This window comes from Pezoporus wallicus, unplaced genomic scaffold, assembly GCF_028554395.1.
Source record: "Pezoporus wallicus isolate ANWC-B61680 ecotype Strahan unplaced genomic scaffold, APGP_CSIRO_Pwel_v1 contig_5485, whole genome shotgun sequence".
NCBI classification, from domain to species: domain Eukaryota; kingdom Metazoa; phylum Chordata; class Aves; order Psittaciformes; family Psittacidae; genus Pezoporus; species Pezoporus wallicus.
Window position 1 is genome coordinate 6,515,635 of NW_026641550.1, and position 288,358 is coordinate 6,803,992.

General features: G+C 40.7%; 7 protein-coding genes, 2 long non-coding RNA genes and 1 pseudogene across 23 annotated transcripts; 6 read left to right on the top strand and 4 right to left on the bottom strand.

The window, feature by feature from the left end:
* Positions 1–31,579: 31,579 nt before the first annotated feature.
* LOC130607300 (uncharacterized) lies at positions 31,580–39,524 on the top strand (annotated as a pseudogene).
* A 29,776-nt stretch (positions 39,525–69,300) lies between these two features.
* On the top strand, positions 69,301–80,056 carry RBM24 (RNA binding motif protein 24). 3 transcript variants are annotated; one of them, XM_057424367.1, is made up of 6 exons: positions 69,301–69,788; positions 70,334–70,457; positions 71,538–71,592; positions 77,041–77,092; positions 77,937–78,131; positions 78,767–80,056. In XM_057424367.1, exons 1-5 carry the CDS (start codon positions 69,621–69,623, stop codon positions 78,090–78,092), a joined length of 555 nt encoding a protein of 184 aa, XP_057280350.1. In that variant the 5' UTR covers positions 69,301–69,620; the 3' UTR covers positions 78,093–78,131; positions 78,767–80,056. The 3 variants fall into 3 exon arrangements, with proteins under 3 accessions (XP_057280350.1, XP_057280349.1, XP_057280348.1); XM_057424366.1 differs by lacking the exon at positions 77,041–77,092; XM_057424365.1 differs by lacking the exon at positions 77,041–77,092 and having other exon boundaries at positions 77,937–80,056.
* A 2,104-nt stretch (positions 80,057–82,160) lies between these two features.
* LOC130607340 (uncharacterized) lies at positions 82,161–109,512 on the bottom strand. Its single transcript, XR_008974222.1, has 3 exons — positions 109,317–109,512; positions 102,995–103,132; positions 82,161–82,369 (listed from the first exon to the last, which is right to left on the bottom strand). It is a non-coding gene; the product is annotated as an uncharacterized LOC130607340 (long non-coding RNA).
* On the top strand, positions 109,512–176,757 carry CAP2 (cyclase associated actin cytoskeleton regulatory protein 2). 2 transcript variants are annotated; one of them, XM_057424363.1, is made up of 13 exons: positions 109,512–109,757; positions 120,938–121,062; positions 124,604–124,704; positions 140,521–140,598; positions 153,029–153,172; positions 153,406–153,491; positions 155,219–155,324; positions 168,095–168,287; positions 169,126–169,301; positions 170,507–170,630; positions 170,855–170,937; positions 174,428–174,568; positions 176,123–176,756. In XM_057424363.1, the coding sequence occupies exons 2-13, from the start codon at positions 120,939–120,941 to the stop codon at positions 176,204–176,206; spliced, it is 1,440 nt and encodes a 479-aa protein (XP_057280346.1). In that variant the 5' UTR covers positions 109,512–109,757; position 120,938; the 3' UTR covers positions 176,207–176,756. The 2 variants fall into 2 exon arrangements, with proteins under 2 accessions (XP_057280346.1, XP_057280347.1); XM_057424364.1 differs by lacking the exon at positions 109,512–109,757 and adding an exon at positions 109,923–110,193 and having other exon boundaries at positions 176,123–176,757.
* On the bottom strand, positions 134,307–134,743 carry LOC130607341 (uncharacterized). The gene is made up of 2 exons (XR_008974223.1): positions 134,648–134,743; positions 134,307–134,447 (listed from the first exon to the last, which is right to left on the bottom strand). It is a non-coding gene; the product is annotated as an uncharacterized LOC130607341 (long non-coding RNA).
* Positions 176,758–187,730: 10,973 nt separating the features above from the next.
* Positions 187,731–193,169, top strand: FAM8A1 (family with sequence similarity 8 member A1). Its single transcript, XM_057424368.1, has 5 exons — positions 187,731–187,791; positions 188,927–189,047; positions 191,163–191,286; positions 191,487–191,626; positions 191,944–193,169. The coding sequence occupies exons 1-5, from the start codon at positions 187,746–187,748 to the stop codon at positions 192,086–192,088; spliced, it is 576 nt and encodes a 191-aa protein (XP_057280351.1). The 5' UTR covers positions 187,731–187,745; the 3' UTR covers positions 192,089–193,169.
* Positions 193,170–194,852: 1,683 nt separating this feature from the next.
* NUP153 (nucleoporin 153) lies at positions 194,853–239,058 on the bottom strand. Of its 5 annotated transcripts, XM_057424362.1 has the most exons (22): positions 238,903–239,052; positions 224,229–224,445; positions 221,433–221,681; positions 220,027–220,166; positions 219,816–219,944; positions 217,933–218,049; positions 217,768–217,806; positions 217,602–217,655; positions 214,702–214,848; positions 213,964–214,016; positions 211,216–211,345; positions 209,514–209,648; positions 208,666–208,758; positions 208,361–208,451; positions 207,951–208,067; positions 205,754–206,368; positions 203,610–203,813; positions 202,162–203,007; positions 200,134–200,502; positions 197,902–198,174; positions 196,432–196,591; positions 194,853–195,961 (listed from the first exon to the last, which is right to left on the bottom strand). In XM_057424362.1, the coding sequence occupies exons 1-22, from the start codon at positions 239,005–239,007 to the stop codon at positions 195,877–195,879; spliced, it is 4,368 nt and encodes a 1,455-aa protein (XP_057280345.1). In that variant the 5' UTR covers positions 239,008–239,052; the 3' UTR covers positions 194,853–195,876. The 5 variants fall into 5 exon arrangements, with proteins under 5 accessions (XP_057280345.1, XP_057280343.1, XP_057280342.1 ...); XM_057424360.1 differs by lacking the exon at positions 209,514–209,648 and having other exon boundaries at positions 224,229–224,442; positions 238,903–239,058; XM_057424359.1 differs by lacking the exon at positions 209,514–209,648 and having other exon boundaries at positions 208,361–208,448.
* A 2,389-nt stretch (positions 239,059–241,447) lies between these two features.
* Positions 241,448–254,371, bottom strand: LOC130607314 (tRNA selenocysteine 1-associated protein 1-like). 5 transcript variants are annotated; one of them, XM_057424324.1, is made up of 11 exons: positions 254,234–254,371; positions 252,707–252,890; positions 251,433–251,510; positions 250,365–250,441; positions 250,135–250,265; positions 249,450–249,581; positions 248,464–248,583; positions 246,482–246,677; positions 245,932–245,977; positions 245,004–245,172; positions 241,448–241,760 (listed from the first exon to the last, which is right to left on the bottom strand). In XM_057424324.1, exons 4-10 carry the CDS (start codon positions 250,392–250,394, stop codon positions 245,036–245,038), a joined length of 792 nt encoding a protein of 263 aa, XP_057280307.1. In that variant the 5' UTR covers positions 250,395–250,441; positions 251,433–251,510; positions 252,707–252,890; positions 254,234–254,371; the 3' UTR covers positions 241,448–241,760; positions 245,004–245,035. The 5 variants fall into 5 exon arrangements, with proteins under 5 accessions (XP_057280307.1, XP_057280306.1, XP_057280308.1 ...); XM_057424323.1 differs by lacking the exon at positions 241,448–241,760 and having other exon boundaries at positions 244,787–245,172; XM_057424325.1 differs by lacking the exons at positions 241,448–241,760; positions 254,234–254,371 and adding an exon at positions 253,762–253,877 and having other exon boundaries at positions 244,787–245,172.
* PAK1IP1 (PAK1 interacting protein 1) lies at positions 253,972–262,141 on the top strand. 2 transcript variants are annotated; one of them, XM_057424320.1, is made up of 10 exons: positions 253,972–254,115; positions 254,883–255,045; positions 256,823–256,943; positions 257,039–257,113; positions 257,751–257,803; positions 258,284–258,429; positions 258,514–258,611; positions 259,344–259,443; positions 260,864–260,990; positions 261,620–262,141. In XM_057424320.1, the coding sequence occupies exons 1-10, from the start codon at positions 254,053–254,055 to the stop codon at positions 261,778–261,780; spliced, it is 1,107 nt and encodes a 368-aa protein (XP_057280303.1). In that variant the 5' UTR covers positions 253,972–254,052; the 3' UTR covers positions 261,781–262,141. The 2 variants fall into 2 exon arrangements, with proteins under 2 accessions (XP_057280303.1, XP_057280304.1); XM_057424321.1 differs by lacking the exon at positions 253,972–254,115 and adding an exon at positions 254,414–254,545.
* Positions 262,142–262,971: 830 nt separating this feature from the next.
* Positions 262,972–270,407, top strand: LOC130607317 (transmembrane protein 14C-like). Of its 3 annotated transcripts, none has more exons than XM_057424331.1 (5): positions 262,972–263,114; positions 264,667–264,750; positions 266,889–266,990; positions 269,650–269,737; positions 269,942–270,407. In XM_057424331.1, the coding sequence occupies exons 1-5, from the start codon at positions 263,048–263,050 to the stop codon at positions 269,997–269,999; spliced, it is 399 nt and encodes a 132-aa protein (XP_057280314.1). In that variant the 5' UTR covers positions 262,972–263,047; the 3' UTR covers positions 270,000–270,407. The 3 variants fall into 3 exon arrangements, with proteins under 3 accessions (XP_057280314.1, XP_057280316.1, XP_057280315.1); XM_057424333.1 differs by lacking the exon at positions 262,972–263,114 and adding an exon at positions 264,369–264,452; XM_057424332.1 differs by lacking the exon at positions 262,972–263,114 and adding an exon at positions 264,474–264,578.
* Positions 270,408–288,358: the final 17,951 nt, after the last annotated feature.

Below are 288,358 nucleotides of genomic sequence, written 5' to 3' on the forward strand. Positions count from 1 at the left end.
TTCTTTTTATAAAGAACAAATTTCATCTTGAAAAGGGCCAGAATACTAGTTTTGTTTCCTTTAAAGAAAATAAGTGAACTCACTCAATCATAAGTACTTTTCCAAGTTTTGGAAATCAGTGCTTTATTAATACTGTATTTAGGTACTATAAACGGTTAAAACATTTTGGATTTCCTCTGAGTAACTGACTTGAAAATGGGCAGCAATAGTGATTAATCTAAGCCACATTATCTCCTGGAAGTGTTCCCTTTTTATCTATGCCTTTTAAGGCTGCAAATTATAAGCCAAAGAGAGCTAGTGAAAGTTCTACAGAACTACAAGTTGCTTTCTCAATTTTTAAAAACCTTACACTCCCCACAAACAAGACAGGAAGAAGAGGAAGAAATATGTCTGCAGTTGAGTGGCTAAAAAAAGGAAGGAAAAATTTCCCACCTTTAAAGGTCCCCTACAACCCAAACTGTTCTATATAGCAGTGGTTTAAGTACCTATACCACGTAACCTGAATTTAGGATACTTTCTGCTAAATTTTTCCTCCTCAAACCATCCACTTCAGCACTAACATGCACCACCTGCATTTTAGAGGCTAGAAACCCAGAATTAGGTTCTGACAGCATGCATTTGCTAAAATAACATATTCATATACTCGCTACATTAGCAAAGATTTAGCTAGAGATGATTTATTACAGAACACTCTACTTGGCATCTGCTAGACACATTGGATACTGCCAAGGTTAGCTATGCAATTTTCCCTGACTCCAACCTCTATTCCAGAAGAATAATATTAAGATGAGGAATATATGTTTTCTAATGGGCATACAACCATTACAACACAATCAGCAAATAAGATGCTCCTCTGAGATTACTTCATTATCACTCCAGTACAATTCTCAAAGAAGGCCTAGGAAATGTATTGTGAAAACAAAAAGATAAGGATAGTTCTAGATTTTCACAGAATTCTTCAACTTACCGTAACAGAAATGCAGTTATGAGAAAGTCAGTGAGTAGGTCAGTAGCAGAACATGAATTCCTGAGCCATGAGATGGAAGATGATGCTTTTCGAGTATAGCAATGCTGGTTCTGAAGTTGGGACTTTCAGCTGGTGCATTAGCATATAATGAAGCAGCACAGTAAGGTTCTAGATAATGCACTCAGCAAGAGTGCATCCAAAGGGATGTGGTATATATAAACAAAGAATAAAGAATTTTGTCCCTGTTTTGTGGTGTGGCCATGCACTGCTGTGCAGGATGGTTCTTTAAATCCCAAAGCACATGACTTTGGAGGAATGCAGATTTAGATAGCAGATATCTGCCAGGTTGTCTGTATTCCAGAGACATTACCATTTAGTTTTGTTCTGGTTCTTAATGATGACTTTTATTCTTCAAAATTGGCATTATCTGTTATAAAGTAGGCAGATCAGACCAGTTTTCATTGGAGGCTGGAGACAAAGCTTCTTTCCCATCTTACTGTAAGTTTCTTGCATGATCTGTTGACTATCATTTAGTTTTGTTTACAGACAGTGAAATTTCTTCATGATAATGGGGTTACACAAATGCTCTGTGTCCTCCCTGACTCAGACAGAGTATGTGGTAGGACTGGAATGATTTGACTTACTCTGAACTGCTGAGGCACCTAGCGAGAGTAGGCAAAAGGCTAAGGACAGATTGGATCAGAACAAATGTGGTGAATTAGTTAACAGAAAATGGCTCCTTGGCCCGAGCATGGACAGGAAGAAACACTAACAGAAAATGCCTTCTTTGGTTAGGCAAACTAACATATGTTTAGAAACCATGCTAAGGAAGCATTTTGGTCTCGGCTTAGCACAGGCCCTGTGGGTAGCCCCATTTGTTTATTTTGCCTTGAACCTTCCAACATCCCCTTTTGCACAAATCATCTGGCCTTCAAACTCTTGGGTACTGTCCTTTCTTCAACCATGGCTTGCTGGCTCCTTCACAAAGCTACAGGCCTATTATATTTCAGCCTGCTTGTCATAAAGCCTAACAAGCTATTTCAATAGCTTCCTCACACTCGAGAGTTACTGAGCTTTTAGTGCTTCCTCAACCTTACTTAAAAGAGACTGTTATTGGAAAACCTAATACATTCAATATGACAGGGCAGGGTTTACAAATCTACTTGTCTGGTTTCTATTGACATTTAAAAACAATTGTTAGTGACAAAAATGTAATTATTCCTAAATGATGGAAACAAGGAGCCAGGCGTACTGAATGAACTTTTTCTGAACCTCTATTCATTCCACTTCAGATTTTGGCAGAGTTTTTTGCTGGTTTCTATTTTATCCTAACCAGTTTATCCATGTTCCAGACTTTATATGTTCTGTGGCTGTAAAGCTTTCCTGTGGAATTCACTCATCACCACGGAATTGTGCTGGAGAAACCCAGCGCGCCTCTGAAAGAAGAGAATTTTCTTGCACTCACATGTACAGATAAAGTTGAGAACATGCACTGAGCATATGCTGACATAGCATGCACTCTCTCATTTTTCAGGCTGCCTTAAGTTGCAGTTCTGAAAGGTGTGAACTACCTCATCTATCTCGGTTAGGGCTGGAAGGATTCCCCTCTTCCAGACTGTAGAATCTGCTGATTTGTACTGTGCCATGGAAATTCGACATTTTTGCTACCCAATTCCCCGATTTATTGTAGTCTAATACTTCCTTTCTTTCTCCCAGATTTGCTATACAGCTGCCTCTTCCTCTCCAACTGCAGTGGGCACAGATTAAAATGGAGGGAACTCAATTTAAGTGTTCATTTAAGAAAGAACATCTCTTGTAAGGCTGATCAGACACCTGCCACAGGGTGTCCAGAGAGGTCATGGAGTCTTCATGACTTGCTCCTGTTGGCTGTAGCTGACAAAATGAGAGCAAAGGCTGGTCAGCACGTTTTCTGTCATTCTCTAAGAATAAGCAGGTAGGGATCTGAAAGCACTTTAGAATTACCATCACAAGCTTCACAGTGGACCAAAGAAAATTCAAGATATGCTTCATTAACAACTGGAAATGAACTGGGGGTGGTGATAGTCGTGAAAAATCAATCTTCAAAGCCATTAAGAAATGAAAGCTACCTGTGAGATACCATGACAGCAAAAGTTCCCAAATTGAATGAAGCATGAAAATTGCTGGAAGAGTAGGACACAGGTGGGAGTCTGAAATCTTTTTGCCTAATTTTGTCTCTGATGCACTGAAATGACTCCAACAAATCTTTTATACCTTTGTGCCTTTGTTTCCACATCCGTGATTGAGATCACAGTTAACCTGTAACATTCACGCCACAGAGAAAGGACTGAAGGTTTTTTGAGGTCTAAGACAGAGCTTAGAAAATGCAGTTGTTAAAAGGACATGAGCACTTAGGAAATGATCAATAACAACTCTGAACAGTATTTCAAAATCAGGAAGGGCAGCCTCAAGACATGGGCCCATACTGCTAGAATTGAAGTAGTGTGTCCTCAGGTTTATAATTTCACAGATCCTGAGATCTGTCTTTTGCTTCCGGAAGCACACACAGACTACGTGCAATACTATGCTATTAATCAATGCCTAGGTGCAAAACTAACAAAACCAAACAGTATCCAGACTCCACACCAACTTCTTCCACCTAAACCACAAAGGTCCAATAATCAATCTGATTTCTACTAATCCACAAAGTAATAGACTGCAAGAGTACCAAACTGCCCACAAACACTCAGACCACAACACAGGTAGGAATTCAGCCTTAAAGGATACAGCCTCCCTGAGAAACAATGCACCATGAGCAAGCCAGTCCCAGAGAACACCGAACGTGATGCAAGGAAACACGTATTACTGCATGATTAATTTATATTCGCACCCATTCAAACCTCATCTTTATAGAAAAAGAGTGTGAAAAATAAGGTAATTCAGTTACCCTACTAAAACATTGCAATATAAAACATTAGGTAATGGTGTCCTTAAACTAGAGGCAAAGATTCATTTCCTTAAAGACTGCAAAGCTGTCTGTGGCATTAGTATTAACTAATGACAGCAAAATTTTGTCCCATTTGTAACAGGCTGTCATGTTTTCACTATCTCTGAAAAGCTGATGTAGTTAAGCCATGGGAAATATAAGAAAGTTACTGGAATTAGTGAGGGTGCATATGTTTCTGGGTTTCTAGGAAGGCTGAAGTATGAGAATTTCACAGATGTGGGAACTTTTTGATAGCTTTCCAGTTGAAACAAACTTGTAACAAACCCTGTAGAGAGGTTCATTCAACACAATGAGCTAACCAAGAAAACAGTCATTTCTGGCTAGTTGCACTGATATTAGCAGCAGCTGTGAACTCAGTAAACAGCTCTGTTTTCTGGTTGTCGAAGAGGTGCTAGAGCAGATGTGAAACTCATCAAAAATAGGTCACAAACAGCAAACATGCAAGGGAATGCATCAATATTGGAGTGATCTGAAAATAAGTAATGCTGGAACATCTCACAACAGCGTTTATAACCCCAAAGAGTACCCACACAAACTGCACCCAACAACAGGCTGCTTCACACAATTCTTATGATGGGACCTTACACACACTGCACAGTCTGTGTGAATAAGGGTGCGGTGCTTTCAGCAGCTGAAGCATCAGACAGAAGAAAAGGTACTGAATTGCACTCTTCTTTCCTTTGAATTCAGTTTTCTGAGATTCTTTCATTCCTGGCTTTTTTCCTCAAACTCCGTAATTAACCCAGACTGAGGTACTGCAATGAGCCAAACATGGAATTTGCCACTACAAACAGATTACAAGCTCATTCTGTCTGATAGGCAGCCCTCCTGCAATAGCCATTCCTCCATGGACTGGAATAGTGGCCAACACAGCAATTCAGCGATTACATTCCTTTTTCTTTTTTTTTCCCTTCCCTTTTTAAAACCCCACAGGACCCAATTCCTCGGAATTCCCCCATATGGAAATTTCACTTGGATCTACTTCTAGGACTCTTACAGTGCTTAAAACACTTAACTTTATTACCAGGTATATAAAGAAACAAGATGTAACTCTAAAGGGTACAGATTAAGAAAAATAATGTACTTGGGCTGTAACAGGACTAAACAAGGAACCTACATGTCCTGTCATTCCCCTGGCGAGCCTCCATGGCTGGCCTTCACCAACACAGGTGTGAGGCTGTCTTTGGCCAAATGCCCTCAACAAGCTGAGTCTAAGCTCCATAGCCTGAAGCAGGTTCGAATACTTCCCACATCAGTCAGTTCCAACACAAAGAAAGATATTCTCCCTCTTCTTGTTGCTTCTGCTTCCATTACAACATCAGGTTCTACCCCTCCAATTGTAAAATTAAGCATTAATAAAAATAAGGGACTAATCAGACCAAAAAAAAAAAAAAAAAAAAAAGCTGATGGTATCGTTAGCCCGTATGTGTCAAGGTCAATTCATACATTTAACTGAGAAAATAGGTCTTTAGTAAGTATTTATCAACTATATCCCTTCATTTAGTAGCAGTGGCTCAAAAACAGCATTTGACACAACACATTGACGAGATTTCACATTACTGATGTTTCAAACTAGAAAACAGGGTTCCAAAACTTGTTTTCTTCCCTTTAGGGGTGAAGGGAAGCTCATATCCAACTTAAAAGAAACCCTTTGTGGCTTACAGTCACAGTTGGAAGCCTTTGCTGCGGCAAATCTATGTTCATTTAAGCACAGAATCTAGGGTGAAATGTGGTAGTTGATTAACACAGTAAAACTGGCAAGATAACTTTAATAACAATGATTATGTTTAAGTGACAATGCTAGGTGATGGCTTTTTTTTTTTTAAGCTACTGGGCTTTTATTGTTATTGTTCATATATGCAAGAACTCAAAAATACTTGTATTTCCTACAGTTACAGGTGTGACTCTTGGAGGCTGAAGAATGATGCTGCAGTATGCTCTTTTGAAGAACAGTTTTCTAGCAAAGGCAGCTGCAGAGGGAGAACAGAAAGCTTTCCTACGCGGACATAAAAGGATTGGTTTGTTCTTTCAGAAGAAACCAGGCTATGTACTTGCACTCAGCTCTTGGCCAGATTGTTCCTTCCCCTCCTCATGGGGCAGCACATTAAATACATTTAGCTGCTGTTCCCCGATTGCCAGGAGTGCTTTCGTTCATTCCAGTGGTGGTGTGAGTTTGCTAAGTGGCATGGGTGGACAGGGGCCGATTTAAACTTTTGCTGACAAACTGTTTGAGAAGATATTTTCTAACTATACAGGTTGCAGCTTGTGGGTAAGATCTCACTTCCAAAAACAGAGCAATATGCATTTTTATCCAGTAAATATAATGCAGACAAATTAGATGGTAACTATTTCAGAAAACCTGGCAGAAGTTCAGTTTATGCAATGCTTTCCAAATGTTCCATATTTGCAGAATAAAGCTGAAAAGTCTGATCTTTGTAGTTTGAACTTGTCTGTTTAGATTACTGCTCCTTTTTGGCCTGAGCAGAACTTTTTTATATATGAATTCTGTTTTAATCTAGCAAACCCAAATAAATCCCAATGCAAACATAGGACTGTCAGCTCTCGAGGTTTGGCTCAGACCGTAGGGCTCTGACATTTGAATTCTGGTTTCTGAAGTCACTTTGAGACACATTTGAACTGGACTTAAAATGAACTCCATAAACATCTTCCCTGGAGTTTTATTGACTTAGTGACAGAGAAATCCTTCCTCAAAGACAACTCGTAGACTGTTAATCATCAGATCCTCAGTTACAGTCAGACACCGAGTTACCTTTTGTACTGTAATCTGTTGATAGATTGTTTAAACTGGTGCTTACCCCAAATTTCCACTAGCTGCAGCATGTTTTGAAAATGTGAAATGGCTTACTTCAACCTGCCTGCAATGATCTGTGTATGTCTAGTAGGAAGCATAAGGATGTGAATGATTAATCACACTCTTCCTAGCAATTTAGAAGTGTTGATGAATGCCAGGAAACATTGTAATGAGTACTGGAAAAAAAAATAAAATGAAGGCAATACATTGGAAGCCTTGCTGTTGCTTTCAGTTGAAGCAGTAATTAAGTCTGCTAATTAGACTTTACCTTTTAAGAAAATAAACAACAATAGATATATTTCATGCACTGTCCGTATTTGTGTCCAAAAACCATAAGCTGAGCACATACGACTATAGCTCACAATCATTCATTGTCACAGCAACCCCAGCAGCTTTATCTCAAAATTGGTGATGAACACAGACATACGCACAGGCAAATAATTTCTCTTCAACAGACATCTTTCAGCCTCTCATTTACTAAGCAGCTCTGTACTTCAAATGCTTACATTGAGGAAAAATAAGCAGAAGTTATATTTCTGTCATCTGCAACCAGGAGATTGTGTAGGGCTCTGCCTGTATTCTGTGATGGGGTTCACACAGTCTTTCAGACAGATCAGAGGGGAGAGTTGCACCTTTGCACGCTGGGGGGGGGAACCGGAAAAACCTAAACAGTCCACATAGTTCTTATGATTATTTTGAAAGTGTTATAAGCTGCTAATTATGTACACCAGGAAGCTGTGAATTAAGGTTGAGGATTTTCTCTGAAACAGTTCAAGGAGATTTGGGTGCTCTGTTCACACTACATTATTTTCAACCCCTTATTTTATGGAATTGCTTGGCTTAATAGCTGTAGAGCCTCATGTCAAACAAATTGCAGATTTCCATGAATTTGAATGAATTTTAGAGTTTATACTTCAAACAGCTAACAGGAAAACTGGAAAGTCAGAGCCTCAGAAGATTTTTTTTTTCCTTCACAAATGCTCAAAACTAAGGAGGAAGCGCTGCTGATACCCTCCTCTGGTGTTTGTGGCTTTGTATAGGAATAGTATTAAAAAAGAGACATAGCAAAACCATTAAGATGACCAGTTGTCTATTTAATTTAAAGTTTCCATCAAAACACTTAGAAACTGGTAAGAAACTGGTAATATTTCGCTTCAAAAATTTTGGCAAATGGGAAAGAAGTGTCGGGGGGGGACAATTATTACTATTAGTTTAATTCCAAAGTGTCCCTAGTTGGAAATACCACTAAAACCATGCATGCATACAGAAGGAATATCAGTATATTCAACCGCATTTGCTACAGAACTGAAGCCTACCAAGTCTAAAGCTGAAACACAAATTTGACAGATGACAAGATTCCCTCAGGGCTCATCTTTAGGGGCAGAACACCAAAGGACCTTATAACCACCACACTGAAAGGCATTCAGCTCGATATACTTGTTTCTGCCCTGCATAGGTACTCACAAAGCAAGTTGTTTTTTAAGAGTGTTAAGTATACAACGAGCAAATTACATACTAGTAAATCTGCTATTATTTCTGAATTGGAAACAGAAAAGGATCAAAGAAATAATCTTCTTTAAACGGAAACTACAAGTTTACTCTAACTGCATTTGAAGCTATGTATTATGAAATTGTTCAGAGTTCTGTCAAATTTATTATGCTATCCGAGTTACGTACTAACACCCTGCAAAACCAAAGCAGTTAAAAATAAATTTGCTGTGAAAGCTATGAGGTCCATGTCAAGACCAGAGCCAGAAGACTGGGAGAATTTTCAGGTAAGTATACATTGAGATAAAGCAAAAAGTAAAGCCAAACTAAGCAGCATTAAAAACACCCCCACCAGGCATCCCACCCACCCTCCAGCATCACTTTTCATTCTTTCCAGAGGTGAATGCTTCCTTTTTCAGAATGGAAACATTCACATGTTGCTTACAACAATTATAACTTAGAAAAATGTTACTGATTAAAATAAAGAAAAACAATCAGCCAGGTCACTAGTTTGATATTTGAGACATTCCCTGCCCTTCTGCAGCTCCCTTATATAAATGGTGCAGTCTCTTTGTTTCACACTTCAGGTCATAACCTATGGGGAGCAGGGCTGCCCAGTTGGCAACTGGGAGGTTTGACGGAGCTCAGTATCAGTGACAGAGAAGTACATACCCCACCAGACAATAATGTGTCTGTGTGTGTCCATCCCTGCATGAATTTGCAAAGGATTAAAAAAACCCCAAAGAGCAATAGGGGAAAAAAATACCCTCTTCCTTGCATAATGGAAACAGATTTATACACACACATATATATAAAAATTTGTATCTTTCTTATCCCTCTGGGCTTACCTATTAAGACCTTGCGATTGAGGAACACAGTCAGGTAAAAAATGAGCCTCACATTACAAGGAAAAAAATTCTATCTGAACACTCTTTTCTTTTTGTCCTTTCCTCCTCACTCTTCCCCTGCACAGCACTGTTGCTCTGAAGCAGTACCTTACCTTTACAGGACAAGTTCTAGCCTCTTTCCTCGAGATTAAGCACAAAAACCTTCAGTTGCAGCATCTGAATAAAATCCAAGTGTAATAAGCCATCTCCCGAATGCAGCATCCGCATTTGCTAAAATAAATTACTAAAATCCAGAGTAAAGCACGAGGTAAAAGTGACTACACTGTGAGAATGTAACAGGCAGATGTGTCACTACTCTCCATATCTACACAGACAGAGAAGATTTTTAAGCTGCAGATAAAGACGAAGCATTGTGCCTGGTGGGTTACACAGCAATATGCCAACAGGAAAAAGAAATCATCATCCAAACAGCTGGGATGCTGCAAATATCAATACGGGGCTTAGCATGTGGCAAGAGGACAAGCTAAACAAAATTCCCAGAAAGACATGTGTAGACACATGAAATCTACTTTAAAAAAAAAGTATTCTAATTCTGTATGTTGACAGATAGCAATGCAAAGAGGATATTGGGTCCCCTGAGTAAAAAGTGATGTCTGTGCTCTCGTGGACAAGGCCCAACTCAGACGCATGGCTGGCATTCTGCAGTCCTGCTCCACAGATCAGAATAGGGATGGCAGAGGTGGCTGAAGCAGCATAAAATGCCAGGGGACTCATAGCTGAAGCACAATTATGGTATACGTGCGTGTTCCCATGTGATCTCTTAAGTACATGCAGAGACACCGCAGGGTCAATTGTGCTTTTTATTTTGTCCTGCATCTGCTGTAATGCTCTCACAGACACAGAACTGGGGGACAAAAAACAAACAACAAACCAATTATAGAGGGAACAGACCAGAAAGCACATTTTCAATTGTCCCATGAAACATTTAACTCAGCCTGGGAGTAGTAGGTTGGGCTGCTTACTGTCTTCCCTTCTTCTCCAGCTTCAGTGACAGTCTATTGCCAATGTCCTTCCATATTGCACATCCTTAAGAGGTCTCCAGGGATCAAGGGGCTCTGCCTGAGCTTGAAATGAGCAGCTAGCAAACAAAGTCCACCTTCTCACAGAGACAGAACACCGCAGGGCAGCTAAGAGCTGGAGAAACTGAGATGAGACAGATGATCATTCTTAGTTGTCAGCCTCCCCTTCTCAGCACTGGAGTGTAACAGATTTACACAGTCTGGTTGTTCTCTTCTGGCAGCTCTAGAAGAGCAGGAACGACTTGTCAGAACACCCTAAAGTCCAATTACAACTTAATTAACATCCCCACTGCTGCCCCTGCACAAGGCAAGGCAAAGCAAACATATTCATCTGGCATCCACCAACCCTGACCAAGGGAACTTCCTTCACCTCACAGCACATGGATGCTTCTGTTTCACAAGAGATATGACCAATGGAACTGACTGAAGGATCTGTAAGCATCTGAACACCCAGTCTGGGCAGTGGGGCACTAGAACAACATGGAGCATATGCACTGAGACTCGAGGCTCGGGCTGCTTACAGAAGTGAATTCCAAAGAAAGCAGCATAAAAAAGGCAGGTGTTGTAACCTTTGCTATAAGGAATTGTGTTGAAACTTACATCACTGCAGGAAAAAAAACAGCCAATCAAACAAACAAACAAAAAAAAACACCAAAAACCCCAACAAACATTCAGGGTTTCCTTTTTAATATTCTAGAGACTAATTGAACAGAGAAAGCCTTGTTCAAGCCCTAAGCAACACTTTATGGCACATGAGGGATGCAGATTCCGTTTAATTTTATTAGGTAGTTACTTGAAATAAGGTGATTGAGGAAGAGGCTTTACCTAGGGATAAAAGCTCAGCTGTTTTTTCCTCCAATATAAAATGTTGCTGTAAGGATGCCAGCCTGAAAAAAACTACACTATAATAAATGTAGAAATGTTCCCAATGATTTCGTAAGTGCATGCTGCAGGCATTCGGAGTACATATAATCACTACATGTCACGCTGGCAACTCCGCAGCACTTGCATCCACGTCGGTGAAGAAAATATGTAGCTAAATTAAAGGGGAATACAGAAAGGGGCAGTAAGACTGAAAGGGTTTGGGAAACACTAATGAAAAAGAAAGGTTTAAACAATTGTTTGTTTAGTCAGAGAAAGAAGTGATGAGAGATGGTAACATGTTTCCAAGATGTAAAAGGTTGGATTTTTAAACCAGCAAAGACTTAACATGACCCTTTGTTCATCTACTACCTCAAACATAATTTTCAGTAAGGAGAATTTAGTTAAGTATCAGGGGGAAGCCTTTCTAACTGTTGGTATAATTAAACAGTAGACTCAGGGGGGTGATGGCAGGCTTCTCACTGAAGGGTTTAAAGTCAGAAATCCACCTGTCAGGATAGTTTAAGTATAAATCCTGCCTAAAAGCTGGCAGCATACACGATGACTTCCTGAAGGGCAATCTGGTCTTGCATTTCGGCAGCACTTCGTAATTGGCTATTATCACCCAGGTCAGGTCCTTACTTCTATTTAGAGAGCTGTTGCCTCGAGTATTTCAGCTACACAAGCAGGTAACGGTCTCGGTGTCAAGGCAGTATAAGACAAACAGGTTTCCCATAAAAAGCTGTGCTCCGTAACGTCGTATTTCCGTAGGTGCGAGCACGGCGCCTCTTAAAGCCCCTGCGGAGCGCGAAAGGGCAGCGGCAGCGGCAGCAGCGCACCCCCTGGCGGCGGCCGGCGGGAGAGAGCCCCGGCTTGCTGCCTGACAAGGGCCGGGTGAGCTCCCTCGGCCAGAGGCTCAGCACTGTCCCCTGCGAGTGACAAAGTGCAAAACAGGGGCTGAACGGCGAGGGCGCAACACTGAATTGATTCGGCACAAATGCAAACTCAGCACAGAAGGAAGTAGGAGCAGGCAGGAAGCAGGCAAGCTGCAGGGGAATCCATGGAGAGTGAGGAAGAGGTCAAGAGACTATGATCTTGTTAATCCTCTCCCAAAACCACTGCAGAGGAAAAAGGAAAACTGCTTTCTCGCTGGCTCTTCCTGGAGTGCAACCCCTGACAACCAGGAACACTGGTGAGGGAAAGCAGGCAGGGGCTGGAGAGGGGGGATGTGAAGCAAGGAGCACTGCGAGTCGAGAGGAGAAAGATTACAAGAGAAAGATGCTGCAGAGGAAGGCATGGAGGCAGCCTGGGGTGGTTTCAACTCACCTGTTTTTCGAAGTTGCAGGTGCAGCACCAGCAGGGCTTCACTGTCCTGCACTTCTGTCACCAGCTCCAAGCCAGGTTCTCTGTGAGTCTTAAGGCCAAGACAATCCACAGCTCCCCTCTCCCTGCCCTGCCAGGCTGCTGCAGCTCTGAGGTTACCCGCCCATCCTCTCCCATTACGAACTAATAGCCTAGTTCCTCCTCCCCAGTTCCTGGAAAAGTGGTTTTCAAACCATATCCTGCTACTGTAAAGCTTTAATTTAACAGACTAAATATTACAAGATGTTATTACAATCTGCTGGGACCTGTTGCTGTAAAGTGATTTTGACAATATCAAAACACTAGGAAAACTCATGTAACAAAGTTAAAACCAGGTAGTCAAAATGAACATTTCAATCTGGAGCTTCAACTCTATTTTTAATTTATATCGCCTGATAATTGAAATTCAGCTCAGGCTGGTTTTTCATTTTCATTTAAAATCTACACACATTTGAAAGCCATCAGGTGCTCACTTCTGCTCTGGAAACATTCCCACATCTGCCTGTGCTTTCTCCTCTGAGCGAGCTACTGCTGCTTCGTTGCCTTGTTGACCCCCTCCCCTCCCCACTGAACTGCCTGCCTCAGCATGTGGGAGGGAAGAAGGTTTGGTCAGTTTGGTTCTGAAGGTGTTTCTCCCCCTCTGCCCCAGGGCACATAGCATGCTGGTCTGTGATCTTGCAACTAGTTGTTTTCTGTTAATGACTCCCATGGGGCTGGAGGCATGAGTCTAGCAACAAAATTTGAACATAATCATCATTCCTTTATGTGAGGGAGTATAGCTTCCCTGAAATTAAATTTAGCTGTTTAAACAAGCACACACCTCACAGAACGTTTGCCCTCTGATTATTCGAGAGATGGTTCAACGATATCAACTTTCTAAAAGAGATTCAAGGACAGCAAAGTAAAACCATACAAAAAGCTAGACTGATTTCCAAATTCCAACTCACAGGAGGTCACCTAACTGAGGAAAATGTTACTTGTTACTAGCCCTACATGGAGAGAAAGAAATATGCAAGTCCACTCCAACTGGCAGAGGGAACTGCAAGTACTGTATAGTTTCAGCTTCCTGCTCTGGCAGCATCTTTGTCTAACCAAGCCAAGCCCCCTTCACCATTCTTACTCCCATAGGTCCAAGATTCAAGAAAGCATATCTGGAATATCTGACAGTATCTATTTAGTTTAGGAAAAAGACAGATTCTTCAAAACAGCTCATGTTTCCAGTTTAATTTTTCTAGTTAAAGCAGTCCTTTTTCACAGTCCTGACCGTATCAAGCTAAGCTGCCTAAACAAACCCTTTGTAACCAATTCTAAAGGAGTACAAGGGGGTCCTGTTTACCCCCAGAAGGATCACATGAGAACCAGAGAAGCTTCTTAATAAGGTAAGGTAGGAGATTTCAGCCTACATTTCATGCTTTCAGCACTGCAGCTGCAACCCCCATTTTGCAGTTCACTTCTTAAAAACACTGTGCCATAAACCCACCTCATCTCCGATTTTCAAGGTCTTCCCAAAGACTGTGTGTTTGAGAATCTACTTTAAAAAAACCCAAACAATCAGTTTGACTTCACCAGTTTCAAGAATACCTGTACCCTGCAATTTTCCAACTCTGATTTACTTTGCTTGCTTCCTGCCGAGTGCTGCCCGCCTGTCTACCATAATAAAGGGGTCCTGCCTGTGTGCAGAGCAAGCCAGGGGTTTTTTACAGACAAACCAGTCTGGGCAAGTGGGCATGCCCTTCATTTTGGAATTCACTCACATTCTCTAACTCTAAAGAGTACTCAAAAGTGGTCAGAAAGCTAAAACAAGGAAAAACATCCAGATGTACCGCATAGCCCGGCTCTATGTATTTCTTATGCTTCCATGGGACCAGTTCTGGAAAACCACAACAGAGCCTGTGGGTTTACTTCTTTCATTACTGGTTGTCTAAGAAGAACTGTAAATACAGAGCAGCCACCTTCTTGTAGAGCTTCTTGTAGCTCTGAGGGAAGTTGCTCTTAAGCAACTGGGAGATCCTCCTTACATCAGCACTACTACTGGGACCCTAAAAAGCCTAAAAAGAAGCGTCCATCCAGGGAAAAAACTAGACCTGCAGCCCACTAAGATGTAAGAATTTAAAAAATACAGTGGCACTATATATGAAACTAAATGATGGCAGCTTCATCAACAGGTGGGAGCAACTCCATCAGTACTTTGAGGGGAAAACAAATGATAACACATGAATCGACAATAGATCTATTACTAACAAAAGTCCTGCCAATGTCTGTTTGACATCAAGACAGGAGAGCTATGTCAGCATCAAGTGCCAGAGACTACAGCATTTCTTCATCTTCAAGTTTTCAATAAATGAGAAAACTCTAATTAGTTTTCAGAAAATGAGAAACAATTTATAGACGTCAGCATTTTTTCCACAGAGGTGCTCCTTCAGAGTAGATTTAAGCCCCATCATAAGAGTCTCGCTTCTCTCTTACATTTAGTAGATCCTTCAGAAATCATCCCAAGCCTTCCAGAAGTCAAGATCACAAGTTAAATACTTTCCCAGACACAAGTATATGGTTCATAGCCTGGAAAACCTAGCACAACCAGGCAGGCAGCCAGAGCCAGTCCTCAGACTTTTGTGTGTGTGTCATTGGCAGGACTTAGCTGCATCCCTTTTATTTATTTATATGAGGTGACAGAACAGGGAGGATTTACAGAGAGATGTTAAGTATTTGCTCAGCTCTTCCCCATCAGCTGTATCATGCTGACATAGTGCCCTGCAGAGAGCACCAGAGCCTATCCATTTGCATCTTTTGCTAGTAGTAGATGTCAGTGAAGAATATATCCCAAGTGTATCAATATGACTTTCATAGGTGATGCTCAGGAGGCGTTGTACTGTGATTCTATAAATCAATTTCATGATGTCATGGATGCTGCTTATTTATGTTTGAATTAGTGTATTAATATTTATGCCTGTATGCCTGAAAAGGAAATGCAGACAAACGTGTACAATGTTTACCAAAGTACCTACTGCTTCAGGAGAGGTATAAACAGGTGACTAAAACAAATAAAGTTTACACACATCTGTTAGGCTGTTCACATTCACTTAAGGACTATGCTGCAAGAAGCATTTATGTAGACTGAAGCGCACAGCCTCATTATTCTAGCTGGAGTCCAGTCTGTACTTGTGCTTATTCCAGTGCTCCACAGAACTTCATTCTCCTTTGCCACAGGCACATATCAATGCTATTTCTTAACTCTTTACTGCAGGGACTTGTGTGACAAGAGACTGAGTGAGAAGGAAGGAACAGACAAACAGATTGTTCTGCGTTCTGCATAATACAGAACAGCAGCTGTCCTTTTATTTCCCCAGACTCATAGAATAATTGCTGTGATGGAATTACAACAAAACCATACCCATGAATGTCAAACAATGTGAACTGTCACTGTTTTCTTTAAGTTACAGGATATTTGTGTGAGGCAGGTCCCAGAAGCAGCAACACTTAAAACAGAAAAAAAAAAAAAAAGAAAAAAAAGAAGTGATTATAGTGCTGTAACAATTTGTTTCCATCTTCAGGTGCTGTTCATAATAGCCAGACCCTTGAAGACTGGGTAACTGGATTTCTCTGGACGTCAGTCTCTGCAATCCACTGCTTTCCTTTGCTTTCTTATCAGAGCTTTGTTCTCCCTCTAGGTATTCCCAAAGCAGCCATGTGCTTTCTGTCGGAACAGCTTGCAGTATTTTCTCACAAAGAGGACAGCCAGACAGAATATCTTTTTCTTTCCCTCTATTAGGGCATGTTACTCAGCAATATCCTTTGGCTGAAGACAGCAGCCTTGCAGCCAAACAGCGTTTTATGTAGGTCTTGGCCAATAGTTTGAAAAAGCTTTTTCCTTGAAAAGTTCCTTAAAAGTGGACATCTGATATATCAGCTCCCACTTGTTCAGCAGAATAATATCAAAATGCAAATTCTGTGCAGGAACTGAATATGTTACTCTTGCAGACAGAGCCAGAGTCTTCTTGTGGGAAAAGACAGCCACTTTTTGTCAGAGGGAAGTCAGTTCCTGGACAACACACTGGAACAGAGACTTCACACCCACATGTGCCCCATATACACAGCTCAGCTGGGAGATTGGAAAAAGGCCCCGAGAGATACCCCTGACAACCCATGAAGTAATGAGTCACATTTTCTAAAGCACACAGTGAACTGCTGCCAACCTTTTTCATTTGGTTGGTCATCTTAAGTGTTTGAGGATTAAGTCATTTTGAGTTGGGCAAGCAAAGTACGCTTGCACATTTACTAATTACCCAGCTAATTTGTACCTTGGTCACAAACAAAAGCAGCTCTCTCCCACTACAGCAATGTCTCTCATGCATTTGGAGATGAATATGCAAGAAAGAACCTGCTATTTCAGGACCACAAGCATGAAAGAAAGATCCCCCAGCGCCTGCCCCAGCATTGGCAGAGGCTTCAAGGCTGCACTGAATAACTCTTTCAGTCACCCTGGTTTCTCCGTTCAGAACCTGGTCCCTGAAGATTTGCCAGTATAGAGTCATAGAAGAGTTAGGGTTGGAAAGGACCTTAAGATCATCTAGTTCCAACCCCCCTGCCATGGACAGGGACACCTCACACTAAACCATGTCACCCAAGGCTGTGTCCAACCCCACCTTGAACACTGCCAGGGATGGAGCATTCACAACTTCTTTGGGCAAATGGGACTAGATGCAGTGGTCCCTCTTCAGTAAGTGCTGACTGGGTAATAGAACCTGTAAAACCAACAGATACATAATATAAAAGCTGCCTAAATGCCAAGCTTTCAGCCTGTATTACAATTTCTTCAGCTATGACTCCACGGCTACATCTGTAGCATAGCCTGGAGTGATGTTCAGCTGCTGGGGCTGTGCATGTATGATAGTCATGATGTGCTAAGATCCAGGTATATTCCAACTCTCCCATACACCCACCACACTACATTTCTTGGGTAGAAAATTCTTGTGCATAGGTGGGAGAAAAGCCATGCTTGTCCTTGTTGCAGGCCTTGCATCAGAGGATAATCCTTGCAGTTCAGAAACAGATTTACAGAGCCTTGGATTTGGTAAGATTTACGGTCACCAAATGCTTCCTTTGGTCTGGGATTTCTGAAATGCTGCACTCATCCCTGAAAATTTTGTGACCAGCAGCATAGAAAATACAGAATATGGAATACAGTGTGACTATAAAAGCAGAGAAGCTCTCAGGGCAGGCAGCAGTGGGAGATATCATTTCCTACATATGAAACAAGTAACAGTACGAGTTTGGAAGAGAGCAGAGAAGACAGCCATTTGGATCAGGGGAATTTCTTCTAGAACAACAGAGAGAAAAGCAGCTAGAGGTATGTGAACTCCAGAAGAAGCAAGTAGCCAGGGAGGAATCTGATTTCTCACTCTCCATAACCCCTAAAAATCAGTAGGGACACTAAAGCAATTTTAAAAAAAAATAGCTGCTATTTAACAGAACCCAAAATTGTGTTGTACTCACTTTTCTTTGTTTTCAGTTTTGTAACTAAGCACTTCAATGTGTGCTATGCTACAATCACAGGGCTTTCAGTGTCAAAAGTGACTCAAGTAAGTAGCACCTCTGAATAGCAGAGTGCTACAGGCAAGCTGCTTGGGTGTATAGAGGCACTAGGCCATAGGCCCCTTCTCAATGATGGTGTCGGATGTTCAGATACAGACAGGTTTTCCTGTGCTGGGTGTTAGCCAGCACCCTCTTCTTCCCCAGCCCTTAAGCAGGAATGAGACCGCTCCCAGCCTCCTATCATTGCAGATACTTTGCCTGCCATCTAATTTTCAAGAAGCAACCAAAACTTAACTCTGCCCTCCTCTGGTTAAGGAATGGGGTGTGATGCATACACATTACATACTTTAAGATCAGATCCTTCGGCACGAGAATGCTTCCTAATGGCATATTGTGTCAGACACCACCACTGATCTTTTCCCCTGTAGCCTGGAAGAGACCAGCTACAAAACATTTGCCCCCAGTTCCTAGACAAGTAGCCTGTCTGTAGGCTATCAGTCTGTTCCAAAGCTTCAAGATAGTGATAGAAAGATGGAAAAAAAAAACAAACCAAAAAACCTAAAAAAAGCAAAAAACAACCTCTAAGATTCTCCCACACAGATTTTAATACACACTGTACTACCTAGTCTGTTAGCTAGACCAGGCTGTTGTACCAGAAGAGATTAACCAGGATCTGCAGTAGCACAAACAAGGACACGCATGTGTTCTGTCGCCTATAAATAGGCTCTCCACTTAAAAACACAACCCAAACAGCCAGCTGTTAACAACTAGACTACAGAGCCTAGGCAGCAGTTGTTGCTTGCTAAATAAATCTGTGCAACCTACTCATGCTTCAATTGGCAAATGATGTACAGATTAATGTTTGATGAGAGGTGATAATATTAACATGATTCCTGAAGAGGCAGGAGAGAAACACGCCAAGCATGAGAACAATCTTTGAACTGATGTTCTGTGAGGCTGTTAGTAGGCTTTCCAGAAGTGAGCATTTTTACCTCACAGCTGCCACTGGCAGTTTTGGTGAGAACAGCAAGGACTGGCAAAGACACCAGGGCTACTTCCATCCTGAGGGGTTGTCTTTGGCCTTGAGTCTTACCTCTGTCACAGGTTTCCTGTGCTTAGTAGCCCAACTCTGCACTGGAGATTCAGCAGCTCCCTTCCTACTTCCAAGGATGAATGTATTGAAGACAGGACAAGCCAAATTCTTCTCCTAGCCCTAAATACAGTTAGCTGTGGAGCAGAGTTGCGGCAGGGAACAGGAAAGCAAACAAAAGGTTGTGTTATGCTAAGCTCAGCTGAGTCTGCCAGTTTTAAAGGACCAGGCCCCCAAAACCCATACTGCAGGTACCCTACAACAACAAAGTTTGTTTGGGTCATGGAAGAGCCAGTGCTCCTGGAAAACACCGTTTCTGCTTGGCACAGACTACTTGCCAGGTCCCTCCCAGCAGTACCTTTGTGCCATTCCAAGTCCCATGTGCTGACTTTACTGTTTGCAAGGCAGGACAGATTCGCATGGCCAACCTGGTTCAATTTCCCAGTCAAAAAAAAAACAGAAAGAAAAAAAAACAAACCAAAAAACAACAAACCAAAAGAAAACCAAACCCAAACCCAATTCCCTTCAGTGAACCATCTGAACCCTGTCTTAGGGACGATTTCATTGAACATTTGGTCCAAAAGGCTAAACAAGGTTACCCCAACACCGCTGGGCTGCCAAGCACCTTACATGATGGGGCCCATCTAGCAGAAAACACAGCCTTTCTGCCAAGACCATGCCTTTTGGCCTGTAGCAAACAGATGGTTGACACTTCCTGGCTTGATTTCATTTCTGTGGTTAAACTGGAGGTGCTATTTCATCTAGTTTGCATCGCCCTTGTTAAAATGCTTGCACACCTGGTAGGCAAGTCTAGTTTTAAGCATCTGAACTAGCCATACCATAGAGGTCCTTCAGACAAAACAGCAGCTTTGATACCAGGATAGCCATGTAAATAAAATACAGCATAACCTTCCCAACTTCTTGTTATCCACCCTAATAAAAACAAAGAAACAAACAAAAAAGAATTGGAGGCCAAGAAGGAAAGAAGATTTTTATAGTTCAGTAATTAAATCCCTGGGATATTTTCCACTATGCATGCCAATATGGACTTGTCTCAGACCAGTCTTAGACTGCAACAACTTCCCAGGCTTCAGAAGCAAGACTGCTTTAGGAAAGCAAGAGCAGAATTATGCTGAGGATTTGGAAATAGCAACTATCACAGAAACAAATTTAAAATTTATCCACATCTGGAATGACCCAACAAGAAGATTAAAACTCTCTTAAAGAGACATTGCTGAATTTAGCCATGGTATATCCAAACCATCACCCTTCCATCTCCACCTTGCCTTCAGCCAGAGGTTACTGCTCCTGTAACAGGAACAGCAAAATATTGTTCTTGTGTGTAATCTTCACGGGCAGCTTATGGTAGTATGTTGGCTATATGCAAGAACATAATGCTGTAAAACGTCACAGCAAAACCTGACAGATCTTACCTGTCAGAGCTCTTACAGAAAACTACTATGGCCACACTTTGAAATTTATTCTAGCACTATTATTTTAAAGGCTGTCATACACTTTAAAAGGACAGAGTGCTCCCTCTCTCACCACCCAGCATAGACACAGTCTAACTAAAGGCAAATTGTCTTATAAAGGTTTGCATAAAATGACAAACTGCATTAAAAGGTTGAAATTCCTTTCTGAGAAAGCTAAATATAAGTCAATATATCTTAGAAGAGCACAGTGACAGGGAAAGTAATTGATGGTGGGAGGCCAGGGGGCACCTTTTTACTACTTCTGGCTGTGAGGCTCTCACCTGGGAACTGTTCCTGACATCTAGATATCTTTCTCTGTCAATGCTCCAGAGTGCATGTCAGATACCTATCAGTTCTAGAATAGGCCCAGTGTGAAATACTTTGAGAAGCTGACATTATATCCATAAGCCATATGTTCCTCTTTCATGATCACAATGGGAGTCCCTTGTAAACAACAGGAGAAATTATCATGGATATTTAAAGGCTGAACATTTGCTTAATTTATTGTAAAGAGAAACATTACTAGTATCATTATGTTGGTCATATGTGAACGATATACAGCATTAAAGACTTACAGTGACAGTACACAAACCAAATCAAAGTCCTAAATGGATTTCAATCCATTTCCTGTTTTTCTTCACAGGAATGAAAGTTCCAGAACTCATGACAAGAGTTCTGGAACTCAAGACTAAATTATTTTATCCATGGATTTTTCATCTTTCTATATGATTACAACTGAAGGTCCCTGCTCACAAACACACAATGAAACATCATTTCCCCTCCCAATATCACCACCATGCATTGTTATAAATGCACCAGGACAAACTGCTAAAACATTCCAGCAAGGCTTTATAAAAGTCAGAAAGGCTAGATCTTCACAAGTCTTCAGACTGCACTGAAACCCCTAGTTTTAAAACATGCTTTTGAGTGTATATTTCAGTTTTCTTTAAGAAAACCATCTAACCAGAGTAACCTGCAATTATGATTTTCTTTTACAATAACTGACACTTCTGCTAATCAGGAAAACACAGATCCTGTATGCACTTGCCAAATTTAGCCATTTTACACCTCTATTCTCTGATAGCTGTTGAAATAATGTCTTTCAGTAACTAACTCAAATTCCACACATTATCACTTTCAACAGCAGCAGGCTCTCAGGCATATAACTTCTTCTATGTAACAATAAAGCTAGTATTGAGTGGAAAAATACACAAATGCGCACCAAGAAAAAGCACAAAGTAACTCCACCAAACATCAGCACACTGGATTTAAAAGCGAGCATTCAGAATACAAGAGACAAGATTTCGACAGTGTGTTTGCATTTTGCTTTTTCCATTTACTGCAGTAACAGACTGTTCTGTCACACTCACATGGCTCTTCACCAGTTACACTTGCAAAACCCAAAGTCATTTGCAAAGGGAAATCAGCAGAGCAGCTGTCAACAGAAGAGTAAACGTGATGATCCCATTATCATCACCCAAGCAAAATGTTGACTTAGAAACTCCAGCAACCTGGCAAGGCTCTGCAAAGCCTGCTGCAAACGTTTATTGCAAGGTTTCATGTTAGGATGTCACCTCTGATTGATCACACATATCAGAAAAGCATGGGATTGTTGATCTTTCTTAGGAATGCAGTACACATCTCATGCATACACAGAAGGCAGTAGCTAGTCCTGAAGTTGAATCTTCAGGAATGGGGTTCCAGCAGGAGGTAAGACAGAAGTCTCCTGCTGTCCCTTTACACAGGCGATAATTTCCTGAGACAACACCAAGTTTCTTACATCTTAGTGCCCACTGTTCTAGGCACCCAACAGAAACAGCCCAGGAACTGCACTGTAATGCTTGTTTCTAAAGCTGGTATTTCAAGCACTCACAGTTTCACTGCATAGCTTAAAGAGCTCTTTTCTGATGCAATATTTTTTGTTGGTAGTTTGGTTTTGTTTGTTTTTTAAGACTGTTCCACAACACAGCTTTAGTGACCTCTTTCAAAAGAGCATGAAGGTGTGTCCATGCTCACCTGGTGGTACTAGTTTGTCATCAATCCTTCCTTAGTATATTACGAAAGTCATGAAGCGAGCTGGGGAAACAGCATCATCCTGTGCTCTCCTAGGCAATGTTGCAGCACACTAAAAATAGCTGTTGCTTTCCACTCCAGAGATAGAAGCTTCCTGAGAAAAGGCATTTCTATACTAAGGGTATACACACGATACACAGTGCTCTGATATATCACCACTTGTCCATATGTAAAGTGAATAGATTTGTAATATTTTCCCAAGCTAAAAGCTATTCCAGCCACACAACTAGTACACTTCTAGTAAACACTCTTCAGCCTTTCCTCCCACCCCAGCTTGAGCAGTGGTTTTTTTAATTCTATCTCCACAAGATAGGTGCTGCCAAAGCAGCTTCATGTTTCTGCTATTTTTTTTTTAAATACAAGAAAGCGAAAAACATTTCAGGAGAAATTTTGGAACCTCTTTGGATTTATTTTTTTTTTTTAAACAAAACATATTTTGTTTAAATAGAAGCAAACAACAAGTTTTTAGTCTCAGCTCTCACATACAAATCTGGACCATTCCCCATTTAGCCAGAAAAACTGAATCAATCTATTTCTGAACAGCTTTCGCATTAGGACTGAAAGTGCTCTCTGTGCATAGCAGAGGGTTTCAGGAATTGAGTGTGAACAGCGGCTAAATAAGAGGGAATATTTAGCCAATTCTTAAACTACTTATACACAAATTTTGTTCCCACATACTATCTCACACCACAAGAATGTCTAAAACTTCGCAAGACAATCTCAACTAGACGCAGGCTTATGCAAAGAAAACAAGTTACAGCTCCAGTCCCACAACAACAGATGAAACAGAACTTACTCTGAGCAAGGATAGGTAAAGCATGAAGGTCCCTCACTCAGAAGGGGGCAGAAACCAGACAGATGCTGCCTGACAAAGGGAGGGGATCCACTGAATCAAGGGATGGAAGAAGTAACCACAAAAGTTTAAAATATAAATCTAGAACTATGAACCAGCTATAGATAACAAGCAGCTGAGAACTGGAAGAAAGTTGCTACTGAGCACAGGAGCAAAGCTATGGCACAGCTTTCTTGAAAGTTCTGACAATTTTGCATTAAACTTCTGCTAATATGTTATTTGGCCACTGTGCAAAAGTATGTTTACGATATGTTGCTCACAGTAGTAACATATTTGGCAATTGCAGTAAGTCACTCCTGCCCCATGCTCCTAGGAATCCCAGGAGATGAGCAGTGCTGGCTCCGCCTTACTGCATGGCCAGTCTCCCAGCAGCGCAAGAAATGCCACCAGGAACAAATAGCTCCTCACCTCATCTCTACTGCCTGCTAAGGCAGTGTGACAGGCCAGTGCTTTGCCTGTTCTAATTCAGGAAAAAGGTGTTTGAAGAGCTTCGCTCAGCACAGCCAGCATTCTGTGAACAGCAGCAGAGCTCTAATTAACAGCACATATTTCATCTCCGCAAACTGTTTTAAAAGAAATCTAAAACTACACGAATACTCCAAGTTTAATCCATAAGGCAAAGAGCTGAATCACAGACTCTGACAAGGCAGTCCCTGGAAAGCAGCTATATCATACACTCCGCTTCTTGTTCCAGGAGCATCCCAGGTCCAACATGCTCTATATGCAGATAAGCTGAAAGGAGCATGCCAGTTTCAAACACCCACGAGGAAAGTTCAAATCTGGAGTCTAATTAACTTCACAAATCTCCCTCACCTCTAACATGGGAAACTTGAAATGAAATCGGGCAGTCTCTCTCTGTATTCCTGCCAGACATCTGGATTCCAGACAGTGGTATTTCCCCTAAGCCCTTCCTCAGAGTCCAGACTGCAGTCAGGAACAAGCAAGGATGCCAGCTGACCTAGGCTGGAGGACTGCCCACCCTCCCAGGTCACTTTGGAGCCAGGTGGTTCTCTTAGGACAGCTGTCTTCCAAGAGAAGACCTGTCCTGTCACGTGAAAGGAGCTCTAGCATCACTTCACAACAGAGCAAGACTGATGCCTGAAACAGCCCCAGCCTAGTTGCTCCAGCAACTGGAAGTGCATGGGATCACAGGCCTATTTTACTCCCTGTGGAGTAACTTGCCCTTAACTACAGTCTTATTCCAGTGATAACCATAAGCTTTGTGTGGGGCTGTCTGTACATTCACGCTTCCTTCTCCATTAGCACAGCATCTCATGTAGTTTGTTCCCAAGGGTGAAGAAATATTGCCAAGAGACCCTCATTTATGCATGCCCTTCTGACTACACATGAGTCCCCCTATTCCAACAGGGCTTTGGTTTGCCCCTTTACATGGATTTACACTTCCAGGTTTCTTTATTCCCTTAGGGAAGTATATTTTGGCTTAGCCCAAAAGCTTAGAATGAGAACCCCATGCAATTTCCACTGTATCTTTGAGAACATAGTCATCATTGGCTTCAAATTTGAAGTATTCCAAGTAAAATGGCCGGGTCTGAAAAGGCATGGGAAAAAGACAAGCTCAACCCAACAAACTGATAAGAGACTCCTGGACTATTCCCAACTCACCCGATGCAGAAGCTGCCTTCATCTGCATTACATATTTCTGGAGAACAAATGCCGCTGAGTTACTACACAGGGCACAGGAGTCTTTCATACCATGCAGTCTGCAATGACTCTTCAGTGGCAGAAACATAAGCTTTCTCAGAAGACCAAAACATCCACTAATTCAAGTAAGGGTGACAACACAGATCCCCTTGAGTTCAACTGATACGCTTAGAGCAGAGGCAGTTTCAGCAAAGATGACAGACATTAGTATATTTAGGCTAACAGCAAAAGTATCTAAGATGGAAACATAAGCAGCTTTCATAGAGATTAATTTAACAGGAAAACCAACAGGAAATGCCAGCCTCATGAAGTTTAACCATGACAAGTGCAAGGTCCTACATCTGGGCCAGAGCAATCCCAGGCACAGCTACAGGTTGGGTAGAGAAGAGATTCTGAGCAGCCCTGCGGAGAAGGACTTGGGGGTGTTGGTTGATGAGAAACTTAACATAACCTAGCTTCAGTGTGCACTCACAGCCCAGAAAGCCAGCCATATCCTGGGCTTCATCAAAAGGAGCATGACCAGCAGCTCAAAGGAGGTGATCCTGCCCCTCTGCTCTCATGAAAACACGAGGATGATCAGGGGACTGGAGCACCTCTCGTATGAAGACAGGCTGAGAAAGTTGGGGGTGTTCAGCCTGGAGAAGAGAAGGCTGCGTGGAGACCTCATAGCAGCCTTCCAGTATCTGAAGGGGGCCTATAGGGATGCTGGGGAGGGACTCTTCATTAGGGACTGTAGTGACAGGACAAGGGGTAATGGGTTAAAACTTAAACAGGGGAAGTTTAGAGTGGATATAAGGAAGAAGTTCTTTACTGTGAGGGTGGTGAGGCACTGGAATGAGTTGGCCAGAGAAGTTGTGAATGCTCCATCCCTGGCAGTTTTCAAGGCCAGGTTGGACAGAGCCTTTGGGTGAGATGGTTTAGTGGGAGGTGTCCCTGCCCATGGCAGGGGGGTTGGAACTAGATGATCTTAAGGTCCTTTCCAACCCTAACTATTCTATGATTCTATAAATGGAAGGTTTTGCTGTTGCTTGGGAAGAGGAAAAAGAACAAAGAGGGATGCAGGAAAAAGATATACTTCAGATAAGCATCATCCTTCAGCTCAATGAAGTTTTCCAGTTGGGTAGAAAAAGCTCTTCTATCTCTCAGGCAAGCTGTGTTCTGCACATAATTGGATGCAGAGGTGAGACACAAACACAGCAGTTCTGAACACCAAGAATATCTGTCCTTCAAAACCATCAAGGCAGTCTTACCATCAGATACCAGTGCCCTCCACCTACACAGACCCCCCACTAGTATTTCATCACATTGCAACTAAATCCATGAAAGGCCAGCCGGAATCCTTGTTCAAGAAGACACTGTGCAAAAGCTGCTGTGAACATTGCAGCAAGAGAAAAAAACATACTAGCACACCCGTTCTCAATGAAGTAGCACAGTCCGTGACACTTCTAGTAACTAGTAGAATTAACTAGTTCTTACTGGAGAGGAAGGAAGACACTGAACTTCGTAAAAAAATTCCACTTCCTATTTGTCAGGCTGCCCTTAAACTATCCCATGTTCCCAAGAAACCTGCAACCTCAAAAAGAAAGTTTAAGCACCCCTACTCCTAATACCAATTCAGGAAGGGATTCGGTACTATTCACTTGAATAGCATTCAGTCAGTCAGGGAAACTGAAACAGTAACATATGTGAAACAGCTTGAGTCTTGAGGATGTGAACTATACAGAATTAGTTAACAGAATTTTTCTTTAAACCCACACACTCACCATAACATTCATTTAGTAAATCTGAATAAGAGCTATATTCAATAGCAACACAGTCTGCGTGTGAACATTTTGTGAAGAGAAGGACTAAATTCCATGAATCAATAATTTGTTTCAATTGTCCCAGTTCTGTTTACTATCTACACTGTATTTGATGTGTCTTATAAATGCCGGACATCCCCTATTTTAAATCTCTATATAATGCTCTGAGTGAACAAGGCCTGTCTACTTCAATTTCAAAAGAGAATTAAGCATCTCCAGAAGTGTCTTTGAGGCTAAGCTGGACCTTATTAGCTCTGTTGTCAGAAGCTCAGAAACAAAAATAACATCACCTAAATTTGAGACAAGATGACCTTCATTCAATATATCTCATATTTTACAAAACAACAGTATTTGTATCATGTTGGTATCATATATAGTATAGTAGTTAACATTAGTGGAATCATGAAAAATAATTGTTATTACCATTACAACGTCAATATGTTGATTTTTAGTACTGACAGTGATGCTTGAAATATCTACTGTTTACAACATCTGTTCTAGTTAAAGAGATTTGGTAAAATTTGCTAATCAACTGCAACCACTTCCCACCCATAAAACTGATGCAAAGAAGGGAAAAAACAGTTAGTGGGATCCAAAGACAAACACTTTTACTTATAACTCTTTACAGAGAAATCCCTCTCTCTCCATATGGTTTTTTCTTGGCTCTTAATCATCTTTTCATTGGCTTCCAGCTGGCTGTCTCACTATCATCTAGCAATATCACTAGCAAGACCAACTTGTTATGCCAAAGTCAAGCACAGAAAGATAAGAGCTGCAAAGTAGCAAGATGCAGCAACCTTTAATAGGGGCAAACGCAGCATAAATGATGCATGGCAGGGTCACTTCACTTGCCTCAGCAGAGCAACCACTGCTGCATTCCCAAAGCACAGCAGCAGATCTGCGCTTGCACTTTCTAGTAGTGGGAGTGAAAAACTACTACAATTGAAGCTACAGAGAAATTCTGCAGGCAGAAGTGTAATTACCTGAGTGGGAATTCTGGCAGAAAACCCAAACCTCTTTCCCTCCTTAAATAGAAAGAAATACTGTGCAGTCACCATGGAGAGATTACGTACAGCTTTTGGATCACATGCAGCACTGAAATACAACACACACACAGAAGAGCCAGCCATGGATCTGGTTTAGCAAAGCACAACTGACAGTCTATTCTCCATTGGCTACAGCCACCCAGTCAGTGTGGCTCTCCTTCTTGCCATTTTTCCTTTCCCCATCTTACAAATATTAAGCTCTACGTCAAATCTCAGCCCCCACATAAAAGACCAGCTCTGCAAGCTGTTTAGCCTATCTGGGATGTACCTAGAACCTAACATGGAAGACCCAGAGATGAAAACCCTGACAAATTCATCCACTACCATCCAAGTAATTTTTCAAATTGGGAATAGAAGAAAACCCCAGAGAAAGAAACATCATATAGTGCCTGTCTGTGAAAGTCTACTTGGATTATCCAAGCAGCCAGTCTTGGAAGTGCAGCAGCTCTTGCATGGTCTGTACGGGCTTAAACTTCAGTCGCAGAATTTCTCAGTTTTGGTCCAAGACCTCTGGTTTCCAATCACCTTATGCAGCTAAACCCACCTCCTCCTGTCTCCTCCATACTCCCTCCCTCTGCCCACTTCACAACCCAGCTCATTTTGTCTTCTGCCTCCAGGAGCCTCCAGACTCAGCCTCCGCTGTAGCCCCCCATCTCCTGGGGTGGATTTTTCCCCTCCCAACACATCTCTAGCAGGTACTTTTCCCCTCAGTTCTGCAGCAACACACCAGGGGAGAGTCACCAGAGCATAGGGAAGATGAGCACCCCTTTTCCCCCTTCACACACAGTATGTGCTGGAGTTTTCCAGAGTCCTTTTGGCTTCAAACTCTCCCCCAGATGGTAACTTGTGATCACTAATATTCAAGGCACTTCCAGTATAGCTGCCCAACTATTCATTTCTATTTTCAAAGAGAAATACTGCTGCTCAGAGCCCCTGAAAAATCCACCCTGATGCTTTCTATTGTTTGAAGTGGGTAGGAATGTTGTCAGACTAAAAGTGTCAGAAATTTGCCTCTCTCCAAATCAGCCAAGCTTTGTTTTGCTAATAACTTCAGCCAGCCTCCAAGCCTCAGGAGAGTGCTTTTTATCTGCATTCATGTCGAGCTGATGATGCTACATGGGAATCCTTCACTTACCGAGACCAACAAAGTGTTGCTGTGTATCAGGAATGCCATTCCACAGATAGTCCTTTTCTCACCTCTTTGCAGTAGCTCTCTAATCTAGCAGCATAAATAAGAGATAGCTGATAAGGTTGTAGGCGGAGAGATGTCCTGTCTCCCATTCAGTTTTCCTAATCATCCTGCAAGCCAAACAGCTTCAGATTTGGGAGTTTTGAAAACAACTCTCCTCATTTAAAAATATACATACATTTCAATTTCCTCTACAGAACACCACCAATATAGAAACAGCTGTTTATGATTTTGCAGTGATTTTCCCCTGGCATGCACATCCCTGTGACTGGCTTTTATTTTCATTCTCACAAGGCAAGGCAGAATGAGACCTGCACTTCTTTCCCCTTCCCACCATTACTAGCAGGGTGGATTTTTCTAACAGATCCTTTTTTTTCCTCCAGTTTCAATGTTGTGCTTCACATACGCTCTGTTCTCTGGGCTTTCTTAACGGGAAACATCCTATAGTTGTATTTATGAAGTATTATCCTCTATTTTTCGAACATCCTGGTGTTTTGACTGTAGCAAAACTTGCTCATTTTTAACTTTATAATTGATGAAAAGCTGCTAAAATGAGAGGAAGATTTTTCTCTCGTCAATCAGCATCAGCATGAGAGCAGTCTGCTCATGAAAGCCTGTAGCTCTGATTGTTCAAAACATATTGTTCACCATGTCAGTTTAATCTTGTGCTTAAGATATTAAAATATCAGGCTCTAATGTACAAATCCTGTTGAGATCCACAAAGGTTCTTTTCATAAGAACGAATGAGGGCCATTGTTACATCCTGTGTACTCCTATTTCTTCACACTATCACTTATCTTTCTTTTTATTTGCCAGTAATTGGTTTGTAAAGCATAAATCATAAAGCTTACCTGGGTTTTGATTATGCTACAGCCTATGGCTTTATATTTAATAAATTTTTCTTACTTTGATAACTGACACTGAGTTTCCATTTTATCACCTTATCTGCATTTGAAGGAATAAATAAAAATCCTTTTTTGTAAGGATTAAAATTTCACCTCTTACAATCAAATTTTAGAACTGCACCATCACAGCAAGTGTTTAATCAGAAATGCAAACAAGCAGCTCAGCCTGTACATCATGTTCCGCCATACATCAAGAAGCAATCACATTTCAGCATTATCACATACAACCTGCAAACATCTGCTAAAGAGAGAAAAAAAAAAAGAACAGCAACAACAACCACCAACCCACACAGTAGAAGGTTATTTGACTTGCATTCTGCGTGAATTCAAACTGGACACAAAAATCAGGGCCCTGTCAATTACGGGTGAAAAAAAAGAACATTTCTCTGAGGACACTTGTTTCTCAAGAGACAGTGGATGCACATTTTAGAGTTCCTTGCAGCTCCTGGATATGAGTGCAGGTAGATACAGTCATATACATGACTTCTGAGCTGGGTAGCAGTGCTAGCTACAACTTGGAAGGCATACAGTAAGCTTAAGACAATGCTTTACACAGTCAAATAAGGCACCCTGAGGCAGGGAAGACCACTTTTCATCTAACAGCCATGCAAATGAGTTTCTGCAGCTTTCCAACCAGAACAGCTGAGGGTTGGACTGAAGACAAGAGGAACATGTAGGGCTGCCTGCAACCACCCATCCAGAGTAATCTCTGAGGCAGCAGTCACTCTGCCTCAGTGTTGGGGTTCATTTGATTCTGAAAGTCCACCAGCCTTACTGTGTAAAAGACCAATTTATTTCTTCTAGCAGCTGATGATCTCAGCACAAGTGATCCAAGACATGATCTTCAACTGACAGCACTGCCTTAACATTTCTCTGCCACCTTTTATAACAACCTCCTGGAACTGTAAACCACAGCTGTTTTTTTCTTCTTTTAAATTTCCTACAGAGATCTTCTAGGGATGTAAACAGACTCAAACAGTAATCAAGACATTGTACAATGATCTCAAAGGATGCTTAAAAGATTTTTCCCTAGCTACAGACTGTCCCTGACTCCTGATGACATGTCCTCCCATATAAAAGCTTGCCTTGCTGCTTGGAATTCCAGATTCGGGGCTCATCTTTTCTAATAGCTAATGGTGCTGACAAATACTTAAGAAATCTAACCAGAGACTGAAATGTGGATTTTCTGTGACAATATCTTGTTAATGAAAAAAAATAAAATAAAATAAAAAAATGAAGGAAAAAAAGCTGGAGGTTCACAAACACCCCAAATGACCTGTGCAGATTTGCTGGTTTTAAACAAACATCCCAGCTGTGCAAAAGAAATACATTCCCTCTCAAACTCAGAGGAAGGTGCTTGGACAGAGACAATGATGTCTGTATGCCAAGACATATGAAGAAAACCTTATGTGATGTTATTTATTGTAGCAACAGGCCCTGGCAACAGTTAAGACTCTGGTGATAACGGATAACCAAGCTTCCAAGGAAGAGGCTATGGTATTTCCACTCCCTGGACTTGCAGCAAGCAGAAGCATATGGTCACAATTTCACCATGGGCTGCAGTATTTCTAATGAGGCTGCTGTCATACAGCTGTCTTCTGAGGAGCTACAGAACAACCAGGAAGCCAAAAGCCAGGTACTGACTTCTTCCCAACAGACTCTGTTTATTAAAAGATGTCCTAGCACAAGTGCACAATGACATATACAATCATAGAATAGTTAAGGTTGGAAAGGACCTTAAGATCATCTAGTTCCAGCCCCCCTGCCATGGGCAGGGACATCTCCCACTAAACCATCTCACCCAAGGCTCTGTCCAACCTGGCCTTGAACACCGCCAGGGATGAAGTTTGCTGAGTTGTGTTTAGGCTTGAGCCAACTCACACAGAAGAGATAAGAATATATCTAGGCTCTAGTCCTGCCTTCTTTGGAGGTTTAAAGCTGTTGTTTAGAAGGTGCACACCTTACCAAGCACCAATTTAAAGCTCAGTTTTAAATTTCTAACCAACGATCCACATACAGAAAGCACTTAAAGTACTGAAACAATACTCCAATATTCAACTGGGTTATAGACACATTTAGGCTTAAGGTCATTGCTTCCTTTCCAAAGTGTTCCAAGAGATCTTTCCTCACCATTGTTATCCACTTGTGACAGAACATGGATAAGTATCAGGAACACTTTTGTCTTCCACTTCACTTTGAACCTGCCAGTTTTATTCTAGATACCACCTCAAATGTTTAGAAGCTCAAGGAGCTTCTCATTCGTTTCTTCCACTTCACTCTGAACCTGCCAGTTTTATTCTAGATACCACCTCAAATGTTTAGAAGCCCAAGGAGCTTCTCATTTGTTTATTCATTTCCTTGTAGACTAAGAATGACAGCATTGGTGGAACAGAGACTATCCCAACACAGGATAGGGCAGCTTGGCCAACGGGCACTTCAAAGGATAGAGCCAGACCTGAAGACCAGACCAGTGAGGGGACTACCCTGAGGAACTGCCTTAAAGATTTACATCATCTCAGAAAAGCAGCAATGCACAAAGCACAGGTAAACAATAGTTGAAGTTCATATCAGCTCCACAAATGGAGACGTAGGAGGAAATAATCTGGCAACTCTATTGCTACAACCAACACATCCAAAAACAAGTCATACTGCAGCAGCACAAGGACTGAGCTCTTACCACTGGTTTAAAGCCATGCAATAGTAGCAGACAGTATTTCCTAGCTGATGATTATGTTCTGCAGCATGACTCAACCCTACCAGAATAGGCAGGAGGGTAGATACTTTTCTTGGCAGATGCCTGGAACAGACCAAGAGAACAAACTCAGCCTTGCCTTCAGGGGTAGCCCTCTCTAAGTGCGATTACAGCACACTGGGAGGATGCATCGCCCACGCGGGGGCTCTCAGTCTCATGCTACAAGTCAAGTTTTTACAACATAACAGTCAATACAGTGACCCTGACTAGCATCAGGAACAGTAAATAAATACCACGTTTCTCCTTAACTTTGCAACCAAAAGTTGCAGGGCCAATTACCATATAGAGAAAACCGTAAAAACTCCAGAAATCATCATGATGATAAGCAAAGGTCTGCTAAGAATTTTTATTTTCCCCTTTAGGAACTAGCAAACACTTAAACCCAAACTTCTCTGCCTTAGGATACTGCTGTAGTAAGTATCCTAATGGAAAAGCAGCACTATCTTTGGAACATTTAAACCCTCTAATTTTGTAGTTTAACTCTTTTATTTTTCAAGTGCTAGGAACAGCTTACATTTCACAAACACACTAAATGAAAAATTTCCAGTGCTTGTTTACTCTTTGTAATAAACAAGGGTTGTAATAAAATATTTCAAATTAAACACAAAAACAACAATTACTCATGTTTGCTATTCATTAAAGAGGACTTAACTCCCAATGCCACAGAAGGACATGATGAAAGGATTTCATTTCATATTGAGCAGTTATTTACTTGCTCTGAAATGGTGTTTCATCTAATTTCAAGCTCCTTTTCCTCCCACTTGCTAAAAGGATAACTTCACAGGAGATTTCTAAACAGAAAAAGTTTTTGAAATCATGCTTCAATCTTCTGTTTCAAGAGAAAAACAAAACCTATACCATATCAAGCTATTGCAAATAATTTTTTCTGCTGGATTAATAGACTAGTAAACCAGTGCAAATTCACATCACTTGTCAATGTTGCCCACTCATCATGCTTTTATTTATTATTTTTTTTTGCCAAGCTATGTTTTGCTGTATACTGGCTTCTGACATTTAAGTCTTCTGACTGACAGCTGAATCCTAGTGTGTTTTTAGTGACTGTCTCAGTTGTTTTAGGACAGATAATGGAGTCAGCTTCTACAAGGTGGTAGATGTTATGTATTTTGTTTTACAACTAAAATATAAGCCAACATTGTCATATTCACTCTGCTTACAAAGAGTGGCAGATGTCAAATAACTGCAATTTTGATTCGGTCCAAGCATTCTTCATACAAAAGCTCTAACTTCTGTCAATAGAGGTTGGGCAGATGGTAGAACTGTCAACTGAGGGTTGAAAAACCTGATGGGTCTTGGCAATAAAGTTGTTCTTTGTTTATTCATGTCTAATATGTGGAAATTAAACAGCAACTCAGAAGGGTTATCAAAATAATTTGATTTTTAGTCTCAAAAACTGTTTATAAATATATAATTAAGTGTTGGAATGCTTATGGTCAGACGGAAATGTAGTAATGCTGTAACAAAAAACAAACCACAAAAGCATATGAAAGTTTGGGTTCATTTAACAGAATGATCATAGTGATCTTTACAAGATGGCCCTTTAGTAGCTTGTGCTATCCTATCTCAGCCTGGCTTTCTCTGACAAGATCACAGAAGCCTTGAGAACTTGAACTGTAAAGACCTCCCTACATGGAGCTCCCACATCCTCTGTGGGAACATCTTCAAAAATTGACTTCACAGGCCTTCAGCATATGCTTCCCTATTTCCTGAATATGCCCCTCTGGGTGTAATAGACTAGAGTGAGAAAATGAACTAGGTGCCTGCACCATTCTTCAAGCCACTAAAAAGCTTACTGCAAATTTTAAGCAGTGAAGAGAGACTTGAGCAAGCCTTCTCCACTGGACATTCTCAGTGTGTAGCCTCTTAAATAAAAACTCTGGCACTGGAAACACATCACAAAGCTCTGTTTGAATGCCAGGTGCTCTACAAGTTTTAAGGTTTCCATCTTTTAAAGATGCATTGTCCATCAGTGAGTTCATCAGTAAATCATGGCCCTTACAGGAAACAGAGAGGCAAAAACCATCATTCTTGAAGATGTGAGGATCCAGGGAATAATCAAGACCCAAAGTACCACTGCCAGGACTGGAGAAGTGCAAGAAAACAAGGTAAATGTCACTATATGGGACAGGACCCCTGTTACAGCTCTGCCCCTGCTGTGAGCACCCCAAGATTCAGTTTCTGAACATGCAGAGCATCCAAGCATATCCCCTCTAAGACTAGAAGCAAGTTGTTACACAAAGAACTGCGTTATGGGGACGCTAATACAAAAGAAGCTGGCAGCAGTTTTCAGTTGTTTACAGCTCCTGGGCTTGTTTCAAATGGGGACAAAGGAGGCAGCAACAGTACTAAAAACTTGCTCTTTTAAAAGCTCACTGGAAGTTGCATGCCACAAACTTAGAAACAAGTCCATGAAACAAGAAGAAACACTGCTGTTAGCTTATAATGAAACTTAAAACCTAAGACCTCAGAAATCCTAAGTATTTGCACTTCTGAGAAATCTACAATTCACATTTAATCTCAGACTAAAAAATTACAAAATGGATTTAAAAAAAAAATTACAGAACTAGTGTTTGAGAAAGAAGCTACTCTCCATCTTCTTTTAATTCTGAATGATAACCTGAGGCTTAGTTTGTCTTCCAAACTCAAGGTTATTCTTTTGTTGTGAAGCGTTGTGTTATGATCAGATGTCTCTTCCAGATAGGAATTTGAGGGAGGGAGAAGGTCTGCAGGGAGTGTGTAAGAAGTTCAACACATTTATGGATATGTTGTCCAAAGCATGTCCAAAGCATGATCACTGCTTGAACACAAGAACAACTCAAGCGTAAACCAAGAATAATTTTTGGTAGCTTTGTCACTTGAGACAAGCCATTCACATATCTCTAACCTCAGCCACTTACATTACTGAAGATTAAACAGAAAAATTTGTATGAAGGGCTAAACAAGCAAGTGCCACCTTACAGTCCGGCCACTGGTGCTGCATGATACATTTCCAGCACTTTGGAAAATGGGGATTGAGGGTCTCCGAGTACAGCTTTTCCACAGCTTTAACTTACTTCCCTCTGACAGATTTTTGATATCTGAGAGGATTATCTCCTTCGTGGCTAAATTTAGGTAACATACTGCAGGCACGGTTTTGTATCTTTCCCCCTTCATAAAATAGGCAAGTATCTGTTCTTTTTTTTCCTCCTGTATTAAAAAAGCTGTCTGGTATTAAATTACACATACTCTTTTATTGACAGAAACTCAGTCTGTGCTATTTCTCCTTGGAGAATTTCCATCTTCCCAGTATGAGGAAGGCACTTCTTTTTTTCCCCTTTTTAAAATCAGTACAGCTTTTAAAAATGAACCTCATACTTTTCACTAACAAAGCCAACTTTTCCAAGTGGTATTTTACATTTGAGCTGGGCCTGCTTCTGGGTAACCTACAAGTGAAAACTTAAATCTGTCACTAGCTGTTAACTATTAGGTCTACCTTAGTAGCAATAGAAAACTTGGCCTGTGCTACCTCCTGTAAGAATAGTTTATTCCATTAGAGCTCAAATCCAGCAGATTAACTATGAATAGAGAGACTAAACTGAACAGAGACACACTAGAAAAGATTTATCACCCAGACATGTTCCAAATTACAACATGCAGCTCTGGATTTTGGGCATTAACACATGCGTAAATTCACATCTGAAATTTTGGAACTGACCAGGAATAGGCATGAATAGCTTTATTCTAAACTCTGGTCTAGCACTAACTTCAATGAAGAAATGAGCTCACAGACGTCACATCACCATGAAAGGCAAGTACAACCAAGTTTGAGATTATTTTTACAATAATATTTCAGACAGATATCCGCACAAGAGCTTTCCTTTCATGAGTATAGCTCTGTCTGTGTAAGTATCTGCACCCCTTAAGCCATGACGGCATTACCTGTCTTCCCTGGATTTCCTGCCATTGTCAACACTGTGAAACAGCTATGCTGGAGGCCTTTAGTCTTCTGACCATCCCTCACTTTCTACTGAAAAAGTGGACTCCTAGCAGTACATGTTAAGATACCTTGCTATACCTGCTTCCAAGTGTTACTGCCTTAAAGAAGCAGTACTTTTCAGAACAACATTTTATGGTTCTAGCATAATAAAGCTAAGGAAGAGCCATACATGCCACAGGATAAACCATCCCCTCCAATTTTAACAGTGGCCCTTACTAAAAATGCCAGCAAAGCCAGAGCTTCCACCTAAGATTACACAGAATCACGGAAGATCTCAAATTGGGAGGGACACATAAGGATTATGAAGTCCAGCTCCCTGCTCCTCAGAGGGCTACCTAAAACTAAACCACATGACTAAAAGCATCATTCAGATGCTCCTTGAACTCTGACAGGCTTGGTGCCATGACTGTTTCCCTGAGGAGTCTGTTCCAGTGACTGATGTCTCAGTGAAGAATTGTTTCCAAATGTCAAAAAAATCATAACTGATGTTAAATATGAAAGTGTTTAATCCTCACCCCTCAAGAGTTACATTGAGCTCTTGAGGGTGCTTATTTAATTAATAAACACCCCTACTCCCAAGAAGTGGCAGGAGTTGAATTATAGGTAGCACTGAACACTTCAGTTCACTAGTGAACCAGCAGCTATAGTGTATCTGCGGGTACCTATTTTCAAAGCCTAGCTTTAAAGGCACTCGTATGTGTGCAAGGGCAAGCAAAAGGACCAAAACCTGTAGTTTTAAACTGTCTATGGGAATTTTATCCACTTCTGAGTTACCATTTACAAGGGATGCACACAGATTATTATTTTAGCATTTCTATTGCTGTCAACTTTCAGTGTGGGTTCGTCAAAGCTATGAGGACTCCTGACCTCCAAAAATTGTTTAGCCCAAAGGTAAGTTCTTTTCTCAGTTTATATAGACAAAGAACAACCTGGAAAGCAACCTGCTTGCTGAATATTCTCTTTAGTTTGGACATATTGGGAAGAATCTTCCATTAATCTCTTCTCATGCAGTCCACAGTTTATCTTGAATAAGGAATGACATGCTCAGTACGCAACACCTCTCCACTTCAGGCTTTCGCTAGAATGGCCTTTGTCATTAGGTAGAAGAGTTTTTCTTTCTTTTTCCCCTACTGAAAACGTCTTTTGTTTCATTTTTATGATGACTGAACATTGCTTTGTTCAGATTTTTGTGTCATCTGCATTCAAAATGTCTCCTTTGTATATCAGTTTTCTTCTTACTGATTCATGCTCCACCTTCATCTCACTAAATGAATCATCTTCTATACTATTTGCAGCACTTAACACTGCTGGCAGTGAGGCCTGACTTCTAGAGTTATTTATGGCAATAAAAGTCTGGAGAGGAGATAACTCAGGAAACTTATAACAGGATAGGGATTATTTCAACCCTAGGTCTTTGGTGTGGGTTTATCACTGCTAGAACGGTTTATCATACGGAAACCAGCAGAATTCAGCCTCCTGGCTGATCACCACATCTTTCCAGAAGTAAGTTCTACCCTCAGCAGCAGAGCTCTAAGACTGAGCTGCTAACTTGTATGCAGCAGAGGCCAGCAGTATTATGGTTACAAAGCCCTAACAAAACCATTCTTAGATCTCTTCAGTAGTAAAAGTAACTTCCCTAAATAATTACGGCTTCATTACCAAATCCCCACATCTGCTGGGTGTACAGCAACGCTGCAAGCATACAGACAGATCTCTCAGCAGAACAGGAGAATTCTCAGTGTAGCCAACGCTCACTCACAGAAAGCACTCAGGCTATTAGCACTTCATTATTTCTAGGCTTTCGTTGGTAGAGTCCATCACCTCCAAGTATTAAAAAAAAAAAAAAAAAAAAGCAGAAGGCAATCAGCAAAGTGCTACCCCAACATCAAAATATACTTTGCTGAAAGCTTTTAATATCTGTACAGAGACACCTGGAAAAGACACTGAAGAAACCACCAGCTAGGCTGGAAAAGAAAATCACTTGGAAACAAGGAAGTAGGTGATTCTACAATGAAGGACATGAAAATTCTGCTGAAAGCAAGATAAAAAAATTCAGGTCATTAGTTCTGCTGTGTATTATCCACTACTCACTTTATCACCAAACCCCTCTATTTTCTATAAATCAAGCAAACGCAGGCAGTTAATAAACAACCTGCTACCAAAACCTAATTAGTGACAACACAGTGGGTCCTACATTCATCTCCAAGATGTTAGAGGTCCAGGTTTATTTTTGCTGAAAGCCTGAGATATTACTCTAAACATATGCATAAGAGGCAATTTCTGGGTAAGTCTTGTTTTCCCTATAGCAAAAGATGCATCTTCCACAGATGCCAGTGTAAATTGACTAAATTCAGTGCTGACTGGAATAACATCCTGATCACATTTGGGTAGAAAGACAGAAAGAACTGCTGCACGTGTTTGACACATACCTACTTCCCTCATTACACAGCATCGCTGGTTTTGTTGTTTTCTTCTAGGCTAGGGAAGAGGAATTGAAGAAAATGCCACACGACATCACATATTTTTGCAGTAACTGCCCACCAAACTACAGGGAAACAGACTGAAACTGACTGCCCAAGTTTCGAAAGTCAAGGAAATACAGACATCCCCCTCAGCCCTCACCTTTAGATGGTAAACCAGGGATACTGCTGAAGGAAACAACTGCAGTAGAAGCCACAAACAATTATACCGAGAACTCTGTCATTGTGTCTGATAACTTACAGCTGCATCGATGAAAGAATTTGGATCTAAGCTGTCTTGCAAAAATGAAGAAATCCTCTGCTCCCTACAGCTGTCTTTATTGGAGTGTAAGTGATTTACCATGAGGCACAGCTGAGTCTCACTGCTACCTGTATCACCTGGAAAAACTGTATCAAGCCTTAATTACTGCAGACCAATTGAAAGTAAAAGAACAAATGAGTCAGGAAGAAGCAAATTAGTAACTAGTCAGTCACTAAGTTTGAGCACATACAAGTTATCATGATTCTATCAGATTTACTATTATTATTATTAGATTTAGCTCAATTCTTGGATGGCTCCATGAAAATATTCCCTTCCCCTAGGGAACAGGGGGTTTTGGAAAGACACATGGGAAGACACAAAACAAGGAGTGTATAAAGGAGAAAGGGGTGACCATCAGGGCTTTGGACCAGTAGAACATGATGAGACCCTAAGAATAAGAACAAAGACTAACTTATCATGCCAAGCAAGTGGCAAAGAGGTGACAGCTTCATGTAATAAGGTGACAACAGGCCCCAAGAACATCTATTTCATAAGCATTGAGCATAAAAAGGAAGGATAGAACAAGTACTGAAATTACAGTGAAGAAAATAGCTAATGGGCTGAGATATACAAAGCACAGGGGAATTGTCCACAAGGAAGGAGATAGCTGCTTCTATTGCAGAGTGATGTGTTTGGCCAGTCTTTTGATTTTGGAATCCCCAAAGCCCTACCTCCAGTGTGCACACAACCTTTACTACAGCCAGCTCTTCAACAGGCAAAGCAATTGTGCCATTCTCACTCTCCCTGCTACTGGCCCTGCTACCCCCTTCTGGTCCATCCCTAAACACATCCATCACCACTTCCATTTGGACTACTGCTTCTACCCACTGCCCACCCTCATCAATCCAATGCCACACTCACCTCTGGTCCTACCCTGGCTTTTTATTTTCTTATCTCCAGCTACAAGTGACACATTGTTCCTTTCCACCTTCCAAGCCAAGTAAACTCAGTGGCAGCATAGGACCACTATTCTTTTAAATCACAGACCAAATACTACAAAACAGATGAAAAAGAAGCCCTTATTTTTACAGTCTCATAGTAACTTTCCCTATCACTTCAATAAGAAAAAAGTTTTCCTGCTTTTTCTTATTTTGCCAGACTTGTACTAAATCACTAAGGAGAGGAGCAAGAGCTCATTTCATTTCCTGAGCAGCTGGGATCCCACTTGAGGACCTGAATAAGGCAGTCCACCAGGAAGAACCTCTTCTACATCAGCTCCAGGCCTAGCCAGAACAGCAGGTTTTGTGGGAAGGAGAAAGACCCACAGGAAAAAGATTAAAAAAAAAAATAAAATATATGAAATGGAGAAACCTTACTCAGCTAATTCAAAATTATCCACAACCTGACATTCTCACACCACAGTTAACCCAGGCTGTTCACTAATTTTGGCCTGTTAGGTACTCCAAGGCAAGGCTACCTGGCCAGGCTTGGAATACAAGCTGGGGGGTGTGTTTGCATACAGACTGTTCCACCAAGTTAGAGTAATTGGGCAGCCCTTGCAGTGAAGTTACTCAAGTACTAATAGCCTCCCAGTGTCTTCCCACAGTTTCAGAAGGACAAACGACAGTCTGTCTGCAGCAAATGCCATTTCTTCCACTATTTCCTGGGTGAGGAATTTAGCTCCCTGAACAACAAAGCCCAGTGAGATCCTACATTACAGAAAGAGGAGCACAGCATCAGGCAAGGTGCCTTTTTGTAATACGAACACTCATGTGCTTTCTTCTGTCTGGCTCATCAATGTCTCAGATGTAATTGTTAGTCTCTCAAATCAAGTTTGCAGCAAAGATACCCTGAAAAAAGCAAGAAACGAGGGCCTTTGCAAATGGCATTACTAATTGCAGTCTACTTAGAAAGACTTCCTAGAATCAAAGATTTGAGATGAAGCTGTGGCACTGCATCGTTCAAATTCTGAGCTGAAAAGTGATGCTGTTTACCTTGTCAGCTCTACCCTGGGAGGACACAGCCTTGTTTCAGAAGTGAAACACTCAATTCTGCCTTCTGAACATATCTGAGAGTTTAAACCCAGAGCAGGTGTTTTTCCATGTCCACCTCAGGGGGTAGGGTGGGTATGAAAGGGAGGTAGCCTGGTATAGGCTTTATCAAGGGATTGTTACGTTGTCTGGCTGACCCTGTTAGGCCAGCAGGAATAACATTCTGAGTCTTTCTAGGATGCCTGTTGGAAGAGGCTGAACACTGTATAAGCAGTGGAAGTCAATCTCAGGAAAAATGCATGGGTTTTATCTTATACAATGTTCACAACAACTTTAATTATTGCCTCTGTTAGGAGGATCTGCTGAAACCCACAATTTCATGGGCTTTGGCAAAATAAGTTTCTGGAGCCTTTTCCTGCACTAGAAGATACAAACTCATGGTTAGGCACACAGATTAAATCTTTCCTGAACTTGGAAATAATTTAAAAATAAAGATCAGATCTCTCTGCTGAGTTAACTAATGTCTGTATTACTAACAAGAGAAGCAATTAAAGCCTGCATTACTGAATTGTCTATTTGTCTGAACACTGATCTAAGCCTCACTGAAAACTGTCCATGTCTCTACTGTCTTCAGTGGATGCTGGCCTTGTCTCTTGATGTATAAGAGAATGGCAAAGTAGGGAGAACAAAACTATGTTTCCAAGCAAAGGAACAACCTGCTCTTTTGACAGAGTTCAGAGGAACAGTACGAAATTACACTGTGATATAGGTGACCAGTGCAAGGCTCCTAGCCATGGCTAACTGCTTGTACAAAAAGCAGGGCAGTGAAGTAGGTGTCTGCTTTCAAAAAGCCTTCAAGTATTTAATGTTATTCTGTTTGATTGCTAGGTCTCTTACCACAGTTCAGCAGTGCCAGTGACCAAACTCTACTGACTTGTATCACAGCCACATTTGCACTAATCCCTGTCCCTTGACAGATCTGAAAAAGGCAACAGGTAGGCAGTAGTAGGAGCTGGCAGCACCATAGCAACTATGTAAGGGAGCACTAAGCTCCCACCTGCTTTCTGCTTGCTATGAATGGAGGGAAAGGTACACACAAGCCTCCTCAAACACTTAGAACCATCATGGACCTATTTCCATAGGAGTGGTTTGTCTGAATTTGCTCCTTGGAGTTTTGCCAGAGGGCAGCCACTTTCTGAAACTGAATTTGAACTGGCTGAGCAACCAGGTGAACAGAGCCAAAGCTACAGCCATTTGAGTGTGACAAGCATTGGGATCACTGCTGCTCAGGTTATCTGCAAGCTAGAGGATTCCTACCTTTGTCATTCAGGGACTTCTCATCCTTTGTTCTAAACTCCAGGGAAGTGGCCACAGCACCAAACCTGTCAGAGTTCAAGGAATGTCTGGACGATGCTCTTCATCATATGGCTTAGTTGTAGGCAGTCCTGCAAGGAGCAGGGAGTTGACTTGATGATCGTTATGAGTCCCTTCCAATTTGAGGTAATTCTATGATTTGATGCCTTTGTGAGAGGCTGTGAGCCCTTGCCTCAGGTAATATGTGGGGTGAGGCCTTTTGAAGCCTCCTGCTCACATGATTAAGAAATGGTCAGTGTACAGTGCTATAACACCTAGTTGAACTCTGCTGAGCTTGGGGCTCTCTGCAACTTGCCTGCTGCTCCTGCCTTTCCCTGCCACAGGGATTTTCTCTGGTGTTTTGCCGGAGTTCCAGCATGAAACATGCAAGGCCTGTGCACTGGCACTCATTCTGGTGAGCCATTATACACAGGTTGGTGGCCTCACCAGGCCCCATCTCTCTCGGGTGCAATTCATTCAGCTATTCCCAGGCACAGCTTCTCCATCCTCAATCCCCCGAGCCCCAGGCTCTTCCTGGTCCCGCAGGGCACCTTCTCTCTCGCCTGCCGGGTGTAGCTCCGGGCAACCGGCAATCCCTGGCAGACACCCCCGACCTGCCGCAGCAGCGGCCGAGCGCAGTCCTGGCCCGGGAGCAGCAGCGAGCTCTGGGCCCGGCCTCGGCTGACCCTTCTCCTTCACCCCAGCAGGTGTCACCCTGACCCGAGGAACGCACTGCTCCATCCCCCCGGTCCCGGGCTCCTCCCGGGTTCTCCTCAGGCTTCCTCTTCAGGTCTTCCCCCGCCCCAGGTACCCCCGGCCCGTGGCGGGGGTCACCGGCCGCTCCAGGCTCCAGGGGTTGGGCCGCAAGATCCGGCTCTCCTGCTCCGACACTGCCGGGAGGGGTGGGGGGTGAAGTGTTTATTTCCGCCCATGTATTTCCAGGAGTTTTTGAACTGGAAGGGAGAATATACCGTGCATGCAATATTTATGTCATCGTCTCTTTAGTGACAGTTTCCTAAGATACTTAGCTAAAAGCAAGATGAGAACAACTATTCGTTCATGCTGTCACTAGGAAGAAAACAAGGGGAAAAAAATAGAGTTCCAGGAACACAGACAAGTTAAAGGGAAGGAAGATTATTGTCGTGGTTTAAACCCAGTCAGGTAACTCGTTCACTCACTCCCCCCTTTCTTTCCCTCCCCCTACTCCCGGAGGGACAGAGAGGAGAATCGAAAAGAACGCAACTCCCACGGGCTGAGATAAGAACAGTTTAGTAACTAAGGTATAACACAAATCACTACTGCTACCACCAATAATAACAATGATAAAGGAAATAACAAGGGAAGAGAATACAACACCTCGCCACCAGCCGACCAATAACTCACACCCCCCCCCCCCCAGCCCAACCAAGCTCTGACCAATACCTCCTCCAACCCTGCAGTCTCCCAGCCCTTCCAGCTAACTCCCAGTTACATCCTGGGCATGACGTGCTGTGGTATGGAATACTTCTTTGGTCAGTTTGGGTCAGGTGTCCTGTCTCTGCTTCCTCCCGGCTTCCCCTCCTCCCTGGCAGAGCATGAGGCTCACAAAGTCCTTGGCCAAACCAAAACATCATTGTTATCAGCTCTGTTCCCAGGCCGAAAGTCAAAACACAGCACTGCACCAGCTACCAAGAAGGAGAAAAATGACTGCTACTGATGAACCCAGGACAATTATGCATATCCTATCAGTTTGCTTTTTCTCTTACTACAAAGATAACTCTGCCGTGGGAAGCAATAGCAGCCAACTCCTCGCCTCCTGTATATTATATATTGTTCTATACAGAACACTAAAGGGATCACAAAATCACAGAATCAGAATGGTTTGCATTGGAAGGGACCTTAAAGACTATTTGGTTCCAACCCCCTGCCATGGGCAGGGACACCTTCCATTGGACCAGGTTGCTCCATGCCCCATCCAGCCTGGCCTTAAACATTGCCAGGGATGGGGCAGCCACAACAGCTTCTCTGGGGTACCTGTGCCAGGGCCTCACCACCCTGACAGGGAAGCACTTCTTCCTAATATCTAATCTGTATCTCCTCTCTGTCAGTTTAAAGCCATTCCCCCTTGTCCTGTCACTACAGGCCTTTGTAAAATGTCCCTCTCTAGATTTCCTGTAGGTCCTCTTTAGACACTGGAAGGCTGCTCTCAGGTCTTCCTGGAGCCTTCTCCAGCCTGAGCAACCAAAACTCTCTCAGCCTGTCTCCATAGCAGAGGTGCTCCAGATCATGTTGGGGGTACAACTGTGCTACACAGTGGGATGCTTTGGTATCAATTCAGTAAGCTTAATGCCAAGAAGGGCCAGGGTCATCTGACCTCCTAAATTTTCAGAACATTTAATTATGGAGTGTAGTACTAAGGGTACAGAGGGATCTTAAATGATAAAACTGAATCAGGGGTCTTCAACCTCCCTTTTGTTTTCCTACATTAATTTTACATTTCAAAACAACTCAGCTGCTTTTCAACTGCTGTCAGAAATGCTGGCTTCCTTTGAGGAGCCAATGAGTTCTTATTTCAGGCAGCACATCAAGAGAAATCATTATTTCTTTTCCCAGCATAGGATCAGCAAGTACTGAAAAAGACTTCAGTAACTGTATAAGCAACTGCTGAAGAAATCCCACTTGGTAGAAGACTGCCAGGTCTAATGTGCAAGGGAAAGTTTGAGAGCAGACATAGGGAGAGGGCTGGATTAATGAGGAGGGAGAGCTTGATATTGGGATACTTCAGAACAGAAAAATCTCTTCTGTGCAACCCCTCCCAGACCGGCAGTAACAAGAATATTTCCTTCCTCCTCTTGGAAAAAACAAAACAACACAACACAAAACAAACCACAAATCATTTGATACAACAAAGAGGCAATTTTTACAAAGTAAAACCAGTACCAATCACACACAGCAGGGATTCAATTTAGTACAGTGAATTCCCTCTCTTTTCTTTTGTCTTCCAGATTAGGAAAGCCCAGGATAAAGAGATCTTGTCAGGGATATCAATGGAGCTCTCCTGCCAAGATACCAAGATACCAAGATACAGTACATAAGCTCTGGTCACAGCCTTTCCTTAGCATGAAGCAGCCAGCTCTGGAGATGTGTTTCCGGCTGACACTATCTAGGGGAGGGTGAGGACAGAGCAGAGTTAAAATGTCCTACCTGAGTGTGTGACCTCTGTGTGCCCTCACTCACAACCACCCCATTAACCTTTTTGCCTGGGATTTTATTCTGTGGAGTGATTTGTTCTGAAATAAAGACCTGACTGATATATAAATTGCAGAATAAATTTTACCTCTACCAGCACTTTCACACTCCACTGATACTCTGTTTTATATTGTTCCTTCTGGGTTTTGTGCTTAACAGGCCATCTCTTAATATTTGAGCATCTTCAGCAGGTGCTCAGTCTTTCCTTCCTCTCTGGCAGTTTTAGCAAAAGTGGTTTGGTTTGGAGGACAGGAAAGTGGGAGAAAGAAAATGAATACGGTAAATGTAAACAATTTCAGAAAAAGATTTACAAAGCACCAGGAAAATTTTCTCTCCTCCAAGTGACAGTATTTAGTGTACTGTGACACTATGTAGTGCCTGGCTACTATAGTATGCTGATATGACTGTTTCCATTATTTTGAGCCTATTTATATTCTGGAAGATACTAACACCAGCTAGTGATAACAGAAGTTGATGATTATTGGCAATGGCTCTGAGAGCTGCTTAGACTAGAGTCACATTTAAAAATCAAATGAGGAAGATCCAGGTGCAGAATTGCAAACTGTAGAAAGTCCTGCTAGACACTAAAAACTTCCTTCTGAAGTTGTACTCTCACCTAGCTGTGAGACCTATTGTCTTTCCTGTTACACTTCCTGGATGCCTAGAGAGAAAAACATAAGCTATTACAGTTGGAGTTACAGAGCCAAAGTTCTCAGGCTGGTACCATAAATGATCAAAATTCTCAGTAACACACCATTTTACCCTGTGACTTCTTCTATACTGGGAAATTAAACATGTCAAGAGGTCAAGAGGTATGGGGTGCCAGCATCCATCCTATCCTATTAAATGGTCCTTGATCCAGAATATCTTCTGAATTGTACCTGGGAGCTGCCTGGGAAAGTGTTAGCTGGCCAATGTAAATGGATGAATGCCAGAATCATAGTTCATACGAATCAACAGTTCATAGAATCATAGAATCACAGAATGGTTTGCGTTGGAAGGGACCTTAAAGACTATTTGGTTCCAGCCTCCTGCCATGGGCAGGGACACCTTTCACTAGACCAGGTTGCTCAGTGCCCCATCCAACCTTGCCTTGAACACTTCCAGGCACAGGGCAGCCACAAAAATGTTCTGATAATTGAACTTACTACAATTTTGTTTATATTCAAACCTTCCTTGATGCTGTTGAAATTACTAGAGTGGACACAGCCTGTCTGAAATGATGTTTTTCTCACCTTTCTGACCAGCATAATATACCATCTTCTATCCTCTATATTATGTGCCTTTGATTATACTGCCAAAATACTTACTTATCCCATAATTTGAAACTTACCTGGTAGAAATTAGTTATTTTAGTTAATAAATGCTCATATTAAATACAAAATTCATTAAACTGTACCCAGTCTGCTTGACAAAAATACCATGGTTTTATCATAATGGCCTCCAGCGATCAGTAAGTCTCATGCTTTACATATTCCTTTTCCTGAGTTCCTGGAAGATCACCCCTTTGCAAAGGCAGTTCAGCCATTCTTTGGGAACACTTGGTCGACAGTAAGTAATTACAAGTCGAGAGGTAATAAAAGAGAAGCCAGTAAAAAAAAGAATTTCTAATAGATAGCACTCATGAGCTAGGAAGTCAGTAGACTACAAGTGCTCTCCAGTGATTAAGCTGCTCCTTGGCATATCCATGCTTCTAGGATATCAGCCTTCAGAAGAAAAAGATACTAGTGTTCCCATAGGATACTGAACACAAGCACTAGATGGAGCAGCGGGCAAACTTCTGGACTCCTTCCCTGTTTATCTTCAATCCATGAAGCTACCAGATAGCCCACTTGGAATCTGAGCTGTCAAGATGACTGCAGGTCAGTACTTTGCAAAGACGCAGGTGTGCCTTGCATAGAGCTGAAACATTAGGCTATATTACATGACATTTTGGATTCAGTACCATTAATGCTGATGTATAACTGGTGGCCACATTCTTAGATATATTCTTAAATGTTTTTATATACTTCTTTGTCCAACAGTTTTAACCAATATATACTCTTTTTTGAAGATTTTCACTAAGAATCTATAATTCTGCAGTAGTCATTAGACTGCTGAGGGCTTCAATCAACACAAAACAAAAGAAGACCTTTCTATTTGACTACAGATAGTGCATTGCACCTTCTCTGCCTTAGAGAAATTCCACAGCTTTATCACAGCTGGCAGTCCACAAAGACTCTGAACTTCCTCGGTTAAAGTTTTCCAATGTCATGTAAAGTGTCCCTAACTTTAGAAAACTCAGAATGTATAAGGAGGGAGAGAAGTTTTCCATAGGTATCTGTTTTGGGTTCCAGGCATTTTCCCAGCTGGAGAAAAAGTTGTCTTGTTGGAGGGGAAAAAGCATATTGTTAGGAAAAAGCCTCATGACTCTTCAGGTAACTTGGAGAGAAAGTGGGGTGCTGATATTTATAGCTTTCAAGCATTTGGAAATGCCATTGTGAACTTCAGTGTTCTTTAAAAAACAGAAAATAGAAAAGGAGAGAGGATATTTCCACCTCTTCCCTTGACAAAAACAATCTTTGTAATGTCAACCAACAGCTAATGCTGAGCTTATCACTCCCTCCACTCTGCCCTGCTATCCCACCTCAGTTCCCTGTTCTGGCTTCTGAAACTCACACCCTTTGCAGCTGATTGCATAATGGCCTTTTCACTTCAGGCTATGCATCCAATAAGTGAAAAAAGAACCCTGTGGGTTGGATATGGAGTTATTCAATGTAGCTTCAAGACCCTACATCTAAAACCTCACTGTAAAAGTGAAGGAGGGTTAGTTTTAAAGTGAAAAGTTAAACTGTATTGTTCCAAAAATGACATTTTTTCTAAGGCCATACCCATCCTTGTTTCAAACTATTAGGAACTAATAGTTCCTCTATTAGTTCCCTCTGGACTATTTATCAAAATCTACCCATTTCATAGCAATTGGCTTCAGTTTTCCAGCAACTGCAGATGTCCCTCACCAGATTACTAAGAAAATAACAGTAAAGTATAAAATGTTCTCCTGAGAGCTATTTGAAGAACTATTTGTGTCAGCAGGTAGTCATAAACCTTTAAAAAAACATCTATATTACCAGAAACCAGTCAACCCCAAATTCTTCTCTTATTTTTTTTCTCTGCTCTCCTCTTTCCAAATATGCTTTCTAAACTCAGCTAATGATTAGTCCAGAATTTATCAGTCTCATTTCATGCCTAGCACATGCTTCGAAAAGGCAGGAACCAAGCTTACAGCTTGGTTAGAAGGACTCAAAGTTTCATTTACCAATGTAAAACTGTTAGTTGGCTGAATTCAAGCATCAGCAGGCTAATGATTGTTGTCTAGCTGCAAACCAATTTATTTTACATTTTAAGACCCAATGTAGCATCCTGCTACATCTCTCAATAGCCCCAGTAGCATCTCTCAAGAGAGGCATAAGTAACTTTGGCTGCAAGGAAGAACCATTCCCAGCCCTTGCAACAGTAATTATTGTTTTGTTCACCTTGTTCCCCTTCATGCTCTGACAAGCCGATAACCAGAATTGATGCTGAGACAGCACACAATGGTCAAATAGCTCATTCTCACCTCCTCCAACACAGGTACCACAGGTAGTCACTGAGAAGGACAGTCTTTGGGCACAGGAGATTTCCTTCTTTATCTGTGACTCAAGCTGGCCCTAATTCAAGGTGTGATGGCAGTACATGTTAACATGTGACAGCAGACGTATGTAGAGAGCTTCACTAGTTTTGAGGACATGCACAATAAATACTACACTCCTTTCACAGGACTTCCATTGGCTATGTAGGAGACAAATCCTACTTCCATGGTACGCTCTCTCTGCCAAATTCTACGACCTTTCCTTTCCTTTCCTTTCCTTTCCTTTCCTTTCCTTTCCTTTCCTTTCCTTTCCTTTCCTTTCCTTTCCTTTCCTTTCCTTTCCTTTCCTTTCCTTTCCTTTCCTTTCCTTTCCTTTCCTTTCCTTTCCTTTCCTTTCCTTTCCTTTCCTTTCCTTTCCTTTCCTTTCCTTTCTTTCCTTCCCTTCCCTTCCCTTCCCTTCCCTTCCCTCCCTTCCCTCCCCTTCCCTCCCCTTCCCCTTCCCCTTCCCCTCCCTTTTCCTTTCTCTTTTCCTTTCTCTTTCCCTTTCCCTTTCCCTTTCCCTTTCCCTTTCCCTTCTGTCTTTTTATTAACTATGCTTTGCTTGGGGACAGCAAACCAGCTGTTTCACTACTGTGATCCTGCCAGAAGTCTCTAATGCTGGAGAACTCAGACTGACAGTCTGTCAGTTTATACCTAGCAACTCTGCATTTTGTATTAGCCAGTTTAATATGATTATGGGACTTTGTTTTCTCACTGGTATATATTTTATTTAAGAAGAGCAGCATAGGTATTGCTGTTCTGATTTGATGCCTCTTGGGAACTTTCTTTAACATGTAAAGCCTTTTTCTGGCAATCAGTTTGTTCTCTAACAACAACAGGCTGGGAGTTGTGATAGATCCCATTTAGTCTTTTGAGAAACAACTAAACTCTGTGAGTTAACTTGTCTTCTTTTACCATCTAAGGAATACTGGCAGGCTGCAACCATTTTCCTCTGTTAGCCCTTGAAATGATTTTTCATGCTTTTGTCACATAATTAAAATTAGATTATTGCAACTCCCTGCTGGCTGGCCTTAGAGATTCGTAAACACTCCAGCTGGCCCATGGGTTCCTGGTGAAAAGGATGCTCTAAGCATATTCTTTCTTTGTCCTCTCTTCTCTCATCTGTGTTGAAATCATTGCACTTGCTAACTGCCAGCAGAATGTATTTGGTTATTGCTTTCTAAGGGCAGTGAACATAATGTTAGAGACATTATGTGCCAAAGTCTCTCTCAAGCTTTGCTTGAAAGAGTCTGGATGCAAGAGCTTTCAATTTTCTCTTTGTTGGTAAGGTCTCTTTTTGCTGAAAAGGAGAAGGGAAACAAGGGGGAGGGAATGGAGGAGCACAGGCTCTCCTAACACCGCATTCAAATGGAAAACGCATACAGCTACAGGATTTCAAAACCAGGGACTGTCTTTCATTGACCAGCATGTAAATGCCATGGACATTATGCAGTTGCTTCTTCTCCTATGACAAAATGACTCCCATTGCAAAAGATGAAAGCCATTTTGAAATAACAGCATCTCCCACTATAGTGAGGCTTTCTGAGTTCAGTAGGCTGCTTCTCTGGCTGACTTCTTTTTATGTCACATTTGCTTATGGACCGTTACTCCTGCATTCACATCCAGCCAGTTCTGTCTTATAAATCTTGAATGCAACATTGAGACTGTGTGAGATTTGCTTGATGAGCTTGTAGGGATTATTGTATTAAAGTTCTCAAGGGCTTGAATGCCTAACTGTTCATGGGAGAGAAAAATGCAGGGATAATGGCTCTTTAAAAGTAAGTAATACTAATGGCATAGCTAGTGTTTGGACCTGATTGCTCATCTTACTGTCAGATGTAGAGATCATCTTTTAATGCCCTCTGTTTTAAGGGTCTATAACCTCTCAGCTCAGTAATCAGCTAGTCAGTAAGCACTTATTTTTGCTGAAGGAGAATTATAATGGTGAAGAAGCACAAACAGGCAGTAAAGCTGGCTGTACTGAAATCTCCCTAACTATCAGAGCCTCATCACCTCCACTGAGTCAAGAGTGCCTTTGTTAGGGTCAAGTTTTTACATATTCTTGGCCAGCCAGTGTTATGAAACAGTGCCTATAGATGCAGAACCACAGCAGTAATAATGTAGAATAGGAATGTTCCCCTTATTTGTGCTTCACCTTATCACTTGTATTAGTGATTTATGTTTCAGCATAGCTACCTCTCTGCTCAGTCACTTCCTCTATGCTTTTTCTGTGCTATGAAGTCCTCTGGGCACCAATATTTAGTCAGACAGTACTATTACTAGCCAGGGGCTTGATTTTAAATCCCTTGGACAAATTTTCCAGAATGACTACTCCCCCATCCAGCTGAAAGTATGAGCACTGCAGGTCTTTGGCAGCTCTGCAAATCAAGACTGCAGCTCTTAGAAGTCTGAAAACACAGTTGATTCTTAACTCAGCTTCCTGCCACAGTGTAGTTTGTGGCTGCTGGCAGCCACAACATAACATAAGCTCCGTTTCTTTTTTTCCCCTTGTCCCATCAGGGCTTTTGCTAACATAAATACATTACCACAGTGCACAACGCCGTGGCTAACACAGAGAACATCACCCCCTTGACAGAGGTGGTATTTGCGGTGCTCTGCTGCCTTCCCAGTGCGAACATCTCTGCTGGGGACCTCACCACTGCAATCCTGGCATGCCGCTGCCTTTGAACAGGGACGGTGCCAGCCTTCCAGACAGCCGTAAGCACACAAAGCCAAGACACCATGTATCAGAGCCTGTGCATGTGTCAAGGACAGGTTTCCCAGCCTGAAATGTCAAAGCAACTGTTTTTCCCTCAGGAGGTGCATTTGTCTCTATGGTGAAGGAAATGTATTATCACAAGTGTTGCCTTTGAGCTTAGAGCTGGATAAAGACCAAACAGAAACTGAATCCAGCAAAATTTCAGCATCCCCCTTTTCAGAGACATTCACATCTTTTGACAACTTTTTTCTTCCAAGAACCAGTCTGCTTCCAAAAGGAGCGAGCTGAATACTGACCAACAGCCCTTGCTTCCAGACTTCACATGACAGCTGCCTGGAAAGCAGTACTTAGAGCTTGTTCTACCGAGGACTCCTCTCAAACCTTATTAGCCATCTTCAAATATTTTTTGGTCACAACCCCATTGCAAATTGGGACTCCAGTTCTGGTGAGACCCAGACCGCAAATATTGCCACAGATAAATGGACTGAAACTGGGCTCTCTATTTTGCTCCTAACATTACAGACCCCACACAGAGACACAACCCTTACTTTCAGACCTACATATACTTCAGCTTTCTTCAGCCAGCTGCTGGGGGCTTGCAGAGGGCTGTGCAGTGATGATGCGCCTGAATCCCAAAGGCGTGAAGGGGGCCAGCTGACCAGTGTGCTGCCTGACCACACACCAGCTTCATTCTGCGTCTCAGCTGTTTACCCTGATTGAGTTAGTTATTGCTGCAAGCCAAAGGAGCCAGGACCCACAGGGTATTTAACAAACCATGTTGGAGTGCTGCATCAATGCAGGCTGGTGGAATAAAACAGACGGTTAAGCAGAAGGAGATGGATACTTTATCACTTGACTAAAATGGGCAAAAGGAAAATTTCCAGTTGCCTTTCACAAGTAATTTCATGTTATTTCTATTGCTGTGATCATGTTTTAATCTTTCAAAGTAACAGGAGGGAGGGTGGTATGGGGGTTTGTTTCTTTTTTCTTTCTTTAAATTAGGACATCTGGGCAGTGGCCCAGCCATAGCCTCATCTCCCTAATAGAATTCCCTCTGACCATAACTTGTATACGCCAGTTTTCATTCACAAGCAAAGACTATTGTCCAAGTATTTTTACTCTGTCATAATCAAAATACCAGTTCTCACTGAACTCAAAATAGACATGTCAGAAACACTTGACATGACCTGCATGCCTGTCAACAAGTGATAATCAAATTTCCTAGCCATGCTAAAGTTGGGCAGGAGACATTTCTTTAAAAAAAAACAACAAGCCAAAACCAACAAGCAGCCTATCTGGTTTCCCTATCATATTGAATTTCTGAGACACAATGGGAGTTTTCCTTTTATGCAGAGGAGTTAAAAAGGAGTACAGGCAGTTAAAGGGATGTCTGCCGAAGCTTGGATGAGGATAGGAGGCACACTTCTCTTTGAAACAGCCTACACGCAGTGTTACTGAAACTTAAGGAGCAGAGGGGGGGATTATTTCTCTGATTTTCCCGTTTATTTATTATGTAAATGTAGTTTCCCTTGTATAAATATTTAGCTTCTCCCTTTCTCTATGAAAATCAAATAGCAGCAGGGGTAGAAAAGCAGGGAACGCAATTGTAAAATTGGCATTACAGTGGATATGTGCAGTTTTGAGAGCAGAAAGAAACTGTAGTGCACTTGTTATGAGGGCAAAACTCAAAACTGACACTGTCCCTTACAAAATTACTGGAAAAAATAATACAGTACCAAAAGGAAACTTCAGACAGAGAAGTTTCTTTTAAAAGAATATAGTGATAACATAGCAATGTTCTTCAGAAGAAGGAGAAAAGATAAAGGTGTAACGAAAAAGAAGTTATTCCAGCCACTTTCTGAACAGGCTTCCCCTGGATGTGTTTGACAGAAACAAAGAGCACGTCCCAGCAACACAAACAAATAGGCCTATGCAGTACATAGTTAAAATTATTAAAATTAATAACTAGCTTGTGATCCAGACTAAGCAGGGCATTAAAAAATCCGAAAGAGTACAGCATCTTCTATTCTTGAAGAGACCGAAAGGGTATACTGACATAACAGTTTCCAACAGCTGTCATAACAGCCTGCACAGGGTCATGCTGGAGCTGATGGACAACAGCCTCTTGCACAGAGCACTGGAGCAATGCTTTGTGGGGCTGCATGTTGCCAGGCTCAGCTCTGGTTACCCTGTACAATTACCTTCTGCAATTGTCTGGGTCCTCCTCCTCTGAGGGGTTCTCCCACATTACCTTTTCTGGTTTTGCCAAGGCAGAGGAATGCCTGTCCCTGCCTCCTTCACCCTTCAGCTTCTGACACAAAAGGGCCCTTCTCACCCAGAGGTGTGATAAGATGCATAGAAGAGGACTTTTCCTTTCCACACTAACGGCATAGCTTTGGGGTGTCAAAATTCCAAATCCCTGATAAATGTAGCACTGAGAACAAAAGCATCTTCTTGTCTGCTCTAAGATATGCACTTAATGGGTTAAAAATTGAGACAGTTTCTTATTTATTTGAACAATCTCTCACCAAGTTCAATGCAACTGTACTGAAACTACAGCAATGACTGCAGAACAGAAAAGCTCACAATTATCAACTAATTACCCCAGAAAGCCTCCTGCTGTGGGAGAGACTGTTGTCCTGGTCCCATGAGACAGGAGAAGAACCAGGACACAGAGAACTTTGGTCCTTGCCTAGCCTTCACACCAGCCCTAGGCAGACTGCTGTTCCTCTCTGAAAAGCCCCACCATGGAAGAAGACCATTGCAGTCTGCCCCAAAATACTTCAGCAAGCTGCCCATAAGCACGCATGGTAAAGTAGGGAGAGTAGATGCTGGGCCTCCTCAGCTGATGGGTATTCCAAAATAAATGCTGCAGGAAGAGACCTTGCTCCTGTCCAGCAGCACAGCTTCAAGAGGGACATTCTGGACCACAAACTTTCCTGACCAGGTGCTGCCATGGGACCAATGCAGATTTAATCTCAGGATGACTTGACTGTTTCCTGTGGATTCACAGTGCAGGTGAAAGAATGAATTCTGAAGATCAGTTCATTCATCCTCTCTTTGTATACAGGCTGAGGGACCTGGAGTCTGGATCTCCATATGTCTAAGAAAATGGCAAAGACCATTTAATTTCTGGGTGGAGAAAGTGAGAACAGCACCTCAGGGAAACTGAAGAGCATAAAAAAAATACCCAACATTTTTTAGTAGAAATGCCACCTGGATTCTGACTCTTAGACAAAACCAGATTTGCAATGCAAAAAACAGATTTCAGAAAAGTCTAAATGCAGAAGGCTAGGAAAGATGTCAGATCTCTGATACAAACCATGGTCTGAAAATATGTGAAAGGAGTGTGGATAAAAAATGATGCTAGAGGTGTTAACCAGTTTTATGATTATTTGTCTTTGCAGATGGCAATTTTTGTCATTGTAATTTTTAAGTTGCTTCTGGACTTTTCCCTTTCACTTCCTCCCACTTAGCTGTCCTTTGCTAACCTGATGCTGCACAACACACTAATGCCCTCTGATGTGCTGAATGTGGAGAGATCCAGCTGCATATGCCATGCTTTACTGGAGGGGATAAAACCTTTGAAAAGCAGCAGTAATGGTAAATCCTTTAACATTTTCCTCTTGCCTCTTTCTCTCCCAAACTGTGTGGTTGCATTTACAAGGCAGAATTAACACCTGGGACAACACAGAGTCAAAGGATGTGGGACTCCTTCTAAGCAAAAGATGCAGAGTAGCTGTGAGACTTTTGGCACCTGGCTACAATGAAGCTTTCAAGAGCTTTTTTCTTCTGAAGGGACCTGAACTCTTGGAGATTACATACACTGCATGCTCAATTTGCACACTTAAAGAAAAATTCCCTTTTGGGCAACTGTAAAATGCATGTGTTTCAATCATTTCCCTAGCATGAATATAAGCAAAAATGAGAAGAGGGCTGCAGAGGACAACTCACAGAGGCTGGGGCTTAGTGGAAGGAACACGAAACCATGAAAGGTGTATATGTCCATATTTTCTCTCATGCAACTGGCCACTCCTAGTATGACTAATGGTGTAACTACTTAAGGACTTATTTCCACTAAAGTTTATGAAAGTTAGATCAAAACAACCCACAGTTTAAAACAGAAATGCTCACTATCTTCTGTCAACTGCAGCAGAGTATTACAGGACATGTATGGGTTTAAGCACACACACAGTTCTGTTGAATGAGATGTAACGCTTAAAACTACATGCTCACATTAACTGCTTTGCTGAAATGGGGTCTCCATCTGTCTGTACAGAGCTGCACATCCAAAGTCTTTGCAACTTTACTTTGCAGCCATTAGTTTTGGCCCCGTGGGAAGCTATTTATAAAAATCTGAATTAATTAAATCAGATCTGTACAGCAGAAAAAGGAATCAACGAAATACGGTCACTATGGCAACAAATATTTCCTGGATGTAGTGCTGCTTCTAATCAGCAGTGGTCTCCCCATGTTCCCAACAATGGCAAAAGTTGGGCTTTTCTTGTTTGTTTGTTTGTTTGTTTCTATTGAATACATCCCTACAAAGCAAGACGATAAATGTAACATCCATGTATTTTAGACAAAGGTCCCTCTTCAGTAGTATTTTACACTAGTTTTAAAATTATTAAGAACTTGAAACAGGAATCCACTGTTTTTCCTTCCTCTTACCATCCTCCTGCCTCCCCCGTACAGCCAGAGCCCCTGCTACGCTGAGAAATTCCATGGGCTCTGACTCCAAATTCAGATATTAAAGTGACTCCTTCATCACTAATATCAGCTGAGCGCAAGGCTAGAAAAATGATGGCACAAGATAACCTGTTGTTTTCAACAGACAGTCTTGGCTGACCCCTGTGTCCACGCCGAGCAAAAACAGAAAATAAAACGTGCTGACACACTGCCAGACCCCATCTGCAAAATATGCTTCTCTCCATGTCAATCACAAAACCGGGTCACTACGTGTAGTACATGGGGGAAATGTCCAAGCCCTGTCTGTGCACAGCCTCTGAACTTGCCAAACGTGGCCACAACCTTCTTGGAATTTTACAAATGCCGTGCTTTGTGGATTTGGTCATTGGTGGGTTACAGGTATCTCAGAGGGTTTTGTGAGCTTGTCTGCACTTTGGTGGAGCTCAAAGATACCGAGGTCTTCTCTGAGCTTGCTTTCTTGCTTTTTCTCCATTTTTTTTTTTTTCTCAAGTACGTAAACCAACATTTTTAAAAAGGTTTCAAGCACTAATCTTGCCCATTGCCAGATGAGAGGGCATTGCTAGGCCAGGTCTATGCTGCCCCTCTGGTTTTACTTCCCTGTTTGTTTTTGGTTTAAACAGTGGCTGCAAAGATATGGGGTCACAGTGTCTGTCTGTCCAGGCACTTCTTTCCTTTCCCTTAATAACTAGCAAATCCACCGTCAGTGTCAACCAATTGCAGCAAAGGAGGAAAGTTCTCAGAGACAGTTAAGTTTGTACAAGTTCATGAAAACAGTTCTTTAGCAGAGAAAAAGAAATCCTTTCCATGCCCTGACTGTTAGAAAAGTTAGTTCACTCTCTTGTTAGCTGTGCAAGAATCCAAATTAGCGCTGGGGCAAGAGGCAAAAAAGTACACACACATACGATTGCCTCAGTCATGGGAGAAGCTTCAGAGAGAGCTGACACCTCTTGTAGACATTGATATCAATCTGTCTGAAATCCAGCTCCATAACTCCCAGGTTGTTTGACCTTGCCAGCCTTAGATGAACAATTAAATAGTTAATATTGATCGTTAAGTCTCTTCAGTTATCTGTGTTTATTCATACATGCTGTTTTAAACTGAGCTGACACTCCAATGCAGGTTTATTTATTTATTATAATTATCATGTGATATTTTGGAGAATAGAAATCGGTTTATACAAGAGAGGCATTAGGTTTGTAAAGCTCAAGCCACTCCCTTCACACAACCAAAACCGCAGCAGAGCCATAGAGAGATGCTGAAGCAAAGGCAATGAATGGTTAGCCTCTGATTTGCATACTTCGGATTTGGATTTTTGCTTCAATGCAAGAAATTCATGCTAGGAAGAGAGCTATAACTGAAATCAGGTATTTAGAAAATCAGCAACAAAATGCTGGAACTAACACGCCTACTCTCCTTCTGATCTTTAGCTTTCAAGCCTCTCCTGATACAAGTCACCTTCTGGGGACAGCAGAGAGAGTTAAAGAAACTAATGACCGCACACCCACAACGGCACCCACAGCAGCAGTTCTGTGTGTTAATTCAGGCTGCTTTGGGAACTTACAGCAAGACTATTGGCATTACACTCTCTTATTTATTGATACAGTCTTTAAAAAGCAAATATTTCTAGTACAATTAAATGCTAACAAACTTGCCCTGTACTAAAGAATAACCTCAATTTCCCCCATGAGTATGTAGTTCATAAAAATCTGAAGTCCTTTAGGGTTGCATTAAGAGGGTACCCCACATCCAATATGGCTGTTTGTTAATGGGATGACAAGTCCAGTGTAAGGCTATCTGACATTTGTTTTCTAATGCACATACTGTTTATAAAAGAATAGTGAAAATGTAAATAAATGCAAAGGAATCCTGGGGATAGAAGATCATCTACGAAGAAAACACTTAATGAAAAACACATACTTTACTCCGTATTGTGCCGCCGACCATATATATGTTAATTATTTTAAGCCTCATTTGCCTAACTGCATGGAAACTGCCAGCATTTTAAGAACTGCTATCAGATAACTTGAAATGACATTAGCTAGACCACACAAACAGCAAACAGGCTTTAGTGACTGTATTCTTGAATACAATCTGACAAGGTGCAGCGAGGTTTTGCTGCACATAGACTTTAAAATGGCCAGACACAAACTTATCCCTACACTTCTGCAGTAAGAGAAGCATATTGCAAGTAGAAGCATATATGCAGCATATTGCAAAGATCAGGCTCTGAGAAATTTCACGTGTTAAGGACTGATCTGACATTTTAAGTTACACCCCTGCCAGTACAGGGGGTTGTTATTCCCTGCTTCTGTCTTTTTGTAGTTTGCTGTCAATACTCAATCAGCCAGACGAGGCAACTGTTGCATAATACCTGGATTTCACTTTTAGGATTGTTTCTCTGACACTTCCAGGGTCACAGCAGTACAGAGAAACCCTGAGCCAAAACTCTCTGTGCTACACACTAATGGAAAACAGTCACAGAGAGAGACAGGCAGTATGGATCTAAACTGCAGAGATACACTGAAGTCTTGAAAATGCTTCTGCATGTTGTGAACTCATTATAAGGAATTTCATTATTTTCAAGGGGCCTTCTCACGTTTCAGAAGATGCTTATTAAACAGGATGACAGCACAGACAAAGCTACTAAAACTTACACAGAACACTTTAACAGAACAGGGAAGAGAACAAAACAACCCTCCCAGAACAAAACCTGTACTTCCACCATATAACCATGCATCCTTTTGCAAAGATTTCTTCCCCTTCAATAAGATTATGAAAATATTTTCCTATCTCCCTACATAGAATATCAATTTTAAACAATTCCTCTTACTCCCTAGTATTTCACATGAACTTCTAATCTGGTTGCATTTAGCTCCTCTAGTTTTTTCAAGCTAAGTTTCCCCCAGGCCCATTTTAATAAAACCTGATTAACACACTTGAGAGTCAAACATGAACAAAAATCTCCCATTCCCTCCAAAGTATGGCATTCATGAAGATATCATGAATAAGTAAACATTGTCTAGTGTTCTGTTTCTTTTGTCTAGCATATTGGTGTTGAGAAACCTTCATTTATTTATGTTGGTATTTGATTTCCTTATTGAGTTTCAAAGATGAACAGAGAAAAATAAATACCAAGGAAATAGCTGGTAGGCTGAAACAACCAAGGTTTTTCTCATGGAGGTTAAAAAAAAATATGCTTTAATATTAAGGTTTCAGTGTCTTTTTATTTCATTTACTACACTTGCTTTCAATATAAAATGAATGACTGTGTATGACAGTACCTAGCAAGCCAATATAGCAAAATCCTATTTATCAATGTGCAGGAGTCCAATTTCTTCTTGTAATTCTGATTTAACGATACTGTATTCCAGGTCTCTAAATTGCTATTGTGCTTTTAAGTGAAGCAGTCCTGCCTAGTCCAGGCTTATTCAAATGGCAGAATATGTACAGATCAGACAGCAATCCAGTTTTGCACAGACCTCACCAAGGTCCCAGACACACTCCTACAGCTGATCCCAAATTCCCTAGGTAGACAGTGCACTGCGACATACTCGCAGTACCCAGTGGGAAGGCAATGTGCAAGAAAAGCTCAGGAAGTGAACTGATTCTCATTTACCTGACCTTGCTGATCCCTTTAACAGACTTTAGTAAAATGATCAGAACTCAGAAAATTATTGCTCAGATTCTAATTTTAAAAAGTAATGAATTGGTAAACCTCAGTGAAAATAGCAAAGGTCCTTTCCAGAGGTGCAAAAGGAGGCATTAGTGTACAACACATTTTCTATGTCCTACTTCATAACCCCACACCTTAGATGAACTGTGAAACTTAAGACTAAGGGACAAACATCACAAACCAGCCAAACAGTACTATTTTTATTCTCATGACAAACTCAGAGTCATTTTGTTTTGTTGGGTTGGATTTTTTTTACTTCTTTTTAAAGGCAAAACTCTTGTCTTTTCCAACTGAGGACAATAAGGGCTGTAAGAACGCTTAAAAACTTCACATTGCCTTTCTGAGTTGCAGCAAAGAGTATGTAGATGCTACACTGACGAAATTCCCACTGCTCAAGCAGTAACACGTTCAAACTTTCACTCGTACTGCAAAACCAAACCAAAACCAAAACAACCTGCTGCAGAGTTTTGAGGCTGTACACCTCAGGGCTAGGATCTTACAGGTTAAACAGAATTTTTGACAGAATTTTACTTCTAAATTTTGTAGGTTAAATATAGAAAGCAATGGTGATTCAGTGCAGGCAGAGCTCCTCCCTTCTGAGTCACTTCTGTTCTGGTATCACAGGAAGGTGGGAGAAGTGCTGTGTACCTGCAGGTGTCACCTCACCAAGAGAATGTACTGCAAAGATCCTGGCCTTTCAGAGGGGTACAAAGAAAGCCTGTATGATTTTTCTCAGCTAGAGGCTTATTCTACTTCAATGTTTGGGCCAAATTATGACCTACCGCATTCTATCTACCAAAAGAATTAAAAAATACCAGCCAGAACAAAAAAAAAAAACACTCTGAACCAGAAGAGATAATCTGCTCTGACAGTCCTTGAAGAAGACGAATTCTGTGTCACAGTGGAGAGCCAGCTGTACCACAGCAGCACGTGGTGAGACTCAGCACAGGCTAGTAAATCCCTCCAAGATCCTTCTGGAATAAAGGCACAGAACTACCACCACATATCACTACTTTCCTTTAACAAATCCCATCTAATCCAAAACGTGGAACCACCTAAAAGCTATTGTTGTCTTGGAGCTATTTTTAGTTGAAGAAACCAAGACTGCAAACTAAACTGGATATTAAGAAGCTCAGACTAAAAATACTTGACGGCAACATATGATATCTTTGGATCAAAAAACATGGCTGAACCGGTAAACAAGCTACATACTCCTACAACACAACTCATCAGCACATTATGTCTTGGGTGAGACCGACAATATACCGTCTATCTTGGGAGAGGACAGCATGTAAATGGGATGACTTCTGGCTGAAGTCCATTGGCCATCCTAAATGCTCTTTTCCAGCACTTGCAAAGGAAGTCTCAAGCTCTAATCTGTATCTGAGCCACAACATGAAGGACTCCTCCATGGCCCTAGAAAAAGAAGTGAAGACTAGCTCAGTGATGACAGAGCACAAATTTAATCAATCCTCTCTTCCTCTATGTGCCTTCATCCCTCAGATACCTTCAAGGGAAAGGAGAGGACAGTTCTGTGGGCAGTTCTCCCTCTCTTTCTCTGCTCACTCTGGGATAAGTAAAGATGTCCCTTGGTGAGGACTGAGGAACACTGAAACCTCCCTTTTTCTCTTAATGAAAGGTAGGCAAGTGAACATTTTGGACTCTGTTTTAATTGCCTCGCAGTTAGATGAAAGACAGTACAAACATTACAAGAAGAACTAATAAGTCCTTTAAGAGAAAAAAAGTGTTGGGTTGAACTTGACAAATGAGGATACAGTATCTGCTGGCCACAAATTAGAGCCTTTAGCTCTCTGACAGAAAAAGTGCAAGTCACTCCTCTGGAGGACTGAGAGTGCACGAGGCCACAGAGAAGGCAATTCTTGAATCCAGATTACTGCAGTACTAGAATGTTTATAGGACAGGTAAGTAGCTGCTTAGTAAGTGCTTTCCCCAGTAGCACTCCTCCAACATGGCTTAGGAACTGGAGGGGCTGAAATGTGTTGGAATGAGTTCTTTGCTTTTCTATTCACCTATCCTATACTGTTTTCCTTTCTACTAACCCTACTTCTACTAACACATGTGCACCATTCTATGAGGCTAACATCTAGCATACAGCTTGTCAACTGTTAGTTTAATCCCCCGTAATAATAACTGACTTGGGTTTAGTGGATCTGTCTTTCACCAGCATCCCCATATTTCTGTTTCTTTTTTTCCCTGTTTATATTGACTGAAGGCCAGATGTAACCTGATAGAATTTGGGTTAGTTTCTTTGCTTTTAGCAGAACTCCACCAATTTAGACTGGCTGAGATTTTTTCTTCCTCAACAATATTCTTTGTACCAGGACTTCTTCATTTGCATACAAAAGAAAAACAAGCAGTGAGTTATGCGGTTGTATCAGTCCACGCTATGTGTATATGGCTCAGAAGGCAGCGCCAAGGTTTTCTCATCAGGTATCACTATGGGGGTGGGTGTACATTTTAAAGATGCATGGGAGTGTGCTTAGCATAGAGTTATTCAGCTATTAAGCCACACAAATCAATATCGATGGGATTTTGCAAGTTTGTTACTTGTCTGTCTCTTAGTTGCCTGTGACCAGGACAGGTAAGTATGACACTCTGGTGTTCCACACTCAAATTTCTAATCTTCAGAGAGTCTGCAAATCCACATTTAGTCCTTCCCCTATGCAACTGCTTTGCTTTTTGTCAACATTAAGAATCATTGTTCTCCTGCCTCTGTGTGTGTCACATGGTGGTGTGGGAGCTTTGTGCTTTTGCAGGTTCAGCCTCTGATGTGAGCACTCCCTCCACTACAGCAGCATAGGACAACTTCAGTTCATGTCAGGCACTAGCCTCATTCTACCTTCTGACCTATTCTAGCACTGGGAAGCTCTATTCAGTATAGCACTCATGATTTGGTATTCATAAACCCTTTCCCTTGTTTGGTTGGTTGGTTGGTTTTACTACCACTCCTTTCCACGTGTTCCTCTACCAACACCATGTGCTCACTGTAACCTTTATGAATGCATTCAATCTTCTGGGTACACTTACCATTCACCCCTGCTTCACCTGACATGCCTATTACTTTCTTGTATATAGGCAATGTCTTGCATCCACAGCTTCACAAACTTTGACCATCATTTGCTGAATCACTGAAATTCTGCATCGCCTCCTTTACTGCCCTTTTAAGGGAAGAATATTCCCACCAGAAGCTACCCATGGTGGTCTACATTTGGTGATTTAATTGGGAATAAGGAGGTTAAAATAGTTAAAGATCATGTAGATTAGTGCTCAAATAATATAGCAAAATGGAGTTTGGAAAACAGCAAGATTAATAGGTTTCGGGGAAAAAAAAATCCAGTGATAAAATCTGTTATAATGGGGACAATGTCAGAAGAGAGGTGGTGGAAGCTTCCCCAGTTAGGAAATATTTAGCAGAAATTGACAATTCAAGAGTGAATCATAGATACAGATTGTACATCAGCAAGAAGAGTGAGAAGATGATGAGGTTTATAAGTTTCTCACACTATGATGTTTAAGAACGTGAGTGTATACTTACTATTGTACTTCATGCTTCTCCAGACAAAGTCAAACTGTTGACCATGTAATATACAGTCACCAGAGTAGAGGTTAGACATCCTCTCAGTAATGGGATGTGGTTGGTGGAAGAGCACAGATTAGCAGACAAAGCCGTGCCTAATGTTATTAGCTGAATGCTTTCATGGAGCTATGGCATTATGGAACTTCAGCAGAAATGTAAGTCTCAATGACCACACTGATGGTTTTACTAGGTTGACAGGATAATAATTACTTTTATTTTCAGCCCTACCTAAAATTCATGAAGTTCTAGGCATTCTAATACGACTTTTAGCAAAAAAAATGTGTGTATGTATATGTAAGCATATAGAGAAATTCCAAATCCGCTTAAATGATGGTGTACTGGATGTTCTGAAGACCACTATTATTTACTGAAATAAAGCCCTAGCAAGAATGACTGGTGTGCAATATAATCAGGGGTCTTTGTTGTTTTCAGAAGCTAATGAATGAACATATAACATCCACTTGTTTCTGACATGACAGGCATATGGTGCTCATAAATAAATAAAAAGCATGGTATTACAGTTATGCTGATACCAGTGATGGTAACATTTGGTAAGCTGGCACATTGTTTATTCTATCTTACCTTGACAGCAAAACCACAAAATCTCTGAGTAAAAACAATTAATTGTAAATGATAGCTTTTGGGGCTTCCTCCCATTAAGTCATTTTACTAGGTTCCTTTAGAACCTAGTAAAGAAACTAGGTTTCTTTAGAAAAGAAACTTGAGACCACTTTTCAATGTATAGCTTCAGATATATTTTTTTAAACCATTAAGATTATATAGATGGTAATTGTCAGCTACAACTGCCTTCAGCAACAATATCGACATTAACTGGAAGAGACTCACAGCAATATAAAAGAGTGCAGCAGGACCTAGGTGCCTGTATTCTACTTTGATTCAAAGTTGAGATCCTGAAAATGCCAAAATAGTCACATACAGAACCAATACTTCTCTCAGATTTTACAGGGTCTACTGAGTGTGGTAATTATCGGAACATGTCTGACCCAGGTTCAACTTGCAAAACTCTTTAAGGGTTTAGGAACCTCCGTTCCACATGTCTCCCAGGAATACCCTACCTATACATCCCTCTTGGTACATGTTCTCACTTCTTGCTTGAACTGTCACTCTTTCACCAGTGGCATCATGACTGCAAAATTTGCAGGCTATAGGAATAAATGTCTTTCTTTCACACTTGCATTCCAAAGTCACAACCAGATCCCCAGCAGTAAGATGCTGTACAGTCCATGACTTTAAATCTTCAAACCCTTTAGTCTGACTGCAAACTTAGGCAGACATCCAGCATTCCCAGGTAAACACTGTCCAACAAACAACTAACTCCAGTCTTATTCTCATCTCAGAATTCATCCAACTTCATCAGTTTCTTGTGGTACCTAGAGGTGCCATAAATGAACCTCTCTCTTTAAGCTTCACAGTACTGAACCCTAGCCCTAGCACAAAGACACAAGCTGTAATCAAGCCAGAACATATCCAAACTGGGTGATCTGAAAGAACTACTCTCCTGAGGTGTTTCAGGTCTTAACCTTTGTATTAAGACTAGTCTAAAATTTGGAGCTAACATATGGTTTAGGAAAGAAGTATACAATATATTCCTGAACATTAAAGTGTTCAAATGATCTTAATTCACTTCCATATGACAGAGATCACCTCTCTTTGGATAAACCTAGAGTTAAGTGATAATTAAGACTGAGAAACAGTTGGAAAATATTTTTATTTCTGAGGGCTGCTGAAGTAGTATATAGACTGGTGCCGGTAGCACCAAACAGGCCCCAATTCTGTCATAAGATATTAAAGATCATCCATCCAAGAGCTGGAGGCCTGTGTTTGTTTTTCATAGGGTATGCCATGCAAAAAATAAAGGCTTGTGTTGACAGTGGACTGAATGGACTAGTTAGTGGCAGAATGGCAAAGTGTCACCTCTCTGGGATTTAGGTTAGGATTCCAGAGGGATCCTAAAGCAGGAAAATTGTACCCTAGAATCTGCCAGGACCACCAAAGTAGGAAGAGACAGACCTGATGCTGGCAAGATTGAAAGGGAAACCTGAGATTTGAGGAATCACCGCTCCTGTGGTAGTGTTAGTGACACAGCTGGGTTAGAGGAAACAATGGGCTGGAGAACTGTTCTTATTAGGATGTCTATCTTAAATTGAGAATGCTGATACAGTAGTAGAATGGTTGTAGCATAGTTTACAGGATACACTTTGACCTGTTAATGGCCAAGTTCACTTCTGGTTTTAGAAAAAAAGGATATGTTAGCCTGCCAGAATAAGGTGAAAACTGTACTGTACAGACTTTGGATCATAGCAGTAACAATTCTTGTGTTAAGGCTACAGTTAGTGTTTGATTTAGGGACAGAGTTAAGGTCTGAGAGAGAACTGGATGGAGAATTGTGAGACAATCTTAATTCTCTATGGAATATCGAACAAGGACAGTACTAGTGAGCCTGCGCAGGATACTCACAGCAACTCTTTAAACTATGGTTAGGTTGAAGACTGGGATTATGTTATGAGAAAAATGACATTACCGAATTGTGGTTCCAGGAGTTTTGCAATGGCTGGGGTACCAGTGACAGTTATGGTTCCATTTCGGGTCAGGAAAAGAAGGGCAAGGACTGCTGATATTATATGTAAATCCTGTAGGTGCCACTGCAATAGAGTGATGACTGGCACACAGAAAAGTCTAATGGGCAACAATCTGGTCTGAAGATACATTTTCAGTTCTTGTAGGGTTTGTAAGTCTGTAGCATGAAGGTAGTAGTGCATTGCAAGTTAGGTCTACTGCTGGGGGGGCTACCTGTCTTAGTTTAAGGATATGTTTGGCTGGAATTAGATTTGTCCCTTAGGGAGAAGGACCAGAAAAGGCTTGCTAATTACAGGAACCTGCAAAAATAGTAAGCAGACTAGAGACATCTGAGGTAAATAACTGGGGGGGGGGAGAGGGCGGTGCTTATCAAGAAATGCATCCTGGACCTCAAGTTAATGATGGTATTGTGGTTGTGTTTGGATTTGTGATGGAAGGACGCAGACTAGAGCAAGGGCTGCCTTAAACCCTATCTAAATGCAAGAAGTTTGTCCTTTGTTCAGACATAGATGTGGAAAGTTACGGTTTATTTCTGGATCCTGGAAGACCTGCTGTTGCTTTTAGACCAAAAGGCTAAGTTTGGGGTTTGGGTCTGTCAAAGTAATCAATCTTTCACTTTGGCTGAAAGAGGTGAACTCCTAAATACACCTACAATTAGGTTTGGAGTAGTCAAGTGTTGCTTTTCCGGCCTTACTACAGGAGTTAGTGCAATGACTGCAAAACTAAGCTAATTCACTGTTCCTAAAGATGCTACACAACATGCAGGAGAGCTGGGTACAGCAAGGGAAATGAAATGTGATGAGATGGGCTATGTGAAGTTTATCTTTCAGGTCCACAAGGAGCTGAGAAGTGAGTTGTGTGCTGCAGTGCTCTACTGAGTGATCACCTTTAGTTTGGCTAGTATTTAAGTTCAGGTCATTGGGCCAGAGTTTAAGGTTATGATTAGCCCTTAGAATAGAAGCAGCTGGGGTATAGGTTTTAACACGGTGTTCTAGACCAACATGAGAGCCATGCTGGGAGAAATTTTGGAGCAGTTAGGCTGGCCTAACTGGATTCAGGCCAAGGTTAAGGCCTTGAACTGGAAAGCAACATCTACATCTGGATCCTGCTAGGGTTGCCAGGCTTCAGCCTGAGTTAGTCCTAACATATTAAACCAAATGATTTCATCTGGAGAATCTGAAGGATCAAGTAGAGATTAGTGTCAGCGTGGCCTCGTATTGTATAGGCCATTAGAATTGAGATGATGACTGCTGAAAAAATCAGATGGAGGCAAGGTCAGATAAGGGGCAAGCAGGGCCCAAGTTTAGGGCTAAGTGTTGTCATTATGGTTAATGTTTGATAATGGAGGGGCTGAAGAACCTTGAAGTCCCTCCTGCAGCTGAGGCATTGATCTTTTTTCTAAAAGAGAAAGGGACTTGACAGGAAAAAGTCTAACAGACAGAGGAAGTAGAAGAAAGCGGGAAAAGAGACACCAGTATAGTATCAAGAATTTGGGACCACAAGGGAATGGTTTAGAAGTGTATACACATGTGCACATCTGTTTTCCCCAATCTTTAACCTTCCTCCCATCCTTCCTGTCTCCCTGTGAGTTTCCCTTCCCCCCAACTCCCACAGTCCTCTGCCTCTCCATGTCACACAGACCTTCCTTTTTGTTTCTCTGAGTGCTTCCCATTTCCAGAACAGAGCAGAGGCATCGAGAGAAAACCAAGGGAACCAGCTTTACCATACTGTGTCCAAGCCAATTACAAGAAACACAACCACCATCAGCACTGCAACAACAATAATGGAATTCCTGCGGCACGGTAGCCTTGCTGGCCTGGTAAGTGAGGGTGGCAGGGGTTTCACTACAAGCCTGCAGGGAGGAATGGAAGCATTTGCGGACTGCCAGCTCCCAGTGAGCAGGCCCTGCACGCAGGCTCTCCTGCTGGCGGGACGGCTGTGACCCCAGAAGACCCTGCCTCCCGGCACCTCCTTTTCGCTTAGCCCCGGGGCAAACCTGCCTCGGAGGCACCAAGCCTCCCCGCGGGCCCTTCTGGAGCAGCCCCTTTGCCCGGCGGCTCTAGGGGCTGTCTCCAGCCGCACCGGGAGGTATCCAGCTGTTCCCAACAGCTGTGTGTCAGCCCCGGCTGGGCCGCTACCGAGGGCGAGGTCCGCCCCGCCGCCGTCCCCGCCCCTGAGAGAAGGAGGAGGAGGAACCAAGAGTGCCCGACCCGGTGGCTTTTAGGGGGGGAGGCCACTCAGTTGTTAGAGCCCAGGCCCTGCGCTCGTCTTCCAGCTTCTGCTTCTGCTCGCTTCCAGCTCTATACTCGCCAGGCTGCTGCCCGGCCTCCCCTCCTCCTTTTTCTGGTACCTACCTCAAAACCTCCGGAGGCTGCGGGGCTCTGCTCTTGAAGGAGGAGGAAGCTGGGTTTGCAAAAGCAAAAGGGAATTGCATTGTAGCTGGGTAGCTGGCGGGAGAGGGGAGGGGGGAAGAGAGGAGGAAAAGAAAAATAGGAAAGGCAACAAGAGCGGGGCGGACTCTGGAAGCGGGTCTCGCCGCGCAGGACCCGCACGCCCCGGCGGCCACGCGTGGGTGCAGAGCGCGGCGCGGCGCGCAGGGCCGGGCGGAAGATGCACACGACGCAGAAGGACACCACTTACACCAAGATCTTCGTCGGGGGCTTGCCCTACCACACCACCGACTCCAGCCTGCGCAAGTACTTCGAGGTCTTCGGGGACATCGAGGAGGCGGTGGTCATCACCGACCGGCAGACGGGCAAGTCCCGGGGATACGGCTTTGTAAGTGCCGCGGCGCGGCGGCGGGGGGCTGCCGGGCAGGGGGCAGGTGGACCTGGACCGGCTGCACGGGCATTGCGGAGAAACTTCTGCGGGGCCGCTGAAAAGCAGCCGGGCACCACGGGGGATGGCGGGGTGGGGAAGGGGATCGGGCGTTTGGGGTTTTGCTTTTCTCTCTGCTTTTTTTTTTTTTTTTCCTTCCTCTCTCTGCTGGGGAGTTTGAGAGAGGTGGGGGGGAGGTTACTGGCAAAGGAGATTGAGGGGGGAATTGCCTCATTTCTCACAGCGCCGCCAGCGCGCCTGTTGCTCCCTGATACGGCCGCGGGGGGGGTTATCGGCCGGCGGCGGAGCTCTGCCCGCGTCCTCCGCCCTTCCCCGGCCCTGGCGTCCCGCGCCCCTCGGCGGGCGGGACGCGGACGGGGCCGGGGTCCCCTCGCCGCCCCAGCTGTCCCCCAGCGCCGCCCGGGGGTTAGCTGAATTGCTGCGGCGGGTGAGAGGCTTCTCCTGCCCCGCGGAAAGAGACCTAATACACAGCATCGCCCGTTAAGGTCACCATGGCTGACAGAGCTGCTGCGGAAAGGGCGTGCAAAGACCCCAACCCCATCATCGACGGCAGGAAAGCCAACGTGAACCTGGCGTACCTGGGTGCCAAGCCGCGGATAATGCAGCCAGGTGAGGAAGCGGCCCTCGGCGGCTTTTCTGCCCGTGCCTCAGGTTTCCAGAGGGACTAGAACTTTAAAAAGACCGTGCTGTCCTGCACTCCCTGAAATACTCACCGTTTGTTGGGTGGGCTTGGTTTTGATTTTTAAATGCAGCATGTAGTGACTTTCGGGCCATTTTGTACATGTGCCTCATTTAAAAACCAAAAGCAATCAGAGATAAAATATCTGTGGTTCTCTGGGAACACTTGCACAGCTCAGACACTTCATTGGTTATTCCAGCTGCTGGGAATGTAGCAGCACTGACCATTTACAGTATCATTGCAGGGAAAGATTGGCCTAGGAATGAATCCCTTCCAATGTGTGCGGTCTTATTAATACAAACAATATCTTAATGCAAACTCCTCAAACAGATGGGAGCTATTATGCAGGCTTTAAAATGAAATGGCTCTTCCTAAGACCACATCTGAGCCAATGTGATGTCCTAGCCACTTCCCAAACTGCTGCTTTGCAGTGGGAGCGACGGACCTCAAAATGCGTGCACGTTTGTGCTCTGAAGAATGCTGCTCTGAATTCCCCTGTGCTTCACCTGAGAAACGCTTGTGTGAGTAATTAAGTGCCTGCTGCGGAAAGAAGGGGTTCATGCTTGAGGAACAGAAATGAAGTTAGAATTTAAACCCCATGCTAAGTCCTCACAAGTAGAGATGGCTCAAATTTAAGGTTGTACAAAGTACACATATACACTGATGCATAGAAAGTACCATCTAATCCTTCAGAGGCTAAAGTTAGGAACCAGAATGGAGCACAAAATAAAATGTGATAAAAACCTTGAGTTTGTTGTTTAGAAAAAGACATTCTTCTAAACATCTCTAGGAAGGTGTGCACTTCACTGGTTTAAGTTTTGGATGCACATGTGTGTGTATGGATTGATACATTTTGTTTTTTAATTTTTGGTTCTAGAGCCTTCCAGATATTGTCACTGGAGGTTGTTAGTGAAGGCTGCTACTTTGCATTTGTATGCATGTGTATATACAGCAAAATCAGTGGTCAAAAGAACATCAATACAGAGACTGTCATATGGTTTTGTTGGTAGGTTTTGCCTTTGGTGTCCAGCAGCTTCATCCAGCTCTCATACAAAGACCCTTTGGGTAAGTCTGTTCAATGGGACTTCAAACAGGGGTGGAAAAGTCTTTTTTTTTTTTTAAAAAAAAAAAAAAGGAATGAAAAAATATGATCCTTGAAGGCCTTTTGCAGTAGCATCCTTAAAACTGACCAGCAGTGATGAAGTTCTGATGCTTATAAATGTATTCCCATAAATGCACTCACCTTTTTGGTCATGTTCTAAATGCCACAGCCGAGTCAAGTTGTGTGGGATGTTTCCCTTCCACCTAAGCAGTCCAGTCCCGTATGACCCTATGATAAAACAAGGAGGTATGACTTGATGCAAGATTGCTGTGCCCCATTTCTCTTTTTTCAGCTTGACTCAATGTTATTTATCTCTTTCTAATCTGACAGGGATCGTTTACAGTTAAGATAACTGATCAGAAGGATATGATGATAAGAGGTGGAATAGTTCTGTTTGGAATTAAACTCTGTAACCAGTAGACTCAAACACAAACAAGCTAAAATGGTGATTAACGATGCATGTATGTTTTTTTTCATATAGTCAATAGACCTCCGTGTGCTTTTTTTTATTTATTGATTTATTACAGTAATGAAGTGGTGTTGATAGCTAAACTGTGTGCTTTTCTTTAATTGAAAGAGCTGTAGTGAAAGTTTTTTGGGGGGCTCTTTTTAATTTTGTTTTTGTTGTTGAGGAGTGACTTTGCCATGGGGAGCAAAGGGCCTTTTGTTTTGGTTTTTTTTCCTTGCTTTCAAGCTGTAGCCTGTGACTTTTTTAACCATATTTTGTAGTGAGTGCTAAATTGTGTGACTTCTTGGTTTTTTAAGTGAATCCACTTATTGCTTGCATGTTCATAACTGGGGGGGGGGGGGTGTTCTTCTTGGGAGGGGTGTGGAGCTCCTTATTAACAATGTGAGTCTATTTGGGCTTTCTAATGTGAAATTATTTTCCTCAATCTCGTTAATATGTAGTGCATTTCTCCTTTACTTGAATATGCTATTTCAAAGTAGAGCTAACTCTTGCTTCTTACAGGCACGTAATTGGGAGGTGAAGTCTGCTTTAAACTTTCCATACAGTGTCACTTCACTAATGCACACTGACTGAGAAACTCATTGCAAAATAATGTATTTTGCTAATTAATGAGTAAGCTAACAGTAAAGTAGGGAAAATGTGTCACAGATGTATTTTGTTTATTTGACTAGATTAGCTTTAGAGTATTGTACCTATCTGTTATTGAGCAATGGTAGTTTGATTTGTCAAATTGGTAGGAAACAGTTCCTGTCCTCAAAACTGTAGGAGAAAAGTTTTCCTGGGAACTTTATGTACTTTTAAAAGAGAGTGTTGATTCTTCTGAGGCACCTAGGGAGGATGTGGAAAACATTTTGACTTTTTTAATCTTCTTACAATTATCCTCTACCGTATTTTGTTTAACGTCTTTGAAGTATGAGGAGATGATGGCGTATATGCAGTGGTCGGTTTGTGATCAGGCAGGAGGTGCAGCGTGCCGTCTCCAGAGCTGTTAAAGTACTTCTTGCAAAGAGGAACCAGTGGCTTGCATGGGGATCAGCCATGGAGAGGCTGAGTATTTGCTGAGCACAGTAGAAAGGGAGAACCTGTAGCAATCCCTTGCGTAAAGGACTGTGCAAATGTAGAGCCCGCTCTGGCTTTCCTTACCCATAGCCAGCAACAGATCATGTAAAATGTGCTTAAGTCAGGGAAATTCTTCCAGGAGGGTGAATAAGGTTTTGTATCTAATGCAATGTACATAAATCTGAAGAAAAGGAATGTTGGTGGCATTTTTAATCCTTGGCTTTTGCCTTTCTCTCACTATGTGCAAACAAAGATTACTAATCCTGCTTCCTCCTCAAAATTTCCAGTGTACCTTTTCTGAAGAATGTAGATCAGATTAAGAAGAACAGCATCCATTAGGATGACTAAAAAACATCTTCTTTCACTATATTCCTTGACAGTAAGAGGGCTTGATTCAGTGCTTTCTTGAATCTTCTACTAAAGAGTTCACTTTTAGAGGATGATACATGGATTGCATTGAAATACATGGTCACCTTAAAGCCTTTCCTCTTCCTCTTGAGCAGTTGCACTTTTAAAAGCACACTTTACTAACATGCTGTGTAAAATGGTTTGCACTGGTGATTCACTGCCAATACTCTGCTAATGCATACAGAAAGCCTCCAAATGGTTGGATTTTTTGTTTCTTGTTTTGTTGTTTTTTTTTTTCCTATCAGAATGCAGGTTAGTGAGGTGCTGCCATGCTCTGGTATGGGCAGCAGTGTTTTGATACAGTTCCCCGCCTACCAAAGTAGAAACTTAAAATAAGTGGATTATGTTGCATTACTTTCCGTACCTTTACTGAGAAGATGCAGAAGTACAATATTCTGAATTAAGTACATTATTTTGGTGGAGGGAGACAGAAAGTAGATTAGCTTCCACAAATGAAGCATTTAAAATGCTGGGAATTTTTCTTTATTTAGTGCTGCAGAGGTTCGTTTATCCCCCAAATAACACGTCTCCCTGATCTTTACATTCAGCATCTATCTTCTTGTTAATGTGCTTCGTAGAAAGCTGTTTGGTCACAGCACTGGTTGTCTATACAGCTCTGTTTTCAGGATTGTTTATTAAAGTACTATCTCAGGATTCAGTAGGAATTTATGGAGGGGGAAGATGACTTTGCCTCCAAAGATAGCTTTTCTCATTTTGTTTATGTAATTTTTACTTTAATATTGGTGGGAAAATATGGGGTTATACAGAGGTGCTGGTGTAGGATGCAACTTGTTATGTTGGAGAGATTTTTTTTCCCTTTATTTTCTGTCTAAAACTTGTTCCTCGATCAAAATGAGAACATTCCTGCTGATTTTAGTAAGACCAGAGTTAAATCCAAAGTTACTAAGTTCATTATCAAATGGTTAGCTGATACTATCCGCTTGGTATTATCTTCAAAGAGATAGGCAATTCTGGCTTTCCTGACCAAGAAGGAAAAGCCTTCTCTTGAGTTTATGATCAAAATACCTGCCTAATGAAAGACTAATACCAAACTATGGATAATCTGGAAAGAGGGAATGAATCCAGAACACTCAGAAGTTAACCTGCCGAATGCTAAATGTCCTTTTAGTGATACCAGACACAAATTTAAAAGGAAGCATATGAAGGGTCTTGAATGTCTTGATGCTTATGTAACCTATTTCAGCTATAAGGAAAGCTACGCATTGGTGAAAATTTACTCCTTAACTGTGCTTACAAAACCAGGCGATGACAATGAAAGGCCAAAGCAAAACAGTCTTATCAAAGTTAAATACCTAATTTCACAAGAATTTAACACCAAAAGTTAATGATGTGCTACTACTGATAAATTTCTTCCCTTGAAACAAATAGCTCTCACTTTATTATTGCTTGTAGTATTATTTTTGAGGTCTTAGTTAAATATAAATCTTCTGTTATAACAACAATAAAGGTCTTAAGGCACACAGCATGAGTGTATGTCATTCAATTTTGAATATCCCAAAGCTACAGTTACTGCTAAAGTTAAATGTGGCTTCCCTTTTCCTTTATTGCAAAAGCATAAAACAGTAAATACACGTTCTAAAATAAAAACTAGTGCCCAGAAAGAAAGCTTAGACCGTGTGTAATTCTCCCACTCTTGCTCTCAAAAGTAAAGCAGCAGCCTTTATTTAAAATTAAGGATACTAAGGATATCTAGGGTAATTGGGAATTGCTTTTTCAGCTTTTGACCTGGCAGAGCATAAAAGCGGTTGGGTTCTGAATGGCTGAGATCTACATGTGATGGCCTGTGCAGTAGGTAAAAATTTACTTTGGCCATATAAAGCCATTTTACTTGACTCAAAACAGTTGTAGCATGACAGATGATCAAAAATAGCCCCACTGCAGCTTATGCTGTCAATCATCATGTGTGAAATGGCATGGTGGTGAGGAGCCTGCACAGGGTTTATGTTTATTGTAGGGTAAGATGTGGCAAACAGATAATGTTTCATAACTTCACCACCTGTTAGTTTCTTGGCTTAAATAAAATAAGTCACAAGAGTGTAAGTGGGAGCACATGTATCTCTCTCTCTTGTTCAAGGATATGGCCAAGTGACCTAATGTCTTCAGAAAATCTTACTAACATCAGTTCAAGTCAACACAAGCGGCTACATAAGCTTGCTTACTGTCTCTTCTGTTAAAATTACCCTCTTTCATAACTGCTGTATATAAAGATTCCTTTGATGTGGTGTTAAATGGACTCTTAATGATGCAGAAGAGGCTCTTGGTGACTTCAGATTTGGTTTTATATACCTCTTTCCTTAATACTTAAAAAATTTGTTGTTATATTTATTAGGATTGTACTTGATTGGTGACCAATACAAACCGCTTGTTTATGCTCATCCATTTTGTGTGGAGAGCTCAGGTAATGATGTGTATTTAAATGCACAGAGCCAGCTTTTAAGTATGCTTCAAATGCACTTCTGGCTAATCACTTCATAAATTAGGTGAGTGTTAAAAACCCAATTTATGGTTTTGTTTTATGTTTTCTTTCCTTTCCCAATCCCTATTTGTCACTCCTTTTTTTTTTCTTTTTATTTCATTTCTCCCTTTACACAGTAGGAAATTAATTTCATTGACATGTTGGGTTTTTATGATTGTGGTGTTCATGTCTTAAACACAGCAACTGAACATTTCTCTCTGATAATATTCCTAGTCCATCAACTAAGCTCCTTTTTTTCTTAAGAAGAAAACCACTCTGTTCTAAAGCCTGTCATTTACTTTAAACTATGTTTTGGTATTTATATAGTTAACAGCGTCCCTTCTGATTGAAATGTTTCTTTGTTGACCATTTAAGTAAATCTTGAAGTTATTTTAAAAATGAAACAAACAAAAAAAGCCCTCTTTCCATAAATCTTGAATTTGGAGAAAAGATGTCCGTTTTTACCGTTGCAATTTGCATCTGTGCTTACAGTGTGCTAAAAGGTTGCTGCAGTCTTCAGAGTTCTCTGTAAATGTAAAGCTCAGTATGAAAGAGTAGTAAATCTGCACAAGCAGTTTTTCATGGATTTATAAAGATTCATTGACAGAAAAAGAGTTGTATATATGAAGGACTTCTCTGTGGAAATCCAGATGCAAGACAGGGTTATAAGTGTAAAATGAGAATTATACTGAGTGTATTATTTTTTAAAATCATATTATATGCTAAAATACAACTGTGAGATGAACTTGCATGTACAGTTATGTGCTAAGACAATGATATGACCGATTTCAAAACTGAAGGGCTAAGTAAACAAGCCAAGGCAGCAAGTTTTGTAACTTGGAGAAGATGGGAAAAGTGTGTATTGATCTGTTCAGAACGGTTATTTCTTAAGCTGTAATTTTATCTATTTTTTTTTCTGCTTTTGTTAAGCACCAGATCTATTTAAACTTAATCCTATGCCCACCTCCCAAAAAACTCTATGCTGTATGTCTTGCATAGAAATAAACAAGCTGGCACAAAACAGGACATCAGTGGCCTGATAATCAAACAGGTTTGACCCTTGTGTCCTTACCAACTTTTTGTAAAAGTGTGATGCACATGTACTTAGGAGTCACTGTTACGGATTTTAATAGCATCTATGTAGCTTCCCCTCAATGGCCTCTTGTGACGGAGTGAGCTGCACTATCGTTCGTTTGGAAAGTGTGATTCTTGCTGTGTTTACCACACTTGTGAACTTTATTTAAACTCCTTTGTCGCCTGTGTTGGTTTTTTTCTTATTTTTAATAAGGGTGACTGAGGTTGCAGAGAAATTAATGTGTGCTGAGTCTGCATAGCAACTTAAGTAGGGTTGCCACAATACACTCTGTCCCCACCTCCCTGAGACGACTTTACTTTGTTGCCTTACTGGCTATTGTCAAAGTCATTATAGTAATGCTGTCAAACCGCTTACTTACTAATAATAAAAGTATTGCAGGAAATAATTTTACTAAGAGACAAGTAGTTAAGTGAGAAGCAGCATAATGAAAATGACTTAGAGGTGATTTGAAAAGCAAGTACCGCAATTTTTCAGATGGAATAATCAAGGTTAATCCTTTAGAGTTGTCTTAAAACTGATATCAGTAATCCTGGTCCATCTAACAATTTTAATAGCATTAGTTATAATATCCTCAAGGAATATTAAACACTCCTATTTAATTCAGCTATAATGCTGTGCTTTGGAGCGATGCATCTCTTCGGGCCAGTGAACTGATAATTGGTCCATTGAGTCTAGCTATTGTGGCAACCCTATGCACATAACAACAACTAAATTGAGTTTGTTTTAGTTCGGAGTATGGATATGATGCTTAGGCACGACTCATGTATCGACTCTAACTCCCTCTCCCATCTTTCAACAGGATACCTGCTCACTATGTCTATCCACAGGCTTTTGTGCAGCCTGGAGTGGTAATTCCCCACGTGCAGCCCGCAGCAGCCGCTGCTTCTACAGCGCCCTACATCGATTACACCGGAGCTGCGTATGCCCAGTACTCAGCCGCTGCGGCCGCCTATGAGCAGTACCCATATGCTGCCTCACCGGCTGCTGCTGCCGGGTATGTGGCAGCGGGGGGCTATGGCTACGCGGTGCAGCAGCCCATCACTGCAGCAGCGCCTGGGACGGCTGCTGCGGCCGCTGCTGCTTTTGGCCAGTACCAGCCCCAACAGCTGCAGACAGACCGTATGCAATAGCAGGTGGACTCCAGAAGGAAGCTCTTTCTTTCTCTTTCTCTTTTCAGCCTTCCAGTATAAGTAGTTAATCAGAGACAATTGGTATTAAGCAAGGAGCTTTAAGGAAAGCGATGCTATTGCGAAACTAAAGATTTTTATTCCACTGTCTTCATACAGTATTGCATCCAAACCACCGTGTTGCTAGAGCGGAGGGGTAGTGTGGCATGTGTAGTTTCAAGTATCGAGCCAGAAGAAAATGGGAAAAACAATACTGTACTGTCATGAAAGAGTGGCAGGAGTAGCAATGGGACTTCATATTTTCAAACAAAAAAAGAACCAACCAAGAACCAAAAAAAGCAAAGGTGTATTTTTTACAGTATCAGGGAAGCAAAACTGCCTTTTATAAGTAAAAAAAATGGTATTTGAAAACTTTGAACCAGGGAAAAAACTGAGTTAGCAATATGTAATCTCTATCCATTTTAAGAGGAAACAAGCTTAAAGCACTGATTGTCCTTTCTAGCTTTCAGAAATTGTCTTCATGAGATAGTACGTTCTCTCTGTCTCACTAATGGGCATCGAACAACCCAAGGAAGATGGCCGGCTAGTAAGATGGCGGACAGGCACCAAAGTTATTTTCTTCTCTGTCCTCTGGATGAGTGGAACTATGGAGCAAGTGATGTGGAAGTAAGGGGTGCAACAGCTGTAGAGACAATCAATAACACAGACAGTTCTGGACAGAACACATCACTCGTGCTCATGTGATGAGCTTGTCACATCCTAATCCCTCCTCCCATCCCGTTTCACTTTTGGGAAACTTTAACTGCTGGTGTCAGCTATTCTGATTCTAAAATAGGATCAGCCCTTTACTACAACAGCCTTCTCTTTCTATTTATTGCATCTATTCGTAACGTGAATAAAGGCAGGAAGAAGCTTAATGAATTAAAACCTTTTAAGAACTGTTTTAAGGGAATTCTAGTTTCTGAAACCATTTGTACGATTTTATTATCTTTTTCAGGATTATATTTAAAATATTTATTAGCAAACATACAGTACACAAACAGCGACTTTTGTTACCAAGACTGCAGTTCTTGAAGGGTTAATGGTATGTGATTTATACTGTGCCTTAATTGTTATGCTATTTAAAAAGAAATATTTATTTTGAAAGTTTTACTATGCTGCACTCTAAAGAAAGCGACTTTAGATGTGACACTGTAAAATTATGTATTCATCTCATGGCATAAATTATTTAGTAGGCTTAGATGTAGCATATTAAATATTAACCTAATTAACTAAGGATGTTGACTTGGATTTATTTAAATTCAGTATGTGCACTGTATGAGGGTACTCTTAACACTTTTTTAGGTTTTTACATAAAAAAAATCTAGTTCATTCTTTTTCCCTTTACTAGTTTTTCATGTAGACCTCTCAAACACATTTGTGCTGTTTTCTCACTCATCTGTATGTAGACTGACTATTTTCCCCTTTGCTAGAAAATGCTGCTTTACATTGTCCTGTGAAACTACAATACTTGCAATTTTTATTCTTGACCGAAATGGAATTTAATATTTTACACTGTATCAGATTTTTTTATACTTGAACAATTTCATACAAGGGAAGACAGGATAGCATTTTTATGGACTTTATCCAATGTCACTGGATTTATTTTAAGTATTCGGAATACTAGCCAGTGTTATAATGTAGACATGACTCTCCTGTGCGTATTATTTATTCAGTCTGTATATTGCTTTACAACATTTCAGATCTCTTGATCTATTCACTAGTATTAAAACAATTAAAAAATGTTGTCGCATCCGTCTAGTGATGTTCTTGCTTGAGTTGTCATAGATCTTGTTTAGTTAAAATTAAGGGGGTGGCAACCTTTTATGTAATTTTCCTGGTCTGTGGGCTGAATAGCAGCATAGGCCCTGACTTGAAATACATAGACTGATATGAACTATATTAAATGGAGGAAATCCCATAGAGAAGATCTATCTAGAGAGTTACCATAAAACAATTCAGAGTGGAAAGGACTTCAGGAGGTCCCAGGTTGCTTATCACTTTGTCCAGTCAGGTCTTTAAAATCCTCCATGTGGAGACTGCACAACCCCTCTCAGTAATCTGTGCCACTACTTACTATTCTCATACTGTCATTTCTTTTTTTTTTACCATCTATCTAGGCAAGCTTCTCCTGTTCTTTTATAACCTTCATCTCTCATTCTTCGGCAGAAAGCCCAGCCATATCTTCTTGGTAACCTCCTCTTAGGAACTGGAAAGTTGCTGTTTTCTTCTGCAGGCTGAACAAACCACAATGCCTCAGCCTGTCCCCACAAACCTCAAGCTGCAACCTCCAGCCATCCTGTTGGCCCTCCAATGGAGTCATTCAAGTTTATCAACTTTCATGTACTTCATGTACTTTCATGTACTTCATGTACTTTCATGTACTGGGGGACTCAAGACTGGACCCACTGTGCCAGCTGTGGTCTAAGGAGTACTGACTAAAAGGGAATAATCAGTTCCCTTGATCTGCCATCTGTGCTCCTGTTGATACAGTCTGATGTACTTTCATTGCTGCTAGAGTTTACCACTGACTCCTGGTCATTGCTAAAGATATCAGATAGGACAGACCCCCAAGGAACTCCACTGTAACCACCCTCTGGAGAGAGCATGAGCCCTTCTGGCAAATGATCTGCTCAGTTTTTTGCTTATCTAGACTGGGCCATCTGAAGTTGGATACAAGAATTCTATGGGAGACTCCATGGAAAGCCTTGCTAAATTCCATGTAGACAACATTCTTTGTTTTCTCTTCATCAACGGATGAAGTCATCTCATCACAGGAGACAATTAGGTTTGCCCTTGTAAATCCATGCTGGCTATTTCAAATCACTACCACCTCCTTCATGTGCCCAAAAATTATTTCCAACATTGCTTACTTCATGACTGCTCTGTAGTTCCTTAGATTGTCCTTCTTACCCTTTCTGAAGCTGGATGCATTATCTGCCCCTCTTCACTCATGGAAGACCTCTCCAGTACCCCATCAGAGACGATTGTGAGTAGCCTCACAATGACAACAACCAGCTCTCTTAGTACCCTTAGGTGCAGCCCATCTGGTTCCATGCACTTACTGCATTGATATTCCTCAGGAGGTCCCTGAGTCAGTCCTCTTCCACACCTGGCAGTTTCTTTGTCCTTGAACCCTCCCTGTAAGTGAGTACAACATGTTGCTAATAAAATCCTAAAGGCCAGGGCACCTTTTTGCATGTAGTGCTTGAACTGGGAAGCACTGAAATGGCTGCTCAGATCCAGTTGATGGTGAATTTGTAATCTTTAGGAATACTCAATATTGCAATGTCAGTCCAAGCCACTAATAGAATCATCGAATCATAGAATAGTTAGGGTTGGAAAGGACCTTAAGATCATCTAGTTCCAACCCCCCTGCCATGGGCAGGGACACCTCACACTAAACCATGTCACCCAAGGCTTAGTCCAACCTGGTCTTGAACACTGCCAGGGATGGAGCATTCACAGCTTCCTTGGGCAACTCATTCTAGTGCCTCACCACCCTTACAGTAAAAAACTTCTTCCTTATATCCAATCTAAACTTTCCCTGTTTAAGTTTTAACCTGTTACCCCTTGTCCTATCACTACAGTCCCTAATGAAGAGTCCCTCCCCAGCATCCCTATAGGCCCCTTTCAGATACTGGAAGGCTGCTATGAGGTCTCCACGCAGCCTTCTCTTCTCCAGGCTGAACAGCCCCAACTTTCTCAGCCTATCTTCATATAGGAGGTGCTCCAGTCCCCTGATCATCCTCATGGCCCTCCTCTGGACTTGTTCCAACAGTTCCATGTCCTTTTTATGTTGAGGACACCAGAACTGCACACAATACTCCACACTAATGACCATACACTAATGACCATAAGCAGTTGCTACCTGATGGCTGAAAGAAGCTTGTGTGAAATGCATGACAGTTTTGGCCAGTTCTTTGCAGAACTGGGGGAATATTCATATAATCTTCATACTGAAATTCATTACCACAGCTGTCACTGTATAGAGACTTCAGCAGAAGCACAAGCTTGACTGCAGAATTCGATCTGTTCTTTCATCCACAAAAGTGGTCTTTTTCTTCTGAAAATGAGGGCAGAAGTGAAATAGAAGTGATAGAAAAGACCTGGGGTCAGACTTCATTTCACCATGGAGGATGAGACTCAGTTGTCCAGAACTGGTACACTCACAAACACCCTGGGCTGATGCTGTCATGTTCTGTTCTCAACAAGTGCTTCGAGTCTGCCTGCTGAGAAGCATTGCCAAACTGCCTTTTGCAATCTGACCTTAAGATCTGCAACGTTGCAGAGCGCAATGTAGTGTTCTTTCTGCTAAGCATATACACACCCAGCAGGGAGGTGAGTAGGAAACACTTAATAAATGCCATTTTCTGTTCTGTTCTCCTGTTTTCCTGCCCTGGTCTTCCCCAGAGAGGGTCTGCATACAAGACAGGATATCAAGCAGGAATTAAACCCAAAGGTCCCTCTGAATGGAAGACAGAGGATACTGATGGCTCAGAAAACCATGTGGCACAGTGACCTATTATGTGATACAGAATGGAAAAAGCATATTTGCCCTACTTATATACAGACCTAACAATGTCTTTGGGCCTTCTTCCTCCATCTGGCAGTGACAGACACCCCAGGGTGGGGTGTGAATGGGAATGCTTTCTGCTCTGGAGGGGGACTGTGTTGTGGTAAGCCACAACAGGAAGAGAAACAAATAAAATAACTGAGAAATAGCAGCTCTTAATTGTGAAATAGGTGAATACTCAGCAAAAAGTGTTAGCATTTTACTTCAGAGATGGCATATATGTAAGCAGTAAGAAACTGCATGTGATACAATTTCCAGTTGTGTTTCCAAAACCCTCAAAAGAGATTTCACACTGAAAAACTACCACTCCTGAGTACCTTGCAAGGGGAGGAGAGAGAGAAGTTGAAACTTGGAAGTACTTCAAAGGAGTATGTAGATTAAAAAAGGTGTAATACCTTGAAAGGTTATACTGATGACCTGGCTGCTAGAATTCTAGTTTTTCCTAATATTTGTATATTCCTGTTAACTAGTAAACATAGCCTGGCATTACTACAGTTTATTGCATCTAATTTTTCTTGGATTTTTCAGACACATAAAAAGACTATATTAGGGTTAAAATAATGATGCATTATTTTATCATCAGGTATTGAGCCATTTCAGACCAAGCAATTCCCTAATTATGCTCAAAACTCTGTGAGAGAAAGCATTCTACTCTGAACCTGTGTTTCAGTCCTAAAGAGCCTGCATATTGTGATTTGAATTGTCTTCAGTTGAATTTCAGTTTATTTTCCAGGTTTTTAGTACAAACAAACATGTAAGGAAGTGTATTCAGAATGCAAACTATGTAACTTTTGGTTTGTGTTTTCCTGTGTGCTTGAACTTCAAACTATTCGGTTGTACTTCCTCAAGCTAGCAATGAAACAGGCTCTGGGTAAAGTCTACCTGTAAAAATATCAGGGCCTTAGGAAAGTTTTAATGAAAAATTTTTGAGCAAGTAAAAACTGAAGATTATAATGGAATTTGGACTTGTAACTATCACCAGAATACACACTGCTGTGAATGTGATACAGTAAGAAGAATGGGAAGAATGGGATAATGCAAGAAAAGGAAAGCCACTCAGCCTTAGATTATTAGTAATTTTACCACATATCACAGCCTATTGGCTAGCAAGACCATCTTGTAAGAAGCATGCTAGAAGTTTACATCCAGTTGTTCTTTGTACATCCCTGAAAACAAGAAGTACTCTTTTAAGATACTTCCCTGCATTCATGGCACCAAATTATTGGGCATAAGGATTCCAAGGAACAGATTCATTATACTGTCATATACTATATTTAGCAAAACCAAGAAAACACCCAACAGTAGCAGCAGCTAAACATTTATAAGGACTTTGAAAATAGCACAGTTATGTGTGAATTTACAAAATGCTTACTATGGCTCATGACAGGCTTTGGGGGCTTGTTTGCAGATTCTACTTTTTTTGTCTCCAAAGCCCAGTGTAAAATTATGAGAAAAAAAGTAAGCTTGAGATAGTGTCAAAGAATAACAAGAAAACTACAACTATGACTGTGTCCAAACATGCAGATGTGCACATAGTACAATTATCAACTTTTCTCAACATAAAGAAAATTAGGTCAGGAATGTTTCTCAGTTCCATGTGCCAACTTTGCTGAGATAAGCCATGAATCTGGGCTCGCTTACACTATCATTATTTTTGACCTAAACAATCTGGGAACAGGGAGGAACCACCAAAATCTGTTTCATCACCACACATCTGAAAGTCCAAAAATGCTATCCAGATTAATTTGTGTGAGGTCTCTGAGGTATATAGACTCTATAGCTCTGTACCCCCAAGTTAATCTTTGGACCAGACTTCATTGTGCCTGTTGCTTCTTCTCCCCTCTCCAGATATGGCTATTGTTGGTGGTGCTCTCCTCTCTTCTACACAGGGCAAGGGCTCTTGCAGGTGCCCACTCACTTTCTACTTGAGACTTCAACTGGGTAAAATGTTTCAGCTACAGTAAGAAAACCCCAGAGTTTTTCATCTCAAATTTTATGAAATCTGGGAAAATCTTTACAAAACAGCACTTCCTATCCACAGTTGACCTTCTTCTGAATTCACAGATGCCATTCAAACCAGAGCAAAAGATGTCAAAATGCCAAAACTGACAAAAGTAGATTATAAACAACTCAGTGAAACCATCATGTCATTCAGCTGCTAGAAGAGTTTTGTCACTGCACTTGCAATGGGCATGAATCAATCTTTATCACTTGAAGAATAGAACACATTTTTATCCAGTACCACAGGTAAGGCATTTTGCCATCCTGTGAGAAACTTTAACTGGTTTGTTTTGGGATTTTTTTTGCTGGATTTGTAGTGGTGACAAAATTAAGCTAAAATTTAAAACACTGCAGTAAACAAAATTCCCTCCTAGGAAAAAATTAGGTAATCTTTTAAAATATTTTGTGGTTTTATATTAAAAAGAAACCCCCAAAAAACAAACAGAAAAAACTCACCACAAACCCACAACTTTAAAAAAAAATCATAAATTGATTAAAAAAATATATCCCTGCACTCAGAAAGTACAAAAGTAGAATGTTCTAATTTTCTCCTGAGAATTGACTAGTTTTCAACAGAAACAGACCAGTGTATTTTTCAGCTGCTTCAAAGGAAGGACTGATTTAAGGAGGTGATCCTGCACTTCCATTCTGCTCTTGTGAGACCCACTTGGGAGTACTGTGTGCAGTTCTGGTGTCCTCAACATAAAAAGGACATGGAACTGTTGGAACAAGTCCAGAGGAGGGCCATAAGGATGATCAACAAGCTGGAGCACCTCCTGTATGAAGACAGGCTGAGAAAGTTGGGGCTGTTCAGCCTGGAGAAGAGAAGGCTGCGTGGAGACCTCATAGCAGCCTTCCAGTATCTGAAGGGGGCCTACAAGGAAGCCGGAGAGGGACTCTTCATTAGGAACTGTAGTGATAGGACAAAGGGGAATGGGTTTAAAATTAAACAGGGAAGTTCAGGTTAGGTATAAGGAAGAAGCTCTTTACTGTGAGGGTGGTGAGGCACTGGAACAAGTTGCGCAGATAAGAGGTAAATGCTCCATCCCTGCCAGTGTTCAAGGCTGGACAGAGCCTTGGGTGACATGGTTTAGGGTGAGGCATCCCTGTCCTGATCTAAAGTCCTTTCCAGCCCTAAACCTTCTATGATTCTATGATCACTTGCTCAAGTCTGCAGATACCATCCTGTTGCCAAAAATTCGGATTACCTGGCTATCTGTTCAAACCACTGGAATCCATCTCCTAATTTGCTCATTAGTAATATTTCTGAATGAAGATAGAAATAATGAAAGTCTAGATGCAAATCTTGTTTTTGCTAAGAATAGCTGGAAAACTTGGGAATGTTTTATGCAGACATGTAAATAAGTAGGCAAGAGGAACCAAAGAACAAACAAGTAGAAGCACAAGCTTTTTTTCAAGGTTATGTCCAAAGCTTTTTTAAGTGATGGCCCATCTCAATTATACTGTAATTTCTTCATTACACTAGTGGTGAAGGACCCTTAAAAGTGGGCTGTTTTCTTCGACCACTATGCTCTCTTCCTAGCCTTGGAAGATGTTAAGTAGCACATTAGTGCAATAAGAAATGTCCAAAAGAAATTTTTTTTTTCAATATACATACTATGGAGTAGTGTGCATTCCTTGGCATGCATGTATGTTATGAGCACTATCTGAGGAAAACCTGCTCTTCATAAATCAAGTCTTAGGTATCACAGTATGCAAGTTTATGTGTTAGTATTTCCTGATTTTCACCAATGTTGGCTTTTTTCCATTAGAGAGCAACTTTACCAAGTAAACTCTTTTTTTCATTTTCTATAAAGTGCATCCTTTTGCTAACCTGAGTGCCATCATAATTTATACTTTTTTCACGTAAGGGAGAATACAAAGATCTTCAGGCTTTATTCTTTTGTAAATGTCACCAGTTCCACATACACTACTGTGTCTTGAAACTGGTTTTCCTCTGACCTTATCAAGAACAGCAATTTTCCTGTCTACTCTAACGACACCTGGGATCTTGCCAAAAGAAATCAGAATCTAACGTAAAGCTCTGAGAGCAGCAGCTGAGTGTGAAAACAGAAGCGTGCCCATCAGCCTTTGGAGGGCTTGTGTCAAAAGAGTGCTGCCCCAATGTGACTGCAGTACCCAGCTGAGTGAGCACCTGAGAAGGGCACACCACAGTTGAAAGGCTTTCTTTTGTGAATGCATTGGTTTAGCTTAACAAAGGCTAGTAGGCAAAAGGCAAACAAAACAGCACTGTAGTGTCTTTCTGTAGAAGAAAGTCTTGGTGACCACTGGAATTTCAAAGAATGAAGCTGGCTTCAAAGATCTTGTACCCTGTCATATTGAAATAAAATGCAAACTGTATGGAGTGCCTTGGTCTGATCTCAGCAACAGCAGTGGTGCTTGCCAGCAGTTCTCTAAGAACACAGGTTGGCAGAGATACAAACAGTGTGTGGAGGAGGCTCAAGGAATCTGGCTTCCCTAAACTCAGGGAATGGCAGTATTAGGGAAAAGCAGGCACAGTTTCTACTCTGCCTTCTACTGCATTTAAGATATAGTTTATTTGAAATGCAGCTGCACTGTGTTAATGATATTTTTTTTCAGCACGGCACTTTGGTTGCTAACTGCCACAGCCATTGCTGCAGAGAGAAGAGAATAGCCAGTTTTGGTCACAGTCAAAATGAGCTTGATACCCAGGGACTGGAGCCAGAGCCCAGACTCAAAACAGAAGATCTGCATGAATGCACCCTGAGAGAACTGCTGGAGGCCAAAGGGGTTTATTCTAAAGGAGTGAGAAGTACATTCTGCTGGGCGGTAGTGGTGAAAGTGCTATTACTTGCAAACATCAAAAGATTTTCATGGATTCTTGACATTTACTGTGGTACTAATGTATTTATGAGGACAGCACAATTTTTTGGAGTTTAAACAACTAGGAGCAGATCTTCCAGGTCTTAACTGGCTGAGAACAAAGGTAGTTGCTGTCCATTTGGTGACTCCTGAGGACAGTCATAAATGAGCCAACATGAAAGCAAATTGTTTCTCAGCGGGATGTTATTAAATCTAGGCGGGTTTACCTGCAAAGTCTCACATCTTGTCAGTCATACAGGTAAGAGATTTAATGATACTGACTTTTAATTCCTAATTCAACAATGATCTCAAGAAAGGAACTATTTTACTGTAGTGTTCACAGATCCTGGTATTTGGTTTTGCAAGACCATGTGGCTACCAAAGAGAACAACCCACAAAGGCCTTGTTGCTGAACAGAGCAAGCTGCATGTAAATCCTCCAAACAGCACTTGGCTCTGCTGAGCATTGACTTGCTCTGAAATTTATAGTACGAGAACACACTCCAGCACCTGTATGTGCTTAGCAGAAGAAGAATTCTGCTGTTCAATGGATAGGCTCTAAAGAAGAAAAGGGTAGGTGCACATTCATGTTTGTGATGAACTTTGGGTCATCTTCTGATAATGACTTGGTGTAGAAAGAGAGGTGGGGGAAAAGAAAGATTAAAGTGATGCTCAGCTTATTCCTCAGAGTCTGAATAAAAATGGTCAGTGGTGAAATCTCTCATGCCATTCTCATTCTTGAGAAGTGGCAGAAAGCACCCCACCTTGGGATTTTTTGAGAAACAATATGGGGTAATATCCCTCAAAGAGCAGCATGTGAGGGAACCATGCCCACTATGAAACTGAAATATTGCACTCTGTTTAAATGGAGCCTCCCAGGCGCATCTCCAGTTTGTAGATTTCATAGCACCTTGTCTGGATTTAAAGGTTCATGCTCCTGCTGCAGGAGGCCCTGCAAATTCAGACTCTCCACCACTAAAGTAAAAATATAACTGATCAAACTATTCTTCCTTCTGCAACCAAAATCCACCTTCTTTCTCAAGGTCTATATCTACATGAACCTTGACAGCTTTCTGTGGGGGGAAATTCTAAGTCACAAGGTGGTGCAAAGCCACTTGCAAAGATCTTTTTAACCTACACACTGCAAAGGAGGACATGTAAAAGGCAGAGTTATTTCAACTATCAAAGACAATGCATTAAAAAAACCCAACGGTTGTACAGTGCCTCCCCCATTATTTCTCAAATCCACTATCTCACTTCTTTTTAGATAAGTGCACCTGCACTCATTTCTCATAAACTCTGGGTTTTTTTTCCTTTAAACAGAGGCAGTCTATATTTACACCAGAATGTAGAATAATAAATTGCCCAGTCTGCTGCTAACCATGGAGAAAATCAGGAAGGGAAGCTGAAATTTCATATTCTGAGACAGAAACTTACTTAAGCGTAAGAATTGCATGTAAAATTTCTGGTAAGTTTATGCTTTCGTTTAACTGTTCCTTTTAGGGGAATATAATGTCAAGAGCTTTCAAGACAAAAGATCTTCTTTTAAAATACACAGTCAAAGGCTTTAAGGTGTCTGAAAAGTTAACTCAAATGATTTCTTTAAAAGCAATTAATTTGCACCATGATAATTTCTTCTCACTCAGTCCAAGTTTTTTTTCCCTGTGCCAGACATGCATAACTTTCCTTGGCAAATGTTTTAGCTCTCTCTGTCTCACTGGGTATTTTATCAGAACGGATTGTAAACATTTTGACCTGACCCTTTTATTTTATTTAAATTATGTAGCATATAGAATCATAGAATAGTTATGGTTGGAAAGGACCTTAAGATCATCTAGTTCCAACCCCCCTGCCATGGGCAGGGACATCTCACACTAAACCATGCCACCCAAACCCTAAACCATGTCACCCATGTGACATGTCACACATGTATGACTTTTTACACATGAATCCATATTTTATGGCATATAAAAATCCTGTTCTGACAAAACAGTAAAGGGCACCAGGAAAAAGGTTTTTAGTTCTGACGTAGTCCTCTGCAGACTCACAGCTTCTCTGGGCAACTTATTCCAGTGCCTCACCACTCTCATATGGAAGAATTTCTTCCTCATGTCTCATCTGAACCTATCCTCTTTCAGTTTAATGTTACATAATGAATTGTATTTCACCAATAATAAGTGGTAAACATTCAGATGTCTTCCATCAAATATCCAATTTAACATATTTTAATCTGCATTTTCATGCCCTCTCCCCCTTTCAGTTTGCTCTGGTATTTTATTCTGGTAAAATACCAGTCTGCTCTGGTATTTTATACTTTCATGCCCTCCAAAAATGCTGTTGCTCTTCCTGGACATAGCAGTGTAGGTCAGGTAGCCTGAAAGCTATCAAATATTTCCTGCCTGATTAGAGTTTTATTGTTGTTGGAAAATTATTATTGACTCTCTCCATTCCCTCTTTCACTTTTTCTTGCATCCTTCTCTCTGCCTGCTATTTCTTTTTCTCTCGGGCTTCAAGCTGAGACTACACTCTCTAACATTTTCTAGTTCATTGGAGGTCATTAGCAAACAGCTTCAGAGAAGCTAGACAGCAAATCTGCTCTTTTCATGCTGCTGTATTTCTGGTTTTGATGGGACAGAATCTATTAAGATCTGTTCCTGTACTCTTCTTCTTTTCATATAAGCTCTTTGTTCCTTATGATCTGTGGGGGATAAAAAGGACGTACATACTGTCTCCTGCTTTCACAGCTGAAAAGCAGCAGAGCCACAATTTCAAAGGTAAAGAACATGGTACTGTACACCGATATTGGCATACGTCTTTACATCACTATGATGCACACACCCATGGTAGATTCAAATATGTGATCAGATGCAAATAAACTATAAGCTGTATATATAATAAAACAGATGCAAAAATGCAGATGCAATTGTAATGCATAAAGCTCTGAAAATCTGCCCCACTGTGCACTTCTATAGTTTACTTTCCAAAGTCACCACGTTCTTATTACAAACTTGTTCTAGACCCTGCCAAATTCTAGAGACTGTTTGTCAGATCCTTCAAGCCTGCCAACTCCTCCAGCTAGCCCTCTGGAATACAAAGACATCTAAATCTTTTAGATCCTACCCAGAATGAGATTTGGAACTATTAAAATCAACAGCTACCTGCACATATTCTTCACAGAGAACTGTATTCCACCGAGGGCTTTTCATATTCAGAATGAGTTTCAGGGGAAGTGTTTATAGGGTCAGGAAGCAGAAAAATAAACAGTTAAAATACTGGCTTAAGAAACTATTAACAAGTGAAGAGTATTGTTCAGAGATACCTATGTCCTGTGGAGGAAACAACCAAAAACCAAAAGATCAAGAGGAGGAGGAGGCAGAAGAAAATTAATCTTGCAGATTCTGCAGAAAGAGGTCATTTGTGAAAACAAGAGAAACCTATGAAAACAGGGAGGGGAAAAAAAAAAAAATCCATTTACTAAGAAGCGTTAGCAGAATCTGCATATCCATCCCTGTTTCAGAGGGTTTGGAATTTTGTTTTTCTCCATCTGTTTGTCTTATCATTTTGTCATGTTTTATCATCACACACAGCCACTTAGCTCTCAGACACTCTCACTAACAGGCTGCTGGCATCTTTCAGCTGCTCTCAGGCCTTCCCTTTTACATCTCCCAGCTGCCTCTCTTACCCCACATAACATGACTGGATGCCCATCTTGAGTACTTTTTAAAAATCATTTCCAGATGCCACATTTGGTGCTCTAGATACTTTCCATTCTATCCCCCAGAATATGGTATTTTGGGGTGTTTCTGTGGGCTGATGGAATGAGAACAGACTTCCAACGCCTCTTTCTGCCCTAATAGGAATCTCATCCAAGTCCTTTCAAGATTTTCATGCACCAAACTAAAAATTTCTTTTGACTATTGGCAAATGCTGGGAAGCTGAGATGAGGAGGAGAGCATGGTGCTAAATCACCAAGGTGGTAAAAATGCAATGATCAGATAATCAAGTCTCACCTCTCAGTTTCACAGATGCCATGTATTTTGTTCTCTATTCTCTTAAGCATTGCCCAATCTCTCACGATGTGTGCAAATCCCCTTAAGTTTAGGAGAAATTTCAGCTAATTTCAGCTTGCAATTTGAAATCACTAGCCTAACACCCTCCCTAATCTCTACACAGACTGCAGTCTCTGGAACTGACATGGAAAAGGCTCTATGCTTAAGAAACATACTTTGATTTTCATAGTCAAGAGAAAAGCTTTATACACAGATTCCTCTTAACTGTGTAAATGACAGTTTAAACACACACCTCGTGGTTATTCTCATGCATTCTTTAGCACTTTAAGAATAGGGTAGTACTTTCATGTTATGTTGGCTTTACAAAATTTTGCCCTGAACCTGTACGGTTGTAGGAAAATCTAATTGCTATCTAATTAAATGTACTCAATATTAAATTTCAAAGCCATTTGCTTTTCTTTTTTCCATGTTTTGGCAAGAGTGGAATGAAATCTGGCTATGTAAGGCACTTCAAAGTTATAGAATCCTAACTGGCTTTTCTACAAGCTCCCTTTTAACAGTGTCACTTGAATAAACATTCTTGAAGGTTCAGAAAATAATTAAAACAACCCCAAACAACAAAAACCCCAAAGATGTTGTGTGCATATCATCAAGTTTCTACCTAATTCACCCAGAGCTTTTTATTCAAGACCTCTTCTTATCCAGACAGAAGCTTAGATTTACCCATTGGAGAGGCTGGGGTGGAGAACCTGCTCTGCAACAGCTGCTCGCTGTCCACAGATGAGCCAGGACAAAATGTGTTGGCATAGAGCACTTGCTTCGAAACAGGTCATGAACTCATAAAATCCATTTATAAACATTGCACCAGTCTGCAGAATGGGGCACATATCCTGAGAAAGGAACCTCCTCTACCACCGTGGAGGAAAGCTCATCTTCCCTTCTCCTCTCTGAAACTCCTGGCATGTGGAGAGGAAAAAGGATTTCTGGATCTCCTGCTCATTCTAAAATTGTTAGAAGGAAAAAGGAACTGTATCCTGAGGCTTTGAAAAACATCAAGAGGAGCTTGCAGTTTGAGTTTAAGAACCAATTTGGTCACTACAGTGGTCAGGAGAGAAGTGAGCACAGAATTGGCAGGATGAAGTGGAGGAGAGGCTGGAAGAGAGGTTTTAAACCGAATCACAGTCATTTTGTTCTGACTGAAAATGGTTTCCTTCTCAAAGAGTCTAGGGCCCTTTTCCATTGCACAGTGAAATCACTGAAGGCTCTCCAGACGCTTTCAGAGAACTTTGGCTTAGGTTTTGTGGTCTTGTCTTCAGAGTAGATGGTTTTAATAAGGTCCATTAACATATGTTTTCAAATACTCCTAAAGTCAGTTCAGCTGTGGGATCTTTGCAAGACATGGGATTGTTACCAGACTTGAGAATAAAAAACACAGGTCCCTCCCCAGTTTAGTTTCTGGTGCTTGCAAAAAGCTTCTGTGATTAAAAGAGAAAGAATTTGCAAGTCATTTTACGAAACAAGGGAGAATCTAATTCCACAATTAACTAGGCCATCATCTAGCACATGCAGTTCTCCACTGCTGCCAAGTACTATCAATACTCTAAGAAGAACCCTATTAATAAGAGATGTTGTTATTTGGAATACACTGGGGTTGCCTAGTTCCAAAGAAACCAAATATGCTGACCATGACACAGCACTCTGAACTTTCCACATGAGATCACTAGATATCTTTGACAGTAAGAAATGAGAATGGGATTACATATTCAGTATACAAAATACAGGATCACTTTCTATATCTAGGGTTGCCTCAAGTTAAATGGCAAGAATGGGTTGAAGTACTTTCCCTCTTAAAAAGGAAAGGGAACAAAGAAGACAGCAGGATATATGTCCTCCCTTTCCTGCATTATCTGATAATGCCAAACACTTGTAATTCTCTATTTTGTGTTTACCAACACTGAATACTGTAGTCTGATGCAAAGCAGAACTTGTTTCTGATAAAGAAAAATTTAAAGTAATTTCCACAGGCCTAACCTCAGAAAAATTAATCTCCCTAGTCTTGTTCTGTGGTTAAGAGACACACAGATCCTCTGAATTACTGTCAGGAGTCTCTTTCTGCTACATGTAAAATGGTGCAAGTGGGACTAGCTTACTTAAGCTAAAGCTTGCTTCCGTAGATTCTTCACCCAGTTTCATTGTATTCTGTGTAAAAGTTTTTCTACTGATGTTTTGGTTTTCAAATAGAAACATAAGACAGGGACTGCCTAGCTTTGCCTCTGATCAAAACTGAACTAAATCGTGAGGATAGTTCATAGCGACAGTCATACAAGCAATATAGAAACACATAGGAAATTATAAATGTGTTGTATAAACAGCAATGATACTGTGCTGCTAACTCACAGAACAATTGCTATAAGCTTGAAAGATACAGCCTTAACTATGATATCAAATATTGGCAGTAAGGAATAATAGTGAACATAGCCTGTGTTTAGATAGACCACTTGAAACCGCTGGAGGAAAATGCTAACAATATACTTCAAATTGTTTCCATTTCAGGAAAATCAAGATGATTTTGTGAAAATTTGTATGTGAAATTAACAAAATGTCTGTTCTAAAAAGTGTCACTTCCAGTAATGAGTTTATTAAAGAAGAAAAAATTGTCTACGAAGAAACAAAAAATGGAAGGAACATATTCCACTACATCCTTCATTGTTTGAAACAAAATTTTCTCTGAAAAAAAATGATTATACCAAAATTATAGCCAATTTAATTGTTCTTTTATAAGGGCAGATGTTAATGCATAAGGACCTCTAAGTGCTTGGAGAGGAGGACTGTATTTTTGTTTTGGTGAATTTTCAAGTCTTCCAATAAATCTAGTGTCAGTATCTAGTTAACAGAGCTGACACAGCATGGATGCTGTACAACGTTTGTGTTACATGTGATACATATTTCCATGTAGCTTTTGCAAATGAACATTTGTAACTCTCTAAAAGCCACAGACTGTAAGTCAGGAACAGATGTCACAGACTCAAATCCCTATCATCGAACACTAAGGTACGAAAGAATGGGAAGAATTAACCAACTATAGTAAACAATTTCACATAATTGCATATTGAATTTTATCTCACATATGCTATGGAATACCAAATGCGTATGTAACACATTCACTTTATGCATACAACACGAGGGTTTTGCATATTGGTTATCTTCTTTTAACCAACAAATTCTTTCAGTGTTGAGACAAAGTTGCCTATTTTCACTTACAGATGTATACATGAACACAGCTGTCTAAAAGTCTTTTCTCTCCTCAACATTTGTACTGTGTTTTGTTGCATAGTGTTGAGGAGGAAGTTCTGCTTGATCACTTCTGCTCACTGTGGTGTGAATATATGTGCATGCATCTGTGTGTGGATTGAGAGCCAGACAATGTGTGGCATGTAAAAGATGCGCTCCACAGGTAACTAACACGAGCGGCGTAGCTTTCACTGAGTTTGTCTATTGACATTCTGTTGTGGTTGTTCTGCAAAAAAGCCCCAAACAACTGCTAGAAAAACACAGACATTTTTTTCCCAAGGCCAGGTTGGATATGGCTTTGAGCGACCTGGTGTATTGGAAGGCATCCCTGCCTGTGGCAGGGGTCTGGAACTAGATGATCTTTAGGGTCCCTTCCAACCCAAACCATTCTCTGATTCAATGATTAAAAGAGAGGAGCAGATTATATATGAACTTCCAAATACTTGATCTGGAATTATTGCGGTTTTAATGGCCATTTTTACCTGGCCAAGACACTGGATCAATACAGAATGTCCATTAAACAACTTCTCTTCAGACAAAAGGCTTTTTATGAATGAGTAGCCATAGTAGATCCACAATCTTTGAAAGATGGGTTACTTAAGAACTTGTGAAATGGTGTAAAAAGTTGTGGCATGTAAGCAAAATGATTGCTAGAAAGTTTCAGTTCTTCATAAAGCTGCACCAGAACTTGGCAGCTCATCAAGGACCATGCTATACAATTCAGCATTCCCTCAGTAACTGAAACACAGCAATTGTGAGCTTTATGTTATACATCACCACTAATATCCCTCTTTTTTGGACAGCACCACAAGTGTATTGTCAGTAGATACAACCCGTGGAGACAACAAAATGTTTGCTGCTACAATACATCTGTGGAGGTAGTAATTCCATCTCATCCTGCACACCACCAGCCAAAACAGCCAATGGTGCTGCCAGACTCAACATACCTAACGATGCCCTTCTGATAATACCAAAGGACAGGACTCCCACAGATTCAGATCTGTCACCCTTCTGAAACAGATGGAACTTGATAGGAAAAGTATCATAAAATAACTGAAGTGCCAGTTCCATCACAAAACTTGATTTGAGTCAACTGAGCCAACTGAATTGTACAACAACTAAACAGCCAACTGACATATATTCCCCTACTTTTTTATCATGGACAAGAGCAATCTCTTTATTCACTACATACAAAGCTACTGCTGCGCAGGTTTGATAACAGATAGAGCACACAAAAATTCTAGGTGAATGTATCTGTGCTAAGCTGCAACGCTGCCAAACTGTCCAAACACAGAAACCACAGCAGCAACAGTTATCACTGGGACTCATAAGTGCAAGTTATTCTTACAAAGCCCAGTGCAAAGTTCAGACACTGAGCATTTGATCCACAGCATTTGGTCTGTGACTCACACAGGAATCTGACATATTCATACTTTACTCAGCTGTAAGTACCTTGACTGAGCCCACTTAGGTTAACAAAAAGTTGAAAGTAACATCTTTGACTCGGATCAGTCCATGATTCACCGATCCCTGCCAGTGCAGCCTCAGAGCTCCCACTTACCAATGCCATCTGTGTCCAGTGTCTGAATTTTAGGTCTATTAGGGAGTCTGGCATGACAATAACCTGACAATGATCACTATAGAAGCCACTGTTGATTGGTATATATTTTTGCTATAGTAGTCACATAAATAAAGTTTTAAATCAGCAGCAGCATATACAGTCCTAGTTTCAGATTATATTTCAGTGAAATAACTGCATGAATGCTGGGTCAGATGTGCTGTGGCTATAAATCAGCAGATCTCTGCAGCTTTCTGTACAGGTCTGGAGACCTAGAAGAACCGAAAATTTGAACTGAAACATGTACTAGGTAAAAATAAGTGTTGCAGGTAAGAGTCTACTTCTAAAATATTAACAGAAATATTCACAAGTCTCCAAAGATTTATTAGCTGACTAATGCTACCCAAAGACATAGTTCTTACCCTAAACAGGTATCCTAATCTAAGATGCAAAGGGGCAGAGATCAAGGAAAATAGGGGAAAATAGGATACTGGAGAGATTTAATACAATAAAATCTTCAGCTTTTACAGTCTTCTCAGTATTAACACCCATTTCTCACAAAAAGAAGTCTGAAGAAAGAGGATGGGAAGAGTACATATTTGTTCTGACCCAAATTTAATCCTCAGTTAAAACAGAAAAGCCCCAAGCCATTGTCAAAGCAAAACTTCCATCCCAAGCCACCTGCAACTGTCAAAACATTTCTATGACTGTGTTTAAAATAACTGGTAATGGCCTATCCAGATTTTGTATCCCCAAAATATTCCCCTAAAATAAAGGAAATAAACCCCTGTGCTTAAAAGCTTAGAAGGAAATAATGAGATAGCAATAACAAGGTGGCAGTAATGAGGCTATTTTTTGAACCCAAGTTAATTCAAACCATTGGAAGATCACTCCCTAATGCAGCAAATGCATCCCACTCCCCCTCAGCTCTGAGAGAACAAAAGAAAAAGCATGAAAATGGGAGAGTGAGTTTGTACAGAGTCAAATCCTATGAATTAATCTAGGAAACCTGCATTCAAAAGATTAAAATTTGGAGATGAAGTAGAGGGAGCCACAGGATGAATTTGAAGCACTTTTAATGCTAAGTTTACTTCCACTGTACTGAAATCACCCTCACTTAGTATGAAACTCCATTGTGCCTGACGCAACAAAAAGCCATAGCTTGGCTAAGTTTCCTAACAGATCTGTGGACCACAAAGCTTTAGTCTACAGGGAAAAGCAGTTGACTTGGCAAGTCTGTCTGTGGCATGCTGACGTTTTTTCAGAAAAGGTCACCACGGAGTCAGGTTCCTGAACTTCCCAGGGATTCTGCAGCTCTGAAGCCAGGGATCTTTTAGACTGTAGCATCATGATAGCATAAAGCAACATGAATTAATAAGCCACTATTTTTCTTTTAGTTTGCACACAACCTTTTCTAGTCTAGGAGCAATCAGAAGTGATATCACTCCAGTTCTTGGTGAGCAGCAACAGAGACCACTGCTGAAAACCTCAGCAAGAGCACATAAAACCAGCTGCACGGAGGTGAAAGGCTGAAGGTTTCTGGGTTTATGTGAGGAGGTCCAATTGTATGGTGTCTGACCTGAACAGCCATAAGAGTTTCGCTTACAGTGCTATCAAGCTGGCTCTTTTTATTACATTAAATGCACTTGAAAAATAAAAAAAAAAAACAAAACAACATGAGTGTTTTTTCCCAATGATTTTTAGTGAAAGAAAAGCACACTATTACACCTCAGACTGTGGGAATCATGTTCTAAGCCATGGCAGATTATAATAAATTGCTTTGCTAAAGAAGCAAATGGAAACCCTTGAGTTCCACAGCATTTTAAGCAAGAGAATGCCAGACTGAAACAGGTTTAACACTGATACTAGGTTAAATCTTAAATTAGGTGTGCAAAGCCTTTTGGTTTTTCAGGGTGTGACTCACATGTGAAATGGCCAAACCAGTTTTCAAAGAGGTAAAAAAAACAGAATGATTATTTTAAAGAATCATAGAATAACTCAGATACAGAACTGTAGATGCTATAAATCATATTATTATTAATAATTCCAAAGGAATGATAGCTGCTTATACTATTGAATTTTGTGATAATTCTTTTGGATGAAATGATTTAAAAAATTTTAGAAGTGCATTTATTTTATATACTTTATATAATTTAGATATCTCTTTGGTTTCAATTTTTTTTTAAGATATGTCATATAAATGCTTTAAATAAGGCAGAAGAAACTGCATTAAAAGATCCCCTTGTTAAAATGAAATATAATTTTGGAAAGAAAAATATTAAGACGTGGGTGGACTAGAGGACCCCAAGGGGTCCCAACAGGAACAATTCTGTGATTCTCTGATAGGAATTTTTATATATTATATGTTGCAGATTATATATCTTCTGGCCTATACCACTATATAATATATATTATACATTATATAATTATGATATATGATGTAATTATTGCACATTATATTTTTTATATTCTAGATATCATGCAAAGAAAATGTAAAGAAAGCTAATGTGGTTATTTTCTTTAAATGAATTTAAAAACTAAAACAGTATTAGCAAAGAAAACTAGTAAGAGAGAAAAAGGGATATTTCTGTGTTCTTGATCAAGTGTATTAACAGCACACTCTCCAATTCAATGTATATAACAGAGAAGTAACTACTCTGACTACTAGTACTCCAATGCCTTACATAAAATAGATCACATGACAAACCAGTGCTAATATAACACTGGTTCATTACATTTATCATTCTCATGTAATCAGGCCTTTCCAGCTATTCCGAAGTTCATGAATACTGCAAAAGGAGGTCTGTAAGTGCATTCCTAGCATCCCAAGATTTTTGAAAAAGAGAGACTGCAACCACTTTTCACCCAAGTATTAACACCAGGCTGAATCTACTGCTGCTGTGTAGAAACTGAGTAATCATGCCCTGTGCAGGTGGAGCGTAGGAGGTGAAATCCAGTCAATGAATGAGGTTGCTGGGCAAGATACATGCACCCACACCCACAGAGCAGGTGTAACTGCTGTTCTGTCTATCGCCCAAACATCTGAAGCTTTCTTCAAAGGCGAGCTGATTCAGCTGCACAAAGGTTTAAAGACATTTTTACTGACATTTTTTGCTGATTATTTGATGAATCACAACAATTTCCTATTAAATAAAAGTATTGACTCAGTTGAGTTAATGAGGTCTGCCACCTGCACCTTCAAATCCATGGCTAAACTTGTGCTGACTTCAATCATCCCAGAACAAGCAGACCTTTAAACCTGAGGCTCTCCCTCAAACAAAACTGGACTAAAATCAGCAGGTGTTTTGCTTAGAAAGGCTCCTGTATGAACTCCCAATTGCTGACAAAAGCCCTGGGACACATACAGATGTGTATCAGCATTGACAACCGTCTAATGTCTGTACTGAAATGTACTTTCCTAAAAGACCTAAACACCTCTGAGGATTTGAGGTATTTATCATCCCCTTCCTGGTCAGTATCAGGAAACGTGAATATACAAGTGTATTTTAACTTATACATGAAACTAATTGTTCTAATGCTTGTTATTTGTTGGTATCTGACCAACAGCGACATGCTAACTTTCAGTTCTAAGTTTTGGTTGTACTCCCAAGTATGAATATTTACATTTCAGAAGATGAAGACATTAAAAAGGTTGTAATCAATGCCCTAGAACTGACATCCAAAATGACAACAGCAGAGTGGAAAAGGTAGTAACGAATATCAAAATTACTAGTAAAAGCAAACAAATCATAGAATCATAGAATAGTTAGGGTTGGAAAGGACCTTAAGATCATCTAGTTCCAACCCCCCTGCCATGGGCAGGGACACCTCCCACTAAACCATGTCACCCAAGGTTTCATCCAACCTGGCCTTGAACACCGCCAGGGACTGGAGCATTCACAACTTCCCTGGGTAACCCATTTCATTAACCCTTCCGTTCTGCTTTTAACAATTCAAGTAAATGACCATACAAGACATACAACCTTTTGTCTGGGCACCTGCATCACACAAAAATCAGAACAAACAATGAACAATTCAACCTTGAACAACTCCTGTATGTGGAGCACATCAGATTCTCTACCAAATTTGTTCAATAGCACTAAAAAAAAGGGTTTAAGGAAGATCTACTACAAATACCATGAGGATTCCTGAGAAAGCTACGCTTCAGAAGTATTCAACTTCTTAAACATTAGCACATTAACATTGTTGAACTGCTATAAATACTGATGGACTACTTGGGAAGAAGGGATTGTATGTGTTGCTCACCACGACTGATGATGTTGGTCAGACTATGGTTCCAATGTGGGAACCATCTTTTTCGTTTCCCAAAAGGATTTCAGTCCACTGTTCCTCTAACACATTTTATTTTATTGTTTTTATTAAGTACTATACTAAAGAATACTCAACAGTTCATTCCTTGCTGCTGATAAAATGGAGCCCCTGAGGTCCTCTGATGTAGCCCCTAACTTTGCTTATTACTGAGGTGCATGCATAAACAGGAAGTCACAGAAGCCACAGACAAACCACTCAACCATGCTGAGGCAACCAACCACAGGTAAGCATATTAGGTTCAGCTGACTATGGAAGGCTGAATGAAGCTGGCGGCTGGAAGAGGCTGACATTTCAGTACTGGTCAGCTCAGATACATGTAACAATCTCTTATATGCTGTGTCCCAGATGTGCTCTTTTAATACTGGTTTGACTTTGTAAATACATTCTTCACGTTGATACACAACTATTACTATTTATTATTTTATAAACATCACAAGATACACAGCTTTTAAACACTTTATACAAGCTGTAATGCCTACCTTATACTGGAAAAATGAGATGGAGCTGCTTACAACAGTTTTTGAGCTATCACAGTTCAGTAGCTGGGCAGTACAGGCAGGTGACCTCCTACACATCAGAGGGACAAGATGGAGCTGAACCTCGCTGGGATGCTGAAAGGGCTCTCACTAATCTGACCAGTACATCAAACGTAATCTAATAAAAGACTGTTCAAGTGCTTGTGGGCCACAGTTTCTCTATGAAGGTACTTCTGGGTTCTTTCCTTTGCATTTAAAATATTTATATTTTAACCTAACAGGATATATAGGAAATTGGATTAAAAGCTCTTTTATCAGTTATTTGTTTGTTTCACAAATATTATAAATTGCACTGTATTTACTGTTGAATTTATCTTGTATTCTAAGTATTTCTGGTTTCTTTCAAATCCTACATACACTGTCATCAATATTAGCTCAAGGCTAAATATCTTCATCCTATTTCTCTTGCATACTGCTTTTTTCATACTCTGTGATGTCTGTCACATTAGTAGAAATCTGTATACAACAAATAGTGCTGCTTCAGAGGTACTAGTGTAACTGAACCAGAATGTAAACGGAAGTTCTTATTTATACCAAGGCTTTATATATTTTTAATATTCATAGTCTAATTCATAAACAAGCCTTAGAGTGTTGTTTTCCTTTCTTTCCCTTTATGAAGATACAGGAATGGCACATTTGATGGAGGATTAAAAGAGAACTCCACGATGAATTATTCAGGACAGCAAACAATATTCTTTCCTAAAGAAAACGACAGCTCTTAGAAATACAGTGCAGTATGTACAGAGCTGTGTAAATACAGGAAAACAAGAAAATAAGAATGAAATAAACAATTAGATTTGAAACAAAAGAACATTTCTGAGACTTAAATCACTGGCCTACATTTATTCAAGTGAAACATTAATTCAGAAATGTATGGTGATGTGCTGACCCTGTTACTCAGTGACAAGACACTTGCTGACTTGAGGGGAACCAGCATTTCACCCCATCAGTGTGAAATATTTATAGTTCCTTCTCATAGATTTTAGGCATTAAGTTTGAATTATTTGCTCCTCCTTCCCTTTTGGGGAAAGAAAAAAAAAAAAAGGAAGACAGGGAAGACAGGAAGATAATCTGGCTACTTGGACTAGATGGTCACTTCCAACTGAAATTATGTCATGTATTCTACTCTAGGCTAGGCTAGGCTACTCTAGTCTATGTTATAATTCTGTTATATTGTATTAGCCTAGCCTACTCCAGTATTTGTCTTGACTAAAACCCTTTTTGGCTTTATATTTACAAAGCTCTAAAAGAACAAACCCTTCCTTACTCAACAAAGGAAATCCTTTTGCCACATCTGCATGGGAAATACAGGTATTGAGAATGACAGATTTTAGAAAAGGGGGCTGGTCTTAAAAAGGTCTGAGAATACTGTGAAATAAAAAAATGCCACTTCATTTGCCGTGGAGAATATGAAAGGTAAATGACTGTGCCAGGCTCTGTGCTCTTGTGCCTGATCAGCTCCTTGTACAAGATCTAGGAAGTCATTCGTAAAATAATAATTTAGGCTGACAAAACTGCATATTAATATAAGTAATGTACTGTACCTAGGGATTCTTGCCAGCAGTCTCATTTTGCAGGTGGATACAAAACTGAGATATCCTCACTCTTCAAGTCCTCAGCTGAAGGAAGAATTGAAGGAGCAGATGAAATTTCATGCCACTGTCACCCCTGGCATTCCAGTTCTGTGTTGGAACAGCATATATCACCTCAGTATCTTTCAAGAACTAAGTAAAAGATTTCAAAAACTCACATTCAAAACTCTCAGTCTTTCCCCCTCTATTCTATATTAGCATAGTAAGTGCATTTACAGAAGGTATCATCAGTCAATAGCTAAATGGCTCCTTACAGGACAAGCCCAAGAATGGTGAATATGGCAAGGTAAAGGTCTTTATTTTCCACCTGAGTGAACTGACCTAAAAAGGACTGAGTGCTTATCTTGCTTTCCTCTCACCCATCCAATGCAAAGGAGCTTGGAGATAAACAAAACCAGGTAGCTACAGCATTGGCAGAAGGGGATAGTAAATGTCACCCAGTAGCTAACTGTTGAGAAAGAACAGGAATTCTGCCTCTAAGGGGGTTTCTCTGACTTACTTGGCCTGCAAAGACTGCCACTGAGGTTAAGCTACTTATGAACCACTGTCTGGATAAGACACAGTCTAGCTAAGTGCTTGGAACAACACTAAATATATAACTGTCACAACACACACTGGTTATCTGCCCACACTACTATTTGATTATAGCCTACAAAGTGTTCTCTCAGAAAAAAATTATGTCACCAAGTTATCTATCTATGTGATTCTAACACAAATTTTTCACAATTTGGTATTTTCCTTAAAGCACCATTTACTAGAATCAAGTGATTGTGTAATTATTTCAAACAAAAATTAAGATACAAGCCCAGTGGGCTGTATAGTAAACTGAATTCATTACTCTATTATCCCCCAATATCTCAGAAATAGTAACAAAAAGAATCTCAAATATCCACAACTTCTTCTTTTTTTTTTTCTTTTTTAATTGTATTTTCTGTGCATCTGGATTTTTCAGTACTTCTACTGCACCAACTATCTGGGCTTTCCTAGGCAACAAGCACATTGATCTCAGGGAATCATTAGTAAGTCATGAGAGGAAAAAGTTTAGAGCTATCTCTATACTTCCCACCTGTAGGGGCTGAAAAAATACCTGCAACCTGGATTTATTGGGAAAAAAAGTAAGTCATGGCAGAACATCCTCAGCGATAAGCAGAAATTACTCTTACTGAACACTATGAGAGGGATTTTAACTGCTAGAACAGCACATGAAGAGGGCTGATGCATTTTACTAATGATGTAGATACAATAAGTCTTGACAAGCTCTTGGTCATAACATTGATGTCATCATATACATGGTGATGAAAGTAACATAGAGGCAGACAACAAGGAAAAGAATGTCACCTAGTAAGAGAAAACTGCAGGCACAAGGAAACACAGGTTAAGGCACCAGGCTTTCATGCTTGACCCATTCTGAAAGAGACTGGAGCTCCTAAGGATGCTAGGACATTTTGAATAAGTCAAAGAAGCTGTGGCATGATGACCACAAAACATTTTTAGGTGGTTTTGACTTTTGGCAGTATTTGGGTACACTTGTATTTTCCTCAGACACAGTTGGATTACAAAGCACTGACAAAGACAAGGTCAAGGGCACTGACATTTAACCAGCTGCAATTATCCCACTAAGGTGCTTCACAGCTCACATCTGGGGATAGAACGGTGGCCTAGCATCACAGTAAAGCTGTCCTGAAACTCTGTCAAAGCCGAACTGTATATTCATCTACTAAGCTGGAACCAATATCTCACTCTGTTTAGCTGTACCCATGTGTAACTCAAGGACGCTGCCAGTCTCTTAAAGGATCCCCTGCAGCCTAGATTAAAGGAAAGATGAAAACAGATCTAAGAAGCTAACGATTCTAAAACAGGAAAACTAACACTGACCAATGAGTAAGACTTCATCATTCCTTTTGACTTCTGCTTCCATCAGTTGCATATATAGCAAAAGAGTAGGTCAATGTGACATAACACTACACTTACATGCTTGAAAATTTTGCTTTCCTTCCTCCCTCGCTTAAATCATTCTCTAAGTTCCTTGCAAATTTCTGCCTACAATTAAATGAAAATGTGAAACTTCTCTTGAGATCCATATCAAACCCCAGTACTGTATAAAACAGGATTTTTAGCAAAAATACAACACAACCTTGTATCTCATGATTATAAATTGGGCAATGTAAATCCTTAGCAAAACTGAGGCCCAAGCCTACAATATTCACTGAGTAGCTTTCCCAAAAGAAGAGCTGCACAGAACTAAATTAAACAGCAAAACTACCACCAGTAAAAGCAGTCACAATGTTTAATATTTGTAAGAGCAGGACATTTTCCCCTTGGATTCAGCAAAGCCCTTAAACATATACTGAATTATAAACAAGTGAGTAATTCCATCCTGATGCGACAAGCTGCTTAAATACAACTGGAATGCTTAAGTACTCTGCTACATGGGGATGCCACTACTCACATACTTAATGATAAGCACATGCTTATTATTTAACTTTTTATGTTGCCATGCCTAAAGAGAAGCATACAATTAATGTACAGTTATGAAATGAGAATCCACCCCCCCGAGCTTACTGCATAAGAGAGAATACAGAGAAGAGATAAAAAGCAGTATAGTGACAACTGTGAAACTAAATTTAATTTAGGTCTGCCTTATTTTACAGGTGATCCAATTGAATGATGACAGATTCAACCTTATTTCACACTAGTCTGAAAGAGGAGAAATAGACTTCTTTGGCAGAATCTTCCATTTCTTTCCTGCATGTTGACACTTGATCTGTACAAGATACCCACAAAGTGCTCTTCATAGATCCATTTAGTTAATTAGCTATATGCCATTCTTCAAATTCTGTAGACTAAACAGTAGATTTGGTAAGCAAAAGGCATCTTGAGATGTCCTGAATGCACTTCAATATTATTGAAGCAGATCTAGCAAGTTACGTTACCAAGATATTCACAAGATGTTCCAATTTATTTTCACATCAGTAAGTGCCTGTGCAATTTTAATTAATGTTATGATTTTCTGCATTGCCTCAGCAAAAACAGACTTCATAAAATAAGGGAAATGAGTAACAATATTTGTAGTTTTCTTCAAAATCTATGGATGATATACATGCATCTATGAATCATTTAGATGCAACTTACATCAATAGGGAAATTTTACAATCATATATGTTGAAAATCCATTTTCAACAAATACTGGGAAGGTAAGCAGTAACATTTTCCAGAGTTCTCCTTGGTGAAAAAACATGTATGCAAATAAAAGATGCACCAGAGTATTTTCTTCTAAGTAGATTACAATGCTATCATTCTATAGAGATTTTGATAGCCTATCTCTACAGCCTCTGACATGTACTTTGGGATCCCTGCACAACTTTAGAAATACATTCTTCTATAAAATGGAATAAAACACGCCAGCCTTGGCACAGACTAATGGCAGCAGCAAAGTAAAAAAGCAAAACAACAAAAAATTATAAAGTTATATTAAATGCCACAGACTACATTCCATGGGCTACTACATTTTAATTGGCTGACTTCCCAAAAGAGGGCTATTACTGCACTTCTTGCATAAGAAGAGCTCCTCATAATTTCAGGAGGACTATAGCATAAATTGGAATTGTAAGGGTTTTTTGAATGTTTGGGTCCTGAAGTTGGTTACACCGTCTGCATCAAAAGCAAGTACACAAATAAAACCCTTTAACTTTTAATGTTGCAATTACTGGTATTAATGTACGTTCTGCACATAAATATAAGTCAATATATTAATGCATTGTTAGACTGAGGGCAAAATGCCCAGCCCAAAGTCTGATAAACCAGTCACTCTTTGCTCAGTGTTTCACTTGATGCCAATGCCAAGAATTTTCAAAACATATTTCTTATTGCTGTCCAAGCTTTCTTTTTCCTTGATGGGATGAAACAATAGCATGGCATCCAGTCAGTATTTTTGCACACACGGTATATTGCAAAGTCTAAAATTTGCACATCTATCATTCCTTTCTTCTCTTTAGGGGGATGTTGCTTGGCCTAAGTTAACAACTACAAAGTTCTTTCTAGTACCACCTTTTAAGATAAACTTTACCTACATAGAACCTGAAAGGTTCTCTTCTGTAGTGACTTCAAGCACTGAATCTTACATCTTTACTTTCCAGTGGGTTTCCTCTGTATTATAAGGTCACTTTACAATTACTGAATCTCCCTATCCTATCAATTCTTCTTGTTCCCTTTATCTTAGTCTTAGCCTTTTATGCTTGGCTACATTCTCCTGAGGAAGAAAAAAGACAACTTGTTTGTTTTGTGAAGAAAGCACTAGAAGACAGGAGCAGGGATGTATTATAGGGAACTTTAGACACGTAGGGCATCTGCCAGTTTGATAGCCTCCTAAGACTTTCCACAGACAGAATCATAGAATCATAGAATTATAGAATCATAGAATCATAGTATAATTTGGGACGGATGGGACCTTTAAAGGTCACCTCGTCAAACCCCCTGCAATGAGTCATCTTCAACTAGACCAGCTTGCCCAGAACCACATCCAGCCTGGCCTCAAATGTCTCCAGGGATTGTGCATCCACCACCTCTCCAGGCAACCTGTTCCAGTATTTTTCCACCCTCATTGTAAAGAATTTTTTCCTCATGACCAGCCTGATTCTCTCCTCTTTTAGTATAAAACCATTACCCTTCACCCTATTGCAACAGGGCCTGATAAAAGTCTCTCCCCATTTTTCTTATAGGCCCCTTTTAAGAACTGAAAGGCCACAATAAAGTCTTCCCAGAGTCTTCCCCAGGTTTAACAACCCCAAATCACTCAGGAAATGGCCAGTGGTTTTTCCCTCTTTTCTGCAGTGCCTGTAGTGTGAAAGAACGATGTGGAGTGCTTGACTATACGCTTACAGTAAGAGCTTGTGAAACTATTCATCAGTTAATTACAGTGCATTTTTCTCAAATTAACATTCTACAGAAATTCAACTGCATGTACCATCCTAAACTTACAACTTAACATGCTGACACTGCACAGGTGTTGGGATTTTTTTCTTCTCTCTGAGCTCTATGGAATATTGCACCTTGAGTTTCAATCTAGATGTAGTAGTTTCACAGTTTCTCAATCCTTCGGGATCTTCTTTCCAGAAAGAGTCTTCCTGGGCTTGTTTCTTGCTTTTCTTAAGTAACTTCTGTGTTCTGTGCATTTGTGCAATCATGTCTTCAACTCCATACTACCTTTTTCTCTTTTGGAAGGTTTGGCAAGACCCTATGGTTTAAAACCTGTACTGTTCTGTTGATTTCATCTGGCTATGGGTACCTGACAAGGAGTAGTTCTTTTCATTGTGTATTGGAAGCTGTGGCAGTGAGTTTTTTGCAAGTTCCAGTCCCAATTACATTGTCTGCACTAGTGAGTATGGCTCCCGGGCAGACCCTTGCAGTCAGTTTTCTGTTGCTTGATCCTGTCTTTAGGTATGGGAGGTCTGTGAGCTGCTGTTAACCATGGCATTTTTGTTAAAATATGACTTCGACTTTCCTCAGCCCCAACTGCTTCACAATTAAAACAAATCCTTACGTTCCATATTTTATAGTGTTGTCAAACCATCAGAAATGAAACACAAAGTCTCCTAAAATAAGCTATATATTTGATAAGGAAAAGTGCCACTGATTTTTGCACAACCACATGGTGGATGTGAAAAATACGTGGTCGTTTCTATTATCACTAAAGAATTCTTTTTCTGTTCAAAAGCAAACTATTCCTTCAAAGGCTGTAAATCTATGGTTTTCTCACATGACTTCCGTGCAAAAAAAAAAACCCAGCTCTTTCAATACCTGGAGATGAAGCAGATTTAAAGTGGATGATCAGATGCCTTTTGGGACCATGTGGTGAAGAGCACCACGTAATTGTGAAACATTTGTACTCCCGTTCAACCATGGGCACGGATTAGTGTGAAGCCCATGGAGCCTGCCAGGAAAGGCTCAGGCGCTAAGGTTTGCTTGCTGGGAGAAGTCCTGATTTTGTTACCACGCTGAATGAAGGAAACAACCCCTCTGTGGGCCCAGCTATGCCAGTGGCTGGTTTGGCACGCTTGAGTCGGGCTCGGAGTAGGCAATGAACTACCCCGGTGTAGATGATGCTGCCCTCAGCCTTCCCTGCCCTGCGAGGGGTCTGCTGGTCTCTACAGTGGGGCCACTCTCCATTTCAGCATGGGGTGGGCTAGTGTGGCGTGGGGTGCTCACTGCCCACTCACCCGAGCTGTGCCTTATGGGCAAGCGGGTCTACCCCGCCTGCGGCCCTGGGTGCCCCTACCCTGGGTGCCTGCGCTCTGCCCGGCTCCTGCGCCTTGCTCCACCACTGCCATTTCCTTCTCAGGCTCCGAGCCGCCGCACCACCAGTGCCGAGACACCTCTCCCTCTCTCTCTTCATTCTCACACTCCACCCACTTTTTGCTTGCTTTCTCCATCTCTGCCACCGTCTCTCTCTCTTTCTGGACTTGTCTTTATTTGGCACTCCCGGAAGCTGCTGGGCATTTCTCTCCCTGCCTGGCCGGGCAGCTGATGTGACTGACACCGGCTCCAGCTGAGAAGAAGGAGGAGAAGCAGGAGGAGGAGAAGGAGGAGGAGGAGAAGGAGGAGGAGGAGGGAGAGCAGCGGCGAGGCGAGGGAGGGGGGAGCGATTGACCGGCCACGGATTTTCATTGCAGAGAGGAGGGGAAGGAAAAAAAAAAGCCTACACGGGTCATCAAAACAGGTAACTGAGCAGGCAGCGGCGGGAGGGGCGGGATGCGGGGAGCGGCCCGACCCCTCTGGCCCCGGCAGGCTGGGGCGGGCCCGACGCGGCGCAGTAGGGGTAGGAGGTGCGCTGGAGCTGGTGGTGGGGCGGCGGGGCCCGGCCGCAGCGATAGCGGACACCTTGGGGAGGGGGTGGTGGTGAGGTGACGCCTGCGGGCTCGGGCCGGGGCTGCAGGGCGGCGGCGCGGCTGGTCGAGCGCCAGTGCTCTGGGTGCTATGTGGGTCAGAGCCCCGCGGGCGCGGGCGTGCTGAGGGCCCGAGTCCCGCTCCTCCCTTCCGCTCCCCTCCTGTCACCTGGAGAGCCTCAGCCCCAGCCCCTCCGGGTGATACGTGCCAAGAGCCGCGGGGAGGAATTAATCGGAGGTGGGAGAAACCCGAGCAAAATAACACAGCAGGTGAGGGATCCTTTCTAGGACTGAACCCGGACCTCTGCCACGGAGCCGTCCCCGGTTCCCGGAGGGTGCTTTGGACTGTGCCCCAGCCCCCGGCCTGCTTCCCGCAGCCCAGCTTTGCGACAGGTTATTAAGAATGCCCCCCGTTTGTTTATGCAGACCTGGCGGTGTCAAGCGATGCCAACCTTGAACTCTCTTTATCAGCGTGAGGTTGAGGGAGAATTCTGAGGGAGGCAGCTGCAGGGTTGGTGGGCAGCTGGGTTCAGAGTCCTTGGTTCCTCCCGCCCTCGGAGCCGGAGGTGTGCGTGTATGTGTGTTTGTGGTGGAGGTGACTGAGGAGCCTACGGGTTTAGCCCAGAGTGAAGAGTTAAACAGCATCCTTGGGCGGGAGACCTGAGGACAGAATATATACCTTTTTATACAAATATATAAGGGATTCTACAAACACAAGGCGACATTCAGTGGGGCAAGAAGAAGGCAGACATGAAGAACTGTGAAGCTGAGATGCTGCATTTTGCAATAACTTGACATCTGAAAGGGGTATTCCCCCAGAGATACAGCCAGCACAAAGCTGAGGAGAACTTGTGACCCCACCTAAAAATGTGAACTCTGTCCTTTGCACGGGGCATTGCTATAGATCTGTATCTTAGCATTACAGCATCAACTGGGAGGATTTTTATCAAGTAAAATCCAGATTTTGTAATGCATAGGGGCAGTCTTAAAGACAAAGACCAACTGGGGGAAGCAAGCATTCTTCATATGCATTACCTAAATGTGGTTATTTTCCAATGATGGAAAATGTTCTTTTTTTTTTTTTTTTTTTTTTTTTTTTTCCAGAAGAACACCAGTGGAGGCTAGTCCATTAGGAAAGAGTGGGAAGGAGTCTGCTTAGCAGGAGGGCTGGCTGGGATCAATACTGCAAATTATATTAATTTATTTCTAAGCCAGGCAAAAGCGGCAGTGGTTCCTGGACTACCTTGTTTCATTGTTCTGGGAGACTGGAATCACAAAACCAGTCCTACTTCAGAAATACAACTTTACAAACTATTTAGAGTAGCAAAGTGGTCAAAGCTGGCCTCTTAAGACATTACTACGAGTTGGATATCCTAATTTTATGGAAATTTTATCCTAACATTTCTTTTTAATTACTTATTATGCAAATGATAAACTTTTTTTCTGATGCTTTACATTTTCAACACAAGGATTTCATAACACCTATTTTGAGCATGTTTGCACTTTCTGTAGCAAAGCCAGGTACATACAACAGTATGGCCCATTTAAGGCTTGGGCATAACCAAAATGCCGGTCTTCAGAATATTCTTACGATTCATTTGCATCGTCCCTTCAAATGAATGCTGCGCAGATGTGGAAGGTGGACAGGCACAGCTCCAAATTTAATTAATAAAATATGTTTTCTTAATTAAATAAAAATGAAGAGGATGTGCATTATTTACTGTTATGGCAGAACTAATCTATATGTTTTCATTATTCTTGGTCAGCTATGGCACTCACTTTAGCAGAGAAGAGTGCTTCTTGATATACCACAAGGAGCAAGGATACAAAGTTTACATGTATTAGACCCCTTTATAGATTTTCTAATCCCACTGCATAATTTTTATTAACTGTATAAAGTATATTTGGAACCCTAAGTTAGGGGAAAAAAAAAAAAAGGAATGAAAATTCCCCCAGGACTGAAATTCGTAGGAATCTGAATTAGTAGGTACTGGAAAAGAATCAGAGTGCAGCAAGGAAGACTGGAAACTAGCATTGTATTCAGCTGCCAGCTTTGACATTGACTTGCAACGTTACCTGCAGCAAATCACATAATCTTTCCATGTTTCAGTCTGGCTTGTCAGCGACAATAACGTTGCCAGTGGTTTGCAGTCGAGAGAGAAAAATGGTGAACTGCCAAATATGTTAAATATTCTTTGTGGTTTTGCATGAGTTTTGACATCATGTGCAACAGGAACAAACTTAATAGCTGCAGTTGCTGCCCCATAGAACATCTGACTACATGAAAGAGAGCATTCTGTGCTTATCATGCTTACTGGGGCAAAACCAAAGCATCACCTACAAAAAATCAGATATAAATGATCACAGTTATTTAGACAACTGTTTTGTTATGAATTGGTTAAAAGATTTTGCTTGATGAAGCACCCCTAATATATATAAATAATTTTAATTCCTTTCTCTAAATTTTAAGTGAGTATTTTACAATAGTGGGAGCAGTTGGGAACTTGTCATTTTGCTGAGGTACAGAATCAGCTCCAGTTGCTTGAGTATTTCTGAATAATGAGTAATTTTGGCAGATGTGGTTTACTGACCCTTCAAATAAGAAATGCTTTGAACTATAAGCTATTCTTCAGAATGTCACCGCTAGAACTGTACCAGAATCAACACTTTTATTAAGCAGTGCACACTGAAATGACAAAAGTACACATAAGCACAGCTGCATAAATGACAGAGATTATGCCAATTCAGCTAGTTCAGCAAGAATATGGGTTTTGGTGCTTGATCTTGAACCTCTGTGATCTTTGTCACCATTTTAGCAAGACTTTATGGCATAGACATGGCCTTAGTGCATACACATACTAGCTACTCTTCATTTCACCTGCGTATGTAACATATTCTATGTCAAATTTCAGGGACTACTTGTTACTAAAAAAGGCCCCATTAAGACTATTTTCCTGGGTATATGCTAATGGGAAGTGTGATTTTTCAGAGAACATCAAGCTAAAGAAATGGCTTGCAAAATTCAAAATACCAGTAGTAGTATGCTAGTAGTAGTATGGTGGGAATCAAGGCTTGATGCTTTTGTAGCATATATTTAAAAAAAGGTAAATGATCAAGTACATAATGGAATAGTGTCATATTTTTCCAAGAAGACATGCTGAGATCTTATGCATTAATGTTATGTTTTGTATTTGTTTAAATACTCAACTGCTTTTTGGAAGGAATGCAAAGAATGATTTACATTTCTGTGTGTAATTTGGCATTGTTTTGAGAGAAGAAACAGCAGAGTAATTCACCTAACCGCTCTGGGTCCTCTAAAGCAACCATCATAGCAAAGGCGAACTTTACAAGCATCTAGGATGGGTCGAGTTTGAGCTTTCTGGGTTTCACGATACCTCACAATGAAACAGAGGAGGGATAAAGAGCTGAATGTCTCAGATCTTGTAAATGAGCAAGGTTGCATGGGTTATCATTAAAACTCAGGACTTTGAAGTAGTAACCAGGTTATAGCAGGAAATAGGTCTTCTTTAGTAGCAAGTGGCCCATTTCATCCTGAATCAGAAGCAAAGGCACATCTCATTGCAATGCTAGCAGTGTTGCCGTATTGCGGAATCAGTGGGTTGAATTTTAAAATGGGTGATGGCCAAAGGCCTTGAGTTTTTGTGATTGCAAAAGATTGTGATTGCAAATGAGCTGCAGAGAAAAGGGAGTAATAAAGTGGCTGCTGCCATACTGGAGGAGAGGCCACAGGCTGATCAGGGAAGCCAGGAAGAGCAGGAAGAGCCTGACACCATCAGACACTGAGTGCATCTAGCTAACTTGTCTGAGAAACAGAGCACAGCTATTCAGGCTTTGTTGTCATTTGGATATGCATGAGAAGGAGGGTGTGGAAGTGTGAAAGGCCATGCAAACAAAACCGTTACTAACCTTGGTACTGAATAGTCTCATCTTTCCTGCAGAAGTCATTTCATAGTTCGTGTTTTTAGAGCTTCCAGCACTCTCTGCTTAGTTTTAACTTCTCCCTTTGCTTTGCTTTTCTCCTTTCACATCCCGGAAGTACTGAAACCCCACAAGGGTTTGTACTTTGTGGAGTTTACTCTTTTTCAAAGAGTGCAAATTCAGTTTGCTTGGAACTGTAGCATAAAGAATCTTACTGTTCAGTTACTATGAACTGAACTGAAGCACTAATAAAATCAATGCCTGCATGCAGTATTTTGTTGGTTCAGCAAGGCAGTGTCCTTACATACAGTAATTGGACTTGTGACAGGTAATTAAATGGCTTGTAAGGCCTTTAGAATGCTTGATTACATGAAGAATACCACACTAATACATAGTAAACGAGGTGGCTAAGAACATTATGTTTCTGTTGATTGGAGAGAACATTGGAGGGAGGGAGAGAAGAGAATAAAACCTAGACAAAAGCCTATGAGCAATGGTGACATAAAAAGGAAGCATAAGAAGAATAAGAGAATGTACTTAGAAACTGGGTTGCTTTGGTTATTTTAAGTCAATCATCCTTATACAGACTGTCAAGTCTTGACTGCTTCAGTACATCATTAAATGATGAACTTGTTCTTTGTGATCACAAAATTGATAAGACAGTTAAAATTACTCAGCAAGGGATAGGAGCTCTTCACAGAACTTCCACATAATTAGAAACTGAACTGATATTCCAGAAGATACTAAGCACATACATGAACATATTACATATTCTAAATAATTCTTATTAAATTATGAGAGGTCTTACCACAGTCCGTGCTATTATTACATTCACTTGTAGACACACAGCTTGATGTATGCAGTTGCTCACCCATAATTATGGGACTAAACTGGGATGTGATAAGAAATCTGAAATGTGTCGGCAGTCTTAAGGGTACTTGTCAAAATAGAGACTATTTTACAAATGTAATGTTTACAAATGTGATGTTTACAAATGTAATGTTTTTTAAACAGTGGGGTAGAAAAATGCCTCCGTTCCTTTCCTGCACGTTTTTGTAGACAGCAACTTGACTACTGGGAGAGGGAGAGAAGCAGAGTGCAAACAGAAAAGTATGTTTTGTGGTACTAACAACATAAAGCCAGACAAAGGAAAAAACTTAGGTTAAATGGAGGAGGTTCAACATGAACCTGCTTTTCCCTCTTCTACACAAAAATATTTTTGCTTACAAAAAATAACCCTTTAAAAACACAGAGGGTATGTCAAAGAGTGAAGTCCACAGACAAGGTAATTTAGGTAGCACATTCTTATACACAGCAGTAGAGAACTCAGCATATCAGTAGTTGTAGGATGCACATTGAGCCACAGACAGAAATATTTTATAAGGAGTATACTAGAGCCAGGAAGACTTCAAACCAATCTATCAGTCAAAATGGTGCACCCATCCACAAAAAGTAGAAGTCACACTGACATTTTTGTCTTTTTGCTATTCCAGGTATAACATGTGCATTTGGACAAAATAAGGGGAAAAAAAATGTCAAAGTTTTAATACTGTTAGATATACAAGACTATCTTTTACTAGGATAAAAAATGTATTTTTTTAATATGTACTTAAAACAGCATTGCTTCCAAAGGATCTTGTAGCAGATTTGGGGGGACAAAAGAACAAAAAGGTCACCAGAGGCTCTGCTTTGAACCCTGGATCATTCTCCTCTCACAGAGCTTTACTGAGAGGTCTTGTGTTTTAATCCGATTTGACAACAGCTTGACAAGCCTTTGTTTACATTCCTCCCACACAGCTAATGGGAAACAAACCATAAACCATACAAGGTAATGTTTCTGCCTGTCTACCAACACATGCTTTCTTCTAACCAATACTCCTTTGCTTTGCATTCTCCACTCAAAATCTTTTATGGTAATAACCCGGATAACTTCAGGGGCCCTTTGTTACCACTCAGCCAGTACCTGACTGCTTCTGTGCTCTGCCTGGGAAGAAGAACTCCAAATGGGAGTTCCTCTGAGAATGAGGCTCCAAACCAGTGGGTTTTCACTGTCTGGATCAGAATGGTATGCAGCAGGAATTTGGGTCTGATGCCAAAGGTGGCAAAAAGACTGCCCACTCAACACAGGTTGGAGTTGATACATACGTTTGAATGATGGTATGAGAAAGCCAGTCATTTCAGGCTCAAGCTGGCTGTGTCTTTTTCAGAAATTTAAGTGCCATAAGATGCTTTTGTAATTTGAGGGGATGTTTAAGAATGCATATAAATTTCCCCTTGATAAATGCTGCTATATATTGTACAGAAGAACTCTTAGAGGACACGGTACTTTGGATTTATAAAGCATTCATGACTAGCTCTCTGATAGTACCAGCTGGCAATCAAGGTTTTTGTATATTTTTGTATCTCAGTACCAATTTATTAAAAGACTAGGAGAGAAAGCGCATATGCAAGCTGCCATACTTTGAATCAGACTATGATCTTCCAGGTGGTGTAGGAATGTTAGATAGAATTAAAATGCCACAGTGCTGCTTGTATTCTGTTTTAGGCATCTGCCCTTTTTTTGGCATGGAAATGAAAAGCAAAATCTGGCCTGTAGAATGTCAGGATGATGAGCGTGAGTGAGATGTGGCTTAGTTTTTCAGATGCTAGGTGAATGTGGAAGGACTGGTACTCAGGGAATAAAAAAAAAAACCCTAACAAGTTGCTGCTTTTTCTTCTAAACTGAAAGTGTGCTAGGAAGTAAAACAAACTTTATACTATCTCTTGCTGATGTTTGTCAGAATAATACCACACTTTACAGGGTGGCAGCATTCCTGTGTTCAAAACTGCCATATTTACATGCCTAGTAAGTTATCATGTGTTTACTTTTTCCCCTTATGCTACTGCGCGGCTTCTCCCTGTGGGCTTGTTACAGCTTGTTTCTTCTTGAGATGGAGCAATATGGTCCTCTGTTGTAAGGCACATTCAGTGATAACAGGAATAATACCCGTGTTTTGGCTTCTAGTTTGATTGCTGTTTGGGATGAGTATGTCAGGGAATTTTAGTCTGTAGATAATGTTTTTTTTTTCCCCTTGATAATAGATAAAAGATGCTTTGAGAGAGCTGGAGAGAAAAGCAGTGATCTCCCAAGGTCTGTCTATAAAAAGAGATCTTCTTTTGGTCTTCAGCATGCCTTGTTCTACCTGATTTTGGCTTCACAGCTTTTGGGAAAGAAACAACAGATGGTAGAATTACCACATACCTTTAACACTCCCCAAAAAGATATCACCAACAGTAAGCAGAGCAGATCTGTGGATCCTCCCTCTTATTTTTTGTTCACAAGAGACTGCTAACAATGTCAGCTTTTAAATGATTGTCAGTAGATGTGGGTTAACACCTTTCCTGGCTCTCAGTTGGCTTCATTGTCAATGAAGGACAGCATACTTCCCCACCAAGAAAGCAGCTGAATACAGGATTATATGGGAGTTGAAGCACTATTGTTTTTAACTCCTTATAGGTGGTGAGCATCAGCTCTAGGAAAGATACATGATTAACCCAAATAATCCACTTTGAGATCAAAGCTTTAATTAAAACCCCAGTAGAAATGAGGTAGAGAATCTATCTTGATGTAAAAATGTGTTCTATGGGAGCAGAAGCATCCCATAGATGTATTTACATCCCCTTTACTTTTCATTGACACAGGTTTTATTTGGCTCTGTAAGTAGCCCAGTTTTATTATTTATTTATATTATGAGCTCTGATACTATATCACACAGGCAGGATCTTCTCACAGTCAAGCTGTACCATTTGTGTTCTGACTCCTTTTAAGCGGTGGCTTTGTGGTGTCAGTGTGACCACGCAGAGTGCAGTGTGGAATTATAAGTAATCAGAGGCACAGCTGAATACAGGCCAAGAAAATACTGAAAGTTGTCATAATATGAGCCAAATATATGAATCCCTAAATATAGGCAAAGTTGTCAATGTTTAGATTAAGAATGGATGAAGAGAGTTGTTAGTGGAGTCCTCAGAACAGTAGCATTAATTCCAGTCTTATTTGTATGATAGGCAATTGATGGTAAAGCAAAGTGTAAATGTAAGGTTATTACATGTACAAGTGATTTGCTCTTGTAGTGTTATATACAGTAATGGCAAAAGTATACTTGCACTTTATTCATATATGACAGGGATACCTATGTGTGTACTTACGTACATGCATATATAAAAGTATAGATGCAAATACCATTTAGTTGTGAATATATAAGTACACAAATAAAAAGGTATGTTCAGTGTAAACATAATGTTTGAGGGGTTTTTAAGTACAAAATTCCTTATAAAAACAATACACTCCTGGCAGCCCTAATTTTATGGTAAAAATGATTCCTACTTCTGTCTAAAAAGATTATAACAATATATTATTTTGTGACTGCCTTGCTGGTGATCCCTGCTTTTGGAAGAATAACATTGTAGTTCTCCAGTTAATGGAAACAGAATACAGCTGTGAAGAATACAGTGAGCAAAACACTATGGTGCAACTGGCACGAGTTGTGTAAAAAGTCCATAGGGTTATTGAGTTGGCTTATTCCTTTGAGCTATTGACACTGTAATCCATATTCTTGTCATTTTGCAGAGGGTAGTTTGTTGGGTAGAATTACATGTCTTCATTTGTGAGATTCCTCAGACCCTTCAAGCGTGTGCAGTCAAACACAGTGGGTTTTTAATCAAACAGTTGGGTCCTTCCACAGGCAAAATCAGGCTGAAGAATCAAAAAGGAACAGGTCTTCCAAAGAAATTTGTATATGCCATCAAGGAAAATTTTGAGGCAGGTGAAAAAAAAGTCTATCAGACTGTATCTTCACATAAAGACAGGAACAGGAACTATGCTGGAAATACACATGTATATACTGATGAAATGAGTTGACTGTTAGTATGCTGTGTTAGACTAGCCTGACTTTAGACTGGTTTAAAACATAAGTCTTAAACCAGATACCATTTTAGGTTTTTATGTAGCAGGGTAAAATGTTGAAAAGAATGTGTCCATAATAGTTCTGAGGATTAGCAGTGCATTGTTTTAAGAAAAAGGTTTAGTATTCTCACAAAACTTTAAACATTTCAGAAGTTCTCCTGAAACCCTCATCTCGTTCCTGCCAAGATGTTTGTACTTACGAAGTTACTTACAAGTTCAGGGCTTTTTCTGAAGAAAAAAAGAAAAGAAAAAAAGAAAAATCATTGATTTTTCAAGCCGAATAATGTTGAGAGCCCCTCTCAATTTTGAGTGTTTATATGCCCACTGTCTGATGTCATCCTCTTTTGTGGGTTTGTTTTTTGTTTAATGTAAATAGGAAAACCCCATAAATTCCAGATAAAGGCTTTCTCATGAGAATGGTTCTCCAAAGGGTTTCTCACTAAAATCTTCTGCTTCACTTTTAGGTCAAACACAAACCTCATTATATTTATAGGGTGAAGTCTGAAGGTCCCACCTTGTTTGACAGGCAGCATGACTCAGCGCAAGAGCTCTGCATGTGTTTCCACAGTCCTAGTAGCTAATCTTTTCTCACATGTACATATCAAAAATAAAATTACTATTATTATTTTTATGCATAAGATTTATTAATACTAATCTGTAAATAAACCCCTTTCTTTTCACATTACTTTACTTTTTAATTATAATACTTAGGAAGTAGATAATCTTAACGTCCTTTCCAACCCTAACTATTCTATGATTGATTCTATGATTCTCCCCTGAACATGGGGACACTGAGGCGCAATGTTTGTTTTGGTTGCCAGTATTGCTCGGTTTGTTGGAATCTACTATTATGCTTTGGTATCTCTGCGATACTAGCACTTTTAGCAGGATAGTTTATGAATTTACACATGTATTCCAGGTACGCTTAGCTTTTCTAGTCTACAAGCCATACTGCAATCAATATCTTGTGGGCAGGGACTCCACTACTTGCTTGCCTCTGCTGGGGATGCAAGTTGCTCCATTGCCCCCACACCCCAGTGCTGGGCAGGGGATGTAGTCTGGTGTGGGAACTGAGCTGGAGATGTTCACAAGGATCATGTTAACCAAGAGCCATAAATCATCCCCCCCGCGCCCCTTCTTACTGTATGTCACTTAGCAGAATAAAACACTCACAACCTGAAGTAAGGAACATGTATGTTAAACTTATCAGGGATTTAAACATAGCTTTGTCTTTGCTTATATAACCACTTCTCAGTCTGAGGTGTATATAGATAGCACTGTGTTCCCTGAGGCATTGGCCAGTATTCAAAAATGTCAATGCCTACACTTCCTCACATATAAGAGAGCAGATAATCACATTGTGGGCAAAGAAAGTAATGTGTGAGTTGCTAAAAGTTTAACCTAATTTCTGTTTAATTTTAAATCAAAAGCACTGTAGCAGTACTGTACTGATTATTTTTTTTCTTTCCAAAAGGTCATTATTGCATGATTTAAAAACCTTGGGAAACACTGATTCATGTCAGGTACTTTCCTTAGAAAAAAATGAAGTGATGGGAAATCATATCAGAATAAACAGAAAACCACCTTGGCTTCTTGTGGGATTCTTACTACAAAGCATAAAAGACTGAGGCAAATTTCAGAAAGTATCTTTTAAGAAATCAGGAAGAATACATTGAAAGTCTGGCTTTCAGTCAAGAATTAACGGAGTCTATATTTTTCCCCCTGTAAATGGCTGATGCAAATCACTACAGACATAAGTTTTTACCAGTTACGTTTATAAATATTTCAGTCATCTCAATATCTGATCGGGAGCATACACAGACAATTTATTTGTCATAAGTTGTCCACATATAGACTGTCAAAGCTATGCTAGCAGTGTTTTGAATCTGCAGTTTACAATGAAAAACAAGGGTTGAGTGCTGATCATATGCCCTTTTGACAAAGCAAGTTAGCATATGTCAGCTGCTTTACTGCAGCTGCTTATATGCCAGAAAGACAGTATTTCAAGGACACAAGTTTTATCATAAAAGCTGATAAAGCCCCAAGGTGAACAGAACTGTAGCGTGAGGTAAAGCATTGGCTTTACTCGGAGGCACCTAACACTGTTTTTATCCTTAATGATGTTTTTTTCAGAATGGCAGAGACTCATGGTTTGATGGAGAGACTGGAGAAAGCAGTGACTCGACTTGAATCATTATTTTCAGACTCACATGGATCTGGTGGAATGGAGTGTGATGCCATTAATGGAGTCAATGGAAGTAAGTCTGGGTTTTTTTGAAGTACCATCTCTCTGTTATCAAAAAATCGCAAGTAGCACATATGTTTGTCTTCTAAGAAGAAGTGTAATCCCACCCCTTACAAATTTGGTGTCAAAAGAAAGTATTATTTTAAAAATGAATTTAGAAAACTAATGTGACAAGCTTAGGTGTATGCATAATTCCAAATTAATATAGCATAGAAAACTCAAGATTTGACTAGTCTCTAAAATATACTGTCCATATTTCAAGCTTTATCACTCTTTCCATTTTGGCATTTATATTGTCGTAGATAATTTACCAGATGAAAATGTCTGCTTGAGCCAAATTAGCAGAATAAATGAGATATCCCCAACATTTACAGCATAAGTATTCCCAAAAAAGTCACCTATATAAACATTGAGTTTGTTTGCCAGCTCCCTGAATTTCTCACTGTGGACCCACTTCACTGAATTGTTTAATATCCGTAATCAAATCTGAGTTTGTTCATTAAGCATTTACTCATTAATGGCTGCCACAAATCCATGGCCTTATATTGTTATCTCTTGAGCTTTTCCTTTCTCAAGTGGATCTCCACATTGGAGAATACACCAAACAAGTCTATCTTCATTTATTTACATCACATACCAAATCATTTTTTTTTCACTCCTTCATTTGTCGTTCCTGAAATTTACAGGGTAAATAACCTTAGAAACATGGCAGTTACAATGTTGATTCCATAGAGTGCCCTCTCTTTTCTCCAGAGCTTGTTCACCCAGAACTCCAGCATATATCCCTTTATTAGATTCATGTCCTTTGCTTTCTGTATTCCTTGGCCCTTCCTGCATTCTCCAGAGAACAGCACATCCCAGCATGGGCTCAGTTGCTGTACAGAAGCTGCAGAACAAGCAGAAAATGCAGGCAGCTCACATACTGACACAGAAGCAAGTCAGTAATGTCAGCAGCTTTATTGTCCTTGTATGCCAGCCCTTACCCAACAACACATGTGAGGAACCTTCCCCAAAGTCATGTTTACCATATGCCTATACACTGGCACCTGCTGTAGAGCAGCTGGCTGAAAGCAGCATGTGTCTGTGGCAGGAAGGGAGCATCTTCCAGTGGGCTTCCATAGCACATGATTTAACTTCAGTAATAAAATGCTTACAGTCCAGAGAAGACCTAGACAGATAGCAAACCATAGCAAAGTCATGAGGAGACATGATCCATGTACAAACTGACAATTAAATCAATCGCCACTAGGAAATATACATTTTGTAAAAATGCAGGCTTCAGTCCTATAATGAATCCATTTAGGTGCGTTTCTCTTAATCCAGAGCCCAGTACTGCAGAGCCAGGGTTGCTTTTAGAACAGGAGATGAACTCTTCATGTGAGGTACTTCAATGAAAATTGCTATATCCTTGGCCTAACCTACAAGCTCAGTCAGGTGAAAAGATCCACCCCACAGGGAATCAGAGCCTTAAAACCCCAGCAGCTCCTTAGAAGAAACCACCTGACAAACCTTGCTGGAGTGAGATTTTAAAACACACCCACTGAGAGACAGCAGTAAGAAGCTGAGATGAGCAGCACCATGATGCACTTGCCATCCTGCACCGTATCTCCAGGCAGAGCTGTCTCACACAGGGACTCTGGAATTAGATTTGCTGATGCAGTCAGGAAAGACTGTATTGTTTCTTTGGTTTGGGCCACGGATACACATATAGTGCCACAAATATCAGTCTGTATGCCTGTGTTACTGTGCCTCTGAAGAGGTTCACGTAACATCCACAGCAACTGCAGAGTTGACAGTCTTACAGAACAGGTCTCTTCTTCTCCTTTAAAACTGACACTCAGCCAGAGTGTGACCTCTTTTAAGTCTTTAGTGGAAATGGAGATACATTGCTTTCTTCTACCACAAGCCCCTCTCCTAAAAGATCATCCCATAATTAGAATTATTATTGAATTAACATAGAATTAATTATTGGGAGAACTGTACCTTTACTGTTTTCCTAAATGGTATTGCAAAGGCAGGATTGCAAACAAATCATTCAATTGCTGTGCACAGCCCACAGCAAATTCTAGTAAGTGCTCCTGGAAGTTAGCTGTATTGAATAGTAAGAAATAGCATAGTTGCTTTCTAGTTTTGCATAGGAAAATTGCCATTTAGTGAACTGCTATTTAAAATTCAGCTCTAAAGTAAAAGATTACAGTGATTCTCTTGGAGACACACAGATTTTGACAAAGAACATAAACAGGCTTTGGAAAGCATCTCCACAGCTAAAACCTTTTGTACACTAGGTCATTTGAGGGTTTTACACACAAACATTTAATATGGAAGAAAGCCCAGAAATTCCTCAGAATTGAAGGTGACATCAAGAAAACAAAAGGAGCCTTGAAATCCCGCCTAGCTGACTAACTACATTTTTTTTCACACAGGCCATTGCAAAATCCAATTGCCAGAGCCTTTCTTTTTTCTGTCGAGGAGCCAGATGAGTCTTGTGGAATAAAGAGGGCTTTCAAAATTATGAACTTGGACGCAATTGTTATGTAGTGCCAAAAAGTTAAAGCAGACTCTCTGGGGAAAGCCTGGTACCTCTTCAGAGCAATCTCCAAGCTTCATTAATGAGGGAGAGAGGCTGGGAAGAATTTTAACCTTGATTTCTCAGATCCTACAGATGCCATAAATTCACATGTGCATTGATCATGCTGGACCTAGCAAAGGCTCTGAGGCATAGACAAGACATAAGGGTATGTCAGGGAGTAAAGGGGGGCTGGAAAGCATCCAAGGGAAGATTATTTTTGCTGCCTTAAAAGGTATCACATGAAGCCTTTTAAAAGCCAGGTGCGTAAGAAACTGATTGTCCACTTTGTCAGGGAACTGCTCAGTATACCATAGAGAAAAAAGCATTTTTATTCCTCTGATAGAATATATAGCATACCTAGTCAATGGGATGTGTCATCTAGAGGACTCATTTGAGCTCTCTTTATCCAGTGGTAGTTTTGCAAGGTCAGACAACAAAGTAAGGAGGTCACAAATCCACATTTAACTACATAAATCCGCTGTCAGCCTATTTTAAAGGTTTTTATCTAACTGGAAATGGAATTGCTTCCTACTAAAACTCACCAAACAGTGCAAAGATCTTCAGGAATGGGTGGGTTGTTCAGTGTAGATTCTTTTTAGGAGATAAAACTTGTTTTATATGCAACAGCAGAGTTTTGTTAAGAGTGTCGTGCTTATCAGACCACTGGATCTTTGAAGGCCTGAGAAATACTTATTTTTGTGCCTGTTATTGTAAGACAAAAGAGACTTCCCATTACTGTATGCAGACTAAATTCTCTTCATGTTCCTAGCCAAGCTCTACCAAGAGCAGGGCTTTTTTTTCTAGCCAGGAAAAATTCATTATACCTCCTATTTTGCTAATGTCACAAATCAATGAGTATGGCAGAAATTAAGTTACAGCAATTTCCCCTGCTTCTATGGTATTTCTCCACCATCTGCTACAAAAGAATGTCCTATGCATTGTGTACTTTATGAACCCATTATAATGGAATGCTCTTCTCCTACAGGCCTAGCACCATATGTTGAAGCCTTTGATAGGCTGCTGAATGGAAGTGTTGCCGATTTTCTCAGGTACAGCAAGATTCTTGAAGGTGATGTGAAGACACATGTGAGTATTTACTGAGATTTTCTCCCTGTGATGTAAGCATACAAGTCTTGGAATCTGTGTGATCAGCCTTGACTGCTGGGTAGAGCAGAATCCTAACAGTGGTACTCTGAATTATTAGTTCTTGTAGTAGTAATAACCTGGCATAACACACTGATGACAGCTGGTTCAGGAAGGGCAAAAGGCTGTATGGATCCATAAGAAGAGACTGCTCCCCTTCAAAGGCTGAAGACCATAGTACACAAAATATATAAACATTCTCAGTCACAAGAGATTTGAATTGACCTATTGGCTGCTGAGCCCTTTGCAGGACAGGAACACAATTAAAAACACAAGTCAAATGAGTAGCAAACAATAGGTGGGTCTGAGCAGTGCTAACTTCTTATGGTTGTCTTCTAGGCATATGTTATCATCATACCAATTAATGTAGATATTTTATTCTTTTGATTGTTTTTATTACATCTCTTTCATTCAGAACAATATATCAAACTAAAAATTTATTAGGTTGCATATTTAAATGACACCCTTTTTTACCATGTATGTCACAGCAAGGAAGTACTATGATATCATTTTCTTGATGAAATTACTTTGCAACCTTATAATATCTTGTGATCAGAGCTTGTTTATTTCATTTTATTTTTTAAACCTGTCTTCTCTAAAACTGGTGGGATAGAATGATAAGGGATGGACTTGTCTTACCAATAGCTTACCAATATCAGTTTTGCAAGCGAAACAGACATGAAAGAGCCAGGATCAGTCTGACCTGGATCTGAAGGAGTATGAAGCTTTTATTTTTTTCTAGTAGATGCTGTTGGGCCTTTCTCTGTGTGTAGATTTCCCAGTTCATTGCAGCTGCTACTCTGCATAACAAATGCTGTAGTCAGAAAACCATGCAGTCCTACAAGCTTCTGGGACTTATGCTGCAAGGCCAGCATAAATATTTTGCAAGACAGCCAAAGTAACCAGTCTGCTCACAGAGCAAGAGCTCTGGAATTATTCTGTGAACTGTGTTTTCTCTGTGGTGTTATATGTTCTTGTTAGTTGGCTAGAGTTTCTGACCGAGTTAGGCCTAGAAAAGTAGGAGGTGAAAAGATCAGGCAATAATAGAGGATCTTTCTGTTTCTAAGGAAATGCTGCACTTCCTTTTTATTAGAAAAAGCCTTTTTACCTTACCAGTTATACCATAAGCTACAATGTATGTACTTTGTTCTTACAGATAAATCAATAAATGGGGGTGGAGGTTGTCAATTATCAACCTAACTGAGCAGAGAATTGCTCCCTGGAAAGCATCAGTTCTAGCTTCGGTCATTATATTCATTAGACACCGCTGTTTTGCAGCTGACTTCTCAACACTCTAGATCTGAGAGATACAGAAATGGCCTTAGTACTAACACTAAGCAGGGACAAAAGTTGCATTTAACATTCTAAATGACTGAAACCTTTTACATATACACTATCTGTAAATATTTAAATCAGTAAATGTATTAATTTATGCATTTACCACTCTCTGATACAATTGAGTCAATATAAAAGATGATTAATAATTTATCTGCCAAGTCCGTGGATAGTCCCTAGCATATTGTTGATAGTGTAACGCAAACTGTGATAAGGAGTATTTGTTAGGACTGTGAGCTTAGACATGAACAACTTTTCCTTACATAAAGAAACTGGTGATTCTGGATTGCAGCCTTCTCAATATTCTGAAATCCTAGATTCTGAGTTTACAACATGAAGCAGACTGTGGTTGCCTTATGCTCATGCTTATCACGGAAGCAACATCTGTGCTTTACCTTAACAAGTGGAACAAGGAGTATTTTTATTCTGGGTGTCTTACAGACCATGTGTCCTCAGCATTATACTTGCAGCTGCTGCCTCTTTCGCGTAATGAGCTGAAGGGGAAGGTTGTATTTTATTTCAGAAAACACCTGTTGCCTAGAAAAACCTCACATACCTGACTGGGCAGAAGGGTAATATGAGAGAAAGAGAGACTTCATATTATGCTAAAGAAATGAGGGATTTAACCTGATGTGTTTCATGCTGATTGCTGTAATGATTGTGTGGTTTGTGTTTCTGGTGAAAGGAAGAGTACAGCCATAACAAATAGCTGCTGAGGTGCCCCATTCCTACTTTTCAGCATGCTGTACTCTGAATAGTCTATTTAAAGAGAATAAAATATATTAAAAATATATATATATAAAAGAACTAATAGCTAGCTCCTGACTTTGTTAAACAAAGAGAACAGTGGATTTTACAAAGATTAGTTTATCAAAAAGGAGTTCTGCTTAGACTCAATCTTGAGAGCAGCATATTTTTCATTCAAATTACAGTACATGCAGTGGTGAATCTCTAAAGTCAACTGCATTAAAGAAACTAACCACTTTTAAAAGACAGACAGAGAGAATGGTTAGGGTTTTTACTTAGTCTATTTAAAACAAATTATCCTAAACAGCTGAGAGAGGTCCTTTTCCTGTCCTGTCATTCTGGAATAAAAATCTGGTGATTATATGCATGTTTGTGCTAAATACAAAGTCCACTGCAGACACAGATTTAATGTGTCTCACATGAGGGTTTTCAAACCACTTTCTGCTGTCTATATCATAACTATAGAGCATGTGAAGTCAGTGAAAGAGTGAGGACTGCTGCCAGCCAGCTGTCTTTGGCCTGACATACCAGTGTCTTGGATGCTGTCACCAACTATTACAGGTTATAACAGCCCTGAAGCAGGCTCACCATGTGTGCCAACACTGAACCATTCTTCTGTCAGAATGAAGGAAATTCAAAAAGACTGCAAACCAGACTGTGGGTCTACAGCATAGGCAGTTCTCTTATGCCCAGCTGATAGAACAGCAGTGGGTGATTGCTGCATCAGAGAGACATGAGTCCCATCGCTTTGCCCTGATGCATCTGCCACTACAAAAAATGGGCTGAGGATGACAAAGTCTGTGGGAGACACAGTCTGCCTTCAGATTGTGAGGAAGCTGGTCAAGCAGTTTTGATGGGCTCTTTGCCCTGTCAAAGCAGAGCCAGCAAGATTTTAGAAGGCCAAGAAGCAGGTTTTTGTGATGTGTTTATTGTGAGCTGCTTCACATTGTTTTTGTTTATGTGATATCTCAAGTGGTAGAATACTTAGGCTCGACTTTGAGTAACGTACCAGATGGGACATTATGATAAGAAGAGAATGTACGAGTTCTACAAAAGAAGGACAGATAACGTAAAACTTCAGTATTTTAGTATTGCATGTGGTACAGAACACAGCATAATTACAGCCTTCCTGTTAAACACATAAGCTGATGCTTGCCTTTTTTTAATTGTTTATTTGTAAAAATCTTTTAACCTCCCAACACGATTAGCTGAAAGATCGGATTGTCTGAGTGATTCAGTGATGTTATCCTCTTCTCTCATCCAAGCTATTTAGCTTGGAAAGGAAAACTATAGAAATATGGATGCCTTTTACCTCCTCTTTTCCATCAGCTTCCAGCTGCTGAAATGCAGAACTCAGACAGCAACCAGCTTGGAGCATTCTCCTTATTGGAAGAGACTTCAGATACAATTCATTACATGTATGACTACATGAACAAGATAGCATGGAGCAGCAATTCACAGTACATTATCTAGTCTGCAGGGTTTCTGTCTGTGTGTGCAATGACTTGTTGTCATCATGAGCAGGGGAAGCAATGTTCACCCCACAGATGTTGGTCATATGTACATACCCAGAGTTTCTTTTCTTTATTACATGAAAGCAATGGCATTCTCCTCCTTCCAGGCACAGGCTGTGTAAATACAATAAGCTGAAAGCAGGAGTTATCTTTTATGAGGTATATATGCACTTTGTAAAGTGCAGCTGTGGTTTGGCCTATCATAGAATCATAGAATAGTTAGGGTTGGAAAGGACATTAAGATCATCTAGTTCCAACCCCCAGTGAACTTAAAAAATCCTAGCTTCCTCATTTTTTTTAAAGAGTAGTTACTACATATGAAATAGCTGTATCTTGTCTTTTCCTGTGAGAGAGGTTGAAGAATTAATCAATGACTTTCATAGCACTGAATGTTGAACAGGATGTGCTGCTGCCTGTGATATACAAAAAAACATTTTTGCACTTTCTCTTAGCTAATCTAAACCCAGACTATCAAACCCATTATTTCACTGATTCCTCATTAACAAGGCAATTTGCTTACAGGGCAACAGAATGCACAAGTGTACTCTCGTGTTCATCTTTTGTGCCCAGAGGCTCTGCAGTTTTAGGCATTGTGTTGAAAGTTGAATTAGAGCTCAGAAAGGAGGATGATGTCAACATGCCCAAAGACAAACTTGCTGTCAGGATGCCTTTGCATTTCTGTGGTAGGTATTTTCTGCTACGTGAAATAAACACCCAACCAAGTAGCTGCTACAGGACTGGGAAAAAAACAGAATACATAAAAAAGAATAAAAAGACAGAGATTTTTTACAGCGTACAAGGTACACTCAGCTGAAAGAAAGAGACTGAGTGGAAAAAATGGTACTGCTATCCACCAAAAGTAAAAAAAAATAAAAGTCATCAACCAGAAAAGCAACCTTGGAAATCTGTCAACATTAAAGTTTATTTTCTAATGCTAATTGAGCTAGATTTCTTACGCTGTGTATGTATACGTCCCAACATAAGCAATAAAGAATGTTCACTTTAGTATGACAAGAAAGATGGAAATGCAATATACACAATGTAGCCAAGTGGCTAATCCAGAAAAAAGGTATTCTGTTCCTAAGGATGGCTTCACTTGTGGCCTGGGCATTGGATCTGGCTTTCAAAACGAGCTGGATTTATTGGGTCAGGGGCAGTGGTGTGCAGATGTGATTACACCTCTCAGACTGTAAGACACCTGGGAATAAGATGGCTCCAGAGCATAAACATGAACCTGTCCATCGTGAGTCTAGACAAACATCCCCTGAAAGAGTGTGAGTTTTTCCATTAATTTTGATGGGAGCTGGATCAAGCTGTTAGTTTCTTGACACTGACATTGCAGTAAATAACACTTGGTTGTCTTCTTATTTAAAAAGGAAAGGAAGACACAAAAGTAAAACAGACTCTATTGAAAAATAAATACATGAGACGGTGGCCATTACTGGCCATTTAGTTGTGTATTGCTAGCATAAGAAACATGCACCTGTAAATTTAGGGGTGGAGTGGGCTGCATGGAGACCTCACAGCAGCCTTCCAATATCTGAAGGGGGCCTACAAGGATACCTGAGAGGGACTGTAGCAATAGGACAAGGGGTAATGAGTCCAGACTTAAACAGGGGAAATTCAGGTTAGATATAAGGAGGAAGTTCTTTACTGTAGGGGTGGTGAGGCACTGGAACAGGCTGCTCAAAGAAGTAGTAAATGCTCCAACACTGGCAGTGTTCAAGGCCAGGTTGGACAGAGCCTTGGGCGGCGTGGTCTAGTGTGAGGTGTCCCTGCCCATGGAAGGGGGATTGGAACTAGATTGTCTTCAGGTCTTTCCAACCCTAAGCAACCATTCTAAGAAGTGGGTGAAGGTGGTAATATGTAATGAAAACGTTCCATATGGCATTTCCTCAGTCAGAAACATAAGAAATCAGAAACACAATAAGCCAAGGCTGTCAACAGTTCTTCATAACTGGTTTTCATGGGGCTTCTTTGCATATGGAGTAGTTCCTGACTAAACCCCTAAGTAGGTGATTTCAAAGTAGTGCAGTTGATCAGGGACCATTTTTTGGGTAAGGGTCTAAAACTGTTGGCCCCTTAAAAGCAGGGGTTATATCTGTATGTGATTACCCAGAACAGTGGGATTTTCTGATCTCCAAAGGATGCCAGAAAAACTTTATCAGAATGGTTTGAGTGGGAAACCTTACATGAGATGGCAAACCAAAGAAAACTCCATCATGTTTGCCAAGGAAATGTTAAAAGATAACTCTCTCATATGAAAAAAATTCTGATTGTGAAGGGCTCTTTAATTGACCAGATGAATTCAGAATAATATTCAAGTGTTCCGGCTAGACTGAAGGTTCATGTTTTTCTAATTAATTAATTTAATTAATTATTGGAGCCATTACTCAAGGCATACAGTATATTTCCGGCCATTTGAAGTCTAAATCAGAACTAATCCTATGCTCTAGCTTGTGCTAATTTTGATGTCCTCTAAAAATTTTTCACTGAAGTCCTTTAAGACCAAATTTGAGTCTGTTGGCAGGAAACCTGTTTTTCTTACTGGTTTTCCAGTAGAACTAGTGTATGGACTTAGAGGCATAAGTGTCCCACAGGTTGAAAACCACTGTGTCAGCTTAACCAAAAGTTACATGATAAAATTCCTTGGCTAAATTAGCTAGCTAAATGACAGGTAGGTTTGGTGTGTGGACCAGCTGCACTCATAGCCACAAGTACAGTGTGAGAGTGTCTCTGTGAGCCTGTTGCAAAGTCACTGTGTAGGACACTTGACCAGGGTAAAATCAGGAGGAACTTACTAGGAAGGATTGAAGACATAGAGCTGGCACAGATCCAGAGTCCGTGAGGAAGCCTTGACAAGGTAATCAGACTTCTGTTTTTCTTTCTGATTCAAAGCAGCCCAGGACTGAGAGGGCATAGGTGGCAATCATCTCGGGCACTCTACCTTAGAGCAGTGAGCTCTGTGGTTCTCAAAACAGTAATTTCCAGTAAACCACTGGCAAGTTAAACTATCTTGATTCATCAGGAAAACCAAGATGGAGGAGCAGTCAGGCAGTATCCCTGTTTTTATCAACAGCATGAACCTCGTATTACTGAAAACTCCCTTTTTACTGGCATCAGTCCTCATGGTTCTTATTTCTCTTGTGAAGAATTACGATTTTTCAAGTTGGAGTGGTAACACTACTTAAATCCATTTATTCCAAGATGAGAAATACACATTCATTGACTTTTTATTACATTTTTCTATGTTTGGGGGACACATCTCCCATGCTTCATTGATGGCATTTATTGTTACCTATTATGAGAAAGCCTTTTATTAATTTCAGTCTCATTCTTTCTGAAAAGCACATGCACACTCTTTTCACTCATCCTGCCTCCCCATTCCTGACCTGCTTTTATTTTGCTAGTTGGTGGTTGCAGCTGGTTTGAGTGTATAGAAATGCTGGGCTTGGAAACTGAGAAGGCTGTTCATTGTAGTCAGCAAAAAAAAACAAACAATGAGCTCAGAATCTGGCTCTTCAGTCAGTTTCTAGTTAAAAAGGAGTTCAGTGAATAATGAGAATTAAGCCACAAGGGAAACCAGTGTGCAGTTTGAATGTTGTTTTAAATAAGCTGGGAGTGCTGTCAGGAGTGATTGGGGTAGAATGTGGCCACAAACATGTATTGCCTCTTTTCATCCAGTCTGAATTGCATGATCAATATGGCTGGATTTTGGAAAGTTGAAGAGTCCCATTAGGATAGCTTAAACTATATCCCTATCCCTGCTAACTTATGTTCATCTACTGATATCCATAAATTGAATTATATACTTATATAACTAATCTGAACAGCAAAGCAGTTTAATTTTTGCTATCTTGTTTCATAAGATTAAATGTTTGTTTTATTCTAAATCCCAAAGCTATAATAAAAAGATTGGTTTAGGATTTTGAAGTACATTTTTGAGGCTTAAATATTTCTTTCTTGTTGCTTTAATACATGTTCTGTTTCAAAAAAACCCACTGTAGGTCAGTTCTGCTCTTCAGTCACATCACTGTGCACGAGGATAACTACTTTGCCTTTCAGAAAGGCTGAGGCCCCCTCTCCACAGAAATGTAGGTTTTTGGTGTTTAGCATCCCTGAAAAGGAAAGCATGGTTCAGATGAGAAGAAACATTAAATACCATTATAGATGTGTCATCTTTAAGCTTTAAATTTTCTTCCATGTTAGCACATTTTGGTCAGGGTCTGGGATTCTTCTGAGGTAAAAAAAGTGGAAGTGAAGTTTCGAGACAGATTTTGGTACTGTGCAAGTTACCTACAGGGAGGTACAGTGGGACTACTTACAAACTGAGGTGGGCAATGTCACCAGTGGTCCTGAAGTGTTTGAGAGGCAGAATGTACACAAAAGCATTTCAGTGTAAGAACTGATTTATCCAAGCTCTTTCCCTAAATATAGTGAAATGTTTTAGAAATGGATGGTTCTCCAGTGTTTATATCAGGGAATTTGGTATTTGTCTGACACAGAAGGTCAAGAAATTGGCTCTTCAGTAGAGTGCCCAGTGAACACTGCAAGAGTATTTGTGAAGTGATAACCTTACAAGTGTTGTAGCCTTTTTAATTTACAGAGATAAGCATCTGAACTTCCTAGAACTTGCATTTGTTAAATCAGGGACACGTGAATGACATTCTAAAGCCTGTGAAATCATAAAGCCTCTTACAAAATTTCTTCAGCATGGATTTGGACCTTTAATGAGAAGGGCTTCTGAAATAATAGCTGGGCATAGAGAGTGGGACTCCTTGGCAGCAGACCTCAGGAGCAAACCAGCCCATCAGTGAAATAACTGGAGTGCCTGCGGCCAGTGCAGGCAAAGGTTATTTGTGCAGAAGGCAGTGAGACCTGCAGGTCTCTGAAATCTTTGTGGTTGCTTGATGTGCTGGCTTACAGTGTCAGTTCCATGGAAGAAATGTAGGTTTGCCTTTCCTTGGGGAAATGAGGTCTCTCCGCAAATAATTCCTTGACACAGGCAACCAGGTCCTCCAAAGAATTCTGAACTCAGATGTCCATGGGGGAAAAAAAAAAGGAACCTGAATTTTAAAAATGGTTGATCTATACAATAGCCAGAGTTTGGATTTTGTCTATTCCATACATTGTATGTGGTTCCTATTTATTTAAAGAAGCAATGCACACTTTCAGAGATACAGAGTGTAGCTTCAAGTAATAGTAGAAACTAGAAGCTTTGGAAGTCTTTGAAACTCTTGTACCACAGTTTCTGTTCTTTAATGAAATTCTGAAGTGGGCTGGTTTCATTTTCCCGTCTCTCTTTGAGAAACCTGCTTGTTTTTGCAGGCTAGTCAGGATGGAAAGCCTGAAGATTGAGGCTAACTTCTGTAAATGCTGTGCAGGTTGGCATGCTTGCTGTTGACTCTCCCTAATACTGAATCCAGTAAATTTACAACTTTATCATGGTATAACCTTTAACATGTGACACAAAGGATATTCCTGTAATGTCATTAGTTAAATTAATTCCCCCTGGAAAATTGCACAGTTTTCTGAGTTGTCATTCATTTACAGTATAAGCCTTTCACCTCAACAGTTCCAGGGACAAATTGAAGGCACGTGAAAAACATCTGATCACTATGCTGGTTTGTTTTTTTTTTGTTGCTGTCATTCATCCCTAAAGATTATAAAATATACTATGACAATCTTTGGTTATTAGCAGCTCCAACAAATAATGGTGGCCTAGTATAGATTTTAAAGATGCATCCTCTGCATTGCAGAAAAGTCATTTATTTTTATGATGTTTTATGCCTGCTCTCAAAACATTTGGCTGTTTTTATCAGCTGTTTGTTGCTATGATTATCACTAATTGCATATTATAAAGGCAGAACATGACAGCACAAATTCCACCAAGCTGACAATCCATTTTGGAGATATCCAGTCTATAGATAAGCACCAGGGACTAGAAGATCATGTGCTGCAATGTGCCAGTAACATCTTTTAATTCACTGATGTGGAGGCCTTTAAATGCAGATCCATGACTGTATGCTGTGCAAGAACAAGGCTTTGAAATCTCCAGCAGGTGATTGACTCTCTGCAGAAGCCAGCAGTCTGCAATGACAAAACTTGAATCCTTGAACATTTCCAAAACTTCAGAAAAGAAAGATACAGAAGACAAAACAGAAAAACCCCCTTTCATCTATAAATAGACCACATCTTCAGTTATTTGTGGACTATTGAGTTTTGCACACAATTCTTGGTATTTTTCTATGCTGAATCTTCTGGAATCTCTAACTATCAATACACCACACCTGGGTTTGGAACTTCCATGTCAAAGGTGAACAGAGGTCAAGAGAGTTGCAGATATTTGGGCATTGTAAAAGAGATCCATGAAGAATTTGTCAATCTGGAAGACACAAAAGAAGGCTGAGCTTTGGGAGAGCTCTGGACTTGCTCTTCTTCTCTAGTAAGCGGAGATATTTTATTCTTCATTTGGCAGAATATATAGATATTCTCCATTTGGCAGTAATAAGTAGCAAAATGGCCCTGCAGACAAATATTTGTATCTGTTTGAAGCTGTGACAGATGAACAAAATAATTGACTGCTTCTGCTAAGATTAATGATTAACTATATAACAAAGCTGACATTTAAATAGTATTCATTAGGTTTTAAAGTTAATGATCCCTTGAGAGGAATTAGAACAATTCATGTCACTCAAAACTGGGAGAGCTGAGAGGAAATTCTGGAACACTGGGGCAAATCTTATTGGAGCAAAAGATGCAGAAAATTCTTTATCCAAGGTAGTAATTTTGTAATTAATGTGAAAACAACAATCATGGCTTTAAATACTCCTTTATTCCAGTACATTTGTACAGTTCATGTATCATACAGAGAAAGAAAATGTCTGTAACAATCTACCCCAAACAATTCAATCCATGTCTTATGTCATTAGCACAGACAGATCTGTAAGACCAATATTGTTTGAGCTCAACCAGAGGTAAGAGCTCTGAGTGGTTTAACAGTCAGTTAAGCTTACTAAAAGTTGAAGTTAACGAACCTAGGTACAGATGCTACTCTGAAACAACAAGTAAGTAATACTGGCTAGCACTGTGCTCAGTTACATGTGCACAGTGTTTTATACACGGGCAGATATAAACAGCTAGAGAGACTAGCACTGATATAACCTTAGGTTGGTCCTGGACAAGCAGTAGCAATGCTGAGAAATTTTAGCAGAAATTCCCTAATATAGACATAGGCATGGAAGCTGGAAAACACTAAAAAAAAACACTACTAGAGGATAGCTGATTGGTGGTAGTTAAATGTATCTGTCTGAAAATAGAAAACAAAATATCTGGGGTGGTGTCTGGCTTCATCAAAATCAATGGCAAATCTCGCATTGACTTAAATTCTGACTAGAATTTCAACCCTGTTTTCTGCATGGACCAGTAGGAAAAAGGTGACTTTTTTTTTTTCCCTTCCCTTTCCGGTATAAGAAGTGCTCTGTTTGGACAACTGACTCTTCAGCATTTGGCCCAGTTTTAAAAAAATCTTTATTGGCCAATTAGCTGTACAAAATAAATACTGTCTCTCTGGCTGACCTGGATAGTTTCTATGGCAGCTCCATACTTAATCTAAACTCTGTTCTTTTCCCGTTTCTTGCTTCTCCCTTCAAGCCACCAGCCACTTCACCACTTCGCTTTGAAGAGGCTCTTGGAAGCAGAATGTAAAAGGCAAACTGTTTCTCTTCCTCTTGCAGTACCTTCAATTTTAGAGAAAGACTGGGGTCTTTGCTCATAACAGTGAAGTTCTGTCGGTAGTTGTTACTTGCTGCCAGTCATTGTGTCTTTCGCTAGACCCAAAGGATCCAAAATCATTTCTGCAGAAACTCTGATTAGAACTCTGGACTACTTAATCCCAATTCTTTTCCCTCATGTCCTCTTCACTGTTTGGTTTCGAAATAAAATTATTATGTTTATTTTAGAAATCCAAAATGTATATAGATCTGTATTTTGATCTGCAAATTATCATTGTTAATGTTAGCATTACATATATATAATGTTAGTATATATGTGAAGATGTGTATTATTCTTCAACAACAGAATTCAGTGGATTCTAATATTTACATTATGCTTTTCAGTGGTATGACTCTGAGGAACGATGTTATTTAGGAACATTTGACAAATTTAGTATTTTCAGGTCAATATGGTCATTTTCTTGGCTAAATTTCATGAGGAAATCCTTTATTTGTTTCTTTTGTATTCAGTTCTTTTTTCTTTTTTTTCCCAAAGACTGAATTTACTTGTAACTTGAGATCTGAATGCATGTGACTGTTTCTTCTTGTAGTTTGCCAAACTGTTGTCACATAAATAACATTTGTATTTATTAGCGCTTGGATACCAGTGCGATGGGTAACTTAGACTGAATAAAACACTTAAAATGAGAAGGAGACAGATCTTAAAATCACATCTGCTCTGGAGAACTGAACTTTGCCAAAACAAACTTTAAGCTTCAGTTTCATTGCATCTATGTCTACTCAGCCTGAAGCAGTGCAAGTTTGGGTGGAATCTGCACTCACTACTTCAAACAGGTCAGAAGCATGATCACCATTAGACATCTCTCATAGGGCTCATAGCAATTTTTCAAGCAGTGGCTTCTGGAAAATATTAGTAGTTGGCATTGTATTGTGACAGAGAAAGTTAAACCACTTGCTATTAAAAAGATGATTCTAAATATGTATGAGTCCTCCATTAACTTCTGTAGGCTTAACTGTAAAGAGGCCTGTCTTTGTTGTTACTGCGAGGGCAACAGAGAGGTCACTCACTGTAGGTCAGCCACAGGTTTCAACAGGCATGGAATTCGACTGACATTGCGTACATGTCAGACTTCAGCGCTTCCAACCACATCAATCACCTAACTCAGCTCTCAAACACATCTGAGGTAAAGGTTTGAGACACCTTATTCCACACTTTACTGATGAGGAAACTGAGGTGGTGAATGGAATGCCATACAGTCCTGGCATTCAGGTCTACAACCACAGCCGACTCCTCCAGCCCCTGAAACAAACTGCTAAAAGCAAAGTAGGAAATTATTTGAGGAACTTGCTTCTTTCAAATATTCACCTTAGCTGTCTGGTGATTGCTATGTCCATAGATAGTCCCAAGAATGCCAAAAGGATGACCCAAATTGAAAATTACTGTTACTTCAAAATATGTCCATTTCTATCTGCAGATAGTTGTGTGCAAGTTTGTGGTCTAGTCTACTCCAGTAAATTTAATCATGATGATCATACATTTTTGACACTTGTGCTTCATTACTATCATTCATTATAACTGAAAGAGTTTCAGCTGATTTATTCTGTGGCAGTCTTTTGCCTGAGCCACCAGCTGTTGAGAAAAATCCCCCTGGTCCATTTTCACTCATTAGTCTTCCACTGGATGTGACGGTCTAATGAAAGAGTCATCTGCCTATAAAAGATAGTGCTGTCTGCTTAGTCACACAGGCTGCCTGCTAAATAGAAGGAGGTAGCAATGAAGTGTCACATTTCAAAGACTACAAGAGCGAATTGGGATGGTAATAGACTGAACTAATGCATTCTTAATGAGAGGAAGCTCTTCTATTACTTTACTGGGATGCATGGAAAGAAGTCTTTAATGCTCAGAAACAGTAAAATTAGCCATTTTTAATGCTTTTAGGGAAAAAAGGAAAAAACTGTGACAGAAGTCTGTAACAAATTTCTGCTTGTAAATTGCAAAAACTTTCTAGCATGATCCTTTGCTTAAGATTTAAATTCAAAGGTGAGAGGTGCAAGTTCTCTTATCTCTACACACTAAAAGCTTTTTGGGCTAAATAAATTCTGGGCATACAGCACAAGTGTTGCAACCAATATCTAATCCACTGAGCACTGAATGTTTCCAACATCCTATAGATATAGGATAATAAGAAAATGTAAAAGCCACACTTTTGACACATTATCCTTGTCTAAGAAACTGAAAACTCTAAACAATCCCCAAAAGTAATGATTTTAACCACAGGTAGTCCCATTGTAATCTCTCCCATTTTTAATTTTCCTGTGTGCTTTTAATCACTCATTTCAAATCCATTCTAAATGTGCTGAAGTCAGACTACCAGTCATAAAATCTCAATGTACTTTTTCTACCTTTTCTTGGGCATATTTGCTCAATCCATCATTGCATACTTCTGTCATCTGCTACTATCTCCAAATGATACACATTTAAAATCTCTTCTACTTGTGCTTCCATCTGCCAGCATCTACAGTACTGTGGAACGAAAATACTATGGACCCAATTATTTTGTTACTCTAAGCTACATATATTTGACTTCCATTTAAAAAGATGTAATTCCCATTGATTTCTCATCATTCTCTTTAGCCATTCTTTCAATATCTTTATGTACATCAAATTCCTTGAAATTGGGGAAAAGCATTTGTCCAACAACAGGTAAGTTATATGTCAAGAAGAATGCAGGCATGCCCAGCTTACCCTTCAGGTCACTACCATGGTCTCATTTCATCCATTTATTTCTTTATTGTTCCGGTAGCTAAAAAAAAAAAAAAAAAGCTTTGTTTTACTTTTCTATGCAAGATACACGTCAGCAAGGCCTCTACCCGTCATTCCTTTGCTTCTGGATTTTATAATGCCTGAAAAAAAAGTTCTTGCTAATCAAGGCCTCTTTTCATTCTTTGTGGGTTTCATAATTATTCTTAGTATCTTGCTTTAGTTCTTTATTCATTAGGCAATTCCAGCCCTTTCCTACAATTCCTCCCTCCTGCCCAGCAGGCATAGATTATTTCCAAAAACACTAAGCTTAAAACTTTGTTGTTCTATGAATTTCTGTACCAAAAAGTCTATCTTCTGAGATGCTGAAGAACATCTAAACCTTGCTGTTACTATGTCTGTGTCTGGAAGATTTAAGTTTCCTATGGTCATACACTTTTTCCCTTATTATTTATTTCTTCGTTTATAGAGATGATTACCCTCTTCCAAATCTCAGCCTGTCAGACCATAATATCGTCTTCTCCCCAGACACTGTCCAAGTTGGGCCTCTTTTAACATCTTCCTTGCAGTGATTTTCATCCTAACAAACAGGTTATCTTTTATTCATGCCATCACATTTTAAGATTAATAAATATAATTTGGCTGTTTTACTTTGCTACAACTTCAAATTCGCTGACTTTTATGTATTGTTAGTTGCATCCACATAGGCCTGTATATAAAATTTCCTTGTTTTCTTTTTAGATTGAAGAAACCCCAAGGAGAAACATCATGAGCTTCTCCAGCCTTTCACAAAATTATTATAAATGCACCCATTCGTATTAGATTAATTTAAGAGCATTTGGTTTGGGTTGGGTTTTATTTAGCAGTATGCACCAGCTATGAATAGTACTTTTCTATTCCAGTAATGCTTTCTCCTAGTCACTACTCATCCACCTGAATGAGGTATAGGTGATACTGAAACAGCAATTAGATTCTAACCAACGTGCTTCATGTACAGAAGATGTGAAGTGTTCAGAATAACCCCAAAAGGCCACAGATTTGAACAGTAGGGAGCACCTGTAAGTGTAGAGATTTACCTCCCCTCCGCACTGTTAGCATATAAACATGTTGTCACATGCAGCTTTAACCCGAATTATAGAGTTCTGTGGGAGAAAATTGTACAAAAACCTTCACCTACCATCTTTCATAGCCATTAGTCTTAGGGTGTGCTGACAGAGGACAGGCAAGGAATGAACTACAGCATAGTGCCTCAGCAAATATATCCACAGCCTAAGTTACAGTTCAACAGATAGTTTGCAGGTTGCTGTTCTTGACACTAATAAATTGTTTTCATGCGCTCAGGCCTAAACACCACCATTAAAATCCTGAGACATTTTCTGTTGTGTTAAAATTAAGTTCTGTGACTGATCTTATAAATGATAACCAAAAGACTGCATATCAACTAGTTTGATTTCCTCTCTGAAGAAGATAGGGAACTTAACCTTAGATTTCAAAAAAAAATTTATAGCTAAGCTAGTTCTGTAGTACATTTTTTCCAGTCAGTGTTGCTGTGATTTAGATGAGAAGCGGCAAGAAAGATTTGAGCTGTCACACTTGACTTTGAGCTGCCAAGAAGAGGTATTGGAGGTTACAGGCTAAGCTTTAATTTATATTCCTCCTTTTGTTACAGGCAGAGATGGTACGTGCAGCTTTCCAAGCGCAGAGATCTTTCCTGGTGTTAGCATCCCAATGTCAAGAGCCTCAAGAGGTAAGAAAAGTGACCTAGAGTTGCAAGAGGCAATGTATTAAAAAGGCTGTGCTCCTATATGTTATCAGTTCCTGCACTTGCTTTTATTTGTTACTTTATTTATGGGGTGCACTTAGAGGCTTGCTTTCAGTTTTATTACCATGGTGCTGTAATAATGAGAAAGGCATGGTGCAGAGTTAAGAATCTTTTCTGTACCAATACACATAAGATCATTGAAGAAACCATAGGAGGTTTCCACTTCACAGCTGTAAGTGGGATCAGTGTTTCCCTGGAAGCTGGAAATGCCATGGAATAGAACAGCTTTATGCTAGCACCGCACGCCCCGCCTCCCCCCCGGATGCTGTATGACAGACTTTGAAGTCAGGGGATAAGCTAGTGAGAGGAAAATCAGTACTGGCCCACAGACTCAGTATTCTCCAAGCTGAGGTCCAGGTTAGGCCAATTCTGGTAGGAAGGCAAAGCATATTGCCAAGAAAATGAAAAAACAATTTATATCAAGTTGATTTATATACTTATTTTAGTGTCAGCTATTTAAATCCTCCCCTAGAAAACTCAGGAAAGCTGTGGAGCTGTTACGAAATCGCATTTATAGTTTCTAGAGGGCACAAGGTTTTGACCAGTAGCACTGTATCATTCCTGTGAATAGTGATTATGTAGCCCTTCTGTGGGACCATCCTTGAACCTTCCTTTCTGGAGCGTGAAGAGAGTGAAGACTTCACTTGCAGTGTTTCTCTGGAAGCTAGAAATGCCATGCAATAGAACAGCTTTTTGCTAGCCCCCCCCCCCGGGATGCTATATGGCCTTCAGTTGTGTCTTTTTCCACTAGCTCCCCACTCCATAGTGCATGAAACTGTATTTTCAAATCAGAACTCTCAGCAACTGATATAAATTACTTTAGTTTTGCTGTAACTATTGTTCTTAGAGACACAAATTAAAAGATTTTCTAATCAGTATGTTTGAATGGCAAAGATACTCAAGGAAAAAAAAAAAAAAAGCAAGCCACAGATATTCCAGGCAAGACTTCAGATTTATAGAGCTCCAAGCAAGAAGGGATCAGTTGTTCTTCCAGCTGTCCCTGATCTCAGAGAGTAAAAGTGGGTCACGACTCATGGAGAACAGGCAAAATTCCCATTGGTACAAGCCTCAGGCAGTCATTTATATTGTCTGCAAATACAATTGCACCCAGTGGCCCATGAAACTCTTCATACTCATAGGTAAAATATTCCCCAATGAACAGATTCTAATGACCCACAATGTAATGTGAAGTTATGAAGTATTCGTATTGTCTGAGCTCTGGTAAGAGTAGAAATTATGACTCGGCTTGACCTCCTGTGCTGATGTGCTATCAGTATGATTTTCTCTGCTTTTCAAGTGAGAATGGCAATGGCTTCTCCCCACTTTCACCCTTACATTTTCTGACTTCAAGTCTAGGCTTTGAGATCTTTTAAACTGTCAAGTTCATAAACTTTAATTTAAAAATGCAACAAAACAAACAAAAATATGTAGAAAGAGTTTCTCCAGGAATCCAGAATGACAGTAATGGAAGCATTAAAAAAAGCAATACATAATAAAAACCTTGGCCATGTGTATCCATACATCTTAGTTGCATGTTATCAGGCTTGCACAGATTTCTGCAACTTGTTAAAGGCAAGAAAGTATACTTTTATCCTTTAACTGTCTTTTAGGACTGAGGAAATGCCACATGACACATGTGTACACATCATTCCATAGTTAAAATACCAGGAATACTAAAAAGTAAAGTTTCTTTCTCACTAAGGACAAGCACAGTCCAGTTACTTAAGTTTTGTTAAAATAAAGACTGCTAGGTACACATTTTTTATAGGCAAACATATGTTGTTATTCATTCCTGTTCTCTTCTTTCCATGTATTTTCTGCACAGGTACATTCAGCTATACTATAGATAGACTTAAAAATAATTGAAAGCTGCCTGCTTTGTGCAACTTGAGCAGTATTTTCAACTGCAGAAAGTGATAGTTCCAGACACTAGGCTTTTTATATCTCCATAGCAGTGGGGAAAAAAAAGCCCTACTGTAAAGCCATATTGGTTAACCATTTTGAAAAAGCTGGTTATCATCAACTAACACAGAAGAAGGAAAGAAGCAGGGGTCCTTCCCCTCACCCCCAGGACCTTGTTGATGTGATGTCATGTAGGTTCTGGTTGTATTTATAGCCTAGAGCCATGGAGTCAGTGTGGAATCCAAACAGGAAAGCTAATCATTAGTGTACCAGAATGCAGAGAGTAGAGAAAAGCAAATGAAGATGACAGCATATCTATAAATGCAAGAGAAAAGAGAGTAATTCTGTCATTCAGCTGTCTAGACTGTTTGCTTTATAATGTAAAGCTGTGAATGAGCCAGCGAGCTGCGATTATGGCATAGTAGCTTTGTAGACATTCAGAGACAGCGGTGTGGAGACTGAGGGGATTTACTGAGTTCCTGTCATGTTGGGATGTCATACATGGTGCCTTTAAAAAAAAGAAGAGGGAGGGAAAATGCCCTGGGAAAATAAATTAGCTCAGCTCTTGCAGCTTACAAGCTAATGAATAAGGAATTCAAACAAAAAGAAAGCTCCTACATGTATAATAATCCTTAGATTTTTTTTTGTGCTCAGCAAAGAGAGACATGTATCTTGTACAAAAGCAGTATTTTTTCCCCTCTATGAAAACGTTGAAGCCCTAGTATTCATTTAGGTCTTTAACTCCTGCTATGAGTCACTAGGAGACATTTTCAAACAGTTAAGTTTGCTGAAGTTGCTTTGGCAGAGCTTTGCCTCTTGTTAATAATGTTGATATTTTTTCATTTGGAATCTGTTGCAGTGCACAGCCTTGTATTATCTGTGTATGTGAAAATAGTAGGAGCTGAGAAGGTAATTCCAGCTGGCATGCCAATCCAGCATCAACTGCAATAAATTACTTTGCAGAGAGCATGTTCTGTTACTTTTTATGGTCATGTTCTATATTTGTATGTGCAGTGGAAGAGATCACATGACAAAACCACCGGTTGATATTCCTGTTTGTGTATGTCCCAGCTAATGACTGCTGGATACAGGCTCATTCAGCAGGATGGGATTCTTGAGTTCATCCACTTACTAAAAATCATTTTCTGACGCCAAACTTCAAATATTAAAGCCAAAAAATGTCTCTTATAAATTGTTTACTATACATAGATAGTACAGAGAAGATGGAGAAGGGAAATAAATTAGGATATTGCTGCATTCTGTGAGAAGTTGTTTAAAAGGTGTTTCAAGACCATACATTTACAAGTTGCTTGAGCGATTCAGAACATGGATTTTAACACAAACCTTCACAAAACTTTATTCCATATACTCTAAGCCACATATAATTCTGACTGAAACATTATTTTTTTAATTGATTAATAATTGTAAAAGTTATTAGTGTCCTTGAGCAAGTTTATCCGTTTAATTTATGGTCATGAATACTAACGTACAAGATCACTGCTCAGAGTCACTGCACTGAAGTCTTTGTGAATGGTAACTTACATACTGACTTCATGAGTTGTTTCATTTCACTTTAAGAGTTCAAACAATTTTGAGAGTTGCTAGACGGCGTGAGCGATCCGTTGTTCCTATAATGGGAACCAGTTAATGAGATAAGTTTTTCTGTGAATCAATATAAACATATCCAGATGAGCACATTTGTGGTTAAGAAGTCCTACAGATTTAAATGACAGATGCAGTTCAGACTATAAATGAGTATGTAATTTCTTATTAAAAAATAATGCTGAGTTCATATGACTGCCAGAGTTTATGGATTTAGTAACTAACACTGTGCAGACAAACATTCCAACTAAATACCTATCTCAAACATCCAGATTCAGCACACCGGTGGAAGGAAAGGGGTGGAAAAAGTGAGAGGTAAAGGAGAGCTTTCCCTTTTTTCCCAGAAAAGGGGGAAAAAAAAACCTACTGAAACCCAAGAAACTGCATTTGAAGTTAGACTTTGAGGCATGAGATCAAATCCTAAGGCTTTTAATTTTTTATAGCCAAGCAAAAAATCTATTGTAGGGTAGAACAGTTGTGGCAATTTCTTTGAATAAGGGATTCATTCTCAGAATTTCTGTATAGAAATCAAAGATGAAGATTTACAGTTCCCTGCTCTCTGTCAGTGTAAGATGGTTCTTTTTTTTTTTTCTCCCTTCTATTATTGAAGTACTTCAGTAACAGGACTCCTGACACTTCTTATTCTGCATCCTAGCAGCATTTTTGTTCTAATTACCTTGATTTGTTCATGTCATTCCATTTCCCACTACTTTTCCTCATATTTACTGGGATCACCCTTACTGTTTTCCAGAAATATAAAGAGCAGGATACTCCTCACGTTGCTAATTTATTACTTAAGCAAAAGAGTTTGAGCCAATTTTTGTTGCCATTCTACTCAGTTGACTGCTGCAAACCTGCACCTCTGTATCTAGAAATAGCTTAAGGAAGAATTTGGTCCAGTCCTTTTAAGGTCCTCAGGTCTTACAGAAGGTGTCAAGAGTGACATGGTCAGAGCCTGAGAGTGCTGAGCTCCGAAGTGAGCCCCTTCCCCCTCCTTTCCTCTGAAATCTTGACAAAACATTAACATATTTCTGTTATCAGCAAGCCTACAACTGCACACGACATGTGGTCACAGAGCAATGGACCAACTGACATTTTTCAGTTGCCAGCCTGCTGCCTTACAGTGTTCACAGGCTCATTTTTGGATATTGTTGCAAACTCTCACTCAGTTTCAGGTCCAGACAGCCCCCTGACACCTGTTATCTCACAGTTCTGTCTCAAAGGCACTCAGCTGCATTTAAGCAGCCTGAAGTTCATGATATTTTCTGATCACAGAATCACAGAATCGTTTAGTTTGGAAAAGACCTTTAAGATCATCAAGTCCAACCATAAACTTAACACTGCCAAGTCCACCACTAAACCATGTCCTACAGGTATCTTCAGGGATGGTGACTCAACCACTTCCCTGGGCAGCCTGTTCCAATGTTTGACAACCCTTCTGGTGAAGGAATTTTTCCTAATATCCAATCTAAACCTTCCCTGGTGCAACTTGAGGCCATTTCTCCCTGTCCTTTCACTCGTTACTTGGGAGAAGAGACTGACACCAACCTCACTGCAACCTCCCTTCAGGTAGTTGTAGAGAGTGATAAGGTCCTGCATGAGCCTTCTCTTCCCCAGACTAAACAACTCCAGTTCCCTCAGCTGCTCCTCATAAGACTTGTGCTCTAAATCCTTCAAAAGCTTCGTTGCCCTTCTTCGGACATGCTACAGCACCTCAGTGTCTTTCCTACAAACCTCTCTAGGTATCCTTGTACCACTTCACTTTCCTCACTTGTGTTTGCCAAAACCCCCAGGTCAACAGCCCCTGCAATATAAAAATAATGCATTTGAGATTCAGTTCTGCCCCAGGGCCAGTGCATTCAGCTGTAAGAAGGCCCAGAGCCACCTAAGGATCCAGGGAATACAGAAAACTACATCTCCCAGCCTCTATGGAAGAGAAATAGAACCAGAAATGCACACTATTGCACACCTCTAGACTGGCTAACACAAGGCACAGACTCTCCAGCAGTTTATATTCTGTGCAAGAACCAGACTCCAGTAAGCAAAGGCTCATTGCACTTGTTTACTTCAGTACATCTATACTTGTACTAAGAACAGCATCACCCCATAAGGAAGACATTATTGCAGATAGTACTCTGTATTTTGTATAGCTTCTCATCTGGGGATCCTATGACTCTTACTGGAATTCTGCTGTGTCCTAAAATAATGTCCTAAAATCACCAGGCTAGTTTTCAATCCCTGAGGCAGCGTTCATACTCAAACTGCACGAGGTCAGATCCCACTGAGCTATGCTGATGGGACGTTCCCTTTCTCATTTTCATATTCATTGTTTCTGCTGAACACAAATCCAAAACAGTGCACTCCTTCCTCTGTGCTACACAATTGTTCCCCAGGATTTCTGGACTGCTCATCGTCTTCTAAAAGGGAAATCACTGAGGATACAGCTGACTAAAAAGCAGGGCTTTTTGGTTCACAGGTTATTTCAATTTTTCTGATTTTCCTTTGGTCTAAATCAAACTACAACCAATGATTTTTGAATTCTGAAAGTTAGCAGAGACAGTTTGTCTCTGAGGATATCTCAAGTGAACCACGTGAATGTCCAAAGCTGGAAGCCTGCACCATCTAACATCCCTGTCCTGGGACATACCCCATGTGAAATCTGCTTGGCCTTAGCAAAGATTCATCAGATCTCAGATGTTGTGAACAAAACAATTGTGGCACAACACCATCTTCTGACAGAGCTTTGCTACCTGGAATGCCCCGGACCCCACTGACATGGACTATGATCACACAACAGAGATTGAAGAGTAGTAAATCAAAAGGTTGGTAACAGTTCATTAGCATAATTGTTGATTAGGTGTGGGATGTCGCCTGTGTGCCTAAAGCAGAAGGACCCTTCTTCTGCTAAATATACTGCCCATGAAGAGCTGTACTGGACCAGAAGACAATACATAGAGTGCTCAAGTCCAATTAAAAACCAGCTAGAGTCCTGGCTGAAATCATTTTGTGTGATTCTGCACTGCTGTAGACTGAAGCATGCAGTTCACATCAGGCCCTGGATTTGTCCACTGCTTAAAAGTCTTTCACTTTTCTCTCCATTTGCCCTCACTATGAGTCTGCATTTAAAAAAAAAAACCATAAATGACTAAACTAGTAATCTGGGATGTGGGGTATGGTTTGGTCTTCCCTGATTTTTTTTCCACAAAGCACAAAATTGCTACAGCTAATACTGGCTGTTAGATTGAGAATTTATGTGCTATCTAAGAGGAATAAAAGCCAAATACCAATTAGGTCACTTTGGAAGCACACAAATGTGTCTGAGCTTCTGTGCTAATGAAGCTGACCAGACATTACTGCAGATTTGTCTCTCTGGGTCGTAGTCCTACTGTTGCATAGCAGTGAGTTGAAGTTGCAGAACCTATACTATTGACAAACAAATGAAGCACTTGTTACATCACTATGTTGAAAAGCTACAGTCTAAGCAAATGAGACCAGAATAAATGAATGTGTCTGTGTAGTTAGGTAGGAGGAGACTTTTGAAGACTGAAAATACCGGAATACTAGAGGTACATGAACGTAATGATCTTAGAGAAAGATCTCACTGATGGTCTCTACTTCCAATCAGAAAATGCTTGCAAAGCATTGGATTAAGGTGCAGTTGGTTACACTGCAAGTTTAAAACTGTGGTAGCAAATATGGAATACTTTCTGCAAGGAGAGATGGAGATAGGCAGTGCTAAAAGAACAGTTTGGCAGCTGCCAACATAAGCTGGTAGTATTGCACTTAGAAAGTAATAATGAAAAGGGAAAAAAAAAGTAAGCATTTGAGGTCTCTGAATGCAGCACTGGGGGTCTCAAAAGTTACCAACTAGCTTAGATTCACCTCTGGAAAAAAAATACATTTTCTCTGTGCTTACAGGAAGGTTATTCCGTGGCCTAATCTGAATGCTGATTCCATTCATACTGCTGACACAGCTACAACAAAAAAGACAAGCCTTTCTTAAACCATGTGTATACAAAAAAGGACTAACTTAAATTTTAAAGTCTTCTTTACAGATTGCCTATTATGAAATACAAAATATGGGAAATTATAGTTAATCTAAAACTATTTTAGTTCTAGAATCATAGCCACTCAAAGCTGAAATGCATCTTACTGGTGGTCACTGAAGTTACCCGTATTGTGTTCTTACAGACACTGGATGGGATTCTGCTTATCAGCTTTAACTATCAAGGCAGGCATGTTGTGTAAGGTGTCTTTCTAGGCTCTCTTTACAGTAAATGGCAGAACCTCTAGAGTACATTCTTCACATCTATTAATGTCTTCTATTATCTAGTCTTCTAACATCTATTAATAGGTAGGAAGAATTCCTCAGGGGAATCTCTTTCTTCATTTACAATGAGAGAATCAAGACTCAGCTGAGAGCAGATGCTCACCTTTTACATTTTTAGAACTGAGTCTGGTTGATGCTATCCATTGCATCTTTCATCCCTTGAAAGGGTGACATGTGGGATTGGACTGTACTAAGCATTTGCAGATATAATGGCTGTGTCTGCATTACTGTTTTAATTCACAGTGGGACTATATTCTTTCTTTAAATCAGTCCCATTTACTATACTGTGACTCACATTGTAGAGAAGTCTTAGGGTATACAAAATGGGTATCTTTCTGATGAAGTGAAATGGAAGATACACTCCCAGACAGCACCTAAACCGCAGTTTACAGCTAGTCCAAAATAGTCCCCAACAAACACATGTAGTGTGAATGTCAGTCCTCAGCACCAACTGTTTTGCTCTACAGAACCATTCCTATTAGGCTGCACTACTTGCCAACATACACAAGGACAGCCAATTCAGATCAACTCCATGTTTCAAACTTGCTTGTGAAAAATACAGCGTAGGTATGATGGTGATTTTGAGCTCACAGAAGAAAAGAACAGAAACATAGACCCTGGAATAAAGGTCGTAGTCATGCTGTTCTGGTTGCAGCTGAAAAAAATGAAGGGGCTGCTGATGCCAAATGCTCTCAGCTTTCTGTTACTGCTCCTATGCCAAAGGTTGCCACCCCCTCAGTTAGCATAACTTAAAAGGGTATTTGTTCTCTTGCCATGTTTTTTTCATAATAGGTCAGGTTGATTTAAACAGTATAATAGTGAGGTCTGAATTGTGTTGCCACCCATCAACATAAAAACTCTTCAGTAAACAACCTTACCCTCAAGCCCATGTAAAATTAGCTTAAAAATACATAAGATCTTAAAAAACTGTATTTTTATTTACCTGCTGGTTTTTGTGCCTTTGTGATTCATGCTGGAAGGTTTCTGAACAACGATTCTGAGAAAATACCCATTCTCTCAAATTAAAGCTGAGGTTTTCAAGTAATCATTGGCTAAGCAGCCAAAGTTTAAGCAAGCCACTCAGTTTAGTGTGATTTCACAGGCAAATCACAAGAATTATAACTGCCAGAAGTTTGGCCATTCTCCTGAATTAAATCCATGTGCCCCAGTCCTGTTAAACCTGTCATTTGGGGAAATTCTTATGTGAGTATTACAAAAATGAGAAGAAGAAAATCTGTTTGGTGCAGTCTGTTGAAATACTGGTATGCCAGGTCATTTTATGAGACTGGGCTGAGACATTGAAGTCAAAGCATAAGGCAGTTCTTGTTGCTTGCTGTAACTTTCTTGGACTGTTGTCACTTATCATTGCTGTAGTCTACTATTGATTTTCTAATAAGAATTGTAAGACTTGGATCAAAGCTGGCTGGTTGTTCAGGTATTAATATCTTAAAAGACCATCTGATTTTAATAATTCATAGAAAAGGACAAAGGCATACTGGGAGTTACTTTTGATATTTCTAAATTGTTCCACTGTTGCATTTTTAAACATTTCAGCAAAACTGGTATTATAATAGAAGTGGTGTTTGTACAAAGACTCTTAAATTTTTGTTAAACAAATGTGCTGTGTATTAAATGACATGAAATTTTATCTAGCACATGCCAAAGGCATGCTGAAGATTTTTCCAACAGCTCTGATTCATCTCCTTGAATTCATTTTGTCTTAGAGATAAAGTATAGACAATAATGTTATTACCAATCAGCTGTTTTAATATTCATTGCAATAAAGAGATTATTCTTGTAGAACTCTCAGCACAACTGGTTCTGCATTGTAGAGCCAAATAAGACTGATTGATTGATTAATGCCAGAATTAATGAACCTTTCTACACCCATATGCCATATACACTATCATGCATCTGCAGTTTAATCACTAACTAGAAATTTAGAACTGATTGCAGGGAGACAGGACTCAATGAAGATATTCCTTGCAGGCTGGTATTCCTTGGTATCCAACCCTAACACAGAAACTTGGATCATGAGAAGCTTGCACAAAAACTCATGCACATTTTGTGCAGCCAGGCATGCAGCAGCCATTGCCGAACAAGCTGAGAGCACAGCAAGGGGAAGGCAGGCTGGACTGATCTGCCCATCTCATGTGAGACAGAGCTCAGCAAAGCCTCAAGCTCCTCTTGGCTCTTTCTGGTGTCACTGCAGTGCCAAATGAATGACTGCTTTGAGCCACTTTCCTTAGCAATATATATATCACCTTTAAAGTTCCCATGGGACACTTTTTCTGTGAAATTACATAAATCCACTACATTTTTATAAACACTTGATTGACTGAACAGGTTAAGTGCTGTGTTATGAGGGATAGAAATTCTGTCTGTACCACTGATAGAAAACCCACACAAAAGTGGTTAGGAGTTTTTCTAGGAGGAGTAGGAGGAGGTGTGGGTCTTATGGTACCATTAAGGAAAACGTTTGGCCCTAATTTTGCTGCCTTATCAGTCGATATCGAAGTGTTCTACAGAATAAAACAGTTCCTTGTATGGGGAAGTTGAAACACAGAAAGGTACCAGCTTTCCTGAAACCTGATGATAATTTGGTGGGAGAGCTGCAAAGAGAACCCCCATTTATGGACTCCCACTTCTGTGCCCTATCCACAGAAACGTGCTGCTTCACAGTGCTGTCTAGATATACCAGGCATCTGTCAAGCTGTATTTTTAGCCCTGATATTCTCTCTGGCTGGAACTGGGCCATGAAGATTCACAGTAAGCTAAGGACTGTAAATATCCCTTAAACTTTATGGGAGGAAAAACTGGCATAATATCAAAGCAGAACAAGCACTTTCTTAAATTTCAGTTTTCTTAACTACTGTCATACTTGAAAGATTTCCCTGCAAAATAAGAAAGAACGACCAGCTGCAGCATGCTGTAAACAAGCAAAAATTAGAAAGAAGAATTCTTGCAGACTTTATCGTGTTATGGCAACAAAATAGCTTTTGAGAACTACAAATCATGGAGGTTTCAGGGCTTTTTCAGACTGAATGACTTACGCTGGTCATTAAGCCATCAACAAAAACTCTTTAAGTCTCCCAGCAAGACTGTAAATATTTGTTTTCTTCCAATCCATTTTGTTGTAGGAAAAGACCAAGTATCCCCATGCGTTACAGATGCATAGGCCTTTCTCAAAATTACATAACCACTAAAATATTTAGGCTCCATAGTTGGATTAAAATTCTTTTTAAAATGCAGATCCTCTTTTTGTCATCTTGTTTGGAGTCTTTTGACCTATGCTGAGCCATAGCAGACATGCTTATTTTAAGGTAACATAAAATTCTGAAAGCTGAGGTCTTGTGGAAGGATGGAAAGAAATATCTCACAGATGACAGAGATGAAGCACGACATCTGTGCACATCATCTGCTATGTGTCATGACAGCATTAGTGCTCAAGAATATGAGGATTAGTTGTCTCCACCAAGCACTTAGTTCCATTAAATAAGTAGTCCTGAGAAAAGGTGAGAAAAAAAACTGAAAAAATTCTGTTCAGCTACATCCTAAGTGATTTTTGAGTAAAGTGCCAGGGAAAATCTCTTTGGTGGGACATCATATAGGTTCTGCAGGCATCCTTTTGCAGTAAAGAACAGGACTGATTTTATAGAAACATTCTGTAAGATTGCAGGGTACAGCGGTTGTTTTGCTTGTAAACTAATGACTCCTTGCCCTTGAGTGTGCTGTTTCTGAGTGGTGGAAGAATTCTTCCCTGTAAGTTAGTGCTCTAAATTGTTTTTTCCAGTGTGATTAACATTCACTTTGCACAGGAAAGAGGCTGCATAGCTTCTACGTTCATTCTGCCTTTCTCTTCACTCCAGACACTGTTCCTTCCGCTCAACAGTCATTCCCCTGGATACCATTCATTTCTGTTTAATGCAGGAGAATTTCCCCAAGCCATAGCTTGCAGGCAGTATGTTTCCCATGAAATCCTTCCACAGTACTTGCAGCCAAAGGAAATCAAAACACTAAAACTTACCGATAGGGAAAGCTGAAATTGGTATTGCCTTCAGTGTATTACTTTCTCGGTCTTGTTGCCAGATGATAAGAGGCCACTTACTTAACCCACCAAGTAATTTGTGTTTCCTATAGAAAGAACAACTTGGTTAATAACTTAAAAACTCAAGCCAGTATAAAGCCTCCCAAAAAGTTCCAGGGATATTAGACGAAAAATAGAAGCATTCTGCTAACTCTGAGCTATGGGGTCTCCATGGGTCTTAACCTGAGCAGCATGTAAAAATGCTGCCAGTGCTGAGAAAAATTTTTGCTGTAGCACATTATTAATAGTTAATGTTTGTGCATTTTGCCAATGCAACCAGAGGAAGATAATTAAATTGTTACTTTAATGTAGAGAATATGCTGACCTTTCTTTCCAGCTGTTAAATCAATGGGCAGGAGGACAATGTTAAACCACTGGGTGATTTTGGACCACCCATTGTAACAGCAGTGTCGTCTTGTCTTTTTTTTCCCCAGAACGAGGTGGCAATGCTTCTCAAGCCAATATCAGAGAAGATTCAGGAAATCCAGAACTTCAGAGAAAGGAACAGAGGGAGTAAAATGTTCAACCACCTCTCAGCCGTCAGTGAAAGCATACCTGCCCTTGGGTGGATAGCAGTGGTGAGTGACACACGGGATGGTTGGAAGGGTTGTAAATGTGCTTCTGGATGGCGTGGCCCAGAATAGTTTCAAATCTTGCAGAACTCTGCAGTCTCATCTGCATGGTTCTTCAGTCTACTACACCCAAGAAGGTGTTCTGTAATATACCTGATACATCAGGGAAAGTATCTGACTAATTTTTTACTTCCTTTCTCCTTCTGTTATTTCCTGCTACCATGGTTTGATGTTCCTAGTCTCCTAAACCAGGCCCTTATGTCAAGGAGATGAATGATGCTGCTACCTTTTATACTAACAGGGTATTAAAGGACTACAAGCACAGGTATGTTGCCAAGCCCCACTATCTAGTAGCCAGAGAACAGAGTATTAACCATACAGACAGGGTTCACAATGCCATCACAGAAAGCATTTTGTAAACTAAAAAGCATTTGATAAAATCTGCTTGCAGTAGTATATTTTCTTCTCCTCATCTTTGACCCGCAGCATGTTGCAGTGAGAATGGCAGCAGCACCAGCGGCGCTGGTTTTCCATCTCTGCAAGCGACAGGATTCTGGCATTACAGCATCATAAGCTTATATGTAAACGTATATTTACATATCAGTGTGTGGCCAACTAGCTGCTGTGCATCTTTGTCTCATTTGTGCACTCATACTGTGGCTGTTCTTGCTCTTTGCTTGAAAGTGTGCACTTAGGTGGTAGATATATGCAACAGAGCGTTTAAATTTCATAGCTACCAATTTGATTTTTTTTTTCTGTACCACTGGATTGTTTTTAAGAGCACAAGGAATTCATTAAAAAGTTCTGTGAATGAGATTTGTGAGCTGACAGCAAAACAGAAAAAAATACAGGTCCTTTCTATGCCCTCTTAGAAAAGTCATGTATAAATCACGTTGATTTGAAACTTTTGGAAGCCACATTTTGGATCTTGGTTTTTCTATCCCAGTGAAGAACAGTATTTGCTATTGAGTTTTTCCTCTTTAGTGAGGAAAACTTTATCTATATAAAACCCGGTTGTATAGATTTCTATTTATTGTCTAGGTTTAAATATATATTATGTATTATATATAGTATTTTATATTTTATATATATTATGTATTATTCCCAAAGCCTTAGTTTACCTACTGAAGGTAGTACCCCCTGGGGTTACTGAAGATATTTAGAATACAGCTTTAGTACTTCTGAAGAAGAAAATGTCTTACCTAACACTATAAACAGGTTACATTATTTAGGTATTTAGTTCTTCCCCTAATAAGGAATTTGTTTCCTGTTTTTCACAATGTCTTCCAAAGTAGTGGAAGGCTTTCCCTTGACTTCAGTAGGCTTTGGATTAAACCTGTTGACTCAGATCCTCAGCAGTATTAAGAATCAAACTCCAAAGGAAATAAATACGAGGTAGACACCCAAATCCTTGCAAGCATCCAGTCCATAGCCATCACTACTTAGTAATAATTTTTCATAACTAAGGACTTAATCTTACAAGCAGTTTCTCTCTCTCTCTCCATATTTCTTGTTTTCACTTACTGTCCCATAAGAAGACTAAGCCTTCCAGATAATGTTTCCAGAGCCAACTGTGACTTGTACTTGAAAAATTCTTGATGTATAAATATTTTAGTCTGATGACTATAACATGATCCAGTATTACCCTGGCTACATTTGAACTTGGAAACTAGAATGCTTTACAGAACCCATGGATGTTTAATTTTCTAAAATTCAGTACCCTGAAACTGGGTCTGAGAGGCTGCTGCACAATTCCATGTACCTTTAGTGCTGCTTCAGTTGGCTTGGAGCCTGATTGGAATGATGACGCACCTTCATGAATCACTCTGTGCTAGAGGCATCCTTTGCCTTTGTTTGTCTATGGAAGGATCTAAAAGCTTTCCAACGTAGTAGGCTTCAGTATTTTCAGCACTGGGCTGGCTGGCTGTCTGCTAACTGATTTGTCCATGGCTTTAAGGCAGACATTGGGTTTTACCTGCTTTAAGCAAGAATAGCAGTGCTTTCAGGTTTTAAGTACATTCACACATATAAGTATTGTCTCTGTTTTTACAGTGACACACGCCATGTTGATTGGGTGAAGTCGTATCTGAACATCTGGTCTGAGCTTCAAGCTTATATCAAAGAGCATCATACCACAGGTCTCACCTGGAGTAAAACTGTAAGTACTCTTTCCTTCCTCATGATGACCATAGCCAGTAACCAGATTGACTTTTAATGCAGGTCATTAGCTCAGGAAAAATAGAGTCCAGGGCAAAAGTTATGGTCCATGGACTTCCCAGCCAAGACAGTAAAATTTTGAAAGACATGTAGATGTGTCAGGCCATTCAGGTACAGGTTTGGCAGAAGAGGGAAGAATGATTTGGGATGATTATAGCCATAATTTCCAGCTGCAGATGGTGAGGAGAGGCAGACGGTTCTCCAGGCCTGCTCCAGTATAAGGTAGAAACAAAAACAAACCCCAGAAATTTGAAGGATATGCCAGACTAAAGGAAAACTGGGGGAACATGACAGGGAAATGAGAAGAAGCGTGGAAAGAATCTAAAGAAAAGAGATACAGTAACAGGAAAAAGTAGCACAAGAGATACATACCTATTTCTTACTTCATAGCTAGCTATCTGTATAAAACTTTTATGCATACAGAAACAATTTCTGAAATACATATAAAGTAAATATAACTATGCCTAATTATGCTCTCTATTTTATAAACATCTCTATATAAACATCTTCTGTGTGTTACATGTGAGATGCATAGAAAGATGATGGCCATGAATACTGTTTTCTAGAAGATGTATAAACATGAAGAATTAGTTTTCTTTTGGGTATAAAAGTAAGAGTTTATGTTCACTGTCTACACTGATGTAATATTCTGTATCATTCTAGTAACATGCTCATGTGTATGATCAGGTTAGGAGAATTGCTGAAGTATATTAAAATGTAATCACCAAGCTCTTTGCTGTTATCATCTCCTAAACTTACCAGTGCACTCACATACATGCACATATGCAGTCTTTCACCCCAAGTTTATAATTTCTTATATATAGGTTTTGGTTTTGGTTTTGTTTTTTTTAATTGAATGATGTATAGGCCACCAGATAATTTAATTACCAGACCAGCCTATTGTTAAGAACTCAGGAAGTAGGGAAGTGAGGTAGAGCTTTTGGATGGAATGTATTTTAACATGGAATAAGGGATGGAAGACCTCTCCTATGAAGAAAGGTTGAGAGACTTGGGCTTGTTCAGCCTGGAGAAGAGAAGGATCCAGGAAGGCCTTATTGCAGCCTTTCAATATATAAAGGGGGCTTATAAGAAAGACGGAGAAAGACTTTACCAGGTCCTATAGTGAGAGGACAAGGAGCAACAGTTTTAAACTGAAAAAGGGTAGATGCAGATTGAATATGAGGAAGGAATTTTTTATGATGAGGATGGTGAGGCAGTGGCACAGGTTGTCTGAAGAAGCTGTGGCTGCCCCATCCCTGGGAGTGGTCAAAGCCAGTCTGGATGCGTTTTTAAACAACCTGGTCTAGTGAAAGGTGGCCCTGTCTGTGGCAGGGGGATCGAACTGGTGATCTTCAAAAGTTCCTTCAAACTGAAACTGTTGTGTCATTCTGTGGCACCTGGAAAAGTTACTTTATCTCCCCATGTATGGAGCTCATAACCATGTAAGAGAATGTATGTTGGGGAGATAACCATGTAAGAAAATGTATGTTACTTGTACTCAGCAACAGATTATGCAACTTTCTCTTCACATCTTGTACAATTAGGTATTATCGTACAAGGCCTTACAGTACTCAAGTATTCAAGTGCAAGTTTGAACACAGGAGAGAAGATAATCTGTCTGTACTTCTTAGTTTGAAGTAATGCAAAAATGCTTAAACATGATAAATTAGAAGACTGGAATTGTCTGCTTCCTTGTAGGTTTCTGTAGTAAAAGATTAAAATATTAAATGTGATTCTCTTCCTTAATTTCGTACAAAATTTCACACTTGCTGCATTCTACTCTATTATAATCAGCAATGTGAGAAGACTTAATGTTTTTTAAATTATTAGATAAGGAAAAGAAGTTGTAGTACCTTGTTAGCCGAATTAGCGTGAGAATCTGGGACAGATTTAGTTTTGCTAATACAGAGAAGGAATCCTCTTCATCTTTAATAGAACTTTACATGTATGGAAATAGTGTTGTAAGATAGATAAAAATTTGTTATAGCCATTTGATTAAACTGGAGGAACTCTCAGTGCTGATGGGTACTGGTAAGTCTTACTCAGAAGTGTAACTGTTGCAAATTATATTTGACTGGTCTTATACTCATCTTTCTATTTCCCATTCTTTCCCATAATTCTCATTTTATCTTATACCCATTTCTATTTCCTGTTATTTCCCATTCATCTTTCTGTTTATCCATCGCATCTTTTTATTTGCCTCTCTTCAGTTTTGCAAAAAATTGCTGAATACAAATCCGGGTGTGAGTTGTTAATATTAAGCATAGCTTCCTGCCAGCAGCGCTCATTCCATCATGAGTGATAAGCCCATTACAGCATCTGAAGTATTGATTTCGCTCATTTCAGATATCACTCAGATCTGGAAGTTGACTTGGAAGTATGGCTCATTTAAATTATCATTCATATAATGTATGTCAGAAATATTAAATTCAATTACTAACACATTGTTATGGATGTATATTTTTTTAAAGTTTTACTTCATGTAAAATTACATGGGGTTTTCACTTCATGATTTATTTCATGTTTTACTTCATAATTCTATGTGAATTTAAGGAAATTAGAATCCATCAAATTAGCAGGTTGTTTAAATAGCTTGTTGTTTAAATGTTGTTTAAATATTTCTGTGAAGCTTGGTAACAGATATATTTAAGAAAGCAAGAGTTACCCAAGTGATAATTTCATTTTTATTATACATTTTAAAGCGAGAGTGAAAGTTGCAGATTCATGCTGTGTGAAGTGAAGCATAAAGGTCTGCAGAATCAGGGCCTAGACAGAAATAGATATAAAAGCTGTAGATATATGCCAGACACAGTTGTTAATCATTGCGCACAGCAGCTTCTACTTACATGCATAAAAGAAAAAAGCAGGCATTTGGCAAAGCATTAAGAAAGTGGCACATTTATGAAAGGGAAAGGTTGATGCAGAAATGCTATTTTACTGGAAAGAGAGAAAGAAAGTCAGGTTTTGGCCTATATAAAAGATATGAAAGTACATTATACCGATAGTTTACCCTTCACAGCTGCAGAAGTCAACAGAGCATTGCTTGAAGCTTTATATAAAAAGCTATTAAGTAACACATTTGGCTGTTTCTAAAGAGAGTAAAGAGTCAGGGAGAACAATAACTATTGCTTCTTTCAGAGCTGTATTCTCATAGCTTGAACTGCAACAAAACCCCAGGAGCATCTGTCTGCACGCAACTATGCTTGGTTTCCAAAAAGGAGGGGACAGGAGTTTTTAATGGGAAGTTGGCCTCTTTACCTATAGGTTCTGTATGCAATGGTGCACATGGTTCTGGCCATGCTTTATGGCAGTATCCCAAAGCTGTGCCCTCCTGTACCCTTCCATCAAGCTGCACAGGGCAGCTGCAGTTAACCTTGGAACATATCAGTAGTGCATACAGTAAAGTGTTCCTGGCTCTGGCAGTAAGCACGCAGGCAGACATTTTACAAGAAAGTGAAAGAAATGTCTTAATAAATTACAAGACAGACATTAAAACAGATGCAAAAGCTTGAAATAATAGCTAAGCAGTAGGCTCTGGCAATAATGGTTACCTCTATCAGCTTCATAATAAATTTATGATAAAAGCAGATGCTTACAGATCTTTGAATCTAGCACAATGCTTTCTTCTTATTCACTTTGGAGTGAATAAGGTGTGTGACAATATTTTACCACTTGAGAACATTGAAATGTGTGGGAATGTGTGAGGAGAAAGCCAAGAAATCAGTGGTGTTAAGGACCTTGAGACCTTTGTGTATCAGAGCATGTTTTGCTACCGTATGAAGTAGTGGTACAAAACTGGGCCTTATGTAAATTACAGGCATTTCAAGACATGATGGATACAGTTAGGGTATTTGTTGGTACAGTGCTCACAGAAGAAAACTAAATATTTAAAGCATGTATGTTTGTGAGGAGGATTGTCCCAGAGAGTAAAAGGTTCCATTCTGTATTTTCACCATGATCTGAAGTATTCATTTCCATTAACTGGTTGTAGATATGTCAGAAAACGTATGCTTGTCAGTGGAAGTCAGATGGATCTACAGTATTTCCTTAAGTGTAATTTTGTAGCTCATTACATTATATATGATCCACCTTCTGCCACACATACCCTGTGGTGAGTGGCAGCTCACTATACTCACTATGCTCACTAAATCTCAAGTTAGCCATCCTGAAAATGGGAACAGCAGCAATTACCAACCTAATGGAAATTTGCAGATTTTAATTTGCTACCAGATACAATATTCTCAGATGTCAATGAGTCCTATGCAAAAGCTGTTATTATAATGAAATGTTTTAAATGCCCAGTGTAGCATCTTACCCATGCAGCAACTGTCATTTTTTTTGCTACAACTTTCTGACTTCACATGAAATCTATATCTGTAACAGTAATCTGTGTCTTTTTTCAGCTCTTACTGATAAACAGCAAGTGCCCTGTCTTTTTGTTTGCTTGTTTTGGGTTTTTTTTGCCTACAGAAGAGACTCTATTGAAGCATGGCTCTTTTTTCCCCCTCTGCTGTTTTTTGGTGGTCCAAAGAAATGAACAGCTGTAATATAAGTTCGCAAGAATGCCTAATAAAAGTTTGTTTGCTACAAGGACTGCATGAGTAAGCTGGAGGAAGTGAAACTTTTGCTCCTATTTCTGCAGGTTAACTTTTCGGCAAGAAAACAACCAGTGATAATGGGTGATTGCTGTAGTTTCCTGTACATCAAATAAGTGTTAAGAAACAAATCTTGCTCAAGGATAATTGTCTGAATGTTTCTGTCAGTTGCAGGTAGATCTGTAGTTAGATTCTTTGTATACAATAGACATTTTAGAACAAATTTTGCCAGCAGGATTTTTTACAAAGAGGAAATATTTACAAACTAGCAGTGAATTTCATTATAGTGTTTAGTTTCTAATTTCACTCAAGTGACAAATGTCTCCCCCTCTTTAAAAATCAAAATATATTCTTAGGTGGAAGTCTGCATCTTTATATCTCAGAAGCAGCTGAGATTTATTTATATCCTGTTCCCATTTAAGCCAATACAGTATCTTCCAGTCTTTTTTTTCCTGAAACATCTTTTAGAAACATTGCTAACTCATTAGATAGCACTCTAAAAACACTTTTTAAAAACTGAAATTCTCCACAGGCTGCACACCAAGAAGCACCATCCTAATTCCTACGTTAGCGTAATTGAGTAATTTATACTAGTTGTCAGTACAAACTTTGGCCGTTTCATTCTAAATAATCACCTCCAGGCATTTTCTTACAAAATGGCCCTGTCTCCCTCCTGTACTACCAAAATATTTCCCAGAAATACATCATCTCACTACATAGTGAGGTGAACAAGCTGCAAAAGACCAACTTGTGCAGGCAAAAGCCTCCTATTATCCTTCCAGTATCTCTTCTCTGCTATATTTAGTTTGACCCACTTACCAAGCAGCCACTGTCTGAGCCACCTCACTAAAGCTAAAGGTCAAAACTGTAGTGCCAAATTCCAGCCACAGCCACAACTGCACTCCCAGGGGCCTTACTCAGATAGAAGTAAGGGCAGCACAGATGTACTGATTTAAATGCCTGTATCTTGGATAAGATGCAGACATTTTCAGAGTGGTCAGTTTTTCTTAGTCATAGCCTTTCCTCTCTTTTTCTGTCCCCTTCCATTCCTTTCTCTATTTCCATATACTTTTTACTTGAAAAGTTTGCATCCTTTAACCTCTGCTGTTTCTTTCTCAGACAATAGGCAATGCTCAGGTTTTTGGTACACTGTCAATTAAGAAACTGGCCATCCTGGCAACTCTGCAATAGTTGCCTCTTTGGTGGAGACTGCCTCAATTATATCCAAGTCCCTTTGAAAGAAAGCAGTTTTACTCCCTTACCCCAACAATGGCTGACAATGTTTGTCTTTACTGGGTATCAACAGTGTCCTTTTAACCTCACTACCAAACACCATTCAGATGCATTAAGGGAGAACCTAGGAGAGGCTTGTTTGACAACAGCTGTCAAATGCAACCTGACCTGTAACATAATGCAGCCTAGTTCCAGCAGAAAAGGAGAATTGCAAGTATGTAAAATAGATAAAAAAGGAAGAGATACATCTATTAAAACTTTATTATATTGCTAAAGGGATTGATCTTCTTTTTACTGAATGTTTATGTAACTAAAAGATGCTTTAATGTGTCTGTCGGAGTACATTACTTGTTGACAATTACATTATCAGTTCTCAAATGATTTAGAAGACCTTGGCTGTGTAAAACATTGAGTAACTGTGAAGATGTAAGCACCATTTTAAATCCTGAACAGGTGATAAATGGCAGAAGGCTTCAAAGTTTGAAAACTCAAAAGATAAATAATTCTCCTGAGGCCCGGTAACTAGAAAAGAGCTTGGCCTGGTTTTTGTGGTTTTGTGTTTTAACTCACAAAGATTACAGGCCCTGTAAGTCAGCTGTTTCATCTACTAAATTGCAGATCTCAGGGCAGCATAACCCCTTGCAGACAGGTGGCTTAAATACGGTAGGTAATAGAACTGTTGTGCTAAGCTACTTTTACACAAAAAAAAACCACCTTAACAAGAGCTCTGTGCCCCTGAGTCACAGTCCACCTGTTCCCAGAGGTTGATATGTGATATTTTGAGCTTCATGATTCTTCTCTTTGGCTGTGCATATGTATGAAAAGAACAATACAGAATGCTGTAATCATTTGAGGTGTGAAACTAGGATTACTGTAAAGGGGGAGAGAGAGAAACCAGGGGTATCTTTTTTTTTTGAGAAGAATTTAGTTCCCATTAGGATTCCTGTTCATCTGCTCCCATGAAAAGGCGGCTTTTCAATAAATTAAGAAAGGGATTTTATGCCTCGGTCTAAGCCACCTGTTACCTCAGCCACAAACAGATACTTCCCTCTTAATAGGAATGACTAATAAAATAGGTACTATATATTACACACATGCATATGTAATATATTTTTATGCATTATAAGAGATTATTATAATCTGTTTGTCTTGAGTAAAAATTACCATTGCTGCTACAAGAAATGTATATTCATTCAAATACTGCTGAGCAGGTTCCCACCACAAGGACTTTGCTCCCCCAGTTTCTGTACTGCACTGTTTCAGACTAAAACTGGATAAACATAGAGGAACATCGCAGGTGTTTGTATAGGGCCTGGCACATAAGTCCCTCATATCCCCAGAGATTCAAGCTTCTGAGTAGGGCTCCATGTTGCTACAATACTACAAATATAGTAACAGTGACACAGAAGGCTAACCCAGGGAATTGTTCAGCAAGCCTGGCTCAGGGAATAGAAATATCTGTGATAAGACATCAAAAGAAATTCTTACTGTTTCTCAGTAGCTGAGTTTAGACCTAAAGACATGTCAAGCTGCATATGGCCATCAAAATTTATTGTCTGTATGGCATTCAGAGCACTTGTGTTACGTACAAACAGCATTTTATTTCTCTAACAAACAAGACTGGCTGTTGCCCTGCGATCCAGGGAAAGCCTTTAGGAGAAGTGTGCTGTAACATGGCTCAGCTTCTCAGAAACAAAGGGCTTCACTCATCTTTACTGTAATTTCAAGGGAATTAAATGAGATTCAAAATAGATGATTTTTAACAGCCAGCTGCCTTAACACAAACACTCATTTCTTTCTTCCAGTGAGCCAGCTAGGTAGTCAGCAAAGAAGAAGAGTACCCTTCTGCCAGTTGTACAAGATAAAGATAGAAATACAACATATTTTGAGGCTGTACTGCAACCTTGCAAACCCTTCTACAGTGATAATAAACATTAGAGAAGAGAAACAGTACACATCTATCAGATCCAGCTCCATGAGCTGCTTCAAACACTGTCACTACAGGAAGCTACTGAGCCACAGCCAATGGGAGGCCCTTGGGCCCCTCTGCAGGTGGTTCTGGGCTATCCAGCAAGGAGCAAACCCTGACCTGTTCCTGTCTCCCCCTTCAGAACATGGTTTAGTTGGAGGCTGAAGACAGTTTTTTTCCCTGGGAGGAAATTTCTGGCATGCTCCATCCCCCACAGATCTGTAACTACATGGCCACAGGAGCCGCATCTCCTGTTCTTGATAGGACCTTACTCAGAGAATTACATTTCCCCATATCAGAAAGCTCCAGGAGCAAGGTTTAAAGCACATCAAGTGCTATGATACACTATGATACACTATGATACAAAGCCAGCAGGTTAAAAGTTAATGGCTTATTTTTGTGTTACATTCTCACCAAGTAAGGCTGACGCTATCTATTCCCCTGATAATTTCTACAAGTGGCATATTTGAAAACGATGGAAAAATGGCCGTACCAACATGTTAATGGGAGCTGTTGGCTATCAGCATAACTTGAGGTGATGTCTATAGACACCACAGCACTGAAAGCAGCAGCTGTTACCAAGGCAAACAGCTGAAATAAAAGGAAGAAAAGCAGCTTGCAAATAACCGCCTCCGCTAGTCCAAATGACTCTTAACACTCTTTGTATAAAGATACGCTGTTGTTAACATCTGCTTGAAGTTAATCTGAAGAGTTGTTTGCAGATAGCAAAGCTGGTAAGCACCTGCTGCTTTAGGATAGATGAACTTTTGTGGGCATATAACATGCTATTTTATTCCCAGCAGCTCTCACAAACACCACTCTATAAAGAACAGAAATGAATGGACTTTGTAAAGGGCACTCTAGTTGAAATTGAACAGGACTATATACAAGTATTACCAGATACCAGAATAGTCTGAGTCTGGTTCAGAAATATTCTAGAGCCTGAGGATCTAAGTGGTCTTAGAAGGGTGACTAAGGAAAGCAAACCAATTGCTAGTGACTTAGGTTGGTAACTTGAAGGTCTATGTAGTAATAGAAGTCAAAACTAATGAAAAAAGAAAGTTCCTGGAACTGCTTCACTGGGCTGACTTGCAAAATGCCCTTTAGCATCAGCGTGTTTGAGTGCAGCACAGGTCCCATCTTTATGGCATGCAGGGAATGCAAGAAGTGCAACATATTTTCTGCATTTCCAGTTTTTTGTGCTTTCTGTCCCCTTGTTAGAGTGTCCCTGAGTCACTCTTCCCATAAAGAATTCCACCTCATTTGAACATTTGTTTGATTTCAGTCAGGTAGATCAAAATGGCAAAGAAAAGGTGACAAAAGCCACAGTTGGACTGAACCCCCCTTTAAAGGACGTCTCTGTATGCCCTCTCATTAGTGAAACTTGTCCGTATTTTCCATGCCATTCCGTTTCAATGGGGAATTGTCCTACTGGATGTGCCCATGCTATAAGATGGTAGCTCTACAGTGGACCAATTAGTCCCTGCCTGTACTTTGGCAAACTTTTTTGCCTTGATTTATCCTTCAATTTTGCCTTAGCCTAATTTATGACTGAAACTGTTTCCAGTTTCCAGAATGGCTGTAAATATTCAGACAACAATTGAAGGTGCTGTGATACAGTATATGTTAGTTTGTGTATCTGTAGCTCAGGTCATAAACTAAACAAGAATTTGTCATACAGGACAACAGTTAACAACAGCAGTCCAGTCCATTTCTTATTTCTGTGACTGCCCACAATTAGGAGGAAAAGTGCGAAGGGTGACTGAATCCCACGCATATCTTCTGAGACCTTGTGACATTTCCTGTGTTCTTAATTAGATCTCATCATCTTTTGAGCTTAGCGGAGCTAGCCACTGAGTTTGGTGGAGGGACCAGGCATTTAAGGGAAAGAGGAGGAAGCATCAGTGAAAGGGATGAATTTTTTTCCTACTCTTGAAACTCACTCAAAGGACTAGAATGTCTTCACTCCTTGGGTCAAGAACTGAGATTTTTTACTAGAGTTGTCTTTTAATCAGTATTGCTTTGGAAGGGAAAGATGCTTCTATTTTCCCAGATTACTTCCCACCTCTGCTCTTTCTTGAAAAGTTAAGACCATTCTTCGGTCATACAAAACCATGTCCAAGCTTGATTGATGTATTTAAAATCCTTCCTTTCTGTCTGTACTTTCACAAGATAGTTCTTTTGGAGGTTTGGGAGAGAGATCATCCAATTACAAAGATAAATCCCTCTGAGTTTTACTTTCCCTCAGTTACACAGACATTCCCATACTTTCACTGCCATTTGGGACGCTGACTTTGAAGCACTATTCATCAAGATCAGCTGGGCCTGGAGTCTCCTGCATGATCTGTGATGGTCTTCCATTTGACACTCTAAGCAAAGAGACTGGCAGAGTGACCCACCACTCCGTGTTGTACACACAATACCCAGATAACTTTTACATCTTTTTTTTCTCTAATGCATCTTTGCAGCCTTTCCAGAATTTAATTGGTAGTAGTTCCAAATGAATATGGGAGTCTTACACACACAAGTTTCTAGAAAATCAGAGCACTATATTTATGCAGGTGGCAGCAATAAGCTATGTTTGGGAAATCAGATGTCAACTTCGAATTCGGGAAATCAGATTTTTATCTCAGACTATAAGTTATTAACCACTACCACTACTCCTCCTATAAAGCATACACTGTACTGGGAACAATGAGTGCCATTTCTGAGTATCCCGAGTATTTTGAAAAGCCCTGCAAATGCAATGTTCAGAATCCTGGATAACCAGGACAAAGTGGATTCAGTTGCTATGGTTGCAGGCAACAGATAGGGAAGATCTCTATTGCACCTCAGACAGCAACAACTGATTGTGCCACTAAATTCACTTATATTCTTTTGGGGTTTTTTATTATAATAATTCACAGTTGTGCTGACTCTGCTGCAGGTAACATTACTGGCATTAGCAGAGGCAGAAAGACCAGCACTGTAATTTGAAAGCCCAGTGAATAAGTTGTTCCTAGCCTAAAACAATGACCTACGACTACTAACTATGTAAGCAGAAACACTCTGAGTTAACTGTATCCATGCAACAATGAAATGTGACTAAAAGCAATCCCAATCAGTTCCGGTACAGCTTGACAATAAATGATAATCAGTTCCAAAAGGGGATTCTTCTTATATGTTTATAATTGATCAAAAAGATTTACTAACATAGAAGAGAGCTCATTCCAGAAACAATAAAACTGTACCACTACACCGATTAAATTACTCACCAAAGTACCGGGAATTCAACAGTCTTTTTAGTGCAGTGCAGTTTTAATGTCACTTATGTGGCAAAGAATTTTGCTATGTATTCATCACTAACATATTCCATAAACAGCTCCTTCAAATGCAACAGTATTTATATGCTGAAGATGTTATGTGCCAAAAGGGGGCGTACATTAAGAGGTTAACTAATATTATTCTTTTTCCATCCTACTCTAATTAGGGTCATAATGATTAAGAGGTTTGAAGGCAGTTACTTACTCAAATGTGCCAAGCTTTCTTTTTCTTTTTTTCTTTTTTCTTTTTTTGACATAAATATAAGAGTATGTGTGAAGAATAAAACCACAAAGAGCATGTTCACCTCAGGCCCCTTCCCATTATCAGTTTGGGATCACAGGCCAGAACAAGTTTACTTTTTAAAAAATAGCTACAGTTTTCACTCATGTGAGATGTATGAACCAGATGGATACTTTGCTGTTTCAGTTTAGCGAAAAGCAGAAAGGAATGGCATCATCAGTGGTTAAATATATCCTCTGAGTCCAGTTAAGCAGTATCTATTTACAGTATAGATTACCAGGGATGCACAACCTGTGTCTCTTAACAAAGGGAGACAATTAGTCACTGACATTTTCCCATTGTATCCGCCCACCTAATATATATGTACTGGTGTAGTGCAGAATGTCTGTATAGCCATCTAAATGCGTCAGAGCCAATCTAATTTTTCACAACAGTTCTTTTAAAAGAGTCACTGATCCACTGTAGAGAGGTGGGATCAGAGTGACACTCAGTGGCAAGAGAGAAAAAGTGATTCTCAGTTTCTCAGTTCTATCTAACATATTACTAGGATGCATAAAATTTTAATCAGATCATTATTCGTATTTTCTGCCCATTTGATATTATTCTATGTAAGCATTATAATTCAGACCTAAAGATGTACTTTTGGTTATGCAAACTGAAAGAAAGATTGGATTATTTACTTTACCAAGGCTGCCCTCACTCATAACTTGTGTGCTGTGATCTCCTGCAACTGAAAAAAAGAAAAATGAATTTGAGAAATTGAACTAATATCTCAAAAAACGAATTTCAGAAATGAGACTTGAATCACCACAGTTTTACATTCTGTTGTATATGAAGCTTTGCAGATGACTGGAACAGTCTGAAGAACAACATTTTACATCTTGCCTACAATGTAGCATGCTGCATATGTATGCATGACAGTTCATGACCCTCACAGTTATTTGGGTTAGATCAAAACATTTTCTGTATGTTTCTGAAAGCAGACTAAGCTATTGCTAAGTGGATTTGGTATCTGAAAAAAAGGGAGACATTTTCCCTTTCATGTAAGAAAACACTGGAATAAATTATGGAATCTTTACTATTAAAGACTTCTAACATCAGTCTTGACAACTATTTTGAGAAATATTTTAGGTAGAGTAGCTCTGCAGTAAGATAGTGCTGTGGACTGTCTAGTCCTTCCAGCCTTGCCTGCTTGGGAGCAGGGGAAGATTCACAGTATTATGTCTGATTGTGGTGCCAGCAATTCTTCTGAGCCAGCAGCTGCCTAGAGTCAGTCAAACTCACAGCATTCAAGGATGCTAGTAAATAAGAGTTATCATAATACAATGTTCCTTGAAACACTGTAAAATAATTTCCATCTATCTCAAACAGGGTCCTGTAGCATCATCCATGTCTATGCGGTCTGTTCTAACAAGCAGCTCCTGCCTCTCCCCACCACCACCACCACCACCGCCACCACCTGGACCTCCCCCCATCTTCGATACAGAAACTGTAAAGGATGAAGGAACTGCATCTCGTTCCGCCCTATTTGCACAGCTTAACCAGGGAGAGGCAATTACCAAAGGTCAGGAGAAATCAAATTTTGGTCCATGAGTCAAACTACCTCAAGAGCTGCCATATGTATTAACCTAACTTCCACTGCATTTTTAAATTACATTTGAGCAACTTCTGATGCTTCCAGGGAGTCTGATGAATGAGACTGCATACCAAAACCTCCTTCAGGAACAACAGCACCCAAATACATTAACACGCCTGAAATTCACACCATGTATTTAGAAGTATCCTTTAAATTTTAAGGCAGCAAAGCTGGACATCTTCAATCTCCAGTAGCTGGTGAACCTCTAAGCTGCAATTGCAATAAAAATTTATCCCCCTTTCTGATTCACATTCAGTGTCCCAGCCTGTGGCACAATGTGTTAAATGCTAGGTGAAAAGGTATGGCTCATAGATCAGCATGGACTACAATAATAAAGCTTTTTGTAATAATACTGGACAGTTGTACCTACAGTGGATGGCTGTGATTTTAACTACATAGGATTGATGTATCTGCCTTTAATGCTGCAGGGATATGTCAAATACTGTCATAAATTGGAAAAAAGAATCTCATTTTTATGGATGAAAAGTATGATATAACAAGCTCTCAGAGCTCACTACAGAGAGGGATTAGAAGACATTGTGGCATTTCCTGTTATACCTCATGCACAGAAAAAGAGGTTTTATAGAAACTGCTAAAAATGTAGGCAGTTACACTTTAGATCATTACCCAGACAACCTTGAGGAAATGAAGAATTTAAATTCACAGAGTAATTTAACACAATTACAAATGAACCCTTCCTGCTTAAATATGAACACCCTTAGGACTGGAAAACAGACTCTCCTTCATAAACATCCTTTCTTTTTAGGGCTTCGGCATGTTTCTGATGACCAGAAGACTCACAAGAACCCCAGCCTACGTGCCCAAGGTCCATCTGTTCGTTCTCCAACAAAAAGCCATACTCCAAGTCCCACCTCTCCTAAGAATTCCCTGCAGCAGAGCCATGCCCCTGTCTTGGAGCTAGAGGGAAAGAAGTGGAGAGTGGTAAGTTCCAGTCACACCTCTAAACTGAAGCCTGCATGTTGCAAACTGGCTTGAGCACTGAAACGAGTTGCAAGAAGCTCTCCATAATCTAGGTGCAACAAGTCAAAGTTGCAGCTAAAATGGGCTGAGTCTCGCATTGCTCTGCCTTGCTACAGTTTAGATTTTACTATTCTGTAGCATCTAAAATTAATTCATTTGTCTCTGAAAATCATATGCTAATTCATCTGAAGAATACTGGAACCAGCATATAAATTCCTTGCAAAATCCTCTAGAAACAAGTCCAGTGGAGAACTCCAGTTAAAATCCCTTCTTACAGTCCATTTGTGCAAGTGAGAGATAAAGGTATTATCACAGAGCACTTTCTCCAGCTTTGTTAACCAATGGAATGACACATTTCTTTTTCATCACCCATTCCAAGCAAGTATGTCTTCCATGCTTAAAAGTCAAGAAGTGTTTTCCATTTGCTCAATCTACAGATGGAAAAGGTAGATTTGTTTAAAGTTTGGACATTAATTTATAGGCATAAACCAAAGAATGTATGAGTGAAAATTCATGTGACTGTGGTTAAAAGAGGGGGAAAACAATACGCAGTTTAGTCATGAAGAAGTGTATACACACAGTGATTACTGGGGAACTCAGTTTGCATAAGGTACAGTCAGTTTGCCAGGGTTATGTTGCCTTACAGTTACAGTACTTGGAACTTCCCTTATGCATCCAGTCTTTCCTGGACATCCATGGAGTGTAAATTTCCTTTCGTGCTTCATAATGAAATGAAATTTCTTCACCTATTACTCTTTATTGTATATGGTAATGCCTGCACCAGTTCATAACACACTGTATAGATCATTTTATAACATTTGGGAGAACAAAAGCTTTCTCTGTTTTTCATGGTGATGGTCTAAATTGGGTGGGAGCCAAGCAACAGCTTTGTGAGTACATTTTTAAACTTTCTTTGCTACAAAATCAATGGATTTTGTCGTGGCTTATGCTAAATTCTTCAGTTCTGCAGCTCTAAAATATACTTTTGTCATCTAAGGGTGAATTAGGTGAAATACTCAGTCACCAAGCAGATAGCATTTTTAAGCCACAGGAAGGATATTACTCTGTTGTAACTGAAAATGCAATGACTCAAGGACAAGTTGTTCTAAATTCTGACTGTTAGCAAGTTAAAGACAACCAATTAAATAAACTTTCTTTTGAAATAGGAATATCAAGAGGATAAGAATGACCTGGTCATTACCAACACTGAACTCAAGCAAGTGGCCTACATTTTTAAGTGTAACAAATCTACACTTCAGATAAAAGGAAAAATCAATTCAATTACTATTGGTGAGTGGAGAGCTCAGCTGGGTTTTAAATGCTAGTCTTGAAAAAACTGAGTTCTGTGATTAATAATGCATCTGAATCATTCCGTTCACTGTAATGGATTGGTCATGTGAGTAAAGTCTCTCAGCTATGCAGTGCAAGACTGGGGATTTTCATAGTTAATGCAGCAGGTGTGCATATATTTGCTTTTATCTTGCCTTTCTTATTTATGACTGCTTTTATTTTAGACAACTGTAAAAAGTTTGGCCTTGTGTTTGACAACGTTGTGGGAATCGTGGAAGTGATCAACTCCAGGGATATTCAGATTCAGGTAAAGATCTATTTGAAAAAACAAAGATAGAGAACAAGCAGGCAAAAAGTAAAGCCCAACATGTAGCTACAAGAGATTTTAAAAACTCATGGGAGCACAACAAAAACAAGAGATTCATTCAAATATATCTTTATATGCATTAAATTTTGATGATCTATTCAGAAAATGCCTATTGACCTTCACTGAGCAAACCTCCCTTAGCCCAGTCCCTTCCGGTTCCAGTGAAGCTGAGATATCTGTATACACTATAAGAACTGTTACTTCTGGCCCTAATTTTCTTGCTTGCACGCTAAACAATTCCTAATACTTGAAAGTTCAGTGGTACTTATGGAACAAATCCTGGCAGTTAGCTAATTGATTTCTAAGACTAGACGATGGTTACTTCTTTTTCTTACTCTCTCAGTGGAAATGCTGAGCTAGACTGTCAAAGTGCAACTAAATGACATAAAGTAAAAGTAGGTGCCATGGTTTCAAAAATCTCCCCTGCCAGTGATGTGACACATTACAAGAGTCTGAAATGTAGTCATTTACCTACAAATGGGCTATGAACCTCTACTGATTTTGTCTTTGATAACTGGTAAACAAAGCTTCATCAAAGATCATCTTCCTTGGGGTTCTCATGAAAAGAAGATACATGTATTTTAAATCCACACGTTGCCCTCCCTACTGGGGACACTTGCCTCATCCAAAACAGAGCAATCATCTCATTCCAAAAACGTCTAACTATACATGCTTTAATACTGGGTTGTGTCCAAGATACATGACCTAGTCTCAACGGGGACTTTAGGATGTATTCTTTCAAGTGAAAAAGAAATGAGATGTTTATTAAATGATATCAAACTGCTGGTTGTCAAAGTGAGGTCTTTTGCTTAAAAGGTTGTGCCTGCTGTATGACATTACATGTGGACAGTCCTGCTCCATACTTCAGAAATGCTTATCACAGCCACCACATGGAACAATGGGAAGATACTTCTTCATATTTTGAACCTCATGCAAATGGCTGATGTTGCTACTAGCTGTGCATCATCTGCTGAACTGTAATAAGCAGTTTTATTCATGATCCCTATATGACTTCTTATGGCAGAGGCAGTTAGTTAAAGATCCCAGGCATCTATTTGAGTGCTTTTTAAAATAGATTATTTTTATCATTACCTCTAAAACTATTCATGAGAGCTGAAAAATTCATATATAATGAATAGTGAAACCACAGCTTGCTAATACTCAAATAAAATGGAAATATTTTTTCTGAGAATCCAAGTTCTTTTGATTAGCAGGTTCTATGAATATTACATAAAGCTTCTATGCCATAGAGTGGAGTTCCACTTAAGAAGGCAGAGTCTGGCTACATGCAGTATGCCACTTGAAGCAGGCAGTTTCTGTTGGGTTTGAGTATGACAAGTGCTGACCACCTCAATTTTCTCAATATTTTGAAGACCTGGTCTTATAATTTCCAAATGCATGATAAGTTAATGCAACAAATCTCAGTAAGTTCATCCTACAGATTTTGCTATAGGTACTTCAGTGCCATATTGCTTGGCTCTCCTTTCATTTATTACTCTCTTTTGTTATTATACTTTCATGGTATTTCTTGCCAGATGTTTGCAAATTTTTTTAAACACACCCTCCTTTTGTTCTCAATTACATGAGAACCCATTAAAGACAAGACAGTTTAAGATGCATTGATCCACTACATAGATCAGGATCAGGGTGAGATGCAAGAGAACAGACCACTTGTTCTTTGGTTACTGTCACATGTAAGGAACTGAAACTGAAAATATATTCTTACCTTGAATGATGTGAGACACTTTTTCATTAACAAGTACATACCTATCAAACGCTGTTAGTGGTTTATGGCTTGGAGTAACCTCAGCCTTTTTGATGCATTGTCCATAGTATGTTGCTGTCCCTGCTTAGAGAGGGCAGGAGAAGAGGAAGGAATTGTTACTGACAACCAGCCAGTTAGGCAGTCAGCCATGAAAAAACCTTTTTATCCATAGAACTGTAAACGAGAAGGTATCTTTTTCCCCTCAGGTAAATCTTGTGCTTGCTTTTAAAGTGACATAAGAAATACCTTTAGGGATTTAATTAAATTGATCTCAGTACATTTTCAGAACTGTAGCTTGCCTGAAGGATATAAAACCCATTTCCTACTTTATGCTGTAAAACCTGAAAAGCTTTGAAGTCTTTAGAACATACTACAAATCACTTGTTGAATACTGCTGTATGCTGGGATCTTTCATTTGCCCATACAGGGTTGGAGCTGACATGTTTGATTTCTTAACCAGTTCTCACTGATGAGGATGGTGAACACGGCCTAAACATCAGCACAAAAGTGTCACTGAAATTAGACAGAATCAGGCAAGCGCTTCCATCAAATGGAACATTAAAAGCCTGCTGTATATAAGTTTGCTGTTGTGTATAGATCTGTTACCACCACCAAGAATTTTCACCATGTCTAACAAATGAAATATAAGCATCATGCAGGCAGCTGACACACAGATCAGATGTGTGCAGATTAATTTGCCGATGACACCAAGCTATGTGGTTCAGTTGATACGCTGGAGGGAAGGAATGCCATCCAGAGGGACCTGGACATGCTTGTGAGGTGGGCTGATGCCAGCCTTATGAAGTTTAACCATGCCAAGTGCAAGGGCCTACACCTGGGTCGAAGCAATTCCAAGCACAGCTAAAGGTTGGGCAGAGAAGAGATGCAGAGCAGCCCTGCAGAGAAGGACTTGGGGATGTTGGTCGATGAGGAACTTAACATGAGCCAGCTTCAGTGTTCGCTCGCCACCCAGAAAGCCAACTGTATCCTGGGCTGTATCAAAAGGAGTGTGACCAGCAGGTCGAAGGAGGTGATCCTGCCCCTCTACTCTGCTCTCATGAGACCTCACGTGGAGTACTGTGTGGAGTTCTGGTGTCCTCAACATAAAAAGGACATGGAACTGTTGGAACAAGTCCAGAGGAGGGCCATAAGGATGATCAGGGGACTGGAGCACTTCTCGTATGAAGACAGGCTGAGGAAGTTGGGGCTGTTCAGCCTGGAGAAGAGAAGGTTGCATAGAGACCTCATAGCAGCCTTCCAGTATCTGAAGGGGGCCTATAGGAATGCTGGGAAGGGACTCTTCATTAGGGACTGTAGTGACAGGACAAGGGGTAACAGGTTAAAACTTAAACAGGGGAAGTTTAGATTGTATATAAGGACAAAGTTCTTTACTGTGAGGGTGGTGGGGCACTGGAATGGGTTGCCCAAGGAAGTTGTGAGTGCTCCATCCCTGGAAGTGTTCAAGGCCAGGTTGGACAGAGCCTTGGGTGAGATGGTTTAGTGTGAGGTGTCCCTGCCCATGGCAGGGGGGTTGGAACTAGATGATCTTAAGGTCCTTTCCAACCCTAACTATTCTATGATTCTATGATTCAGGCAATGAGAATTTTATTAACAGCATCTTTGTGTGCATTTCAAGTTTGATACTAAGTAGATTTTATTTTGCAGGTGATGGGGAAAGTGCCAACCATTTCTATTAACAAAACAGAGGGCTGCCACATCTACCTCAGTGAGGAATCATTAGATTGTGAGATTGTGAGTGCCAAGTCATCTGAAATGAATATCCTCATCCCCCAAGATGGTGATTATGTAAGTGAGATATTTTAAAGCTTTCCTCCCCCTTCCCCACCAGTCTTGGTAGTTAACAGCACTTAAAATGCTAGGAAATAGACTAATACACTACACATACCACATCACCAAATAATTATCTAACACAGTTGAATTTCTATGTACAGCTATCTCAGCTATCAGTGCAGGAAGAACTCCTCATTTTCTGGGGCATAAAGAAATTTCAAAGATCAGACATGATGTTCTTTATTTCCATTTTGATAGCTAATGCCTCCATCTCCTGTCCATTTAATTTTCTTTTTTGACATCTAATTTCCCAAAGAAACTCAATTCACACAAGAGCAGTCAAACCTGAAGGTGATGATGCTAAGATAACAAAGATAAATATAATACTACTACAGATTAAATAATATACTTTTTTCTTTTTCCAGAGCTGTTGGTAGATGGCTAGCTTCTGTAGTACATCTTAGTATTTTTAACATACATCCTTAAAAGACACTTAAACACGTGCATTTTCCTGGCTCCTTTTCTGTTCTAATAAGATTTTCATACTATGCCCACTGGCAGTTCTAGTAAAGTCCTGCTCTGTCACTTCACACACTTGCAAGGGATCATGCAGGCAGAGGACACTTGTAATAGTTTCCTAGTTACCTCAATAGAGCAGTGTTGAAATTGCACTGAATTGCCATAGACAGAATTTAAATTTCTCCTTACTCTTTTGGGATGGAATTTTGTTTGGCAAAGGGGTTTAAGCTTTATAAAAGAAGACACGTATCAGAGAATTCTCACGCTCTGCATTTCCAAAAGTGACAGCTGGATGCCAGCTTCAGATAACTAAAAAGGGAATGATTTTCAGTGGGTGTATATTCACCTATTTCTTAAAAAAAAGTCCTTTTGACCAGTCTCACCTCAAATCACCATAACATTTGAAATTATTACCTATGGAAACACCTATTTGAGGTCTGAATTAAAAATAATACCCTTCTCTTCACATTGTTTTTTGTTTACTGGGAACAGAGAAAGACCCAACAACATCTCCCATCCTTTCACCAAATACATGGAATAGAAGGAGATTTTCTTAGATGTTCTGCTTCTGTTTGTGTACTCCACAAGGGATGCTGAATCTTTCAAAGTGTATAACACTTAAAATGATAGTTTATGTGTGTGTGTTATTTTATTCTTCCATATTGTAATATTGCTTTCATCCTTAAAATTAGATTCCTCACTAAATGTCCATATCTAAATCCTTCCTACTGTCTTCCAAACCAGCCACTGACGGAATCTAAAGTCATTTCTGAGGCTTATTTACTTAGTTGTTCGAAATAATGGTGTGAAAGGGATTATTGCAAAGTAGTACCCTAGCGAGGCTATTTGAAACTGGGTAGCAATAAGGCTTTTTTCCTGTGTGGCATTGTAAAATAGCTTCCTAGGGTAATGAAGAAAGCTTCTCTCTAATCCTGGCATGTCTGAGCTATCAATGCTTTCTCAGTCATGTAGCACTAATAGTATTCTGCCAGTTTTCATGAGGTATCCACTGTTTATTTAACCACCATTGTTGCTTTTGTTTCTTACCAGAAAGAATTTCCGGTTCCTGAACAGTTCAAGACAGCATGGGATGGATCTAAGTTGGTCACTGAACCTGCAGAGATTGTGGGTTAACTTTCCAATGCCATACAGCACTTGCTGACCGTGACCAGACCACAGCCAGCATGAACAAAGCAGTAATGTAAAGAACTAGAAATTAGCAGTAGCTCATACTGCTGTGATAGGCCTTCAAGCGTTAGCTCTGCATGCTAGAAACAATAACACATCTGGCACCCTTTTGTTAAGCATCCCAGTACTCTTCACGTTTCCACAGTTTGCATACATTTTTAATTCTCCATGATTTCATGTGAATGTAATAGACTAAAACCCCCACCCTCCAGTCATATCATTGGTTTGAAACACTGTATGCATTAAGCCAAAATACTGCATGATACACTTTGTTATCATCTTGCTTCAGTGCATTCCTTTTCATGTTTCTGCTAATCAAAAACATCATGAAGGCTTTAAGATGTTTATTTTTACCTATGAAGCAATTTCTGTATGATGCAGTAAAAATGCACCCCTAGAAAGTACGCAGTTCCTTGTAGTTCTGTGGCAATCATAATGGGGTTTGTTTTAAACAAGCAAAAAAAGGACAACTTTCAGCAATACATTTTGCTAATGGAAGATGAAAGAAAATCTGGTATTTTAATCAAACACTTTTCTAATACAGATATTTAGAAGATCCCTATGTGAAGTAAGATTATTATGGTCCACACAAACTTGCTGTTGCCTTCTCATTTCTTGCAAATTAGTAATTCTTTTTAACCTAAAACCTCATTTAAGCTAAAACCTCGTTTAAGCTAAAACCTCATTTAAGCTAAAACTTTGCAGCAAATCTCTTGAAGATTTTTTGCTCCTTGGATTTTTTTTTTAATTTTTTTTTGTGAGACAGTCTCTCATTCTTTAAAATTTCACACTGTATCTTGCATCCTATTCAGAAGCCTGAGGGAGGCGTCTATGTCAGGTACCAGCTAGTTTCCTTCTTAACAACATTGCTTTCAAATACTGCTCTTGTAGCTCATATTCATTTAAAATATCTTCCTGTTTATTCCTGTCTTTTGTAGGACTTTCTCAATTTCAAATATGCCCACAAAGCAAAGCCATACATTTATGTTGTACTAATTCTGAGCCCACATAAAGGGGTAATTTCCTCGTTAGCCCTTTGATGCTACTTTATAGTCCCTATTAGAGATGCTTTTTTAACAAAGGTGAGTGTTGTATACATTTGTACTATTTCAGCACATAGTATGAATAAAATTTTAACTATTCTAAAAGTCAGCTTATGTTTTTGATCACTAGTAATACTTTGTACCAGTGAGATGCTTGCAGAGCTAGTTACAAGCTAAATTTTGTGCCTAATTTACCTTGAAAAGTACGTTAATTCTTGAAGGGTTTTAAGTATATCTTTGATTGTAAACCCTATACAATGCAACTAGTAGTGCTCATTCTGTAAGGTTTTGCTATCATCTAATGTTTAATCTATGTGTATAATGTGTTTGCTTTAATACATACCATTTTTTCAACAGTAAACTTCTTATAAAATAAAAAGGAAAATGTACTTGTTTAAATACAAAGTTGTTCAGAGCTTGCTTCATTGCAGTGTTTGTCCTATCTGCTTCTTCCTTAAATGCTGTTTCAAAAGCTTGATTGAGGAAAACATAGCTCCTTCTCCCATTTCATTAAACATTTATCACTTTTGCTGCCATAAACCACCTGATGAACAGTGGGTATTCTGTACGCTAGCAGATAAACTTGAAGTTTTGTGCATATAACTTTGGTGACAGCCAGAGAATTGAGCTTTTTATGATTCTCACTTTTAGGTACACCTGTATCTTCCAAAGATTATGTCTAGGGAGATGATCTTTAAGGTGAATGTTTATAAAGTTAGCCTTCTATTTTTAGCTTTTCCCATTGTTTCCTTATATGGCTTTGGATGTGTCCCTCCTGTGTTAACAAACCACGAGTGATCAGCTCCCTATTTCACTTGGATGTGCTTCATATCTGAAAAATGGGCATCGCATACTTGTCATGATAAAATGATTATTGAAGGATTTTTTAATCCTTAAATCATCATCTGTTCTGTAAAATAATCTCATTCTGGAACACTCTGACCTGAAATCCTGACTTGTTTTGATGCAGCATCAAATAGGCATCAAGTCATTATGCATTAACAGGAAGGAAGCCACTTAATGCTTTGGAGGTGTGATGCAAAACAAGTGTCAAATGCTTGATGATAAACAGAAAACAGCAAGACAGTCATCAATCATTACATGGGCAGGTGATTTTAGTTCCTCATAGGGATTCAACTCCTCCCTCAACACCAGTGTGAAGGCCACTCTGAATCTTCTTTCAGATGTTTGAAAACAAACTCCCTTGTGGCTAGACATTCTCTCTACCACTTATGTTCCTGCAACATGCAAGACCCACATGCAATTTTTGACTGGTTTCTTTACAGGAAGAAGTCTTATGCAGTAACAGTGTGTGTCTGACAGTCTGAACACACCTGAGAACTTTTGTCAGAGGGCAGAGGTTTAAAAGATAAGGAAGAAGGCCTTGCAGGGCCAGACCCAAGGTAATTGCTTCAAGCGGAGAAAAGGCTAAGGTTAACAAGTCCATGTATTACTGGTCACCAGAAAAACAGGAAAGAGACTTTTAAAATATACAAATAGCTTTTATCCAGTATTTTTAGTCAGCCACATGACAAAAAATAATCTGTAACTAGCTGTCCATCACCCAGTAAAATACATGTAAAAGAGATTATTAAGTGTCCGAATGTGAAAAGCTTTTTCTGTTTTTCCTATGAAAAGCTTCAACAGATCTCATACTTTCTTAAATAGAACCTCTGTAAAAGTACTCATGAGTTACTCTCTACAAGTACCTCATGAATTTCAACAAGGGAAACTGCAAAGGCCTGCACCTGGGTAACAACAGCCCCATGCACCAGTGCATGCTGAAAGCTGTCCAGCTGAAGAGCAGCTCGGCAGAAAAAGACCTGAGAGTTGTGGTGGACACCAAGTTGAACATGAGCCAGTGATACGCACCTGTGGCAAGGAAGGCTGATTGTGTCCTGGGCTGCATAAGGAGAAGCACTGCCAGTAGGTCAAGGGAGGTGATCATTTCCTTCTCAACATCGCTGAGGCCACATCTGGAGTGCTGTGTTCAGATCTGGGCTCCGCAGTACAAGAGAGACACGGAGATACTGAAGAGGGTCCAAGTGGAGGGCCATGATGATCAAGGGACTGGACCATCTCTCCTATGAGGAAAGGCTGAAATTGCTGGGGCTGTTCAGCCTGGAGAAGAAAAGGCTCAGGGGAGATCTGTTAATATGTATAAATACCTGAATGGAGAGTGCAAAGAGGACAGAGGCAGGCTCTTCCCAGTGGTGCCCAGTGACAGGACCAGAAGGACAAACTGAAATACAGAAGGTTCCCTTTGAACACCAGGAAACACTTTTTCACTGTGCAAGTAACCAAACACTGGCACGGGCTGCCCAGAGAGCTGGTGGAATCTCCCTCCTTGGAGACATTCAGAAGCTGTCTGGACATGGTCCAGGGCAACTTGCTGCTTGAGCAGAGGGCCTGGACAGACCAGATGACATCCAGAGGTCCCTGCCAACACTCTCTGTGATTCTGTGATCTTGCTTAGTTATTCAGAATATTGGTTACTAAGAATTAGTGGGAATTTGAAGTATTGAGGTAGTGACTCCATGTAGCCACGAGATGGCAGAAACCAGCTGAGACCCAGGCTCTCGCAAATCCTTACTGCTAAAAAACAAATGCTGGACTACCGTCTTTACACAGGACATGTATACTGTTAGTCAAAAAAATGTGAATTCTACTCTCTAAAAGTCACTATAAAACATTTAAGGATTACTTTGATTTTGAAAATACCATCTTGGTAAAGGAACAGGTTTGATTATGGTGAACAAGGAAGAAAGAAAACAATTATTTGTCACCAATGATTCATTTGATCTTTTGGTTTTTTGAACACTGCTGAACATGTTGATTAAAAGCACATTTAAAAAAAAATACGTGATTGAATTTAAAAGTAATATTTAACAGAGCTATTGAAGAAAAAGGAGTAAATAATTTCAAGTCTGTAGTTGAACATCAGAAATCTTTTCAGGGTCCTAGAGCATTAAAAACTTGCTAAGGCTTCCCAGTATCATAGTTATTATCCAGACAAACCATTCTTGTTCTTACTCTCTTCTGAGTCCTCAGTATATCTCCATGAGTTCCTTCAGTGTTACTGTACTATGCGCATATTCATAAACCTGTGCATCACGTTTCTTTCCCAGAGATCAAGCATTAGTCCATTTGGAATCCTATTCAATACACACCTTGAGTGCACTCTCCTGATGCACTGTTTAGCTGGGCTCCTTCTAAAATGTGGAAGCAGCTGCCCCTGGACAAATGGAGGCAATGTTCACTCAACTGCATGGTATGCCAAGAAGCAGAGCAGTTATCAAGAGCATACAAGACAGATTCTGTTCCCCTGCTGAAGGTGATATGAGCCCACTGCCATGAAAATATTACCCAGAAGTAGCTACTGTCCTCAGAAGGTGCCTATAAACAGGCTCCTGACATACAAAGCAGTCATCAGATAAAAATTGCAAATAACTCTCCCCAGGGAACACACTGACTACCAGAAAACAAGAACCTGCTGCTTCTTTATGGTTTAAACAATCCTGAAAAATCTTTTTGGGCACCAAATTTTTGTAGAAGAACAGAGAACCATACAATCACAGAAGAAGAGAATGGATTGGACTGGAAAGGACCTTAAGATCATCTAGTTCCAACCCCCCTGCCATGGGCAGGGATGCTTCACTCTAGACCTTATCACCCAAGGCTCTGTCCAACCTGGCCTTGAACACTGCCAGGGATGGAGCATTTACCACCTCCTTGGGCAACCCATTCCAGTGCCTCACCACCCTCACAGTAAATGCTCCCTACGCCACCAGCCAAAACTCAGGAGTGATCTTCTAGACTTAACCCTGCTTCCCTAAGTCTTGCTGCATGCCAAGGACCCTACCTGACCACCACTGACCACCAAAGACTTTCCTTCTCAAAAACCCTAGTCCCTGTGCTGCTTTAACAGAGACACACTCATATTTTCTCTTGGGGAACACTGAAGAATGTGATGGGGAGTCCAGTAATTGGTAAGGCTTCTGAGTGCCACACTCTTGAGGAAAGCTCTTTTCTAGTTACTCTTCATTCAAACCAGGTCAAGGTAAAAGGCAGATAAAGGTATCTACACACAACTCCCAAACCAGACAGTACTAGTAAACAGGCAACCACACTAAAATTCTATGTACCCTGCTCTTACCTTAAAGTGGAATAGTTCCTTTTTTTTCCTCCTGCTGATTTGCTATGGTCTGTTGATCAACTGTGACTACTAGGGCTCTTTTTTTCTGTCTGTATTACACTTAAAGTTGACATTAGAAAGAAAATGTGTTTCGGTAGACCTTTTAGAGACAGTCTCTCTTTCAAACTCCTTGGATGGATGAGACAGATCAGTTTCAGAGTGAAAGGCTAAATTTCATTTTGGGAGAGAGTTGTGCCATTTTTCTACATTGAAATACATTATGTTTTACTTTATATGTATGTAAAAGCATACATTTGGAGGTTTTGGCTCAAGTTTCATGTTCTGTACCTGGCTTCTTGCCCCAACAAGGGGTAAAGTTCTCACTCTTTGGTGACCCAGTCTGTATGTTTCATTAATGAAGAACCTCTTTAACCAACATTTGCATTTAGTTTCCCTCTGTACATGAACATACTTTACACACTTACATGGATACAAAAGTCTAAGTAGCATGAATATATGTAGGCTGCTGAGCACAACAATGATTAACCACTTTGAAATGATAAGAGGCAGCTGTTGATGAATGTCCAACAACTCTCATCCGAGGTCTCTTTAAAAGCACTCCTATTATTAGAACACTTCAGCATGATGCAGGAAATGTGATCTACATCCCCCAAGCAAAGGAAGGAATTGAATTTCAGTTTCATCCAGATGAATGCTTCACCTGTTCCTTGGTGTTAACATTTTATTGTTTAAAACCCTGCCACAAAAACAAGCAGCTAGAATGTGTATAAAAATGAGCTAAGATACATCTCTGTAGCCCTAAACACCACCTTGATTTACAGCAGACACGGATTCTACTACTTCCTAGTGACAACAAGAGATTCCCTGCTCAGGAGTGACAGATTTTCAGCATTATCTGTATTTAAAGAGCTTAAGATGGGATTCCAGATTCCCCTTAAACCATAACTATTGCAGTATCATCTTTTAGGTGCTTACCTCTCTCTTTTGATCTAGTTCAAAATATTTCCTCTTGCCTAAATCTCATTTCCAAAAAAGAGGTTGAATTTTCATCAACTGGTACAATGAACTACCTAAGATTATTTCCCTTTCTGACTTTGCTCGCAAGAGAAAGCAAACTAAAGTAGGGAGACGTAGGTGCTACAGAACACTAAGTATTCCCATAATTTGTGTGGCAACCTGACACAGCAACGAAATAAGACCTCTGAAAAGCCTATGTGAGTTCCCCATCTCTGGCAAGCCCTGTGGTTACAGCATCTGATACTATTAGATGCATCCCAGAACAGAATAATCTGAAAGCTTGCAGAATTTGTGAGTGTTTTGTGGATTATTTTTTTAAGGCAGAAGAACGAAAACCTAATGAACTGAAATATCTGGGTGTGAGGAAATACTACATTGTCTCAGCTACTTCTTAACTCCCTTGCTCCCTGTTGTCAGTGACTCCATTTCACCTGGAGTACAGGTGAAATGAACAGTGAGTTCTAACGGGTTATGCCTATTTAATGCTGCTGCTGACCCCAAAATTTACCTGTGACTGGCAACATTATATGAAGCCTGTGAAATCTTGCAATTGTACCTGGAGAAAAAAAGAAAAGCCTGACACTATTTGGTCCTGAAGGGTTTGTTGTGAAAACCTAATTAAAAAAAAAAATAAAAATAAATAGACTGTAGATGATGAAGGAAGAAGTGAAATAGTATAATGAAAAAAGCTCTGTTACATTACTTTTACTGTCAGTTTTCCAAGCTAGTTTTTCTACTAGGAGTTAATAGCTGCCTTAAGATCATGTTTTCTTCTACACACCTGTCTACCTTCCTTTTTTGATTCTTCATTGTTCTTCCTAACCATGCTAAAACTTCCTATGCTTCCCATTTACCCATTTTGATTTCACCGAGGCCTATGTTACAAAACACATGCTAGTGTAATTAGAACCATTTCTAACATAATGCATGCCAGTACCTAATGTAACTGCACTTAATTAAGATGGCAAGGGTTATTTGCCAAGCCTTTGTCAGTTCACCTTGTCTCTGTGGGAGACTCACTGTTTAGAAACTACTTCAGTTTTCAAATGAGATAGGGTTATATGGGAAAATAATATATTTTAATTTAATCTAACAGGGAGAGGGAGAAATTTTTGGGGGTTTTCAGCTTTGCTGATGACACCAAGCTGTGTCACCAAGCAGTGTTGTTCGGTTGATACGCTGGAGGGAAGGAATGCCAGGCAGAGGGACCTCGACACGCTTGTGAGGTGGGGTGATGCCAACCTTATGAAGTTTAACCATGCCAAGTGCAAGGTCCAACACCTGGGTCGGAGCAATCCCAGGCACAGCTACAGGTTGGGCAGAGAAGAGATTCAGAGCAGCCCTGCGGAGAAGGACTTGGGGGTGATGATTGATGAGAAAATGAACATAAGCTGGCAGTGTGCGCTTGCAGCCCAGAAAGCCAACCATATCCTGGGCTGCATCAAAAGGAGTGTGACCAGCAGGTCGAAGGAGGCGATCCTGCCCCTCTACTCTGCTGAGACCTCACTTGGAGTATTGTGTACAGTTCTAGTGTCCTCAACATAAAAGGACATGGAACTGTTGGAACAAGTCCAGAGGAGGGCCATGAGGATGACCAGGGGACTGGAGCACCTCCCGTATAAAGACAGGCTGAGAAAGTTGGTGCTGTTCAGTCTGGAGAAGAGAAGGCTGCGTGGAGACCTCATAGCAGCCTTCCAGTATCTGAAAGGGGCCTATAGGGATGTTGGGGAGGGACTCTTCATTAGGGACTGTAGTGACAGGACAAGGGGTAACGGGTTAAAACTTAAACAGGGGAAGTTTAGATTGGATATAAGGAGGAAATTCTTTCCTGTTAGGGTAGTGAGGCACTGGAATAGGTTGCCCAATGAATGCTCCATCCCTGGTGTTGTTCAAGACCAGGTTGGACGAGGCCTTGGGTGATACAGTTTAGCGTGAGGTGTCCCTGCCCATGGCAGGGGAGTTGGAACTAGATGATCTTAAGGTCCTTTCCAACCCTAAGTATTCTATGATTCTATGATTCTAAAAGTGGGAAATACTCCATTTTTACTGTATATACTAGTTTGTTCAGTATGAAGCTATGTTAACATCTGTGTTATATGGAACTTGTGTCAGGTTAAGGTGCTTTATAGTACACTGGGAACTTTAAATATTAAAAATTAATTTAGAGAACTGTGTTTAAACTTGCTGTAGGGCTCCTTGTTCTTTCTTCAGCATTTTTGCACAGGAAGAACATGAATGTGGTAAGGGGAAAGATGAAAAAAGGGAAATGGGAAAGAGCAACATTTAAACAAATATAACGGTAGAAGTACACAAGAGAAGTTTAACACCTTTTCTCTCTCCAAGCAATTTCAACCCACTTTCTATTAGCAAAGAGAAAGTGTCTGGAAAGTTGCCAGAGGTCAGAAACCACAGCTGCAATCACAGGTGGCAGTAAGTGGAAGGACGGATACTTTTGCCCAGCTGCACATGCTCAGAAACATAGAATCACAGACTGGTTTGGGTTGGAAAGGACCTTAAAAGATCATCCACTTCCAACCCCCTGCCATGTGCAAGGACACCTTTCACTAGACCAGGTTGCTCAAAGCCCTGTCCAACCTGGCCTTGAACACTGCCAGGGATGGGGCAGCCACAGCTCCTCTGGGCAACCTGTGCCAGGGCCTCATCACTCTCACAGGAAAGAATGCATTCAATGCCTAACTTCTCACTTAGGCTTATCAACTCCCCTACCACAGCCTATTAAGCGTAATCTATCTGTCATCTGGGCCAAATGCAGCAGGCGGCTGGAGGGAGAGACAGACGCTGTGAAGAAGTACTTTCACAACGGCTGTCCGGTTGCGGAACCAGGGCTAGCGCAAAGGACCGCGTACTCCTGGGGACAGCTGGGGCCCGCAGGGCCGCTCCTGCTGAGCGGATCCCAGCTCCTCGCCGCAGCGGCTGAGGGAAAAACGGGGTGCGGGGAGTCATGCTGTTTCTGCTAAGGAAAAAACTACATGCCTTCAGTAGTACAGCACCGACAGAGACACCTCGCTCGGGCGGCATACCCACTCCGCCTCAACGGCTGCTTTTTACCTCACCAGCGGCGCGGTAGGCCGGGTCCTGGGGGCGCAGTTGCTCGTCTCCTTCCTTTTCTCCCGTCCTGTGCTGCCGGCTCGCCCCACCCGCGGCCCCTTCACCGCAGCTCCGGGAGGCGGTGGCTGGAGAATAGGGCAGGGTGGGGGTGGTTGCAACGTTGAGGGTCGCTGCGCTTCTGTCGCTGTGCCTTGTGGAAGGTGACAGTCCCGATACCGAGTTTGAGAACTTAATCCATAAGCAGGTTTGGGAGGGTTGGCTGAGAGTGTGCAGCTTGTAACTTAAGTGCTTGTGTTTCTATGGATGTAAAGGAGTTTATTCTTTCCAGTGAAACTTGTTCTTGTGGTCGCAAACTTGTAATCCATCTTCTTTTATAAGTAACCTGTTTGGATGATGAAATGTAGATTTCCAGTTTTAGTAGGCTCTTGGTGTTCAAATAAAATCATTTAATGAAATTGAAGCGCAAAAATAAAAATATGCTTATATTGAACAAGGTAGTGTCAGGACCTGAGATAAACAAAGCCTGTTATTGCAATAAATGCTGAAGACAATGCACAACACTGCTTCTGTTTATAGTTTTTCCAGGGAAAGACACGACTTTAGTGTGAGCAGAGCAAGTCTGGACCACAAACATTTCGTCAAGGAGCTCCTAGGTGACATTTCCTGAATGTTTGGTAGCACCTTGAATGTTAGAAAACAGTGGAGCAGGGCATTGTTGAAGAACATTGGAGAAAAGCCAGGTCTCCCTTCTTTCTGTAGGGCAAAGTGCAGCATTGCTGATCTGTAACATTTTTATAAGTGCAGTGGCACAGTGTGTGGGGAGAACATTTTTAATTGCTTTTTCTTTCTTTTGAAGGGAGTATGGCTTCTGAACCTGTGGTTTTGAGCAGATGTTGTTTAACCAAGCTTATAGCACAGCGTACTTTAATTGTGCTCTGAGTTATAGATTGCTTATAAACAGATATTGCCAGTCGTTGAAAAAGAGGACACAGACAACAGCTAGACTGAAATGATTCTTGGGGTTTTACCTAGTTCTTCAGGAACTAATTCCACATGTTAAAGGTAATTCAGGGCATGAATAGCCCTGCATGCTGCTGAACGTGGTTATTCTGAATGCGAAGTACTGTTGCAACAGCTTCTTAAGGAAGCTCTGTAGATGATACCGTGAAACAATGCAATTATAAATAAAGAATGTTGTGCTGGTGCTTTGGCTCGGGATTGCTGATGGGTATATCTGGAACAGATGAAGTGATTACAGCTTCTTTTCTGCTGCAGATTATTGCCTGCACAGCAGGCTCAGCAGGGCAGGTCATAGACCTGTCCAACACCACTGCAGTTCACAGCCCCATGTGCTTATGTAAGCTGAAATAGTGACAGTTTATGGTACTGTTGCAGGTTTTAAACTCGGATGTCAGAAAGTGGGGTTGGTAACTGCTTCTTCCAGTTTGATCTGCTAGCAGGTGTGTGTCAGAGCACCAATATTAACAGCACCCTGGGCAGTAGCAGGCTTTTTGTGGATGTTGATCGTGATTTAAGACGCTGCCTCCCTTTGCCCCTCCCTGCTTACTGCAGGAGATTATTGTTCTGCTGGGAGCAGCAAGGCAAAAAGTGTGTCCAAGCCTCAGCTGCCTTGTGGCTGACTGGTGCAAACCCGACTTCATTAGTAGCTTAATGTAAAATCTGAGATGTTGAGCAGAGATGGAAGCATGTAGTGTTTGGTTGTCCTTGCCATGCAAATAGTAACCCCTGGCAAAACAGTGGATTTCTGATAAAAGGAACATCTCAGATCACTGCAGTGGAAATCTGCCAGAGTCTTAAGGATTCTGCCAAAGATTCTTACTGTAATGAAGTCCAGCATAATTTGAACAATTCTTTTTTCTGTCCCCACTGAGCTTCTTCCTTATTTAGTCATTGAATCTAATATATTGACCTGAAATTGTGCCACTAACTTCAACAAACTTGCTGCTTTTAACAGAGCACAAGAATGCTTTTATCTGGCTCTGTGTGCTCAAGCTGGAATGGGGAGACTGGCTGTGCTCCCTTCTGCCTTAGTTGAAAAGTCTTTAATTAGAATTTAACTGACAACTTGGACGTGCTTCAGCAATGAGAATTGAATCCATTTTGCTGTTACATATGTAAGTAACAGTTGTGCTACTTGATAGTGCTGATGCAGAGCTGTAAGTGAAACAGGTATGAAACAATGGTATATGTTAAGTATCCATTGATTCGGATATATAACAACCAAGGTATGTTAAATAAGAACTCGCTCTTACCTAATTACTGCTTGATTATACTTCATTTCAAAAGTGTCCAAGTGTCGTGGGCTTTCAGCTTTGCTTGCATAGCTTGTGAGGTCATGACTGGTAGTATCAATCTCAGCAGTTGCACTGTGCAGGCTTATTCTGAGTGAAATTTGATGATGTTTTTTGAGATGGGAGGAAGGAACGATTTTGTTTCCTTCTTTCTTGTCCCTGTGTGTGTGGGTGGGCATCCTCAGAAATGGTAACAAACCCAGCCACTATTTTCTACAGGTTACATCTAGTAACACTTGAGAGTATTTCTAAATGAAGTTTTGATGAGAGTCCTTGCTGGTTTCATGCAGGTGTTCTGTTTGTCCTTTAGGAAGTAGATGGGTAAATGGGTTCAGCTGAAGTTATTTTGCACTGCTATTCCTTGGAAGCTTTCTAAGATACTCTTTAAGGTTTTCTTCACTTTAATTACATGAGACAACATTAGCAACGAAAGGTTGTGACTGATCTTGAGTCCATTTGCACTTGGCCAATGAAATAAAAGTGTGTTCCATTTTCTGGCTCAGGGTAGGGCAGCATGTTGTGGTTTACTACAGTCAGTAGTCTATAGGTATGTTTATGGCAACTATGACTAGTATTTTTACCTGCTTCTGTTTCTGGATCTGACTGGAGGCAGATTAAGCTGTGTTATGCTTTCAGAGAGCTGATACTTGGTACATATGGAAGCCTTGCTGCTGAGCGATAGAGAAGTTGTGGTACATCTATTTTTTCTCTTTTATCTGAATTCTCATATTTACTGAAATCTGTTCTCTATGAGGCTGTACTAAAAAGAACACAAGAGTCAAAGCATCTTCAGTGTACTCTGGTTCCGTAGAGGGAATGGAATTTTGCCTGCAGTCCTGATTATGGGGGAGTCAGCATTCCGAAAGTTTTATTTGAGAAGTTCTTATAACTAAATATAAAGAATTCAGATCATTTGTTATTCACGCACTTTTAGACGTTTTCTCGAAGATGAAGTGAGCTGATGTCAGTATCTTGATTATGTTCTTGCAGTGAGGGTAATGTGACATGTTCTTTAGGTGATTGTGTTAACACAGTAAAATGTGGGTAATGTTGACTGTTTCTGTTACAGGTCGGGAGTTCGTCATCCCGTCATTGGCACACAGGTTCATAGCAGAGATGGTGGATTTTTTTATTCTGTTCTTCATAAAGGCAACCATTGTTTTAAGTATTATGCACCTCAGTGGAATAAAGTAAGTTGAACAATTTAAAACTTTGTTATATATAGCTTTAAGCTCTTCATGCTCCTTGGGGCATCATGATGTGTGTATGGGGTGCTTATGCATATGATGGCATTTAATAACTGTCAGAAGCTGAGGAAAAAGCACCGCTGGGTTAACCTCCTTTTAAATGCTTCCTGGTTTGAGGTCAGCTGATGGAAACAAAGAATCTGTGCAGGTGTCTTCATAGTCTCCCATGGAAACAAAGAATCTGTGCAGGTGTCTTCATAGTCTCCCAAGCTCCTTGCCAAGGATAGGTCAGACTGACTTTTATGGGGCAACAGCAAGATTTTTAAGCTGTCCTTTAAAAATGCCAAAGAAAAAACATAGACAAATATAAACTTGGCTTTGATTTAATTTTTTTAAACAGCCTTTAAAAACTTACTGGGATCTGGCTGGGATGGAGTTAATTTTCTTCATAGCATCTCCTGTGGTGCTGTGTTTTAGATCTGGGACCAAAACAATGCTAACCCACAGCAAAAAAAAAAAAATTCAGATCTGCATGTCAGCTGTGGATGTACTTTCAAATACAGCCTGAGTGCTTGGAATGCTGCTGTACTCCTGACTGGACAGAAGTTGGGGCTCTTGGAGTACAGTTGGGCACTGAGTGTATCAATTACACACTAGACTGAAAGAGTCTTAATTTACATTGTTATACTCAGAGGTAAGCATTTACCTCAAAGACTGTTTCTCTTTTACCTGCTTCTTTAACTGTAGGTATCTTATTCTGCAGCTCATTTAATTCTTCTGCTTTGGTGTAATCAAATATTTGCTGTAATCAAATATTTTGTTCTGATAAAGAGACAAGAGCTTGGTGTAGGCAGCAATTCCATTACTCACAGTTCTCTTTAGTTACCAACACCTCCAGCTCTAGCCTGACAGTTTATATTTCCCTTCTGTTTTCAGTAGCCTGAGAGTTACACAAAGTGCAGTAGTGGAAAGATGGGGAGTATGTGCTTCTGTAAAGAAGTGACAGTGTTGGCAAGAGATGGAAGCTTCTTCAAGTAAATTACAGTATATTCAATATTGCTACTTTTTCCAGAGCCAATAAGTTGCTTACTAGTAACTTCAGAGAACCATTCTCTGTGTGTACATTTGGTGAGGTCTTTTTTGGCTTGTGAAATGTGGTGTACTTGAACTTAGACTGAGGAATTGTCCTGAAAAAAGTTCTCACAGGCTCAAGATAGAGACTTCAGGCAAAGGTTGTGTTGAAGGGAAATGCAGGTTGTACCACACTGTTTTCTTAATTTCTCATCTTTTTTGATTCGTAAGTCTGAATAAAGAGGAAGGCAAGTAATACAAATCTAGATGGACTCGTTTGAAGTGGGACTGCACATTTTCTGTGTGAGTAGCAGTTCTCATTTAGGTGTGTGAGTGAAAAGTTCTTGACTAAACACATGGTGCCAGCGTGTCCACTCTCCATATCAGATAAACTCCACAGATTTAACATTCTTATCTTGTGAAAATAAGGAATTGACTTAGAATTGACGCTTTGCATAGCTTTGTTAAAGAACTGAAGGTTTCAATTGCTTTAAGTTAAAAACTTCCTCTTGCATGCCAGGGTACCGACCTCTGGGAGAGTATGGTGAGCAGTAGACTGCTAAGAATGAGAAATGCTGATCATGCGAGGGAGGATGGGTCTCCCTTGCTTGCTTAGGGAGACTTGCAATTTCTCCCTTGCCTTTATGGAGAAGAGTGCTGCCTTTTTCCTTAAGAGTTCCTGTAAGGGAGACTTGTATGCCTCCCATTATACTGAGTTAGATGATCACACACTGAACCTCTCATTTATCTCCCAAGAAGTGTGAGTTCCCAGAACAATTCTGCAGCTCACTACACAGGGACACCAGTGTGAAACAGTGGCAATAAAGAATGAGCTTTTCGTAATGGGGTAGACCAAATAAACCAGGCAGCAGCAGCTCAGAAGGGCACATAGCGCTACGAATTTTAATGGTTTGTTTAGCATCAGACGGGCCAAGGAGCTTTTGTTCTTTACTAATACCAAAGCTGAAGCAGTGAGTTCTAGTATTAAAGGGGTACTGTTGGTACTGGGAGAAGGATGGTTTTAATGTTTGGTCTTGCTTTGTACAGGGACATCTCCAAATTTGCCATGCATTACATCATAGAAGAAATAGATGAAGATACTTCCATGGAAGATTTGCAGAAGATGATGGTAGTAGCTCTCATCTACAGATTATTAGTCTGCTTCTATGAGGTAACTACTCATAAGCATTAACTTCTATAATTCATAGTTGTCACTTGTGAATAAATGCTTTTTAAAAAAATCTATCCCCATTGGCCTGTAAAGTTAATCCTCTTTACAGTATTTCAGATTATGCTGAAGCTTAAGACATTCCCACAGTTCTGAGGATAACCAAGTTTGCTAGACCAATCAAAATGACTTCTCTTTTCCAGATAATCTGTATTTGGGGAGCAGGTGGAGCAACCCCAGGGAAGTTCTTGCTCGGACTGCGAGTTGTGACATGTGATACATCTGTACTTATTGCGCCCAGCCGTGTGCTTGTCATTCCATCTTCAAATGTCAGCATGACAACGTAAGCGCTCCTACTTCAGTCACATTCCTTTCCGGTTAATAGTGTGGGAAGTGTGTCATTTGGGAGGAAATGCTCTGTTTCTTTGGGGTTGGTTATTGCAAAAGCTACTGTTGGATCCTGTGACCTAAAAATAGGATAGCAATTATTCTATCACATTAATATTTTTCAGGTCAGGTGCTAAAATCTTTTAACTCTGGAGGGTTTTTTTTTCTTCTATTTACTGTGCAAAGCCGAGACACCGAACTTGGAAGTAAACTAACTACTAATACAAGCAGAAAAGTGGAAATAAGGCACTGAATGTTTTATTCTCATTTCAGGTCCACAATACGAGCTTTAATCAAGAATTTTTCTATTGCTTCATTTTTCCCTGCGTTCATTACACTGCTGTTTTTCCAGCATAACCGAACAGCCTATGATATTGTAGCAGGAACTATTGTGGTAAGACGAAATGGAGTCAGATGATACCAAACGATGAGATTTCCAGACTGGTTCTGAACATCCCCTCCCACCCCCGTGAACTAAGACCTACCCCAAAACTGAAATCAAGGTGTCCATTCAATCTTTCGACCAAATTAAATGGAAACTGATTCAGAAGCTAAAGAAAATGTTTTGCTCCGGAGTGATGCCAGCAGCTACCTTTCAAGTATTGGAGTTTTTATACATGCCCAAGAATTTTGGGAGAAACAATATGTATTCAATCTGGGAGTATTAACCTGTGACTGATGAGAAAGCGAGTGGCTGTATTAACTGTAGGAAGGAGCTGTTCTGTTCATCAGCCTGTGGAAAGCAGATACCTAGAAATACTCCCAACTTCAAAGAAATGTTGCTCCTGCAGTTTTGGATGTTGGCAGGTACCTAGAAATTCCAAGCAGTTGCACAAGTCATACGATAAACTCTGAGGGGAAGAGAACTGCAGTATTAGACAGCAAAACATAGTAATTGCTGTGTGTGTAGAGAGAGATGAGTAGTGGTTATCACATCCCTTAGTATTGCATCACAGATCATATTCCCTTGCCTCTTTTAAGTATTTCACCAGAACATTGATGTGAAAAGATTTTTGCATGATTGTCACTTATTTAACATGTTGAAGCTAATAAAGAGGTGAAGTAAGAGCTGTTTCACTCTGGGAAGCATATGTTACACTGCAGTGTTAGTGAATCAGTGCGTGTAAATAATTTTAGAGCTATGTACAGATGACGCTAATGGAAGGTAACTCTTCTATCTAGAGTGAAAGCACTGGCCTATTCCTTGCATATAATACCAAGGAAAACCACTGAGCGTGTTGCAGGAGCATGCAGAAAACATTAAGTGAAATGTGTTTATGGGTGTAAATCTCTGGAAGTACATCTACTGGTTATTTTCACTTTTTAAATCTGGCTAATTGTTTGTATATTCAGAATAACTTAAACACTGAATAAAGAAGCCTAATATTTGGCATGGTTATGTAGCTTTTGTAATCTGTTTATTCTGTTACTAGTATTGTGGGAAGGGAATGGAAGCAGCAATGTTAATATGCTATTAAAATTTGAGTAAGAGTTTGGAATTCTTGTAGAGCCTAGTTTTTGTGTGTTCCTCAGGCCTAACTTGCCACTCGGTGGCTGAAGTTTTTGCTCTACTTGGACGGTGGCTGTTGACAACAGAAATACTTGAGAGCTTCTCTCTTGTTTTCAGGTGAAATAACTTAATCAGTAACATGTTAATACTCTGCGGTGTTTAGCTCGATGAGGGGTGGTGTTCTGTGTGCTTATATGACCTTCATTTACAATGGTGTTTCAGGACCAGATCCACTGCTTAATAGTGAAACTTAATCAGGAACTATATGTACCAAAATACCTCATAATCATTTTGATGGTTACTGTTGGTTTACACTAATAATTTATTATCAAACAGAAAGACTTCTACTTTTAAATGTACCATTAGCATCAGAGCAATGTTACTGACATGCATCACTGAGATAAAAAGAATCTTAAGTAATGAATGGCAGCAAGCAGGCATGACCAAGTACCCTGCTGAAGTGGTTGGACCACCCAGAGCGATGATGTTTAGCTGAAACACAGGTCAACAGCACCACTCAGGTGTCCTCTCAAAGAATTGCACCCCTGACTTACTTAAGCATTGATGTGACAAGTTCAGGCCTGGCAACTGGCCTCACTGAAGCTGTCAGAATTAATTGACATCCCCTCTAGGGTGAGATTTGCCTATTTACAATTCCAGAATGAATACAAGAACTGTTGTTCTATTTACTATAGCAGTGCCCTAGAAATCAGGATTCAAGATGGAGGTGAGGAAGGGAAAAAACAGCACTGGTGGCTAAAAACTTTATTGCTCCCAATTCAGGTATGAGGGAACCTATCTCTTTCCCTGCAGGAAAATACCAACCCCTCCTCCTCTCCCCCTGATAAACTAAAAACTGGAGCACCTGCTCATGGAAATATGTACATATTATGCTGTTGTAAATACTACACAAGTTGCATTGAAGATGCAACTTTTTTTCTGGTTGTAGGACGAGTCCTTGGCAAATGATAGAGCTAAGGAAAAAATCAAATCATAGCATTTTTCAGATCTAGACAACTGGAAATACACAATTGCTCACACTCCTTCCACAGCAGCAGATGTGACTGCCTCAGCAGCAGCTCATGTGTCTGGTTTTAAAGTCTAGTTGCCAAATATTTTCTATTTCCAGTAGTGACTGGAGTGCTACACATGAAAACAGAAGTCGGATGCCTCTTGTCAGGTCTAGTTTGCAGTTAGAAAAGTATCTCATTTTGTTATACCTGTATGTGTGTAAGTGCTGAGTGGCAAGGGGCAGAAATGCCTCAGACCACAGTGAAGCCTTGTGCGGGTCTTTTCAGTTCTGTAACTGTAGCAAGCAAGCTGTTCTCAACCATAATCCAAATGCTGTGGCTTAATACAAGTTCATCTGTGGAAAACCCCCTAATTACTCATTGACAATTGGGTGTCTTTTTCCCCTGTTCAGTTAGAATGGTGGGGAACATCGGTAACATTCTCTTCTTAAAAATTAACTGCAGCCAGACAGCTGACAAGCTTGGAGCCAGCAATGAAACTCCCTCTGAACAGGAAACCTCTGACTAATTTAAGATCCATTAAAATCAGTGTCACTGTCAAAAAGCAGAGGTCGGAGAAAGCATGTGACATCGCTCAGGAACAGCCAAACATCTCTGACAGTTACAGCTACAGAAGCTGTTAGAGGTAAAAACTGCCAGACAATATTTCATAGTTTTTATTGATGGCATTTATCCCATGGTTTAACATGTTAATTATACTGTAATAAACATGGCTTTAATATTAAACTTTTCCTTATTATCCAAAGTCACCACAGTCCATTTCAGTAAATATAAAAATATATACTTAATACTTTGTACAATACTGGTTTTTGGTCCAAACAAAAATGGATCAGAAAAGCCAATAAACTTACTTTAAGAATTCCCAATTTTAAAGATTTTCTAAATGGATTTAGGCAACTTTGAATAATGGGATTTACATAAAATCTGAGACAATACTAAACAAAAATGGCCGTAACACACAAAATTAAAATTTCCATTTCACAGATCTGTTATGCCAAAAAAGTACATAGAGAAACAAAATCGTATTTACACGTTTCATAATAAAATAACAAAGGCGAGACAGGTGATAAAGGGCTGTAAGAATGAAAATATAGAAATAGCATATAATTATTAAATGAAGAACTACAGATCTAACAAGTCCTTAGCATGGATCATCCTTTAATCAGTCTTCCTCTATCAGAAAATTTTAGTGCACAATACACCCAAACTCACTCACTTCACACATACACCGGCACAAACTCAGCATAGAAATCATTCGTTACCAACATTCTCTACTCTATACAGCATCCCTCGCTGATATAATTACAATGTCGAGGCGTCAGTAAACGCAGATGAGCGCACATAGTGGTGCAGATGAAGAGGTATTGTACAAGCCATTCACTGTGCAGGCTCTACTCACGGCTACAGCCAGACCATGCCGAGTCAGTGAAAGAAGGAACTTGCTGGATTCTAAAATAGTTTTGCTCGAGAACGGCCCCGTTGCCAACTCTATTCATTACCAAAAAAAAAAACTAACTGGGGAGAGGGAAGGGAAGGAAAGGGCAGCAGAGTTCTATATTCCTCTAGGCAGATCTGTCTTCAGCTAACCCAGCATGAGGTACAATCCCAACAACTGAACAATGCAGGGTAGTAGCTGCTTCGGAACTTGCTTTACCAATCAGGCGGTTATTTTCTACGTCTAACTGCAGTCTTTATCTTCCGACCAGGAACTGAAGATCCGGAGGCAGAGAAAATGTTTTTCCCGTTAGTCCTATCAAAAGAAATGAGCAGTTCAGAGTTTAAGACAGTGCAGCTGAAAACTCAGTAGCAGCACTGAGCAGATACTCCAGAACAACCGTTTCATAGTCTTGTCTCCCTTGTTAGCAGCTGGCAACAAATGGCTTATGATGAACAGGAAGAAGAGGGTTCCAGAAACCAAAGCCAATTAAAATTTCTTATTCAGAAGGCAAGTAGCAGCATTAAGGGCTAGATACAGACTTCACCTTTCAACAACAAGACAGTTACGCATATGTTGTTGCGTGTGTGGTATTTCTGACTGCTGGGCTCTTTTCAAGATAGCACTGCTTAGTGAGCTTGTCATGCTACTATAAGGAAGAATGCCCAGCTTGGTCTCAGACTCCAGGGTTCATCTGAACACCTCATGATTTACAGCAGCAGAGGCTGAACGCTGGCCACCATTATCACCCAAAGCTCAAGTGTAATTGTGATACGGTCTCTTACCCCACTGTAAAAGCTGGAGTCTGGCTGAATGAAAATCCTGACAAGCCAGAAGGCTGTGCCGGTGCTGCTGGTACCGGAGGATTCACACCAAACGTAAATACTCCTGGGTTACTTGGGAAGTTGAAATTAGAAGTATTACTTCCAAACTGGAATACAGAACCTGGGAAGAAGGGATGGAAGCGGAAGTTCAACAAAGTTGAAATGGGAGTTTGTCCTTTCCAGCAAAATCCTCACGTTCTTCCTGCTATTTTGAATCAATTTCTACAGGTCGCTCCCGATGACAAAGCTGGGGCAGGGGGTGCCCCACAAGTACCCCATCACCACAGGAACAGCACATAGAAAAATTCATCCACTTCAATAGAGAATTGTAAAGCGATTCTTAAAGTAACACTGGTGGCACACTGACTGCTAACTTCTGTATGACCGTTATGTTTAGACCTGAGCGTACTGATGCTTATTCATAAAGTCTTAAATCGTAAATACAAATCTACACAATTCCATGTGTAGATTTATATTTACCTGAACTTTCTTGTGTTCATGCAGTCCATGCTGGGACTCCCCATCATTTAATGTGTTAACCCAACAGCTCATCTTAAAAATATACCTGTAAGTTTCCTACCATCAAAGTAAGTGATAAACAACACCAGAGAATTCAGGGAGATTTTTATCTTTCGACAGCTACCTGATAAAGGAAAGACCGACTGAGAGATACGGTGTGCCAACTGATGTACTCGTTAGTACAAAGGTATCAGTTACTTTTAATGGATGCTATTTTGTAGAACTTCTGAAAAGAAAAAAGGAGGCTTTTTCCCTTCAAGTATTTGATGTGACAGTATCAAATACAGACGCTCTGGCAGTGGGATTTTCTTTTTGAATAATTACTAGTGTGGAACAGGGCTTTCTTACACTTAAATTATAAGGATCACTCTGCCCCGTTCCCAAAAAACAACTTTATTTAAAGTCTCAACCTGCAAGTGCTTAAAGTGATCCCAACCATATTCTTACACAACAAAGCCCCTGGTCCAAATAAATAGTGAAAGCCTGTTAATGAAGTCAGATAACTAAGAACTACTCTAACAAATCCAAAACCAGTAATGTTGTGTTGCTTCTGACAATCTTAGCAGTGAATACTCCATGGCTCTCAACACTTCCTTTTAATCACTAGATTTCTGAGGAAAACAAACCCCACTGTTTAATGGCTGGGTTGCAACCTCTGTGTCTGCTAAGTCTCCTGTGGGGAAGGCTTCCTGTGAAGCTGGCATGCTTATGGCACATCCTCCACAGCCAGGAATGAGTCACAAATTACTTAATTTCACACCCATTATTTTTACCGAGGGTAATTCTTACACTTAAGGACAGGCACAAGGCAGAAGTCTTCTTTCTCCCTCTAATTTAAGGTGCTCCTCATGAAAAATCAAATAGAATATAGCATCTTTGAGACCAGAAGGGAAGAGGGTGGTCTGCACTCACCAGCACTGGGGGTAGCAGAGCCAAAACCCGGCTGCTGTGCCACTTGCTGTCCGAACACAGAGGGCTGAGTGCTGCTCGTCACGGAGCCGAAGGCAGGAGGAGCAGGCTGAGCGCCAGCTGAAAACAATGGTGTCGACAGGGATCCAAAACTTGGAGCGCTTGGCTGGCCAGACCCTTGGCTCTGGCCAAATGCTGGTGGCTGACTGGTGCCAAATGCTGGGCCAGCAGCCGGCGCTGGAGGCCCAGAGCCAAAGAGAAACGAAGAGGACGACCCTGGGGGAACAGAAGAGGAATGTCAGTATGTGCTTTCATATTCTCCCTCAGGGATGAATCTAAAATCAAAGGTTCTAAGACCCCATTGTCTGGTAACTGAGCACTCATCTGAATTTCAAACTAATTGTGTGAGTATCTAAAACAAATACTGCCTCAGCCACCACAGGAATCAAACCTCTTCTTGTAAGTAACATGAGAAACACCATGTTTACAAGAGTCAGACAAAATCAAATCAACACACTTTCTGCTCGCCTCATATTACTGTGTTAACATTCATGTTCTGGAAATAGATTCCTACAAAGAGTACATTTTAATTTGTATTTACCAGAAGCTGTTTATATCACACACAAAGAATATTCGTTCAAATCGTATTTTTCAAACATGCAAAACACAGCTCCTGATTTACCAGGATCAGGACATCAATCTTTCTTGTCAGCAACTGCAGCCGTCCCTGGGCAAGTGTTTATCACTATTAACTCTAGAGGCTAAATCAAGCTTGCAGTGATCTCTCTATACTCAAACCCTTTGTCTAGCAGAGTAACTCCCTATGTAACATCAACAACCAGCTCATTTGTTTAGCTGCTTCTGTTCTGCATGGCCAGCAAAAATAACAAAACAAAAATACATGACTGAACAGTGACTGCAAATGTACACAGATCTGCGATGAAAAAGGGACATTTTAAACAGCACCTTAATGCAATTTCAGCAGCCTTCATGCAACAGAAAATACCCTATTTGCACCCTATCTTGGAATGGCTGACTGCTTTTCCTTCAAAGATGATGAACAGATTTGCCAGAGAGGGACTCTTCATCAGGGACTGTAGTGACAGTACAAGGGGCAAACTGGAGAGATTGAGGTTAGATATAAGGGATGAGTTCTTTACTGTGAGAGGCTGCCCAGAGAAACTGTGGCTGCCCCATCCCTGGCAGTGTTCAAGGCCAAGCTGGACGTGGCTTTGAGCAAGCTGGTCAAGGGTGATGTGTGCCTGCCCGTGTTCGAGGGGGTTGGAATGGAATGATCTTAAGGTCCTTTCCAACCCAAACCATTCTGTGATTTTATGAAAAGTTAATATAGGCTTCTGCATGAAAAATAAACATCCTTTGTGAAGATGTTTGAAATACAGCGTTACCTACTAAGGAAATGACGCTAAAAGTTACTGATTTGTAAGCAGGTTAAGTTGATCTGCTGGGTATTACAATTTATGACCATTTTCTCCTTATGCTGATATACAAAAAAGCATGCAAATTTCATTTCTGTGAATTACAAGGCTGAGCAAGCAGATCAAAGTAGATGAAGTCTATTCTTCACAGGTTCAATCTAATTTCCCACATACCGCTAGGCCAGCAGATGATTTAAGTCTTGCGTTGTACTGGTAAATTCATGCAGTGGGGCAATGAACATAAAATGTGAAGAAACTTTATAGATTCTCATTTGTCTTCTCTAAATTACTAGAAAGTTAAGAAGCACTGGGCATAAAGCTTATTGGAAATCAATCCTACAGCAGCAGCAACTGCATGTAGGGGTAATGTGTTTATGTATACTTGTGAAAAAAGGATTTTGCCAATCTTGATGTTATTTACAACAGCTGAGGTTTAGGTATGGGAAAGAAACACAGGGGAAGTTGTAATTCATTGACTTCTAACTGTAAGCACGGGACTGACACTGAAACAAAAGAAACTATCATTCTCATGGTGAACAGTTCCTACACAAATTGAAATCCAGTAAAGGGTTGTCCTTTGCATAAAGCAATGCTGATGCCATTTCATTCCTAAACTGTATTCCACAGAATGTGAAAAAATGAGCCTCAATTTATCTTGTTGAATGCAAATACTCAGTATTTTTCTCTACTACCAGGCATTAGGCCTACACATTCTCCAAAGTAAAATACTAGTGAAATAGCGTTTCCTCCGTCCACTATGTTACGGCAAAAACGAGAACAGCATCTGTATAAAACATACCTGTTGAACTCGATGTGGTTGTGGCTCCGAAGGTGAAACCTGAATTTGCTGTATTGGTACTGCTGGCTCCTGAGCCAAAGAGAAATGAAGTAAGACCTGTGCCAGTGCTGGAAGATGTGGTTGCTGGCTTGTTTTCTTGAGAGAAGCCAAATGACTGAGAGGCTGCAGATTCTGAAGAATTGCCAAAAACAGAGCTGCTCACAGTGTTGCTGGGTTGCCCGAACACGAAGGGAGCGGGAACTGGCTGAGGATTTGAGGAGGAGATAGTGCTGCCGAACACACTGCTGCTGTTGGCTGAAGTGGTGGGTACAACTGTGCTGGAGGAACTAGAGCTCAAGAAGCTGAAGGATGGCTTTGCTGCTCCTTGATCTGAAAGGAGGAACAGTACATAAAACACCACAGAAATGCCAAATGAAGTACAGCACACAGAGTCCTGTTTTGGTCACTGTACAAGAAAGAGCAATCCTGAATGAAGCCTCAATTACTCTTTCAGCTACTGCTGCTTATGTAAGATCCAGATTTAATGTGCCGATTGCTGCCATCCACATGGCATCCACAAAAAAATGAAAGAATTGTGAAGAACAAGAACTCCACTGTAGTCTAGGCTTCACTGGTTATAAACACTAAGCATGGGCTGTCATTACCTGAACCAGTCAGTATTAACCAGTCCTTATGAACTCTTCAAGCAAGAATTATTTTAGATGTTCTTAGAAGAACATCAATCTCCTGCAAGAGTTTTATGGCTTTGCTCAACAGAGTACTGAGAAACACAGTGATACAGTTTCATTTGTAGTTTGTTTGAAAATACAGGCCTGTGCCTATGGGTTTATGCCAGGCAAAACTTCCCATCCTCCAGCCTAGCTCTTACAAGCGTAAGCTCATTGTACTTTTAGCACCTTCAAGATCTGATTTTAGGAGCTACAGAGAACCACCTGCCATGAAGACCATTTTACAAACGACTGAGTGCAGCTTTACACACTTAAAACAGAGCTGCTTCTTTTAAAGCTAGTAATTTTTCAGCTTCCCCTAAGCTGCTGGTCCAATTCACATTAATAATTTGTGATCTTGTTCTCAACTTCCCACTATCTTTTTTTAGCCAGCAGTTATGGCCCCTTTTCATCTATGCCATTGTTTAAGGGACTATCCCATTCTTAAGAATGCTTGTTAAAACTGCCTTTTTGCACAAAAAGCTTCAAATTTCCACAACTAAACCAAACTCCAGAAGTTTACCTGGCAGGAAAAAAACACCCAATCCAAATCACACACCTCCCCCTCCCCTCCCACAAAGCCCATAGTCCTCAAATCACTGTAAGAATACTGTGATTAAAATCAGCATAACCTTATGTATTGCTTTTATTCAGGGTTACTTAACTGATATCCTTTTCTGTATCACTTCAGAAATAAGAAACTAATTCTGTTCTCTAAAACACAGTTGCCAAGTCATGCAAATGGAATTTAACAACCACAATTTTTCCACACAGTTGATCATCACCAAAGAACTTTAATCCTCCATTGCAGACTTTCAGCAAATTAAAGGAATACAAAACTGTGCAATATTTATGAGGTGACCTTTATTCCTCTGTAGCAGTAGAAAAACTGCATTATATCCCATAGCATAGCTGTGAGTATATGAGAGTAAGATATTCCTTCTCTCATTCCTTTTCACTATGAAAAACACCACTAGTATGAGGCCTCATACTGCACCATTCTGTAAACTTTATCACCCGCTGAGCTGGTACTACAGAGACAACACAACTTCTGTGCTCATACAAGAAGGATGCAGGCTCCTTAAGTTGTGGCAATTTTTTTGTCTAAACCTAGTGTTAAAACTCAATGAAGCCTAAAAAGGAATTGCTACATATTGTCTACACATCAATAACCAGAACTAAAGACAGGCTGCAGGTACTAATGAAGCATTTTTTTTAAGCTCTAATACATGCTATATATCAAGTCCCATAGATTTTGCCCTCAGAAGTGTTATTTGATGGACACGAGCAGACAAGCGAAGCCAAAAGATGTTCTGCTTACCTGATGTACTGGTTTGTGCCCCAAATGTGAAAGATGGCTTTGCCTGCTCACTTTCCTTCTCCGATGGTTTAACAAAACTAAAATTGAATATAGGTTTTGCTGTGCTCTCCTCTTTGGTATGCTCAGCCATCCCAGCTGAAAAGACAGGTTGTGTCTTTAACTCTTCATTGTCAGCTTTCTTTCCAAACGCTAATGGAGCAGCAGGAGTGACAGAGTCCTGTTTCTCTTCTGTCCTTCCCAAAACAAACTGTGAGGCAGGTGCAGATTCAACACTGCCAAAAGAGAATCCTCCCTTCGTCGGAAGGGTTTCATCCTTTTTCTCATCTGACTTCTTAAATGCAAAAGCAGTTGATGCTACCTCCTTTTTTGCCATAGTTCCAAAAGTGAAGCCACCAACCCCGGTTTTATTCTCATTGGTAGCTACGGAAGAAGTAGAACTTGTACCAAAACCAAAGCCTCTCAAAACTGGTTCCTCTTTCTTTTCCTGCTGTCCCAGGCTTGCTGTCCCAAACTGAAATGTTGAAGGAGGCTGACTGCTTGTAGATGGAACTCCAAAAGTAAAACTGTTACTTTTGCTTTCTTTTTTACTGTCTTCTGATTTAGAGTCTGGGGAAGAAACTCCAAATTTGAAGCCCCCCGAACCAGTAGGAAACTTAAATCCCCCAGTCACAGTGTTGGAGGATGCAGATTCAGATGCAATGCCAAACTTGAAGTTCCCTTGTTCTCCAAATTTAAAATTTCCTGTGCTACTTAGCGTATGAGAAGAGTCAGAGGAGGATGATGATGGGACACCGAATGTAAATGATGGCACTGCAGCATTTGTGGACACAGCAGCCACACCAAAGCCTGCAGAAATATGCAATAATGTCAAGTTTGCAATGCAAGATATAATACATGCAAGCTTTAGCTACATGGCTTGGAATATAGTCCTGAACTTCCCAAGGTCAAAACCGTTTAAAAAAAAACAAAGAAAAAAAAACAAAACCCCAAAACAAACAAAACTCCACTCTTCCACTCTACGTACACCTTCTCGCAACGGCAGTCTTCTGTCCATCACCTAGCTTTGGAAAGCGCAGTGCTAAGTTCTTTGAAAGATCATGCTTTTAGCCTAACTAAACTCCAAATGAACAACACATAAGGCTTGCACAGAACGACTATATCACTAATACATCCTTTTCTCTGAAAAGCATAATCTTTTTCTGGTGAAAAGGTGTGGAAACATAACCACATTACCTACCTGACTTAAGCGATATTCCTAGACAAAAAAAAATGCATCGTTTTGCTGTACGTCAAAGGAAAAATAACTGTACTTAAAAAAAAAAAACCACCAAAAAAAACCACCACCACACATACACGTGAAAAAAAAAAAAAAACAAAAAACAAACACTGAAAACCTAACGCAAAAATAAACTGCAGAATGCACACTTTTTTATTATTTATTTCATTACCTTTGAGCTCTGCTTTGGTGCCTGGCTTTGCACTTTCACAAGCTACACATTTTGTGGCTTCTGCTTTGTTTTGAACCAAGCAGACCTCACAATCCCAGCTTCCTTCAGGCTTTTTGAACTTGTCTAAATCCAGAAATCCTCCGGATCCGCCAGAAGCAGCAGAAAATGCAGGAACACTGCTACTAGTCACAGGCACTGAACTCCCTGAGAAATAAGCAAGACAGTTAATCATGGTGCTTACATGATAAAAGTGAACATGAGCTTTTAAAGAAACTCTTAAACACTCACTATATTACAAAGCAGACAAGAATAGCAGTAAAAAAAAAAAACATCAATCTACAAGTTCATTTCAGTCAGACTCAATCAGAGAATGTAAACAACAGAAACACTTAAGATTCTTTATTATAATCTATATGTTATTTTAAGCACAAATTGAACCAATGGCATTTAAACAGCAACCGCAGTTCATACAACAACACAGCCTGTTTCAGATGTAAATTAAAAGGTACTGTATTCAACCAAAACTACTGAAAGAACTTCTGGTGGCATGAGTAACCTGCAGCCAAAATTAGCAACCACTCAAGTTAATGATCACTGTCAAGTAATGCAAAGCTGAGAATTTACCAGAATGATTCATCACCAAACCCCAGAGCCAGATACGTTAAAAACCACACTGTGACAAAAAAAAACAACACCAAAACAAAACAGAGAAGAACTCAAAAGCTTCCAAACCTACAATTCTGTGCTCACTACACAAGCTACACTGGGCTCAACACCTGCAGAAACCTCCATGAAGAGGCCTGAAACACAACACTTGCCATCTGATTTTTCTCCCCTGTAAGGGATGTCACTTGATGCTGCACCCTAAGAAAAAACTTCAGCTCCGTAAGTGTGAGGAGCGAAGCGGACATGCAGAAGGTACAAAAGCATCACGTAATTGTCATGTTCACCTACAGTTTTAAAAAATTGAGGGTGGCATTTAAGAGAGAGGCAGCATATAATGTCCCATATAATGTCCCAAATTCAACACAGCAGAGACAGGAACTGGCCTTCTCTTCCACAGCACATTCAGAGATTTTTATCCTCTCATTTTACCTGCCTCACTCATCCCCTTGAGAGATGCAGAACTGTGCAATTTTCTGCACTATGATGGTCACAGCAAACCCTCACATCTCCAGTATCCCTCCTTGCAATGACTAGAGTCTCAGTCAAAAGTGCCTGCTGATCACTCTGAGGCTGCAAGTCCATGAGATAAAGCTCCCTCTGAAATACATTATCTTATCTGAAGAAATTCTACTCTTACTGTACAGGGTAATAACAAAAGTACAATCCAGTCCCTCAGAGATTCCCACCCCCACTCCCTGGATATATTTGTAAAGGTGTTTTTTAATATAATAGTGTATTAAATGATGTTAAGAAAGTTAACAGTAAAATATTATTTTGTGTGCTTTAAAAACAACAAACCACACTCAAAATCTTCTACAGTTAACATATAATGGAAAGCACCCAAGTGCTGTGCTGAAGAAGGCACTCACCTCCCTATGGTCAGGAAGGACCTAAACCTTCCAGAACAAGGTCACCCATGTTCTGAAGGCTACCACTGGCCCTCACAGGCATAGCTCAAAATAGGGTTTTGTTTTAGTGTAAGACAACTACTTAAAGACTACACTGTCTTGCAACCTGTCTTCATACCTGCCTGCTAAACTACACACAAATGCTGAGTGGAGACATTTTTAGCCATGTTCTTTAAACACTGTTTCAACTTGCTTTTGAAAGAGAGAAAGACCCAGCAATTTTTAACTTTATAGAGTCCACATTTTTCCCCAGTGAAAACTAATCAATAGGTTTTAAGTTAATGAAGGCATCCAGTTTAGTCATCGTTCCTCATTACTGAAAAGCAGGGTGTATTTGCTTCAGTTCAGCTCTGCACTAATACAGTTCACAATCAGTTCAATTCATGTGATGGGCTGGAATATGGGGTGGCGACCTCAAAAGTGCCTATAACCATTTCTGCAGACAGCCACTAATCCATCCTGCTGGCATACAGCCATGCTGCTGAAAATGTTTTTAATATGCAACATACTTTATTCTGTTACGAATGCACAGAGGCTGAAATTGGAACAACAGGAAAGAGAACCACGTACCTGGTTTCTCGGACTGACAAGCTACACATTTGCTGTCTTCTGCCTTATTTGATACAAGGCACACCACACAATCCCAAGAACCTTTTGGTTTCTTAAACTTGTCTCCAAAACCCAGAGTGACTGTTGTGTCAGTGCTGCTGGAGGAGGATGTCACTGTCACTGCGTTGTCTGTGACTGCTGGCAATGTCAGGGCAGGCATTACTCCTGTTCCAGGCTTTGGTGTCTCACATGCTATACATTTAGTAGCTTCAGGTTTGTTCTGGACCAGACAGGTATCACAATCCCACGTGTTTGGTGCTGTTTTAAATTTGTCTTCAAAGCCTAATGTCCCCACTGTAGAAACTACTGCCTTAGAGGCAACACATTGACTTGAGCTTATTGTCTGTTTCGTACTCTCAATCGTTGACACTTTAGCAGCTTCACATGTTACACATTTGTTATCCATGGTTTTGTTTTGCAGACATGGGTCATAGGTGTCAGACTGCCAAAATGAGGATGCTTGTTTAGAGGTGTCTTTACCCGCAGAAAAACTACTTATTGCAGGCCTTGTATAGACCATTGTGCTTGTAACAGACTGCGCAGATGTAGGGGAGTGTGTTTTCACAGAGGTAAAGCCTAGTGAAAAAACAAACGGGAAGAGATCCTATTGATAAAGCAGTACCCTCATTACATGTAAGCTACTTAAAATCTAAATGACAGAAGCTTAAACCAAGTGCCAATGGTTACTTTACATTCTGATTAAATACAAGAGGAAGTCCCTGGAAACCTTACGTAAAGGGATGAAATTTCATATGCTGCACTGGGATGCAACAGAACATTTATTTGAAGCTTGATTTAAATCTTCATTTCCAAGAAAGTTTTAAATACTAACTTTCACTGGTAGATACAAGTGTGAACAAACAGTATTGAAAGTTGAATGTCCATCATGGACTAGAAAGAAACCAATTTAAGACACCATGCCGAACTGAATCAAGTTTCTAAAGCTATTTCTGCCATAGTAGCTGACTCACATTTACTTCAGCAGCAATGCAGCAGTTGGAGCAGCAATCAGCATGGTATCTCCCCACAGATACTGAGAATTAATAAAAATTAAGACAACAGAACAACTATTGTCTATAATGTGTGCTCAAAATGCACTAGACATAGGCCAACTCCTTATTTAAAGTTGCCAATTTTAACAGAAAGTAAGAACCAGCCATATGGAAATAAAGAAAATGCTATGGCAATGCATCTTACATAGCAGCATGAATTATTGTAAAGCTAAAATGAAGATTTTTTTTAATGTATTTATTATGTTGTTGGTTTGGGTCTTTTTTTTAATATCAGAAAAGAATCTCTGAACAGTGGATTTAGAACCTGCTTCTCTTAAACTGCTAAAGAAAATGAATGTCACGTCATGCATAGGTCTTTCCTATGTGCACAGTGTATTTTCTCTCACTTAGCTCCTTCAATATAAAAAGGCACTGCCTTCTTAAGCATATAGATTTGCCGCTTCACAAAAAACATCTCGGTAAAACTCAAGGCTTATGGAAAAGATCAAATGCAATAAAACCCTTTTTCTTAAAACAAAAAACATCATCTATATATATACACACTTTATTAAGCAGTTGAAAACAACTGTAATTACTTAAAAGTAAAAATTAGAATAAGGTTTCTAAAGTGAAACAGACCACTTTATTTAAAAATTATATTTAAATCCATAGTTAATGTTATCATTTAAGGCCAAAAGATTTACAACTTTTAAAACATTTTTAGGAATGAAACTATCTTTACTATTGTTAATTTCCAGAGACGGTGAAGGTTGGAGAGGAATGTTTGTAAAGTATTTTACAAACATTTCCTTTCAAATTCCGTAATTTCTATTTATTTACAATGAAACACTGATTATTTGGCTAATTCATTTTATACTTCATTTACAATTGCATCCAAACATAAAAGACAAGTAATGCATCTGGTTTGAAGTTGCAGCTTTCCTCTCAGCAATAAAAGCTGCTTTGAATAGAAGGGGAGATCAACCTTAACAAATGCAGAGTTTAACATAATGATCTCCTATGTCTGTATTCATGGCTAATACTGCATTAACTGTGACAACTGGGGTTTTCGTTGTTGTGGTGGGGGTGGCTTTTTAAAAAAGTAATGCAGTTATATGCTAGCATATGTTTTACAGTATCTTTTTAAAAAGAGTTCATAATCTCACCAGGGCTTTTTAGAATGTCTAACACACTTCCTTCCTTTAAGAACTTTGCAGGTTTGGAGGGGCCATCGTATTCTTCTTTCTCCTTCTTATTGCTGGTGCTGTTTACAGTGGTGGTATCTTTAAAAACAGAACAAAATACACCACTCACAAGGAAATCCACTTAAAAATATATTCACATTTGCTAGAAACATGACTTTACAAGTTTCATGCCTCTTAACATGAATCTTAACTATTCTACCTTGTTAAAAAACAGTTTATAAGTACAATTTGGTTAAAGCAGATGTGTCACTGAAAACACACTTTGCCTGGAATTGTTAATATGCTCAAAAAGGACAGATTTGCTGTTTAATATACAAAGAAAAGAAAAATCAGCACTTTAGATCTCAAATGCTAAAATTTCAGATCCTTACCTAGAGTAAGGAAGGACGTCACTGGTGTATCACTGGATCCAGAACGCTCTGCTGATTTTGCAACAGGATCACTAAATGTAAACCCAATCTGCTATAAGAGAGAGAGATTTTTCAGACTCTGAAACTAAAGAAACTTTAATCTGAAATCCACTCTTCAAACCTTTGGTATACATGATGGATGAAAAATTGTAAGACAAACCTGTATATTTGTTTTCCCCATTATCAGGGCCAACTTTGCTTTCTTATTCTGCAATATTCTACTAAAGCATTTTGATAAAAAGATGAGCTTTACTTATTTTACTTACAGACAATGGAGGTAGCACTTCTGCCTCAGTAGATTTCACAATTGGAGATGAAAATCTGAACACAGGACTGCCAACATTACTTGTTGGTGGTACCTGTATTTTTGAAAGAATTAAGGTTTGTATCACCATGGTGAAATAATAGCAGCTACCTGAATTCACTAACAGGTGTCCTGCGGTGAAGTTGGGTAATCTGATGTTTGATACTTATTTCTAACCCACAGACCAGAGTTACAGTAAAATAAAGTCTTCCAATAGGCATATATACTAGAGTATCATGAAAACCAAATTCCAGAAACTAAGAGAAATCACTGAGATTTATTTGATATATATACATCTAAGTAGCATGGAAAAGCAGACCAGGTAGCTGAAGAACCTTAAACTAACTCAACTCAATTGTAGTCAGAGCTTCAGCAAATATCAAAACATGTTAAAGCAGGTACCTGCTTCAAACCATACAAGAAATATTTCAAGTACTCTGGAAAAGATCAATGTTTATTTTAGTGCAATAATATTCTATTATCGCACCCTAGGCTCATATTCCACACTAGGCTTATATGACCACTTATGCTACCTCCAATTTAATAACTTGGCATAAAATCACAACAAAATCTCCACAGCATTTGAAGCAGTTACACAATTATCTTAACTAGAAGTTTGCAAAGTATAATAAGATGGACAGAAGCCAAAACAAAAGCTTTATGCCCCACCATCGTAATACCTAATTTATTCAACAGAATATAAACTAATGTTGGTTAGTTTCATGAGCACCATGGAAGATGTTAACATACAACAAACCAGATGTATACCCATCCTAAAAATGTATTCACAATATACAACCAAAGAGTTACCTTCATTGCTCCTGTTGAAACAGTGTTTGGTGACAATGAGACAGTACTACTGGCAAGAAAATTAAAGCTGAACGAAGGCAGCGATGCAGTACTGATGGGTAAGGGTACTTTCGGTAGTACTGGTTCTTCCACCTCCTAGGTGTAAATTTTAATTATTGTAATTTTAACTTTCGTTTAGGAAGCTGTGAATTTTATTTTTCACTTTAACCTGAAAGTTACAACAGTTTTTTTCTCTTTTACAAGACCTACTGCCTTCCTACCCCATCCCACTCTTAATTTCCTCACAAAGTTAAATATAACAAACAGACCTACAGATTAAAACAAAGCAAGTTTTCAAAATGAATCCTAACCTCTATAGTCCAGTCTGCCACATCATTTTAATTTATGGCAGGTCTGTTTCCATGTGATACTACATTTACCACCTGTCCAGACAGAATACCGTAAGTTAGCTCAAAATTGTTACCCGTGCAGAACAGAGAGGAGCACAGATCAGATCTATTTTTGTTTCCTCTACTTTAGTTATTAAGCATCTAGAGAAACATCATCCTTTCCAATTATCCCCTCATCTCTTCAATTAAGAGTACACTCTCAAAACAACTGAGAAAGTGTTCCTCTTGCAAAATTAGGTAGGACAGCTGTCGAAGATTCTGCGGTCACTACTGCATTGAACTTGGAAAAAGGTAATGTTTAAAGTATGTGGGTTCCATAGAGTACCAAACCAAAGCACAAAACACCAAAAAAGAAAGCCTGATTAGCAACACAGGAGATTATACTCTGGTAAATCTAGTCTGTATGATATATCAGGATGCATATTCAAAACTCAGAAATCAGTGTACCTTAAAAACTTCTGGTCTTACCATTGCCTTTCAATGATTTTATTCCCAAGATCTGATTAGCTAGGTTTAAATGGAAGTAGCCAGTCTACTCATAACTTGCACAGTAGTATCACGATCTACTCAGAAGTGACTACGCAGAGATGTAAGTCGCTACTACAGAAATTTAATGTAACCGACAGCTTACATCTTTCACAGTTTTGAAGAGTCTATCACACTTCAATATTCAAACCATTTGTATCACAGAAATGTTCTCCAGTATTAACTATTTCTTCATTGTTTTCTTACTGATGTAAATTTTTTATATTCAAGATTCAACAGTAGGCAGCTTGCATTAAAAAAAAAAAAACAAGAAAAATGATCTTTGAGATAGCCAGGACAGTAGTTTTATTAAATGGACTTTTCCCATTAAATCAAGAAAAAAGCCCTCTCAATATGAGTTTGGTTGAGTGCAAAAAATTGTGTATTATCATCAGCAATCAGCAGACACAGAGAACTCTATCTTCTGCTTCAGACTCTTGGCCTGTATCTGTCTACATGACTCAAATATGAAATAACAAATCAAATAAACTTTTTTTACTTACTTGGCACTTGTTTCATACATCATTCCTTCATAAAAACTCTACAAATGTACCTCCACCAAAGTCTGTTCATTTAACAGTTAATGAGAAACTTTATAGTACAAAACATCTCCAAGAATATGACTAAAGATTTCAAAACTGTAAAACCAAAGTTGAGGCATTTAAACAGATAAATAAACTGGGAACTGCCCTGGAAACTCACCAAGAAAACCACAAAACTGAACTGGCATACTTAGCTAGTTAACTTCAGTAACCTCAGTGAGAGCAATTAACGTAACCATCCTTTACCTGTTGTTCTTGTCCAGGTTTTGATACATAGTGCACTCCTCTTTCCCTTCTCATCTTGCCACCACCACCCACTCCTCCTGAAGACAGACCGTTGGATGCAGGAGTACTGAATTTGGGGTAGGTCAAATTGCTGGCACAAAATAAGAATAGGTAGGTTGATGAAAGGGATAGAGAGGTAGCAAAAAGGAAAAATAAAAAAAACCAGCAACTTATGAACTAATAGTTTCAACCTATTACAGCCACTAATAGTCCTAGAACTGAAACCTTCCAATTGAAGTAAAAACACTGTTCCACAAGTTGCTCAGTCCTGGTAAGTCTCTCTTAAGTAAGAGCAGCTAAGAGAAGAACAGCTAAGTAACAGCAGCTATGAGAAGGACGTACATAAGAAACAGTCACAACACCCATAAAGGGATGATGACTAAGCCAGAAAACCTGAAATAGAAGAACTGATTTAGACTGTTATTTTCTAATGTCTTCTTTTAATAGTCCAGACAGTGGAAATTTTGACTGCCAGTTCTCCGAGTCTGTGATGAGCATGTAACTTTACAGGGATATGAAAGAATAACTAAAAATATAGTGGGGGGGGAGAGAGAAAGAGAGAGTATGCCTCTGTGTGTGTGTGGATGTGCACATAAAACGCAACAGCTCTTATGGAATAGAGAGGCTTAAACTTGTCTGGCAAGATAATACAGCAGAAGTTTCAGAAGCAGCTCTGGCTTTCCTGGGGACATCAACAGAAGCAGCAGAGGTGTCTGGGTGTGCCAACATTCCAGAAATCTTTTCAAACATGAATACAGATCCCTTTTGTAAGGCATATAAAGGCATTTCTCTGTTCATTACAAAAGCCTAGATCCAAACCAGAAAGATTTCCTAATAAAAAAGAAAAACCTCTCCAAAAAATCAAAGCAAACAAGCAAAAAAAAAAAAACAAACCAACAAACCAAAACCAAAACCCCAATCTGAAATCAGAAGTGAACTAACAAATAACAATAAAAAGCAGTATACCATCAAAATTAAGTATCCCTGGGAATAATTAACCATACCAAAGCTTATCCTGCAGCTAAGCAGCTAGCTATTACAAAAGTACATTTGATCACACTGTAAGACACCAGCTCAAGTTTCCAGAAGACTGAGGAACAGAATTGGTCCGAACTTGTTAGATACTTGCAGTCTGCTTAGCAGTATAACCACTGAGAGGAAGCCAGATCCTTAAGGCCATATGCTCATACTTTTGTCTAATCCAAACTGACAATCAATTCGACTGATTGGAAAAAAAAATCTTATGTCAAAATTGAGCTTTATTCAGACAACTATAGCCTATCTGTAACAGCCCACATTCCTCTCTTCTGTTAGCACCTGTCAGCTTCTAAGGGGCAAAGACAGTTTTCTGTCTTCAAGCAAGTAAGTCCAACCTACAATTCTGACTCGGGTTTAAAAAATAAAATAGCCCCTCGTAGGCTGAACAGAGATGTACTGAAGCACCGCAGATTACCTGCATAAAGGTGGAAGGCCCACATCTATTTGAAGGAAGACATCTGGTTCTTTTTTTGCATCTACTTCTTGAGAGCCCTTGCAGCCTTGTCCATGATTATGTCTCTATACACAATGGAATGCTTGTTTAATCTGGTATCAGGGGGACCCTGGCCAGCTGCCTCTCATCAGTGTTGTGCTCCTGCTCCACAACATGACACCGAATGGAGACTGGCTGTATAAAACTTTTTTTTAAAGGGACCACCTACTCTATGGACAGAAGTGGAACATACAACTTGTGAACCAAATAAACAGCTGTATCTGTTTTCTGGATTTCCCTTCTACATGGAGAAGAAAGGATTCTACCAAAAAAAAATTAGAACAGTTTGAAAAACCACAATTAAAATGTAACATCTGTTTGCACTTGAGCCAAACACTTAGAGCCGCCCCTGAAAAGGTGGTTGCTGTGAAGTCAAACTATTAGGTGCCAAAACAAAGGATTGGTTTGTTGTGGGTTTTTTCGTCAGCCAGTGAATGCCCAGGGCAACATAAGAATTGCTTGGAAGATGAACACAGAGACAACAAAACGCAGTTCTCTGCCACTGTTCTTTGAAATGGATGAAGCCTCCAAAACAACGTATCCTTTGAATGCAAAGTGTCTTAATTCGAGCGCTACCCGAAAGACTAGTTGCCCAGAAGGGAGAATCATCAATATTATCTGGAGGTGAAGTCATTCTACCTAAACCAAGCAAGCAGTGTAATGCAAGACTATCTCCTTAAGAAGAGATACAATTATTAACTCTCCTGAAATTCTGTGTTTTACAGACAAACTGACATTTAGCCTCAGATAATTCTAAAGGGCTCCTGTTTTTCATGCAAACTCACAGAGCAAATGAGTGACTTTGCCATGAAAGGAGCATTAACAAATTATCTTCCTCCAAGTTTCTGCTTTAAAAAAAAAACCTACAAATTAAATATACACCTGAAATGTAAGCCACTTCACCTTATAAAGAATCTTTCAGGAAGAATAATTCTTTTAGGGCAAAGTTTTCTGACTCCAAGTAATTAAATAATTAGCTGAAATGAATAGGTGCCCTCCCTCCAGTGAACATCAAGATGCACAAATGGTTAAATTGTCTCATAATACAACCTTTTCACTGTATTTTCCATTCCCTTTACTGAGAACTGTTACTGCCCTTCCAAAAGAAGGCAGGCACACAGACTATAGTGACAAAAGAGAGAGCTTTCAAGTGTTTTCAATTAACAGATTTGACATACCTTTCAGATGACTTTACTCCCTGTTCTGTAGGAAAACTCTTCTCTCTCATGCCCTGGAAGTTAAGTTTGATTTATTTCAATATTTATGTAAATGTATTTATAAAACACATACAAAGCAAAGACAACCAACCAGACATGGTTTGTGTTGTTTACAGCACTAAATTTACATCACCTACTTAAGCTTCTTCTCTAACCATTATGACAATCTGCTTTGATCTCTCGCCTACAAAGTCCATAATCTTAAACCTGGTTATTACAATCATACTGATACTGGAAACACGGTTGTTTTTTTTTATGAAAGAGATGCCAATCTTGTTTTAAGGAAAGTTTACCAGGGACTCCATCTACACCAAAGTGATCAGAATGGGTAACTCGGAAATCTTATTCAGAGCCTGTATAGACAGAGTTCATACGCAACATCAGCATGTTCCATCAGTGACAGCTTTGTGTACAGGAGCATACAAAAAGGAATGTTGTTTCTGCATTTAAACATTTTTTCACTGAGAACAGCCTGACCCCACAGCGCATCATCACATTCTGTAGTTAACCACCAGCCATTTACTGTTCCAAAAATACATTTAAATCCATAAAACCTCACAGCATCTCATTCGAAATGGTTCTCCCCCTGCCTTAATGCTTACCTCATGCTATTGGTACTCTTTGCCAAGAAAGAGCACCTTAATAGAGACATTCCAAAGTTATAAAAAGCAGGCAGATAAGGACCAGAAAATTACTTACTTTGTGCTTTGTATCTACCCTCTGGTGAATTTTGCTGGAATCAGTAGCTGGAGTCAGAGATGGTTTAAAGTACTGGGTCCGACCCCCTGACAGAGAGATTGCCTTTGGTGTCACAAGTTTCTGGACAGGTGGAAGCTGCGATTCCATCTTTGAAAGGGAAGCAACAATCAATTTATCCTTGCACCCATGCAAAGTGCCACAGCATTTACTGTAGCAGAAAGCTACAGAACTTTAAAACTCCAGTAAGTCTCAGCACCCAGTGAAAATTATTTAGAAGTGTTGAAAGCATTTAGGTTGCAGACAGAAATCACCAGGAAACCTGTTATGAAATCCAAAAAGCAACAGGAGTAGCCAAACTCTGACTGAATCCTATTTTAAAATTTGGCAGTTATCTTTATAGACAAAATAAGTCATGTTCATATAATCAAAATAACTCATGTTACTATAATATGCTTCCATTTTTCCTCTCCTCTGTTCACACTGTAATGTTTCTAATTGACTTAATCCATTCATTTAACATTCAAAGTGTTATGCAACTAATGGTTGCATTTTTCCTCCTTTGAAGTAACAATTAAAAAAAAAAAACAGTTGTAAAGTAATTTTAAAATACTCTCATTTACTAAAATATGTTCCAATGTTTCAGATTTGCATTAGATGCATTTAAAAGTACTGGTTTGACTTTGCTTGTCAAAGCAATTTTCAGACAAGTGCTAATTTTTAATAGAAAGCACTGTACATTCTGCAAAACTGACTTAACTGAATTGCAAAACAAAAAGCTACAAGGTTTACCAATGGCTTCATCTCCAGTCTTAGGGATCAGACGAGTGAGACTTCAGATGCATACTATTATTTAAATTAACATCAAAAGAAAACTGTGTTTAAAATGCCGCTTTAATTTCACAGTATCTCCCAACTCTTGGTAATTAAATTCATGTTGTACTACCTATAAAGTGGTTAAAAGTACTTCTTTCTAAAATTCATTAACTCATTTTGAAACCATGAGTAAAATGTAGTTCATGTGAGTTCACAAACCCATTTTGAGTGAAGACTGCTCCACTGCTTTTTTAAAATTTAAATAGAATAAAATTAGAACAGAATAGTTAGAAGGGACCTAAACGATTATCTAGTCCAGCTCCCTGACCAATGCAGGGCTGACCAAAAGTTAAAGCATGTTGTTAAGGACACTGTCCAAATGCCTCTTCAACACTGACAGGCTTGAGGCATTAATCACCTCTCTACTAAGCCTGTTGCAGTGCTTGATCACCCTCTCATTAAAGAAATGCTTCTCAATGTCAAGTCTAAACCTCCTCTGATTGATGCAGCTTTGAGCCACATGTGCCGTCACTGGATCCCACGGAGAAGAGCTCAGCACCTTTCTCTCTGTTTCCCCTTCTCAGGAAGATGTAGAGAGCAATGAGCTCACCCCTTAGCCTCCTTCTCTCCAAGATACACAAACCCAGTGTCCTTAACTGCTCTAAATGTGCTCACTGAATGTATTCATTCCCTCCAGTCCTGTCACCAGCTTTGTTGCCCTCCTCTGGACATGTTCAAGGACCTTAACTCCCTTCTTATATTGTAGGGCCCCAGAACTGCACACAGTACTCAAGGTGAGGCTACACCAACACTGAGTACAGTGAGATAATCACCTCTGTTGACTGGCTGGTGATGCTGTGTTTGATGCACCCCAGGATGTAGCTTGCCCTCATGGCTGAGAGGGCACATTGCTGACTCACACTGAGCCTGTGGCTGACCAGCATCCTCAGGCTTCTTCCTGCAGGGCTGCTCTCCAGCCACTCTGCTCACAGGTTATACTTGTGTCCAGTCTAACCCTGTCCCAGGTGCAGAATCATAGAATAGTTTGGGATGGAAGGGACCTTTAAAGGTCATCTAGTCCAACTCCAAACTTGCAATGAGCAGGGCCACCTTCAAGTACATCAGGTTGCTCAGAGCCCTGTCCAACTTGACCTGTTTCCAGGGATAGGACAGAAGGATGCTGTCAGGGGCAGTATCAAAAGCCTTACTAAAATCCACCACCTTGCCTTCACATATAAGGCAGGTGACCTTATTGTAGAAAAATACCAAATTAGTTAAGACAGGAATACACAATAAAAAAATTAAGATATTTAATACACCAAGAGCTATTCTGTTTGGTGCAGATCCTCAAAATAAGAAAAATACCAGAAAGAATACCAGCAAAAAATTCTGCTCAAGTGCTCAAGTGTTCTGTCAACCACACATCTGCTTTAGCGGGAAAACACTCAACCTTCTCCTCTCCTTCTCAGCCAGGGCTAACCTTCCCCTGCCAAACTTCATGAATTCTAGTATTATGAATAGACAATTTCTCTACTTTTACTCAGTGACAGCTGCATGCAACATTCCCTTCTGACTGATGTCAGGCTCTTTGCTGTAAATCTGGTAGATTTTTCCTAATGCCTCATCACAGGTGTAGTTCCACAATTTAACTGAGAATCCGTATCAGCTTTGTTTTCAATTATTTAGATAATATTTATGGTAAAGAAGTTATATGCTCTACTTTTCAACATTCTTGTAATTTAGCATATGGGGAATGATGGTACAGAAAATACAAGATTTTTGTAAATTCTGAAGAGCCTGTAAAATTAATTGTACTTCTAATCAAGGGATTAGCATAGAAACTTCTTGAGAGATTCTGTCCATAAAGAATATAATTCTAAACCTGAGAAATCTCCACAATCCTTCTAGCGTGGGTAGAAAAGACATTTTTAGCAACTTCCACACAGCCGGGACAGCTGTAATTCATGTAATACTAGTATTAGCTTGAATTCGTGTGTATGCTGCCGCTGAAGTTTGTGACATTTCTTGTAATAGCTACAAAGAGTAGAAAGTCATCTAACTCAGCTTAAGATATTACTGGTTCTTACCTGGTTTCGCTTGGGTTGGAAGGTAGTAATATTCAGCCCACTCCTGTCCAGAGGCTAAGGGGAAAAAAGAAAAAAAAAAAAAGAGTAAATATTAGAGGACAATTTATTTCTTTTCCCAACAAAGGGTTGCATCCGCAAAAACATGGGGGGGTTACGATCAACTTACAGAAGAGAGTGGACTAGAAGATGGAATCCTTTTAGCATCCTGTTGAAAAACAGTGAAATAAATTAAACTGGATACTACATAAGGAAGATCTTCATCCTGTACTAGCACATTTACTATGTTTTTCAAACACACGAAATAAAACAGATTAAAAGAAGTGCCATTTACCGCCAAAGGACTTGACATCTTCTCCAATGACTGCAAGATGCGCCGTGCCGTGGAACTTGTCACACCACAGGATTGCACATTTGCTTGTTTAGCTTTCATTTGTCTTCTTACTGGTGGCTGAAAAATTAGCATTGCAAATATTATAACACTGATTTTTTAAACATGCATGTATTTTATGCCCTATGGCTATACTGATGACAGAAATGCACTCACTAGGCATTCAAGCCATGAAGAGGAAAATACACTCTATTGACTTTATAGAAGATGGGCCCCACACATCTTGCAAGCAGGAAAAAGCAATGAAAAAAATGCTAAATTGTAAAAATTCATAAAAGGGAAGATGTTAGACCTGTATGGCCTCTGAAGCAGTAATCAGGAAAACAACTGAAGCAAAGGCTTGTGCTGTACAAAGTACTTTCACTAACAAAACAGATCTCAGAGTTTCGTGATGGTGTAAGCATAAAACCAACGTATATAATCATCATCAGGAATTTCTAGTTTTACTTCTCATTTCCTCCCTTGAGGAAGGGAGTGCAGATCTTTTTATTCTGTTTAAAAAGATCTGAACTGAGCTGTAACAGATCTAAACATATAACACTGAAAAGCAGACTGGTTTATTTGTACGACATGACTTTACATAAAAATATAATAACATATTAAAAAAAAAACAAAAAAACACCCAAACCCATGCTTCTTTTCAGTGTATCTTTTTTTTAATTATGTTAAAACCCCTCCATGTAACCACATTGTGCTTATCAAGCTGCTATGTGCAGACAGACTAAACAGCGTGTAAAAAACACCAGCAAGACTTGCTGTAATCTACAGTATGTAGCAACAAGCAAGCTAATCTCTCTTTCAAAAGCCTAGCATTTTCATTTCTCCTTTCAGCATAATCCACATTTATTTTGTAGAAAATAGAAATAGGTGACCAAAGAGGGCTCCTAGCTTACAGGAAGTTTTGAGTGTTCTGAAGTTTAAGTGTTTTAAGTGAAGTGTTAAGTTTTCATGGTTTCCCCTACGTCAGGAACCTGGAGGTCCCCTTTGTTCCATGGCAGAAATAAACTGCCAGAATAGCTCCAGCAAACTCTTATTTCCAGATCCTTAAATAAAGTTCCTTGTGACTTTTGATATTATTTTTTTAATAAACATAATTTTGACTTAAACATTCTGACTGAATCAGATTTTATTGACTTCCTTTCAGAATGAACTCTAGCTACTGAGAGTTGGCAGCATTTTTAATTTGCTGGTTCATTTTAGAACACAAAGAACTCTTAGGGGCAAGCAACTCTTTTCAAGAGCTAACTGAATGATACTAAAATAGAAAGCATTTTATTGTTTATCTTGAGATTGGATTAGGACTGCATGCATCCCTCTAGGTAACAGAAGAGCAAAGGATCAGCCAAGTTGCCTCTTAGACACCACTATAGTAAGAGCGCACAGTTTTACACAATATATTCATAGCATGAGTATAGGTATGCTTGTGCAAGGTACACAAGTAAGTATCAGGCAGGTAGATTTTGCTACTATAAACACAAGTTATGCCATTACTGGTTTTAGTTACATGTTATTTTAATACAACACAGTCAGGAAGCAGCCAATGGATTTTTTTTTTAAGAGTTAACAACAGAGGAAATCCCAACTACAAACAACTAGCTAGAAACTAAGACGTTACTGTCATTCTTTTGCATCACAATGAGGATTTCTACATAAACTGTTAAAAAATAATTTAAACAGAAATTGTTCTTTCCTACTCTTGTAGGTTGAAAGGACAAAATGGGAACTGTTGCCACATTTTCAGCTCCCTGCTCACAGCTCTTCTGGCAGTGCTACCTCTTCTGTACTTTGCTTACATTTTCCCTCAGGCCTCACTGCTATTCTCATACCTGATAAGGAGCAATCCGTGCTTTTGTCTCCCTTGCTGCTGCAGCTGCACCACCGTAAGTGGTCTTTCCAGGGTAAAATGGAGAATCCCCAAGCTGGCTTGTCTTAAAGACAGAAGCATTTCCAAGTGACTACAGGACGGTATTAAGATAAGCGGTTAGTAAAATGGCTACAAATTCAAACTATTTAAAACTGATACTGTGCAGTACTTACAGGAGAGGGAGATCCAAAAGCAGATAAATTGAACGCAGGTTTTTTAGAGCTAGCTGCAGGATGTTGTGAGAGGGAATGAGATCTTTCAGCTTCTGTGGACCAGAGCAGTGGTGCTGAAGTATTTTTTGAAACTGTGATATCTGCCAAAATGACAAATGATATACATAAATGCCTTGTATACATAGAGAACTTTAATACTGAAGAACACACTAATACCAGAGTTCTTTAATACATAAAAATAAGTCTTACAGAATTTAAAAGTCTCCTAACATGTATTTATCAAACAGTCTACAATCTTCAGAGTTTTTCAAACAGATCAATTTCACATATTGTATGAAAACCAAGAGTCAACACTTAAGTCTGTTCACAGAACTGCAAATACATTACCTTTCAGTAACCTTTCAAAAGCACGCACAAGTTAATATGCTTCCAATGCAGAGCAATTTTACTTTTTAATTTTTTCACAGTAAGATAAAAGGGAACTTCATAAACACTGGTGCATCTATAATAATACAAAGTTTTTCCTATGTTGGTAAAGGGTTAGAGGCCAGCATAGGTCAGAATTGCACAGGCTTTAAACCTGAAAAATTCCTCAAAGGCTGAACTAACAGAGTTTACAACCTATTTTCCTGGAGACACACCAGAAAACTTGCTGAGCACTCAGTCAATCACTATTTAAACATGTTCTCCAGGGGCACACGTCAATCACTATTTATACTGGGGGGGGGGGGGGGGGGCGAGTGTGAAGGATAGGGGCTAGAAAAAGCCGCAAACCTGTTTGCTCTTTCTCAGTGAGATCCCCTAAGTCCCCATCTACACCAATACAATGGTTTTGGTTTTGTTTTCCTTTTTTATTTTGAAATGGTGTACATTCTTTACTGAATTCAGCAAAAGACATGGGAGTATTGACAACGGATGCCTTCTACCAGGAAAGGACAAAAAAGCAGCCCAGAAATTGCTCAGTCAGAATAGTTCTTTCATTGACTCCTGGTGAAAACAGGAAAATATCTATTTGCGTTTCCATTTGTCACCTGTATTTATTCACAGTCAAGCAGCTGTCAGTTAAATATTGTGAATCACTCTTCCTTCTAGGCATTCAACCTACCTGTCCAGCTACAGGCAGTCATCTTCAGATCCTACTATCCAAGTTCAAGATTTACAGATAACCTAGCTAAAACTGTGTTCATCAACACTGACTCAACATCAAGTCTCACAAATACATTCCAAAGCATGGTTATATTAAAAAGATGACAGGATTATATACTTCTTAAAATGCTAAAAATTCAATTTAATTCTAACACCCAAAGCTGACAGTCACTTATTTCATTTACTAAGGTGACCTGGAATATTAAAGAATGTGAAGTACTTCATGTTATCAAAAATCAATTAGAGAACATGAAAGTTACCTTTATCAGATGCTCTAGAGGAGAAGCCACTGGTTGTTGAGATGTTATCATCATCATGCTGAGAGGTAGAATCTTTTATTTCTCTTACAAGAGACAGTCCAGGACTGCCAATGCCAAGTGAAGAAGATGTAGAGGGCTGACAATGTGGTACTGTAGAATCCAACATAGTACAGTTCAAATGGCTCCGATGAAGAGACGGCCTTGTTAACACATCTGAGTAGTTCAATGCAGATCTACTTGTGGATGGTTCTAAACAAGAACAGGAAGACAATTAGCTTTCCTATAGGCAAGCTACAGAAGCCAAAACCTGTTTTCAATCAACAGTCATGCTATTGCCAAGTTTCAAGCACAAAAATAGAGAATGCAAATTTAACTTCTTCCTCACCGAGACAGGGTTTTGTCTGTCTGATTACAACAGCAACACTGCTTGTAATACTAAGTATTAATGTCCCATTAAGAAGCAGTTAACGATGAGGTTTTACAACACCAGATTCTGACCCCATGTTCAAGTGCTGTAACACTGGGTCTTCCACTAAATCAAAAATATACATCCTTCTTTTGCAGACAAAACTTGCAATAAGCTTTCCAGAATTTGAAATTACATGCCAAGTTACAGACAAATCTGCAGTTTACGTAATCTTATAACACAGATGATGTTAATATGAATACATGACATGAAAATGGGTATTTCCAGAGATTTTCTGGGGGAGTTATTTGGTGTCATCATCCCTCTTTCTAAATTCTACTACATCAGGTCATGCTACAGGCAAAACATTATCTCTGTCCATTAACTTCTGAGATGTGGGCACAAAGACAAGTAAGCACCATGGCCTCAGTTGCAAGATAGACATTTTTGCCTCATGAACCTCTCCAGTGTCCTGCAAGAGGTGCTATCACAGCTACAACTTGCCACCCAAATGGAACAGCTCTTAAGTATCTTGCCTGATACCCATGTAAGGCCACAGTCTCTCCTGGGAGTTCTGGATACAAACATGATTTTGAGTCACCATCCTCTTTACTGTAGTGACAGGACATGGAGTAACGGGTTAAGACTTAAACAGGGGAAGTTTAGACTGAATATAAGGAGGAAATTCTTTCCTGTTAGGGTCGCGAGGCACTGGAATGGGTTGCCCAGGGAGGCTGTTGAATGCTCCATCCCTGGCAGTGTTCAAGACCAGGTTGGGCGAAGCCTTGGGCGAGATGGTTTATTGTGAGGTGTCCCTGCCCATGGCAGGGGGGTTGGAACTAGATGATCTTAAGGTCCTTTCCAACCCTAACTATTCTATGATTCTATGATATTTGCACTGAAGCTTAAACTAGCTAGTTCAATCTTCATAACCACCACAATACTAGTAATTAGGTCTCCAAAGCACTGGCAGGTTTTTAGGACTGTCATGCTCAAGATAAAGTGTTATCATGTTAAAGGCTGGCCAAGCAAAGGAATATAGACTGTAGCACACTGGTAACTCAGAGCTGAAGAAACAAGCATTCCAAAATAATAACAGTAGTAATAATTAAAAATCTGATTAACTATAGCCAGAAAGATTGGCCTACAGCATCCAGACTGCAACTAAAGCTATTAAAGGTTCTAGGGTGTCCATCTGCTCATAATTTTTTACAGCTAGAAAGTTTGCTGTGCAGCTGTTCTTACTGAAAGGTCCTTTCACACAGTTCTTCAGGAAAGCCAACATGTGTTCCTCATTCATGAAGACCTTCTCTATTCCTTTATCCAAACTCATCCTGAAGCTACAGCTACACAAAAAGCAATAAAGCTCCTTATTTACAATTAGATGACACTGGTGGCAAAGGTATTTCCTCATTATTTTCCATTCTGCCAACAACAGAAGCAACTGACTTTCCACACAGATGGCTATGTACACATGTTCAGATAAAACTTCTCTACTTAATTAAGTTCCACAATACTGCTAATTTAAGAGAAGCTCAAACGAGAGCATATGCAAATTTACAGAGATCCATAGAAACAGTGAGATACAGATACAAGACACAGGTCTTTTATATGGTGAAGGGTTGCAAAATTCTTTGCCATGGGTCCAAACAGCTTTTCAAAGACCCCACAGTAGCTATGCATTTACCTTAATGTTACTACATATTTCCAAAAAATGTATTTTGAAAGAAAGCACATGGAAATTTTGAAAGAAACATATTTCAAAAAGAATAATGTCACAGACCAAGTTCCTCAGTTCTTCATTAAACTAACAAGGAATTAAACTGAAGAAGTCCAAAGGAACAAACACCACCCCCCACCCCCCCCCCCCAAGCAACAACAAAAAAAATCAGGACATGAGAAGGAATTTTCCTCTGTCACTTTAGCATCTGGTCTTTTGTTCTGAGGACACAAAACAAATTAATGTTTTTATTACCTTAGGCAATTAGACACGTTCATTCCAGAGCTTTCCAAAAGAAAATGTGACCCAGCACACTTGCAAATGAATATTATCAAAATTCTGCACCTGGCTAATTGACTACCTGAAGTTAACTGATGACTTCCAAGAGCTGTAAGACAACCACCAGTATGTTCTGCAGTTATGTGTGCAGAAACTGCATAACATAACTGCAGTTTCAGAAACAGTTACTGGGAGGGGAGGGAGTGTTTGGTGTTTTTTTGAGGTGCTTTGGTTTTGTTGGTGGGTTTGGTTGTTGGGGGGGGGGGGGGGATTTATTTATTTTTAATTCTGTCAAAATGCTCCTTCCAGCTTCCCTTAGAAATTTAGATTCAGAGCTACAAATCTGTGAACAAATACAGATGGCCAGAATGCTAAATGATTTTTCACATACCTTCTAAATTAATTCTTGCTGTTTCAGGCGTGACTCTCCCATCAATCACGATGGTATCTTCATTTGCATAATCATGGTGATAGTTTACTGGATTCTCTTCCTGGTCTGTAGATTCATTTGCATCTACACATTCATCTTCACTTTTATTGAAATACTTCTGCAACCATCCTGGTACAATGTTTTTCACCGATGCTGTCATTCTGCTAATGATTCCCTGCTTGAAAGGAAAAAAAACACTTGTTAACTACAGAAACACAGTCAACAGCACACGCTACAATGCAGCCTTGCACGCACTTTGAAGACGGATGTTAGATAGCAAATATTCAGGACAAGAATAATATAGAGGGGGATGATTCTTGACATAGGATCTCTACACCGCTGGGACACATGTGACAAAAATTCACCCAATATTGATTTAGTACTAATCTATCAGTTTCTGCACTCCCCAGTGACCTTGACAATGTTCAAGGTTCTGACATTTCAGCCAAAGCTTACAAGAGGCTTATCAAGTCACAAGGTCATCAGAAAATTCTATTTCTAAATAACTGCTGATGTACATACAGGTTTTGAGGATTCTTCCCCTTAACGCCTTCACTTGAAAACCCATCAAAACAAGAAGCTCAGCAATTCTTTGCAGTGACACTAAGGACTATAATAGCTGCTACAATCAGTGAACTTAAATATTTCTAATTTTTCTAATGCTGAACTGCAATAACAACATGTATCAAAAAACCCCACTGTTATGCTCTGAACAGTCAGAGTACCCTGAAAGAAACAGCTGTAGTTGAATAACAGACGCCTCACTACAGGACTGTTAAAGAGATCCGTTTTGACCAAATTTCATTTCATGGTATGTTAAAGTTTTGGATCTCCAAACCTTAATATTCTGCAATGACTGAGTACGTAACAGCCATTTCCATCTTGACATTCAACAGTTCTTCACAAGGCTTACATTCTACATTTAAGAGATGCTTATTTACCATTTTGTTTTAGGCAGTCACTTGTCCCCCTGATGGAGAATCATGCCCTCAAGATTTCAACACACCTTCCTGTCAAATCTCAACCCTGTGCATCAGATCACTTGCAGCATGGAGCTCCCTCCCTCTTACTCTGACTGCAGCCAAAGAACCAGGTGTTAAACTCTACAAGCTGCATGCAAACTGCAAATTCAACACTTTGGAAACTGAAAAGTAACGAGTTAAAGAGATTTTTGCTGAACTCCATTACCAGTTGGTAACACATGTACCAAAGGCTCTGGCAAGGTACTTTGGTATTTTTCTGGGTTTAGGCAACAAAATAGTAATTCAGGTGTAGAAATTGAGAATGTTCTTTGAGCATGTAATAGTTACAGTCTAGTAAGCAACTGTGAAACCAGAACCCTGCTGTATTCAACTTTCTTAAAAAAAAAAATAAATATAGCATACAAATGAAAAAAGAAGCCCGTATCACTTATTATTCAAGTCTCTCATACACAATAATGCAAATACCAACTAACAGGAGTTATGAACAAATTAGGCGCCCTTGAATCTAGAGTTAAGAAGGGGGAGGAGACAGGGAAGGCAGAAAACAGAAAGCCTTTTCACAGAAAGTCAACTTACAATTTGATGTTTTTCATAATGATCTGTAATTCAATCTCGTACTTGCATAAAGACAAAATATCCAGAGACAGTTTAAACTAGACAGACTACTGAGCTATAAACATATCCATCACAATTACCACACAAAGATATACACCATGTACCATGCTTAGGATGTTGCTGCTATTCTACATAAATACTAAGCCTCAGCTTTCCAACAAAAGCTAACACTATGTAATACCAGAGTTCACAAATAGTTCAGTGCATGGTACTAGCAAAAAGGCAGTTCCCCAACTCTGCCCTCAGCCCCTCACTTCCACCTTTGCCTGTGACACTGTCCCACTCTTTAGGGCAAATATTTTGCTGTTATGAATAAAAGTATATCAGGAACTCACAGGAGTGAATGCCAAAATAAGCAAATGGTTAGGACACAAACTGCATCCAAGGCAATGCTCTTTCCAAAAAGTTGGCCACTACCGCACTCAGCGTTGCTAGAGAGTTTCTCCATCAGAGAACAGACATTATTGGCCATAAAACTGACCTAAATGATTCTTTTTGCTCCTAGGACTGAAAACTACCTGAGAAGTCACAGGCATCCAATCATTAGTAATCTAATGAATAAATGGAGAATCTAGCTAGTTAATAATTAACCAAGATGACATTTTACCATCCACACCTAAAACCATGCTGGTTTGACCCTTTCTTGCATGTGGCAGCCTTGCTAGCGTGTCCCTATCATCAGCACTAACACTGATGTAACCTCCCAAAGCAATCCAGGAGCTGGATTTCATGCAGCCACACTGTAACAGGTATTAATAGGCTGCTCCTTCTGGCTCAGGCTCAGGGGAAGACCAAAAGCCTTGTTTTTTGCTCCAAAATACTGCTGGCTTAGTGACAAAGCAAGGAAAAGCAAAATACATGGAAACACACCTCCATTTTCTGTATGCAAAATGAAAATATTGATTAAAGGCACTGTGAAAGAACTATTAAGGTATTATGCATGAACCATCATCAAACACAGCTATTGCTAAAAAATCCCACATCCTTACTAAAGCCACACACTCCAGGGTATGCCCATTCTCACAACAGAAAAAGAAAGCAAGAAAATGAAAATTTCCTTATGGCACCTCTTACCTGCCCATCACAGCTGAAAGGCAACCCTTAAAGCCCTATGTCTGGATTCCTGTCCAAGGCAGGCAGTTAAGGTACCCCAGACCAACTGCACGTTTTAAACATGCACACTCCCATATTCTTGCTAGGACTTCAGCAGTGTCATGCCTTACACTGTCTTTAAAGCTGGCTGATTTTAATCTTACCCTAACTTTTAGTTTTCTTATTCTTCAAGGGTGTTTGAACACCCTTTCCCTCTCCCTGAACATGCAACATAAGCCTACCCTGTCAGCAGCAGAACACGTTCCCTACCCCTCTTGTGCCACCAGTTTCATACTTTGTCATCCTAGGTTCCTTGGTACTACCATTTCCCTACACAGGCATCACTAATCCTTTTATAAGGCTAGCAAGGATACTGCACAGCTCACTGATGCAAACAAATCTTCAGAGGTGAAATACAAAAGACAAAGCCCATGACAATTCTAACAGGCTTATTCCTCCAGCAAAATCTGAGCAAACTGCTCAAATCCCAAACTCCTCATGCCACAAATGCGCACCAGTCCTTCCTGAACATCTTCATTCACTACATCTACGCTGAACACGCTATGGCACAAAAACTCTTCTAGTTTCCAAACCAAGGTTGGAAGCAGAGGAAGTGGCACCTGCTGTTATGAGCTTTAATGCTCCTAAACAGCTCGTCTCTACAGGCCACAGAGGCGCCAAACTTAGTATCGTGAAAGGGCAGTAGATGCAACCTACTGGCAATCCTGACTACATGTAGCAGTGTTTTAGTCAGTGAATGTGTTTTAGTCCTTAACTTGACTGATTTCAGCAGTCTGAGAGCTCCTGTCAGTACCAACAGTTGTCCGCTCATCTTAAGTGCGTTCATACTCTATTCTTATCCTAAAGCATCAGCAGAAAAGTAAACAAACAAGCAAGAAAAAAAACCTCCAAACACAAAAAAAAGAAATCTGCTGAAAAGATCCAGTACTTAGGAATAGCTATTTACAACAGTTTTGCAAATTCCATGCATCATCTTAAGTGTCTGGAGCTCTGCTAGATATATCTGTGTCTATGTATACAAACACCACAACACTAACTACAGTTTCAGTTACTCAAGGCATATTGCCTTGAGATGCAATTCTAAGCAAATCTATATAGACAGAAATACTAAATAGTAAAACAACATGTATCGTAATTTCCTACTTTAAAATACAATTTTTTCAACAGAGTTATATAAAGGAAGAAAATCAATAGTTATGGTCACAGTTCACCTTACAAACTTAGAAGTAGGCTACTTGGCCAAAAATATTTATGGAATAGTTTTCCAAGCTCATAAGGGTCTTTCAAATAGCATGGAGGATTGGGGATGGTGTATGCTGGCAGGAGTACTCACCAATGATGCATTACTGGAAAATATGTATTTTTTGTAATTGACCTGATTCAGTTTGAGAAGCTTAGGTAAATCCCACATGTATGAAAAGATGCATGAAAAATATTATATATAGATTATACAAAGGTATTTGTCAGAGATGCAAAATACGCAACCAGATAAAAGAGCTAATTTCCACTTCACTGTGTGCAAACCTCTGCAAAGCATCAAGTTTTTACCTCCAGGCCAATGAGATTTATTTGCTTCCCATTGCAAAGTTCAAGTTATTAGAACATATGAATCAGTGATTCCTCAAAAATAAAACCTGCACCTAACAGTGAAGTTCACCATTACAGAGCAGATCTAACCACTTCCAACCATCAAAAACGCATTTCCGTGCCCTCTCCATCCCCCATGGTTACCTCATGTCAGCTCTGGCACGTAACAGCTACTCTCCGTACTAGCTGAATTCATTAATCTGGCAAAAAAGTACATGTTTCTCTGCTGGACTAATGAGTTCAACTGGCTCAGTGCACCAGAACTGGCCTGAGAGACAGCAAGATCAGGGAGCCAGGACAAAGAAACAAAGATTATCCATTCTTTTAACCATCCTTTGTCTGTACTGCCATTGAAGAGATTGTCCCTTTCTCCTCTCATCAACTCACCCTTCCCTTGCTCTGCTGCTACCACACGTATGCAGCAAAGGAACAAACTGTATCAGGGCTCTATCTAAAAGATCCAGCCAAAAATTCATCTACACACTGTGATGGCGAGCAATGCCCTTCAAGGGCTTCAGGTCACTGGTCCAGCTTACCACATGGCTGGGCTGCAGGAACAGAAGTGGGAACATGACATGATTGTCTCTTGCAGCAGCAAACTCAGACTGGCTTAAACTAACTCTGCTTTTGCTACTTGGGGAGTGGTTTCAATTTGGATGAAGGACAGCAGAGTTTGACATTTCATTTAGAAAAAAAAAGACAATAAAACTATGACTTAATATGAACAATATGTTCCAGGAATGCCATTAATTATGTAATATTTGAAAACAACAATCTTTTTTAAGGCAAGTGGACTAGATCAGATTTATTTCTAAAAATCATGAAGAAGGGATTACGATACCAGATGCCAGTATATTCCCTTTTCATTGCTTGAAGTGAGCCTTAATTTCCTATGTCTAGTTAGCTTTAGAATAAGCAGTACAGGGAACTTCAGGTGCTGTTTTACGTTTTGGCACTGCTTGCACATCTGTACCCATCATTATCACTTCCATCTGAGTGCAAAATGCCAGTGTATGCCCTAGTAGCTAAATCAGTGCTAACCCACTAGGTTAAATCCTTGTCACACTGAATGGTTTTATCTCAGGTTCTGTCCACACCTTTAGTTGACACAGTGACATTACACTGTGACATTACAAAGAGCACACCAAGTACAGGGCACTTTTCTTCCTTCCTTGTAAAAGCACTACATTAGGTTCTAGTTCATCCTCAGCATCAATCAGTGATGGGCACTGTAAATTACTGAGTGTATGTTCAGTACTACACTTTGAGACAGAAATCTATCACCATCGAAACAAAATTTAGATTAAAGAGAACTACTTTCACTTACAACTTCACAAGCATTTTTAAAGGGGTTCTTTCTTAATTTAAGAAGGGACTGTACGCACAGTTGCTATTTATTTATTGAAAGACTACCACACACAGTGTGGCTGTAGTCAAGTTTCATAAACAGTACACAGAATTACATTATTTCAAATGCTGCTTAGAATATTTTTCTTTTCCTATAAGGGAACTCTACAGTCTAAAATGATTATTTTTATTTAACAACAATAGCTAAAAAAAAAAAAAAAAAATCCACAGCATCGGAATAGCAAACTCTGACATAACCACACGGACAAAAAGTTTAAAGTTTCTAAAATCAGAATGATCAAGAAATCTATTTCAAATAGCACTAGATGGTCTTTACAAGGCCATTAGTACAAGTTATCCGATTTAGCACACAGTATGCTAACAAACATTTTATATTTAGGACTCAAATACACAGTTCAGGCATTAAAGTATCTATCTTGTAGGCATTCTCTACACAATAAGACCCAATTCATTACAGCATTTCTATTTCACCAAATAGAATTGATAATAGAAATGGCAAGCTCTTTCTCTTTCCTACATTTAAGGCAAATAAGATCTTTATACATTAGACCTGTAATTCAGTCTCAAAGAAAAGACCAGATGAACTGTTTAATCCTTTATTTACTGTACTCTTGGAAGTCACCAGGCCTTGAGGTCTAGTAGTGGACAGTCGGGAGACTCATCTGCTTCAAGCAGAGTTTGATTCAAAACACAATCACAACTAAAAGCAAAGTCAGTTCTCTGGGTACACTCTCACCCAACTCTTTCCATATCAGAGCTATGGAGATAGTAACGAACAACCTCAGGAAGGAGAAAATTTTCTACAGGCAAAGCTAGTGTGTGTGCTAAAACTGTCAGACTTGAGTTCATGCTGGTGTCCATGTGTTTGTGTACGTTTTTCCTGGCAAAGATGAACAAAAAGATGAACTTCTGCTTACTTCAAAAAAAAAAAAAAAAAGATGGTCACAACCAAGCCACAAAACCACTGTAATTAAATGCAACACACAATTATAAGTTACAGAAACTCAAAGGAAACTTCACCCCCTCAGAAATTACTAGTTACCCTAATACAAAAGCTTTAGTGCTGTTGCATTTCCTAGACAAAGGGGAGAAAAAGTCTTTTCTTGTCAAGACGGGGAATGTATTTGTAAAACTCTCCAACAAAAACAAACAAAAACAAATCTTACAGTTAACAGAAGATCTTTTAATTAGTATTTTTGTACAGTAATCTAGAATACCACAGTGACAAACACTGTATCAGCAAGCTGCAAAACTACTTACGCTTCAGGCAAAGTCAAACAAGCTAGCTCGTGCTTGCCTCCACTCAGTTTTAAGACGGTCCAACTGATTTGGCTTAAAGGGTTTAGAGATTACATACCCAGTCCCTTCCACCAACAAAGTTGTTTGTATAACAATCTCCCACCAGAAGTGGTGACATACAGTGTGAATAACACCACCTTCAAGGAGCTCAACTGTTAGCAAAATTACCATCTGTTTGGCTTAAAAGGTGCATTTAAATTGTACCTTCAATTAGACACTTGTAACAGGCAGACAGATCTGTAGCATTTAGGCACAAGGACAAGGCAAGTAAAGACTTTAAAAGCAGCACTATAAATTAAAAAAATAAAGCTTTATTTATTTGGGAGTGAGTCCAGCAGAGGCCACAAAGGTGATCAGAGGTCTGGAGCATGTTTCTTATGAAGACAGGCTGAAAGAGTTGGGTTTGTTGAGCCTGGGGAAAACTCTGTTAAGAACTTATAGCAGCTTCCCAGTACCTAAAGGGGACCTACAAGAAATCTGGAGAGAGACTTTGACAAGGACATGTAGTGACAGGACAAGGGGTAATGGCTTCAAACTGAAAGAGGAGAGATGTAGATTAGATATTAGGGAAAAGCTCTTCATTGTGAGGGTGGTGACGCACTGGAACAGGTTGCCCAAAGAAGCTGTGGCTGCCCCACCCCTGGCAGTGCTCAAGGCCAGGCTGGACAGGGTTTTGAGCAACCTGGTCTAGTGGAAGGTGTCCCTGCCCATGGCAGGGGGCTGGACCTGGATGATCTCTAAGGTCCCTTCCAACCCAAACCGGTCTGAGATTCCGTGATAAAATAAAATATGGAATGTATTGCCAAGAGGGAAGATACCTAGCACAAGAGATGTGTACAAAAGAAAACAACAAATATATTTAGGGCAGCTGTTCACAAAAATGCATAGACAAGTAATCTAATACCGGAACAAGTAATTAAAAAAATCTGCCTAATGGCTAGGATTTTTCATTAGAAGAACATTGTGGACACTTAATTCTTCATCACTGAGGACCTGTACTGTTACAAAAAGCACAGAGGAAAGTTTTCATTATGTTGTCTTAGTAGTACATACCAAGAAATGTACACTGAGGAGCATCTCCTCCTTCTCTCATGACTGTATAAATATCATAATTCAACATATTGTAGATGTACAAGAGCTACACAATAAACACTGGATCGATTACACAGAACTTTAAAATACAAAAACTCAAGGATTTTTTGCAATTTAACAGCAGAAAATGACCACAGAAGACTTTCTTTTTCTTTTTCTTTTTTTTTTTTTTTTAGAAAAGAAAGAGAAAAGCCTCTTAGCTATTCTGTTCTTGAGGGTAACCCTGCAATTTACTCTAGATAAAATCCAACGGCACTATGGAAGTCATTATCTCTTCCCTTGAAAATAGAGGATGGACAAACAAAAGGATTATCAACCTAGAGTAACATTGGCATTTACACTGAAACCACGTCTGTGGGTGTTCTGTGGTCCAACAGCAGCACTCACAGAACCACACAGAAGCCGTATGACACCCCAGGTCACCTACTCCAACCTCCCGCTCAGAGAAAGGCCAAGAACAGGTTGCTGTGCCCACCTGGGTTTTGAGCAGCTCCAGGGATGGAGACTCTAGGCAGTTCTTCCAACATGTTGGCTGTCCTCACAGTTAAAAGACTTGTCCCAGTATTAAATCAGAACTTTCATTTTTGCAACTGAGTCCACTGTCTCTTTTTCTACTGCAGTGAACCTTCTACAATAGCCTTGGTGTACCTTCTTTATACTCTTGTTTATTATTTGCTCTTACGCTGAATACACACAGCTGTCTCAGCCCCCTGATCCTTTCGGTGGCCCTCGACTAAGATTCACTCCAGTATGTAAACATCTTTTTTTTTTGTACTGGAAAGACCAAAATTGGACACAACAGTCCAAATGCAGTCCTAAAGGTGTTGAATAGAGCAGAAAAAATAGCTCCCTCAACAACCTTCCCACATTCTTACTAATACCACCTAGAATGCAGTTGGCCTTCTTTACCTCAATGGCATACTGCTGACTTAGGTTCAGTTTGCTGTCCCGGATGTTTTTTTTGTCCCAGGTGAAGGACTTGGCATTTGCCTTTATCAAACCTCATGAGGTTCCCAGCAGTCCATTTCTATCAAGATCCCTCAGAAGCAATCCCATCCTTCATAATACAATACGGCTGATGTTCCCCTAGGTTTGGTAACCTCTGGGAGCCTGTTGAGGATGTATGCCATTCCTTCATCCCATGTTGTTAATAAAGACATAAATATCAATCTCCAAGAGCCTCTACTTACAAGCAGATGTCACTAGAATTTTCTACTGCTGATTGACAACCCTTTGAGGCCCATGGTCCCAACTAATTTCCCAACTACTTTACAGTCCACTGGACACGTCCTCATTTCACCAGCTGGACTACAAGGATAACACAGGAGACCATGCTCAGGTCCTTGTTAAAAGTGCAGGTAAACAACATCCACTGCTTACCCCAAGTCCACTGAGCAGGTCATCCCACTGCGATACGTATTTGTTACAGAGGCTACGGTAGCCCACATCTGCATCCCTCTGAAATAGCTCTGCTCAAACTTTTTTAGTCATGCAAAGACATTTTGAACTCTGTCCTCTCACAGTCCTTCGAATCAGCAGCAGCTCAGTTCCTCCAGGGCAGGGGAGCAAGAACCGGTTCTAATTACTGACTGGAGGAATAAATAACTCTGAGGAAGTGATGTGCTGCCAGGAACCAAAGGCAATTTGCAGTGATCCAGCTAACACAGTCTATTTCATCTGCTTTTTTCCTCTCCTAAAGTACTGCTCACTAATACTGTGGGTTTTTTTTCAACACTTCACAGCCTCCAAGGCTGTCATGACAACACTTTGATAGGCAAAACCCAAAATATTAATAAAATGCTATAGCAATCATCATTCCAAATTTGTTGTACCGCTGGCAGTATTGTTAGCCTAAATGAGAGAAAATTATCAATAGCTTAAAATGTTCTTCCCAGCTAGGATACATTTCTGTTTCCAGTAGCAGCAGAAGTAAAAGTACCACATTTAAACATCTGGTTTACTACTACAATCTGATATTACTGGGACAGAGACAAAACGTCTGATATTAACTAGTACCCCATTAATTTAAAATAGATTTTTAAATAAATATTACACATTTCTTCAAATCTATTAATTTTAATGTGCTAGCCTACTACTAAACCAAAACAAGCAGAGATGCATACAATTCTAAATACAACCACCTAAGCAGGCTTCTAGGTACAATCCTACTGATAGGAGTTAAGCCAATACAATTACGCTCATGTTGGTCCCTACGGACATTCTTAATAAAGGTTATTTAAATTACTATTTTCCTGCTTTATGCTTATGAAACCTTACCTAGTTTACATTACTCAACATAGTACTCTAGGAACTCTTAAGCCTGAGAGTTTCATAATTTCCTCCCAAAATAAACCTAGTGGTTTATAAGATCCTGTCTGCCCACTGCCTGCAGACAGCACCCAACAAGAAAATGCCATGCATACTCCAAACAACAGTTTACAACTGGCCTACCTTCAAGACAGCAGCAGGTGATAAAGTAACAATTAAGACATTGCTGCATATAGCCTAAGCTCCAGATCCTGTGGCTAGGGAGAAATCCCATGATTTCTCAAGTGACTTTGTGAAACTCACCAATCCAGACAGGACTTTAAGGATCAGGACTAGCGAATATGCCTTGCAGCGGCTGCTCAGTCCCCTTTCAGCTAATATCCTAACTACAGCAACGCAAAACCAACTACAAACATGCAGAAACTCAGGCTGGTTTCTCAAAGGAAAACACCTTTGGACCGTTTTCTTGTGTATCATGTAGCACATCTACATTATAAATACGCACAGGCAAGTATATGTGTAAGAAAAAAAACAAACCACCAACAAAAACTTATCGCTCCACAGCAGAAGTTTCAATCTACAAATATTATCTCCAATATCAAACAGCTCCAGGCTGAAGCTTAACATAAACATGCAGGTTTATGGGAAGGTTATAAAGACTTTTCAGGTAATTGTTTTTTTTCATGCTCAAATCTGCTTGTATGAGCTTAAAAGTCCAGGTGAGTCAAAGTTCCTTGACATTTTCATTTGAATGGTTAATTATCAAATTAAAAAATAACCAAAACAAGTGGTTTTAGGCTCTTCTCATATAAGTCCCATTTAGAACCTCTGAAACCTATGTTACCTGCATGAGAATGGCACTATTCCAGGCTAAACCAGCGCACACTACAAGAGCACAAAATTAAACATAAAATTAACAACTGGAATATACAAATACTAAACTAGAAGCTGTTTAATACCTCAGCAATGTAAACAGTCATCCCAATAACACACCCATACCATGTAATCCCTATCATCAGCCTACCTACATGACGAGGACAAACCAGCATTCAGAAACCCCAGGGCCACATCCGGAAGATGAAACCCAGATGTGAGACACAAGAGCTCCTTGCTTGCACATGTTTAGCTCTCAGAGAAGCTGTAATTTTAACCCAAGTGCCTAAGCTCCTTACACAGTACAGAGGGAGGTTGGATATTTCAGCATGAGATGGCTGAGTAAACGGGTAGCACGCTAAGCACAGCGTAATCTAAAGTCAACACATTCACCATGGAGCTGTCAACACTTAGCAACTAGGAAAGCACAGTCAATGTGGAGGGACTCCTCAGTTCTACCCCCAGAATGCCCAACACAGAGCTATAAAAGGGCTCTTTCCGAGATGTGATTCCCACCTCACAAACCTTCACAGTGGGTGAGCCTGTGCCATCTTTACTTAACAGTGCTGCTACTTTCTGCTGTTGGTTTAATATCACTGCTGACAGTGCACTTCTTATAATGCAGGAGAGTAGAAGGGAAAATGCCATGGCTTAGTTCCTTCACAAGTGGGGGACTCTGTAGCCGTATCACCACCGTCCAGAATACGCAAACTGCAAGTCAGAGTCTTCTCTTCCAGGCTGCACCTGTTTACCTCTCCTATTTGAGGCTGCTTTTAAAAAAGGCTCTAGATTTAAAAAAAAAAACATGCACACAAACATAATGATGCATGCCTCTGAAGTTTAATGATCAGGCACTTAGGGAGAAAAAGGCAGAAAATATTGGGCTTTGCATGTTTGCTCCAAGAAACATCTAACATAAAGCATCTTCTGAAATCAAGGATCAGTGCCTGCATGTCTCCAGCCTTGGAGAGCAACATCTTCTTAGACATCCTCTTTCTGGCTCAGTGAATCATGCTTTCTTTTTCTGGATAGTAACACAGCTTCAGCCAGGAGAACTGAGGACAACATACAGCTTGGCAACTGGGATATTTGCCCAGAAAGTGGAAGATGTAGGTTGATCCCTCCAGGCAAAAAGGCATCTGAAGCAGGGTCTACCACATTCTGAACAAATGATTTACCTAATAGTCATTACAAAGCAGCAGCAACAACACCTCCTCTTCCAACTGTCTTCTAAAACTGTCACTGTCCTTTAGAGCAGACTAACTCTGCAGCACATGTTGGGCATGATCAGAGAACTCTCACCTGACTGAACTCTCCAGGAGACTATAGCAAAATAACACCACCCAGAAAGCAGTCAGTCATGAGCCAGGCATCATGCTCACCACTGGGCACAGAAGTGGAAAAAAGAAATTAAAAAATCAGATGTCCCAAGAGCTTTAAAGGCATCAGCTATACTGAGTACTGTGCTTAGGCACCTTCAGAGCTCAATGAGAAGAGACAGGGTTTTCAGGACTGCAGCTCTGACCACAAACACCTCTAAGAGTTCTATTAAAGCATCTCTATGAACCTACTTATTGATAACAGGGGGATCAGAATCAGAGATATAACCTCATGTCGGGATTGCATTAAGCACTTTCTTGTCTTCCCAAACTCATTAGCGAGAGACAATTAACACTAAAGCGCAGAATACTTCTGCAGAGTGGGCACTGTATTGAAAATAGGAACACTTGTCAATAAATTCCCATTTAAGTTAGCTATCTACCCAGAGCTCATCTTTGAATGTAATGCAGGTTAGCTAGCTGCACAGGGTTAAAAAGCTACCCATTAGAACAAGTGGACATGTCTGACGTCTATCAGTTTGCCTATTTATTTAATCATTACAATTCTCTCCCTCCCCACCCCCCCCCCCCTCCCCCCCAGTATATTACTGTTAATTTGATCTATGTATTCAATTTACAGCATCCATTCTCTGGGCAGAATCCCACAGACCTCCCCAAACACGTGCCTGCTTTGGCACACTGTTTAAATAAACCTACCAGAAAAAGTGCCGAGATAACAGACAATGGAAGAGTCAGAAAACTATCTAGACTGATTATTTCAAATTCAAGGGTAAGATTTATCAGTTACCTACACAGGATCAACACACGTGAGATACAGGAATTTCAACATTGTTCCAGCATTCACCTAAGAGCTGTTGACATCTGCTCTGAAAGTGCAGTGATCCTTTGTATGAAGTCATTGTGCTAGCTTTATAAGCACAACACTGCTGTACAACACTATATAAAAGCCTAAGTGTAGTACGTCCCAAATAACAAAAACTAATCAAGCAACGACTCGTGCACAGCACTCCCTCAATTTTGTATACAATACTCAACCCCGTAGCTTATGTTACCGATGCAATAACGTAAAGGTTTTGGCTGAACAGTCAACTTCAGGTTCGTAAGTACACGTTGAAGTAATTTCCAGAGCACTGTCTCTAGGCATCTTGCAATTTCTTGGCTAGTGGCAGTTGGCAAGATCTCTGCTTCCTCCCCCCCTCCAGCCACTCTAAATGGCATGGGATTCTTTTTTGTGCCGCAATTTACCCTAGTTTTTGTTATCCGTCTACTCTGTCCTACAATACAAAGAAGAACAAATGCCTTATGAACTACATTTCACTTGCACTGCATCAGCACATTTAGTCACAGGAAAGAGGCTGAAGAAACTACCAGATGCAGACCCGAGGGCTCTGCATGCAGCATCCCACAAAAAAAAAAAAACCAGTCGAGGATGCCCGACTCAAACTCATTTGCGATTTGAACTTTATCAAGAAACACAAATCTTAGAAGCGATGCACTTAAATCTGAAGAGTAACTACGCCTGATAACCCAGCATTAGTTTAACGGGGCGGGGGGGGGGTGGATAACAACTCACTCCGAGACGGTTGCATACAGACAGCAGTTTATTCTTCCGGGTGTTCGCCCCGGGGTCGTTAAGGAACAGCACACCCCGGAGACAAAACCCCACGACCACTCCGCCGAGGGGTGGCCGGCCCACCCCAGCCGCAGGGCGCAGCGAAGGAGGTCCCAGCCGCCGCGGTCGCTTACCGCCTTCGCTCCTTGCCAAGCGGGGGCATCTCCCCCGGCCCAGCGGCAGACAAAAAGGGAGGCGAGGATTCCCCCGCGGGCCGGGGCTGCCGGCGGAGCGAGAGCGGGGAGAGCGCCCGGAAATCCCACAATGCCCGCGGCCCCGGCGGGAAACCCTTCTCCACTCCCCGGGCCGCTCCACCGGGAAACCCCGACCCAAAGCCGCGCACGTGTGGGGATGGGGAGTGGGAAACGTGGAACAAGGGGGAGGCTCCGCCGCGCTGGGCCTACTCCCGCCGCTGAGGGGGCTCAGGGGAATAGGCCTTCCTCCCGCCGGGGGTGACCCGCAGGCTCCCGCCGCCGCGCACTCACCTGCTTGTTCCTCGCATAGGGAGGCTTCGCGGCGCCCAGGTGGTACCGCCGGGTCCGAATCTTGCCGCCGCCGCCGAACCCTCCGCCGCCGCCGTCCGAGGCCATGACAGGATCCGGCCCCGCTACTGCCCCCTTCCCCCCCCACCGCTGCCCCGGCCCCGCCGCGCGCGCGCGCCGGGCCCGGCCCCAGCCCCCGCCGGCCGCCTCGTGCAGGCGCGCTCCTGCGCTGCGGCCCGGCTACACTCGCCGCTCAGTGCTGTCACCGCCTCAGCTCGGCCCGGCCAGGCCCGGCCCGCGCGCCGCTCCCGCCCGCCACGCGCCTCGCGGCCTTGCGCTGGGGGCTCCGCGGCCTGCCCCTCCCCGCCGCGCCACTCCGCCGCCGGTTCGCTCGACTCGCGCGCCGGGGCGCGAGCGCGCGCGCTCCCTCTCACGTTCCCCCTGCACTCGCGCGCACGCCCTTCGCCCGCTCCTCGCTCGCGCTCCACCGGCGCCGCCCGGCCCCGCACCGTACCGCCCGCTCGCGGCCTCAGCCGCTTCACCCCTCCCCCCCTGCTCCGGCGGCCCGACCGACCGACCGACCAACCACACAGCGTCCGCCGGGAGACCGTGCGTCACTACCCCGCGCGGGCTGCGTCACAACACCGGGACCTACCGGCAGGCTCCGCGCGCCCGGGCACCGCCCGCTCGCGGCAAGCGGGAGGGGCTGTGCCACAACGCGGCCGTGTTAACGTCCCGTACGCCCGCCCCACGAGCTGCGCGCTCGCCGGACTGCCAGGGTCCGCAAAGCGGGGTGGAGGGAAACCCGCAACCGGGAGCGGAGGTGTGTGATGGGGTGAGGCCGCGCCGGGTAAGCCCAGGCGGCGGCGCTCGCCGGTGATACCGCTCCGGGAGCGCAACTTATCCACCCCTTGTCCGTGCCGGCGTAACGCGGGCCGCCCCGGAAGACGGGGATTCGCGTGTTCCCGGAGGGATGCGGCAGGGAAGGGATGGAGCCGGTGGGACAAGAGGTGCTTTCTCGGCGTGCCGCCATTAGGCGGAGTTGCGTGAGCAATGCAAGTGAGAACCTGCAGGTCAGTTGTTGCTCGGTTTTGGCGGATGGAAGGAGGCGAGTATAAAAAGCTTCAACACAGCCTTTTCTTCCGCAAAACAAGACAACCTCGTTTCTAGTACAAATTTTTAACACGTAAAAGTGGTGTGTGTGCGTGTGTTTTATTCTGCTAAAAGTTGAGGAAAATCTTACAGCTCTACATCTTAAGAGCATTGATCCACCCTGGTAATGATGGAGCAGAGCAGAAAACCACAAACACCTTCCCTGTATAGAAGTCAGTAATAAAAACAGTCACAGAATGTACCAAAAAATTACATAGAGGTGCTTCACAGTGAAAGATGGAGCTGCAATGTAGCGTGCACCCGCTCAACCAGAAACAAAAGCATCTCTCACAGCATACATCTGAAGAGTGTATGTATCAGAATGGTTTGGGTTGGAAGGGACCTTAAAGCTCATGTGGTTCCAACCCCCTGCCATGGGCAGGGACATCTTCCACTAGACCAGGTTGCTCAAAGTCCCATCCATGAACACTGCCAGGGATGGCACAGCCACAACTTCTCTGGGGAACCTGTGCCAGTGCCTCACACTCGGTGTGGGGATTTGGGGAACTCAAACCAGTACAGGTGATTTCAAAGGCCTGAAGATACGCAAACCACCCACAGCAGCGAAGGAACTACTTCCAGAAGGAAGGCTGTTGCAGACTGGTACTGCCTAGTCTTGGCTTTGTAATGTTTTTTAACCTCATCAGTATCTTCCCCAGCTTTCCTACACAACCTGCTGCTCCTCCATATCTCAGTCCTGCTCTCATGGTTACCTAAAGATGAGTATTTCCCAAATTACCACAGCATGGAATTACTTTCCAGGTGTATCTTCTAATGAAGTAGAGAACTCCAGTCTCTTCCTCTCCTACCCTACTGCCATAAGTACAACTGTGTGTGAAGTGGGATGCCTCACAGTGGTAGATAAACCCCCTGCAGATGTGTAAAGTCACCTGCAAGAACTGCCTCACTTCATGTAAACTGGTGTGCAACACCTGCAGCCCAGTTTTAGGACAAGGCTCCATTTTTACAATATGCTATTAAAAAAAAAAAACACAAACAAAACTGTGTCAGTCACCAAAATACAAGAAAAGACTAGCATTTTAGCCTGGAATTGTAACTCTCTTCTGTCCAGGAAGCAATTATCCTGCTAAATTCCAACTGAGGAAAGGGCAAGGAAGAATGTATCATAACATATTTACATTATGGGAAGCCCAAGACTTACCAAGGGACACAAACTGTGCCTTTTGGTAACAGATGTTCAGCAGCAACACTGACACTTAAGATGATACCTATGTGGGGAACTGACTAAAACCACTTCTGCACTGGACATGTTAAGAGCTGGGCAAATTGAAAACAAGACTCCCCATTTCTGATGCACACCACATGTATTGAGCAACCTGTACACACAATTTTCTCTTCCATGGAGGTGTCAAAGGCAGCTACATTATGTTTGCTCTGTAAATTCAAGTGCTGCTTTATTTACTTATTTTACTTCCATTTTACTTATTTAGAACAATTTCCATACAGTGACATGCCTTTAATGACACTCATGACTCAGAAATATTTGATGTAGTCAAACAATGTCTATTGACATGAGTCACTGAACTTAAATATATGTTATTAGAGGTAAGACAAAACAAAAGGCAAATATGTATAATCTCCAGCAGAATGATAGGGATCATCACCATTTGATCAATCTTCCCTGTGAGTTATATCTGCAAGTTACTTTGAGGTAGCGCTAGAAAGAAGCTGTTGGTCCAAGAGCATCCCTGCAAAAAGAAACATTCATGGCTTAAGTACCATTTAACTGTTTTGTACCCTTTCTAAGTACTCCTCACCCTTTTTGGCCTGTTTCCTTCTCCCTACTCACTGACTATAGGTTTAGCAGCCCCTCATCCTACTAAAACCTCTTTGTGCAGAGAAGGGATAGAAAACAAAAACACAACTCAAAGAAATGAGCAGGTTTTGAGTAAAGGCACTATCACAGCTAGGTGCAATGAAGAGTTTATAAAACCAGTATTAGATATTCTTGGGGGGAAAAAAAAAACATCAAGCTTAAAAAACAAAAAACCACCAACCACACATTTCAGCTGGGTAAAATAGAGACAAAACACAACTAGAATAGACTGGTGTTGAAAAAGTTGCTTCTAAAACTTGTGTTTTGTTTTTAAATGCTCCCACTGCAATCAGATCTTTGTAGAACTGATGGCAGGCATGAGCATGTGTTCAGGTGTTTCTTAAACTAGCTAATGCAGATGGACAGTTGTGGAAGAACTGTAAGCTTACTCAGTAGAAAGTCTCAGCAACATATTCTCACAGTTGTGATACACTCACTGTTTCCTGTATTTGGGGTTCATGGGTAACACCACACCAGTAATACAGGGAAGAAATTCTACAGTGCCTTTCCTGTAAAGAGTATGTGCTGCACACACGATCTTGATCCCACATATGCACTCCTAACTGGAAGTAGGAATAAGCTAGCAAGGCTCAGGAGACAGAAAAAGAGGTCAGAGAACTATTTTAGGACAGTATCACATGGGCTCCCTCTCAACAGATTCTTGCCTCATTTTGCTCATATGTTGACTGGAAGAAAATACAGCCCCGACATTTCTCAGGTTGGGAGAAACAGCAGCCCAAACCACCTCTTTCACTGCATTACCTTCACAGAATTTTCACTATATGGGTACTTACAAAAGGCACATGCATGTCTGAAACAGTCTCTAGTCCAGAGACCTTGTTAACAGGTAAAATATGCATAAATGGGGTGGCTACAGACTGTAACTTTGTTTGAGGTTTACATACTGTGGTAGTACAGTGTCAGACTTAAGCAAAATCCCATAGCTACATGGGCTCCTTATTATATAGTCAACCTCCCAAATACAAAAAAAGTAGCATAGATGCTCCATAGGAGTTCTGCTGAGCCAATGCATATCTTTAGCATCTCATTTTCAACTGGTAATGCAAGAAAAGCTTTTAAAAAGTTACTTGCTGCAACTTCAGTACAATGTTAGGTGATGATATGCAAGCCACTTCAAAGCACAATACAATACAGCACAGACCTGCAAGCTGTCATGCTGCTTGATTGGTACAAAATCCCTTAACAAACCTTTTCGTATTACCCAGCTCAAGCAACACAGCTATACACCACAACTGAAGTGGCATCAAATCCTGTATGGTTTTGAAGCTTAATACTCCCATCCAAATTCAAGAAGTCTGCACATACTAACTTGAGTTTCCTCCCTACTGCAGTTCTCTGAAACAATTCTATGCAGGCACACAAGCACCCCCTTTCCTACCCAGATTCTCTTTGCTTTATTTACTCCACTTCCTGACATATTCTCATTAACTGTCTCTCTACCATCACCCTCCAAAGCCTTACCACTTCACACAAGGGAAACGTTCATCCAAGAAATCCGAACTCCAAGCAGTTGCAATTACCTTGCAACTAGATCTCTCCAGGGAAAACAGTTCCTATAACTGCGATGCTACTCCTCCTGCCTAGGTGAGATTTTTTGCTGTCTCTTCCTACATGCGTATCTACAAAAAAATCCAGGAAGAACGAACTTCCTCTAGTACTCCAAAAGCCTTTTGTGTTTTAGAAAATCTGCATTTCATGGGAGTAATTTTGAAAAATATTCCTAGCTGAAAATTAAGCTGTAAAGAGAATCTAATTAGCAGCTAGAAATGATCTGCCAACATCATCTTCACTCTGAAATACAACATTTCAAATTTAAGAACAGCACATAGATTATGAACACAATTTTAATGTAATTAAGTCATTAAAAAAAGCCAGAGAACTTCATCTGCCATCACAGCAATTATAGTTTAGGCTGCCCCAAAAAACACACATGGCAAATGTCTTCACTAGCTTTAGTAGCTTCCACAGCTATTAGCTCTGATAACTTCTGATACCGGTTTTCTTGGAAGAGTATTCTTCTGTTTCCGGCCCAATTTATTTTATCATGTAAATTAAGCAGAGTAAATACTTTTGCAAACACATGGGCTTAAGAAGTTCTTATGACTGGAAAATACTTTATACCCTTCCTTATAAGAAGAGTTTAGAAGAAGCTACTCAGAAGTAGCTAGCTTAAAGCAGAACTTTCCTCATTGCTACCTCCCCTAGTCTCCTTTGACTCAAATACTGAAAACTCTTCATACTACAAAAATTTTATAACCTCATCACTATCAAACACCCGAGCACAAAAACTGAAAAGAAAAATAAAAAATAAATTAGATGTTTAGCAATTTAGGTGACAAGTTTTACTAGGATCTTTTTATTTTCAACGGTTAACTTTCTTCCTTTTAAAAAATTATTTTCTCAGAGGATTTTTAGGTTTTAAGAGCATGTATTGTGTTACACCAGTTTCTTTGCTGTGAAGTGTCAGTTGAGAAGATTAACAGGAGGAAGGGTGGAATAAAATTGTCAGTAGGGATCATGTTTAGTCTTTGGAATGTTTGCAGCTATGGCAGCTGAAAGTTTGCCCTTATCTATGTTTAAAATCATGTATTGATAAAGCAATTTTAACTGACCTAACAGATCAACAGTACTACAGTGAGTGCCAGCAGACTGCAGAAGCAGCCCAAGCATTCCCATGGCAAACTCTGGGAGCATCTCCCATATACACATGCCATCTAATCAAATGTGTTAAGAGCTTGTAAGAGATTGCCTAGGTAACTTGGAAGTATGTGAGAACTAGTTTTCCCTACTCCTGATGTCCATGCAGTGGCAGGTGGAATACCACAAGCCAGAAGAGAATGTGCTTCACGTATGTAAGTAAAATCCCTTGCTGGCAGGTTTGCAGAAACAAAATTTTATTTACACAGGCAAGTCTATCTTTAGACCCTATTGAACTCTTTACATTTCTAGAATATTTACATGATTTCAAGATGCTCTGAGTGATGAACAAAAAAAAATTACAGAAACTGTCAAAAGCATAGCAAAAAACCCAACCTATCATTGTGCTTTAAAACTTATGATCTAGAGTAATGTAGAAGAAATGTAATTTTAGCACCTTGGTCGTTACGGTCATGCTATATAAGACACTTAAATAGCAGAGGGGATGTCAGAAGTGACCGTATCCAGAGGCTGCCAGTGACAATTCATGAGGGAATCATAGAGTTCTTCACTTGTCTCCATAAATTGTCTGTTCATTTCATCAACATCCAAGTAAAGTTGTGGATCTGAAAATAAAAGTCTGGTAAGTACAAGTGGGAGGGATGCACACATACACAAAAAAGTAAATGACTAGTAAAATGTGTTTTAGTTAAATGTGATGGATTTAATAGTAAAGGTAGCAAGATGTTTTTTCACCTAGAATTTTAACAAATCTGACAAGTCCAGCTTCTTCTGGAATTTGCGTATTAGAATGCTAGGACTACACTGGCATTCCAAGATAAAGAACAGATTTAAGGGTAATTAACTATGGAAATTTCCCCAAATTAATTTAGTTTCTACTACAATGTGTGTTAGAGAGGACAGTTTCTGAACACTGACAAGACTGTCTCTATGCAAGGAACTGCCTGAAAGCTTTTCAGGCCAAACAATTAAGTTTTGTACCAAATTTTTAGGCACAAGCTGAATCTTCCTTTTAGGACCTGCAATGTAAGCTTTTACCTCAGAGTTCTCCAACAAAGCTTTTGCATATTCATGAGTTTAATGCAGAATATGCTTAGCAAAATCAATACACAGACATCACAAATTCAGTATCAGACCATTTCAGAAGGAGAATGAAGGCAAAGTTAAAACGAAACCTACTGTGTTGTTGACAACGTTCCATTCTACTTGATGTAGTCTACCACTGTCAGCTTTAAAATCCTAACCTCATCTCAACTTTAGCACACAGAAGGTCCCACTGTATCAGCTGAATTTGCAAAACATTTGTCATTCAATACTCATTGGCTTATATTGTTAAAGGGCCAAGTATGGCTAAACTCAGTTACCTTCAGTTATTAGGTCATCATTAATTTCAGTCATAGCTGAAGTTTCCTAAAGAGAAAAAAAACTTTTAAATTGAATTATAATCATAATCCATTTTGGAAAGCATCATGAATACAAAATAACTTTGTACTCCCAAATCACAGTCTCAGAGTTTCTCCAACCAACTTTTATGGTAACAGTATAGTTCAGGTTGGAAAGGACTTCTGGAAGTTCCACTTGAAAAATTAGCTGATCTAAGGTAAGACCATCCTAAAATAATTCTTCAATTTGCATTAAGCAAAGTGCATCAGAAAAACAGCAAGAGAGGAAGCCTACACAAGTAGGCCATCAGAACTGTTATTTGGCATACATGAATAATGATGTATTAATCTCTGATTCTACAGATGCAGTACTTAAGCACTTAAAAGATACTTCTCAATGACGCCTGTTATTTTAACACCCACACTAAGCAGAAAGCACAATTTCAGTTTTAGGACTTTGTGCTCTCATATAATTCACACAACTTACAATTTGTGAAGTTTTTTCTTTAAAGCAAATGTGTAGTATCTTTACCTCAAAAACAGCTGGAGCCATAAGAGTATCTCCTAAAGAGCAGTCTCCAACAGCTTGCATGTTATCATAGGGAGTATAGGAGCTGTAGTTGTAGTCAGCATAAGGATCATAATTCCACTGCGAGTAGTAGTTCTGATAATCTTGGTAATAGTCATTGTAGTTGTATGACTGGTACCGCTGGAATTCTGCTTTCAGTCTGCAACATGAGAGGTTACACAGAGTTAGAATTTGAGAAGAATAAACTGCAAACCCAGTTCTGAAGTTAAACAATTTACTAACTTACAGACTTCCAAGTTTAAAAGGAAGCTTTTCTGAATAGTTGCCCAAAAGCAACAGTCTAAATCACAGCACAAGATCTCAAGTTTATACAGAAGCAAATTCTCTCACCTCTGCAATACCAAAAGCATTCATTTTCACAGATTAACGCACATCATGATGCTTACTGGTATTCATTTTGAGCATATTTAGTATCTGTACAAGCAAGCTACTGATAGAAGTCAAATTTATTAAGAGCAGAGACACTGGTCAAGCACAGCTGCTTTAAAGATGTGTTCAGTCTATCTTTTGTTTGGTTCATACCATAGGGCCAGCTGATTAGTTTTCACTACTTTCTTTCACCTGAATACATTTTCCCAGGGACAAGTTCACACTAGAATCAATGCACAAGTGTGGTCTGTAATAGAACAGAGGTACAAAACCAGAGGCACACCACATGAAAATACATTCACGAAGTCCAGCTGCACATTCAAAAATAATCCTTTATGTTTAAGATATTACTTCACTTGCTTCGTTCAGGCAGGCCTCCTGTGTTTGCAGAGTCCAATTTCTGTGCATCCCTACCTCATTACAGAAAACTCAGAACCAGGCTTTTTGTCAAGAATGCAAACTGAAGGAGCTCAGAAAGAAGAGTTTCCAATGTAAGCGTCTTAGTGACAAACTACTCTGATGGCTGGATATTTTGATGCTGAGAAAGTATAGTACTCAGCCATTCAGAAACAGATACAGATTACCGATGTGTATTTTGATACCTATGTTAGTTTCATGACTGTGAAGCTACACATGTTCTCAATCAGGTATCCTATTGTCTTGCTACTGTAGTAAACAAACAACTACATAATGTCTCAAAGTCTTCTGCTGCTAACTTCTCTCCTACATGCATCTCTGCATGAAAGAAAAATCTGGAAGTACTGCCAACATTCTTCTGGACAGCAGAAGTGAGGAAACATGTTTCTCTGTGACCTCTTCGTGTTTGCAAATAATTTAGTCAATGTTATTCTGGACAGTGCTCTCTTGCATAAGAGCATTTCCATTGTAAAGCAGAGGCGACATTTACAGAATTATCCAGAGTATCAAAGTTTATCAAATCTGGTATCAACTCTCTGTTCATAGACTTGAATTGCCTTAAATAACCGACAGAGAGAAGAGAGCAGGCACAGTAATAAACCCTCTCAAAATCAAGCCATTCTAAATTTCCTGCTGCCCCAACCACTTGAAAAGCATAATATTCTAAAATTGCTTCAGCAACATCTCCTTTAGCTTCTTCCCTACTATATTCTGTATTTTTCCACTTAAAAGATCCCTTCTCTGCCAGCCTAAAAAACAGTTATGTGCTACACTGCCTAAACTAGAGAGAAAGGTCTAGAAGAAAAGCTCCCCAGCATGCAAGAACACTTCTTGTTCCTTCTACCTGCTTCAGGCCCAGTCCTGGAAAATACCTATGAATGCATTCAGCTTTGCTATTGTAAGAATTAAGGCTGGTTACAACAGCAGGTAAGCCCAAGTTACATGATCTGGCTAGACTTAGAGTTAGATTCCCCCAGCAATCCTGAAAGGTTGAGTCAAAACAGTGCTTCTGCATTTTTGATTTTGCAGACTGCATTGTGTGTACAGCCATTATACAGGAGCCACAGACTTTAAAAAGGCAGAGCTACAAGAATCTGATTATTTAGAATTATTGTATCAATGCACAACTCATTTATTACCTTTTAGAAATTCCTATGCTCAGCCGGATTCGTTTTCCCCCCAGACCTGGTGCATTCTGGCAGTCTTGCAGTGCCCTCATCTGATCACCTTGCTCACCAAATCTGACAAAGGCATACCCTCTACAATTTGCAAAAGGGAGAAAATAAATTCTAGTATGCATAACAGTTACAAAGCTAATGAATTCAATTTGTCTTCTACAAAAAAGAAGAAACCCAAAGATAGCAGCTACTATAGCTTCTATTAGCTAAGCAACCTCTCTGGCATGTGCACTTACACAGAAGATGCTTTCACAAAATTAAAATCTTGGGCCAAAAGCTTGTTCTTTGATAGCATTACGATGCAACTTGCTGAGAGCCAATGAAACTGTACAGTTTAATTGCTATCTGTGTAAGTAATCAGATTCCATGTTTCTGCATCTACAGAAGTTAATTATTAACCCACTCCTACTATCATTCTTTTTAAACTTCTTTTCTCTGAAGCTTTTAGAATTAGTCTATTACAGCCAGCTCGAGTAAACTCGCTCATCCCTGCTTGACTCACTGCCTGGCGAGTATAACTTCTAAGCTTTTTTTACTAGCTGTTAATACAGTTTCAATCTCCCAACCCCAAGATTAGCCAGGCCTTACACTTTTCTCCCACATGTAAAAAGGCAATTACCGTCTTCAGTACTGCAAAAGACTACATGGACGCACTACTGTATGTAAGCACAGCAGCACATATTTTGGTGACACCTCTCCCTTCTCCCACCATCTAGCTGCTTTCATGCAGATACACATATGGCTAAACGGAAGATTACGTTAACTGCTTACACCAGAAAGTTTTAGACATGAGGATTTATGCCATTAAAAGACAAAAAAATATAATCCTAGAGACTAATCTCTCTTCCCACATCTGAAGAAAACGTAGAAATGGTTCCAGTGCAAGTTCTTGTATGTTACTTATAGAAGCAAACATTGACAGCATTACAAATTTTCACAGGCATTACCTGGAGTATCCCAGCAGATCTGTTGCTATTTTGCAGTCAATGCATGAGGGGTACCTCTTTAGGAAATAGTCATAGAGCTGGAAATCATCCACTTCTGGAGTAAGCTCCCCAACAAATATTGAATAATCTGGTCTTTAAAAAGATGAGAGAACAATTTTCAAGCTTGAGACTAAGGTAGCTGATTGCAGTATTAAGGTACCTAACATACAGGCAGGTAGTTATCACTGCACAAATAAGGAAATAAACTCTGAGAGCAGTACTGACTGCAAAGCTCTGCAGAGTAATGTACAGAACTGCAATGCCACCACTCTCACACCGAGTTCTCAATTTATCTGGGTCCATTCTGCCACTTTCACAATAAAAATAGGAAAAAGCATTTTAAAGGGCATTTATTGTCTGAAGGGGAGGAAAGCACAAAAGCATCAAGAAAAAAAATATTAACTCAAGTTACAGCCATATGATTCAAAAAAGCTTTAACTATTTTGCCACCACTTCTTAGCAATTATGGCAGAAGCAGACAAGATAGCTTCATTATTCTATTGGCAATGCATTTCCATTAGCAATACTTAAATGTATAGGCACCAGGTGTACCATTTCAGGATTTTAAAAAATAAGCTATGGTATTCACTGGTTACTATTAATTTCAGCAGATAAAGGGTCAGAGCTTCTTTCAAAAGTTCTTTACCTGGCTGCAGTACTACTAGGGACAAACTCTATTCTTCCTGGCTTTATTTTGTTCTTTTTCTTCCGTTTCTTCTGTGGTGTTCTCCACCAGCTGTAGGCCTGAAGACATTCTCTCTTTTTCGCCAGCAATTCCTGTTGGGAGAAAAAAAAAAATCACCTTTATAGTATTTAGCCTTATTTACATTCCTCCCTCCCACTCCCCATCACCACAGGTGATTTCCCCATATTCACCTTGCCCTTGAAAGAAGCCTGGGGTCCCATTTCTCCCTCCGCCTCCCATGAGGGAAAGCAGCCTCTGGGGAAAACGCCTGGCAAAAATAACAGAGCCAAAGGATTGTATGAACAGCCATATTCCCCTGACTTGTAAAGCTGGCTATAGGATCGACCGCTTCCTCTTGGAATTAGGGAAAAAGCAGACAGCACTCCGATGTTGGCCAATCCTAAATGTTAATTAGCTTCAGGACTGGACTGTGTTCCACTCGAGCTCCAGGACTCCAAAAAACCCTGCAGCAGCAGCAGTCTGAGTGATGAAGAGGCAGGGAAATCATCACTCTTGCCTAGAAGGGATCTCAGCTGTCCCTATCTCCCCTCACCTAGGGATTCTTTTATGTGAGATGCCTTTCTTCACTACCCAGCTCTGACTCACTCTCCCAGGCCAGGAACAACAGGAGGCCGATTAATGGAATGCAAGGAGAAAGCAGACCTGGAACAGGCACTAGCTTGGCTGAGGAAAAACTCAAACCCAGACGCAAGGCCAGGAAGAGGCATAAAAAAAAGCACCTCTTGCCAAAAAAAAAAACAACCAAGAAGAAAAACCAAAACCCAAAGAAACACAGTTTAAAAAGGAAGTGGGGCAACTACAGAAAAGACAAGGGAGACAACAGCCATATTAACACAGGTTGCCTCCCTCAAGATTCTGAAGAACGAAGACTTCCAAAAATAAGAATGGTGTTTTGCAACATTTTTTTACTTACGCACGCTTTAACGTTCTTCCGCTAGAACACCTCTATGTGTATCTTATATAGAGAGTGTTATGCACAAGGTCCTTCAGAAGAACTCATGCTCAAGTAATCCAAACTGGAAAACTTAATGTTATGCCCCCAACCTGCTTCAGTTGATGCAAGTAGGTGTCCCAAGGACAGCCACCACTTACATTGCCAGAAGCAATCATAGGACTAAAAGAATGCCCAACTCAGAGCAAGCTAGCTATTTCAGCTTTACAGTTACTAGAAATTCTGAGTATGGTTCTGGAATCCATTTAGGCACTGCAAGCCTGAATTTCTGACCAAATGATCTTACCTGGCTCGCCATGGCTCAAACTGTCTTCCGCCCTTCTTGAAGACTACGGCAGCACAGGTTCAGTTTCAGCTTCTTCAGCTGAAAAACATGGGAGAGGAACAGGTAGATGAAGAATCTGAACCTTCAGACAAATTACTTGCAAAGATGTTCACCTTGCCTTAGGTTTTTAATGTTATTAATTCAGAACTTAGATTTCCAAGTTTTAACTTTTCACTGCTAAAGCAACAGCAACAAAGACAGTATATGACCAATGGGATTATGATTAGAAGTCATCCTCATTTTCTTAAAATTTAATAGTCCACAAAGTTTTCCCACTAGCAAATGCACTAGAAAATTAGAGAGCTTTTAAGTCACCTACAACTTAACATTACTTCTGAAATACCTACATATAACACAGTAACACAGAAAATCCATATTATGAAATAGTTTAAAAACAAGGCATCAGAGATAGAGGCTTCAATACATTTTGTACAGCCCTTCGGGTGGGTTTTTCTTTTAGCCAAATTAAAAGTTGTTTTACTTTTACCACAAATTACACAGCTAAAAACAAGCTGTGGTATCTTCTACATGCTAAAGAACAAAAGAAATAAACCAAAAGGGCACAGTACAAGTAAACGTGATCTTTCTCTGCACATTTTCTCAGGTACATCTTCTCTTTTGCCTCTTCCATTTCACTCACTACCAGTGAGTTGGCAATAACCTTTTACTGCTATCACTAAACCAGTAAATACACTTTCCTGAAGACATATATACCTCTCTGTTGATTCCTATGGCCTCTAAGCCTTTTACCCTAGTCACCCAGCCCATATCAATCAATACAGAAGTGTTTCATTTGCAAAATATTTTGCACCTACTTCCATATACAGCTGTTCATTCACCATTTCTCATTTTTTACCACCATTACTCTGAAAATGGATTAAACTGACCTGACACAGGATAGCCATGTCATAATTAGAGCAGCCATGCATATAATTACTCCATCCCTGCACTCTTTCTGAGCCCAAGAAAGCAGTCAAGTAGAAACAAGCCCTTAAATACAAGCACATACTAGTGAAGTTAGCATGTGCCCTCTTACTAAGACTAACTGTGCTCATTACCTGAGCATCTGCAACATCATCCTGTCAAAGAAGGTCATTATTAATAAAAACATCCATATAGTGATGTTTCTCCAAGTCAAGCATTACTTTCTGATAAAAGGAACCATAAACCCTCCATGCTCTAAACACTGAAATATTAATGTCTGAATCCACAAGCTTATAATATTTTTAACTTACCACTTTTTACTTGTGTGGATTTAGCAGAAGATGGCACACACTACAAAGCCCTTTTATTGCAACAGGCTATCGCAAGGCGAGTGATGCAACTGTTTCTCAATCAGTTACTGTGGACTTTGATGCAAAATTGCAGTTTTGTGCTCTTTCCCTGTCAGATCTTGAAGGTTGCCTCTTGATCTTTTCACTAAAATACAAAAATATTTAAAAAGTCGTTAAGACAGCATGTATTAACTTACGTTTTTTTCCATTTGCCTTAACCATAGCTACAATCACATCTAGTTTTCATTTAAGCAGTAGGGCAGCTTTAATCTCCAGAATTCAACCACCTCTTTAACTGGACTACACACGCGTTTCACCAGACCATTTATTCCACGCTTATATCTATTACGTTTGCACTGCCAAAAAGGCAGATGAAGCCATTTGCAAATAAAATCGCCTGTGCTCACACCACTCAGCGAAGGAGAGGGCGAGACACCCCCCTCGACGTTAATTTCGCTCACACTGAAGGCGGATGCGGGTCAGGGCAGCGGGGATCCGCCGAGCCCAGGCCAGGGCCGCATCATGGCATGACGCATTTTTATCAGCCACTCGGCACGACGGGAAGGGACGAGCCACGGCGCCCTACAAGAAGTGCGCCCCGCCCGGCCGCGCTCCTCCGCAGCACCCGCGCTTCCCCCTTATTGTGCTACGCGATAAGACACGAAGCGGAAGAAAAAAAAAAAACACTAAATAAGGCAAATCCCGCAGGGCCCCCACGAGATGGCCATGGCGCTCCTTACGCTGCGCCCCAAGGGGGTGGGTAGTCACCGGGCGCGGGGTCGCTTCGGCCCAACAGCCGAGGCCTAGCCAGGCTTCCCCGCCCTGCCCGCGGCCCAGCCGCCCGTGAGGCGATGGCTGAGGCCCCGCGGGGAGGGAGGATGCCGCTCCCTCCTCCCGTCGCGCAGCGGATCGGTTCGCGCTCCCTTTCCCGCCGGCTGCCCCCACAGCCCGGCATCAGTCACCGCGATGTGCCCCTTCACACCCCAGCTCCCCCACCCGCCGATCCCAGCACTAACGCCTCTCATCCTCCGCGCCGCCATCAGCAGCGGCCGAGCCCCGCTTCCGCCCCGCGAGGACCTCCCGCTTGGGCTGCCCTCAGCGTAGCCTGACCCACGGAGCCCACGCCGCCGCCACACCCGACCACTTCCTCCTCCGCGACGGTTGCCGGAGGCCGCAGAACGTTCCTCGACGGAGCGCTGCCGGCCTCTAGTCACGGGCCCAGAACTGGCGCGGGCGCAGGCAGCGCGGCGGACGGACCGCGGCTGACGGCGGCAGGACCCCAAGCTAGTGCCGCGTGTTGGGGTGGAATGGAGCTGGTAGCGGGCTGTTACGAGCAGGTTCTCTTCGGGTTCGCTGTGCGACCCGCCGAGGTAACGTGGGGGAAGCGGAGGGAACGGGAGGGAAGCGGATGCACCCTAACGGCCGCCCGCCAACCCACTCTGAGGGGCGAGGGGAAGAGCAGGGGAGAGAACGCACCCAAGTACTCACCGACTCGTTGCTGCGCGGCCGCGAGACCGGGCGCAGGCCGCGCTTTTAAAGCGCCTCGGGGGCGGGGCAGGCTCTGGCAGCCGCAGGCTCGGCCCCTAGCTGCTGGCGCCGGTGTGGGAGCGGCCCACGGCCACCCTGCTGCTCGGGCCCGAAGGCGGACAGGGCTCCCGGGGGAGCTGCGGGAAGCGACCGGCCGCGTGGTCGCAGGGGGCTGCGGTCTGAGCTCGTTTTTCGCAGCCGTTCAGCGCGGAGCTGGGAGTAAACAGCAGTGCAGAGGATAGATGCCACAGTGCCTCGCGAGGCTGGTGTCAGGTGGAAGGCGTGTCTCCAGCCTCCAATGGTGGAAAATAGGAAGAATCCGCCTCCCTTGTCCAAGAGATTTATCTCTGTGGAGATCCTTTTTCACATGCAGCTTCATCTAAGGCCAACGCTCATTACAGAAGGCGGTTTGCACTCTTAATTGTTCAGACTAATCTCCTAAGAGCACATTAATTCAGTAAAATGCCATTATACTTACAGCTAAGTGTAATTTCTTTGCCTTTTACACGTAATTTTTTTTATGTTTTGCTTGAAACAAAATGAAAGTACGGGATGATAAAGTCGAAGTTCAGCTTCAGAGAGACATGTTTATTTTGTCGTTCATTTACAGTCCTGGACAGTTGCCCCTGATTTTACACATCATGCACACACTGCCTCGTTGTCAGCGGTAGCTGTGAATAACAGATATGTGGTCACTGGGAGCAAAGATGAGACAATCCAAATCTATGACATGAAAAAGAAGGTAGAACATGGGGCACTGCTGCAGCACAATGGTAAGGGAGCTTCTCCTCATAAAAAACATTGATGTTAGAAACTTACAGCAGAAAAACTGGCCCTTGTCAGAAGAAGGAAATTGACTATTTTTTTTTTTTTAGTAAGTCTTTAATAGTGATGGTGTTGCAGCCATCAAAGTCTGACAATACAAGCAAAGGAAGCTTTTGAGCATAAAAATCCAAAAATTATTTTGGGTATGATTCCACAAATATAGCGGCTTCCAATTATTTTTAGGTTTAACTGTTTATGAAGTTATGGCCCACAAATGGCTCATAAGTCATTTCTGGTCTGGTCAGGACACTATCTAGACCATGCCTACTCCCCAGAACCATCTTTCCCAGTGTCCTTGTCCTGTCACAGATGTGTGACATGAGCCACACAAAAGAGAGCTTGTGTGTGAGAGGACGATGCTGCTGCCAGAAGAGTTAACCTGGTACATTCCCCAGTTTGTGTCTCCTGAATTACAGCTGTGTAGTCAGTTAATAGCTATCCAAATCATTGAATCACAGAACGGTTTGGGTTGGAAATGACCTTAAAGATCTTCCAGTTCCAACCTTCTGGCGTGGGCAGGGACACCTTCCACTAGACCAGCTTGCTCAAAGCCCCATCCAACCTGGCCTTGAACACTTCCTGGGGTGGAGCAGCCACAGCTTCTCTGGGCAACATGTTCCAGTGTCTCACCACCCTCATAGTAAAGAACTTCACCCTAATATCTAATCTAAATCTTCCCTTTATCAGTGTAAAGTCATTCTTCCTTGTCCTGTCACTACATGCCCTTAAAAAATGCCCCTCTCCAGATATCTTTTAGGCCCCCTTTAGACACTGGAAGGCCGCTAAAAGATCTGCCAGGAGCTTTTTCATCTCCAGGCTGAACAAGCCCAACTGTCTCAGCCTGTCTTCATAGCAGAGGTGCTCCAGCCTTCTGATCATCTTCATGGCCCTCTTCAGGGCTCACTTCAATAGGTCCTCATCCCTCTTATGTTGGGGCCTCAGAGCTGGATGCAGTACTGCAGTGGGGTCTCACAAGAGCAGAGGAGAGGGGGCGAATCACTTTCCTCAACCTGCTGATGACACTTGTTTTGGTGCAGCCCAGGATACAGTTGGCTTTCTGGGCTGTGAGTGCACACTGAAGCTGGCTCATGTTGAGCTTCTCATCGACCAACACCCCCAGGTCTTTCTCCACAGGGCTGCTTTCAATAATTAAAAAAAAAAACCCCAAACCAAAACAACAAACAAACAAAAAAAAACAAATAAAGCACTCATGTTTTTGTCATTTGTAACTCAGTGTTGATTGTCCTTTTTCTCCTGATAACCAAAGTACTTAGAGCTAGACTGAACATGGTACCTGTGTTCAACTCACATATGATAAATCTGGTGCTTCTGGTAAATCTGGTGCTTATGGGAAGCAGCATGTGCAATAAATTCAGCTGTGTGCCAAAAGCAGGGCTTTTTAGGAGCATTTCTTACCACTGATAGAAGCTCTGTGCCACAGTGGTTGAGCACTGCTGTTTCAGAGAACAGACCAGATAGAGTTCAGATGTGTATTGGCTGTCAGGCAGCTGATAGATATATTGAATCATATCAGTGGTTGAATATAACAGGAAAGTTTGGGGGAGTTGTGAAGAAATAGTTAGGAAATAATGCAGATTTTCCTAAGGGTGGGGTAATAGCTGGCATGTTTTGATGTTATAAGCTTGTCTGTTAATTCGTTCGTTCTCTGTGTGGTAACTGTTCAGTATGTACAACATTGTTAATAGTACTGGCTTTTATTTCTAGGCACAGTAACTTGTTTGGAGTTCTATGGTACTGTACATCTACTGAGTGGGGCTGAAGATGGGGTAATTTGTATCTGGAACACAAAAAGATGGGAGTGCCTGAAATCCATTAAGGCACATAAGTGAGTTTCCTAATTCTGCTTATTCACATAAATTTTGATGTTTATTTTCCTTGTAAAGAGTATATGTGGCTAACACGTTATTCTGGTTTTATCAGGGGGCATGTGACATCTCTTTCTATCCATCCTTCTGGGAAATTATGTTTGTCAGTAGGAACAGATAAAACATTAAGGTGAGTTGAAACTGATGAAGGAATGCTGAGAGTCGTAGTACAGTAACTCTCAGTAAATTGTTATAAGCAACAATTCCGTTTTGGGACTAGACTTTGCAACACTGATAAACCATATTTGCACAGCATACAGTTCAGAAATTCATTGCTTTGTCTTCTTATGTTCTAGGTACCAGCAATATTTTTAAGTCTTTTAAAAACAGTCCTTGCTTTTCCTAGCTTTTTGTGCTCTGACTCTTTATAGTCACTTTTAGATGTGTAATTATATGTGCATTTTGGAACACTTGTTTATTCTGAAAGCTCTCAGGTTTTGCTTAGTGTAAGAAAAGTAATTTTTCACTTGGAGTGTTTAGATGTTGCTTTATATATGGGTTTTAAATATATAAAATGCTATTTTAACAGCACAAATTGGTATTGGGCTCCTTTCTGCACTGCACTGTTAATGGTGGGTTCTAAAATAAATATTACAAATTCAACCTTATAGTCTGCAAGTGATATGTGAAGTCATCACTTTCTCTTGCATTAAGAAGGCACAGAGATACTTAAAAGCTTCCTTTGGATGCCTTATGTCAGCAGACAGCAGTTCAGTTTCACTGTGCTGTTTTAACCAGAATGCACTTTATTTACTGTTGTCTTTCAGAACTTGGAATCTTGTAGAAGGACGATCAGCCTTTATCAAAAACCTGAAGCAAAGTGAGTAGATCAGTCTAAATCCACTAAAAAAGTAGAATTAGATCTGTTTTTTTTGTAAAGAAAAGTAGACTGGAATAAACAAGAAGACAGTTAATTGCAAGCAACTTCCACAATGTCTTTTTTGCACGAGCAGGCAAGCATATATGACTTATGTCCTCAATAATAACCATTTACCGAAAGGAAAACACAGTAACACTAAAGTAAATGTTTTTATTGCTTGAAATTTTATGTCAGGACACTTACATAAATGCGTTTTGTTCTTCTTAATACACTTCTGATAATCAGAAATAAACATTGAAGAGTATTGTTTTAGTTGTTTTATTTTTTTTAGTTGTTATTTTTTTTCCCCTGAATTTTTCTCAGGCTTAGGTAGAAAACAGTGTCTAGCAGGTTCTAAAATTTCTTACTTTTAGATTTTCATGCAATATTAAGTGCAAAAAGCCTGTGTACATGTGTATACTGATGTATCAATATGTACAGATGCCCACATAATTAAATGGTCCCCTGATGGAGAGAAGTACGTGACTGTGGTAACAAATAAAGTGGATATCTACAAACTTGACACAGCTTCAATCACTGGCACTATCACAACAGAGAAGAGAATTTCTTCACTTAGATTTATTACAGTAAGTTGAAAACAGAAAGGTGATGGGAAATTAGCTGGTTTGAAGCATATGAAATTAATTGCTTCTTTTTCACCCCATTCCAAGGATTCTATTCTTGCCATAGCTGGAGGTGATGAAATTATAAGGTTCTACAGCTGTGACTCTCAGAAATGCCTGTGTGAATTCAAAGCTCATGAAAACAGGTATTCTGTATTTACTATTTAAATATTTATAGCAATGCTGAGTACTCAGTAAAGTTCAGTGACTTATAATGTTCAGCATATTTTACTTTTGGTATTGTTTTAGTGTAGAACATTAATTTATGTGTTAAATTTAGGACAGACTTGTCTGCTTTTAGTATGAGCAGGAGTACTGTGCTGCCCTTGCAAGTTGCAAAACAATAAGCTATATAATTAGAAATACTACAGTTCTAAATTTATGAGTTGCACACTTCTGTGTGTGGTCTTTGTATTTCTGAAACTAGGTACCAGTATCTTCCTGCAAGACCATGTAAAGGATGTTTAACCAGTCTTACTAATGCTTAAATAAAACAAACCACTTGTACTTCTTTCAGACAATAGGAGGGTAATCACATATTCTCTGTTGTTACTGAACACAGTATATTTGTCCAAATGCTGCTTCTAGTTTATCAAAACACAAAAGCATTAGCTAAAATATATTGATGTTGTTAATGGTGTGCGCTTAGAAGTTTTAGTGTTCTGAATTGAATCCTGACAAGCCTAGCAAAGACAGGCATTCCCACTGTAAATGAGAGCCATCAAAACAGATTACTGTTTCTGCCTGTTGTTCATGGGGTTTCTGTTCAAACTGATTTTTAAACTGTTGCATACCTGTCTTCTTAATTTCTGTCAGATTTCTGTTCTGAACTGAGCTGCCATGCTATAAAGTAACAAAGTACTACATTTTCTTCACAGAATAAAAGATATCTATAGTTTTGAAAGAGAAGGACAGCACATTATTGTTACTGCATGCAGTGATGGTTACATTAAAATGTGGAATCTGGATCTTAATAAGGTTGGTCTATTTAACTGCTTGTTACATTTATGGAAAAATACTAGACAACCAAAATTGCAGACAGTTCTGTCATAAAGATTAATTTTGAGTCCCTGAGGAAATTTTGCTTGAAATCTGGATGTTCTGATCTTCCTTCAGGTTATGTTCAGTAGAGATGTATATGTATGTGCACATATTTTTATGCACTTGCATATTTCTCTATTGTAATTTTTTAAAACAAACTATAAAATCTGATGATATTACAGAGATCTCATCTCCTGTTTTTCTAAGTCATGCTTCCCTTCAGACCTGCCTGGCCAGATGTAATGCCTATGTAATCAGTTACATTATGTTCTGAGGACTGCTGTGAATTTTTGTAATGTTGATGACTGCTGCTGCTCTTTTAAAACTCTGGGGGGTTGAAGGGGTGTGGTTGTTCATGTGGGGGGCAAAGGTTGTCCTTTTGAAAAATCAGATTAATGTACTGCGTACTTTCATTTCCTGTATTTTCAAACAGTTCTGAGTAGCCCAGTTCAATAAGGAATCCTGTCTTATCTTTAACGTTTCCCATGTTTATTGTTTGCTCTGGGCTTGTCTTTTAAAATCACAATTAGATTTTTTTTAATGTACTGCTGTGTAATAAAGGATCTACTCTATTTCCCTGTAAGTATCTTCAATAGTTCAAATAAATACCTCACAGCATTTATACACTTTATATATCTTAATCTGAATTTGTCCGTTCTTATTTTTCCCAAATGTGTTATTTTCTTCCTGAGCAAGCAAAATTTTTTAAAACTTTATATAAATGTGGGCTCTGTTCAGCTCTGTGAAGTAGAATATCCTAATGCAAGTAGTTTCTGATAGGCTGATGCTGTTATGTTGCACGTTTGTGACACTTATCCCCTGATGTCTGATATTTGTTCAAGTATTTTGCAGAGCTGACTGATAAAACTGCAATTAACCAACTTGAAACACAGTCTGAAGAGATTACTTTTGATCAGCAGCCTTGCCTTTTTAAGGGAGAAAAGGAATCTGATGCAGTAACTTAATTCAAATTTTTTTAGCTGTATAAAATAAACCCTTATTACTCTAGAGAAACTTATGAAACCATTAATTGCTTTTTTTTTTTTTTTTTGGGGGGTGGAGGAATGTCTGTAACCATTCTAGTTATTCCTCATGTTAAACTTAACCATTGAGCTTGCGTATCAAAATATGTTCTTAAAGCCATTGGTATTTTTCTCTGTAAAACCACCACTAACAAAGGTATCAGGAATAAGAGTATAACAATGTGACCATTAACTGGTATGCAGTCTCTAGTTCTAAACATTGTTAGGCACCAGAAAGGAAGCGGAAGGTGGGCAGTAAGAAACTTTCTCACTTTAAATACGTCAGTAAATTTAAACAAAAATAATATTTAATTAATCTTTTTTTCTATATTCAGATTAAAGATGTACCATCTTTACTGTGTGAAGTCAATAGCAAAGCTAGGCTGACTTGTCTTGCAGTCTGGCTTGACCAAGCTTCAGAAATTAAAGAAAACTCTGATAAGGCTGCAACATTGTCTCAAGGTAAGGGAACTGCATGTTTTTTCAATTGCTGATATGACTGTGGAATGGAATATACTAAGTGGGACGGTTTTAGTGTATGCATTGGAAAAAGTTTTGGTATCTTGAAGAAATGGGGATAAGACACCGGCAAGTGATATAGATACCCTTACCAATCTGATACCATCTCATGTATGATGGAGGACATAAACTTCTTTTTACTTTTATTGTATGGAAGTTTTGTTTTCTTTACTGGAATAATTTACTGTGGAAGCTACTGTGAAGCTTTTGAGAATGATAAGAGAAGAAGAAATAGTTTGATAGAAGTGCATGTCTTGTTTTCCTATTAAAAAAAAAATGGTCTGAGGCCTATTTTTTTTTTACCTAGGTCTGAGGGTAGGCGAGTGAAACTTAGGAAGTCTTGCGCAGTTGGATTTTTGCTGTTGTTTTTCTGTATTGTAATCTATTTACATGATCTCTAGACATTTTCATATCACAGACAAGGCTAGCATAAATTGCACATTTCACTCTAAATAAAAAAATCATAACCCCTTTTATAAAATAAGATACAAATATGTCTGTGCCATTTTAGACTATACAGACTGGACATAAGTATCAGTATGAATAATTTGTTGTCTTTTTTTTTTTTTCAGCAAATGAAGATGAAAAACCATCCATAGTCAGGAAAAACAAAGGTTGTTGGACTGATAAAAGTGGTAAAACAGCAAAAAGAAAAAGAAAAATTGTTCCAGAGAAGCAAAAATTGGAAGCTCCACTGCAAAAGAAGAAAAAGAAATGGAATAGCTCAGCATGAAGGCAGCTACTTTCTCAGACAAAAAGTAGATGCTGGTGTTGCTGTAGTTTTTATAAGGATATAAACCTCTGGCAATACATATACCTCTGAACTGATCTGTTGATTAAAAGTAATGAATGTTTTTACCCTAATAAATTGCCTAATCATCCTGGGAAGTAGCAAAAAAAACACTGCAACTTTTCCTAAGTGAATGAGGCAAAAAGAAATTTGTAATATGTAATGTTTATATATTCCTGTTAACAATAGCATACACTTTTTAACTGGGTCTGGAAAATCCAGGTAAAATGATAAGAAATGCTGCATCTGTCTCAGTTACATTTTTGTCTCATTTAAATGCATATTAAAAACACATAAATGTTTTCATTTTGGTGTTTAAAAACTTACTGTTCATTTGACTCAAAATATGATCTGCCTTTAGTATGCATTGTTCTCCTACAATAAGAAGGAACTTCTTAAATTTAGGTAAACTATTACAATCACATTTCATTTGTACATACATTCATATATTCACAGAAAATTGTATTTTCTAGTTCTTGACATGAACTTCCAGAGTTTATAAGCAAAATGGGTTTTTTACTGTATCCATACTTCATGCATTTAATATTTTTTAAAGTCTTGGTACCCATGGTTCACATGATTGAAATCTTTTATTCAGAATATGGTACCTGTTTTAGGTGGAAGAGTTTATATCACTTGGGTTTTACCTTCTCTTCCCCTTTCTCATAGTATTTTTTCCAGTCCTTGATCTGAGTTACACTCTTAAAAAAAAAACAGACATATCTGACATTTGAAATGTTTGCCATGCTGATAAAATGTTACCTGTTTTACACTTAAACAAAGGGAACAGAGTTTTATCCTTATTACAGTTACTATCTTATTACAAATATACAGTGGGAAAAATAAAAGTTGAGCTGGAGAGAACAAGGTCAAATAGCTGTACTAAATGTTCTCTTTGTTTCTTTTAAAGTAAGGCATTTTAATGTTGTTTTCCACGCAAGAGAAAAGAGAGAGAAAATCAGAAAAAAAAAAAGATTAAGCCAAATCTGGAGACAGGGTAAACTATTTCCTATACCTTGAGTGAATGCTCAGCTATTAACCAGTACTTGGCAATTTTTGTTGTTATTTCTTTGTAAACATCTTCATTTGCAGTCCATTTTCCTTTGTAGTTTTCAGGAACTGCTTAGAATAATAGAGGGGAGGCAGCAGTGCAGAGCAAGAGATGTCAGTGGTGAGAAAGCTCTTCCTATGTCAGAAAAGATAAGTATGCATGACACTGGTAGAGAAGATGGAAAGCTATGGCTGCAAGAAACAGCAGCATCTCATCTGGGCCCTAGGTGAGTTCAGCAGCTCCAGCAGCTGTGGGTTTCTTCCAGTTTTCTTGCTTCCCCTCTTGGGGATCCCCGGTGCTGGATTACAAAGCAGAGCCTAGTGAAACTTGAACCTCAGGGCCATTACACAGCTTTAACAGAAAGGGAAACCCCATCCAGGATAGTTTAGATCTGTATTCGTTGGGGCATTTTTCAGGGAGATAGGGGATCTGTATTTAAATCACTTAAGCCAACAAGGGAATTAAACTGTTCCTCACTTTTTGACCATTAGGCTGATTCATAGAGATGAGAAAATCTGAAATGCAGCTACAGAACTGTCCTGGGTTTAGCTGTAACAGTTGTTTTTCTCCTTCCTAGCTGGTGCTGGGCTGTGTTTTGGCTTTAGTATGAGAACAATGCTGGTAACACACCAGTGTTTTAGTTGTTGCTAAGTAGCACTTACCCTGATCAAGGACTTTTCAGTCTCATGCTCTGCTAATGAGGAGGGGCACAAGAAGCCAGGAGGAAGCAGAAACAGGACACTTGAATCAAACCAGCCGAAGGGGTATTCCATACCACAGCACATCATGCCCAGTATAGAAACGGGGGGGGGGGGGGGAGGGAGTTACTGCTGCGTTTTTCTTTCTGTATGGTGAAATGTTCCTGGGAGGTAATTGCATAACCAAACAGAATAAGTCATGCATAACAATTTACTTGGAGAAAGCAGTTCCAACACGTGGAAAAAAAAAAACCAGTGTTTATCTTTGTAGACCATTGTAAACATCTCTATTTTTTCCAGAAAAAAAAAAAAGGGGGGGGGGGGGGGAAGGGAAAAAAAAAAAAGGCACTAGCTGTGGTTATAATTTGAATATTATAGAAATCTTGCATGAAAGGGCTATACTGAAATTACTGATCAAAGCTAGCAGCAGCCCACAGTGGTAGCTCATGCTATTCCAAAACCCAACCCCGAATTCTCAGCTGTACCACACTCCGGTACAAGACTAGGACAGATTGGGTGTACACGAATGCAGTTAGGAGGGAGCTTTGCCCCTCACTGAAAAAACAAGACAAAACCTCGTCTGCATTGAGATCTCTCCTCTTTTTTTGTAGGCACTGGGGCTTGCTCGGGCATCCCCGATACCCCGGCAGGGGGAGTCATCCGTAGGTAGGTGAGAAGGCGCCAAGGCTTTCTCCTCCGCACCCCAAGGAGCGGTACGCACCTTCCCCGCTGCAGTTTGCTGATTATTCCGCCGCTGGTTTCAGAACAGTCGGAAAAGGGAAGCTTTGGGCGGTGCGCTGCTCCCTCGCTTCCCCTTCCGCAGCCCGCTCCGCCCCCGTTTGCTGTGGAGCGCTGTGGCCGGACGGGTGAGTTTTGTCCGCGTACCCTCCGCAGTAGGGCGGAGAGACTCATCGCGCCCCGCTATCCCCAGGGCTGCGTTCCCAACAAATCGGGTTTCAGCTCTTGAGCTCGGTTTAGGGCTTAGGCTTTAAGTAGGCCTTGCGTGTGGAAAAGTCCCTGTGGCAAAACGCTGTGTTTTGGGCTTTGGGATACTGATCCTCACACTAACTTCTTTTCCAGTTTTCGGCATGGTAGTGGACTGGCTCGGCTTTGGCTATGCCGCTCTGGTGGCATCAGGAGGGGTCATTGGCTATGCAAAAGCAGGTACGGTGTGGGAAGGTGCTTGTATCTCCCTCTCCTTCCTCCCCTCAACTCCCCCAGTAACTTTGTGTGAGCTGGGCGGCTTTTTACCAAGGCGTCCTGTCTCGAAGTTAACGCAGATGTAAAGTTTATCGGTTTGTGCCATGTGCTGCTATCTTGCTGTTGTTGGGGTGTGGTGCTTTTTGGGTTGAGCTGTTGCTTTTGGCTGATAAGACAAGAGTCTGCTTTCTGGTAGATGCTCCTGTCCTGCCTCTGCATTGTGCTCTTTGGGAGAGCTGACATAAATTTGCTTCAGAAAGGCTTTTTTCCCCGGTTACTTTAAATATAAACTTTTTATTATAAATGCTCTGTATGGCTTAAAATACCTTTTTTTTTTTTTTCCCCTTAGAGATTTGTTCACATTTTAATGTTTGATAGCAACAGTATACTGCAATTTACAGAAGGATCCTGACAATGCAAATCGATCCTTAAACTGGTTCCTTTTCTGGACTCTGCATCATAAGATTACCCTCTGACCTACTGCTTTTCTTTCCTGTCCCTTTTCCGAGTTTTCCCTCCTCCAGACAGAACTGTGGATTCATCCCTGCTGCAATACTGCCTTTTCAGCTTTGAAAATCACCTTATTATCTCGTCCCATACGGGAGGACAAGGCCATGTCGATGCGAGGGTATCTGGATCATAGGATTTTTGAAGGGGGAGCAAGAACTTTTATCATGACCTGAAGAGATTAAAAAACAAAATTCAAACCCACAACTGTCATTTCCCTAGTAATAACTTGGAGAAACCACCAAAAAATTGGAACCTTCATCCATAAAGTTAAGGCGGTGATGCATTCTTTCATCAGAAAGTCTATTTACCCATACAGATGGTGGTCAGCAGTAGGTGCCTTGGGAAGAATAAAAGAACAGGGCAAATAAAGACTGACTGATTTTCCTCTCTTCATTTAGTCAGTTCTCTGTGTCTCAGTGTTTTGAGACTCAGGAACTTCCTGAGCCAAAGGTGATGTGGTTGTCCTATTAGAGTGTGTATGTCATAACTGCTTAAACAATGCCTTGAGATAAAATTCAAGGGTATGATGGCTATTTCTTGGCTCCCATGCTTGTGGAAAGAACTGTAGGTATAACATGTTGGTTGCTAAACTGTATTCTGTGCAGAACAGCCTCTTACTAGAGTGTGCATCTTGTAATGTACAAGAATATATGGCGCTTTCTGTCATCTTTAACTCTTAGTTTTCATACAAAAAACAGGATCTGAAGCAATGTCACAGTTACTTTGTTGACCACTGAAAAATGTTTACTTTCTGGTTGCAATATGCAATCCTCCTGTAACACTGAGAGGAGATCTTTATCAGCTTAGCTTTGCAATCTTGACTCTTTTAAAGGTGACCTGGAAAATGGAGTATATAAAGAACCACCCCCAATAGCATAAAGTCTTGAATTTTTCATTAGCCTTATTGGGAGCATTTACCACTCACGGTGGTCATACCCCTTCATTACTTGACGTGATCTTTAAATCACCAACTTGGATGTAGTATCCTTTATCTTCTTGTATCTTGGGATTATCATTTATACTGAGGACTTGATCCAGAGTTTAGATGAGTCCAGGGAGCATTCTTCTAAAATCTGCGGTTACCTTTGGATCAGATCTCAGGTGTATTTAAGAGCTATGACCTCTCTCATTCAACTCCACTCTTGAGCAACGCTTTTTGTCTGCATGCCCTCCTGCCCACTTCAGTCCACGTGCCTTTTTTTCTGATGTGAACCCCTTAATATTTAATCCATCTACTTTACTGCTTCTCAAGAAATTCTGGTATTGCTGTGTTGAAACAACACATTTCAGTGCACAAACACTGATTCTTCTGCTTTTCTCACTGTTCTTTCCATCATAGACGTATTAATGGCTTTGCTGTTAAAGAATTAAATACTAATGCTATTTGTATCTTATGAAAGAGTATTTGCACATGTTTCTGGGTGCAGATCAGCATGGTCTTAATATTTTAAAAGAAAAAAACACCCTCTAATCTGCTTTATTACAATGAATGCAATTTTTTGTTTTTCTGTTAATGTTGGTGGTTTACTAAACAAATAAGCTGATGAGCAAGTTTATTTCTAAGCTTCTAATAAATGCATTATCTCATTCAGGTAGTGTCCCATCACTAGCTGCTGGCCTTTTGTTTGGGAGTTTGGCTGGACTGGGTGCCTATCAGCTCTCACAGAATCCAAATAATGTTTGGATTTCTCTCAGTAAGTTGTTTAAAAATTTTAATTAGAAGGGATGATATTTATCCTAACATAAAATGAGTACATAAAAGCATTTTCAGAAGAGTTAAACTGATGGTGTTAGAAAGCTAGTTTCAATCCAATCTTTAAACTTGTGGGTTTGTGAAAAATCTCCATTAGTGGCCAAATTCAGCTGCTCTCTCTGGAGTGCAAGCTGTTAGTGTTATTTATTTTTTTAAAGCATATCTTGTGAATGTGTATTAAAAACTGCTAGTCTTGGTGTGTCTTGCTCAGTGATTTCTCACTATGTTACTGCATCCCTTTTGCAAGAAGTATACAGTGCTTTGGGTGATAGTTCAAACTGACATTTTTGTTCCTTTTTTTACAGAAAAACAAGAGGAAATAGTTGTTATTTATCATTAGTTTGTCTTCTGAATGTCAGAAAACCTACAGATTATGAAGGAAAATGTGTGCTAGGATGAAGTGAAACTTAGGCAGTTTAAAAGCGACAATCAAACCAAATACCACTGTTTAACATCCTTTAGCAAAGTAAAGCAAATAAGCATTTTGTGTTTAAAAACTTGTATGTAGTACAGTGTGAATCTCCTAAATTTTGTCTTTCTGCAGTTTACCATATAGAACTCAGGGTTGCGATTAAGTTAGGACAGATTATCATCTGTCACTTTAACCTGTATGTGTCTAAAGCTCATGCCAGTTGCAAAATAACATGACTTGAACTTTTCTTGTTCACTAATGAGTAGAGTACCTTGCAATTAAAGTGAGCTGAGAAAATACATGTAGGAAGTTCCTGTAGCTCAGCTGGTGCCTGACCCTTGTTAGGCTGCTGTATCTCTGGCCAGTGTGTTAGTAGTATCCTCTCCATTCACGGTCTATAGAAGATATCAGTGCGTGGCAGTTTTCTAGCACTAGCTATGTTTCAATCCCCAGACTTTGCTGAATTAGTGGCTGCCACCATGCATCTGTCTCATACTGGCATGTTTGAAGGATCACAGCACAAAGGAAGTGCTAGTAAATTGATGTCTGACCTTTGTGTGTCCTCTTTTTGGCTGGATCCTACTTTCAACATTCTGCAGGAGGGTGGAGCATTTCAGTTCTGGAAGTGTGATTCTCCTGCAGATTGCCCATACCCCTAAGGAGGTTATTTTGTTATTGTTGAAAATGGCAGAGACTGTGATTGGCTTATTTTTGTTTGACAGATATGTGGAATTACAAATGTGTTGCATGCCTGGGGAGATGTAACAGAGAAGCAAGCTTCAGTAATGCCATTTATTCTTCCTCCTTCTTGGAACTGGAGCTTCCTTTCTCCCTGACTTGGAGAAGCTAAATACGGAGAGTCACTGCTTAGTGCTTGGAGAGTTGCCACAGACTATAGCATTTGTTCACTGAAGCAGTGACACAGTGTCTAGCTCTTTGATATGTGAAAGTCAGAAGTGAAAGCAAAAGGCCCAGCATTTCTCTCCACTTCAGCATTGTCTGCAGCGCAATCCACTTCCACATCTATTAGATAGGTCAAAAGCTGTGCATGATCAAGCCTAAATAATTGGAGTAAACTGTGTGGATACAGCAAGTTTAAGAAGAGTGAGAAAGTATTTTCCCAAATGTGAGACAGTCAGAAACATTTCTGTAATTCAGTAGTATATAGAGTCTTTGTCCTTTTTGTGCTTAAAGTTTTATGAGAAGGTGTATTCTGTTTCAGACAAAATTACATGTAGTGAAGTGTGTATATGAAGACTGGCTACTGATTAGAGGTTGAGGCATTTGAATACTGAAATATTTTAGTTCTTTCTTGTCCTAATCTCTTGCATATCTCCTTATATGAGATTGCTAGATGTCAATGAGAGTATTTAGGGTGGTGTTAGGGAGGAAGGATGCCATGATTGGGATTTGATATGAGCTGGGTCCTGGAGGACCAGTCACTACGCAGAAGCAATTGCAGATGAGTGGTTGGAGTAGCATGTTGTGTGTAGTTGTTACCACTGGGTAGCAGATGTGTGCTAAAACTAAGGATTGCATTGATAAGTTTTGCCTGTAGTTTTCTTAGTATTCAGTGTTTCTTTGAGATCCTGCATTCCAGGGATTGCGGTTTCTGTTTTACTGACTCAGGGAAACTACCCGTCTCTGTGTCTCCGTCAAGTGCTCAGGATATGTTTAACTCTCTGATCTTAGTTGAAGGTCTAGCAGGGCTGAAATGGATTGGTAAAGTTTAGCACTTACATAGCTCATTTCCCTTTTGAAGTCTTCTGCAAGTGTAAATCAGTTAATTCTCTGAATATTACTGCAAGTTAGACACATAAATGCTGTCTCCCTTTTATGAAAAGTGAGGGAATTATGTGCACATGTTTAATGTCTCACCTGTGCAGAGGGAAGGAGTAGGTTCCAGAGGAATCTAGCATAGATTTTTTTTCTAGTCTCCAAAGAGGTATGTTTTGACAAAGAAACTTGAGGAGTGTGTGCAGAAGCATATGGAGTGCACTGTCTGCTAGAACTTGATTCAGAATATTTACTCTTCATGTATTGAGGCGTTGCAAAGTTTGACTCTTAGTCTATCACGTGAAACAACCCCCTTTCATTTCTTCTCTCTATTCTGTTAGTTCTGAATTGTACCATCTCTCTCACACACATGCATCTCTGCCTGACTGTACTCTATAATCTCTCATTTAAGTTACATCTGGAACACTGACTGCCGTCATGGGAACAAGATTTTACAACTCTGGAAAATTCATGCCTGCAGGGCTAATTGCTGGTGTCAGGTACAACACAGTATACTTTTTTTTCTTTAATCTCCTATGTGTAATTTTTTATTTGCTTAATTAAACAGAGATGGAGTGAGTCATATTTTGTGAAATTTGTTTTCATGCAGCAGTTACATGGGAAGTATTTGAAAATGAATTGATATTATTGTTGTTATTGTTATTATTATTACTAAATTCTGTGTTTCCCACCCCCCTTAACAGTTTGCTAATGGTTGGAAGATTAGCACTGAAGATGGTGGAAAAGACCCACGATAAGTAGCTGTTCATTTTAAAGTTTAGTATCTGAATAAAGAAATCTGATACTGAAGTTGCATGAATACAGAAGCAAGAAGATGAAACAATTTTCTCTATCAAGATAATTTTTGTCTTTTTTTTATATAAGGGGAGAGCAGGATGATGGGACAGATAGTTTACATACAAGGTGCCATTTGTTTCAATGATCTGGTAGAGCTATTATTATGTAGTGAGAAACTGGTTCTGGGTTTGAGCTTTCCAGATAAATTTAAGTGTCTTTTAACACTCCCAGTTTTTGTATTCCAGAAGATGCTGTATGTAGCAGAGAGGACCTGTAATTAAGAAAGTATCCGCAAAGAGGCACCAGGGCTTAGTGGCTAAATCCAGCAGTGTATCTCATCCCTTTCATATGAAGTATTACAGTTTGTTTTACGTGTTGGTACACCATGATACACTGATACACCATGTCTGTGTAACACCAAACAGATTTTACCTTTTTATTGTGAAATTATGGTACAATGATGTTTTTCTACAAGTAAAATGTCTTACAAATCTTTATTTGTCATGTCTTTGTATCTTTTCTGTGTGCATGAGGGTAGAGGGTGTGGGGCTTTTTACCTTACTGTTTTCTTCTCAGTGGAAGTCTTTGCAGTGAACTGTTAGTATCAAAGTGCTCTTTGAATTACGTTTAAAATCACTTTTTAAATGAAGGGGCAGAAGATTAACTAAGGGGTCTTCATTAGCACTGCATTAAAACTGTTTTTGGAAAGAAACCCTGTGGATTAATTAATTGAGATCTGTGCTAGGCTAAATGAACAGTTGAATGTGATGTGGCCAAAGGACTGTATAACTAGAATAAAATAGCTTAACACTATGTAATTCTAATCTTACAGGCTTATTTGATGCTAGAATGTATCAGCATTTATTTTTATCATGAAGGGAAGTGGCTATGCCTCTTCAAACCTGTCTTTACCAGGAAACTTTGGAGTCCAGATAATTCCTGGTTCTGTTGTGGTGCTCAGGGACGGTAGTGTAGAAGAGGTATCAGCAGCACCTGATGCCTTTGTTGACACTTCAATCCTGACTGCTTCTCCTGCACTCAATCTCCTGGCTATGTTAGTGCAGGCACAGGTAATACAGGCTTAGCACCATGGTGGCAGAAGGAGGCAAGAAATGTATTAAAGAAAATACTTTGTCAACCTGCTCTTTTGAAATACATAATTATTGATAAACTAGGATTCTTACAGTGTGTAACTCATATTTAAAGTGTTATTTTATGTAGTGACTATTTAAGATTTTACTCTGGCACCTCTATGCCGTTGATTATATGTAAACTTTGTCAACTGCGTAACATAATGTCGTTTTAAACCACGACACATAATTATGGCAAAGCAGGTTTAAATTAACTTACATCTTATGCACTTACCATTTTATAGTGCTTAAAGGAATTTGTAACAGTTCTGTCAAAGAGCGTAAAGCAAATACTAAACTACATCATTGCTCCATTTCATTGGTCACTTCAAAACTTGCATTTGCTGCTCTGAAAATGGCATTTAACATTACTGATCCAGTGACATTTCCATTGTCATGAATCAACGGAAGCACGTGTGGCAGTAGTTTGAACGTTGTAATAGAAAGTAGTAATTACAGGCAGATCTATAGATGTTGGGCTACTTATGTGTTACTAAATCTCTTAGCAAAAGTTGCAAAATTAATCCCAGATTTTTTAATGTATTTCATATTTTAACCTCTCTGTTTCCAGGCACTTAATCTGTAAATAACCTGATCTATACAGGCTGGTTTTGCAGGGAGCAACACTAAAAACATGTAAAAGCATGTCTAAAACTCTAATCTCAGTTGAATCATAGCCTCTTTTGACCATGCTGTAAGCAAAATCCAACAGAAGTTTTGTAATTACCTTTATATATTTTAAGTCTCCCTGTGTAATTGAATAGAAAATTCCATCCCTCCTATAGAATTTTGTAGAGCCATTCAAGAAGTAAACACATTAAAATCCCTTCTCCAGACTGCCTGCCTGTGCTTTTAGGCTGATTGTTGGATAATCCTCCAAGGTTTTTTTCCTGTTTTTATTGTGTAGGGTTTGGTGATTTTTCTTTCACTGAGGGTGGTCTCTCTGTAGATAGAGATTGTTACTTTTACATTGAATTTGCTGTGACCATGCTATGGCTTCAGTGAAACTTCATGCTGTGAGTCAGCTTGCGTATGCGTGTAATGTTTGGAGAGTGGGATTTAGTTATTTTTAGGAAATGAACTGTTAAAATAATTTGTAAATCGAGGCTACTCTATTCAAAGCACACTCTGAAAGTAAAAATGTTAGTTTAGTGTTACTTAGAGTATCGGCTGTCAGCATGAGCTGAAATGAGTACTGATTTTTTTTAAATCAAGCACAGAAATGGGAAAGTAGTTTTACAATACACAGGCTGAGTCACCAGGATTCTGCAACTCAGAGCTGAATTATGCCTTCAGGACTCTGATACGTTACAATGACAGAAGAAGAGAGTTTGAGTTATCAAGTCCTTGTTTCCTGGAGTGAAGACACAGGCCCTCAATTGCATGTATTGCTGCCACATCTACAGTGCCTGGTGGAAGCTGGGTGGCAATTGAAAATGTGAAGTATCTATCTCCTGAGGGGACCACACAAGACTAAAGGAGAGAATTTCCTATTCCCTTTGGTAGATAAACGATCTCTTGTAAGCAGGAGCTTGTCTTGGACTTTGTAAGGGGATGAATAAATGTACCTGCCTTTGTAATAGCGGTTACTTACCGTAAGTCCTGGAAAGTGAGCTATGTTGAGCTGCGTTCAGTTCCTGCTTTGGATGGGTTCAAGCTCCCTTCCCAGGAGAAGGCTCTGTGCCTTAGGCCACTGGATATCCTATATGGGAATATTTCCTGGGGAAGCCACACCACAGCAGAGAAGAGGGCGCAGAGTACCTGGGACCTGTGGAAACAGAAGCAACTATTTTTTTAGTCATCTTTTAAAGCTAAGTAGTAACTAGCAAAAATACAGAAACATTCTGAAACAGAGAAATGGAATGTAGGTTGTTTTCTGGCCAGGTCAAAAACCTGTGGGACAACTTAAATGTCTATACTGCATGTTTACTTCTGGTTAACCCTAGGTTCTTCCCCATTCAGGATCTTACCTGCAGTGCCCTGATTGCTCACATTCAGCACCAGGCATGTACAGTCTAGGAATGTTACGAACCACACAGGTAGCGAAGATAAGAGCTAAGATTTGACAGGGAGTCAGAATTGTGTATGCTTGAGTGCCTTGATTGTGCATTTACAGGTGTGACACTTGAGACCTCTAATACAGCAATAATGTGCTGAGGCTCAGTTGCAGCTCTGATTTGAGGGGAGGAAAAGCAGTCTTTTTACTCACCCATTGACAGATACCACACTTTAACCTGTTCTTTCAATTAACTCGACTTTTGCAGGTAGGAAAATCTCTAATTTAGAACAAATCTGTTGTATAGTGTAAGAATATATGTAATGGTATGCCAAGTAGTACAGAGAACCATCTCTTACAGACTAGCAAAGGAGAATGAGAAGGATGGAAAAGGTTTCAAGTAAAATGGTTTAGAAGGGAAGTACTCGTGTGCTCTCCTACTTTATCCCTTGTTCTAAGAATATAGTACATGTTTTTTTAATGGAAAGCATATCCCCTAGCTCTCATTCACCTCCAGGCTTCGAAAGTGCAATTTGCCATGTCCCAGTTCTGTCAGTCATTGTGCTGGGTACCGTTGGCACTCTGTCATCCCCAGCTGAGGGTCAGTCCATACTGAAACTAATATGGCCTGAAGTATTGCATAATTATCCTTTTGTGGTGTTAAAATTGCTGGCTTCTTGGCATTATAGTCATGCTTTCTGACTGCACTGTTTAATCACCTGGAAAAATGGGAGGGGAAAAAGAAAAGGTCAGGAGATGCTCCAGGCAGTTATGACAGAAGGCAGGAAGTCTTTGTTCCTGCAGAATCCCTACAAGTTAAAATGGCAGTGTTGTGTCAGTAACAGCACAGAGACATCTGCACATAGCTTCTCTCCTGCTTCCTTGAAATGCTGTGCTGGAGCAGATCAAAATGCTGCTGCTTTTGTGCTATACCCCCAGCTCAGTCCAGTGCACAAGTGACTTCGGGTGTTGCTTGTAGTTTTCTTGTGTTTCTCTTCTGAACCTGTGAAATGGAGGTAATGTTTTCTGTATCCCTTCCCCATCTGTCTTCTACATCACTGCCTTCCACAGTGTGTGGCATAACATATTCCCCGCCCCAGAAGCAAGAATTGGTAGGTCTGACACTGTTTTATTGCTGGTAGTTACGGCATCAGTCCTTGATTTAATTTAATACTCTTTTACAAAACAACTAATGAGAAAAAATATGGTAGGACAAACGTGTATTTCTTTCATCAAATGTTAGCGTGTGTAATTTGCATGGTATTTTGAGATCCTGTCCTGCAAGTACTGTAAGTAAGTTGAATTGAGTTTTAGTACCACTCCTTAGAATCGTAGAATATCCTGAGTTGGAAGGGACGCATGAGGATCACTGAGTCCAACTTCTGACTCCACACAGGGCAACCTAAAAGAAACCAGATATCTAAGAACAGCGACATACTTGGGCCACGACTGCTTCCCTGGAAGCTTGTTCCAGTGCCTCCCTCAGTGAAGAAAATTCTCTTTCTCCTCCCCCCCCCCCTTCTCCTTTCTCCTTTTTTCTTCTTTTTCCCCTATCATCCCCTTCTCCCCATTCTTCCTCCCCCCTTTCCTTTTTTTCCCATTTTTCCTTTCCCTCCCTTTCTCCCCCTTTTCCTCTGTTTTTCCCCCTTTTCCCCCCTTTTTCTCAATTTTTCACCTTTTTCTCCTTTTTTTTTTGCCTTCCCCCCTTTTCTCTTTTGTCTTTCATTCCTTTTTAATTTTTTTTCATTGTTTTTGTATTTCCCCCCTGGTTTTCCCCCTTTTTTTTCCTCTCCTCTCTCCCTTCCCCCTCCCCCCTTTTTTTCTTTTTATCTTTTTTTTTCTTTCATCCTTTTTTTTCCTTTGTTTCATTTTTTTCTATTGTGGGTGGTGGTGGTGGTGTCTCTTTTTTTTCCTTCCTTCTCCCCTCCCCTCCCCTCCCCTCCCCTCCCCTCCCCTCCCCTTCCCTTTTCTGTGATGGGGGTAAGAACCCAAGAATGATGACAGTGATTCTTGAGTGACGCTCCTAAAATCCTCTGAAAGTATCCTAACCCATAAAGCTGTTGTGAAAATGATGTTTCTGGTTCTCTGGATAGTTACGTGTCTCTGGTGTTTAGCAGCGTGCTAGATGCTCCACTCTGCATTGCGTTTATCCTATACCCAACAGCATCTTCAATTTCCAGACACTACCTCACCTGGCATCCCTGCAGCATTTACATCAGCTGAGGGGCTGTCACCAGGTTTTCTCCTCCATGTGTCACTACTCTCTCATCCCTGCCAAACAACAAGGACTCTTTGTTCAATTTAGTCTTGTAAATCTCATCTATATAAATGTATCTCTTATACAAATTCATTGATTTGTGTGAAGGACAGGTAGCTAGTTCAGCAGCCAGTTCCTCAGGCAGCACAGAAAGTCTTTGATCAGCAGACCTAACTTCAGCTACATCCTCACAGCCAGGTGTGCATTAAACACACACATTCATGCGTGTGCACAGCCACAGGCAGTACCTAGAATGCACATAAAGTTTATTTACATTTTAAAAAGTGTTTTGTTTGCTTATGTGTGTTTTCGGTATTTATCAGTGGATATAACTTTTTTTTTCCCTGTGTATCCCTATCCCATACTGTCAAGCAAGCAAATCTTCCTGGTAGTCAATAGTAAAAGGCTATAGACTTTCTGAGACAGCGGTGGCAGCAGCCTGCAAGTATTCCTGTTCCTCTTAGCATCAACCACCAGAGTATCAGATTTTCTAGGGAATGGTGTGTTGCACGGAGGTAGAAAATACCCATAGATTTTGCTAGACATATTTGATTTAAAGAATATATCCCACAGGATGCCCTTCAGGATCAGGACTTTCCTCAAGAGTATTCCTTAACTCTGTGGTGGCACCTACAGGCTCTCAGCAAAAGACCTGCTAAAAGAGGATAATTTTAACATAACTTTTAGCATTCACATCCTTCCCTATCAACCATAAACGAGGTGTGGTGCATACGTTAAAGAAGGGAAGATAAGAGTTAACTATTTAAACAACCATGCTAAGTAAGACCTAACTAGTGCTAACCTCAGCTTTTCTTTTTTTGTCCCAGGAGCAGTAAGGGTACACAAAAGAGGAGGAGGTTTGGGGGAAGGAGGACAAGAGAGGTCAGCCTACTATTAATTGCATCTTGTTTAGCTGGGTCACTGCAGTTGCCCTCAGTCAAATCTGTGGTGGATTGACCCTGGCTGGAGGCCAGGTACCCACCAGAGCTGCTCTATCGCTCAGGTGAAAGATACTCTTCATTAGTCTCATTCTTTATCAAACATGTATCTCATATGCAGCAAATCTGCTGTGGCATTGCCCGGAGGTAATCTTGTATTGCCATGCCTTGCCTAGTGCCATGTGCTGCACTTCAGCTTCATCCAGAAAATGTGAAGATAGGGTATGCCCCTTTTTCCTTCAAATCTGAGGGGGAAAAGGATTGTGCAGCAACCTTGGGAGCAAGGGGAAAACATTGAAAAGGCAGGTGGTTACGTAAAAAAAAAAGAAAGTGAAACATCTGAAGTGCGGGCAAAAAGTTGTCCTGGATGAAGGTTTCCAAGATTATCCTGAGGTGTGGCAGGGCTAAGCACTGCTGACTGAGACATGCTGTGCCAATTGACCTGCCTGAGCTTCTGTTCCTCTATCTTTAGTTTTTCACTTTTCAACAGAGAGATCTGACTGTGGTCATTGAATCTATTTACAGATCTTGCCAAAAAACCTCTCAGAAATCCATGTATTTCACTACAGGGGACAATGTAAGGAGAAGGTGTTTTTGTGTCAATCTAACAAGAAGGTATTTTTTTGTCAATTCCTTCTGAGGTTGCTCTGAAATTTATGAAAGAGGAGAAGACTGAAGCAAAAAGCTTTCTCTTAGGTGCCTCTGGAGGTACTACTGATTCAGGCTTAGTTTAATCACCATGCCTGGGTAAACTAATATTCACTAATCCACTCAAAATTGTCTTTTAAAGGAGAGGAACTTACGTGATTCTTTCCCTGAAGACAAAGGGGATTCAAAGAGGAACCCTCCACCCAACTGCCCTGAGTGAAAGGGTGCAAAGTGGAGCAGGCAGGGATCAAGATCTCAGAGTCAATGTCCCTTTTTCTCTCCTTCAGGAAAGTCTCCAAATCCCTGTGTGTTCCCTCTCCATGGGGAATGAGGTTCTGCATGGCTTTTGCTCATGAGCAAGACTGACAGGGTAAGTGATTGGTAATTTTAGGCTGAAGTTTCCGTGCACCCATGGCAGAGCCAGGAGAGGGTCAGTGTGGCTGTTTGCCCCCACATGTAGCTAAAGCAGAATCTGTTTGGGACAGAATGGCCTGAATTTGGGAATTTGGAGATTGTGTCTCACTTCTCCCTGTTCCTGCCCCCTCCCCCCCCCCCGTTAATTGTTGCCCTTGTTTATATAGCCAGGCCTCTTTCCCAGTGAAGCAGCAAAGTGATAGCTCCCAGAAGAATCAGCCTCATGCTCTTCGAACATTTATGTTTTTATTATACAGTCTCTTACACCTGTAGTTTGGTGACTTCAGCTGTTCAGACGCATAACTAGGATTAAGGTTGTTCACAGCCAGAGTGCTGCCAACTAAACAGCCAGGCAAAGGACCCCCTCTCATGAAAATACTGGAGGGCACTGGGTAAGCTCACAGTCAAGCCCCTCCATGTTGTGCAAGGCACCAAAGGACAGGGAGGAAGAGTTGCACAGACAGAGCTCTCTCCCTGAATGCAAGTCTCGTGGACAGCCCATTGGCTCTTGCATGCTGTGGCTGAAAACCTCCAAGTATGGCAATTGCTCTTCCAAGCAACATGTCAGGCCCCAAAATTTCCCAGGGCATCAATACAGAGGGGCTGGCTGGATGGGTACCCCTGTCTGGCTGCACCAAGCTTCTTCCTGGGGTGTACCATTGTCCCTGGTGTCACCTCAGTCACCTTGGCCAGCCTGCTCAGGACAATTGATTTTTTGGTCCCTCCTCAGAACAAATACAGAGGATTCTCAGGGAGGAGCTACAGCTGACAGCCGGCTGCTCTCACCACAGCAATCAACTAAAATTAATTAAATTAATACAGAGCAATTAGCGTTGCTACCTTCCTGAATCCTGCTGTTGCATGACCTGCCTGTGGCTGGGATGTCACCCACTTCCCTTGGGAAAAGAGTGCCTGGGAGCACATTGCTTTTTCCAGAGTGACCCATACTATTGTGCTCCTTAGGGGAGAGGAAGGGAAGGATGGTTATTTAGAGGGGGGTTGTGCTTAGGTGAAATTGCTCTGGTAGCCTACATCAGGACTCTAAAGTGCCAGTCCTGAAGCAGTGTGACTTTCCTGCAGTGCTTCCAACAGTGAACATGTTGCTAAATACTTGCGGCCATTATCCCTCATTATTTTTGCCCTTGTGAATACCCGTGCGATTCAAGGTAGTCACACTTTGCTCCTCCAAAGCGCTCTGTTACAGAATATGGGGGAAAACTCCAGTACTAGACAAAATGCAGACTCCAGCAGGCTGGCTAGGCAGGGCAGTGTTGTGCAGAGGTAGGAAGGGGCTGGTGGCCTGCTTGAGGCTCAGGCTGGTTGTGTTACAGCCGGTGGGTATGGCTGCTGAGTGATACTCAACCCGTGATGAAATGGCAACTGGACCTCAGTGACTGTGAGTGTGTGGCTCTTGTTCATGGTGCAGCTGGGATTCCTGCCCTGCTTGTGGGCCAGTCACTGCCATCTCCACTGGTTGTCTTGATGTGTTTCTCCAGCACTCCCAATAAGGAGCAGAAATGGAAAAGGTTTCCTAAAAATGGAATGGAGGGAGGTAAAGGAGCAAGGGATAACCCCCACCTTGGCTGCTTGGTTCAGCCCTGCAGGGGAGACCTGCCTTGAAAGAGGAACCAGCTAAACCCAAGCAACTCAAGTAATGAAATTTTATGTTCAGGCTGAGACATTGCTTTTTAAATGTTTGTTGGGCTCTTGGGGGGAATGGGAGTGGAGAGAGAGAGATGCTGGAGCTGCAGCTGCCTGGCTCTCAGAGGAATACACTGATTTAAGCATTTTCAGTGCTGTTTGCACTTTTCCTAATGTGACTGTATTATTTATACAAGGATATATACAACATTTTAAGAAAACATATCTCTGAGGAGAATTAAAAAAAAGCATTTACTTAACAAATCATGTCTGTTTCTCAAGTAAATCTCTGATCTAATGCAAGGAACCATACATACTTAAATTTGGGAGTCATTTTTCTATGTGTGATTAACACAGATTTCTAATGTATATGCTGTCGCTTCTCCTGGTAGTTGCAACCTGCTTTGTAACTCTGTAAGGGAAATTTTAGTGTTGTCTGTTGAGCTGTGACAGAGACAAAGGAAATTTTAGAGGACAAATGAAGGATGCTCTTTAAAACTAGGGCTGTTAATTGGTACTCTGCTCTGTATTGATCTCACTCTTCTGCTTCTGAATTTGACTGAGATTCTGCAACCCCAGCCCAGGCAGATTGCCATTAAAGAGCTTCTGTCTGCATTAACCCAGCAGTATTAAACCCTTTGTGGTTCTGATATCCACTTGCTGAAATGCTTTTCCTTTTTCCACCAGAGACGCCAATCCAGCAGACTTTTGTCATTCCCTACCCTACCCTAAGAACACAGGAATGTTCCCATCCAACCGGCCTGTTAAAAAGTGTCCAGCATTCCCTGAAAAAAAGCACCCATATGGCTTGCAAAGCACCGCTTAGTCTTTTTGCAATTTAACGTTTCATTCTGCAGAACGGCTGATAGTGTTGTAGCTCCAAGTTTCTCCACATTAATTGCAATGATATTTTTCAGTCTTTTCCTGCCAACCAAGCTGCTGGCTTTTGATCAGGGATCACATGTGCTAGGAAGAAGCGGATTGCTGTCAGCTGGCTCCCATCTGTTTTGCCAGGGAAAGAAGGGTGAGGTGCACAACACAGGGCTTCTGCAACTGGGGAGAGAAAAGGTGTAAGATGCACAAGGCGTATGGAAGTAAGAGATAAACAGGGGCTTAAAACCCCAGTAATTAAACAGGGGCCCATGTTTATACAGTATTGGACTTGAACGGAGTAGAAATTGTTTCCATCCCTGGACTTACTGCTGAGCTGACCACAGACTGCCCCCCTTCCTGCGCCTCAGTATCCCTGTACGTGAACAGGAGATAAAGAGTCCAGACTCCTTTTACAAAGTGCTTTTGGAACTGCTGATGAAAAGCAGTAGGCATTAAGTGCACACAAAAATGTGTTATTTGCCACGATGTGGCACCTCATACAGTCAGCCCGATGGGCACGTTGAAACTGATTTCTGTGGAATGAAAAGGCACCAATACATATGTAACAAACGGGTGAAGAGGCACTCAGAGATGGGTAGAGCTCAAAACAGCTCCCAGAGCTTGGCTGATCTTGCCGAGGTGAGCAGCCGCAGAGAGGAGCCTGCAGCACTGGAGCGAGAGGAAACCCCACGTCCAGGAGCCTCGGTACTGAGCGGCGAGAACCTCCGAGGAAACCTCAACACCTAGCCAGGCCTTGCCCAGGAGCCGGCAGCTCCGCTGAGGTGAGCAGGGACTCACAGGGGCAGTGGCAGGAGGTGCGACCCGCCCTGGGCGGGGAAAACCCGTCCCGGCAATTGAGCGCTTGCCTCTGGCTGCCCTGGCGGCGGCGTCACCAGAAGCCAACAAAGCCGATGAGAGGGGAGGCCGCAGGGCGGAGCTCGGGGTGTAGAGAGTGCCTGCACCGGTCTGGTGAGGGAATGGTGCGCAACGGGCAGGGGGGGCTGCGCTCGGTGCTCCCTGGTGGAGGTCCTCCTGCAGCAGGTGGCTGAGCTGCGGGATGCTGTCAGTAGCTGAGAGGTGTCATGCAAGCTGAGACGGAGCTGCAGTATAGCTCGACACCCAGAGGGGTGCAGGGACCACAAGGATCCACCATACCCCATACAGGAAAGGAGGAGGGCACTAATACAGGAAGACACGGACTAGTAACAACAACAACAACAACAAAAAATTAAAAAAAAAGAGGAACAGGTAATTGTCATACAGTAATTGGCGCTGGTGCAGGCTCGCCTTGAGTACTGGGTGCAGTTCTAGGCCTCACCGTTTCAGAAGAACATGAAGGTCCTCAAATGCATCCAGGAGGGTAAGAAAGCTGGTGTCAGGGCTTGAAGGCCTGCGCTGTGAGGAGCGGCTGAGGACACTGGGTTTGTCTAGTCTGGAGAAAAGGAGGCTGAGCGGTGACCTCGTTGCTCTCTGAAGCTCTTCCCAAGGAGGGGAAAAGGAGAGGGAGGTGCTGATTTCTTCTCGCTGGCATCCATCAATGGGAGGTAAGGGAACGGTTCAGAGCTGTGCCCGGGGAGGTTAGAGTAGACATTAGGAAGCGTTTCTTTGCCTCGAGGGTGGCTGAAAGCTGGAAGAGGCTTCCGAGAGAGATGACCAATGCCCTGTGCCCATCAGTGTTTCAGAGGCATTTGGACAGCACCCTTAATACCATGCTTTAACTTTTGGCCAGCCCCCCAAAAAGTGGTTGAGGAGTTGGACTTGATGATCATTGCAGGTCTCTTCCAACTTCCAGGTTTTTTCCTGCCTACTTCCTCCTTCCCGTAAGAGTACAGGCTGAGGAAATAGTGGATGCCATTTCTTCCCAGCCCTGCGCTAGCGGAAGGGATTCAGTGGGTAATCATGTCCCATCACAGGCGTTGGCTCTGTCACTCTGTAGGAAGGAGGCCTGTGCCTTCTGATGGAGGTGAGAGACGGTGATTGTCTCTGGAAGATTTGAGGCATCTGAACAGATTTGCAAAAAAGACGTGTGAACTGGATTTTGAAACTCTTCTGTGTTCATCCAGTTTAGTTGGGTTTCGCAGCATAGCAAAAGACCCCGTCTCTGATATCTGTGAGGCTCAAAGATCAAGCTGTCAGCCTGAAGCAGGATGTGCTCATGAACTAAATGGTTGCAAACCTTGTTTCTGTGGGCAATGCCTGCAGATTTGCCTGTGATTCCCCCACTCCCACCCCCCACGCTCCCCCCCCCAGTAGTGGTTTGTAAAAATGCCTGAGTTGTTTCTTTTGGAGAAATAGAACAAAAGACAAGAGCCTGGGAACAACAACGCTCCATCAGGAGCCCATCTGGCCCAATGCTCTCTGTCCAGTGGCATCCTGTACATGTCCAAAGGAGAGTAGATGAGGAGTGCGGGTCTACTTGTGTCAGGATCCAGAGGGTGTCCATAGACCTTGATGCCTGGGACCGGCCTCCCTTGGGACCTGCACTGCAGATAGCCCCTCAGACCTGCGTCAGACCTTGTCATGCAGAACTAGATGCATAACATAGCATAGCTGATTCATTCATTTCCATTCCATTCCATTCCATTCCATTCCCTGCACTCCTGATGAGTTGTATGATGATGTGACCATTATTTCCCTGAAATGCCAAGGGGTGTTCATCACCAGAAACACTTTCAAAGACACAAATCAGGCACAAATGGGGTTAGAGGTGGAAAGAGTACTTTATTTATTTATTTATAAAGAAAGGTTCTTTTTCTTCTCTTCTTTTAGTTTAGTTAATTTTAGTCTAGTTTAGTTTAGATATTCTTTTTCTAAATCTGTGAGAGCTGATGCCCAGAAGCCTTAACCTGATGCACAAGCGTAGCCAGCAGCAGGCTGACGCATCCTTCAGTTGAGCTGGAAAACACCCTCCCTCGCAGCCTGAGAGAGGAAAGCCGGGGCAGCAGCGGTGCCGTGGTGGGGCGAGAGCAGTGGAAGAGCCCAGCCAGAAGGGGCCAGGGAAGACCTGACTCGGGGTGGTGCTCAATGCTACAGAGGACAGCAGCAAGTCCCGGGGCCACGCAGGGGCCACCCTGGGAATGCTGAAGGCTGCCTCCCCCCGGATGCGGGGCACGAGGGCCAGCTGCGCGGAGCACGAGCCGCTGCCTTTGGGCCGCAATGACCCAAAGGAGCCCCGTGAAGGGGCTGTGCTCGGCTGCGGAGGCAAAAAACCCCGGGGACACTTGCTAGTCCAGCCTGGGGGCAAAAAAGCCTTCCCCCCCAAAGCTGCAGGACACGAGGGGCCACCTTTGTGGTGCATGAGCACCAGGCGATAACCCAGAGCACCAGGACCACAGGAGCCCTGGCAAGTGGTGGTGCTCAGTGCTCAGAGGAAGGCAAAAAACCCCCGGGGACCGGTGCCAATCTGCCCCGGGGGGAAATTCCTTCCTGACCCCAGTGCTGGCGATCGGCTACTCCCTGAGCACGTGAGCAAGACCTGCTCCTGGTCCACAGGCTGGTTATGCCTGTAAGGGGACAAGGGAATGCTAGCGCTACCTTTTCTGCCTCCACCTGGAGCCATCTCAGGGGCTTCCAACAGCAGCAAAATGCCACTGGCCTGATCTGGCCTGGGAGCAAGAACCCTTGCTGTGCCTGGCGCCGGAGCTCCAAAGCACTGGTGGAAGGCACTGGGCTTTATACTGCCCCAGGGCATTGTGACGCTGTGTTGGCGCGTGCTGGCACTATGACACGGAGGTGACGGCACCCCCGCAGCCCTGCCCACCGCAGCGCTGCTGCTGCTGCTGCCCCTTTGCCCAGCGTGCCTTGGAGAAAGGCCTTTGGGGTGCTGGTCCTGAGGCAGTGCCTGTGCCCAGGAGGCCCAGGGGGCTGCCCTTGCCCATGGCGGCCACACGCTGGGCACCGCTGCTGTGTGTCCCCGTAAATTAATCTCTCTGTTCAGACTGTATCAATAAAGGCGCTTATACCACGTACCAGAGGCATTTGACTGTGACGATGCCAGAGGAGAATTAAAGGGGTTTTGAATCCCTCTGCATGAACTTTGCAGAAATGGAGAGAGCAATCAGGATTTCCTCACTATTCCTTATCACTACACCAAGTGGCACTTGCTACTACGCTGCTTATGGTGAGGTCGTCTTCTCGGAAGGAAGGAGAATTTCGGAAATCTCTCCCGCGTTGGTTAATCAAGGTGTTTAGATTTTTGCTTGTGTTTAGTGACGTTCACGTGTCTAGTTCAGGGGTTTACCTCTTGTATTTCTACTTGAATGCGACACATCGCTGCCTGATGCCTAACCCCGTGCTCTTGGTAGCTCAAGAAAGTGTTTTGATCCCACTTTGGTTTAAACCGCCTGGACTGAGCAGCTTTTCCATGCAACACCCAGGAAAAAAAGTAACCGACTCAGTTGTGTAGAACCGTTTTAAACCCCTCGGCTAAGCATCACGTGAGGGTACTGTATAGAGGGCAGAGCTTTAGAGATTGGCGACAAATCCCCCCAGCGTATTTGTTCAAATCCTTGAAATGCAGAATGACCGACCGCTGGTCTCTGCGCTCAGCTTATTTCTTGAGTGGTCTATCAGGGGGGAAAAGTGAAAGCCCCCGTGTTTGTTATTCGACATGCTGGTTGAATCACTGAGGTGAGTAGCTCGAGAGAGTATGCCATCAACAGCGGAGGAGGGGGAAGCTCAGCCTCCAGGAGCCTCAACTCAGAGCAGCAGGAGGTAAGGAAGCAGCCTAAAGCTCTTGATAGGACTTGCCAGGAGCCGACACCTGAGCTGAGGTGAGCAGGTGACTCATATGTGGCGGAGCCTGAATGGGCATCACCAGACCTGAGTGGTTAGAACCCTGCCCCAGGGAGCACAATTTGAGGGTGTTTGTGCGGTAGTTCCTGTGCGCAGGTAAGCCGGATGATGTGCGCTCGTCTTATGACCGGGACCTGGTCTGAGAATTCTTCTCTGGCTGCCGTGGCGGTGCCCAGCGTAGGCACTCAGACAGAGCAGATGAGAGTGGAGGCTGCAGGGCAGAGCTCAGAGTGTAGAGAGTGCCTGCACTGGTCTGGTGAGGGAATGGTGCACAATGGGCAGGGCTGCACTCGGTGCTCCCTGGTGGACGCCCTCCTGTAGCAGGTGGGTGAGCTGAGGGATGCTGTTAATAGGTTGCAAGACGTCAGGTTAGCTGAGAGGGAGCACCACTGCTTGCTCCAGGCCCAAACTGTGCAGGCGCCTCAAGCGTTCCCTGTAGTTCATGGAGGAAAGGAGGAAGCCGTTAAACCAGGCAGCTGGAAAACAGCAACAACAACAAAAGAAAAAAACAACAAAAAAAGGAGGAAAAGGACAATTAAAAGCAAGGGGCTTTCTCCTAAATCTGTTGTCTCCACCCAGAACAGCTTTGCTGTCATGGAGGGGGCTGATGAGGAAATGCACTCGAGCCAGAAGCAGCCGGTTGATGCACTGGTAAAGAAGATCACTACTGGTGCTGCCAGGAAAAAGTGGTGGGTCGTAGTAGTAGGGGACTCTACTTTGAAAGGCATGGAAGCACACATCTGTCGGCCTGACCCAGTCTCAAGGGAGGTGTGTTCCCTACCAGGGGCACAGATCAGGAATGTTGCAGAGAGGCTGACTGCTCTAGTAAGTCCCACCTACTATTACCCACTTCTGGTGATACATGTGGGTGCTAGGGATATAGATAGCAGCAGCCTGGAGAACATAAAGAAGGACTACAGAGCCTTGGGAGAGGTGGTTAGGGGCTCTGGAGCTCAGATTTTCGTCGATTCTCCAGGATACAGGGGAGGACGTTAAAAAAGCTAGGAGGATTGGTCAGGTTAATAAATGTTTAGAGGGGTGGTGTCATAGTCAGGGGTTTGGGTGTCTTGAACACGGGACCCAAGTTTGTAGGCCAGGTCTAGTGGGGGCTGGTGGAGCTGATCTATAAAGAAGGAAAGGGCGTTTTTGGTAGGAGGCTTGCCAGACTGGTCAAGGAGGCTTTAAATTAGATGTGTTGGGGGAGGAGGGCATCATTCCATCCCAACACACCCAGTCAGTTGCCAGCACCTGTAATAAATGTTCAGAGTGATGTAGAGATATTCCAGCCACTTCAGCCAATGAGCCGGCTTCATTTGGAGCTCGGCTCAGATGCCTCTATACAAATGCCCATAGCATGGGGAACAAACAAGAGGAGTTAGAGATGTGTGCACGTCTACGGGGGTATGATATAACAGGCATCACAGAAACATGGTGGGATGGCTCCTATGACTGGAGTGTTGGAATGGAAGGTTACAGGCTCTTTAGAAAAGACAGGCCCCGCAGGCAGGGAGGGGGAGTTGCTCTTTATGTTAGGGATAGGCTGGAGAGCATGGAACTGTCTGGGGACAGGTGAGCAGTCAACAGAGAGTTTGTGGGTCATGGTTAAAGGGAGAACAGGTATGGGGGACATTACTATGGGGATCTGTTGCAGACCGCCTGATCAAGAGGGATCTGTGGATGAAGCACTCTATAGATGGATAGGAAAAGCCTCACGCTCACAGGCTCTTGATTTCATGGGTTAATTCAACCACCCTGACATCTGTTGGAAGGACGGTACGGCCCGGCACAAGCAATCCAGGAGGTTCCTCCATTGTGTGGAAGACAACTTCCTTCTGCAAGTAATAGAGGAGCCGACAAGGAGAGGTGCCATGCTTGACCTCGTGCTCACCAACAGGGAAGGGCTCATTGGAAATGTAATGCTCCAGGGCAGCCTTGGTTGCAGCGATCACGAGATGGTTGAATTCGAGATCTCAGGACAGTGAGAAGAGCGTGCAGCAAGTTCACTGCCCTGGACTTCAAGGGAGCAGACTTTGGCCTCTTCAGGAACCTGCTTAGTAAGGTTCCATGGGATATAGCCCTAGAGGGCAGGGGGGCCCAAGACTCTTGCTTGATATTCAAGGATCACCTACTACAAGCTCAGGAGTGTTGCATCCCAACCAGAAGGAAGTGCAGCAGGAGGGCCAGGAGATCTCCTTGGATGGATAAGGAGCTGCTGAGGAAAATTCAATTGAAAAAAGAGGCTTATAAAAGGTGGAAGCAAGGACAGGTGGCCTGGGAAGAGTACAGGGATGTTGTGCGGGAAGCTAGAGACCAGGTTAAGAAAGCTAAGGTCCAGTTAGCAAAACCTTCCTCAAATGCTGATTTGGCATGCTGTCCATGAAAAGGCAACAGGAGACATCTAGGCACCTTATCTATACCATGGCTCCTCTTCTCCTCCTGCGCTCATTTGGTTGCTGGTACCCTCTGGGCTCCCTTCTCTCCAAGAGGAGATTGGCTATGTGTGTATGATCTGCCCACCTGGAAAACATGCTATTTTGGACTTTGTGCCTAAGGGAAGGGCTGAAGGGATTTTGCTGCATGGCTAGACCTCTGCTGGGGGATTGGGAGACTTCCGGCCTTCATGAACTTTTCCTCAATGGGGAAGACAAAAAGGCTGCCACACTAGGGCAGGGCTATGCCTGCGATGACTCTCTTTTGTCCCTAGGGAGGCAGTGCAGCCTTCACACAGCCTTCATGCACCACTGCCAGGCCATTGCTGTCACTACAAAACCTACTCATGAAGGGGCATGGACCCTGCTCTCCTCTTTGCCTTTCAGGAGCCTCTGCTAATGCAAAGAGCTGGGTTTTGATTTCAATGGGAAGGCAGAAGAGTGATCATGGGGCACAAGGTTATCTCCAGTTCCTTTGTTCTTCCCCACATGCAGGTGTTGAGGGGAGCTCATCGCAGATCAAAGGACGAGGAATCCCCCGCAGGGGGTAGGTTACCAAAATGCTCTGCAGTCCAGATCACTGGCAGCAAACATCAAACTTGCTTCTCTCCCAGGGGAATTGCAGGGAGACCAGCTTTGTTTGGAAAGGAGGTTTAACAGGATTTCTGTGATAGATAACGTGGAAAGTTATTACATTAGCAATTAAAAAGAGCTGGGACACATGACAAGACTCTCTTTGCATTTTTCCATGACTAGAAGAGCTACTTGTGAAACTCTTAAGAACAGTGAATTCCCAGAGAGAGGAATGCTCCAAAGACTTTGTTTCTGGCAAAAGCAGTTCTGAGTTTTGCTCCCTGCAAACAGAAAGTGAACAAATGCCAGATCAGTCATCCAAGTAACTCTACAGTGTTCAATGTTTGTTTTATGCCATCTCTTTTGGGGATGTCTTGTAAACTGAGTTTTTTTCAAGTTCCCTACTTTCCTTGTCATACTTGACATTTCTTCTGAACATCTTCATCTTCCTTTTCTAAGTGGGAAATTCTGCTTCTCTCTCATCCCTTCCCTTGTGTCTTCTGTGAAAAGCATGGAAATTTCCTCCACAGATTGATTGGATTTCCTGTGCTGGTAATTTCTGTTTTGTCTCAGGCAATCCAGCAGGCTTGTGTGATTAGAAGGTAATTCCTTTATGTGATATATATCCCT

Excerpts from the sequence above, each read along its gene's own strand:
- CAP2 (XM_057424363.1), top strand. The coding sequence starts at position 120,939 with ATGGCAGAGACTCATGGTTTGATGGAGAGACTGGAGAAAGCAGTGACT. Across the intron at positions 124,705-140,520 it reads AAGGTGATGTGAAGACACAT|GCAGAGATGGTACGTGCAGC; the intron begins GTGAGTATTTAC and ends CTTTTGTTACAG. Across the intron at positions 153,173-153,405 it reads CCCTTGGGTGGATAGCAGTG|TCTCCTAAACCAGGCCCTTA; the intron begins GTGAGTGACACA and ends TGATGTTCCTAG.
- RBM24 (XM_057424365.1), top strand. The coding sequence starts at position 69,621 with ATGCACACGACGCAGAAGGACACCACTTACACCAAGATCTTCGTCGGG. Across the intron at positions 70,458-71,537 it reads GCCGCGGATAATGCAGCCAG|GTTTTGCCTTTGGTGTCCAG; the intron begins GTGAGGAAGCGG and ends TTTTGTTGGTAG. Across the intron at positions 71,593-77,936 it reads CTCATACAAAGACCCTTTGG|GATACCTGCTCACTATGTCT; the intron begins GTAAGTCTGTTC and ends ATCTTTCAACAG.
- NUP153 (XM_057424362.1), bottom strand. The coding sequence starts at position 239,007 with ATGGCCTCGGACGGCGGCGGCGGAGGGTTCGGCGGCGGCGGCAAGATT. Across the intron at positions 203,814-205,753 it reads TTGTCAGTCCGAGAAACCAG|GGAGTTCAGTGCCTGTGACT; the intron begins GTACGTGGTTCT and ends CTTATTTCTCAG. Across the intron at positions 198,175-200,133 it reads AACCACATCGAGTTCAACAG|GGTCGTCCTCTTCGTTTCTC; the intron begins GTATGTTTTATA and ends CTGTTCCCCCAG.
- PAK1IP1 (XM_057424320.1), top strand. The coding sequence starts at position 254,053 with ATGGAGCTGGTAGCGGGCTGTTACGAGCAGGTTCTCTTCGGGTTCGCT. Across the intron at positions 255,046-256,822 it reads GGCACTGCTGCAGCACAATG|GCACAGTAACTTGTTTGGAG; the intron begins GTAAGGGAGCTT and ends TTTTATTTCTAG. Across the intron at positions 259,444-260,863 it reads GGAATCTGGATCTTAATAAG|ATTAAAGATGTACCATCTTT; the intron begins GTTGGTCTATTT and ends TTCTATATTCAG.
- FAM8A1 (XM_057424368.1), top strand. The coding sequence starts at position 187,746 with ATGGTATATGTTAAGTATCCATTGATTCGGATATATAACAACCAAG. Across the intron at positions 191,287-191,486 it reads TATTAGTCTGCTTCTATGAG|ATAATCTGTATTTGGGGAGC; the intron begins GTAACTACTCAT and ends TCTCTTTTCCAG. Across the intron at positions 191,627-191,943 it reads TCAAATGTCAGCATGACAAC|GTCCACAATACGAGCTTTAA; the intron begins GTAAGCGCTCCT and ends TTCTCATTTCAG.
- LOC130607314 (XM_057424324.1), bottom strand. The coding sequence starts at position 250,394 with ATGGGACCCCAGGCTTCTTTCAAGGGCAAG. Across the intron at positions 245,978-246,481 it reads TGGCTCCAGCTGTTTTTGAG|GAAACTTCAGCTATGACTGA; the intron begins GTAAAGATACTA and ends TTTTCTCTTTAG. Across the intron at positions 245,173-245,931 it reads TGATGACCTAATAACTGAAG|ATCCACAACTTTACTTGGAT; the intron begins GTAACTGAGTTT and ends TTTTATTTTCAG.
- LOC130607317 (XM_057424331.1), top strand. The coding sequence starts at position 263,048 with ATGACACTGGTAGAGAAGATGGAAAGCTATGGCTGCAAGAAACAGCAG. Across the intron at positions 263,115-264,666 it reads GCATCTCATCTGGGCCCTAG|TTTTCGGCATGGTAGTGGAC; the intron begins GTGAGTTCAGCA and ends CTTCTTTTCCAG. Across the intron at positions 264,751-266,888 it reads CATTGGCTATGCAAAAGCAG|GTAGTGTCCCATCACTAGCT; the intron begins GTACGGTGTGGG and ends TATCTCATTCAG.